This window comes from Epargyreus clarus, unplaced genomic scaffold, assembly GCF_041222505.1.
Source record: "Epargyreus clarus isolate Ecla_fem2 unplaced genomic scaffold, WU_Ecla_fem_2.2 ptg000006l, whole genome shotgun sequence".
Classification (NCBI taxonomy): domain Eukaryota; kingdom Metazoa; phylum Arthropoda; class Insecta; order Lepidoptera; family Hesperiidae; genus Epargyreus; species Epargyreus clarus.
Genome location: NW_027332214.1, coordinates 9,540,117 through 9,828,474, shown reverse-complemented (window position 1 = coordinate 9,828,474; position 288,358 = coordinate 9,540,117). Strand labels below are relative to the sequence as shown.

The 288,358-nt window shown below is 35.3% G+C and overlaps 3 protein-coding genes and 1 long non-coding RNA gene across 8 annotated transcripts in view; 1 reads left to right on the top strand and 3 right to left on the bottom strand.

The window, feature by feature from the left end:
- pros (homeobox protein prospero) overlaps positions 1–30,343 on the top strand; it is a 134,912-nt gene extending 104,569 nt beyond the window's left edge. For 2 of the 3 annotated variants that reach the window (XM_073074013.1, XM_073074012.1), the window contains exons 4-7: positions 684–3,240; positions 4,974–5,128; positions 29,169–29,313; positions 29,751–30,343. In XM_073074013.1, the coding sequence (XP_072930114.1) occupies positions 760–3,240; positions 4,974–5,128; positions 29,169–29,313; positions 29,751–29,930 (2,961 nt within the window). In that variant the 5' untranslated portion in view covers positions 684–759 and the 3' untranslated portion in view covers positions 29,931–30,343. The remainder of the gene's footprint in view (positions 1–683; positions 3,241–4,973; positions 5,129–29,168; positions 29,314–29,750) is intronic. The other variant, XM_073074014.1, reaches the window with a different exon arrangement.
- LOC140742932 (uncharacterized) overlaps positions 1–37,703 on the bottom strand; it is a 239,611-nt gene extending 201,908 nt beyond the window's left edge. The window contains exon 1 of the long non-coding RNA XR_012102314.1: positions 37,555–37,703. This is a non-coding gene — a long non-coding RNA (uncharacterized LOC140742932). The remainder of the gene's footprint in view (positions 1–37,554) is intronic.
- An 11,781-nt stretch (positions 37,704–49,484) lies between these two features.
- Positions 49,485–282,799, bottom strand: dsx (transcription factor doublesex). Of its 3 annotated transcripts, XR_012102313.1 has the most exons (5): positions 282,183–282,799; positions 215,516–215,659; positions 208,079–208,160; positions 203,902–204,068; positions 118,349–118,487 (listed from the first exon to the last, which is right to left on the bottom strand). XR_012102313.1 is itself a non-coding variant. In XM_073074010.1 (4 exons), the coding sequence occupies exons 1-3, from the start codon at positions 282,685–282,687 to the stop codon at positions 118,306–118,308; spliced, it is 831 nt and encodes a 276-aa protein (XP_072930111.1). In that variant the 5' UTR covers positions 282,688–282,799; the 3' UTR covers positions 49,485–50,045; positions 118,285–118,305. The 3 variants fall into 3 exon arrangements, 2 of the variants coding, with proteins under 2 accessions (XP_072930111.1, XP_072930112.1); XM_073074010.1 differs by lacking the exons at positions 203,902–204,068; positions 208,079–208,160 and adding an exon at positions 49,485–50,045 and having other exon boundaries at positions 118,285–118,487; XM_073074011.1 differs by lacking the exon at positions 118,349–118,487 and having other exon boundaries at positions 203,907–204,068; positions 208,062–208,160.
- LOC140742565 (uncharacterized) lies at positions 74,894–75,709 on the bottom strand. The gene has a single exon (XM_073073468.1). It carries the CDS (start codon positions 75,707–75,709, stop codon positions 74,894–74,896), a length of 816 nt encoding a protein of 271 aa, XP_072929569.1.
- Positions 282,800–288,358: the final 5,559 nt, after the last annotated feature.

The following is a 288,358-nucleotide window of genomic DNA, read 5'->3' as shown; positions in this document are numbered from 1 at the left end:
AAACAAATTAATTATAAACATTATTAGGTACCTATTTTCTTAATAAAATTTATAATTTAAGGTGCAATATTATGAATATTGATAGGATGAATGATTTCTTGAATATAATCAAAACATGCTCTACAATCGTTAAGTGTTATCCTAAGTACTTATTTCTTTGTTTTAGTCGATCTTACAGAAAAATACTCGAAATTTAATCTAAATACTTCACTTCTATATGCAGTTAGGATTAAGGTCGTAATAGATATTACAGGTACAAGTAGGTTACGGTAATAAAAACCAATTTACGATCGATTTCTAGATATCCATCTTTATCCAAATACAAACGAACGTATGTGAACTGACACGAGCCGGTAATTTTTATGTTTGAGTTCGTCATGCTATATCACATGACGATAATTAAGTACCTACTACATACGTAGAAAATGCAAATTGCGACGTTTATTTTTAAGTACAAAATGCTTGAGAACGTATGTACGTTATTTGGAAAGTTGCATTTTATTTTGTGTTCATTTATTAAAACGAAATGTGTTTTCAAATATATAAGTTAATTCTGTAGCAACGTGTTTATAGTTGTAGTGCATGGTAGAGTAGGAAGTGCGCTCGCAAGGCGTACGGGTAGCGGCGCGCACGACGCTCGTCTCACAAGCAGGTGTGCTGATCGCGCTCCCCTCCTGTTGCAGACCGGGCGATGCGGCGCGAGTAGCGCGGTGGGGCTTTGCCCGCCGCCATTCTGGCCAATTGGGGCCCGTCTCGCCTATGATGTCATCGGAGGAGGAGACCGACGCACACGCGCCCTATTCGGATAAGCTCCTAAAGAAACAGAAACGCGTCAGACAGCGCGTGGACGCCGGTGAGCCGCGCAATTCGTATTCGACTCTCGCGACGAACGGACCCGCGCCCGCGCGCTCCGCACTCATGAGTGGCGGACTTTACGGCGCCGTCTTCGAGGGCCGCCAACACTTCGGCCTCTTCGGACCCGGCTACGCGCCGGCGGAAATGTTAAATGAATTACTTGGGCGTGTGCCCAGGCAGGAGGACAACGGTGAAGACGCGAACGGTGGAGACATCGCACATAGAGTCCTTCGCGACATCTTACAGAATCGCAAGAAGGAACTCTTGAGACTCTCTCCTGACAATAATAATGAACATGTAGCAAATAATAACAACGACGAACCCAAGGAGGAGAAGCGATCTCCCGAGCGACCAGTGTCCAGTGATTCCCGGCCAGATCTCGACGACGCTCTATTGGCGCTCGAAAGCACCGGCAACTCGCGAACTTCACCGCTCCCCATACCTTCGCAATCCGAGCCTCTTCTCGATCCTAAGTCGGAACCCGAGGACCGCGATAGTGACGCGTTACGTTCCTCGCCGCGACCTTTGGATGTGAAACGTGCTCGTGTTGAAAATATAGTGTCGACGATGCGTGCTAGTCCCGCCCCCCAGCAGCCTCAAGTGAACGGTTGCAAGAAGAGGAAGCTGTACCACCCGCAACAACACGACGGTGCGGCAGAGCGTTACGGGAACAGTCACGGCAGCAGTGCGCAGACGGTGTCGGATGACTCCGAGGACGACGTCGATCGGCCGCCTATTGAAAAGAAGGTAGAGGAAAAGAATGCTTTGAAATCGCAATTAAGAACTATGCAAGAACAACTTGCTGAGATGCAAGAAAAGTATGTGCAGCTGTGCAATAGAATGGGACAGGAGTCTGAGACCATTGATAACGACGGTGCTTCTAGTGATGTAGAACAAAACGACGACCCGGTACCTAAAATAGAACCAGCATCACCTGTAAAGGAATTACCACCTGCGATTCCGATTCCAAGTAGCACTGCACCGAATATGCTTTCACAAGTGATGAGTAAGATGATGTCGGGGAAGATGCATGGTCATTCAGGACCTCACGCAGGACCCCATCCACACCTCTTTAATGGCACAATGCCGATTATGTCACATCTCCAGCCACCTGAACATATGCACCCTCCGCATCCGCACCAGCATCTCAACAATGCTGCGGCCATGTATTTAACTGTAAGCCAAAAGTTGTTCCTAGAGCAGGAGGCACGCTTAAAGGAAGCAGCAGAACAGCAAAAGAATTCTCTACAGCAAAGGCCTCAATCTAGTCAACATTCGCCACAACAGCGACCACATGGCCCGACGCCGAAACCATTGCCGCTTTCTTCTGAACTAGCTGAGAGACTAGACGCACTCCGTGTCAATGCTGGCTCTGTGGGACCCGTATCGGGTACTGACCTCGAAGGGTTGGCTGAGGTGCTCAAAAATGAAATCACTTCATCATTAGCGAGCCTGATCGATTCGATTGTGACCCGTTTCGTGCATCAACGACGGATCATAGGCAAGCAATCGGAGGCGGCCGCAGCGGCCGCCGAGCAGCTGAATAACGATATAATACGTGCAACGAGGCTGATGGATAGAAAATCACCGTCACAGAAACCACCTGAGAGGCCACCGGGACAGATACCAGGTAATCCACCCGTTCATCACCCTGGCGCGCCGAACGGCGTACCATTTATGACACATAATCCAATGTTAATGTCTATGAATGGACCTCGTGCGCCAGGCGGCGCAGCGTTTCCGCTGCACGCCGAGGCGGGCGGGCCCGGTCACGGAGCTCATGTGCGACCTCCGACAGGCATGTTCCAGACGCCGCCGAAGCCGATGGGCCCGATGTACGGAGCTATGAACGGCCACTTCGAACGCGAGCCGAACCCCGAACAGAACGAGGCCCTCAGTCTGGTGGTGACGCCGAAAAAGAAACGGCATAAGGTGACAGACACTCGTATCACGCCACGCACGGTCAGCCGTATCCTTGGGGAGGGCGTGGGCCACTCGCCCGAGAGCAAGTTTCCCGAGTCGCCGTCGCCGCGGCCGTATCCCGGAGGCATGGCGCTGCCGACGTCCGTAGCGATACCCAATCCGTCACTGCACGAAAGCCAAGTGTTCTCGCCGTACTCGCCTTTCTTCGGTGCGGGTGGTGGCTTGGCTCGGTCGCCCCCGGCGCCGGAGCGCGACTCACCCCCGCTGCCCCACGCACCAGCGCTGCTGCACCCCGCGCTGCTGGCGGCGGCGCACCACCCCTCGCCGGACTACATTCGCCACCACCATGCCCACGCGCCGCACCACGGCGGTGTACCGCACCACCCGCAGCACATGGACCCTCAAGATCCTCACTCCGATTGCAACTCTACAGACCTGCCGTACGACGGAGTTCAGCCTACTATATCCTTTTCAAATAGAATACCTAACCATTATTTTTTTCAGCGTAATTCATTAGAAACAAAGCGAGCAAGTAACTCGACACAAATCAAAACCTTACATGTAAACGCCCACAGATATCTTATTTCTGTAGTATTTAACCTTACGACTGCCACCGCCTACTTCCGACTTAGTAGCTAGATATTACACGACTTTCGAAACCCCACAACTGCTGCGGTTTCTACGTTTTACGATGCTTGTCTAACGGTAAGCCTATACGTGAAGGAAAGCGCCTTTCAAGCAAAAATAATGCCACCTTTTTTTACGTAAGGCATCTATCGAATCCAATTACTGATTGCCTATTTATAGATTTGTCGGGTAATTTCTTTGATTTGTAAAAGATAACAGTATTAACTTCGTCAATTATTACAGCGAACTTATCTTTAGTAAAAGAAAACTGTAAGATAATTTAGAGTTTAACCGTCATTGCATAAAATACCGATCGCATTTATACGACTCTTGCAGTGATATAGGCTAAGGTATACTTTATAAGATTAGATGCAAACGGATTAAGACTTTGTGGTGCTTCACATTGAGCCTACGTAATGGGAGGATATAATCAGATTTACCAACGTTTATCTAGCACGGATTTCTTAGCTTCATTTGAATTTGTTCCACTTCGTAAATTGCAATTATTATAAAAACAAAAACCCGACCGCTTAAAAAACATAGCCATAGTCACTCCCATGATCGAGACAAATCTAACTACAAGTCATATGGTAAAATCTGTCAAATTATATTTAGTCATAGATACGATCTAAAAACATTACTCCGCAGTCGGGTACAAAAGTAGTAATAGCTTTGTGGTTAGAAACTCGACCTCTAAGTCCGAAGGTCCTTCGAATCACACACGCCCCTCATATTTAAAACAAAACGTGAGGTAACCCACACGCCTGAGTTAAAAAACCTGAAGGGCACATGAAATCTGCCAATTCGCACAAGCAATAACATAACTATAACCCTTAAAGTAAATCATGCCCAGCAGTGAGACTCTAATAGTTCCATAACAAAGCTTCGCAAATGATATATAATTTAGAGAAGATATTAAATTACACAACACTTTACCTCAACAGATAACCCATTTTAGGAACAACAGCTTAATTAAATCGATACCGAAACTTCTGGTAATCCACACGATTGCTAGTTATTAAAAATTTTCCTGTTTCGCAACTCGTTAGCACCTATTATCTCATTGGTCAATAAGTTTTAATTGCTTCATATTTAAAAGTTTGGGCTACACTTGTAAATTTGAGTTAGTTGATTCGGTTTAAGAACCGACGGGGTTGTTAACACAACATATTGTGTTAGACGCTGTTTTTCAATGTACGATGGAGAGAGAAACTAGATTCGCAATTTTCATGTAAGGTTTTGATAAATGTGTATTTACGGCTCTAAGTAGACGAGTCGACCTTGAAGTATCTGAATATAATTGTTTAACTATTTTAAAGTAATGCTTTCATGCAAAGGTAACAAATAATATACCATTTTTTGTAGCAGAAATATAACTAGAATATTTTTTTTTATCTTAAATTTTGAACTATATACACAACAATTCTAACAGAGACATATATAGAGATAATATAGTAAACCAAATATAGTTTAACCACATTTGCCGCATATTGCCGTGTTACTCATTACCTAATATTGCCGTGTTACTATTACCATATTGTCCAATATGACCTTTAACTCCGGTGTACTCCTCGACGCTGACTCCGATGCACCTGCGCAAAGCGAAGCTGATGTTCTTCTGGGTCCGGTACCCCAGCTCCGCGGTCCTCAAGATGTACTTCCCGGACATCAAGTTCAACAAGAACAACACCGCCCAGCTCGTCAAATGGTTCTCCAACTTCCGGTAAGTCTTTCAACTTTTACAACACTTATAAACAACAACAACATTTTTCTAAACATCTGTTGAATATATTTTCCAATTTATCGCCCAGTAATTTATAACATAACCTGTGCTTAATAGATTCTACAAACTTACCCTTAAATTGACCAACCCTTCTTTAGGCTGCCACGAACGATACGGTCACTTACTTTTTTCTTTTACAATTCTTTTTATGCCATACTTACAAATTAAGCATTCTTGTTTATATTTATAAAGTTTTTATTGCTTATTAAAAACAAACTACTAACACATAGGTACATAGCAAAAACAAAATGTAGGTACATCGCAAAACAATATAAATGTACGATTAATACAAAGAACATATTTAAATATATGTCGCAATTTATTTATTCTTATCCTCGTTACATTTATATTACTTTAATACCTAATCAGCTCAGCTTTATCATACGGATTTCCTTTTACATATATTAGCGCGTCTCTGTACCTCGCAAAAGATAATGGATACATAAATACAAAACTGACAACATAAAATAATATAGTATTTGCTTATTGAATTTCCTGCTAACAAATTCAAAAATTTACTTATAAATTGTATTATATAATAGAAGTAACGTTACCGATTAGTTATTACTCATATTATATGTATGATTCAATTTAAATACCTTGATGAATTTTGAGATGACACAGAATTTATTACCTTTATTTTACTCCCTTATGGGGAATTCTGAGTATGAGTTAGAAGTAATTTTTATATTCTTCATAGATTTAAACTAAATTAAAAAAAAAAATTCCAACCCGAAATAAAAGATAACTTTCTTAGCCAGACCTTTGGTCGGACCAACCCTTTTCTATACTTTATAGATTCATAGACACAACCGATTAATACCAATCACAGTTTCTTGACAGCACGATAATTTGATTGTCCGATAATAATTCGGTTAAGGGTTGAGAATTCACTATTTCCTAATTAACAAATTTAGGGTGCCTCCCCAAAAACGATTCGCGACGCCCGCAAACAAATGCAGTCTTTATTTGAATTGCGTCGCCATTTATGGGATGCTTAAACATTCATGGTTTTATTAATTAGGGTTTTAACGCCATATTATTCGTTACACGCTGATAAATTTTCTTATTTAATTACTTAATTATTATCATAAAACTATAAAATATTCATATTTTCAATTCCCACTAAGGAGATGATTTTTCGAAAATCCTTTCATAGTGTCTAGCCACATTATATTAGAAAATCTTGTAAAAACATCTGTATCATATGTATAAGCGATTGTTATTCATTTTACATTTTTTGCTAGATAAGTACTTACAAGTATTATTCGTCTTTAATAATTTCATTATCGTAAAGTTGCGACTACAAGGAAATACTTATAAAAATATCCGCCTACTCAAATTTAGTCAACAATTTACTATTAACGTTAATCCATAATAAAGAAATAAAACATAAAAGATTTGCACTATAAACAAACTAAATTATAAGGCACTAAGTAAACATCGTAATCTATACTTCTATACTCATATTATAAAGAGGAAAACTTTGTTTGTTTGTTTGGTTGTAATGAATAGGCTCAAAAACTACTGGACCGATTTTAAAAATTCTTTCACCATTCGAAAGCTACATTATCTACGAGTAACATAGGCTATATTTTATATGAAATATATTTGAGGCGGTACAAAGTTTGCCGGGTCAGCTAGTCCATAATAAAGAAATAAAACATAAAAGTTTTGCACTATAAACAAACTAAATTATAAGGCACTAAGTAAACATCGTAATAAAGAATAAAGTGTAACTCATGCTTGACTTATTATAGGATATGTTTACGCAAGAAAAGGAATAAGTAATGAACAAATTAGTATGAACTGCGTAAGAAATACCAGGTTCTAGTGCAAATTGCCCGCAACCCTCTTGTAATATAACAACGGCCTTTAATTTGTCAAAGAAAATATATTTATTTAAAAACATTCGTTCGCTTTGAGTTTACTAACAGAATTAATTGAAGTACTAATTGAAATACTTATTTTAAGTAAATATTTTTTAAGAATATTCATGATCAATGTTTTTATCGTGCACTTATTTTCTACAATTATTAATAAATGTACCTTTTTAGAGATTTTATCGTATTCTATTTGCAAATGCACATTAAAAATACGTATTACGTTAAACTTTATCAAGGCAGTCTATACACTTAGAATGAGGTTTTACATTTTTACAAAAATGACTGTTTTGGTATTTGTTTACGTATTTCCCATACATTTCCAATCAGTTCTGATACAGTCCGCTAGGGGCGCTGATTCGAAATGTATGGCCAAATACGTACACAAATACCAAAACAGTCATTTTTGTAAAAACGTAAAAACTCATACTAAGGGTACTGAACAGAAAAAAATATTCATAAAAACAAAAATCGCAATATACGAGTATGTCATTGTAAGTCACATAACCCTCAGGCGGTATTGATTTCTACTCGACTAATTCCGTTATCTAAGTCCAGTGATAAGAGCCACCTGCCACGAGCCTCGTCTGATAAACCACCCCTTCTTTGTACATCGATAGGCTCCCCCCTTTACCTCAAACATTCTATCAAACGTATTATCTGATATTGACATATGCTTAATGTATAGCTTTTACATTTTACACACAGACGAAGGAAAATATAGACTTGACGAGACATTACTCTTTCTTTACTTTTGGCTTTTGGGTAGGTATAGAACTTCTCTCCACAACAAGAAGGATTTCAGCCATAGTGTACCTCAGTGGCTATTAATAAATTAACAGATAATTAAAATCTTCACAATTTTAATATTTGGACAACTTTTACACATGTTGGTTTCCACGGAACTTGATCTAAAGCACGATAATTAATAAGAAACTTTTTTTTTTAATTGGTGTATAATTTCAAAAGTGGATACCTTGCTTTAGGACTCTATTTAATTCCTTATCTACGTTTTGAACGATCTTTTATCAATTACGTAGACCATAGAATTTTATAATTATTAATACATACCTACTACACGTCCCATCTTATCCTTAAAATAAAACTTAACATAAGAAACAATACAATGAGGAAAATGTCCACATATTCAATTATAATTATAATTAATGAAACATGAGTAATAATGATATATTTAACCTTAAAGGCGGTTAATCTACCACAAGTATTACTTAATGTATTAAATGGTGGTAGAAGTTTTATAACTGATATTGTAGTGGTAAAACCTATATACCCATCACATGGACTGCATGCGTTTACATGCTGCGTCTATTATACTTAGTAAAAGATATTTCAACAAAAGATTCAATTTTAACGGGTAAAAGATATAACCATTTCCTAACAATAGAAATTACTTCTATGTGTGCTCAGCACTTGAATTGATATAAACGTTCATATTGAAGCATTCTGCTGATATCTCAAGCCAGTCATAGCCAAGTTAGATAAAGGGAAAACTTGTAAAAGCTTCGATAAGATTACCTGTTATGATACGTTTAAGTGTCCGTGTGGACGAAGCTTTGTAATTTAACAGAAGGGGAAATGCGATTTGTATCTTTATTTCTATGTTTTGTTTTAATTTATTTATTGTATTGTTGTGTTTAGTTTGTTTGTAGGATTCTGTATTTGTTGTTGTAATCTACTGTGTCCTTTAAAATTTACTGAAGCCAAAATTAAAAAACAGTCAAAGTAAGAGTTTAGTTCACAAATGTTCCAAATTTTCATCCTTTTTTGGAAAAATAAATGCTACAGTTTCGGTATACTAAACCAGCGATTACATATAAAAATAACTGCACGAACGTTTATACGTAGCCCTTCAAACAATACGCGTAATCACCTGAAGTCTGAATGGCCTCAAAAAAGCAAACCAAACCCGACCAATTGTCTTCGATTTCGCTTCAAAAGAAACAAGACCACATGTCTTCAAACAACTTGCTCCATTAGTATTGTCCGGTAATGGCGCGGACAACGGAAAACGGCCATTTCCTCGCGATAAACATCTGAAAGGACTGAAAGGGTGAGGGCGCCACAAGCGCGGGCAATTACAACGAAGGTGTACGCTTGCTTCAATAATAAATGACGTTTTAAATTTACGGAAACGTCGATTAGTAGTCGCCCCCTTGACATTTACGCGAAGTCGAATTTGATTCGGAAAAGCTGAATTTGAAACTTGCATTTGGGGTTGTTTGGATTCCGTTTGAGTAAAAATGGACTTGATTACTAAGCTTCTTCTGTTGTCCGTCTGTCTGTTTTCGTACAGCATAACATACCAGAGGATTCTAAAAAAATATTAATCAATATTTATTTTAGTATTTACTCTTAACATTTGTTGTGTATATTCTACCGATCTATGGTAAATGTCAATTAAACATTACATTCCTGTAAAACTTAGTGCATAAAAATAATTATATCAAATTATAACATTTGAATGGAAACTTGTAACTGTGATAAAAGTTACAATTGAAATGTAATTACGTAAGACATAATATTACTGAATAATAACAAAAAAATACAAAAGCAAAGAAATCGATTCCGATCAAAACTTTAAAAAAAATCCACATAATTATTTCAACTTTAATTATCACCACAGTATCTTATCGCTTACAAAGGATTGCATTAATGAACATTTAACTAAAAAATAACCGCAATTTAATCTTATTAACGATTATAAACTCGAAGTTCCGATAGCCTTTACACCAACGATAAACCAACACGATAATGTTGCCATAAACCTGAATAAATGTTAATTAATTTGTGTTCAAAGCTTATTATGTTATCGTTTTTATGTGATAAATGTGAAGGGGTACGTCCAGCTAGTGTATTCGAATCTGACATAATTATAATGTTTATGTGTACAAAACGACACCCTAAAAGGGACAACATAAAAAAATAAAGCAATTACATTTATAAAACTGAAAAAAATGCAACTGCAATATTTTTTTAATAAAGTAAGTTTTTTCAATAACATTAAATTATTTACGCCTGTAATTCTTCATTTAAAGAATTCTATTCAGTTTGATAAAAAGAAAATTATATTTCTCGTTTTTTCCATTTAATCGCAAAGTATATCATTACCTAGGATTAAATAACATCTTTTATATGACAAAAAAATGCATGTTACATATGGTAGAAGAATCTCAAAGATCTCTCCAAAAGAGACGAAACGAAAATAAATGAAAAAATATCATAAAAAAGCTGCAAAAATAAATCTCTCGGACTAAGGTGTAATAAGGACTGTGAAATATTCTGAGACAGTATAACCTTCCACACACTACTGGCCACTTGTTGTGCTCTACCCTCGAGGGCTCTACTAGCAAGAGCTCTCCTTGCACGTCTTTTAGAGGCGCTTTTACACTATTTTACCACCTTAAAATCTTTGTTTATACTAAGAACAAGATTAAAAATAATTTATGAAAGCATTTATAAATTTCTATCTCAATAAAAGATAGGCATCTAAAACAACAAACTTAAGCGTTAAATATGCGTTTGTGTTTGCATGTGTTTCCGTATGTTTGTACGTTCGTGTGTATTAAAAAAATGAAAAAGAGTGCAGACATATTTTTAAAATTGTTCGTCTTGCACATAAATATGTACCTAACATTCAGCGAATTATGTTACAAGTGGAACAACTTAAATCTGTTCCACAGTAACGAATTCCAACCTCGACAAAGTTACTCAGCGCCGCATTTCTCGGTTCTCAGCATGCACACAGTCTTTGTAGAGTCTCCGGGGGCAAAACAAACATCCTTCACTCAAAGTCGGTGCAAAGACAAATTCTTTTGGCGCGCGACTCAAAGAAGTAAGCATAAACAAAGACTCACTCATAGAATTAGCCCCGCAACGATAGCACTAATTAGGGACGGTGACTCGTTTAACTTATTTCGCTTAATTAAGTTGCAGAAGTGGTCTGCGGCCGGCCCGTCAGAAGGCGTCGTAAATTGTTAGAATACGGGCAACACTCCAATTAATCTTTTTACACATCCAACTAGTCATATGAGGGGTTGCACTTAGACGCGCCGAGCCTCCTTTTAAACGCTCATACGACATACAATGTCGCGCTAACCGGCCACTGATGACACTCCTGTTTAACTAAGCAGTAGTTTAATTTAATTCAAACGAATTTTAATTACGCCCTCGTTTCAAAGCAAACGCAACATCTACCTAGAGTTACCTTACCGTTAATAAACAGCGGGAAATAACGATTTGCAAGTTAATATTAATTATGACATTATATAATCCGATGTTTTGTTAATTCAACTGAGAATAAAATCTCTCGTTTGTGAGGACTCTTATTCGCGAACGGCACCGGCAGCCTTACGTCGCAATTTCATATGCCTAACTTACCGTGCTAACTCGCTCCGTACATATTTAGTTCAATATTTAATTTTTGTAATTAAAAACTTGAGTGCGCAATTTTATTTTGAAACACTCAAAACGTTATCAAAGTGTGAAGGAAAATATTACGGGCGGACCTCTAAACATAGGGTAAGAGTAGTTAGTGTATGAAATAATCATCCCCCGACGTGTGAAGTTACCTTCCAGGCATTGTATGCGTTGACTGTGAAATTTAATTGGTTGGCTAATACAGTGCACGGGGTCTAATTTACGTGTTAACATTTTTAATAAGGCCCGGCAAGGCTAGGGCGCCAAGTGGCCGGCCATTTATATCGCGCCACACTCATATGAGCACCTCCAGTAATTAATACGACCCTTTCGAGAAAGCTTATGAGTAGGTTTCCTTCTGAAACGTTGCTAATTACGGCACAGGTGCATTCACGTCTTATTATAAAGAAATAGTGCCTAGAAATGCAATAGGCCGTCGTGGTACGGTCCGTAGTTTCGCTCGAACTTTCGGGGGTTTTTATCGGATTGTTACGAATGTTTTTTTCAGATGACGTCGCGAATTTTGAAATTACAGATATTAGTAACTTGACAGTCAAATCCTTTTTTGGATGAAAATCTTGACAATGTTCGCTCTGTATTCTATTAGCTATTTAATATAGGTTTTATTTATTCTATGAGCTGTCTTATATTTAACATATTCTCCATCGGAATGTAACGTCACACATTCAAACAGATCCGAAACTTCGTAAACAGATACACATAGATACTTAAAGGTGGTAGAACCCTTTGTGGTTCAACTCCGGCGGCACCACCGCCACACCTATTTCTGCCTGTTAACAGTAACAGCGCTGCTGTAATCTGGTTTGAAGGATGTAGTAAAGGAGACATACTTTTCTGAGGCATTCCAGCTTAATCCTCAGGCGTAGCGGTGTATCTGTGGCCAACCTCAGATGATTACAGATTTCCAATTATCCAGAAATTATTTAAAAAAAATCTTTGTCGAATAGTAACGTGACACTTTGAAACAGATCCGAAACTTCATAAACAGATACACACAGATAGTTAGATCCGAAACGGCTTTGGCAACGGAATTCGAATAACCCAAAAACAATGTCACGCATAGTACTAAATAGTATAACGTGTCTTACTTCCGAATGTTAAGGCTAGCACGCACGCGACGAAGCTAATAGGTAAGGGCGAGGCGGAATATTTACATATCATTGCGATACGGGGGCCATTATAAAAAATTAGCCTTTCGCCGGCCATCGTTAATAATATAATTAAAACATGCGAAGGTGCGGTTACTTATCGTCGTAATCAAGAAACTGATGTACGTTGTACCGTGTATTTTATATTTTTACTTGAGTTAAAAAGTTTTGAATGTTTTCTATGTATGTTTTATTTTTTGCATCGTTCTATACCTCAAACGGATAGACGGATTATAACATATGAGGTGTCGTTGGATTCGTCTAAATCGCGGAAGTGGCACAGGTTTTTTATTTTGACATTCATATGGTGTGAAAGTGTTCGATGTTAGTTTTTTCATATATTCTTTTAGATTTTTATATGTGATATTTTAAAAAGAATCGTTAGTGGGGCGGTCTGACAAGAAGGGCTTCTGGATTTGATTCCCCACCAACCAGATACTTAACAGAGGTTTAAGTTTACTTGTCTGTATGTGTCACCATGACACGCACGATGCAAGAAATACTAGAAAAACTACAAATAAGTCTAGTAAATCTAATTTTACGAACACATTTCAATTTTGTAATTTGAAGTCATAAAAACCTAGTTTAATTATAAAAAACAAATTACAATTAAAATCGATAAAATTTAACCAACTAAAATCGATTCGATATTCGCAGTCCGAAACTAACGCACATCACTAGCTATGTAGCTGAATGCTAGTAACGGGAGCGTGAGTAATCCATCAACTAATGAAAGAGTAATTAGAAAAGTGGAGGTTTCTTCCGACCGCCAACCTTATCTTGTCTTCGATGGCCATTAAGGTTTTTAATTACCCCACCCTACAAGATTATAATTACAATTACGAATTTAGGGGTTATTTTATTAACATTACGTTGTGTAAATTTAATAAACGTATTATGTCGTGTAAAAATATATATTTTTAATAAGATTCAAATAGAAAACGAACAGGCAGTCCATCTGCCGCCGCAATAGCTACTGCTGACTATGGACATCTGTAATCAACCCCTGATAAGATTACATTCCTACATGCAATCGACCACTTTACTTGCGTTGGAAAAATACTTCTCTCTTACCACTTCCTTCAAACCATAACACAGCAGCGCTCAACACTGCCATACAGAAATTGGTATTACATATGCCGCCGGTCACAATGGGTGTTACCTTCGCGTTCTACCGTTCGTATTAACAATTAACATGATATTCCCAATGAGAAGTAACCTTATTCGTGTTAAGTAATAACATTTATGTGCAGGCGCGCCTCGGTCTCGAAGGAGCGGGCGCGGCTCCTTTCATTAGCATGCCTTAAAAACCTTAATACTCTCCTAATGACAATGACACACATGGATCTACTTTAGGGGATGGTCACGCGATGTTGTCTTTTTATTTCTGTGTAAAACGTAAACATCTTTTTATAGTCGCAATTGGCTATGTTTTAGCTTAAAAAGATACTCGTATATAAATCCATAGAGCTATTTATGCACTTAAAAGCTTAGTTTTAAAAGTTTAATAGAAAATATATTTGTATAAAGCCGTCGTCGGAACTAAAAGTTTTGATACGCAGAGAAAGAATTAGCATTTTTTATTTTTATAGTTTCTGTTTATAAATTACTGTCTGTAAATGTCTATATCTTGTATTGTAGTTTATTTTACGATTGATACGTACGTACAAGATTACTCAGTACAATTTTATATTCACCACCACTAAACCACAGTCGAAATGTAAACAATATCAAAACGTTAAACATTTTGAAAACCAATATTATACTTGGTAAAATTTGTTAATGTTTTTAAAATTCTTCTACATTAATCAAATTAATTATTTAATGTCAATAACTCTTGTTCAAAATTATAAATTAAATCTATTGTAAAATTAGTTTTTCGTAAAATTAAATTCGATAAAATAAATTTGCTTCAATTGATTATTATTTTATGTCGATAATTTCTTTTGTTAGAAATTATCGCTTCAATCTAGTGGAAAATATATAAAATTATTTTGGTCAAAATTTATATGCATCACATACAACTGTAAACAAAGGCAGTAGGTATTCAATTATTAATAATTTTATCTTCTTTCATGTTTCATGTTTATTTCTAGCGCCTGTTTGATAACGCTTTTGATACATGAAGACTAATATTGCTCCTGACTACGTTCTGTAGAATGTTGAGTTTGTAAATTGATTGAATTGAAATACAAAATTAAAATTCTTAATCTTATTATTTAAGTTTCTTCATAATTATAAGTCAGGTCAGTTAAAAATTGACGGCGACGTTACAAATAATTCAATTTAATCAAATATCATATTATAATTATGAAGAACTGCATGAAAGCTGAAAAAGTTCAGTTATATATATAATTATTTCCTGTTGCATTCCATTACGATAGCCTTAGGCAATATTAAAATCCCTTTTATTATATTTCTTAGAAGCGCGCAATAAATTGTTGTTTGTTTGTAATAGTTTTACATCGCATAATTAGAAGTCAAAGGAAAATGAACAGTTCATTAAGTATATGTTTTAAAAATAAAATAAGACTTTAGACCTTATAAATGTTATTAAAACAGATCATCATACTTTTAGCATACAAATAATAAAATTACTTTACAGAAATAGTTTTTCATAAAAAAAATAATCAGCTCTTACAACAACTGTAACGATTTAATAACGAATAACGTAACCAAAACCGTTATTGAGCTTAGGTTATAATATCTCAACAAAAACGATCTTGACATCGGTTTGTACAAAAGTGTTATTGTGCCACTTCGTTATCTGTTCCAGTGTTTTGTCCTTGTTTTATCCTCCAGTCTTGTTACGACCACTATCGGGTTGAACGGAAGCGGACCAGCGCTTGCGCACTATCGCACTGAAGTCTTAACCGGCCAATCACTAGCATGAGATCCGAGCGTGTGATTTTTAGGTCCAACAATTATTTTTAGGTCCGTAAATAAAATTATATTTACGGATCTAAAAATATTATTAATAATTAAGACCTTATTTATTTATTTGTAATAAAATATGACAATTGATTTTAATTCTAATTTAAATTATTAGGAGTAATTGAAAAGTCTTTAAAACGGCTTCATTTTAATCATTATCTATATTCAAATTTATTATCGAACATTGAATTGATACCCGTTTCTAACAGCTTGTTCACTAAAATAAATAAAATATCAAGAGAATATTTTTTTCGCAACTGTTTTGATTATACTCCTAATATATAATTTTAAAAACTTTTTTACACAAAGTATTTATGACCGTATTACGACTACTCTGTAACTATATGAAGAATTATAATTTTAATTATTCATTTAAAATCAGACGAACTAACTCTTCTCATTCCTCCTTCATATATTGCTCCATATAATAGTATATCGAAGAGTCCATACTAACTGGTCGCTAACTAACCACAAGACAAGCAATTATTTTATTTTGTAGTACTTTATATTAATTAAATGCTTCGTCTTTGTTCCAATTAGAGGCAACTGCGCAAGAGTTATTGAACTTAAAGGAAGTTATGGTCTTTTGATAAGAATGCATGTGTTTATCGGTAATTGCCTGTAATATTACTCAGAATATATGTTTATAATGAATTCTAAGGATTAATAGTTCTTAAAGGCTCAACTGTATTAATATACAACATTCTTCATGTGACATTTTCTTCTCATATGATTTTTTACATCTTTTGAAACAATCATTTTAAGATATTTAGCTTGAATCTCCTTAATACTCGTATTTATCTTTACCGACTACCTATTATTGAGAAATATTTAATTATTTTGACAATTAGAAGATAATTAAAAAGGTGATTTTTATTTATTATTCTAATTTTCTGGGATCCTGGGACTGACTTTAGTAAATCCTGAATTTCCGGAATTACAAAAAAAGAACTGAGATCAAATTTCCTACAAGTTACACAGGCTTCTCCATCTACTTGTGAATAATGAAGATTATTCACAAGTAGATGGAGAAGAAATAATAGAATTATGCTTTTATATAATATGTTCCGTGATATACAATATCACATGCGAAATTACATAGACTTATCGGGAAGGTTTGAGTCGTAATACCGTACCGAATCGCGGTCCTAGGATTCTCCAATCAACCCGATGTAGAGAATAATACTATTCCCACAGTGAAAGCAGCTTAAGTTTAAACGAAATCTTATGGGCTCAATCATCGTTCGCTTAATAATATTATTGTACTATGTCATCGGAATTACTCTAACTAAAAATATTCCACATCTCTATTGATAAAATCAAAGGCGGCAAGTACCTATCTACTTAATACATTTAGTTGATTTAACCCATAGGTACATACTACAAAAGCAAATTAATAAAAAAATATCAACTAAACTACCGCTAGTTTTTACAGTATTAAACTTCCGCTAATCAAAAAGCAATGATTTATTGAAAAGAAAGAAAAAAACAAACAAACTGTATTGTTGAAAAAGTTTCATGATTTTAGAAATTTCTAGAAGTGCATAACCCATTTTCCTTCAGTTATTTTCCATGAAGGATACATTTACCTTTTATATTTATAGATATAAATTGTATTACCGGTGGGTATGTCCTGTGGCCTTTCCATTCCTGTTGTCAATTGTGGTTTCTGAGTACGTGATTCACGGATGTGAAATTTCGAAAACCCATCAAAAGTGTAGGAGGAAAAGACTATATAGAGCAAATCATTTTAAATTATTCATATGACCGTAAAAATATTCATGTATTTTAATTTATATCATATTATATCCACGACTCCACAGGATTTAAGAAAGCAAGCTCATTATATTCTAGAATTCATTTACAATATAGCTTAAAAGTGCATATAGAAATATAAAATACACCTATTTTCTCACAACAATGCTTGCGTTTTGGTAACACACAAATAAACGTATAATAACATATTGTATTAGGTACTAAACTGATAATAAAAGTGTAAAAAGTGAGTATGTCTCTTAAATCCCATAATAACACTATGAAGACTAAAACAAAATCAAATCTTCAGACAAAATCTGGTCTAAATCTCTTCAGCATATTCTACACTTAACAGATTCAATGTAGAATCTGACAACAGCCACAAATACGTTCGAAATTACATACACAAATATTTTATGTGTATACCTATTCTCCGTATACTAGTGTCATACTCGTATGTCGTAAGAAATCATACGTAGTGACAGACAGGTGTGAAAAGGCGCGGTAGGCGGCGCCCACATGGGAAATTATCCAAGTGCCGCTAAACGTCACGTCTACGGCCCGCCTTAGACATAATTAATTAACAGTTTTTATAGATATATCCGTGGAACACGACCCCCGATACGATAGAGCACTATTGCTATATCCGCAATCGATTCACATAATTCGTACACACACGTTATATTAATTTTCATTTTCTGATAAAATGTTTGTACCAAAAGTTAAGTATAGTGAATAGATGTAGTAGGCAAAAAGAAATACGTAACTAAATTCAATTTTGGCTTGTATACTACTAGTAATTATTATTTTCTAAACGGACATCAAGTCCATAAAGCACCATGAGAAAATTCGTAGATATTTATATACCTTTACTGGTTAGGTTCGGTTAGGTTAGGTTAGTTTTTTTTAGGTTAGGTTAGGTTGGTTTTGTTTTGGTCAAATTCATTTTACACCTGTTACACGTATTTTATTTATTTCAACTTTAACAACAAAAATTAAAAGACGCAACGAAAGTAACTTCACAAAATCTGTCACAATAAATCCATTAATTAAAAAAAATCCGAAGCAAGTTTATTAATTACAACGCAGTTTCCGTGAGACTGCGTCTATAATAAGTACTACGATAACAGAAGTGGGAACACATGCTACATCGGAAATCTTAGTATTAAATAGCAATGACAAATACTCGAGGGAAATAACTTGAGTAACTGAAAATGCGATGGCAAGCAGGCAGTTGACGTAATGACGCCTCCAACACTAGTAATTATCGTTAGACACGTGTGCAACATTGTTTTTATTAAAAAATATACCGGAAATCGTATGAATGTGTGGAGATAGACTTGGAAAATGGTTTTTTAGATGTATAAAACCGATATTATCTTAAGGTTGTAAAATTTATAATTCTAGAAAGATCATGCGTGTAATATGTTTATGCGGTTGTAGATTACGTTGGAATGTTTTTTGTAAGGGAATTTTAAGCAAAAAATACACTGAATAGATTTTTATAATACGAAAAACTTCAAAGAAGATTAAAAAGTAGAATATAAAATTCGCGTATTGCTATTATTAGTCAAAAAGAGTGACAAGAGTGTCACCTCCGTTCAACCACGAAGTATTTTATTTTTCGTCAAAATTACTTTTAATACTTTTAGTATAAACTAATTTGTTTAAGTTAAGTATATATTATGATAAATTTATTGAAGTTCTGTAGGTTTTCCTGTGTTTCAAAAAAGTCATTATATCAATACACATAGAAGATAATGAAGAAGAATGACTTAGTTTAATTAATATAAATACCCATTTGCAATATCAAAGCGAAACTCCACATGAAATACGCGAACACTCGCCCGAAATCCATCAAAAAACCCCTTAAACATACAGCCCGCAATTTAAATCGTATTATCAGCGATATTTTTACAAACATGTTACTTTTTAATTTTATTTCACCCTCCAAAAGTTACGTCTGAAATATCATCTTGTGTGAATACACAGGATTTTTTGCTTCCACGTTATGTGGATTTATTCGTACAGATTCATACCATCAGACGACTTGGGGTTTTTATATTTTTTAAGTAGGTTTGTGCTGGAGCGTGGTTGAAAAGGCGTCCTCCAAACGAGTTCGGAAACTGTCTCATAACAGTAATTAGCGAACTAATCCTGAAATCAAGTAGCCGCGAACGGTCAGCTTTGTGCGCGCCCTTAAACGGCAGCGTCTGTTCAACCCTTTTTTTCGAAATTTTAATACCGAGTATAGTTGGGGTAATAAAATCTCCGCAAGCACTCAAATGAGCTGAACTTTTGAAGCGTGGGGTACAAGACAGAGGCAGGTCAGCGGAGGGAGTCATTAACCAGGGCCGCATTTGACGGAACGGATTCGTAATCGAATTTCCTAAACTTACTTTTTATGTTTATGTAAGATTGATTTTGCGGTCGACCTTATAGTATGTGGTCACTGTTATGGACATTCGTGACAAACTGTACACAGATAGGGTTCTATCAGAAGTCAATGAAAGACGCGTTGACACTCCTGATGATTGAAATGATCTCCTCTTTGTAAGTCAACAGGCATCTGCATCCTTCCACTGGAATGCAGAACTAGATAGCTAGCACTAGAAAGAGGTGTGTTGGCTTTGTTGTTGTTAAATAAGTTGGTTGCCTATTTCATCTTTCATTTATGCACGTATTCGGTGACGCAAAATATGCGGCAACTTATGCAAATGTGACTTTTGTATTCCGTTACAAGATAAGAGAATAATTTGCGAGAAAGTTGCCAGGTTGTATGGAGGCAGATAATCGTCTCCGACCCGCATGGTTCGCGCCGAAATACCTACTTACGACATAACGTTAGAATTTGCGATAGACATTTTATGTTTCTAAGTCCTCTGTTATTCCAAATAGCGGTATAAACTTCATCTATTTCGCTTTTATTATTACAGCGTAAAAACAAAAACGCTTCATAATTCACTTTTTATATTAAAAAGCAAAAACGCATTTCACGTACACATGGCTCTAGAAAACCAATTTTGTTTGTTAAAAACGTGAAATGCAACAAAATAACGTTATCGCGTAATGAAAGTGTGCTGTTACGTCACGGGGCACGAGATAATAATTTACTTTGACGTTTGTCTCAATCCGGCCCTGGCTGGACGGCGCAGTCTGAAAAAAAGTTTTTTCACTAACTGAAGCATTAATCCGGCCCGGTATTAGTTTACTCGCTCTTACACGGGCCTGTGTGTGAGTTTTGCGCATGTGAGCCACCGAGCGACTTTCGCGCAGACAGCGAATGCACAGAGGCGTCGTGTTACACGAAAACTCGCGATTTTTCGACAAGCGCAAAGTCAACTTTTCGATACAATATAGCGGGAACGGAATGCTTGAAGTTGTGCACAGTGCAACTTTCATAGTGCAAGAGCGTTCTGACTTTGCTGTCAATTATAAACTTGCTGGAATTTGGACAAAAAAGCGCATTTCGCATTGTTCGCGAGCCCGCATTCTCACTAAAACATTGACAACGAAAAAAAAAGACAAAAATAAATTAGTCTCATAATAGTAATTCGTAAAAATGATTGGACGCTCTGTCCGGTGCAGTCTGTGGCCGCTCACTCTGGCGTACTTCTCGAAAGCTGGACGCCGTCCACTCACCCACACACCCCCGCCACCACTACAGATGCACCTAGTACATAACGCGTAATACCTCCCCCTATCATTTGAGCGACTCCGGCCTGCATCAGGTTTTAATAACCATTGTATTTGGCAACGATCGAAATGAGTATGTTTGGAAAAGTCAGTGGGAAATGTCTGGAAACTATTTTTCGGTCGGGAGCCAAAGTTGCGTACGGTTTATGAGTTTTTTGACTGCTCTATGTAAATAAACGAAGGGACTGTAGTCTTGTATATAAATTCGTGTCTGATTTTTTTTTTTTGGTATTGGATTTGGGCGAATGGCGTCGATAGGAGCGGGTTAATTCGGGCTCGCGTCGGCATTATTTGAAGCCCTTTTATTTGGAAAACATTGAAAAGTTTTTTTTTACTTGATTTTATTTTGCTAGCGCTCGAGTGTTATTTCAATATCTGTCGCCGTTGAATGCATGGCGTTCATAAGAGTCAATTAAGATTTAAAAAAAAAAACCTGAAGTAAGAAGTTATATTTTAGAACAACTTAGTCATACATATGTCTCATTAGCGTAACCGCAAATACCAAGAAAAAATCTATAATTATGCACGATAGAATCTTTATAATCAGAAGACGTTAAATCCCTTACACGCAAAAAAAATTGTGTAAAAAATACATAACGTATGTACATAATAAATTCAAAAGTAAAATTAGCATCGTTCTGCCGGGAAGGTACGATTGTCACACCTATTTCTAGTGTCAATCAGCTCTTGCGTTTCAGTAGACGGGTCTGGATGTCGACTGACTTACATACGTCGACCATCCTAATCGTCAAAAGTAAGCCACTAAGTAAGATTTTATATGGAGTCGATCAGCGACTCCATATAAAATCCCCGTCCTGTATGAAGTTAGTAACCATTTAGGTACACTCAGATATGGGCAATTACTACCTCAATCTTACAAAATCCTTTAACTGCGTATTTCTCAAAGCCTCTAAACAGAAAACGTAAATGTTTTCCCTTCAACTTTCCCACTTAGACGTAAGGTTCTTACCACGACCACGTTATCAGTAACGGTATGCGACCCGCATCGCCACGACATAAAAATAAGGATCCGATTGTCGTCACGGTGACCCATATTCAGCAGTGTTTTTGTATTGTTTCATATTTTTCTTATTTATTTTTCTACAGAGGGTATAGAGTAATGTTTTTCAAATGTATTTTTTTATTCTTTGGCAACATAGATTAGTAAAGATACTTCGCCGCCTTGAAATTGAATGAAGCCACAAAAAGCTTATATATTTAATTTATTTAATTCGCAAGACACTCTTCGTTAGTCCAAGCAGATAAGGAATCCTAAAGTTTATTAAGCATAAATAGTTGATACGTAGGTGGCACTACAGTTGAGACATAAAGAGTTCTACCTTTAACTCTAATTCTATTACTTTCTGATACTAATTAAAACAACAAGGTTTATTGTGAGTATGACTAAAATATAGAGTACGAATACTGTGCATTGTTTAGATAAAAATATATTTTGATGCCTTTAGGCCAAAGCTCTAATAAATTCAACATTTCCATCTATGACTCCAATACCCCATGGAGCTTTCAAACCAAATTTCCGAAAATTTCAACATAACGGTCGGTAGCCATAAGAATTCGAGTTTGTAACAAAGAGATGGTGTATTCGCACCGAGCGAGTCAACAATAGAGGGAAGAAACTTAAAAAAATAAACAATAACCTGACCCCTCGGGCAACGTCTTAGCGATTGACTGGATGAAGAGTTACGAAGATATAGAAATGGCCAGAAAGTTAATTTATTTCACTGTAATTTATCAACTCTACGCAGTCCTGCGGTAAGAGATGGTAGTCATTATTTGAAATGCCGCAACGTCACTTTACCTTATTACAGCTGTCAAGTTATTTCATTCTACTTTGAAAGGTGTGAAAAGGCATGCATGTTAAGGTGTTGTGTTCCAAATTAGTCCTTAAGTGCAACAATATAATTATAATCCAGCAAAAATAGGAAACTCGTCTTGTAAGACAGGATTAAGTATACCCCTTTACAAATAAACAATGCATAGCAACGCCAAAAAACAATATCAATTTTATTATGACATTCATACGATCATCTTAATCAACCACTTTATAGCAGTTTTAACTAGTATCTCGTATGTGTACTATCTACCCTATTCTTAGGTCTATGGCCCACAATGTTCACACGGGAATCGAATGTTTTCTTGAGGGGGACTCGAAGACACGAGATTTGTTCTAACCCCACATTACGGGCAAATTATGATTCGCAATTTGCGCCCTAAAACGAAGCAGAATTGAGATTTATCTCACTTGTTCTTCATATTTTATTGTTATATGCAAATTTTGAGCGAATACATATGCAATGAATTGTTTAAATTAAGTCAAAAATTAAAATGAAGATACTTTTTATGATTTTGAAGTAGCGGGCGAGCATACCATCTGATGGTAAATGGTCACATTGGCTTTGGATGGTAAATGGTCACAGTCGTCCATTGGCATCATGGGCTTTCATATAGAACGATATATAGAGGGTTTCGAGTTCGAATCCGTGCCAAACACAGCAATTCAAAAGATGAATTTGTATTTGGTATGGGTCTGAGTTTACTTGTCTTTATATCTGTCACGAAACAGCAAGTCCTAATATGTAATTAAAAGTCTGAAAACCGTTATTTAAAACTGCTTCTAAGAAACTGTTAATCATCTTTCATTTCTTAAGATTCCAATATTAACCTTAATCACAGCTTAGTCTTTATTCCGATCTAAAGAAAGCCGAACAAAGACTTTTTAATTAGGTTTTGTAGCCAAGTTTTGAGATTAAAAGTATTGAGATTCGAACTTATTTCTTGAAGAAACAATAGTCCCAAGTTCGAGTAAAAGTACTTCCTCTCCGTTCCAATTCCGTTGCATTTCACGTAGCTTTGCCTTTTAAGTCAAAAAAAACAACTGCATTCAACGGACAATGTGCTAAGACGGTCCCAGGTAGGCAAGATGTGATCTTAAGAAACAAGGACAATGGGTGAGCCTCACACTTAAATATCACCTTTAAACACTCGAATATAACGTCCAAAACTGTTAAATAACGAAAACGGTTTTTTCGCAAGTTCCATTGTGGTGCCCAATCCGCAACGATGGCCCTTCAACTAATTTTGAAACGTAAATGTTGGTAACGAAAGTTTATTTTCACTATTGATTAGTGATTGCATACAATGGAACAGCTGATTCTCACAGTAACGGTTTTCGATTCAAAATGATATATTTTATTCCATATGGCTGCCAAAAATGTTTAAAGACGTTGCATCCAAAATATGTTTTTGCGATAAATTCTATAAGGTTGTCTTGTCCTATGGATTCTATTATCATGTGGTAGGTAATAATGTTCAACTGGTTTAATATTCAGTCTCTTAAGCTGAGATGACAGCGTTCGAATCCCAAGCACACTTTTGAGTTTTCGAAGTCAAAGTAAAAAAAAATCATAAATTGCTTTGAAAAATCTCGTAAAAAAAAGTACGTTAACCCTTTTCACTCTAATACATGCCCAGCATTGGGACAGATTGGGTTAGAACAGGTTAGGTTACGAGAGATATTACAGAAATACAGTCGTCTCTATATTTCTATTAACTCAATATTCATAACGTTATTTTTTTAAATAACTTATGTTATAAATAACAGTTTTTCAGCTTATTATGGTTATATATTTTACATTGACAACCATTACTCAATAATAGTTTCTTTACGAACCAATCGAGACCTACTTACGAGTGGACCCGCATACGGGCGGTACGCGAACCGCTTATAAATAGGACCATAGTGCCGATCCCAATCTTAATTACACCGAGAAACTTAAGCACTACATTCCAAAAAGCAAAAATAAATTAAATATTTATTGTTGAACTATAAAAAACACTTAAAATGTCGCTTTATTTAGCCTGTATCGATGATTGAAAAACTTGAATAATCATTTTTCTTTTTGTCATAAAAATAATGCACTTAGACAAGTTGACACTCGGACTTAGAATCTATGTATATTTATTATTTTGATTTCCTAGCTATATCACGATATTGCAACGTTATTTTTTAATACAGTTAATTATTAACAAAATTATTTAGTTGTTATACCTAATATTTATTCGCAACAACATCATTTTATCGTTATATTATTCGTTATCCGTTATCAAATATTTTTTTGAAATATTATTAGTATTGACAGTTCATTGACACTTAAGAAGTTCGTGGGACCGAACATTATCTTGAAGATGAGTAATTCTAATAATCTCTTCAAACACTACACAAACACTCAACTTCTTACTAAGTACCGACTTTAATAGGCTCATCTGTTTCTACTTATCAACGTTAATGGTAACACGCGTGGTATTAAATATATACCATGTGAAGACTTTAATGAGATCAAAGTGGCAATCATACGTTTCAATCATTTTGATATTGAAATGTGTATTTGATTTACAGAATCGATTATAAGATGTGATGAGCAGTCGACAAGCATTAAGTCTAAAAGCTTATAAATACAGTTCAAACTTTAGTTATGTCTTTAACCGCACGAAATGTGGTTACGTTCTTTGTGGTTAGGTTGTGCGGTTAGGTTAGGATTCCTATTCAATTAGTACCAATTTGATTACATACGCTTCCATATTAATACATAAAAACAAAAAAAAACACGCATATTTCAAAATATACTATAACAACAACGCTTAAGTTTCCTCTCGACTAAATTAGAAACATTTTTGAAGACTAATTCGCTTAAAATTCCCATTTATTACATCAGTCTAATTTCATACCTACGAGTAATTCTCCCCCATAACATTTACAAATGTCACAAGTTTTAGGTACGAGCACCGTTGTAAGTGTACTCGGCAGTACTTACACGATACTAATTAGATTCACGTAACACGTCAAGGTGTACTAACTACGTATAGCTCGCTTCTCACCAGTTAAAAAGACATCTAATTATTAAGACACTTCATTTACTTACTCAATTAGTAAGGCTGCAATCTCCCGTAGAGTGCCAATTAAAAAATAATAGAGCCCCCGGTGTGAGCGAGACACTCGAGAGCTCTCTCTCACGCAAGTGGCTTAGAGATGATCCGCGTCGATTGATGGCTCACTATTGAGTGATTTGGATTTTCCACGGATCCAAGGGTTTTCCTTTTTTTTTTATTTTGCACCTGATCCAAGTTGTTAATACTACATGTGATTAAGGACGTCGAAATCGACACCAATTGTTATACTTTAGTTATTCAACAATTCCATACGCTTCTTTACAAATACGTATCAATTAGCAAGCTACTTCGTTATAACGATAAAAATCACTCCCGTTCCCGTACAATTCCGTAACGGGATTAACTATCTTATATAATAAGCATAACGAACCCTAAAACAAGTCGACAATTCTGAAAGTAACGCGTCACTCGACGTCGCGAAAAACCGAATTAGTGAATTACCCCGTTTTATGCACGTGTTGTACTACCAGCGAGTGTACAACACAAGTAAAACAGCTCCACGCTTTAAGACTGCATAATCAGTATCAAAATTAATCAATTAACATTCAAATATGTATTAGTTATCGTATTAAATAGGAATCAATCAAATTATCGGATTTACGAAATCCTTTAAACTTTAATACTTTCAGCAGTTAAAACTGCCCTTACCGTTAAAGATAAAATATGTAGACAGAATATTTGACGATGTCCGCGCCGCAGACGCCACCAACCACCATCGTACATGAGACCACCATGTGACGTATACCTTACCTTCTGAATGCGAACTCGTAAGTAATTAGCCTCGCGAGACACTCCATTCGCTTGCTCTCGTAAGCGATGCGAAGCGAAGATACCGGAATGGCGGGACGAGCGCAAATGGCTAATCAAATCCACTCCCACTCGGGGTTTGGAGTGCTTTTTATATTTTCATTGTGCCGTGAAGTGTCATGCTGCAGGTGAATTTAACAGTCACATCGCTACAAGTACAGCGATCGGTTACGTTCAAGTAGCTGCGTACGAATTTCAATCAACCCCCCATTTTTATCGCGCCCCTGAAGCGCTAATAAAAGACACGGTGCACTGAAATTCAATAACGTTATAACGGTTTATGTTATAACGTTATATTTTATAACGGTTCTAGATCTAAACTTTTTAAAACTATTTTTCTAACTTTATATGTCATAACGTGTTTCGGTATTTTTTAAATTTAACGTATAACATGTGTAGCCATATTGTTGGTATCATAAACACGAACAAACATAATTTATTCTATTTTTATTCTAAGCAAATCATTTCGATTTGTCCTGAGTATATTTGTCTAAAATACCTAAGTGTCATTTTTTCATAGATAGGAGTTTGAAAAAAAACTGAAAGGAGTTACGAGGTAAATTGTGATAAAAACTAAAACTGCATCATTAGATTTTTTCGAAAATCGGGGAATCGAACGAGTTCATTTAAAAAAAAAATCACACCCTGTATTATTCCATCATCGCATGCAATCAATACAAGGGTCAAATTCTAGAAAGTATTGATACATGACAAACTAAAGGATAAGTGATATTTTTAAAAAACTAATGCAGTTTAGTTTTTCACAATATCGGCCTCGTAACTCTTTTCAGCTTTTTTAGCTGATCCTGATACTTTAGGATTTGGTCTTGAAGGCTCACTTCAAAATTTTACCCTATAATAAATATTTTGTATACTGTAGTCAGAGAACGACATATACTACTTTTTATCAAGGAAACATACACGTTTCCTGATACAAGTGAGTGTAGAAAGCGTTTCCTGATACAAGTCGAACTCACATAAAGAGGGTTCCGTTCCACCCAATTGTCATATATTTTTTCATAGCAATCATAGAAGTAAATGTCTTGTGAAAATTTGAACTGTCTACGTATTACGGTTCAATAGATAAAGCGAAATATGCTGAAAAAAGCGGGTCCTTGTATAGCGTCTCCCATTTATTTTGATGTTTTTTTATTATTAGTATTTGTTGTTATAGGGGCCACAGGATATTATATTCTTCTTAAGGCTTCTTACTTAAGTCTGCATCTATCCTCTTCAATAATGGCGTGATAAAATAGCATTATGGCACTGCAAATGTCTTTTTACAGTCCATATTTAGTACAGTATCATCATGAAAGTAATAATTGCGCTTAAAAAAGGATAGAAATGCGTGAAAATAGTAAATACCCGAATAAAAACCCATTTTCGGGTTTAAACCCTATTTCTTCCCAACGACCGGGTAAAAACCCGGTTTATTCCCGATGGGTTTAAGCCCTCTGCCCATCTCTAGTCCTGACCAAACCTTCCGTCTTTAAAACCATACCTTCTTTGTAACAGATTGACAAAGAATCCTTTTATTTTTAATCTTACATAAAAAAAAAAAAACTTTTTTTAAAATCGCAGGAATATTTTGTTAAGACTTTTCACCGTTGATTTGCCTTTGAATAATTAGTGAATAGAAAATTACCCTTTACAAAAATGCAGCTTGATTATTCTGTAAAATAATTCTGAATGGAAAATGATCTGCAAAATGATGTATGAAAGACGCTAAATCCTTATCCATCACACATTAAATTAGCTGGCGTATTTAAAAACCTGTATGTGAAATGAGTGATTAGTACGTAGGTACTCGTAGGTAATATGAGGTTACACACAGAATTATGGTTGTAATTAATACGCATATCAATTAAGTTTGAATCTTATTTCTTTACTTTACATTCGATTAGAGTTGGTTTACATAGTGACATTTATCGGGTCTTCATTTATCTTTTTATCTTTATTTTGTAATTTCATAATCTTTTTACAGATTTTCTATTCACTATCTAAATAAAAACGATTTAAGAATATAAAACTGATATACACATTTTTTTTCAATTTCGAAATTATTTATTTATTTATTAAATTATTTTATTTATTTAAATTATTGATTATAATTTTTAATACTATTTATTTATTTTGTCAGGCAGCAACTACCTATACCTATTACCTATCTATTATTTAGCATTTTTCACAAATCTATAACAGCCAACTACAACACAACACCTACAATGATTATTACACCTTCCGTTATCTTTACTCTCCTTTATATCTTTTCACTCCATTATACCTATATCTTAAGAGATTTAGTTACAACTATCTTCTCTATCTTTGCAGGGAGTTCTACTACATCCAAATGGAGAAATACGCGCGGCAAGCAATCAGCGAGGGTCTGAAGGCAGCGGACGATATCCACGTCGCTGGGGACTCCGAGCTGTACAGGGTGCTCAACCTTCACTACAACAGAAATAACCACATTGAGGTAAGAAGAACACCTAACTTATGATATAGTCTTGGCCTCACAGTATACTGCACCAAGTAGACCGACACGATCCTTTAAAAACAGCAAAATCCCCATTACATTTTTCCTTACTGAATTTAAATTGTTCTACGAGCTCTTTCTAAGCTTTCTGCCTAGACAAATCTGGAAGGTTTTCTGACGTTCCATAAATATCTTGCCAAAAAAGAAAAGCCTTTTTATAAAAGGACAAACATACAGACAATAAAACACAAAATCCGATTTCTATATTCCCAAATCGTCCAACTTTGAATATGAACTTTCTTTTTGACGGAAAGACTTATTTCTTTTCTTTCTTATTTTCTTTTTGCAGTCAAGGATCATAGATTAAAACTGTTTCCAAAATTGTAATCTGTACTTTAAACGGAATGTTGAACTAACAGAGGTTTCCTTTATTCCAGGTTCCACCAAACTTCAGATACGTGGTAGAGCAGACGCTCCGGGAGTTCTTCCGCGCCATCCAAGGCGGGAAGGACACGGAGCAGAGCTGGAAGAAGTCCATCTACAAGGTGATCTCGCGGCTCGACGACCCCGTGCCCGAGTACTTCAAGTCGCCGAACTTTCTGGAACAACTCGAATAGGACTCGACGCACAACGTTTCGGCATAACTAAATTAACGAATCCATTGGACGATTGTTTCGCACAACAAAATTTTACGACACTCGCATTTAGGCCTTCAGGTTCAAAATTATTGATAAAAAAGTTTAATTAAATTATTAAAGAAATTGAATTTGTGTACGTCGAGCGGCGTGCGGGCCAAGGCTCGCGGCCCGTCTGCTAGGAAATTCATTAGTTTACTTATACGAGTTAAGAAAACTTTAAGTCACCTAGAATTTTATTTCTGCACATAATATATTTCGCTATATATAATTATTATTATATTATTATTAAGTATTATCTTAAATGGTTTTTATAGTTATGTATATCTTAAAATCATTTATTGATTTATTCATTAAGGAAAAAACGATTAATATATTAACTGCTTAAGTTTTAATTTTTGTTGTTTTTATTTTTGTTTCGGCCCTTCCCTAATCCCAGTCCTTAATTTTTGTTGATTATTTTTTGAAAAGTGTTTTAGTTTGGCTCGCTTTGTGCGGCCGAAAATTGTCAACCTTAACCTCGTCTTAATTATTTTAGGGATAATTAACGTTAACCATAGACATTAGTACAATAGAGCAGGGTTATTTTTCGATCCACAGACAAAGAATTAAACATTATTTTTATACTGATAGCCGGTTATATGTTCGTGCAGATTTTTCAATAGCATAAAGATGCAGTTACCAAATTCGAAAACACGTAAACATCCTGATTTAAAAGTTATTGTAAACATCCTTAGTTGAGGTTATAATGTTTCGGCACTGTTCGGCAGAATGTCTTAAGTTGGTCCGGACCATCTGCGGGAACTCTCGCTCCGGATATAGGTTTAAGTTTATTTGTTAGATAAATATTATATTCCGAAATGCGTGGGCGTATGTAACACTAACGACGCATGCGCAAAGCATTCCAACTCGTCATTTTTTCGTACGTAAGTAATCATATTTCCTTTCCCGATAAAACTGTATAAGACGGTCTTTTAGCACATTTAACCAAACATTAAACACACAAATAGAAATAATATCCATAATCCGAAGTTATGTATACTACTTATTATATATCCTGTTAGTTTTCTCTATATAATAGGCACGTTAAGTTGAGTCGAATGCTTTGCCGGCAGACGTCTTGGGGCAGCTATCTCCAGTCATAGCCACGCAACCCACATCCAAACCGGCGCAATAGTTGAAGGCATACAAACCAATAGACCAGAATTCCACCAGATTACATAAAAAACTAAAATACAACCATAAACTACAATCGATTTTAGAACGCACTGGGCCACCTCGTCCGATCAGAAGTGCCTTCAAAAATGTTCATATTTTACGGAAGTTAATAAGAAATTATAAAACGGGCCCTCAATAGAACCTGCCGCCCAACCGAAGCGCTCCAAGGCGTCTGCGCTACCACCGCCCGCCCACGCATCCCGTTCGCCGTAACGAACCAGTATAGGTACATACACACTTACTATTATACTATAGAAGAATAATTAGTTTGATTCGTAGATATATGTAGCGTGATACACTCGTGACTCGCTTCCGAGCGACCGAAGAATCCGATGTTTGTGACGTTTTCCATATATGTGGTTATGGTATTTGACGATTTTGAAGATATGCTCGTCGTCGCTTGGAAGCGAGGGCGAGTCGGTCGCAATCTCGATGTATTTGTTATAACGTGTAGAAGCCGGCCGACAACTCCGCCACGCGGCCACACTTTCCGTTCACATCCTCAGTTCAACAGCAAACAAAACTTAGATTAATTTCTCGCTTCTTAACTAGATGTAACAATAAGATAGATAGTTGTACAGAGATGTATAGCGAGTGTATATAATACTGTAATTTTAATACAGATGATCAATAACTATCTTAGCGCTAACGTATTTAAGTAAGGCTCAATAGAAAAACGGAAATTGCGAATTGATTTGCGGAATTGTAATGTTAAACCATCTTGAGTTACTTGTATAGTCACCGCGCGGAGATGCCGGCCGGCCCTAGCTAAGCAAGTGTAAGCATGTTTCATTTTGATTACACTCTGTTATCGTTTATTTGTAACCGTTTGAACTATTACGATAATATAAGAGTACCTCAGTTTAGGATGGACCAGGCGTCGACTGGTGTACTTAGAGTAGTTCAGGTTAAGTGACAGCGATGAGACGTAAACCCTTCAGAGACATCGACACAAATCTTGCAGCCTCCCCCCACTTCGTAAACCAGTTTTTAGTTGAGATTCTCCCCCCCGGACACACGTCCACCATCCAACCCTTCAATGCAATAGCCCGGATTCATTTTATGCGATTCAAGTTGATTCGTAGGCACGTACCTATACGCAGTCGCCGCAGGGCATTCGAACGGCACAGTTGCATGTTGCGTTACTTTATTCTGTTGATGTTATTTGTTCATTTCGTACGGACGATGACTTTTTAGAGCTACAATACCAACCGAAAAATAGAGCTAAGGTTTTTAAACGAATTGAAATATGGAATTGATTACATTTTACAGTAATTACCCGTTAGATCTCAATCCCAAAGTCGATAAATCCATTTACCTAGATGATTTAATACAGTTACGAGTACAGTGTAGCTCTAAAAAGTCAATCGTGATCGTGTACTTAATTCTTTGTATAGTAAGTAATGAATCCGTTATTCCGATCTCTCCATAGATTCTTCATAATTATATTATCATAATAGAAGTGTTAACGCAGGCTACACACACATATTACAATAGCAAAGTATTGATTTCCCATCAACAATATTCAACCGACATGCCGTAATTTGCAGATACTTGGAGCCGTTTAATTATTTTGGAACTATTTTTTCAGGCAGGTAAGAGCGTTCATAAGATTATGTATTAAGTGTTTGTTTCAAATTTAATGTTTTCCGGATTTTAAATGTACTTGAGTGACACTGTGCTACGCCGCTAAAGACCACAATGGATATGTAATTAATGAGAGCCGAATTGTTTGTATTCGATTTTTCGAATTATTTATAAGTTATCGGTTGACAATTTTTCTAAATTATTGTAAAGACTCAAGTTTGAAACATCGAAGTATTAGTCCACAGTGATCATGGGGCTATCCCACAGAGAAAGTACAAAATTCGGTGTTGAAACATGTTTGTAACTATATGTATTGTAGATTATAAATGGTCCTTTTGGCGTCATTACACATTGTTTCAACATTTTGTATTTAGAAAATAGTTTATTTCTGTTTCATAAAAATTGTATGTAATGTTTTTGCTTTACATTTTTAATATTTTTGAATCCGTCTACGAAATGTTTGGAATATCAATGTAAAATGAAATGAATATGTATCTAATTATTTTCAAAATTAATTATAAACAAAAAAAAACAATATATGTAGAATATATTTGGTTTCACGTTTGGGTATTATGGTTCCTAAATTTTCGAAATTGTAATAGACTCTATTGTGTAGCATTTCATTTTTGGAAATTAGAAAACTTTTAGGTGTACCAAATAGCTGTATCAATTTTCTATACGAGAAAAAAATCAATAAGGAAATGCTGAAAAATTAGGTAGTTATGAAATAAGTATCATTCGTTTATATGTATATGTATGTATGTATCTGATAAATCAAAATTGAGCACGGAAATACTATTAGGATGTCTCGAAACAAATACTGCCGACGCTTATCATTAATATTTAAGTAAGATAAGCCGAACGCCCACTAAAATAAAGGACATTTTGTGAAAAACAGAACTGTCTCGGTTAAACAGCGTTCGTCATTTTGTATTCAATTAATGAGTAGAGAATTAACAATATTTTCAATATCCTTGTGGTCTTCATTCGTAACAGCGATACACGTTCATTTCGTATTCTTGTGTGTTATATGTACGGTTAAGTTAAAATAATTTGTCTGGCAAGTGGCTCGACCGCTGCGCCGGTCGTATGATATATTTGTAAAATAGCGAGCGGACGCGGTGCCGGTGATAAAATTAGTTACAAAATTAAAAGTCAAAATTAAGTATTTTAGTATGGCACCACGATATCTTTCACAGGCCACATTTTTGACCTACATTGCTTTAAACTAAATTTTTGGAGGCGCAGTGAAAGATAACGTGGCGCTAAAATTAAAATTTTGGATAGGGTTTAGGCATTATTTTCGATATCCTCGCATTTCGGCTAAGTGATGGCCCGCGTCCGCTTGTTTCGATATATTTAGTACAAATTTCATGATGTTAAGGTAACGAGGCTCAAAGCTTTTCTTTGGAGGCGCCGCCCGCCGCCGCGCCCCCGCCCCGACGTTATAAACTCGTGTATAAAATTTTATTCGAAAAGAGTATTTTTGTATTGAATATTTCTAAAGTTGGTGTAAAAATCAAAATTTCATAAATTATAGCGATGACAAAAAGGGGGACATTAGGTAAATTTAGAATGTCATGCGTTTTTTGTATTTAATTTTAAGAATAGTACCTATCGGATATAAACGTTTAGGATCATTAACCATTTGTAAATAAAAAGTTGGTCGGCGCGGTCGCGGGGCGGCGAGCGGTACAGCCGGTTATATAGATAAAAAATATATAAATGACTAAAAGATGTTTATATGGTTCTGGATGTAAAAAGATAACGTTAAAGGCATTTTTAAGGTGAAAAGTGGACAAAAATTGTAAACGATTCCTCGGTATTTGTCTTAGAATGGCTGCTAGCGGGTCACTATTGTAATCTGTGGGCCTGAGACAAGTCATATACCTACGTCGCAAATAACCTAACCTAATACACATTAATTATTACAGTAAAGTAAATAATATTAATATCACATTGTCATAATGCTTATAATTTACGAGCGTGTGTCTTTGTCCGTGAATGTTTAGGATCTAACCACTCTTTGGTGTTTTAGATAAAGTTGGGTAATGTGAAAGAAAGAAAGAAACATGTAAGAAAATTAAATCTATCTGTCATGTGACGGATAGTGGCAAATTGCGTTCATATATTGGTAAAAAAATTGGCGGTTCTAAAATCTGTTAAAATGATATCAAAATTAATCAATTGAGATTGCAATGCGGTAAAACAAAGTTGTAACTTGACTAACGTCAATACGGAGACTTGTTGATACCAGTGAGGGATGTTTCTTCGTCAATATAACGAGTAATAAAGCTAAGCTTTTATTTGAAATCATGACTTTTATTTCTTAACCCACGCTTTGTTTATCCTGTACACAAACACTAATCTGACTAAATACTTATAAGACTATTTTTTATATATATAATATAGGAGTAGCAGACGAGCATGCAGTCCACCTGACGGTAAGTGGCTACTGCCGCCCATGGACCCAACTTAGTCCTCAGGGGTAGCGGCGCATCTGTGGCCGACCTCAGGTAGGAATATCTAATCCTATCTGGGGTTGTTACAGATGTCCATGGGCGGCAGTAGCCACTTACCATCAGGTGGACTGTATGCTCGTCTGTTACTCCCATATTATAAAAAAGGTATGTAGTTCTATCAATTTTTGCATTTTTAGCTAAAAACCTATCACATATAAACCGACATCTAAATCGGTGCAACCCTTCGACTAATAAGAACTAGATACACAATCCCATACAAAAATGAACTTAAAAAGTGGCGTCAAACGTGTTTAAAAAATTCTAAGTGACAGAATCTAAAATTAATACAAAATCAACTTTATCACCATTATTTCAAGGTGTTTTTTTAGAAACTGCTTACCAAAAGCAATAAATTTCTACGACATAAGCTAGCTGTCATAAGCTACCATAAAAAATTTAACCTTATTTGAATGAAATTAAAGTCGCATTTACAAAGCAAAAAAAAAGCCATTAAATTTTACGACCGTGGTTTGTCACTTGGACAAGGGATGAGTGGAGACGAACTGTCAGTACTTTAAACGGTTATTATAAATTATCACTTAATATTTTTATTAGGTCGAAGTAATTAATTTGAATGAAGATAATTATATTTTACCTGAATGTAAGTAATAAGATAATAATAATTTATCAATGAAACTAATATATATATGCAGTCACAAAATTTATATTATAAAATAAAAATAAATCATACAAAAAGAACAATGAAGAACACAAAAAGGATTAGTTATAGTTTAAAATTAAAATATAACCAAATACAAGTAATTTAATTAAAAAATCAACAAGCTGTTTACGCCGTTGTGTCCAACGAAATATATTGCCGCCGACTAAAGAAATATGTACCAAATCAACATTTATTTCAATTATGTTTTACTCTGTAGTGACATAGAAGTCTGTTGTGTATATTTTGTTAAAAATTTTGTTAAAAAATAATTAAAGAAAAAAATATAAAACAATAGCGTCTCCATTCAAAATAGAACAGAGTCACCATGTTACCCGAACAAATCAAGTGGGCATGCAATAGTAATAATTGTACGCTTAGTAACAGACTTTACAATTTACATGGTTTATACATTCTGTTGATAATTTCGAAAACTTAAAAATAAATTAATTACGCACGATATAGCAGTATTTATAATTGAGTGATAGCAATTACATACTTATAATAATAATACTTACCGAAAATACGATATTCCATCCTTTTTTAACGTCCTAGACGTGTGATTTTTGCAGTTTTTAAACGAACACTGAGGCATGTTTATTCTCCGATCGTTCAAACACTACTAACCTAAAAAAGCACCCAAATGTCAAATTGGGCGCGCTTTTCGTCGCGTCATTCTGTCGTCGCTGATTGTGTATCTACTCTAGTTCCTATTAGTGATCGAAGGTGCAACCCTTCAGGTGCTACGATGCCAAAGCTAAAGTTATGATAGTTAAAATAGTTATTAAATACATCCGTTATTAATAATCGATCTATCCAATTTTACCTACCGAAGATCAAAATTTGACAATGTCAAATGTCTATTTTTAACCGACTTCAAAAAGGAGGTGGTTCTCAATTCGGCCGGTACCTATATATTTTTTTATATATGTACACGAATTACTCCGCCGTTAGTGGACCGATTATAATAATTCTTTTCGTCTTAACAGTCGGTAATCAAGCTCAAATTTAAAGTGGTTTGTCAACAATGGTGCTACCTATAAGGTTTATATCTTTAGTTAGGTAGTTCCTACTACTATACTGAAGTAAGTTTACTTTTCGGAAGTAACGTAATAACGTTTGAAGGTGATAGAACCTTTTGTGGTTCGACTTATAACTGCGATGTTAAGCGCTGCTGTATTCGGTTATGAACTAATGAAGGGTGTGGTAAATACGCCATAGATACCTACTTGTCTCGGTCGAGGCATACCAACTTGACCCGCGGAGGTGGCTTCTGTGGCCGACCTCGGATATGACCCTAATCTTATCAGGGATTGAATTCAGAAGTCCCTGAAAGGCAATAGCAACTCAATATCCGGACTACACGCTCGTTTGCAAATTGCATATTAATATAAAATTCACTAAAAGACCCCAGATATTGACACATACTTAAATTGGGTAAGTAGGTAGAATACCTATAGAAATTAATCCCGTTGCCATAGCAAATTGTATGACTACACCTACTCGTAACAAGTTCAGAGTGGACTAGCAGTTTGGCGCGAACTATAGGTACCTTGTAAAGCAACAAACTTCTAAAAGGGCTCAAGTTAGTAAGAAGTAAGAAAATTCGAAAAGTACTTACTGTATTGCAATGGGTACCGACGACGTAGCACAATTCACATAATTAAAGCTCTACTTTTCAATAAATCTATTTCCAAAGAATTTTATTCATATTAATAAAAAATATGGTAGATATTTTACATTTCGAAACTCGAATTTCAATTTATAAGGCTTTTTTGACAATGACAATTGACATTACGACTGTTATAAAAAATGTTCGTACTATAGAGTAACAAGGCCATCTATGCCATTTACTTCGAACTACAATGACTACAACCTTTACGAAGCTTACGTAGCACATGAGCTACATACCTACTTAGTTTCAAATTCTATGGTAGATGTCGCTTACTTAAAATAAAATATTATTTTTAATTATCAATAGATGTCATATAAAATTAAATAACTGCCAATTCATATTGCACTAATATTTGCGAATTATAAACATTAATTGCATATGAATACAGGAATGTAACTTTTAACTATTTAATATTAAAAAGAATTACTTTAATATTTCTCAATCCTTTAGTACTCTTTTATGTCTGTAATTATCCCTTGATAAAGTATTATAATGGCCCTTTATCCACTTGAGGTCGCAAAATCCTTAAACTCAACCCTAAAACGGTCTTAATGCTAATTTTTTCAAGTTTTTTCCAACCGAATGCGCGTATTCCGACCCCTAGGGTCTTGAGATCATCAAGTATTCAAATTGCCCCTAATTTGTCTGCAGAAGCTTAGAACAGCAGGTTTTAAGCTGATTACGGGTCGCTAAGACCTAATTGAATTCTGAACAGTCACTTGAATGTGCATGGCATAATAAGACCTTTTATCTCAAGGAGTTAAATGGTTTATTAGACAAAAATTAAACAGAGTAACTGCCTATTTAGTAGGCCCTTAGAAACTTGTAAGACGATATTGAATTTATGACAAAGACTCTACGTAATATATGTTCTATTCTTATAGCTTACTCTAAATAAAGACGAACGAAAGTAATCAAAAGAAGATGGTAAAAAAGAATAAGTATTTTCTTTCGTATTACCTATCATGAATATCTTTTTTTATCCTAATAAAAAAATATGACTTCGTATTTATCTTCCGTTCGTTCTATATGTATATGAGGGGACTGTCATAGATATCATTTCCCACAAATGAGTAAATTGGGTATTTACCTACTTCATTATTTTGGCTTCTTACTCAAAACAATTATGGCGGTATCATTAGTTTGAATTTTGGGCCTCTCAAGAGCACTTATTTTCTACAGAAAAAAATATCTAGGTATAATTTAATTTTTTACGTTAATTTATAAATATGTACCTGCAGGTAATTAATGAAAAGCAATATTAAAAAATATTGATTTATTTATATACTTATCACTTAGTTACATATAAAAATATCACTTATAAATAGTCTATACACATAACTTGAATATTTAACATGATAGTTTATTAACATTGCAAAATGTAACCTGTTATTAACATTGCATACTGGATGTACGTACTAACTTAATTTATTTCTTAGTAAAATTGTTTTTCATGAAAATTTAGTTCATTCAATTTCAAAAGTATTGGTACCATTATATTATTATACTATAGGCACAATCATTAAAGAAAGAAAATATTTTTTTAAATTATTTTTTACATCACAAATAAGTATGATGCAAATTTAATTACACAAAGTATAACTAATTCTTTAGGTGAGGGTACCTAATATGCAATGTTAGTAGCAATTTCCATTTTTGGAATAATATTAGTAAGCAAATTATAATTTTGCAAATTAATCATCACTTGCTTTGATGGTGCAGGAAAACATCGTGAGGAAATCTGCATACCTGAGATAAAAATAAAAAAGTTTTCAAAGGGATATCCTGCTGATCTGAAGTCCATTACTATGTACTTGGCTAGCATGATGGACTATGGCCTAATCCTTCTCATTCTGTAATCAGACCTGTGCCTGGCAGTAGGATGGTACTGGGTTGACAACAATCAATGAAAGACTAGCTTATAACAATAAGCAGGGTATTACCATTAGACTCCATCTGCAACACTAGATTTATAATTTGTTTCAATAAATATATTATTTATTTCAATAATGATTCCTATTCATGATGAATAGTTGTAATGTTGCTATCAAACTTACATACATGCATACATTGTGATTCATTTACAATATATAATACATTATTGAAACTGAATTAATCTATTTTAGTATAACATGTTATAGAAACCTTCATAGCTCAATTAACTCACTACATCTCAATTCTACCTTGTTTTTAGAATTACATCAGGGAAAGCAATACATTACTATTGTGATTTATTACCACAGAATATTAGATACCTATATAGCAGATAGAATCCGTGCCAAACTTCGAGTCCACTCTGATTATAGAAACGCGTTGCCTCGCATCAGTAAATTGTAGATATTAGCGGGACAAAGACAGCATGGGGCATCCCTCCCAACTGTCTGCTGCCCACTCTTGCCCACATGTACATAGCTTTGTTAGTGTGCCCTTATTGTTGCTACAGAGTATATCACAGACCTATATCTAAAAAACAAATACAGGTCTGTGGAGTATATGCTTGTAGTTGTGTTAGACTTCATTGGCTTCACTCTGACTATACCAGCACGTAAAAACTTCAGAGCAGACTAGAAGTTTGGGGCGGACTATTACATTGGTTCCTTTATCCTTGGGTTATTAAGTTCTTGGGTTCCCAAAAAATGTACATTCAACCACTCACAAACACCTGTTCAGTTACAAACATCAAAACAGAAATAATTACTAATTAACTAAAATCCATTATAAGAAAATCATCTACATCTCCATAACACTGCCATTTCTATTTTTATAAAACAACAAACATTGTATACATTTATATAGAAAAAAATAATTCCAATGTCACGTTTTCTTTCCCTGATTTTGTAGCTCTCCAATTCCAAAGAGCATTAATTTTATATGAGCTTTGATTTCCACAGCTTTCTGCCTCAGTTCATCTGACTTTTTCTGAAAAGCATTTATTCTTGCATCTAGATATCTGTTTGCTTCAACTGTTGTAAATTCTAGATAGTGATTTAATCCTATATTCATTAGTACTTTCGATGTATCTGTTACAGATGCCTCCATGAAGAAATTACAGCCAATATTCACTTGTGTTTTGAAGCCTCTTGAATGGATATCTTTGTCGGTAACTACTTTTAAGGTATGTTTCTGTTGAATAAGATCGGATATTTCTAGATTTACCTGCTGTAACCTTAGTTCTGTTTGTCGCAAATCTTCTTTTAATACGTCGTTGATAAATGACTCGTATTTAATAACGTTTTCTTCGATGTTTATCTTCTCCATTTTTGGTAGGATTATGGAATCATTTTCTTATTGTTCTGTTGGCTTTAACTTTTGCTATAAAATTAAGTTTGATTTGATCCTCATGGTTTGGTTTGTATTTCCCGCTGCTAAGTATCAATAGCTTATAAGTAACTATTTTTAATTGTCCAGGGATACTGTTATAATGTGACTAGTTCCTTCTTCATTCTTGACTTATCCAAACCACGTTTTTGATAAACATGATAACCTGATAAAAAAAAAAAACAAAACAAATGTACATGCCCGGTGTAAAACTACTTTATAACCTATTTCATTTCAACTGTTACTGACACTTGACAGACGTCACCAATCACCATAGCTAGTTGACATTAGCGTGTTATTGGGATTAGCAAAGTTGCCGCTAAAAGAACATGAATAGAACAGTAATAGATATATTTTATTTTTTCAACTATATTAATATTTTCAAAAGATATATTCTATATTTGACCGTATACTGTAATGAAATACTTAATAACTGTTATAATTTTAGTTGATTGGAAGGTTATTCATGAATTAGTACAGCGCCATCTAGTAGTTATACTTTGTACTATGTTGTCCTTTACTACACGTCAAGTCATGTAGTTCGTAACAATTGCGATAGATGGAACTTTTTTATATATATAATGGGTCGAATATTTGAAATATAGGCATTCTAATGATTTGTTCTAAGAGCACGCCAAGGTGCTACGTGATATAGTATCGTACTTTATTTTATTTGATTGTCCTTAAAACTAAAGAAACATGAATTGCACTATATATTATAGTTTCAAAAATACTAAGTCTTAATCCCTATCGTAAATAATATATCGTAAACAATGTTAAACGCTGCTGAGTTCTTGTTTGAAGGGTGTAGTAAGGGAGGCATATTTTTCTGAGGCGTTCCAGCTTAATCCTAAGGGTAGCGGCGCCGACCTCAGGTAGGAATATCTAATCCTATCTGGGGTTGATTACAGATATTCAGTAGCCACTTACTATCAAGGGAACTGCATGCTCGTCTGCTACTCCTATATTATAAAAAATACATAACCTAATTAAAGGAAGTGAAAATAATACCAAAGTACGATCATTGACATCATTTATTTGACAAGAAATAGTTTATAAACATCACTTTTATAGTAGAATAAAAACACCAGCAAAATTGTCTAATACCTAACAATTTAAGAAAGGGTACAAAATATAACAAAGAATTAATTTATCATATTTTAAGATTTTTAAAGATTTCGTGTCATCTCGACAAATAGATGAAAATGCGGTACCTGCGAATCTATTTCAAACAAATTATTGCAGCAGGAACTTAAGTATTATAAACAACATAATTATAAAATAAATTAACAAATCTTAAAAACAAAATCACCGAAATATTGGAAGTTAAATATTAAAACATTCATCCAAATAAACTTGATCTTATGGTAATAAATATACATAACAATAATTGTGATGTACTGTAATTAAATGTACTCAAATATTTAAAATCTTCTAAAAATTTAACGAAATCTAACTAATACTAAGTCCCTGAAACAATTCACCTTGTTTGATACAACAATGAAAAATGTAGCTCTAAAATTAATTTGTAGATTTTCGCTTCTATGTACATGCAGTCCGTGTTCCACATGACGATTATAACGGTTATGACAGTGTTCCAATGATTTAACAAAAATATCGTGTACCTATACAAAAGAAATGTTATTCTATAACATTACTTTTGTTAACTATGTAAGCTGCGTGCAGCAACTTATGTAAAATTTTAGACACAACATGGGCAGAAAGTGAGATACTTGAGAATACATTTTATCGTTTCTTTTCACAAATGGAACACGGCTTCGATGTCACTAGCGTTCAAATTCCAACCCAAAATAACAACTAATCTTACAATATTTTCACTTAAACTATACAATATCTTAAATATTTAATTTAAATTTGTTAGCTACATTATGTGATGGACTGTCGCTTAAACTATGTAAAAATGTGCCGTTACTATCCTTATTTATACAGAAGAATAATATTAAACAATATGTAGGAAGTTTGTGACATAAGCACCTGATATTTCGGACAAATATCCTCATAAAAACTATAATATATGAAAGCAATTATATTTAAGAAAACTTTGGCTTCCTAAATTACATTTGCGTAATGATTATTTTACTACTAAATGGACTTTCAGTTGGACAGACTAAATATTAATGTGATAATAATTGTGATGCGCCTACTGTATCACTGGGCGGAAATCGTAATGTCAATTAAATTAAATTTATAATGATTAGAGTCGTCATTTGATGAGAATTATTGCCTTAAAATAAACCCTAGTCCCTTTTTACCTGACGGAAAGGAAGGATTATACTTTTGCGCTAATTTTTGTGTGTTTATATCATTCTTTATTACATTATTTCTTCCAAAATGCTCAACGGATATTTTTTTAGATGTCATTGTTTAAAAAGAAAAAATAACTTCGAACACTGCAATATGTGTATCAAAATAAAGGGTTCATCATAGCTATTGCGTAAAAATACTAGTTGTATTTTAATTCACATGGAGTTTTTGTATATATTTAGGTATATTTTGTATAAGTCGATCGTTTAAGACCTCAAATTTCTACTAATAATGGCAACATGAAATAAAATATAACGAACTTTCGAATGTTGTAATCTTATCTTTGATATCAAAAGGGTAATATTTTATACACGACCACAGAATATCTTATTAAACGACCCATTTGACATTTAGATATGTCACTTTTTAAAACAATGTGCTGCGCCCTTAAATAATGCATTGTACACACAAAGAAAATTACAATATTATAAAAATGGAACGGCAAAATTACAAATTATTCTTTTTTATCGATAAGTGTAAAGTGGCCTATGAATCTGACAATATAATAAATGTCACATTGATATTACAAAAATAGAACTCAATGCCAACTTAAGGTTTTATTTTAAGGGAAGTAATTCTTATCACTGGTGGACTATGGCCTAAGTCTTTTTCACTTTAAGAAGAGACCCATGCCCAGCTGTGTGATGACTTCTAATCACATCAAGAGACAAGAATAATTAGCAAAGATCTTATGATTATTTCTTTAAGTAGGTATTCAAAGAGATATAACATCTTAAAATTACTAGGATTCATTCGCATATACAACTATAGCTAGATGTTACAAATTAAATGTTCAGTTTTCATTATTCTACAAGAATATTATTTCCCAAATTTATTGCAAAAATTGTTGATAATTGATTCGAGATAAAAATTGCTTTGTTGTTGTTGATTGTTTTTATTTAAAAATTTACAATTACGCTCCAATATTCTCCAATAAAATTGTAAAAACAATTTAAATTGCCACAGTTTTTGTTGAAACAACGAAATAAACAATTTAAAATTTATTTAAAGGATTTTTAACAGAAAATAAAATCTTATTCCAATTAAATTGACTTCAAATTAAGTGTTTTTTATTTTTTTTTTGTCTTATTTTGTAATCACTGTATTTTTATTGTTGTATTTTTGTTGTCGTACTACTGATATTGTTGTTTTATTACATAACACAACGATTAGGTATAAATTCGGATAACTGAACTATAATTATAAAAAGTGTGCAGGACATAATTTCTTATATACCATAAATGAAATATATCTTTATGTAAGTAAACTAAATCCCTTTTTGACCTAACGTAACATGTAGATATTTACAATATATTTACATAGGTATAACATAAATAATTAGGTATATTAATGACATAGCTATATTAAACCTTTAAATTATACCCTTACACAAGAATATATCTATTTATATAAAAATTCAAGAAATGGAATTAAACGGAGACGGATTTCTACTACAAGTTTTTTGGAAATAATGTAAGAATATAAAAATTTACATACCGTTATATTTAGGTATAATATTTAAGATAATTATGTATAAGTTATATGTAGCAGCCATATCAAAAGTACCCACAGCCGTGCTATTCTGTAATTTATTCTCGAAATATGAAATTCAAAAGTCGACAATGTCGCTTACGCCGCACTTTCGAGCGTGGAGATGAGATGAACTATTTATGTGAGAAATTACTTTTTAAGCAATTAGCGTCCTGAATGTCAAGTCGAACCTGTGCATTCGAAATAATTATTCACTCGCCTTTTAAATTGTCTTATGAAACAGGCACTTGCTTCTTTTAACATCGGCGATTTAGCGACTTGTTGGACCGGGGTTTTCGCATTTAGTTGCTGCATCAAGCGTCCAAAATTAGCTACGACTGCTCAAATGTAAGGAGTGTAGCGTTTGTTGGCTAGAAATAGCTTCCGAAAAGCAGTATCTTTATTAATAGCCGATACTAAAAGTAGCAAGCCTTTTGAGACCCTCGAGTGATCGAAATTACATATCGAGATTCGGATTTGTGTTATTATTACAGAATAGCACTTTAAAATTGATAATAAGCAACGCATGTAAAAACATCGACACATTACATCTCAACAATCTTTCCAACTGGTAACGCACCGTAATCACACCACAATTAATATAAAAATAACTTTTAAATGGCTGCGAAGTGCACACTGGCCATGGAGTCTAAATAAAACTATTTTTATCTCTTCAACGAATCACATCAAGTTATGAACTAAACCAAATGAATTTCGTGACTAGCAAATCCTTTTTCGTTGGTTTGAAACTAATTACAAACTCAATATACCTAATATTGAAAATTACAATAGAAAATCACACGAAGTTAAAATTAACTTAAGTTTACAAATTTTAAAATTAATTTTTGATTTTATTTACCACGAAGTAAAAGCTAAAATGATTTAATTTATGTGAGATCAAATATCTTAAAACAATGAAATTCCGTTCATCACTTTTTATTTAATTTAAAATTCTGTTAATATATTTTAAGAGGCAAATATTTATATGAAATAATTTTAATTTTTTTAAATATGGACAATGTGTTTATTAATATTAAATGGGACGTATGAAAACACCTTAGTACCAAGTAACTACATTTATTAATTTAAATATATTGTAATAAAAGTTTAAAAAATCAATGTTTTGTCCTGATATATGTATTAAAAATGAATAAGGAAAAATATTCATCTTTCTGTGTCTTCTAAGTTGCCATGGACGCATAGTTTGGACGTAGGTTTAAATATTAAAATATTTTTGAAAAAAGAGATTAATAGACGAAAGATTAATAGAAAAATCATAAAATCCATTGACCTAATAACAGATAGACTTCGGGTGTGTTATTAAATTCGTAAAATAACATATTTTAATTTCACATACAGTTTCACAGTAACGCGATTCTTGGGCATCTTTTAATTAAACCATTACTTAATTTTTTAAAACTGTTATTAAAGGCATTATTTATTTATTTCTTGGGTAAATGGTAAATTAAGTAAGGCTCCATTATAATAGTTTGTATTTTTTTTTGTATATTCTAAGATTGAATGGTTTTGAGTACATACCCGAAGACTATTATTAGGTCAATGTTTACAGTAATTTTACGAGTAATTTTACAAAGTCACTGAGTGCGTGAACCTACAGTTCCTAATTTACTCACTGGTTACAATATTAAAATAAGCAATCGTCATCTCTATGTATTTTTCACTCTATGGACAGTTTCAGCGGGTTTTCTAAACGAAGATACGATACTCACACTAATTATAAAGTAATAAATACAAGACAGTGCTCTTTGAAAATCAATTTCAATTTCAATGGACTGTTAATAAAACTTCAAAAACGTGAAATTAATGTTTGAAAATTATTTAACTTCACTTTTATTTTGTTTGAAACATAACTTCCCAGAATTTGATCCTTATAAGCAATACTATCAGATAGTAGAATAATATAGAGGGGGTATTTTTTTTCAAAATGAACTTGTTCGATTCCCGGCTAGGGAAAAATATATTTAAAAAAAGTATTGATGTAGTTTTAGGTTTTTTCAAAATCGGCCTCGTAACTCTTTTCAGCATTTTTCGCTAATCCTTATAGTTTCGGATTTGGCCCGAAGGCATATTTGAAAAATTCACCCTGTATATTAAGGTGGTAACAGTGACTACTTAGGTACCATCAGATAGACCTTGCCGATTAGCTTGCTTAAAACGAAATATCTTTAAAAGTACGTAGCAGTTCACGATAGCGGTTTAAAAATCTACTTATCTCGTCGAAATAGGCTAAATGCTATACAATTTTGTATCTGTCCATGAGCAGTAACTCCAATTACGGCATTGCCTGTAACATGATCGTGGTATGCGGGGCGGCGCCGATCTCGCCCCGCCCGACGCCTGCGTACACTACCCTGGCATTACAACCCGTTGGTAGGGATGCGAGATACAAATATCGATTTAAAATCGATGTCTAAAGAATCGATTCAAGAAATGGTAGACTAAAAGATCAAATTCCCAAAAACTGAACTCTGGTTTTTTATGCCGTTGCTCTATATCGGTGAAAAGAAGCAATTGCTCATCTTCTGGGCAAAATATACAATAAGGTATGCGAAAAGAGCGGAAGTTAAATCGACGAAAAAAATAAAATTTCATTAGAAAAACATGCAACCTATTATATTTCTGTTACTACAAAAGAAAAGTAATCGAATATTGATTTACTGATAGTTGAGAGCGTTAATTTTTTATCGATTAAAGTATCGATGTTGTGGTCCAAATATCGATTCATGGATTATTAAATTTAAGATCACATCCCTAAGCCTAGCCTATAGCCAATCGCTTCGAGTCTGTGTTCTCCTGGTAATTCTAATGTACAAACGCTGCTAGTTTTTATCTTCGGCTTTGGTCGTGTACACTAGATTCTATCTAATTTAAGGTTTGTATGAAATAATCCGATAAAATATAAACAAATTCGACAATAGAGTCGCTGATTGAACTATGACGAATTTATGAACTATGACTGAGGAACTTTAATTCGTTCAATAAATAATAATTGTTAGCAGTCCTGGTACCTATTATTGATAATACGCGTTAAAAAGTAAGTATTGAGTAAATCATGGTTATAGGAAGTGAGAGGATTCCTAATACGGTCCCTTGAGGTACACCATATTAATTATTTAATTCCTTTAACTCTAGATACCTTAGTAAATTTACTTTTAATATCCCAAATAGTGTTTCTTACCGATATCCATTTTAAAAAAACAGCTCGTTATCAAAGCACGTAAAACCAAATAAAATGATGTCCTTAGAGTCAGTTTATCTTAAATTGCTTTACACTTATTATGCAGATAAGTTAATGTTCGTGACTGAACGTTAAAATGTCGAATTTGATTACACTTGATATTTTCATTAGACACTTCGCCAAGACCTAAATATACCAACGACCAGAAGGTCTATAACGAAATTAATCACAAATTTTAGAAAAAAAAATGTGATAAATTTCAGCGTAAACACTAGTTGGAAACTAACATTGCACTTTATTCAATATAAAAAATAATCATCTACTATTAACCGTATTTGAGTTTGCGCTCTTTCTCGCAATAATCGAATTAACGAGATAAAAAAACGTTAGTGACTTAGTTCTCAAACGGAAGCCTGTATTCATTAGCGTCCAAAGCTGATGTCATCATCACATCATCAACAACCCATTATTGTCCCACTGCTGGGCACGGGTCTCCTCTCAGAATGAGAAGGATTAGGCCATAGTCCACCGCGCTGGCCAAGTGCGTATTGGTAGACTTCACATATCTTTGAGATGTTTCTTTTTTTTATAAATCTCTCAGGTATGCAGGTTTCCTCACGATGTTTTCCTTCACCGTTTAGCAAGTGATAATTAATTTCTAATACGCACATAAATTTCGAAAAGTCAGAGGTGCGTGCCTGGGATTTGAACCTCGGACCCCTCGATCGAGAGGCCGAGTTTCTTAACCACTAGGCTATCACTGCTCACGATCTATCTACACGGCTATCAAAGCTGATGTAGAAATATGTAATTATTAGGTAATCATTACAATAATAATACAAATAGAAAGTAATAAGGACACCTTTTCTACATGTTTCCTTTTTATGGATTCCATTTCTACAACCTCAACCCAACCCAACCCAAATGTACGCAAAGAACACAGTTGTAATATTTATTTCCAGATTAAGATTCGGTTAAACGCTTCTAACGGTATTTACATATTTATTCATCAGCTACCATACAATGTTCGAACATTATTTTCTAAGCACTGCCTTGTATTACTTTCCATCGGCTCAACGCCCACGAAACTGTCCCGTCGTGACTAAGACCATATCCCTTGGTATTTCTCTCCACATTTGAATTTAAATAAACCAGTAAATTTTATTTCAAGTATTTTTATTTATACTTCTTACTTACGTCGAATGTTTTGGGAGTCGACAAATTGTGACAGAGTCGAATAAGAAGGAAATAAAAATTATATATTCTTAATTAGTATATGTTTAATAAATAAGAGCTGTTTAAAAATAGACTTATTAAAAATAATAAACGCCAATTGGCTAGAATTACTTGCAGATTAGGTCAGTCGGCATTCTGATTGGTTTAAACTTCTCGCAAATTGAGTTATCTACACGTTGATTGGTTTAAACTGCATGTCATATATATTTCACGCTGATAAACTTTAATAACAGCGAATGTCGATTTCATTTCATTTTATTTCATTTATACCAAAAATGTGTGACATTACTTTGTGAATGTACATAAGTTTGGTATTATATTGAAGATGTTGGTGACACATTTTTATAGTTGATTTTGTATGTTTCGTTGATTAGTTGACAATGAAAAAAAACTGGATATTAAAAATGGTTATTTAAAATCTGTAATTTACACCAAACAAATCCTTCTACTTCTAACCCTATCCCTTCATCATTGTCACACTTTGTCACTTGTAATCTCCCATGCATTGACGTCACACTTGCAACCATAGATTAGTACTTGCAACATTTTACCCATTTTAAAACACCAGAGATATTTATACCTAGAAGTGACGTCATCAAACTAACCATGGGATTGACAGTTGAAATCCCGACCAAGATAACAGGAACAAAAGTTCAACACCATATCGATTGGTCTTATAAATATAAGGTACTATCCACGGTGTCTCCGATACACGTATATACATTATTTATACAGATCTATCACTATGGTATGGTTCACATAATGTCTGTCACGGCGATCTCACCGGCGCCTGCTGACGTTACGGCGAGTCGGTGGGGATGTCCGCCGCCTGAAAAGAAGAAATAAATAAATGTTAGACAGAAAATTACCGTTGGCTGAAAATTTACCATTAACTAGATTTCATATACTCGTTTGTTATTTTAATAAAAAAAAATCATATACTGTAAAAACTAAACACACCGCTAAAATCGTTCAAGGAAAATTGTTAATCTTGACGATCCTGATGAGAAGAATAGGAAAAAAACATTAAAATCCTTTATTGTCATCGGTTCTTTTAAAGTGTTCAAAATTGCAAATTAATTGGACCGTTAAAAGTGGCTAAAAATCTAGTTCAAAGATTCCGTTACATACATACATACATGTAGGTATCTACATACATACAGGTCAATAAAAGCGTGGTAAACATAAAGTACCATTTTATCTATATAATAATGGTTTCTTGAAAGAAAGAAGCTATGGACATCTGTACTACTATTCTGTACTATGTAGGTACCTACTTCTGTTCATACCTATAGAAATGTACTTCATAAAAAGATTTTAATAAAGTAAAAATAAATATACATTGAAAAATTTAAAAAAAAACAAGTTTTTCGTATTCTTCTCAAAAAACACTTTCATTTGATACCCATATTACAGGGGCGCAGAAATCTCAGGGCCATCTTGGGACGACCGCCATGTTGGATTTGGAATGACGTCACCGAGTTAATGATACATTGACATTCAAACCAAAAGAGTTTGCAAACTTTTGGCTCAATCAATTGAATTTACTGGTCTAAAATTCAGATACAAGATCTGACCTACATATACAGGGCCGGATTTAGAGGTCTAGAGGCCTTGGGGCAACAAAGGAGTGGAGGCCTGGCCCCAAATTATTTTCCGAATAAAATGAACAATTTTTTCAGTTGATTTTTTCAGTGTTTCAATAAATATTTTATTGTGAAACGCTGGTAGATATAGCAGATAAAGGTAAAACAGCGAAAAAAAATATCAAAGGAAAAGATATTTTTTAAAGAGTGTTTACAAGTCGGAATTAAAAAAAAACCGACGTCTCTATTGTGGGGGCCCCTTTTGTAGAGGTCCCGGGGCTACCGCCCCGGTTGCCCCCCCTCAATCTGGCCCTGTACATATTACTACAAACTAACAAGGCAAGTTAAATGAAATGTAAAAGTTCAATACAGCCCTTACAATACAATTACTATCCTCAGTATCAATGAATAGGTGAAGGATTCAAGTCAAACCAGTCACATCAAAATGACAGAACATAATAAATTTCAATGTACAGTCAGCTTCAGAAGTAGATGTACAGGTTATTTTTTAAATAAAATAAACAAAAAACAAACCAATAATTGACCAAATTATTTACACTAAAGAAATAAATATTTAGTGTAAATAATCAATTATTTACACTAAATAATAAATTACTAACTATAAACTAATAATAAATTATTTACACTAAATAATAAATTACTAACTATAAACTAATAATAAATTATTTACACTAAATAAGCGGAATAAATATTTGATATTACTCAGCTACATTTGACGTGCTAGTGTTCATCTTCTTTTGACACTACGATGTTCATCTAATCATGCTAACGGTGCTTAGCTAGTTATTAACGCTTGGGTGTATGGGTGTATGGGTATATTGTATTTTTAAATTCTTTAAAAATACAGTATACAGCTCATCTACTCCTGAAGCTGACTGTATTTCCAGTATAACATTAATTAACAATATTCTGTCAAGACGTTGCACTAATAGACAATGTTATTAATAGACACGATATAAGAGCTATTGCAACGAAATAGCCTTATTAATTCCTTTTTCCCATTTAATCATCTCCATAGCGATCGGTATGACCTTTATGAAGAACATCTGGTAGCCAGACTTAATGATTCGCGTTGGATACGGCCTAGAAACAAGAAATATTAAGAAATGACACGCAGTGCGACCCGGGTTCGATCCCCGGCCGGATGGACATCTAAATTGAATTTACTACAATTATATTAGCTTCAATTTGAACCCTAATAGGTTTATTGCTACCCTAAAACTGTTTAAGAAACATAACTTCATGTTTAAAGATCAAAATGCAATGGGGATACTATTTTAAACATTTTAATTAATATAACTACACCAATCTGTAATGCCATTGGTACTCAATGGTATTTTACACTCCAGACCTCTAGTTTTATAGAGAGAGAAGTACCCAGCACTGAAACCCTTTGGGTTTCAGCGACGTCATTCATCATCAACCCATTACTGTCTCACTGTTGGGCACGGGTCTCCTCTCAGAATGAAAAGGATTAGGCCATAGTCCACCTCGCTGGCCAAGTGCGAATTGGTAGACTTTACATACCTTTGAAAACTTTTTTTTAAGATTTCTCAGGTATGCGTGTTTCCTCGCGATGTTTTCCTTCACCATTTAAGCAAGTGATAATTAGTTTGTTATACACTCATAACTTTGAAAAGTCAGAGGTGCGTGCCTGGGATTTGAACCTCGGACCCCTCGATCAAGAGGCCGAGTTTCTTAACCACAAAACTATCACTGCTTTTGAGCTAAAGCGTTATTATAAAAGTAATATAAAACGCAGACAGTTACATATGGGCAGACACACAAACATTATAGTTTTTATTTTGATTAAGGGCATGCGAAATCGTAAAAACTTAATCTAGAATACACAGGCTTTCAATTTACACAAAACTCATTTGCATTTTACTAATTTAGCAAAATAATTTAGCAACATTAAAACATTAAATATGGTTTTACACATTCATTGCAACCTATATTTTGCACATACCGAAACAACTTAGTAACGAAATTGTATTGAACAGCAATAAACCTAATATTTTAAGCTAATTTTCTCTTATCAGGCGACTATGTAGAGCCCGGTTGGCCTCTACAAGTGACACACACACACGTTTACATATAACTTAATAATTACAAACCCACACTAATTAACTTTTTATAAGCTGTTTAAGTTGCATCAAGTTACATATATCAGTATAGCGCGAATATTTTAAATTGGCTTTTAAATTATTTTAATGCGTTACTAAGTTATTAAAATAAATACTAAAATATTGTATTGATATCATTTAAATTGTAAATCGTAATTCACTTTATAATTATATTTTTGTTCTTCTCATTTTTTTTAATTTACAATGAAATGTTCTTATTAACTATGATATAATCTTTGAAAAGATTAAATAAAATTAACACCGTACACTTTATTTTATATAAAGCGTGTTAATTAAAAAATAAAAGTCTATTTTAAGAAAGTCTAAAGCGCTCACGAATGTTGTAAGAACCGAATGCGTGTGATTATTCAGACACGTTCCTTCTCGTCGGTTGATTTATTCGATGTCGGTCAATAGGCCAATGCACCGCGGTAGCACTACTTGTTACCAAGGGCCCGATGGCCGTATTCATAGACCATACCGAACAGTACCCTTACCATGAGTTTTTACGTTTTGACAAATATGACTGGTTTGGTATTTGTTTACGTATTGGCCCATATAATTTCTAGCGGATTGTGTCAGAACTAGGAAATTTTATGGGCCAATACGTAAACAAATACCAAAACAGTCATATTTGTCAAAACGTAAAAACTCATGGTAAGGGTTTAGACTATTGAAACTTTTACTGGATAGCTGTTGGGAAAGTGGATGGCTATATTTAATTACGTAACGGGAAATCACGTAACGTTTTTTTTAGTGTTCCGGACTCAAATAATAAGAATGGGATCCTATTACTAAGCCTCCGTTATCTGTCCTTCTGACCGTCTTTTCGTCTGTCTGCTTGTCCGACTGTACCTCTATTGGTCTGTCCGTCTATCGATCTGTCCGTCTGTCCCCCCGTCAATCACTTAAATTCTGGGCTCTATCTCTTAAACCGTAATAAACAGACACTTGTAGTTTTTACGGAGTACAACAAAACAAATATGTACTAAACAAGTTTTAAAATAAATGAAGGTCACCATTCAATAAACTCTATATTTCGCATTATCTATTGAGCCGTAATAGGCAGAGATTTTAAATTTCCACATTGCTTCTATGGCTGCTACGATAATAAATATAAAAAAGTAAATAACAATTTGGTGGAACGGTACCATCCGAGTGCGGTCGACTCACACTGAGCCAATTACTTAGTTCCAATATTTCGACCCAGTTACATGGATCGTGGTCACGACGCTCACGTCTAAGCTGCGGAGAAACTTGACAACCGTTGACGTTGATGCGTAGGTGGTAGATAGGTAGTAGACATGAGATGCAATCAACCTAATAGTAAATGGCTACTGCCGCCCATGGACATCTGTAATCAACCCCAGATAAGATTAGATATTGCTACCTGATGTCGGCCCCATATGCGCCGCTACCCCTGAGGACTAAGCTGGAACCACACCCTTCAAATCAGAACAACAGCGCTTAACACTGCTGTTAATAGGCAAAAATAGATGTAGCGGTGGTGTTTCCGGAGTCGAACCACAAAAGGTTCTACCTTCAAATTCGAGTCTATTATCCCGAGTCTTCAGAATAACCTCAAAAATAGATATGGCAGTGGTTTTTCCGGAGTCGAATCACAAAGGTTTCTACCACCTTCGAGTTAGAGTCTATTTGAGTCTTAAGGAACTTAAATATTCCCCCACGGTGAATACGGCACCGGATCGCACGACGTACGGTTGCAAAAAAGCAACAAAACAATTACTACGAGATCAGCAACAATGTTGCAGACCGGTTGCCGGGGCCGGACTCTTCACGCGACATTAGCCCCGTCCGATCAATTCCTGTGCGTTCCTTTTGCGAATATCATCGACGTATGCGGTATTTGTTTTAAACGCTGCGTCGGAGTGCTACAATCGTGGACCATTTGACATTTTGTACTACTAACGGTTCCGGTAATGACGTTTTGTGTGATAAAGCTGTGCATTTTTTTAAATGCCTGTGTTACTTCGGACATCGGAAACGTCCGGGATGAAAGAGCTACAAATTAGAAGTGCTACAATCGCGGATTATTTGACATTTTGTACTGCTAACGGATCCGGTAATGACGTGTTAATTGATAAAGTTGTGACATTCTTTTTTTTATATTGCGATGTTACTTTGGACATTGGATTTGACTGGGCTGAAAGAGCTACAAAGTAAAAGTGCTACAATCCCGGACTATTTGACATTTGTGCCACCAACGGATCCGGTAATGACGTGTTAAATGATAAAGTTGTGACATTCTTTTTTTTATATTGCAATGTTACTTCGGACATCGGATTTGACTGGGCTGAAAGAGCTACAAAGTATAAGTGCTACAATCGCGGACTATTTGACATTTTGTACTACTAACGGATCTGGTAATATTTTGTGTGATAAAGTTGTGCATTTTTTTAATTGCGGTGTTACTTCGGACTTCGGAAACGTCTGCGTTAAAAGAGCTATAAAATAGAAGTGCTACAATCACGGATTATTTGTCTTTTGTACTACTAACGGATCTGGTAATGACGTTTAGTGTGATAAAGCTGTGCATTTTTTTTATTGCGGTGTTACTTCGGACATCAGAAACGTCCACACTAACAGAGCTACAAAGTATAAGTGCTACAATCGCGGACTATTTGACATTTTGTACTACTAACGGATCTGGTACCTAATGACGTGTTAAATGATAAAGCTGTGCAATTTTTTATAATTGCGATGTTACTTCCGACATCGGAAACGTCCAAGCTGAAAGAGCTACAAAGTATAAGTGCTACAATCGCAGATTATTTGGCTTTTGTACTACTAACGGATCTGGTAATGACGTTTTGTGTGAAAAAGCTGTGCAATTATTTTTTTAATCGCAATGTTACTACGAACATCGGAAACGTCCAAGCTGAAAGAGCTATAAAGTAGAAGTGCAACATTCGCGGACTTTTTGGCTTTTGTACTACTAACTGATCTGGTAATGACATTTTGTGTGATAAAGCTGTGCAATTTTTTTTTAAATTGAGATGTTGCTTCGGACATCGGAAACGTCCGCGCTGAAAGAGTTATAAAGTAGAAGTGTTACAATCGCGGATTATTTGGCTTTTGTAGTACTAACGGATCTGGTAATGACTTTTTGTGTGAGAAAGTTGTGACAGGTTTTTATTTAATCGCGATGTTACTTCGAACATCGGAAAAACCCGGGCTGAAAGAGCTACAAAGTATACGTGCTACAATCGCAGATTATTTGGCTTTTGTACAACTAACGGATCTGGTAATGACTTTTTGTGTGAGAAAGTTGTGACATGTTTTTTTTAATCGCGATGTTACTTCGAACATCGGAAAAACCCGGGCTGAAAGAGCTACAAAGTATAAGTGCTACAATCGCGGTTTAATTGGCTTTTGTACAACTAACGGATCTGGTAATGACGTTTCGTATGATAAAATTGTGCAAACATTTTAAATTAAAAAAATATATGGAATATAATTTAATTATAATTCTCCTCATTAAATTTATTAAAATTATTTCATAGTTTATTATACGACGATATGATATATCATACGACTAAAGAAATGAATACTTTTCATATAAAGGTATTCAAACCAAATTGATAATGATAATTTTATTTAAAATTTTAATGAATTAAAAATTATTTACTAAAAATAATTTTAAATAAAACTACTATATTCTGTAACATATCACTTAGCTCGTGCACGATATCGCATAAGTGACATGTTTCGTTGAAAAAGTTATAAATTTGCTCAAATGACAAATGTGTGGTCGTTTTCGCCATTACTCAAGTAATTACAAGTTAAGCTTGAAACGTTCTTAATGAACAAATAAATAACAGTTACGACATAATTATCGTATACATGTTAATTGTTTTATACTATTTGTCTTTATCATAGGGAACTTATTTATTATGCGAAAAATCAACAGCTTTTTAAACTTTAGAATGTATATTTTCATTTTAATGATAATAAAAGCCATGGATTTCGTATATTTTGCTTTTATATGAAATATGAGCTAGCATACTTGTAATAATGTAAGTAAAATATTTTCATTTTCATATCAAATCATAATAGGTATATCAATCATAGCCAATAATAAAACAAAAAAAACGTCTGAGGTGTCACATGTGGGACACCCGATTGGAACGAAGTTCCTTTCGTTTTGGAATAAGTAATATAGGATAATAATTAAAAAAATTAACAATATTTAGGAGTTAAATAATGAATACACACGAACACGACAAAACAATGAACACATACACAGCAGAGGCGCGCGTCGCGTGACTTGTCACTGTCAAGAGAGAAAGAGAGAGAGAACGAATAAGTCGAATCGTATACTCGGCCTGCCCCCTCTCCGTGCGCCACGCACTTTAGCAAAAGTGTCGTGAGAATTTTTCGTGACGCTCGCCTAGGCCTCTTACCCAGCATACCGCGCGCGATAAGGAACTTCGTTCCAAAACTACTAATCGACCAACGAACGAAAATAAATCATTGTCTATGTATATATTATCTATAATATGTCCGCCTTTAATCAATATTACTAGCTAGCTAGCGCACTAGCTAAGGTAAATTAAAGATAAAGCAAAGGAAATTTAATATGTTGAGTTTTTGGTATCTATATAAGAAAACTGTTTTTCGTATAGCTACGAAAACCGTTAACCGTTTTCAAAACCAAAAACGAACAGATCTAATGTAAGGAGGTTATTGGCTTGCAAGAATATTATTCTATGTGTGGGAGGACGGACCATGCATACTTACTAGCTTACTACACGCTTAGCTGTTCTTGTCAATCTTTATTATAGAACGATCCCCTTAATATTTCGTGAGACCCTGTCCTCCGGTATTTTAAACTGTATTTAAATGTTATCAAACTCATACAACACTTTTTTCACAATTAGATAATTACATTCGCAATAAAGTTCCTTAAACTTAAACAGTTCTTGAACCCTATACTTGGCAGAGAATTTTATCCTAAAAAAATTATACTTTTGCTACTTCCCTGCGTTAATTGGGTTTTAAGGATATTAGGAAAAATAAAATAAAAAATCTCTGAATTTCAGTTTTCAGAATATAGTATGTGTCTTTAAGTGCACACTGCCAGGTTCACGAGAAAAAAAATATGTGTCTTTAAATGCACACCGCCAAGTACTCACTAAACTAAGAAATAATTAAAAAATATAAAAAATATCATACATTTTGAAAATACTAAAGATAAAAGTCTCGGAAGTTATGACATGTCAACAAGTTTTGAGATATTTTAGTTGAGTTGAGAGATTAGAAGACCTCCTCCCAAAAAAACACAGTTCCCACATAAAGCGACTCGAAACTTTTTGAGTGGCAATAATTTTTGTTTACCGCTGTTCCCATGACGAAACAGCAACCAGGAATTACAAACGAAGATGTCCAGGATCTGTGTGGACAATACTAACAATGGCCTATCACATTTGTACGCTATAAAGCGACTTGTCTGTTTAGACCTGCATCAATGTTTCCGTTAGAATGTTGTATTAAATTTGAGCATATGATTGGACTTTATTCCACTTGTTTGAAGGATGTTGTAAGAAGATATACTTTTCTGAGGCATTCCAGCTTAGTCTTCAGGGCTAGTGGCGCATCTATAGCCGACCTCAAGTGGGAATTTGGTCTTATCTGGGATTGATATTGCAGATGTTCTGGAATCATCATTATTGGAGATGTTTACATTTTTGACAGAAGACGCTATTGATTGGACAGGACTTGAGTTCAGGGACGTCTTTATGAGACCTAGACGTCTGGAATTCAACTTTCTAGGGATTTGCTGGATTCTACATCCGATTTAATTACGCAATTTAGACACCAAAGCTAGAATTTTTCGGCCTCCAGTCATCTGAAAAAAATATTGCAAGCTAAGGACTGGGAATTTAGTGGAAACGGGGAAATATTAATTTCAGTCGTGAATTATAAAAAAAAAACTCTGTCTGAACTTTGTTCACCCTACCCCTACCTTGTGCGCAGAACCTTAGTATATAGTAGCAAAGTTGGCAGTGTGCATTTAAAGACACAATATTGATAAACAGTAATATTGTATGTCGTTGGCCGTGTGCATTTTAATGCACACATAACAAAAGTCATGAATTACTATATATTCAAAACATTATATCTCAAAAAAATATCACCAAAACATTGCATAAAGCTTGCAGAAAGTAAGATTATATAAATTTCGTACATATAACTTAATTTCATTCAGATAAAATAAGATTCTTAGAGAGCGTTGCGCAGGCGCTGAATGACGGCTCGCTATTTTGTTTACCATTTACAATGTGTGAACGAGACAGATATTGATTTCATTTTCTGACATAAAGAAACGTTTGCTAATTCGCTTTCAGTTATTACTAGTAAGATTCGATGTCGCATTATCCGAATAAAAAAATCTGATTCTAATGTGCATTTAAGTGCACAATGTCAAGTATAGGGTTAACTAACATTTTCTTAGTAAATTATATTTTTATGCTTTATATTGATTTTTTACGGAGCTTACGGGCCGATGTGACACATTTTATTTTATATCATTTACATGTGACAGTGGGGAATACTTTTTTAATCGACCTATTTCCTGTGTAGCAATTGCTTATTTAAAAAAAACAGCTGAAACCCATGTTATTTATTTATTTGTTTGCCGTCCATTTATTTATTTGTTATATTTCAATAGGTGGTCAAGCAAACTTTGAGAAACACTACCATGTACCATCAGAGTTGGTCATACATTGTTTGCGAATTGTTCTAAAGTAGTTATATTCAAACTTTATTGCACGGAATTTTGCAAAGTAAGGCGTATCAGCCTTTTTAATCCGAATTATTTTAAGCTCATAATATCATTTGAAATGAAAGGACATTTCGGCTCTACGCATACTAAATTTGCACTATATTTAAGCAATTTGCACTTTAAAGGAAATACATACCTGGTCGTCTTATTTTAAAATATTAATACTACAAATATGAATATTATCAAGTCAATATCGGTATAAGGTGGGTTTACAAATTAGTTTTTAATTATTACTACTCCAATTCAGAGCACTTGGAGATATGAGATAGTGACTGGTACTACAAATAATATCTTTTTGACATTTTAAGTTATACATACAAAGTTGCAGAATTCTAGATTAATTTTTGAATTAATTATATACATATTTAATACTAGTTCGGTAATAGGGATTTTAACAACATTTGTAAACTATACACAAATTTCAAGTTTTAATAGTCAATATTTGTCAATGGGCATTAAATCGTCTTAGCCAGTGGTTCCCAAACTTTTGACCATTTAATATTACCCTATTGAATTTACGATAATGCCACTTGTTTATACAAAAAAAATATAATTTAATAATTGAGCATTGCTATTGTATGGTTAGAGAGACATGCTTATCCTAGGCGTTAACACTGAATCCTCAGAGGTAGCGACGAATCTGTGTCCGACTTACAATCCTTACTTCCTTACTAATATTATCAATCCGAAAGTAACTTTGTCTGTCTGTTTGTCTCTTCTTCACGCCTAAACCACTGAACCGATTTTAATGAAATTTTGTACAAAGATAGTCTAAAACCCAAGAAAAGACCTAGGATAGTTTTTATCCCGGAAATCCCACGGGAACTAGGGATGGCGATCTAAGATCGATTAATCGGAGAATCGATCTTTTGGACCAAAAAGTCGATTATTTTAATCGATATTAGTAAGGATTGAATGTTAAACTATGCATTTGATCAAGTGATGATCTTTAGCAAAGTTGTTGTCCATGAGCCCACGAAGGTTTCAGAGTTGGTACGACCAATTTTCGCCAGATGGCGCCACTGTCATTCCAATGAAGGTACGAATTTTCAGTTTTATGTATGTTAGTATGTTATATTGTTTTCTTTTAAGCGCGGGCAAAGCGCAGGCAAAAACTAGTTTAACTATTATCTTATAAGGTGTTGATTAAAGTTCCTGGGCAGTGGTAGCCACTTAAAGTCCGCGTATAACTGCTAGTCCGCTGAACATAGAAATGAATCGGGTCGCCATAGCAAATTGTATGACTGCACCAGCTCGCAACTTCAGAGCGGACTAGCAGTTTGGCGCGGACTATACCATCAGTTGGACTGCACGCAAACAAAGTACCTACTTAAAAATATTTGTTACTTTGCCCTCTCCCATTCCTCCTCTCTCATTCCCTATACTTCATTCTTTTATTGACTTTTAAAAGATAATTGTAGAGTAAAATAATTAAAAATAGGCAAAATAAAGTCGCTCAAGTCAGGCCCTGTTAAACGGTTTTTCGTCGGCGTTGTACATTAAAAACTTGTAGCACGAGTTACTGCCCTAAAGAATTACATTAGTTCGTTATCAACTGAGAAACTGGATCCTTAAGACTACCAGTTGATAAGTAACTGTATTGGATATGATTGTACGAATTTACAGGTTATTTTATACAATTAAAACTAATTTTAAAGGCCTCTGTTAGATATTATGATATAATGGCAAACGAGCATATAGTCTACGTGAAGGTCAGAAGCAACTGTTACCCTTGGATATTCATAATCAACCCCAGATTGGATATAATAGGAACGAATGTCAGCCATAAATACGTTGCCACCTTTGAGGATTAAGTTGGTACGTATCGTACAGTTCTTACTGCCTTGTTGTAGGGGATTACACACCCTTCAAACCAGAACTGTTACGGATGTTTTCAAACCAACCGAACGTCTCCATAGTTTAAAGACTGCTATAAAATTATATCAACGAGGAACAACGGATTAACATGTCCTTTGAAGGACGAAAGCGCACTTGAAATTATAGCAATTAGCGGACATGTAATCAACCAAAGCATGGTAGCAGTACTAAGGGTATATGTTTTTGTCCCTGTAGTAACGGGACCAGAATAGGGCTACGGTACGGCACCGCGCTAAGAGGACTCCGGTTGCGTTCCGTTGGAGATCCCGGAGTCCTCTACGCAGCGCCGAGGACGGCCACCGGGGGGGTTTTAAGTGCGGTAAGAGTTCCACATAACCCTATGTCGCTTCCACGGCACCGGGTACCTTTTGAAGGTTTCCCCTTCGTTAGCAAAAAAAGGCCATCTGATTTTAGTAGTAATATATGTTTTAAGGATGGCAGGTAGATATCCGTCCGCTCTGAATATAGGAATGAATTGCGTCACCATGGCAAATTGTATGACTACACCTGTTCGCAACAACTTCAGAGCGGACTAGACGTCTTGCGTAAGTAACAAGGTCTTTCTTACGTTTATTTTATGTAGACATATTCCATCTGATTTCAAACGTAATTATTGTTTAAAGGATAGTTCTCGTAGGTACTCATTATTTTGTGAGTAATCATACGACTAATTATTTCCTTTACCGTTTATTACCTTATTATTTTCCAGCTCACAACATACGCTCATTTAATAAATCCAGACATTTTTATACTCTACTTAATTCTTTCAAATTAGTCTGGATTTTCAGAATCGAATCCAACTATCCTATAGCTGGTCGTAAAAGTTCCCGGAGGACATTTACGACTCTCTTTGTGTGTCGTGACGTTGAGTACGAAACTTTTTAACGTTCAGTATTTTATAGACGAGCCGCGAATAATCTGTTATTCATCTGGATTTTTATGTGAATAATTTTTAGGGTTCCACAAAGGGATATACTTTGCCATTAAGGGCTTAAAACGCCGATTGATCATAGAATGTAAGTTATTATGATATATTCTAGGTAATAATAAAATAACTTAGTTCAAAAGTTAGTAAAAAATGAGATTAAATAAAAAAAAAACAGATAAGTGAATGAGGGTTGACTTACATACATGAGCCCTCGGATACGGATTCGGGGGAATCCAAATCCGGTCTTAAAGGCTCGACATCTGCGACAAAAATTTAAAGTTTAAGATGATTCTGATTTTGAACCTTTTTAAATCTAAGATTTAGATCGCACAAGCATGTCTCTATTTACATAAAATGCTTTCAAAACCAATATACTACGATCGTGAATCTTGAATCGTGCGCAAACATACACCGATGATCGATGTGGCCGCAGCCTAAGGCTCTTGAACCTTGCCCTTATATTTTCAGTATTTTAGTCATAAATATAATTCGAAAACGTCCGTAGATCTGAATTATGGTACTTTTTTAAAGGCGTTTATTGAAAGTTAATATTTAGTGTCCAATCGTCCTAGACCCGCTTACGTGTTTAAATTTACTTTAATTTCTTATAAAGTTAATATAAAACATAAAAATGTTTTAACTGCAGTATAAAGTCGATACGTGTAATAAAATCTTCAGTGTAAAGCCATATATTAGCGAAGTGAATAAATAAAAATAATTGGCAATTCACGTTTTACTTTAGGTACTCGTACCTATAACTCCGGAGGACATTTGGAGGCATTATCGCCACACCTATTTCTGTTTGATAACAGTAGTTTCAAACGCTGCTGTATTCTGGTTTCAAGGGTCTGGGCAAGGAATTGAATGATGCAAACAATATACTCAGGAAAAGCAACACGTGTGTCTGATCTTAGGCAGGACTTTAAACTTGTCTGGGGTTGATTACAGATGAATACCATGGGCAGCTGTTGCCACTTATCAAATGGACTGCATGCTCGTTTCCTACTTCTATTTTACAATTACCATTTCGCGCTAAAAATCGCCTTTTTGTTTTTTTTTTTACACATTTCTAAGGACACTAGGGTATTTAAAGCGAATAACGATATCTTAACTATCGAAATCCATCCAGCCCATTGAAACATTCGAAGTATTGAACAAAACAAACGTACAAGATACGCGCAAAACATAACCCTTCCTTAGGTACTACGAAAAGTACTCGTAGGTACAACACTTCTTTTAGGTAATTTCAGAACTAGACATTAATCGTCTAAACTTCAAAACCGCGTAAATTATACCACGTTAATCAATTTAATATAATATTATCATGAACTATTATTGTTATAGCTCCATTTTCACGCCATTGTTTCACATTGTCCGCCGTTTACTTGCAATAACATCCAATATGTTGAGTGTTTCCACAATTTTCTCCGATTGTCCTACTAGGTAATATTAGACGGTGTTTCTGAAATAACTGCTCGCTCTGTTTAATAATAGTCCGGTATGATTTACATTAAACGGGCAAATGTTTGAGACGTACTGTAAACACGCATGAGAATTGCTAAACGGAGATCATAACTTCTCCGTTTAACAGTATATGATTCGCACGTACGATTTGTTTATGTTTGTTTTATTGGCGCTGAAGTTGTAAATAGAGATTTTATCGGGAAAAACAAATATATGGGCAAAAAGATTATTAATAGTATATTAAAAAAAAGGCTATTAATTTTAAAATTTAAACGAATCCAACAACACCTCACGTAAAATCTGTTCAGTCGTTCGTTTTACAAGTCGTACAAAAGATTGAGACGTACAGGTACATATTACATACATACATACATACATACATACATACATACATACATACATACATTAGAGTATATACGCTCAAAAACATTATTCTTTAAAAGCCAAAATAAGCAAAGTAATCCTACGTATCATTTCAAAATTCTACATCGTTTACTTTCAGAAAATCTGTAAAAGGCAGCGTATTAAAATAACACGAGTTCTGTTTTTCCATTATTTAAGGGACCCTAAAAATATAAATCGCCTGAAGACAGGACATGTGCCCATTTTTTTCAAAGGTGCCAAGGTAACTGTAAACATTCAAGTCTTTTTGGCAATCGTAAAGAATTGTTGAACAGATGGCGCGTGCGAGCCACGATATATTGACTTATCCTACCGCGAATGGTACTATTACAAGCGATAAACTATACTACTATACTATTCTATATATTAGTTTTCACCCAGTGGTCGAAATTTTTAAATTGTACCATAATATTACCTATACAATAAAAATAAAATAAAATAAAAAATAAAATTAAATAAGTTTGTAGAGGTAAAAAAGAGGTAAAGAGATAAAGTAAGAGGTGCAGAAAGCTTTGAGTTTCGAACCCTGAGGCACCATCGCCAAACCTATTCCTGTCTAATAACAGCAGTGTTAAGCGTTTGTATTTCGCTTTAAAAGGTGCGGTTAGAAATATATTCTTATTCGTTCCCAATTTGTCGAAGGATCAACGCATGTAGTAAAGTAAACCTCAGAATCTATTTATCAGGAATTAATTACAGATGTCCATGAGGCGGCGTAGCCACTTACCAATAGGTCGACAGCATACTTGCTATTCCTATGCCTATTATTTTAAATAAACTTCGCTGACAATTAATCTATATTTCACACGCTGACGGTGAAACAGTTGTATAGCAACCAAATGCCAACAATGCGGTTTGCAGTAAATCCTTTGTCCCTTGCGATGTTTTATGGGTTTATTTTTGGGGCAACATTGTAGCACTGTTTCGTATTGAAGGTAAATCGTAAGTACTAAGGACTCTAGGAAGATAACTCATTATTGTAACTATTTTGCCTTTTAACAGCAGTAGATAAGGTTGGTTATGGAAGGGACTGGTAGAGATTTACTTTTTTGAGGCGTTTCAGTATCTTAAATCTTAGTCCGTAAGAAAAGCAATGATTGATTCCAGATTGAACTTCTCTGTATAGTCCGCGCCAAACTGCTAGTCCGCTCTGAAATTGTTGCGAGCAATTGTAGTCATACAATTTGCTATGGGGACGCGATTCATTTTTATATTCAGTGCGGACTAGCAGTTTTACGTGGCCTATACTAAATGAACTATTCCATGGGCGATAGTGGTTACTACCGCTCATGGAATATATAGAGGTATCACAGACCTATATCTAAAAGAGGTATCATATGGCCGACAGACAAGGCATTGCGCTGAACCTTGCGGCACCAACTCGGTGTCATTTACCAACCCTGTCATTACCAAGACCATTTTTCAAATCACGGTAAGTAGCACGACACAAATTTCTCCGTAGCGACAGGCAGCGTCGCCGATTTTGACGGCGCGGCCTTTACAAAGATGCTTTCTACACTCACAATCCCACTAGGATTCCCCGTATCGTGGGTGCTACAGACACACACATAGACAAATACACAAACACCCAGACCCAGAAAGAGAAATCTAGATTCATCGTTTAGAAATCTGTCTGGCCGGGGATCGAGCCCGGGACCTCTGCGCGTCAGACTGGCATGGTGACCGCTCCGCCACGCGGGTCGTCATTTACAAAGATGATAATAGTGTACAAGTTAAAGGATTTTAAAGTTACATAATAACACGAAAATAATAACAAATTTTAATGAATTTCGCGTAACAGGAACACTAAATCATATCACAATAAAGTTCAAAAATCATAATTAACCGTTCTAAAATCTCTACTTCCCAAAAACTTAATTATAAAGGGACTATGTTGGTGTTCCACGAAAGACGAAGGGTTTAGTTCAGTTTGTCATTACAAGACATAAAATTTACGACTTGGAATGACCTAAATTATAATATCCAATGAGTTTTACGAGCGACTCGTACGATTTTATGGGATAGTGACTTTTTGAGTTATTTGTTCACTGGATTTCATATTAACTTTGACGTTTATCCCACATTAAACTGTAGCTGATATTATTGCAAATGTCATGTTGTGTGGAGTTAGCATTATAGTGCTAAGGGTGCTACCACACTGAAGATTTACGGCTTGCGATTTTTTATATAGAAGTCGCAGACACATTAATCTCGACTTGCTGGTAGGGTACGTAAATGGAAATTTATAATCAACCTCAGATAAGAGTTTCATTAATTAAGTTCGACTACAGGTGGCAGAAACTAATGTGGCGGTGGTGCCTTCGCATCGAACCACACATTTCATCACGATTCCGGTTTCCATTGTATTACTTTAACTATTATAAAAACAAAAAACTGAATGCTTAAAATTATAGTATATGTCGCTCCCACAATAGATGAATTCAACACCTCATATGTTAAAATCCGTCAAGGCGTATGGGCGGGACGGCACGCCGAAGAATGAGACATACATATGTAAAACCTTACCGTAATCGGGTAAAAATTAAGAGCTTGTTTTAATTCGTCGTTAATTGAAGCATGTAGATAAAGATGTCAAAGCCATGTCAGTTAAGAATCGCGTGATAGGTGAACTATATAGAATTATACATATTCTTATGAAAGTGTAAGGGCATGTACATATAATTACATATATTCGCGATTTTCAAAGCATTAATAGCGTAATGGTTAGAAACTCACGCACAATCGGGAGGCCTGAGGTTTGAATCCTGTAGGGTACACTCACACGACGCTTATATTAGGCGTTATTATTTAGTTCTTATAGATAGCACGCCTCTATGCCGACAACAAGGTAGACTTCTAATCCTATCGGGGGTTGATTCTATAATCACTAACGGACATCTATATGTCCGTTAGTGGCTTTTGCCTGTTACGAAGAGTTGTAAGAATCTAAGTTGGAATGCCTTTTGTTCATATTTCTGGTTTTTACTCGCTTTCAATTAGAAGAAACAAACCAAAAATAGATGTGATGGGGAGCCTTACAACTAAAACTTCTACCTTAAAACCACACGAATCTTATCCCTTAACGTACAGATATACGCAATATATTTATAACAAATACCCCATTAAAGTATTTGTAGCAATATAAGCCAAGTTCCTATAATTATTGGCTGGAACCACTAAAACGTATGCCCGCTTTATGGTTGCCTTACTTTGAGCCGATCGTAAAAGGAACTTATTCAAGAAAGTGCCAATCAGGGCGCGATAGGTCATAAAAAGCGTAAAATAAACCACTTTAAATTAATGTCGACTAGTAAATTACGAGTTTGCTAAGGTGGATCTTAGTTTCGAAATTTAATTTAGCAGTTATATTAGTATTCTATAGTTTAATCATGATACTGGGTACGGAAGTTATACGAAGATGCATAAAACGGCCGTAAACTCCGCATCCACTTAGGTTTATTACTAGGAACCTATATATGTTTCGGCGAAAGTCAGCTGCCTAAGTTATGGTTAAGTTTGCGTTACTAAGAATTGGTGTTACTATTAAAGTCCAACGGTACCTATAGGTAAGTTATACGACTTCATTACGAAATTCATTATACAGGGTGAATTTTTCAAACTGAAATGAAATGAAATGAAATATATTTATTTTGTATAGGCCAACGGCGGCACTTACAAATTGTCAGTTACAATATTTTCTTAAACTACTACCGGATCGGAACGCGACCTCTACTGAGAAGATCCGGTAAGAAACTCAGTGGGTTTGTCTTGCACACTTGCCAAACTGGCCTTCAGGGCCAAATCCGAAACTATAAGGATTAGCGAAACTACTTCCCAGAATTTCATCCTTATAAGCAACACTATCAGATAGTGGAATAATATAGAGGGTGTTCTTTTTTTTTTCAAAATGAACTCGTTCGATTCCCGGCTAAGGAAAAAGATATTTAAAAAAACTAATGATGCAGTTTTAGTTTTTATCAAAATCGGCCTCGTAACTCTTTTCAGCATTTTTCACTAATCCTTTTAGTTTCGGATTTGGCCCTGAAGGCCTATTTGAAAAATTCACCCTGTATACATACATTGCAGTCTGACTTCTTGAGTGAGTCGGAGATGCGCTAGAGTTGAACTAACGAAAGGAGTATAAGTTATTTTCTGGATAACTAGAGAAGATATAAAAAACTATACTTATAGCCATAGATAAGTAAAGATACATAGCCGCTTTGAAATTGAATGAAACCACAAACGGCTTATTGTAGTAAGTTCTTTTTTTGAATTCTTGACAAATATGTAATAACATTTTTAGAGAAAATTTACGAATAAATAACTAATACTGCGTAATTTACGTAATAAATAAATAATTATTTCAAATATTTTAGGGACATTTTAGCACGGAGACGTGGCAAAACTTTTACGAAACTATTTCAATTCTCAAAACTGGGTACATTTTCTTGTTAGGAGTGAGTAATCTTTACTAATCTATGCTTATAGCATTGGCGATCAACTACTTAATATTTAGCTGCTTTTCGAAAGTTAGATGCGATCGCGACGCAGCGAAAGCGAAAACGCGATGCGGTATTAAAACACGCGTTTTCAATTTCGGACATACTAACATACATACAACTGAAAATTCTTACCTTCATTGGAATACTAGTGGCGCCATCTGGCCGTAAATTTGGCCTTAAAATTGGTCGTAGCAACTCTGAAACCTTCGTGGGCTCATGGACAACAACTTTGGTAAAGATCATAACTTGATCAAATGCAAAGTTTACGATTCAATCCTTACTAATATCGATTAAAATAATCGATTTTTTTGTCCAAAAAATCGATTCTCCGAGTCGATCTTAGATCGCCATCCCGTGGGATTTCCGGGATAAAAACTATCGTATGTTCAAAAATTACATCGGTTTAAAATCGGTTCAATGGTTTAGGCGTGAAGAAAAGACAACCGGACAGACAGACAGACAGACAGACAGACAGACAGAGTTACTTTCGGATTTATAATATTAGTAAGGATCATTAGAAGCTAGTAGTTTCTTTTTAGAGAAACTAACTGGCATGCTGACAACCTAATTCGAAATAGAATAGAAGCGACTGCAAATAGAATCTGTCTGTCGTAGATGCGATCCTATTTATTTAGAAATCAGTTGAAACTTTTCAAATTGCTATTCCTTTACACCCTTTATGGGTGGTAGAGACCTTTGTGGTTCACCACCAGAGACACCACAGCGACACCTATATCTGTCTTATAACAGCAGTGTTAAGCGCTCCCATGTTCGGGTTTGAAGGGTGTGGTAAGGAAAGATTCATCTGATGCGTTTCAACTTAGATATTCCTTCCAAAGTAGCCACGCATCTGCGTCCAATCTTAAGTATGACTGTACATTTATATCTAAGATTGATTATAGATGTCCATGAGCGGAATAGCATACAATCATGTTGACAGCATGCTCATTTCTACTCTATTTTATAAAAATATATAGTTACTCCATTTTTCGCTTGATTACATTGTAATTAACTTTCGCAAACCAATCAACTTTGATATATGTTTCTATTGTAATTACGAACCATCGCGTTACATTACACAACTCCTTAATTATATCAAATTTAAGTTACACGAACAATGATTAATTAGATTACACTCATTTTTACACGAAGACACGAACTACTGATATGATTATGTACACGAAACATTGTATTAATTGATATCACTATTATTTTGCCGAATAGCAGTGTCAACTTTAAACTTCAAAGCGTGTTATAAAAATCGGAAGGATTTATATTAATATCGGACGTAATCCCTATCTCCTTACGGCAACATATTGAATTGTATTCGTTTGGTGGAGTACGCTCTGGGCGTCTCCCAGATGGTCTTCTTTTTACCTATGGCCCAGCAGTGGGATAGTAAGACTTAAATTGTGTAACAAAGTAATCCGACCCGCGTAGCGGAGCGGTCACCATACCCGTTTGACGGCCAAAGGGTCCCGGATTCGATTCCCGGTACGACGACAGACGGACAGACGACATATATCTAAATGATGAACTTAGATTTCTGTTTCTCTGTCTGGGTGTTTGTGTATTTGTCTATGTGTGTGTCCATGGCACTCACGACACAAGGAATTCTAGTATGGGGGCTGTGAGTGTAAAAAGCGTTTAATTTATTTATTTAATCGAAGAACATTGTAATGTAACACGTAAACCTTAAATAACACTTCGTGTTCACTCATAAGAATGTTAAATAGACGTCTTGTTCTCTATAGATGTTCATGTCGACGTTTCCTGACGTCACAATAATTTACGGCGTCAAATAAAACACTAACAATAACAGTGGACAAGGTTCAGTAGAGCAGAACTCTTAGCGTCTAATTCTCAAATTTACAGAGAATCGGCGTGCTATACTTAAATCAAAATGAAGTTAGTTTACGATCTATTTTCTCAACGACTATGCAGTATCACCTCGCTTAATATCATTCTAATCCGTTATTTATTATGTCATTATTGTTACTAATAAAACCGGGGAAATAGCTTTGCGAATTTCTGCGAATTAATAGGTACTTTATAAATAGATAAGCTATTATCAGCTATTTATTCCGTAGGTAATAAATTTTGTTAGGGATCATCTATTTCATCCCGGAGGCAATAAATTTAAATATATTATCGCATCTATGTTATGGATTTAAGGAACTCTTGTGGAAAATTTGAAGGTCCTAAACCCACCGGGTAAGATAACAACTTTCAAATATAAATTTTATAATTTTTAGTTAGGTACATAAGTTGAAAAATTATTCTTGTTTAAAAAATATAGTAAAAATGATTTTACAATATCCAATGAAATTAATTAAATAAACTTTCTAGTATTTAAACCCACCATTTTGTTACATTGTACTTTATTTAACGTTTCATTTTTAGTTAGTTAAAAAAAAACATTTGTGTTATTTTAAATTACATTTCAACAAAAATTATTAGTCCATTGAAATGTTACATTTTTTAGGCCTTAGTGTGCATTTGTCAGAGGACGCAATTTTATTTTTTTAATGTGTAGGGGGGGTCAGTAGAAGTTTAAGTTCAAGTTTGTGGGGTCGGCACCCTTGTCCCCCGGCCGCCATCTTGGAAAAGGGGGTGCAAAGGGTTTTCGCGCTGTATCTCGTAAACTAGTTACCCTACAGAAAATTTAATCAAACATAAAATGTAGCGAATTAAATTTCCTACAATTTTATTTCTATTACTTTTTATCGTCAAGTGACCAACAAAAAAGTTATAAACAAAAATAAATGAAAATTTTGTAACAAATTTCCTTTTGGAGGTTATAACTTTTTTTCAGTTCATTTTACAATAAAATGACATCACAGCAATTTTGTAGAGGGTTTTTCAACGAACAATTTCCTCTATATAATTGTTTCATTTTATTTATTTATCTAGGTTTTACAGCGCTCCAAACTTGAACGGATTCTCGAATGCTCATAGGGATGCAATAAAAACTAAAAATTAGGCTTACTTTTCTATCTATATTTTTTTTATTCATACAATTTATTATGATCTTAACATTCCTATGCTATTATTAAACTATGTTTTACCCTTTTACCCACCACCTATGAGGTAATCCACGGGCAATTTCTAGACAAAATAATGTTATTTATTATTATATATTGAAAAATGTCTATCAGTTATTATTTTTTCATTCTCTTCGATAGTCCAGGCTGCGAGAAAAAATCTGAATCAGTATCCGAGGTGAATTTTTGTAGTATAATGGGAGTTGGTATTGGCGTCATTGTCGGTAATTCATCTTCTAATTCATTTTCTTCAAGTAATGTTGATATGTCCACGATGTTGCTGCAGCTTTCACCACCACAATGGAGGCAAACTGGTGAACATTTAAGGCCTGCTTTTCGGCAACCGCACGCACTTCCACAATTTCCTTTGCATCTGCAAAAGATTAATTTCATAAGCTCGGGGGGTGCTGGAGGCTTGGAAGCTTGGATTGGCATCCAAAATTTTCCATGCTTTTTCCAGCTCCATTCTTCTGGATCACAATATTTACCGAGCCATAACTGAATCTGGTGATACACTCGGAAACTGTGGAAACGGGCTGCATCTTGTGTTGGAGGAAGTGAAGAGAGATTAAATGCATTTTTTGTCACTGTCTTAGCAAATCGTTTGTATCGCAGAGTGTCTAGAGTATCGTCTTTATTTCCGCCATATAAAGAGACGAAAAAACGTTCGCCAACAACACTGAGTAACGATGACTCGACTTTCTCACTCATAAATAATTTAGTTCCACTTGCTAACTCTGGATGCTTCTGCAAAATTTTTATAAATTTGACTTTGCCCATGTTATACGCTGCTGAAGTTGTGTCGCATCCTGAGAAGGCATGGAGAAACAGTAAATTCTCAGCTATTACGTCGTCATATTTAAAACTTGAAGGACAGTACAATTGTTCGGACGTACGCCCTTTTGAAGGTTTTAAAAAAAATACATTTGCGAAATATGTAGCACAACTGTAAGAATAAATAGAGGGGAACCGACAGCTGTGCCACCTAGGATAAATTATAATAATAACAGTAATAGAAGGTAGAGGTTCATTTGTTCTCAAACAACTACTAAGGCCTTTTCTACCTGCTTAGGGTTCTAAGTTTTGTAGTGGGTAAAAGGGTCAAACATAGTTTAATAATAGCATAGGAATGTTAAGATCATAATAAATTGTATGAATAAAAAAAATATAGATAGAAAAGTAAGCCTAATTTTTAGTTTTTATTGCATCCCTATGAGCATTCGAGAATCCGTTCAAGTTTGGAGCGCTGTAAAACCTAGATAAATAAATAAAATGAAACAATTATATAGAGGAAATTGTTCGTTGAAAAACCCTCTACAAAATTGCTGTGATGTCATTTTATTGTAAAATGAACTGAAAAAAAGTTATAACCTCCAAAAGGAAATTTGTTACAAAATTTTCATTTATTTTTGTTTATAACTTTTTTGTTGGTCACTTGACGATAAAAAGTAATAGAAATAAAATTGTAGGAAATTTAATTCGCTACATTTTATGTTTGATTAAATTTTCTGTAGGGTAACTAGTTTACGAGATACAGCGCGAAAACCCTTTGCACCCCCTTTTCCAAGATGGCGGCCGGGGGACAAGGGTGCCGACCCCACAAACTTGAACTTAAACTTCTACTGACCCCCCCTACACATTAAAAAAATAAAATTGCGTCCTCTGACAAATGCATACCCAAATGTAACTTTTCAATGGACTATATATATATTTGATATTTTAAGTTATTCGCCACATTCACGTTATTATATTGAATGCCATTTTACTAAAAAATCGAACACAAAAACAAAATATAAAAAATTAAACAATTCTGCTATCAGTATAAGAAGTGAGGAAGATGCACGATTGTCAAAAAGTAGTACACACCGGTTCAATTAAAAGCTACCTACCTACACACCACACCTACACTATCCATGTGCACTCACGCAAATGCAAAGCTCATCTTAGACCTCATTTTAGACTATACCTATGTACCTAATTTTTAAAAATAATGTATAAAACAAACCTTTTTTATCATGAATACAATTTTATAACCGCCCCTTCATTTATATTATTTTTCCATTTCATAAATTATATAAAGCTAAGGAAACTGAGTATTCGTCACGTGTGACCACAATACGTCTTTTTATTTTATATCCCGTAATAATCACCTTGTTTTCTAAATTGATTACCCAATAACTAGTTTATTTGGTTCTTTATGACACAATATCCTTAAACGCTAAACTGTTTTCACAGTATCGGCCCATAAAAATATATTACCTTTAAAACGTTTTGAAGACGTCCATCTTTATACAGCCGACGGTCACTTTATGTCCTACCAGAAGGACGTTTTATACGACGTTCTTTAAACGCGGTGTGAACGCAGCTTAAGTCATTTAGAAAGGTCGGTTATTTACAATTTGGGATCTATTGTTTTAGCCTATACCAGCAGACATAAGAATCTGGGTACGATCACTTTATGTCCTACCAGAAGGACGTTTTATACCAAGCTCTTCAAACGTGGTGAGACCGCAGCTTAAGACTTTTAAAAGGTCGGTAATTTACAATTTAGGGTCTATTTTTTTAGCCTATACCAGCCTGCATAGGAATCTGGGATCGGTCACTTTATGTCCTTACAGAAAGACGTTTTACGAAGCTTTTCAATCGCGGTGAGAACGCAACTTAAAGTCCTTTAAAAAGGTTAGTAATTTATAATTTGCGGTCTATTGTTTTAGCTTATAACCAGCCTTCATAGGAATCTGGGGTCGGTCACTTTATAATAATAATAATAAAATTTTATTTCAGACTAGGGTTGTCCATATTTATTGTTAGTATACAGTTTAAGCTTAACCTATATTAGTATACACAGAAAACACACACACACACACATAACAATAAGACTAAAAATAAAATAAAAATAAAACACAAAAAAGGAAATAACTCTACGGTCTATTGGTACCAATGTGTCCACCATTCCAGGCCCTCCAGAGAGGGCTGTCCAGCTTATACGCCAATGTGCCGAGGAGAGTGTTGGTGCTGCTCAGTAGCCTGCACAACAAGGAAGCCGTACGCTTGCGCACGATCGCGTAGAAGTCGTCCACAAGGGCGTCCGCAAACATTGCTGACGCGCTACAGTATCGCGGCTTCCCCAGCACCGCCCTCAGCACATTATTGTATTGAACACGTAGGACTCTGTAACCCCGCCGCGTATAGTCGATCCACAGACCGCACGTGTAAAATGTCTGACAGTACGCTCTAAATAGGGTCAGCTTTACTTGTGTGGTACAACGTGCAAATCTGCGGGCCAACATATTGCCCCGGACTGACATCGCCCTACGCTCCCATTCTATGTCACTGTCATCATCGAGACGCTCAGTGAACACATGCCCGAGGTATTTGAAATAAGCTACTTGTTTCAGGGGAGACCCACAGAGTCGAATGACAGGTTTAAACGGACTGGGTTTGTTTTTTCCCCTAAAGATGAGGTACTCGCTGTTTTTTGTATTGTAGCTGATTCCATGCTCCCCAGCATAGTCCTCACAAATTGCTATCAATTTTCGAAGACCACTGACTGAGGGGCTCAGCAGAACCATGTCGTCCGCATAACTGATATTATTTATCGGAACACCGTCTATAGAGCAACCAACACCGGCTCTGCTGAGCCTCTCAATCAGCTGGTTCATATATATATTAAACAGCCTCGATGACGTCAGCCCACCCTGTCTCACTCCACACTCTAGCTTGTAGGGAGCGCTCATCGCGTTTCCCCACCGAACAACATTCAATTGACTATAGTACCACTATACCACTAGACTATAGTACTGCAACAACGACTTTATGTCCTCACAGAAGGACGGTTTATACGAAGCTATTCAAACGTGGTAAGAACGCAGTAAGCCTTTAAAAAGGTTGGTCATTTATAATTTGGGGTCTATTGTTTTAGCCTTTGAGGACATGAGAGTCTGGGTTCCTTGACCATGTGCGTATCTTTACATGTCTGTCTTATTCACAGATGTTTTAATAAAAGGCATAAAACATTATACAGCTAAGAGCACAGCTATTGAGCATTTATTAATAAAGGGGCACGAATCTGCAATCGACTCTTAATTCATTTCATATTTTGTTTGAACGATCACTATCGTCTTTTATTCTTACTAATAATTTAACACAATACCATTATAATGTCCTGTTACGATTTATTATGGGCTACTGTTCGACGTTCGAAGTGGTCGACAATATAAATAAATTGACTTCTTAAGTAAAGAATCTTAATTTACTACGCAATAATTAACTTACTGAAAGGAAAAGCGAATTAGCAAAGAACATTCGTAAATGCAAACAAAAGAACGAAAGAGACACGTTAACTAAAACGAGTTTTTAAGGATCTGTCTTTACGCCGTATCTGTCCACACCTTTACGTCCTATAAGACGGTCGTACAAATAACGGGCTTTAAAAATGACAGTTGGCACCTCCTCCATGCTGTAAACTTTACGGGGAACTACTGAATTGCTGTTTTAGAATTTCTCTTATTTCATCGTGAATATAAATAAATTGAGTCCTTAAATAAATAAAAAAAACAACTATCTTACCTAAACGGATAAACAAATCATAAACAAAGAACACGCGGTGAGAAGGCAAACAAAAGAACTAAAATGACACGTTAACTAAAACTAGTTTTTGAAAACTAACTAAAACGGGTTTTTGATGATGTCTTTACGCCGTATCTGACCTCACCTTTATGTTCTACAAGACGGGCTTTAAAAATGACAGTTGGCACCTCCTCCATGCTGTAAACTGTACGGGGCGCTACTGAACTGTTGCTATTGTTGTAAAGCTTGGAATAAAGGAAATACATAGGAGACACATAGGAAACGGCATGAATGTATATTGTGTACCTAAAAATATTAATAACCATCACATACGTGGCATAATGGACGTGTGAATAACTACAAAATTATCTAGTATAATTTCAAATTTCATTTACACTAAGGGAGCCGAAACGTCATTTAAATGTATCTTAATCTTATTACTCCTAGAATAAAGGTGTATTCTTTTGCTTATTTCATTAAGTTAAACAGAATTAACAAGATTTTTAGAATGAAATGAAATGAAATGAAATATATTTATTTGTATAGGCCAACGACGGCACTTACAAATTGTCAGTTACAATATTTTTCTTAAACTACTACCGGATCGGAACGCGACTTCTACTGAGAAGAAATCTCTATTCTGTTACAAACTATCTATCATATGTTTTAACTCGTAAGTTATTAAATTCAATGCGTGTATTTTTGCACATATAAGTGGGTATGAAAATAACCGCAAAAATATTAGCGCTACAGTATGATTTCCGAAAATTCATATAAATCATTTCTTGTGAACTAAGTTTAACTGACGTATTTACACTGAACTAAATTAGGTACAATTACAGAAACCGCCGGAAGCGTTGGTGTGGTTTTCAGAATTGCAAAACTAAGTGTATTTATATATCTGTCGTTAGGTAGGGATGTGAGATCGAGTGGAAAAATCAATTGATTAACCGTCGCTTTTCCTTTCTCCAAAATAAATCGATTATTGTTGAAAGAATCGATTTTCGAAACTAAATAGAAAAATTGATGGCGAAAAAAATGCCGTCACGTAATTTACGCCAAAATTCTAGGCAACGGGCCGAGCATTTTAAATGATAAATAGAAATAATTAATCAATTCGTAAAAATAAACGATTTTGTAAAATCGATTATTGTTATTCAAATAGAAAAAAAATCGATTTGTACACAAAAATAATCGATTATTTTTTCATCTTTCACATCCCTATCGTTAGGTCATTTTATAAATACAAGGCGTCGAATAAGCGTCGAATGGGCGTAAGTCACACCGAGAATAGCGCACCTGGGCTTCAAAAAGGACAAAACGTGATTGTTACATACGTGAACCGAATACGTTGTATATATGAATTGTAGGTGAGAAGTATATGAACATTCACTTCTAAGGGTGTTTGTCCACCGCACCGTCACCGAGCCGTTACCGAGAACGAGATTAATTTTGTGGCCGATTTTAATATGTCGTGACGGAGATAGTTTGTCCACCGCGACCGATATCGGCTGTTTATTTTGTTCCAGCTGCCACGCGTGTGACGGCAGTGTATGAACAAGTTCCAACGTGTTTTAAATTGCGTGCACATCGGCCCGTCAAAATCTCGGTGCCGATCTAGCAGACACGCCGATCTACTCGGATTGTGCGGTGGACAAGCAGCTATAGTAACTGTATGTACGCTAAATTGGCGCCGTTATTAATTATCGGTATCGGCTCGGTGACGGTTGCGGTGGACAAACAGCGTAAAGGTTCCGGTCTATACGAATCCGACTTTTACTGAGCCATTACCATCTCCTAGCAGTGAAACAGTAAAGGGTTGATGACAAATCAATGTTAGTCCTATCTTACTCTACCTAATTTAAATAATATGTAAAGCAGCATGCAGACCACTTAACGGGTAATAATATTGCCGCCCTTGGACATCTCTAAAATTATTATCACAGATGCTTTGCTAGCCCTGAAGACTAAGTTGGAAAGCCTCGAATAAGTACATATATTATGTCTCTCTTGCCACACAATATTATTTTCACTGTGTTTGAATTATTTTTAATAAATACTTATATATACATGGCCATGCAGTTTAAGATTTTTTATAAAAATCGGCCTCATAACGCCTTTCAATATTTGTCGCTATTTTTATAGTTTTAACAGTATTTTAGTATGACGGACCACTTGAAAAGTTCACCTGTATATGGATTTTTAAAGGACTTTTTTACTTTATTGGTTAGACATCCGCCTCGCTCGAGTTATAGTTTGACAAATCATTTCTTTGTTCCTGCTGCAACAGCAGTGTTTACGTTAACAACACGCGCGCGTGACCGCAGCGCCGTGTTGCCAAAACAATCGCGGGATACGCGTGCAGGACATATTAGTAGGAATACGCGATTAGATTGGAAATTTAGAAACAAAATATGTACATGAGTTTCTAGGCAAACTCGGTCATGTGACGCCGTAGCTAAATGTCATATTAATTTTTTGGAAAGTAAATAAAAGTATTCCAGTGCATATATTTTTTTACGAAATAAAGTCCGTACCTCATTAACGCTACGTTCTCGTGAGTACTTCTGGATAAAAAAAATATAGAAACACTCGTGTGCACAAATTGTATGTTATGTATAAAAATCGCGTCTATCTATTGCACACTTTTCGAGTTTAGCGGATACAAACATCGATACGGAAGCTGAATTTAACATACAAAGGTTATTTATTAAACATGTTTTAAGCTCGCGGATTTTCTACTTTACGCGTGCGGGACACATTAGTGGGAATATGCGATTAGATTAGTAACTTAGAGACGCATTTGAATTTATTATTATTTATAGGAATTTAAAATTACATGTAGAGAAGAAACCTGGATAAATTGAACAAAACTCAGGGCTATATCATATGTCCGAGTCTTGCCGACCGACGTTCCGTGGCGTTCCTCTGGACGCTCGTTACTTCACAAGAAGCAAATTACGTGGTCCGGCTGGGACATTTTGCTTTATTATTATTATTTTAGATTAAAACGACATATTTAAATATTTATTAATAAATAGCTCCTAATAAAATTGTTCATTTGAAAACATTTAGCGATTACATTTTGTAAGTGTACTTATTACAAATTATATCACATTTTTGTGTGTTACTTTATATCAGACATTTTTACGCTCCCGTTCCCGCTCCCGCTTCCGCTTATCACGTCACCACAATCGCACCTTAAGTCGTTTTCCGTTGATTTAAATACGTGTTTGTTAGCCAGCATCCGGAGTGCGTAGCGACTGTAAGCGATCCGTAGCATATTTACGACGTTTGCAATGTAGCCCCACTTTGTAAACTCACGAATTACTTAAGACAAATGGGATTATTGATACGCGATTAAATAAGCGATCTTAGAATAGCACCTTAGATGTAACTTTCGTTTCATAGATGTCGCTGTATTCAATTGATTTTTTGATAATATCGTGTGAGGTCCCCTAGAGTAGTCCTATTCTCTTTTTTTATAATAAAGGAGTAGCAGACGAGCATACAGTCCACCTGATGGTAAGTAGCTATTCTCGCCCATGGACATCTGTAACAACCCCAGATAGGATTAGATATTCCCACCTGAGGTTGGCCACAGGTGCGCCGCTACCCCTGAGGAATAAGCTGGAACGCCTCGGAAAAATCTGTCTCCTTAACCACACCCTTAAACCGGAACACAGCAGCGCCTAACACTGCTGTTATTAGGTAGAAATAGGTGTGGCGGTGGTGCCGCCGGAGTCGAACCACAAAGAGTTCTACCACCTTCATGACACCTTCTTACATAGGGACGAAGATATTCAATCCTGAAGATCTTTTAAATCTTTGACTTATTAGTCAAGTCAGTACTTGGAAGACTGAACGGTCGTAACATCAATAGTATCCAGTTATCTACACTTATAGCATAGCTTATAGATTTACGACATAAAAGTGTAAGTGACGCCATATTCATCATGAGCCATTCTCTAGGCAAGTTGATCCAGACATCGACATTCCCGTCGACATAACTGGATCTAACCAGCTCGAGCCAACTCCAGTCAAAATATTTGCAAAATCCCTTAATACCTACTACCCAAGAGTTTCGTGACCAGTACCCTAACCCGGTATTTTTACGTTTTGACAAATATAACTGTTTTGGTATTTGTTTACGTATTTGCCCATAAAAATTCCAATCAGCGCCCCTAGCAGATTGTATCAGAACTTTGAAATTGTATGGGCCAATACGTAAACACATACCAAGACAGTCATATTTGTCAAAACGTAAAAACTCATGGTAAGGGTACTGAATCCAAAAATATTACACACGTTGCGTCGTATGTGGCCCCAAAGGTGACACGGTGATAAAGACACGGTCGTTAACTTTAACGACACACTACTAAGGGACCCGACACCCTTCAAGACTACCAAATAAATTTGAGAAAACGTCAACAAATTCAAATTTTATACGAATTGGGTATTATAAATTAACACTACTTGACGACGTTATTACAGATTAGTCACACTGCTAGCGGTGTACGAGACAAAAAATATCGCGATATATCTTCGGAATTTATCGTGTGTATTAAAAATAAATAAATAAAAATTGAAGTGTCCTTGGTACTTGCAAAATGACAGTTTTTTCCAGCTCATATGCTCAATTTGCGACATCATAACAATTGACATTGGTGTGTTAAGGGAGACATACTTTTCTTGACATTGGTAAGGATTGGTAAGGTTGGTAAGGGAGACAGACTTTTCTGAGGCGTTCCGTTCCAGCTTTGTCCTCAGGGTAGCGGCGTATCTGTGGCCGACCTCAGGTAGGAATATCTAATCTTATCTGGGGTTGATTACAGAAGTCCATGGGCGGCAGTAGCCACTTACCATCAGGTGGACTGCATGCTCGTCTGCTACTTCTATATTATAAAAAAAAGAAAAAATCTGTATGTCTGTACTAATCTTGGAACCACCATAAAAGAAGTATCGTAATGTATGCTCGAATTCAGTATGGTACAGGAATATAATTATCAAATTCACAAGTTCGTATGCATATTTTGTCATTGTAAGCGACAACCTACCATTATTTTTGTCTGTATCCGAATATACTACATATTAGCGTTGCGTCCTAATTATTAATAAATATTTTCTTCAGATAATTTTGAAACAAAAAAGAATGATTTATTACTTCTTTAATAAAGGAAGTGAGTTATTAAGTATTACACTTTAAAAATCGGAAACATACCGAAATTTAATATAATTATATAAACATTTACGTTTTAATATGTAATAACATGATCACATGATTACCGCTCTTTTCTCGCTAATCGCCGACCGTGAAAAGGTTCCTAAATTTGAAATGGATTTGAAACGCCATATCGCTCTTTATTAATTGATTGGTAGCAGTAAGTTGTAAAAACTAAATCTTATATATAAAATCTCGTGTCACAATGTTAGTTACCGTAGTCCTCCGAAACGGCTTTACCGATTTTCACCAAATTTTATGCATATTCAGTAGGTCTGAGAATCGGCTACTATCTATTTTTCATACACCTAAGTGATAAGGATTGTTCACCCTTAACATTTTTTTATTTATATGGCAACACAACGGTTTGCCGGGTCAGCTAGTTTATTATAATATAACTAGCTGACCCGGCACACGTTGTGTTGCCATATAAATTAAAAAAAAATAGGGTTGTACTACCCCTAACATTTAGGGGGATGAAAAATAGATGTTGGCCGATTCTCATAGATACCGGATAAGCACAAAAAATTTCATCAAAATCGGTCAAGCCGTTTCGGAGGAGTATGGCAACGAAAACTGTGACACGAGAATTTTATATATTAGATGTAGTTATATTTATACGAGATGACAAACTGGCAAGAGAGTTCCGGGTTTTATTCTCGACCAAGAAGACATTTTTAAATAATAATCTCCGTTATTTCTAATCAATCTGTATTAGATAGATGTATTATTATTAACGGAGATTACTTCAAGAAATTGTCGAATTTCATTCTTTGGTATAGCGTAAGATGAATAAGGGTACATGTTCTGCCCTATAAAGAAATGACACTCGGGTATTCGAGTATGTGTGGGCGGCAGATAATACTTTAATCCTATTTGCGATTGATTACCGACGACATATGGTGACCACTTATCAATTGGTCAGCATGCTCATTTACTTCTTTATTATATATGAGAAAAATACAGAAATATTTATTAAGGACATTTATTATCAAATTAATAATCAGAGCCTTAACTACTGAAGCTCATGAAAGAACAATACGTTCATTTTACGATGTAGGCACTGAATGAGAAATGATTTGAAGTTCGACTACGTCGGCAACACCGCCACACCTATTTCAGGCTTTTTTTTTAAATATTGGAGTAGCAGACGGGCATGCAATCCACCTGATGTTAAGTGGCTACTGCCGCCCATGGACATCTGTAATCAACCCCAGATAGGATTAGATATTCCTACCTGAGGTCTGCCACAGATGCGCCGCTACCCCTGAGGACTAAGCTAGAACGCCTCGGAAAAGTCTGTCTCCCTTACCACACCCTTCAAACCGGAACACAGCAACGCCTAACACTGCTGTTAATAGGTAGAAATAGGTGTAGCGGTGGTGCCGCCGGAGTCGAACCACAAAGGGTTCTACCACCTTCATACTTAAAACAGCAGCTTAAGCACTGTATTTCGGTTGATATTCGTTTGAATTCAACGTATCACAATTCACAACCCTATCGAGAAAAGATCGTTTTCAAAATTTTTTGGCTTCAAATATGCAAGCAGCATTGTTCGTGCCGCATAATCAGAGACTGAGTGTTTCGAAAAAAGTGACTTATGATACAACGGCATGTGGATCCTTTGCAAGTTTTTACAATTAACTCGATACCTTGGCTGTGAACATTGACGGTGAATTAAATAGACTCGTAATCCGTCTTCGTCTTGAATCCTTTACTGTCTCACTTCTAGGTGCGGGTTTCCTCTAATAATGAGGGGTTTAGCGCATAGTCCACTGTGCTGGTCAAGTTCGTATTGGTTCTGGTGAGACTTCACAAACCTTTGAGAATATTTTTTTAAAGATTACTCATATATGCAGATTTCCTCGCGATGTTTTCCTTCATAGTTAAAGCAAGTGACCATTAATCTATACTAATATTATAAAGAGGAAAACTTGGTTTGTTTGTTTGATTGTAATGAATAGGCTCAAAAACTACTGGACCGATTTTAAAAATTCTTTCACCATTCGAAAGCTACATTATCCACGAGTAACATAGGCTATATTTTATATGAAATATATTTGATAAATAGATTTTGAGGCGGTACAAAGTTTGCCGGGTCAGCTAGTTTCTAATACGTACATAACTTTTAAAGATCAATTTGGGATTTGGGATTTGAACCTCAGACCCCTCGAAAGAGGCCGAGTTTCAACCATTAGGCAAAGGCTTTTAAAACTTTACTGTTGCTTTAATCCATTACTTCGTCTTTAAACAATTGGTTCTGGTCACATAAAACCCATTCGTCTAATGTTACAGGGGTGTTACTACCATCTCTTAACACAATATTATATTTTAAACATACTTTTACTTTTTTTGCAGGAAATATAACTAGCAAAATATGACAAAATTAGTTGGTTTTATACAATGGATAAGCGAATAATTAATAACTGTTTAAGTTTTTTCAACTGTGTATAACGGAATATTTTACTGTTTTAAGGAGGAAATAAAACTTTCCTGAATTAATGATGGTTTTTAAAAGATGGTGGCAGGCCCCTGAACCTCCATGTACATTCTACTCATACATTTATTTTCTCAATGTCTGGACCACTTGGCTGAAGTTCCTTTATACTTGAAGCATTAAACATTGACGTTTACGACCGGACACGACACGTTAAAATTTTGTCCCAGCTGTAAATCATGTAAGTCACTTGGCTTGTAACTTAATTATACTTCGTGTGAATAAGCCGCGGGATTTATCGACTAAGTCGTCTGACGAGTTTGTGCGAATGTTTGGGGTCCGACTTATATGGTGTGGAAGTGATGGGTTAAATGATTATTGAAGTGCGTTTGAGCGCGGAAAAACGTGTGATGAACGTATATTGTTAGAACATTGAACAGAAAGTGGAAAGGAAAATCATTTTCATACTTGATAGAACATAAATGTTGAAGGAGAAGAGAGAGATACCATATAAAGAAAACACATTACACTATTTAGAATCAGCTGATTAGCTTGATCTATTGTCCATTGTAGTTTTATTCCTATAATTTAATAGCAAATTAGAAACATTTTAGAACCTTTTACAGTTCTGTTGGTCAATCTATTTTGTTTTTTCTTTATTTGATAAAAAAGGGAACAATATTTTTTATACAAAATGTTCAAAATAAATCTAAAGTTCTGCTCATGTTTTCTTCAAATTTTCATTAATAATGAATTGACCAACAACGATATACTAGTAGTAGTTGACCAGATTTCGAACAATAGGCGGACTTTAGTTTTTATTAATTACCTTTATGACTACTAAAACTTCATACTAACAGACGATTTTTTTACAATCAACGCTATAGTCTTAAAGATTTTTTATTTCAAACACTTTGTAGAACGAGAAATCGTTAATCGCAACCGCCTATTCGCCGCAAGTACGACACATGTCTTATGTCCTTAAGCTGTGTGGCCGCTACGCGTTAAAAATGAATAAAACTACAATATTGAAGTTTTGTTAACACGAAATGAATTAGGCGAGACGTCGTAAACATACAGTGTTCTTTCATAGCGGCACGTAAAAAGATGGAAAAATGATTGACAACTGTGACTGGGAGCAGCTGATCGTAAATGGAGCTTAAAACTAGTTGGCTGTTATATGAATACCTACAATAGTTATAAGAACAGTCTTGAGAGCGTACAGTTTAGTGGTACGTGTTACACACTAGGAATTGAGGGTTCAAATCCCAGGCAGATTTTTACATTTTTTTTTTATTTCTCTTCGTATTAGATGTTGTCACTTATTTTAACGGTGAAGGATTATGTTGTAAAAAATATATCTAAGAGTTCCCAAAGTCTTGTCGCAATTCTAACCTATCAATCAACGTCAATGTTGACGTCATTTGTAGAGTATTGATGAGAAACGCATTTATAAGATGCTAAGGAAGCGAAAAAAGGTTTCAATTTTTTTTTATATAATATAGGAGTAGCAGAAGAACATGCAGTCCACTTGATGGTAAGTGGCTACTGCCGTCCACGGACATCTGTAATCAACCCCAGATAGGATTAGATATTCCTACCTGAGGTCGGCCACAGGTGCGCCGCTACTCCTGAGGACTAAGCTAAAACGCCTCGAAAAGTATGTCTCCCTTACCACACCCTTCAAAACGGAACACAGCATCGCCTAACACTGCTGTTATTATTATAGTAGGTGGTAGAAATAGGTGTGGCGGTGGTGCCGCCGGAGTCGAACCACAAAGGGTTCTACCACCTTCAAAATGTTATGTGTTATATTATGTGAAGTCTACCAATACGCACTTGGCCAGCGCGGCAGACTATGACCTAAGCCTCATTCTGAGAAGGTTTAGGCAAGGGTTTATTAATATTGAAGTTTTGTTAACTCGAAATGAATTAGGCGAGACGTCGTAAACATAGTGTTCTTTCATAGCGGCACGTAAAAAGATGGAAAAGTGATTGACAACTGTGACTTGGGAGCAGCTGATCGTAAAGGGAGCTTAAAACCAGTCTACTATTATATGAATACAATAGTTATAAGGGCAATTTTGAGAGCGTATAGCTTAGTGGTGTATATTCCGTCGCTCACTGGGAGTTCCAGGTTCAAGTCCCAGGTAGGTTTTTAGTATGATTTATGGAAGTTATCTGTGTACATATTAGAAATTCTTATTAGTTTTAATGGTGAAGGCCTTTTATGCCTCAGTGTCCTACAAAAATCTTAATGCATTTCTCAACTCTATCCTATCATCGATGCCATTTATAAGCCAGACGGACTACCTGATAGAAACCGTTCACCGTCGCCCTCATATTTGCTACATCGCATGGACATTTGCCCATGGAGACCCATGCCCAGCAGTGGGACAATAGAGTAGTAAAAAGGAACGCATTTAAATGTTAAGGAAGCGAAAAAAAGTTTTCGAAAGTGTCTACCAATTTGAACTTGATCAGCGCGGTGGATTATTACCTAATCCTTCTCATTCTGAGACCCGTGCCCAGCAGTGAGACAATAATGGGTTTACGCCAAAGAAATAAAAAACGTATATTAACTGCCCTTGCAGATGTCAGTACCAACATTTTTCTTATCAATTACTGAATCGAAACAAGACCTCGACTGAGAAGATCCGACAAGACTCAGCTGGTTTGCCTTTTGTTTCCTTTCTCATTATCATTATCAAAAGGTACTTACTTAGCAACTGAAAGAACTTCAAACTCACGTTTTACAAAATAAAAACAAGAACTATAGATTTACATTACTTTGAAAATTCAGAGGTTGCCTACGCTTCGAACCCGAAAAAAGATTCAATCAAAAATATCATTAATAATTGTAATACTAACTATAATTTTGTATTTGCATGCTTTTTAGCAAAATAAGATATCATTGTATTAATTGAACACCTATTGTATAACCTTATTTGCAAATAAAGACTGATTTGATTTGAACAACTGGTTCTCACCATTTCGCTCAAAATTCCACCATTTGGTGCAACTTGAGGACATACATTGAATTAAAGACGGAGTAAAGAATCAGATGGACGGCATGATCGTCTGCTACTTCTATATACTAATAAAATGTCAATGTTGAAGGTGGTAAAACAGACTTTTCCCTGTAGTCCTGTGGCCGCACCACAGGACTACATCACTCACATCTGTTATCACTTTAATTAAGAACAATCCCGCACTTGGCCTAGTCGGTGGACTATGACGTCACTTTAAGGAGACCGGAGCTCAGTACTTGACTTGACGACAAGAATAAGTACCTACACTAACTACAGTACGTTAACGATAAACTTAATTGGGCAACTTTCGACGGCTCCGCAAAGAAACATTGATACTTACGAGCAAATTTTAATTATCGATATCATGACAGCGTTGATAGCATTCGGTAAAATACAAGGGTTATTTAACCGGTATTTTGGTACATCTCAAATTGGAAGTCGAAACACTATACACACACTTGTCTGGTTAAATTATGATTCATCTATGTATGCATATGTGTGTGTTAGAGATGCGCTGAATATTTGTTTGGTATTCGGTATTCGGCGTATTCGGCATTTCTTTTGCTATTTGTATTCGGCCGATTTATTCAGTGTTGGTGCCGAATATGTTCGGTTGGAGTGTTTCTATTTTATTGTTTAAAAAAAATTAAGGAAATTTACATGCTTCAGTTCTGTAAATAAATAGCCAAGTGTGCGTCGAGCTCGCATACTAACGAATCCATACAACTATAAATTTGACACTTTGTTTAGGTATCTTTAAAGGAGTCTTTCTGGTATTTATTACCATAAAGCCTATATAAAATAATAATTGGTGCGAATCCAAATCGTACACGGAGGGTTCCGTACCATCAATTTTTAATTAGTTTTGTATTCTTAGTATTTGTTACCATAGCAGCCATATAATGTATTGTGAAAATTTCTAGTGTAATGAATTTCTATTACGGTTCCAGAGATAGAGCCTTATGACAGACGGATAGAAGGACAGACAGCGGAGGCTTAGTATAATAGGGTTCTGTTTTTATCCTTTGGGCACGGATCCCTAATATGGTTCCAAGATAAGAAATTCAAATATCTGTCTGTAACGATTCAAGAGGTGGAGCTTCGTGACAGACGGACAGATGGATGGTAAAACAGCTGAGCCGCGTATTTTATTTCCATGAGCAGAGCGTGTATGGCAATATTTATTAATCTACCCATGTTTTAGATGTAGCAAAGCAGTAATAGCCTAATAGTTAAGAAACTCGACCTTTTGATCGAAGGATCCAAGGTTCAAAAACCAGGTACTCACTTCTGATTTTTCAAAGTTATGTGCGTATTAGATAACAAATTATGTATCACTTGCTATGGTGAACGAAAACACCTGAGAAATATGACAAAGAAAAGTTTCAAAAGTATGTGAAGTCTACCAATACGCACTTGACTAACACGATGGACTATGGCCTAATCCTTCTCATTCTGAGAGGAGACCCGTGCCCAGCAGTGGGACAATAATGGATTGATGATGTTTTCTTTGTGCGAAGCGTTTCTTTACAATAGGTATAATGAATACCTAATTATCACTACCATTTCAATACTAAATCGTCCGCAGAAAAAATCTGAATTGAAATCTGGATCGAGCCCAAGATAAGAAGTCAGACAGATTTATTCGTGCCCTCACATGGTTATGTATACGTGATTGCTTTGCAATATCTGACGCAAGCAAATTTGGTGATGCTGATGACCAAACGCTAAAAATATTCTTAGTTGAAAAGGATTTGTTGTCTTTGACTTCCATAGATTAGTAAAGATTACTCCTAACAAGAAAATGTAACCTTTTGACAGTTGTCACTGTCATCTATTTTCGTGTTTGAAAAATATTAAAAAATGTAGTTTTTAGATCATTTACGAATGAAAGAATGAATCTTCGCACTTTTTCTTCGATTTCGTGTCTTAACTCCGCATGTCTGCATTGTTCCGCGTAAATTACATCATGACAGCCATTAAACGGCTGACAGAATTGTCAGCCGTTTAAGTCATTTATTGGCTTCCTTCAATTACAAGGCGGTTAGATATCTATACTTAGCTATGTTGATTTCAATAAAGACAATTACAAAAACCCCCTACTGCTAAAAATATAGCCTTTGTCATTCCTACAATTTAGACGAAGCAACGACACCTCCTACATACATGTCTATGCTCGAAAAACATTACCTGCCAAACTCTACTGTGGAAAAATAAGGAAGCAACTATACAAATTCGTAAAATTTTTGAAGGTGGTAGAACCCTTTGTGGTTCGACTCCGGCGGCACCAACGCCACACCTATTTCTGTCTCTAACACAGTTTTAAGCGCTGCTGTGTTCTGGTTTGAAGGATGTTGTGAGGAAGACATAGGTACATTTCTGAGGCGTTCCAGCTTAGTCCTCAGGGGTAGCGGTGCGTCTGTGACTGACCTCAGGTAGGAATATCTAAATCTATCGGGGGACGATTACATATGTCCATGGGCGGCAGTACACTTACCATCAGATGGACTGCATGCTCGTCTGCTACTCCTATAATGATTAGGATTATATTATGATTATATTCTATTATTATTATCCTTACTATTTTGCACGTTGTGACTACCTGTAAATGGAAATATGTGTACTAAGCTATATTACTTAAGAAAATAACATTGTCAGTCATGAATAACATATAGTTCTGTTGGTAGTCCTTAAAATAAATAAATAAATAAATAAATAATATAAAAAAACTTACACTGTGCTCAAACGCTTTTGAAGATTAGCGTATTTGAACACAGAGACACCTGTATTTCGTATAAAGATAAGTTTTGCAAACTTTTTATAGCTATCGGCCTTTTGGCTACCGCTCTTCAATAATTGGCTGATGATATTTGGAAGATCTTTTTGTATAGCCCTGAGCTTGAAACAGAATACGAGTATAATCACCAGACGTTTCTTTTTACCAACGTTTTCCATGTTACAAGCCATTTAGGGTTCCGTACGAAAACCCGAGCTACTTGTTCCAATAAAAAAACAATGAGATTTATTTTATAACATGAAAGGAGAAAATCAAAGGATCAAAGGAGCTTGCAGTCCACCTTATCGTAATAGGACACGGCCGTCCATGGCTATCTATCACCGAGCCCATAGATAAGAGAGAGTTTATCTAAAACTGATCATAGGTGCATTGCCACTCCTGAAAACGAACATCCTCACCTCATATGTAAGTCAGCCGACATCCCCATTCGGTTTAATATATTTTAGTATTTAGGAACGAACTTTGCATCTTATTCCAGTAAACATTCAAAGAGATTTAATGTTTAATTAATACCTAAGTATCAGGCGTGATAAACAAAACAAGTTTTCCGAACGACACGTGCAATAAAATCTGTGAGATTATGACTTACAAAATTACTAAAATACCCAATAATTTGCTTGCAACATTATCGGCTTCTGAATTAACGTTTAAGTTGGCAGAACCCTTCGTTCGACCGCGGCGGTACGACCGCCACATCTGTGTCTGCCTTATAATAGCAGTGTTAAGCGCTACTGTGTGTTTGGTTATGTTAAAGCATAGAAAATGAGTAATTCTAACTAAATACTTAGAAATTAATTATCACTTCCTTAACACGGCGAAGGAAAACATCGTGAGGAAACCTGAATACTTGAGAGATTTATATTAAAAAAAATCTCAAAGGTATATGAAGTCTACGAATACGCGCTTGGCCAGCGCGTTGGACTATGGCCTTATCCTTCTCATTCTGAGAGGAGACCCGTGCCCAGCAGTGGGACAATAATGGGTTGATGACGACGACGTACTTAGTCCTCTAGGATAACATTTTCAGTTCTTATATCGTCCATGAGCGTATACTTACCATTAGAAGGACAACATACTTGCCACTTCACTTTAATTAAAAAGAAACTCAACGAACCTAATCTGTCACTAAATACCTTGACGCCCGTAATTAATTAATAAAAAAAAATAATATTTAGTAAATTCTATATTTGTCATTTTTACCTACGAGTACCTCAAATGTCAAAGCAGTGGTAGGCAAAAATGGTCAAGATTCATTATTAATAATAGCCGTTAGGTTCTTGTCACAGGGCAACAGTAGGCCACTGGTCCAGTGACCAGTACACTTGAATGTTGGATCCGCCACCTGTTGCGGACTAAGTGTGGTGCAAGTTATAAACGACTGTCTATTTCTGTATTATTTGTGTATTATTGTTCTTTTTACCCGACATCGAAGGGTTATATTTTTCGAGCGTATGTAGTAGGTAGGTATTACTATTATTTACTCGTAATATGTACCTATTGTTAGAAATATATTCAAATGATTTAATTATAGTATTATTATGGTGGTATTTTAATTAATTATTTTGTTTTATTTTCATGAAATTAAATTAAATTTCATTAAATATTATTAATTATTAAAGCGTGTTATTAACACGCTTTTATTTATGGGGTGCGTTTCGAAAACTGATAAATGGAGCACCCCACGCTTTTTTCACAATTATAATATTTAGTGTTCCTTAATTGATTCCCATGGAAAATTATTTTCTACTTTTTAGTTGATTTTGTCATAAAAGCGTGTTTTTTAGTTTTTTGATCTATATTTATTTTTATATTATTATAAAGTGGCCATTTTTATAGTCACTAGTATCACTGTATGAGTTAGCGCAAAAAAGAAAAAAAGAAAAAGAACGCTCTTGACATTTGAGTTGTATTTTGCGCGGGAATAATAAAAGTTGCAAATTGAATCAAGACATACAGTTTATTAGTGTGTATGTAGGTTTGTAGGCATGTATGTATGTATGCATATAAGTCTAAGCTGTCGTTAGATTCGACTATTGTGGAAGTAATTATATGCTATATTTTCAAGCAGTCCAGTTTTTGTTTGAATAATAATTGCTAGTTTACAGATGTCTAATTAAACGTATACATAAAGAGACAAGATAGAACAGTTTAATAAAATCGACAAAATAAACTAATTATAAAAAATAATAACTAAGGAAGTTAATTTAACCCCAGTATCTTTAAATATATTATTGATAGACAGCATAATGTTACCTACATGATGTAAATGTCATAAGAGGTACAGATTATAGGAAGATGAATTATATTTATCGAATAGGTCAATTGTCAAATCAATTATATGATGCCATACGAGATTATCAATTATATTGCTATCACCTTTAAACCATGTAGCTGGCGAGCATAATTATAAATACATAATTTTACAGCGAAACACCTCTTTGTATATTAATATAATATAAAAATAATAAAAATACATAAAAACATTGTAACCCTGAATGTCGGGGCTATCTCCACCGTTACAGATAAGGTACTGCTTTTTTAGGGTTCCGTACCCAAAGGGTAAAAACGGAACCCTATTACTAAGACTTCGCTGTCTGTCCGTCTGTCACAGGGCTATATCTCCGGAACCGTAATAGATAGACACATGATTTTTTTAACAGAGGACGCATAACGGTGGCCGCTATAACAACAAATACTAAAAATAAAATAAAGTTGAATATTAAAGAGGGTCTCCAATTGAACGGTACGGAAGCCTCCATATGCGAGTTCGACTCGTACTTGGCGAATTATTTACAAGGTACCCTCGCATTTGTAAAGTCCTAAGTCGGAACCATGAATGTTCTGAGATTAGGTTCAAGAGCGATTCCTTAATTAGAATGCATTGGATAACTGATAAGTGATAACTACTTAAGAGGAAATCTAAATTTCAGTATACATAAATTATATTACTACACTACACTACACAATTATATACCCTAAAAATATTTCCGTATGACAATAAAATTTACCTCTAATACAAATAGATGTATTTTAATACACTTCTAGTTTCGCCCATCCATGCAACTGGGTCAAAATATCGACAATAAAAAACGCACGTTACTTAATAAAATGTCTCAATTCCGCAATAATTTTAGCCTAAAATCATATAATACACTTCTAGTTATACACGTGTAAACTACTTTTAATAACTCCAATGAATGTATAATTATATAGAACTGGATCAGCGAGATCTAATCAGAGACACGTAAATAACTAATGACTTAAGTTTATCAAACCGCCCTCCGCTCTTACCTTGACCCGATTCGCGTGCAACAAAGTTGCGGCAACGTTGCCGCTCCAAATATGGCAACGGAATGCTATCCGCACTTCGTTTTTTACCGCCGAAGCACTGGACGAACGCGCGTTTGATTATGGGGCGGTATTTGTCAACTTCGATGTATGTATGGTCGGTTGCTATTAAAATTTTGAACGATTTGACTTTGATGTATGGTCGTTTTAATTTTTAATTTCGATTGTTCCAATCAATTTGTACTTAAGCCCTAAAAAGTGATTTTGGTTAGTTTAGTAAATTTTAACCAAATGTGCAGGGTTGATTTTAACATATGACATGTTAGTAGTCAAATAAATTGTGGGAATGATATGGCTATGTTTTTTTAACTGACACTTTTTTTTACATTTTTATAATAATTATCTATTTTCGTATAGTAAACGAGCTTTTGCCTGCGGCTTCGCTCGCGTTACGAAGTAATATTTTCATCCCCTATTTTATCCCCTTGGGGGTAGAATTGATCATAATATTTTGTTAGCGGATGCCTACGTCATAACATCTACCTGCATTCCAAATTTTAGCCCGATTTGTCCAGGGGTTTGGGCTGTGCGTTGATAGATCACTATGTCAGTCAGTCACCTTTGAGTTATATATATTTAGATTAAATTTCTCGGGTGTTCTTCCGTTTAGAACATACCTCCAATCGATCTGAATTTTGGTACACATATGGATTTTGGCTCCCTAATTAAGGCTATCATACTCAAAATACCCGCAAATTATATTTTCAAGGTGAAATTGCTGAAAAATGATTTATTTAATGGTTTTCCGCGTATATTGCAGCAAACATTAACGTTAGAGAAAAATGTTTCAAACAAAAGTTGTAGACGCTAAAAAGATCAACATTTTTTTTCTGTATGTTTTCCGCATAAACCCAGTTGTTTGGGAGAAAAATGTGGTGCACTTCCGAAAACCCCCACGTCCGATCGATTTGAGACTTGGCTCGGACTTTCCTTTGGATGTTCGAAGACAACCCCTAAAGGGATTTTTGGCGCATACCCATAGTTACCGAGAAATTAAATTGTGAAAATTGCATTTTAGCACGCGCGTTATATTTATATAGTACGGAGTTTTCTTTAGTCGGTAATGTAATTTTCCCTGTCCCAACCTAACCTAGCCAATAATATAGTATTGCGTATAGCCTAGCCTATAGTGTTTCGTATTGAATTGGTTAGGTTAGGTTGGAACATATAAGACAATATAAAACTAAGCGAGCAGGGCGCGGCAGCGCCCTGCGAGCGGGTGGGTCCAATCCACACCTTACCTTTATTCAAGAGCACATTTATATCGTACACAAAATACCCGCAAATAATATTTTCAAGGTCAAATTGCTCAAAAACTATTTTTTTTGATGTTTTTTGCGCTTTTTGCGATAAATATGAACGTTAGAGAAAAACGTTCCAAACAAAAGTTGTAGACCGTAAAGAAATACATATTTTTTGTTCTATATGTTTTTTGCGTAGACCCAGTTGTTTCAGAGAAATATAGCAGCAAAAAAAATCGTTTTTGAGCAATTTGACCTTGAAAATATTATTTGCGGGTATTTTGAGTACGATATTCTTCATCTGCGGGTCGAAATCCATAGGTCTACCAAAATTCAGATCGATCGGAGGTATGTTCTAAACGGAAGTTTATCCAATTTCTCTACACATGTAACTTACAGAGACTGTAATTAAACTGTTCTGAAGAACCATAAAATGGTTCTTACTTGCATGGTTAAACTGCACTAAACATTTTTGCTTGTTTTATCCGAGGATACACCTGACCAATTTAATCCTTGTTCACCTTAATTATGTTTATATAAGTATGCGTCCAAATCAACGCTGTTTCAATCGCTCTTTTGTGAAACTTTTGTGTATGCTCTACGTATGCTCCCTATTGATTTGTTAGGTAAGTCTTAGGGTAAGGTAAGAGGATGTTTCTGTATATGTTTCTATGGATCTTTATTTTTTAATTAACTGCAGATATGATCAGTTTCCTACTTTTTCTTAATCAACTTCAGATTAGATTAGTTACCTACGATTAAGATTAGATAAGGTCGGCCACAGATGGGCCGCTACCTCTGAGAACTAAGCTCGAATACCTCGGAAAAGCATGTCACGCTTACCACACGCTTCAAACAAGAACACAGCAGCGATTAACACTGCTGTTACTACAAAGTCGGTGGCGGTGGTGTGGCTGGCGAATCAGGCTGGCTTCTTTAAAATAACCTTTATAATAATCTTATTAAATAAATACTATCCGCTCTCAAGTGGCCACTTTGGCTGTTAACGCTCAACATTAAGGCGCAGTCAGAGCTTATAAAAATAATTTGCCAAGTACGTGTCGAACTCGCACATGGAGGCTTCCGTACCACCAAATGTTCATTGTTTTTTACTTATTTTTATTCATTTTATTATCTTCAACAATACTTAGTTATAAGACACAAAAATAGATGGCGTTGGGGTGATGATGAATGATACGTAAAAAACGTACAATATTATTAATAAAATTAAAATAACTGTATTAAAATATGTTTTATGGTCCTTATTTGTATTTATTATAATACCAGTTATAGTAGTAAACAGATTGTAAAAAACTATATTATTATAATGCCCAAGAAAAATTAAATACTCCTAATGACAACGTCTGAATGGAGCCCTAGAAACAGGATTAAGATATGTTAAACGTAATATCATGCAGTATTTCGAGTTTAAACGACCACTATAAAGTAAACTTGAAGTTCGGACAGCGCCTTAATTTAAAATAAAATAAAGGCGCCCATTAACGGTATAAACGCCCTAGAAACAGAATTAAATCATTTTAAACGTAATTTCGCAAGCATTCTTCTACATTGACTATAAATGACTATTATAAAGTAAATATGCGAAGCGTTTTCGACTATAAAGTAAGCGTTTGAATTTTGGACACCACCTTATGTTAGAATTTGTGGGCTGTAGGGTTTCTTGCTGGTTTGCTACCAAATGAATAAAATTTCACTGCAGCAGTATAATAAATTTATTCTTGCGTGTAAGTCGAGAACTCGAGACGGAAGAGGCGATTTTGTCCAATTCATTAAAAAAATACATAATATTACTGTTGCTACCCAGCACAATAAAAATAAAGGCCCCCATTAACGGTATCACCTAGCAACAGGATTGAGACATGTGGAACGTAATATTTCGACTATAAATGACGACTATAACGCAAATATTTGAAATATCGACCTTAACTTACTGGTCTCGTACCACATATAGCGTCGGCATGTGGTTAAAGACGTCGGCTCTTAAAGACAAGTGGAAATATTAACAATCTTGGGGCTGAAATATGTAGCAAGAAGCGCATTTAGGCATTGTAACTCGAATTGTTCCAGTTAATCAACTATTTTGATTGGAATCTTCAATCATGGCATTCAGTTGTAGGTTATACCTACCAATAGCATAATTTTGTTGGAATAAATGGGACATTTAAATGATGTATTATACTGTATCTGATCAGAGATAATAAGAAACATGAGATACGCTTGACGACGTTAATTGACTTTAGTCAATGTGGAAATGAACCCTTTTACCCGTTAGCGAATGGTAATGATTTTCGATTCAAAACGTAGGTATGTACCGGCTTGACGAATTTTAACATTTGAGATGTCGTTGGATTCGTCTAATCAGTAGGAATAATCTAGGTTATTTTAAAAAACATCGTTTTGATAATAATTCGTTTAGTTATTTTATTCGTTTCTCGTCCTTAGTAATTTAACTTAAAATTAAAAGCTACCTTTAAAGTTAATAAAACTTACTATGTAGACATCTTTATTTAACTAGATTTAGTTACTTCAACAGGACTATTAAAAATCACTTATAAGGGCTCTAAAAACCCTTTGCACACGTCATAAATATAGAGAATCTAAAGTGTTGATAGGCATTTTAGATTATCCCCACCCCGCTGGCGAACAAAGGTGAAATATCCCATATACAGCACCTTTTGTTCCTGTAAGGGACACGGGAGCATTCTGATTTTATCATTCCCTAAACGGGATGTGCTACCATTCAAATAAATCTCGAATGCATTCCGATAAACAGAATTGGCTTATTGATCTGTAAGTTTGCTTATAATTTAGTTTTAAGTGTGTGTTCTGAAACCATAATATGTTATAGTGTTTCGAAGAAAATCTAGTAAAACGAGGAACTTACCATGAATTTTCAAAATATCCCACAATCTTACGTTACGATTACTCAATCCGTTATTCTGTTTGAGATTTTTTATATTTATATATATATTTTATATAGAGATTTATATCTCTCAGGTATGTAGGTTTCCTCGATGTTTTTCTTTACCATTTTAAGCAAGTAATAATTAATTTCTAATTAGAATGTAGGTATTATCCGTGAATGTGTGTGTTTGTTTGTGTGTGCGTGTTTTTGTGTTCCTGTGTTTGTATTATGGTTTGATGACATGCATTTTAGAATACTTAAAAAGGATCTTTCATTTGATAATATATAATATATCGTGACAACAGAGCTTTAATGTTGATGAACTGGGGACATCAATCACCCTTTTAAGGCCATGCCCAAATTTCTCAAGAAATCCCTCCTGAAATCTTTATTGAAACACGATACATGATACATTATCGCATTTATATCGAAGTATTTTAATTAATATTTTAAAAATGGTACACAATTTACGACCAACAAACTGTGATTTATAATTTTGACGAATGTTCCCTGTAGAGTAATTTTAAAATTTATTGCATTTGCGTTGAAGTAATCTTCGTCTGAAGTTGAATTTTGGGATCTTGAAGCACACGATTCGGGAGCGATCGGTTTTACGAATTTTGCCGAAGTGTCTTGTATACTGGGTCGTTATTTCTTTTTCGAAGTGGTCAATGAAAAGCTTAAGGGAATGCTCCAGCGGTTAAAAGGGTATAAAGGATTCTAAATTCTATTTTATATTAATTCGTCTTCAACCCATTCCGGTCCCATGGCTGGAACCGCTACATGGATTCGTTGTCAAATTGTCCCACTGTTGGGCATGGGTCACCTTTCAGAATGAGAGGGGTTAGGCCATATTTCGTCATGCTGGCAAAATTCGGATAGCTTCGGGAACACTTTTGAGAAAACTTTCATCCACCTTTTGAAAACTGCTTTTAAAGAACTCTCAGGCGCATAGGTATATATGATCTTGTTCCCTGTAGTACCAGGACAAGAATAGGACTACGGTAACCCCTGCCAGTCGTAAGAAGCTACTAAAAGGGTGCTGCCGGGGTTGCGGGCGGCGAGAGTGGGAGCTTGAAACGTCCAGCAAGCGACCCCGGGAAGCACGGCGGTATGTGTGGCATGCCGTTGTAAACACCTGGTGTGCTGGAGGAGCGTTAATTGCTCCCCCAGGGCAGGGCTTGATATGGCATCGTGCGTGAGATCCCAGAGTTCCCCAGAGATCCCACCAAGCGCTGAGGACGGCCACCGGGGGGGGTTTTAGTGCGGTAAAATCCCACATAACCCCGTGTCGCTCCCACGGCGTCGGGTACCTTACGAAGGTTTCCCCCCCCCCCCTTAAGAAAAAAAAAGGTATATAATAATATGATCTTTTCCTGCACCGATTAAGCATGTGGTAAATTGTAAGAAAATAAGAAAAAAGAATAATAAATAATAAAATAAGTAAAAAAGTCAGAGGCGTGCCTGGTACTCGAACCCTAGACTATAAACATGACAAATTAAAACCACTAGGCTCTCACTGTAAAACGTGTTCAAGTCATATACAAAGGTAAAGTACATGACCATAATTTTATGGTATACCATATAACTTGTGAAGCGCCAATCATCGCCTCCACCGCGTTATCTACCGTTACCGACCTACCTGGTAACGCGCCCTATGATTTGCTATGGCCCTTGCCCTACAGTAATGGTACGATCCTATCGCCCTTCCCGCCCATGTTTATGTATATAACTATATAGAATACTCAGAGGAGTTTGTACACCAAATTTTCAGTTTGAATATGATTTTATTATTTGACATAGTTATAAGTTAGCAGTTTCGAAGTTTATATAAAAGTTAATACATTATCGCAGGTTCTTATTAATTGTTGTAATACCAAAAAGTGTAATTAGGAGTCTATTTCTATACTTTAGCTTTGATATGATCAAAGATAATGGCATGGAATGGATACCTTCTGTTGGAAATCAAGAAGGGCAGGGATAGGATTATAAATTATAATAAAATTATTTGGAGAGGAATCATGAGATGATTGTTATTTTGCATAAGTACATAGATACGTTTCACTAATTAATTTTGTCTTTAAAAAAGCGTTTTTCAAATGTCAATAAGTAACTGCACATTTAAATTAGGCTAATGAAAGCCTGCGCCGCTATTAATAAAAGTTTCAGTACTAACCGCCGTCTGGTGGAACTTAGTAAGTAAATTAAGATACAATATAATTACAAGGCGGGTGCACGGGCGAGGGTAATAAATAACGGCTTATCAACCGTAAGCGACGATCTGGTCGGCAAATAAGTACCTTGTTGTATCTAAAACTGGCAACGATAAGCGATAAAGTTTGACAAAATAGTGGAATAAGTAATTTTATTCTATTACTAAATCTTGCTCAATCAAGAGCCATGAAAATAGTTTTTTATGTACCCATCGGGTACAGGACGTTTTCGGGATAAATGTTACCCTATGTCCTTTTCTGGACCCGAGACAAGGCGTGAAAGCGTAGCAAACAAACTAACGAACGAACAAATAAACAGACACACTTTCGCATTTATAATTTATCAGAAAAACGCGTAAATTACGTTGATATAATTACTGCAGAAGTACTACAATTAAACCAATGACGTCAATCATCTGCAAATTATTTAACTTGTTCAATTCTGAGCGAGTATATCGCCGGCGATCAGACAAAAGGCTAAATAATTCGGAGGTGGCAACCGAAATAAAAATAAATCCCTGTTCCCATCACTAACGATATCGATACGTCGTTACAACAATGATGTCGCAATGATTTCAATAATATCAGACATTATATCGGATAATATGAAGGATATTGCAATAAAATTCCTCATAATATAATCGCTAGTAATGACATACTTATTGCAGTTCAACTAATAATTTGTATGGTAACAGTGTAATGATAATTTATGGAGTAAGCTAATGATGTTGATGACACCATGATTTATTTGTTACAAAGTCGTAAATTCTTTAGGATCTAGTATTTGAAATTCCGTATAAGAAAGGTTTGCTTTTTGAATTTTTTTGGCTTTGATTTTTTTGCTTGTTGAGTAAATAGGCAGAATTATTATTATTATATCTTTTTCATCATTTAGTAAAATAGAAATACGTAGGTATTACAGATAACTTTAAAAAAAATGATTAAAAAAATCGATATTAAAACATGCGATTGCAACAGCTTTGTACGTACGTCAATATATTTTTCTTTCCATACAAATCTCTTTATATTGTACTTTACAACAAAATTTTACAATAACAACAAATTAGATCAAATCTTACATTAATGGGCTAAAAGTGATTAATTACTTTTACAAACTTTTATCAGTAACTCTTAATCACCAAAAAAGCTTAAAAGCCTACTAAGTAACTCTATCTGATAATAAAAAGATGTAAACGTAATGTTACATAAAATCAGAGGATCTTTTCTTAAAAAAGAAATTGGTAAAGTTGGCGCATACATAATATACGTGGTCCCGATATTCAATGTCGTAACTGAAAACTGTTTTCATGCATATATCAATTATCGATAACTAGATGTAGCCAACTGTTACAATATCGAAAGCAAAACTAAAATCGTTTTTCGTTTTTCTTATATCCGATATATCTCTTTTCGACTTTACATTCGCTGTCATGAGAAAGAAACTAAGCGAATGAAATTGAATTTAACTAAAATTAGTGTGTTTGTCCATCGAACTCAAATTAAACTACGAAGTCCACATTGATAACCATAGATTAGTAAAGATTACTCACTCCTAAAAAGAAAATGTACCCAGTTTTGAGAATTGAAACAGTTGCGTAAAAAAAATTTGCCACGTCTCCGTGCTCAAATGTCCCTAAAATGTTTGAAATATTTATTTATTTATTATGTAAATTACGCAGTATTTGTTATTTATTCGTAAATTTTCTCTATAAATGTTTTTATTTGTCAAGAATTCAAAAAAATAACTTACTAATAAGCCGTTTGTGGCTTCATTCAATTTCAAGGCGGCGAAGTACCTTTACTAATCTATGTTGGTAACTACGCTTCTGATATCGATATAACAAAACAGTTTTTCATATCAATATGACCAAATATCGGTTATATAGCCGTTTAAAATAAAACTGAAAACAACCAACGCAACAATGTATGAAACGAAAGTGGTAGGTTGGCAACATTGTAACTTTGGAGCGTGTTGCGTAACCAGCTACTGATTTCGAGCGAGAATGCCTTGTCTTTTGGTTCAACGATCTTCAAGGTCGGATACGTCTTAAATAACGACCACCAGCGATGAACGACTTTTTAGTTGAAAGATGCGAACACGACAAACTTAACTAAGCTGAAGCCGATTGTAGAGAGTTCTTAGAAATAAGATACCTATTTGTATCAAATAGCACCTCATGGCTGTGCTGCTTCAGGAAGGGTTTTACCATCTTTGCTGATATAGGTACATCTTATACCTATTTATTTATTTGGTTTATTTATTTACTTTGTCTGTTTCCAATTGTACTGTGTGTTGCAATTGTCCTAAATAAATTATTTTTCTTTTTTTCTATCTTACTTTCTTTATTATAGGTACTTGGTACTAAAGGTTCAAGATTAATTAACGCTAAAACATGGCGCGATTTCCTTTTACTGGCTTTTTAGGGGAAAAACAAATAAAACAATACTCTATCTGATAAAAGTGATCACATTGTTGCTTAAAAAAGTATTTATTTATTCGTCATTTTTCATTTGTTCATTTACCTTTCGTAACTTGATACTTCTAAATACTAGATTCAATGTTTTTAATTCTTCGATTTATAGCATTGGATTCTTAACTTCCCAACTTTATAGTTTTTACCATGTATGTATTGTAGCGGGTTATGCATAGATCTAAATATATATATAACTCAAAGGTGACTGACTGACATAGTGATCTATCAACGCACAACCCAAACCACTGGACGGATCGGGCCGAAATTTGGCATGCAGGTGCATGTTATGACGTAGGCATCCGCTAAGAAAGGATTTTGATCAATTCTACCCCCAAGGGGATAAAATAGGGGATGAAAATATTACTTCGTATAGCGAGCGAAGCCGCGGGCAAAAGCTCGTATTAGTATAAAAAGTCATTGGGGTTATGTAAAGGAATCATTCAACTAGATTTTTACCCACTTTTAACGATAAGATAATTCAAAAGATTGAACAAAAATGGACGACAATAAACGATATTAATAATTTTCTGCCATTGTCCTCATCAGGATCATCAGGATTACCGATTCCCTCTAAGTAGCGCCCTGAGAAGAATAAAACAAAGTTTAGTATAGTTAATAAAACAGCATAGTTATTCCGATATAACTTTAAACATAGACACCGAAGCTCCAGAAACGTCATAATAGAATTGTAACATTTAACTATCCCGCCAAATTTACGGCTGCGGCACCTGAATTCAACAAACGTTAATATCGCGTCTGGAATCACCTTTACGTGGGTTTTATGTTGAAAACTTTAACCGCTCTGTCACAAGTGTCATAAAAGTGGCGTGTTTAATTATCCACTAAAATGTACTAGAATAACCCGACGACATCTTTGAAGTTTCGTGTGTTATGGGGTTATAGATCTAGTTGGTTATGAGACACTATGAAATATGTTTTCGTACTATCTTCATGCTAAGTAATAATGATAAATGTGACTGTGAGTTTGTTTGCTACGCTTTCACCATTTAGCTACCAAACCGACTGTCATGAAATTTCGATCAAACGTTGTCAGATGGCCACAGAAGAACATAGGGCATAGTCTATGTAAAACTGCTAGTCCGCTCTGAATATAGAAATGAAACGCGCCGCCATAGCAAATCGTATGACTAAACCCGCTCGCAACAACTACAGAGCGGACTAGCAGTTTGGCGCGGACTATAACATTATGTAGTCATTAAACCTTTTTAGAAAACTAGAAATACGTAGAAGTTTTTTAATTAGTCTGCCGAATAACTGCCCTGGTTTTTTTTACAGTACCTTGAATTTGGAAATACGAGTACTTAGTGAAACATTCAAAGTTTAAATAGTTACAGAACAGCCACTTTACACTGTTAGCACTTGTGTCTTAAACTTTAAACTTAATGTTATATATTAATTGTAATGCCCTCAACCTAAATACAGCAGAAAACGCAACTAGGATCCCAGTTTTTTTAGGTTTAAATTTGAATGAAAATTAAAAAGAAAATAGATAAATCTCAAAAGTCAATCCATCTCAAAACAGTAAAGTCTTGGATAACATATTAAAGGGTATAATTATAATGACCTGATTAATTCCCTCCTTAAATATATAAGTTGACGCACCCTGTAACCTGTTTTTTATGATATAGGAGTAGCAGACGAGCATGCAGTTCACCTGATGGTAAGTGGCTACTGCCCATGGACATCTGTAACCAACCCCAGATGAGTTAGATATCCTACCTGAGGTCGGCAACAGATGCGCCGCTACTCCTGGGGATTAAGCTGGAACGCCTCGGAAAAATATGTATACCTTACCACACCCTTCAAACCAGAACACAGCAGCGTTTAACACTGCTGTTATGGCAAAAATAATGGTGTAAATGATAATATAAAGATAAAGTTATGAAAAATTTAATACGATATAACCTGAAACCTTCGTAAAATAGGCTTTGATGGTAATATCGAGAGAGCCAGTTTCCGGTAAGCTTGGCGAGCGGAGATAAATTTAAATACTCAGACAATATTTTATGGCTTATTTTAGGAACGTTTTACGACCCGAGACGGGGAAGGCTGATGTCTGTCTAGATTATATTACCTTGTGTATGTCCCAACTTCCGAGATGAAGAGTATTGCTACTTGTATCGTACTAGCTTTTACCCGCGGCGTTTCGTGCTCAGAGGTCTATGACAATTGTTTTTATATATCCCTCAGGGACATTTTTTTCGGGGTAAAAGTTAATGTCCATTTCTGGAGCCCTGACAACGTGTGTACAAAATTTCAGGTCAATCACTTATATAGTTAAGGTGTGAAAGCGTAACAAACCAACAAAGTCACTTCGCATTTAAAATATTAGTTACGATGACAAAAAACATTGATAGCTTAGTAATGTGAAAATCAAATTTTGGTGCCTCTGAATTGGGGGATTGAGATACGAATTACAAGGACGTACTCCAATTTTTTCAAAGTTATTTTGGTATTATGAACTATACTTGCTTTCACAGAAAAGAAAATCTACACGACTGAAAAACTACCTATCCGTATTAGGTCTAAATGGTAGACCTCACAATTTGACAGAAGACCTGTGCCCAGAAGTGGGACATTATTGAAATAATAAAAGACAATATAAAATCAGCTTCCTTAAATGTAAGTCTTCGTAACTCGAAATGTATTCGATGGTTACTTAGCAGTGCATTTCTATATAAGAGTTTTTATATACTTTATCACGAAGCTCCCACGGGAACATCAGCTGTAGAAGCCTGGCTGGGATTAGGTAGCTTAATAAGATATTCTTCATTATTTAAGCGTACGCGACAATAGACAACAAATAATACACAAGTTGACAATTTGAAATTAATGTTGCTTATTTTAAATGTGTTTAAATTAATTACAAGTTTAAATTAATGTGTATCGTGAATTATAACAGACAGTGCATTTGTGTACCAGATGTCAACAAATTTATGTACAACGTATACATGTAGATCGATAAATTAAAAACTGTAGACATTTGGACAGTTTAACTCAGTAATAGTAACTGAAACTTAATTTTAGTGCACCTAGCAACCAAGTAGGGCTCGCGCTACAAGACGAATGTAAGGACAACGCTACGGAACGACTCATCACGTCGTATAGGACAAAGCCCGTGCCGAAGAAATTGATATGTTAATGGAAAATACTAATAAGTTACTAATGGGCGATCGGACTAATAGTAACTGCAACTTCATTTGAATGTACCCAACAACCAAGCACAAACGCGCTTTAGACAACGCTACGGCGAAACTCATCAAACCGTTTAGGACAAAGCCCGTGCCAAAGAAATGGATATGTAAATCGAAAATACTAATATGTTGATAACGGGCGATCGGACTAATAGTAACTGCAACTTCCACTGCAACTGCAACTGCAGTCACAACAACCAAGTACAAACGCGCTTCAGACAACGCTACGGCAAAACTCATCAAGCCGTTTAGGACAAAGCCCGTGCCAAAGAAATGGATATGTAAATCGAAAACAGTAATTACCTAATGGTTAGAAAATCGTCATTTCAAACGGGGGTACCGAGGTTCAAATCCTACGCTCTGCTTAATTATTCGAAGTTATGTGCGTATTAAAATTAGTTATCACCTGCTTAAATGGTACAAGACAACATAAGGTTTCCTCGGACCTGAGGGTTCTTAAAAAAAGATAATGTTGTCAAGCGTGTGTGATGTCTAGGGTGTGTTAGGACCCGTGCTCAGTAATAGGACAGTAATGGGTTGACCACTCGAAAAATTATTCCCCTGTCGCAGCCTTGAAAAAATATACACACGGCCAAATACAGAAGGTACCTCACGGTGGTACCTCCTCTTATTCGGTAGTCGGTAAAAAAGAAATGTACGCATTGGCAAGTAGGTACATTGAAACACATTTCTTTTTACAATACAATGTATAATTAAGAAATGCATAATTGTATGATATGGCATTATAATAGTTTCCCAGTGTAATTGAGTTCTGTTATATTTTCATTGATAACCAACTCAGTTAAACCCTTTCGAGTCTAATAAGAATCGGTATTTTTATCACGTTAAGCAAGATAAGCAATAGTGTTATTGAACGGTAGCCGCACAAAGGAAATGCGTACAGCGCTGCAGCTGCTACCTAATGTCAGCGATGACGTTTACGTGCGAGAAGTTTTATGATCTGCAGACGACACATCAAATATTTAGTGATGTGCTTCATTAGTATTATATCGATATATCACCAGGACCTGCATACCTGGTACTTTTACACAGACCTCATTTGATATGAATAAATATAATTTTGTCCTAGACATAATAAGTATAATTTTATATGCAATTTAGAATTTATTAAGATTGCCAATTAAATAATTAAATTGGGTATTATATACGGATGATGAAGTTTGAGTTTCATCTCAATTATGTAGTATCATCTACTTTTGTATAGCAGAAAAGAAAGTCTGTTTTTTTATTTTTTTGAAGGCAAATATTTATTTGCCTTAAGTGAACTTAAGTTATAAATAATAAGATATGTACAAGTTTTTATAGATCTACACAACTATGTAAGGAACTCCTTATCTATGCAATCTTTCCAATAGATACAATATTGTTAATAGTAAACGTTAGACAAGTAATAAAAAGTTTATGAAGTTCGCTATTTTATGGCAATATCAAAAACAAGATACGAATAAGTTAAATGTATGCTAAAGTTTAATATTCATCCGCGATAATTAAATTGCATACTAATAAAATAAAATAGTCTACAAATGCCTATCGCGAATAAACCCTTTATATTGAAAACACGACATTATCTTGCGTGTTAGCGATATAATTAAGAGTCATAGAAAATAAGACTCTTTACGCGGTCTGATAGCAACTAACATTTTATGTAAATTTCTTACTAAGTCTTGTACAAATAAGCTGCATGCATATGCTTGTGGTTTGTGTATATTGTAGCAGGGACACAAAGTTAAGTGTTGCCAGGCGAGGTCAGAATTTGGGTGGGTGACCGTTAGTGGCAAAATTTCAAGTTCAGTGTGGGTTTCGATTGTGCATGTCATTGTTGAACGCCTTATGGCTAGACCATATGTATTGTATAAGATTGAGTATTGCTTTAATCCACCCCAATTTTGGCCTAAAATTGGAAAAATCAAGTAATACGTACATAATTTCCAGCATAAAAAGTTTTCACTCGGAACTATGTCAGTGTATATCGATTATCGATGTAATATTTTTTATAATATTCATGTTAATAAACATAATATTTATGAAAGCGTAAAGTTATTTAACTTGAATATTCATATATTTTATTAAAACTAATTGAATTGAAATTGTGAAAGCTATTAAACATAATTTATGTGTACATTAATTATATTTATATATTTTTTGTTTCATTTTATCGAAGAGATCGTTACCCATCACTAGAGGCTTCGTTTTACGATCGTCTCGTCGCGTATCCGAGTTCCATTTTTAAATGGGTCCTTTGTTGTGGTAGGTCATTGGAATAACAACGTTTACTTAAGATTCGCTATATTTTTCTTAATTCCAAAATCTGAAAAATTACCTACATAACAAATCAAATCATATGATTTCAGGTGGTAGGACCCTTTGTGGTTCGACTCCGGCGGCACCACCGCCACATCTATTTCTGTCTTCTTTCTGCGTTCCGTTAAAGGGTGTGGTAAGGAAGGCATACTTTTCAGAGGCATTCCAGCTTGGTCCTCAGGGGTAGCGGCGCATCTTTGGCCGACCTCAGGCAGGAATATCTAATCTTATCTGGGGTTGATTACAGATGGGTAGCAGGAGCTACATACCATCAGTAGACTGCATGCTCGTTGACTACTTCTATATTATAAAAATACAAAAGTATCTATATAACATATGTTATGATATCTGGTACATCGTTTGGTCTAATTTTATAACTTCATTAAACACATAAAAAAGTCCAAAAGTTTTAGCCTTCCAGCTACTTCATATGTCTCATATTCATGAATAGAAGCCGGTCAGCTAGTAATAGTAACAGTAGCTATAAGTTTTGTATTAACGCTCAACTCGCATTGTTCAAGGTTCTACAAAGTAAGAGATTGTCATGGATACCGGCCGCGATGTAGCGAGATAGCGCCAACAAAGGCGATGGGGTGATACGGTATCACGAAAGACGGGAATATATAACGCCTGGACTATTATAGTTATCCCTAGATTTAGAGCCGACATAGGACATACATTTTTTAATAATATAAAAGTTCCTTGCATTCCATATTCTGGTAAGTGACTACGGCTATGCTCACCTGTCATCGTTCCCAGATAAGAGTCTTTTTTTATAATATAGGAGTAGCAGACGAGCATGCAGTCCACCTGATGGTAAGTGGCTACTGCCGCCCATGGACATCTGTAATTAACCCCAGATAGAATAAATATTACTACCTGAAGTCGGCCACAGATGCGTTCCTGAGGACTAAGCTGGAACGCCTCGGAAAAGTATCTTTCCCTTACGACAACCTTCAAAACGGAACACAGCATCGGCTAACACTGCTGTTATTAGGCAGAAATAGGTGTGACGGTGGTGCCGCTGGAGTCGAATCACAAAGGGTTCTACTTACTTAAAGGGGTTTTACTTTAAGGCGGCCATAGATGTTTTGCTTCCCCTCAGAACTACGTTGGAATATCTCGGATAGTGAGTTCCTCATAAAAACAAGGTGGTACAGAACGGAACCCTCCATGTGCAAGTTCGATTCGCACTGGGACAGTCACATGTATTAATTAATTTAAATTCGGTCTCTTAATTTGAGGGTCTAGAGTTCAAAACTCAGAATACATATTTTCGAAGCTTTCGTTTCAATCTTAAGGATAATTATGTGAAAGTTCAGGGTTCGAATCCTTGTTAAAGATCTAATAATCTGCTTATTAGAAAACAATTAACTTACTTTGCCTATTCTAAACTCTATAAACCCTCAAGTCAATCTAATGACTTCATTAGGAGATAGCCCAAGCCCAACAGTGGGACAGTAATGACGAATCAAAAACTCCTTCAAAAATTAGCTACAGCGCTATCCAGCTGAACGTTAATGACTCAGTAATAAAACCACCCCGGAACTAAAACCTTTTGGAAGCCGGTTTTTTGCAAAGTTTTACTACCAACTGAGTCGTAAATTATTCGTAGACTGCACTTAAGGAAATTCTACAACTATTTTATACGTTACATATATATTATATTATTTTATATGACGGCAAGTCATTTTAAGAAAGAGGATCTCTACAATTTGTATCTAGCCTTTGCCAGAGAGTTCATAAATGTCAATCATAATATAATATGAATACAAGCGTTAAATCCCTATTTAATCCCTTAGGGTTGATTTTCTAAACACGGTTATATGTGTTTCAAATACTAAATTTCACTTAATTTTAACCCCCATATATAACTCCCATAAGGGCTGCTGCGACAGCTGCCTTAATGTATAAATAGGTCATTAATCTTTGTATAGGAGAATATTACCTTTGTACTGTCTGCCACAGGACGATCTTTGTAAATCACTAGCTGACCCGGCAAACTTTGTACCGCCTCAATATCTATTTATCAAATATATTTCATATAAAATATAGCCTATGTTACTCGTGGATAATGTAGCTTTCAAATGGTGAAAGATTTTTTTAAATCGCTCCAGTAGTTTTTGAGCGTATTCATTACAACCAAACAAACAAAGTTTTCCTCTTTATAATATTAGTATAGATAATAATCCTTAACTCTACTGTTATGGAAACATGATAGATGTGGCGGAGGTGCTCGAGGTGATCGGAGTCGAAAGACGACTAGCATTATACATATAATAATGTAATATTATATATTCATTCATTACACAAAATCATAAAAGTTCTATTACAGTAAGTCGAAACGGCAACAGAGGTATAATTAAGTATTTTAAAGCTAAATTACGAGCACACAAAATTTTATCTTAAAGTAGGATTAAAGTTTACACCACCTTTATTAATTTTTCACAATTTCCAACAAATTCAGTAAGTTGATCTGCGTTAAGCTCGATGCATGGATCAACCATAAAGCTGCAGCGTAAAAGCTCTCGCTCGCACACTCGTAAAACGAGAAGGACGGCAACTTTATAGCTTTTTATACAAAAACTTTTATTACACTCTATCCGGCCAGTCGTTATACGGAACTGCGGAGGAAATTCACACGTTCCGCTCCTTAAGGCTTTTTAATCAAATTTGAAAATGGTTATTTTCGATAAAATCTACTTAAATACTAGCAGACCCGGCAAACATTGTGTTGCCATATACATAAAAAAATGTTAAGGGTGAACAACTCTTATCATTTAGGGGTATGAAAAATAGATAGTAGCGTATTTTCAGACCTACTGAATATGCATATAAAATTTGGTGAAAATCGGTAAAGCCGTTTTGGAGGAGTACGGTAACTAACATTGTGACACGTTTTATATACTCGTATAAGATTAACAGTGCGTCGAAAAGGTTTAAAGTGGTATAATTCTTCGTCGTTCGATTTCGGAGACACTATCACACCTATATGTTAACAGGAATGTTAAGCGCTGCTGTTCTGGGTATGGTATTACACTTCTATGAGCCGTATATCTTATTTCATAGGAGGAGTAAAGAATCTATGATTCAGATAAGACTCTGATCCGATCTGGGGTCGTCGTGTACGCTAAAACTTGCCAGGATTCACAGAGCGGGTGTCCGCTCCGGAGGACTTTAGACACGCCGCGGGCTTCCGTTGCATGCAACCCACAATTTATAGTAGCGGAGATCAACTGCTTTTAGAAACATAATGCGAGCGGGCACCTGCCGCGTGTAAAGACGTCTAAAAACCGGCAGCACCACCGCCACACCTATTTCTGCCTAATAACAGCAGTGTTCAGCGATGCTGTGTTCCGTTTTGAAGGGTGTGGTAAGGGAGACATTCCAGAGGCGTTCCAGCTTAGTCCTCAGGGGTAGCGGCGCATCTATGGCCGACCTCAGGTAGGAATAAATAATCCCATCTGGGGTTGATTACAGATGTACATGCGCGGCAGTAGCCACTTACCATCAGGTGGACTGCATGGTCGCCTGCTACTCCTATATTATAAAAAAATAAAACCTTGTATACATGGAGAAACTTTGCGTGGGTTCCTGTCAGCAACTGCGGCAGCGGAGAGGATATGCCGGACTCCTACCGGCTACCCCATGGCGTTCCTCTGGACGTCCTTTGTCAGGACTGTGGCTACGCTAAACTCATCCGCGGTTTCAACGGCAACGTACTGTACCCTTACCATGAGTTTTTACGTTTTGACAAATATGACTGTTTTGGTATTTGTTTACGTATTGGCCCATACTATTTCCAAGTTCGTATATAAACCGCTAGGGGCGCTGATTGGAAATTGTATGGGCAAATACGTTAACAAATACCAAAATAGTCATATTTGTCAAAACGTAAAAACTCATGATAAGGGTACAGTATCGCGGCACCTTCCTACCACGTTTTTTATTAGCTTGGTCTATATGTATGTATGTAACGGAATCTTTGAACTCGATTTTTATCCACTTTGAACGGTCCGATTTATTAAAAATGTTGAACAATTATCAAAAACCGATGACAATACACGATTTAAATAATTTTATCGCATTCACCTGATGGTCCTCAATCAGGAAACAGGATTGACGATTTTCCTAGTGTGATTTTAGCTTAGTTTCTAATTTTTAAACTATAATTATTTTCAATAGAGTCGCGCCGCCCATACACGCCGGTTATAGCATATGCGGATACAAAGCTACATAGCCACGTAGCATATGTCGTGCTGCAGCGGTGCATGTGCTCGTAAAGCGTGCCAGAAAGGACCAAGTTTTATATCGGCAGGCGCTTTCACTGCGAAAACTTTTATTGCTGCTCGTAAATTATACGCAGACTTGTTTAGGAAATGCTCAGACACCTACGTTTTTCATGGATTTTCATGTTACAATCTGTAAATATGTTAAACATAAAAGTTTGAAATTAGTAACGTTTTTACTAAGTAGCAACGCCTGCAGTCTTGATAATAAGTAACTCCATCCATACATGTATGTAATCACCCCAGACAAGATTACATTTCCACCTTAGGTCGACCACAAATGCGTTTCTACCTCTGAAGACTAACTTGAAACGCCTCTGAAAAGTGTCTCCCCTACCACACCCTTCAAACCAGAACACAGCAATGCTTAACACTACAGTACCCTTACCATGAGTTTTTACGTTTTGACAAATATGACTGTTTTGGTATTTGTTTATTTGCCCATACAATCAGCGCCCCTAGCGGATTGTATCAGAACTATAGTGACAGTAACGTAATTATAGTGTCAGTAACGTAACATTAAATGTCTAAATTGACAAATGGCGTTTTATGTTTTGTCTCTCTTTTTTTGCGAACATGTGACGCAGACAAAAAGACTTAAGCACTTCCTTATTGTTACGTTTACTCAGTCTACTGAAGCAAACGGAACAGAATAATGGATTGAGTAAACGTAACGTAAAACTGTGGCATGTTTTGAAAACTCATGGTAAGGGTACCTACTGTTATTACGCAGAAATATGTGTGGCAGTTGTTTTCAATTGTTTTGAACATAAATTTTAGAACCATAAATTTAAAACTTGTTCATAGCCTTCTTTATGCAAAAGGTAATTTGATATAAAACGTTATTAAATATCATGTTAAGCAATTAACGCCACATTAATGTCGTCCTTACACCTATAAAGGGCAATAAAAAGTACGAAAGTTATGCTTCACTACTCTATCTATGGTATTAAGTTACTTTTGCCGCGAAACAAAATAGATTAAAAAACGTGTTTAAAAGACTTGATCCGTCTTGGTTATTATTTTCGCTTAGGATGGAACCTTTTCTGTCCCACTGTTGAGCTTAGTCTCTCCCCACAGCTGGGATTGGTGGGATTTGATCCTCCACTCAGTTGAGTTTAGGTCATAGTCCACAAAACTAACGGTAAATGCAGGTAGCTAGACATCAAATACTTTAGAGAAACCTTTATAATTATGGAAATCCCAGTAGTAGTAGTACAAATACAAGTACAAGTAGGTTCCCTCACGATATTTTGACCTTAAAGCAAGTTATATGTGTAGATACCATCTAGGTACATTAAAATTAAAGTATTTAAAAGGATTAGTGCGACAATTGTGATTTCCACTAGCAAAGAACTCTACGAAATTGAGGTACGAGTATATCAAATGAGATATAATATAAGAGCATAAATTAAATTAAGTCAACGATTAATTTAAGTAATTATTTATTTATACAATAACAAAATTAAGACTATTTTAGTGACATTATTGGCAAAGAAATATTTATTAGAGTGGTATAAGGGTTGAAATGATGAAGACATGAATGTCAGTTTGAGATCCGATTTCAGGGTTGCATATTTGATGTGAATGTGGGCATGGTGTCCGTAAGCCTTTTTAAATCACACTGCTGGGCACTGGTATACTCCATGAATATAACACACTGAAGGTGGTAGAACCCATTGTGGTTCGACTCCGGCGGCACCACCGCCACACCTATTTCTACCTAAAAACAGCAGTGTTAGGCGCTGCTGTGTTCCGGTTTGAAGGGTGTGGTAAGGGAGACAGATTTTTCCGAGGCGTTCCAGCTTAGTCCTCAGGGGTAGCGGCGCATCTGTGGCCGACCTCAGGTAGGAATATCTGATCCTATATGGGGTTGATTACAGATGTCCATGGACGGCAGTAGCCACTTACCATCAGGTGGACTGCATGCTCGTCTGCTACTCCTATATTATAAAAAAAAAACTCTGATGTAAGAAAGTACAGGGGTCAGAATGACTTCAAAGGCTATAATATAAACCATATCATAGACAATTTGAAATGTGTAGATAAACTTTATTAAAACTAAAGATAATTTTATTAGCATTTTGGTAAAAAGGTAAGATTCTTCACTTTGAATATAAAGTATATGAAAATGAATTATTAACAAAAAAGCTAAAACGTGTAAGTTATTACACCCATTCATTTTATGGAACCTATAATATGATCTTTACGAAGCAGATAGAAGATTCAAAATTCAATATTATAGGCGATATTCAATGGAAATTGCCTTAAAGTATAAATTGACACTATCTTGACATGATCGCGTTATAATTATGGTATAAAATTTATTGATGTAAAAAATGCAATTTAATATTTGCACTTTGTCATACGACCCTGTTATTAACTAGAAAACTTAAGCATGTCACACTGCGTAACTTAGTGGGGATATTCTTTTACAATTTTTAGCTATGCTTACAGAATATTACTGAAGTTTGTCTGTCTGTAATTTTAAAATAATTGATTTTTTTACTGTTGTATATGGTAGGTACTTTAAGAGGCAGTTTAAATTTTATTTTAATTGTTATTATCAAACTTTTTTTTTTCATTGCATATTTTTTATTTGTGTTTGTCTGTACTGTCTAATCATGCAAAAGGTAGAACCAATATAGATGGATCTTTTTCCTTAATAAAATATTTAGTTTTTAACTGAATTGTCTGGTTTTAAAGTAAATATATATATATAAATATATCTCAAAATTTAATATTTTATTTTCGTATTTTATTTACTTCCGAGTACAATACTATTTATAAGAAGTAAAGAAGTGTGTAGACATCTTAACACAATGTCATACCGTCTAACACCAGTTATTTTTCACAATTACTCAAAATTGTTACTTATTTCAGTATCCTCGTGTAAAATTGCATGTCGCTGACTAAGATGCAACATTTTTTTTTCTTTTATAATATAAAAGTAGCAGACGAGCATGCAGTCTATCTGATAGTAAGTGGTTACCACCGCCCATGGACATCTGTAATCAACCCCAGATAGGATTAGATATTCATACCTTAGGTCGGCCACAGATGCGCCGCTACCCCTGAGGACTAAGCTGGAACGCCTCGGAAAAGTCTGTCTCCTGTCTACACCTCTCAAAACGGAACACAGCAGCGCCTAACACTGCTGTTATTAAGCAGAAATAGGTGTGGCGGTGGTGCCGCTGGAGTCGAACCACAAAGGGTTCTACCTCAATAATCTCTAGTTTTATATTTTGTTGATTATAGTTATTAAAATATACCCAACTGCTTAAAAATATATCCTATGTTACTCCCACAATTTAGACCAATCTAACGACATCTCATATGTTAAAATCCCTTAATCCGTTTGTGCAGTAGAGCGTGCTAAAGAGTGACATATTTAATCACATACGCTCGAAAAACATAACCCTTCATAGGCGGGTAAAAAAACAAAAAAATATATTGTCATGTGTGACATAACATCAATTATTACGATTGATATTGTGAAATATGCTCTAAGGCGGTCCACACAAGTATTAATATCTGCAACGTGTGTGACATGCTGACGGCTCTTAAATCATTAATTGGACGGTGAAAACGCCTAAGTAGGCGGGTCCTTTCGACGACTCATCAATCATACTCAAAATACCTCCAGCTTTTGTCATGGCGGCAATTATTAAGACAAGCTTGTAAAAGGGACATAATGATTGTAAACGCCTATTTCCGAAACCTTTTTATCGATTTCAATGTTATTTTTGAATGTAGATTCTGGTTTAAAATATAATTTAAGTATAGCATAGCGCACAATAGCTCTTGTTATTAGGCAGAAATTGGTGTGACAGTAGTGCTTCTGCAGTTGAACTACTAAGGATTCTACCATCTTAAAATCAACCATTTTTTTTCTAAACATTATGACGATGTAGTGAGGCGCCAGTTTTGAGTTATTTTCAATATAATCCACGGTTGCAAATACATGAATTTGATACCTATTCTTTAAATTTATCATAAAAGCAAGTAATTAAAACATGCTACTTTCTATACAACGTTTAAATAGTCCCCGAGTACAATCAAATAGACGCGAGCACGAGTAATTACTCGTAGAATAATTGGGTGTATTCGGTACTAGCAGTGATAGCCTAGTGGTTAAGAAACTCGGCCTCTCGATCGAGGGGTCCAAGGTTCAATTCACAGGCATCTCTGATTTTCAAAAATTATGTGCGTATTAGAAATTAGGTAATTATCACTTGCTTAAACCGTGTAGGAAAACATCGTGAGGAAACCTACATACCTGAGAGATTATAAAAAAATCTCAAAGGTATGTCAAGTCTACCAATACGCACTTGGGCAGCGCGGTGGACTATGGCCTAATCCTTCTCATTATGAGAGGAGACCCGTGCCCAGTAGTGAGACAGTAATGGGTTGATGATGATGATGATGAAAATCAACCATTTGTTTCTAAACATTATGACGATGTAGTGAGGCGCCAGTTTTCAGTTATTTTCAATATAATCCATGGTTGCAAATACATTAATTTGATTTTTGATTTGCTTGTACTATATTATTCGGTACTATGATGCTCGTACGTTTTATGCATTTGCGCTGAGTTCACATACTCGTCAAGTTCGGCAAGTTATTCGCTATTATCTAAATGTTACTCGTCATATTTAATATGATTCGAAAGAAACAGTGTTGAAACGTTCACGCGATCCATATCGTTGTATCGATAATTATGATTGCTAATGAGACTCTCATTTTCTTTACAATACGTTCTGTTCTTGTTAATAAGAACTTGTCTAAACTAACGCGTATTAATAGTACGTTATATATTACATTACATTTAATATATTTCTGTTTCAGTAACACTCAATATAAAAAGTTTTACGGATAGAAGAATTCTCAGTGCTTCCATTGTAGAAGAACCATTGCCATACCTATTTCTGTCTTACATTAATAGCGGAGTTTTGCTCAGCTGTGTTCTTATTTACAGGAATTAAAGCAAAGATACTTATACGAAGGAAGAAGAACATTAAAGCGCTTTCCGCTCAGAATACGCTGTAGTTTAACCGCAGCTTTCGTGTTATCAACCGTCATTATAAATCACTCATTATGTTTTCCAGTTTTCACAAAACATAGTAATGATTGACACTACGTGCGTACATGCGAACATTTGAATATAATGATTGAGGAACTGGGTGTAAAATTAAATTGTTCCATGCTTATAAAGTATCACTATATTACAGTATTACTATAGTAATTAAAATTAAAAATGAAAAGCAGAATTAAGCCGCCAGGGTTAGATCAAATTTTCCACCCACCGGGAACGTCGTCGGGTCGTCGGGAACCGGGTCGTCGACAGTAAAAGTCTACAGTCTTCTTATACGAAGAAGTACGAGTATAAAGCAGATAGTAAAAAAAAATGTGAGCCGTCACGGGACGCCTGGCAGATGTGAAACATCGACATTATTTTGTAAAAGTAATATGCAGAAAAAAACATGTTGTGATAGAAACTAAATATGTCATAATGATAAAATAAAATATTACGATTTTTTTCCAGATAACGATGACTATTTATTGAATTCGATTGCACATGGCGACGCGTCGCCACACCGTACATACTACTGCATATAGACTGTATATATATATATACCATCGTATAGCGTGGCGACGCGTCGCTACGGCATGCGTCGCCACGCCAGAAATCGGTTTTACGTGCGGCTATAGATGTTTCACATCAATAGTGTGTTCAAAAAAGCATCAGGTTGTCCAGTAATAAAATTTTGCCGCCCCTTATACTGCCGGTCGAACGCAATTGAAATATGCCGACCGAAATAGGTCGATGTAAAAAAACATCCCATATAAACGTGTAAGATACAAAAGAGCTGTAATATTTGAAATTTTGCCGTCCCCCAAAAAGTTCCATTCGGAACGAAGTGCACTTTTTATTTAATCTGTTTTAATACAATTGTATCTCAGCAGTCGCCTGTATGACGGATTAAAGAGCAGGATTTGCAAAATATTGTGTACAAAAAACGTCGACGGAAAAACAAAGTTGTCCTACAATGCAAATTTGCCGCCTCTAACAGTACCGCCTGAACTCTAGCTCGCCGCTCGAAATGGGGTACCACAAAATGTCATCCTGTACGAAATATTATCAATGTATCTCAATGTCAATACAGTAGTACATTTGTTTCAATATAGGATTACGTCTGTTATAAACGGTTGTAAGTCAGTTGTTACCTGTCGCGGCGCGGCACACCGCTACAAGTGCGCGGGCGGCGGCGAGCGGCGCGCGAGCGGCAGCGGCAGCAGGTGCGGCGCGTACTCCGGCGCGAGCACGTACCGCGACGTGCAGCACACGTTGTACGAGCCCTTGCGCGCCTGCTCCAGCAGCGAGCACAGCGACTGCTCGTACAGCTGCCACTGGTGGATCGCCCAGCGTGCTGTGAACATACGATTTTTTTTTATAAGTAACAGCAAACGAGTATACAGCTAATACTCCGCGTGTTCAAGTTTGTCTCCCTAACCATTCTTATAGTACAAGGGCTGAACAAAGGCTTAGGCCAAGAATAAAATCTATTTCAATAATAAATTCGCAAATCTTCGTTACTTACAATTGCCTGCAGCAAGCATACCAGAAGAAGATTACATAAGCCTCAAGTCGCATTTATTTACATATTATAATAATTTGCTTCTTTAATATATCAAGGACGTTATGAAATAAATGCTGAGAGAGACCCGTTGACATTTTTTCAAACAAATATCGCATGATAAAACCTAAGATAATTTTATTTAAATTAATCCCAGATTGCTTTTTGTTTCATCAAAACCAAATTGAAACTCATCACGTAGGAACTTGTAAGCTCACCTATTTTGGACTGTGGAGCTACTCTTTCGAGTACCTACTTTTTATAACTATAATTTACTAACACAAGCGTCTCGATAAATGCACAAGAATACGTTTTTGTTCCGCCGTCGAAACATGGTTGCTTATCGACCACAAATTGATCTCCGTTTAAATTTCAATCACATCTTCATATAAAAAGTTGCAGTCAAGGGTGCGTCGTTTTACCATTAACCCTCTTTAAATTCAACTTTAAATATCATTATCATAGGGTGCGTTTTACATTTTAGTGTTTCATATTCTTTACATGATATTATGGCAAGAAGCCAAAATTGCAATATAGTATTCAACGCCATTTTTGGGCAATACAATGCTTATAATCGTACTAGTTGCTTCGATACTAATATTAATGCAGAGATTGTTTGTTTGAATGCTTTAATTAAGTATTTAGATTTAAAAAAACATGTACCAAATTTTTATTTTTTAAATATTTATAGCATTTGTTTTCATAATTCACAGTAGTTTTCTTCTTAGTTGTATTTGTAATAGTATTATTTGTACACCCCCTTAAACATGGCGCCCTAAGTGTGAGTACAATTTTGCCGTCCTAGATATAGCTCGCAGTTAAACAAGGTCGGCAATATAGGAAATCTTGCCCCCCCGTTCCATATACAATACATGGACGTAGGCTGGATCCTAAATCAAAATGCCAAACGTTTTATGCTATAATTTGTTAAAATAGTAAAACCGGAATAGAAATAATGCAATTATAATTATCTAATTAAATTAATTCTTTATACTGCTTTTAAACTGTACATACAATTCATTTGATTAGTAATTTCATTGCTTTGCATATTTTAATCTTTAATGTTGTAGTAATCGAATTAACGTTTGATTGTTTTTATTAGAATAATTCTATTATTTTTTTTAAATCTTGAATAATTCTACTACTTATTTTTTAATTTTGATCTTCAATTTAAATTTATTATTTCTAATTTGAAGTTTTCTACTTTAAATGCTTAAATTTAGGTTTTTTAGTTTCAATTTATAATTATAATTTTTTATTATTTCGAATAAACATTAAACCTTCACTCTTTCGCACTTATATAACCACAACATATTCCATTTTTTATTATATGTATACGAAATTTTGTTCCGAAAAAAATCAAAAAATGGAAAGGAAAGTCAGGACTCCAAACCAGTTCTCCAGGCGACACGTGTAGTATCATTCCACACACATTTACTATGCAACCGGAGTAATTTCATATATAAAGACGGATATCAATAATCTATTTCGGTTCTATCATTTCGCATGCCATTGGTACACGTGTATCTGTATGGCAAGATGCCAGCCTATTTAAGATCAAGATTGCATCTAAAAATTAAATTGCAACAATCAATTTTGTTCACTTAGTACGTGACGCAAGGTAATACTTATTTTTAGTACGGTAATGTTACTTAGACCATAAAAGGAGTGATTGAAATGGGGCTTCTCTATGAGTAGGACTGAAGGAGTCTACAAATTGTAATAGGCTAGATTTTTTACATTTGTTAAAGTAAGAAACGAGCATGCAGACATCTGATAGTAAGTGGCTACTGCCGTCCTTGAACATCTGTAATCAACCCCGGATAAGATAAGAATGTTTCCTGAGGTTGGTCACAGACGTGTTGCTAACCCTGATGACTAAGTTAGAACAATTCAGATGAATATGTCTCCCTTACCACACACTACAAACCAGAACACAGCAGCGCTGAACACTGCTGACATAAGACAGATATAGGCGTGGCAGTGGTGTCGCCGGAATCGAACCAAAAAGTTTTTTTTTTATATTTAACCTAACGATAAGGCAGACGGGCTACTTGATGGAAAGCAGTCACCGTGGCTTATGGACATTTGCAACACCAGAGGAGTCGCCAATGCATCGCCGGCTTTGAAGGAGAGTTCTTTTTACACCCCTCTTGAAGAGCCCCATGTCATAGTCCTGAGGGAATACCTGAGGAGGAAGTTCATTCCACATTCTACCACTCGCGTGGACTATGGCCTTAACCAAAGCAAAATACGAATTCTGAAGCATCCAGAGAAATAGTAAAAGATTAACGATGACACGGCAATTAGAAACTAATTGGTGATAATATAAATCATTTACTTAAACGTTAACTGAATAAATTAGTGTTGAAATATGCATCGGATAACATTTGTGCCGCGCGTTGAATTAATTTACAACACTTGTAATAGTAACACTTGTAATCTAGTTTATTACACACAAATCACGCACACACACGCAGACACATCTACATGGAACATGGAAATATATATGTACAATTTAATGAGACACTGATGACGGTCTCATAGGTATGCATTGTGAACCTTGAGGACTAAATAAAGCGAATGTGTTTCTCCCTTACCACACTCTCAAAATTAGAATACAGTGAAGCTTAACATGGTTTTATAGAGAAGAAGTAGGTATGATGGTGGTGCCTTCATCAACTCTGGATGATTTTGCATTTTGCATGCAGGTCTGAGGCAAGAGTGGGAGCTCGAACCGTCCAGTAAGCGACCCCGGGAAGGTGGCGGTATGAGTGGTCGCATACCATCGTAAACACTACATGGTGTGGGAGGAGCGAAAACTGTTCCCCCAGGGTAGAGCCCGATCGGGGCATCGCGCTTGGAGGACTCCGCTTGCGTTCCGTCGGAGATCCCGGAGTTCTCCAACAAGCGTTGAGGACGGCCACCGGGGGGTTTTAGTGCGGTAAAAATCCCACATAACCCGGCGTCGCTCCCACGTCGTCGGGTACCTTTTGAAGGTTTCCCCCTCGAAAAAAAGGCCTGATGCTAAGTGGCCACTGCTACCCATGGAAACTACTGGAAATTTGTAATGATAGCCAGATAAGATGAGAATCTTACATGATGAGTCCATGAGAGCCACAGATGAGACACATTTAGTGACTTGGTTGGACAACCAAGAAAAATACGTACCCTTACCACATCCACACCGTAATACTTAGTGCTTTAATTCATAAACATTTATTTTCAATAGTCTTCAAAACTTACATAAATCTCGTCTGTGATGTTATTAACCTGGGGACTAAATTAGAACGCTTTCGCATAAATCTCACCTTTCAAACTGAAATAGGACTGCAATTAACGACTTAAATAGATATAATGGTAGTGTAGTAGTCCTTTTAAACAAACATCGCAAAATTTGTTTAATTTAATATGTGACGGGATGTCATTGATTTTTTTATTCATTAAAATGTCATTGATTTCTAAGAGCATTTTAAAATGGATTTAGATTTTGTAGGCAAGTGATAATAATTTTATATTTTGTATTTTATATTAGTGGCTACTGCCGCCCATGGACATCTGTAATCAACCCCAGATAGGATTAGATATTCCTACCTGAGGTCGGCCACAGATGCGCCGCTACCCCTGAGGACTAAGCTGGAACGCCTCGGAAAAGTCTGTCTCCCTTACCACATCCTTCAAACCGGAACACAGCAGCGCCTAACACTGCTGTTATAAGTAGAAATAGGTGTGGCGGTGGTACCGCCGGAGTCGAACCACAAAGGGTTCTACCACCTGCAAACATAGCTACATACCATAATACATAATACATAACTACATACCTACATAATACATAACTTTTAAAAGTTAGAGGTGGAGCCTGGACATGAAGTTGGGACTCCCTGATTGAGACACAGATTTTCTAACCACTACGTTATAACTGCTTGTTCCGAAGCGTGGAAGCTTGCGAAAGCTACTAACGGTCAAAACAAAATCCCCGATCGCGTCCAACATTACTCAACTACTCACAATCTATCCGAACCTCAGTACACCTCTAACATTCTATCAACACGTAATACTTATCATCAACCCATTATCGTCCCACTGCTGGGCACGGGTCTCCTCTCAGAATGAGAAGGATTAAGCCATAGTCCATCGCGCCGGCCAAGTGCGTTGGTATATTGGTTGGTGTATTGGTAGACTTCACAAACCTTTAATTTTTTTATAAATCTCTCAGGTATGCAGGTTTCCTCATGATGTTTTCCTTCACCGTTTAAGCAAGTGATAATTAATTTCTAATACGCACATAACATTGAAAAATCAGAGGTGCCTGGGATTTGAACCTCGAACCCCTCGATCGAGAGGCTGAGTTTCTTAAACCACTAGGCTGCATATCAATCAAATATCTCACCTCGCCAACCGCTAGCAAAAACCGCCAAATCTCGTAACTTACATCTACCATATCAGATAACTAACGATGGAGTCATAAAAATACTCTCAGATGCGTTTAGCACTTTTTAGGTGGTAGAATGCCGACACATTCACGCATGCCTAATAAGTAGTGGTTGTGGTTAAAATTAATCCTACTTTTTGTTATTAACGGTGAGAATTTCCATTTTAAGTGGATCATATACATTTTAAGCGAATGCGATAAAAATGCAATTCATCTGATGAGATGTGAAAATTGCCGTAGAAATTTATAGCAACTTCAAAAAGACTGGAGCTCTACTCAAAAAAAACTCAGTTGCTAAGGACCCCCTAAAGACTAAGAAGGCCTTGTATCGGTGTACTACACCTCACACTTTAAACTAAAATAACTGTATACTAATACTATTTTACAGAAAAGAAATGCAACAGAAGACAGAACCAGGTATGGTGATAATTTTGACACAGTTTAACCACACGTTTCCGCCACCTTACATTAAATTTTATATTTTAATCTTATTAGCTCTTACTGCTAAAATATATTGGTTTTAAAGTTAAAAAATAATTTCAAATTCTTTAAAATTATTTTTACTGATTTTTGACAGACATTACAAAGCCTGTGACTATACATTTTTGTTTCACACGCTTTTTACTAACCTTTACTTGAGCCGCCAAAGTACCTTACGACTATCATTTAGCCGTTTAAATGCTCGACATTGAGACCATAAACAGCAAGTGTCGTATAGGCTATTATGGGGAGCGTAAAAACTAAATAGGCACTTCCCAAGCTAATATGAGCAATCCGTCAATTTGTTCAGCACGTGGCGATTCTGAATGATAGGAAAAGTTTGCTTAGAGTATGGAAAACTGTTTAAGACTATGCTATGCTGTGTATGTGTACAATGTACATGCTTGTTTAAAATGCTTATTTATTGGTTATATTAAAAATTAGAACGTACGTACGTCGTACGAACGTAGAAAATATTTTATTAATATTATTTTTGAACTTATGCTTCTTTTAACGTCTATCACTTTTCATAGACGTAAAAAGAGGTAAGAAGAAACAGAACGAAACGAACAGAGTCTATCACTTTTGTCTATCAATCATTTGCTCATTTAAAATGTGTTTTGTTCAAATATATTTTAATAAGATACTACGAAGTAACTTCTTACTTGCATAAAGTAGTACATACACGATTTATAGCAAACTTATCTCACGTTCTGCTATTTCTATCCGACAAAAATATTAAATTTTTCGATAGTAAATACCAGCACAGATTAATAAATAGTTACTACTAGTGACGGTAAAGAATATGATAGTTTAGTGGACAAATCGTTTAATATCCGATCGAAACGGATATCAGACCCACCGGACTAGAATCCGTAACTTCAACCGAAACTACGAATAAACCCTACAGTTTTCTTATCACATCGAATCAACAGGACAAAGCGTTTAACGTCCGTCCGGAACAAACAACAAACACAACGGACAATAACTAGAATCCGTAACTTCGACCGAAACTACAAATTAAACCCTACAGTTTACTTATCACATCGAAACAAAAGGACGAATCGTTTAATGTCCGTCCGGAACAGACAACAAACCCAACGGACAATAACTAGAATCCGTAACTTCGACCGAAACTACGAATTAAACCCTACAGTTTACTTATCACATCGAAACAAAAGGACGAATCGTTTAATGTCCGTCCGGAACAGACAACAAACCCAACGGACAATAACTAGAATCCGTAACTTCGACCGAAACTACGAATTAAACCCTACAGTTTACTTATCACATCGAAGCAAAAGTCGTGCACCATCGATCGCGAAAAACAGTTTTCTCATAACTCAACAATGTAAGCTCAGTTGCAACATGCCGATTACCATAAACACCACTCATAAACAAAATCGGCCACTGAGGAGATAATAAGCTGACCGACTCTATAATTTACTCTCGATCGTTCCCCAAATCATACGACGGTGAAATAAAAATCCAATTTAATTCCCTTTTCTCATTCAGGTGTCAATTTATGTCTGTATTAACCACAGAGTTGATAATATGTAGAAATGTCATTCGTTTTTATAAACATCAGTTTCGAGAGTCTACGCTATTAATTGTGATTTAATGTATTTTATATATGGATTGCATTTTCCAATATCCATATACGAGTACGTATTATTTTAATAAAATTTAGTAAATTATTTTGTATTTCGCAACTTGTAAAAATATGGAAAGAGCGCTAACTACCCTACAAAACCTTCAGTGGGTATTGTAGCCTGAGCAGTGCTAACTTTTTCATAAGGCAGTTATTATTATATGGGCTAGATGCAGAGTAAAAGTACTTTGCGCATAAATAGTAAAGTACTTATAGAGTAAAAATAGAATCTCATAGCTATTCATAAGGACTACATCAAAATACTTTTCATTAATACTTTACAGAATAGTTACAACACAAAATTACAAGAGGACGAGCCACAAAAAAGAGTACAATCACGTACAATTCCATGAGAATCATTGTAACGCAGAATTAGAAGAGGATTATCCACAAAAAGGGGCCCCACCTACGGTAACTTGTTAGGTTTAGCAATGTCACTATAAAATCACTTACTTATGGAGTAGATAGTAGAAGTACTCGTTAGCACTACGTCGAACACCGTACATTAAAATGAACAGAATAGTTACAACGCAACATTACACGAGCCACAAAAAAGAGTATCAATTAGAAGAGGATTAACCACAAAAAGGGGCCCCACCTACAGCAACTCGTCAGGTTTAGCAATGCCACTAAGAAATCAGAGGAATGCACGCGCCTACACGCCATTTCTAGTTATAACTAGTTCTGTGGTATTACTAGCGGGTTTCTTCGCTGTTATTGGGAATGTATTATTTACGAGATATCGTGTCCTTTGTACGCAACTTTGTTGTATCTGTTATTAGCCCGGCGATTTGGTTAAATCACTTAAATCAGTTAATTTCCGCGGTGAAACGAAATGGAATTAAACAATTTAATTATTCCCTCCGGACTCTACGATTGCTGTATTGATATAAATATTTGTAGAAGTGTTTCTTTTATAGTTGTAACAATCATATACTAGATATAGAACTGTAGAATAATATGTAGAAAAACATGTTATTTCATGAGATTATGAGTTTTTATAAACTTTTTGGCCCGGTGGTCAATATTCGACAATAATTATTAATATTACTTATACATAAATTAAAGCTTTGTTTTTATCTTAACTTATTAATATAGTGCATTATGGAAAAATGGAAGAAAGTATCTGTGATTCAACTCCGGAGACAACAACCTGTTTCTGCCTTTTAACTATAAACTCTACATGTAATGAAACTAACTAGTAACCTAACTTCTTATTTATTTTTAAATAAATAAATAAAATAATTATTAGTCATAACACAATATAAAACTATTTTTATAACGTTTTATAAGATTTCAATAAAAAATAACCCTACAACAATTGGCACTCGCTTCATAAGTGTGACGTCACTTTAGACTACTCAAATTAATTACCAACGAAAACGCACCGCCCTTCAAATTGCAATGCGATCATTAATTACTAACTTTGCACCGCGGCTCCGCCCGCTATTGGAATTTAACGCCTATTGGCGCTACTGATCAGAGTTCGACTCGTACAATGGCACCACCGTCACACCTATTTTTACCGTGTAGTAACAGTTAGGGCCAGCGCTCACTGTTAGGACGGCACGGTAGGGGATTTTATCCGACGAATAGAATTAAAAGTAAAACTTTGAAACTATACGAAAATAAACTGATTGATTTTATTATGTTTAAATTACAAAATATCATATCACTCTCAATTAACAGACATAGATAGATTAGAATATAATTAACTAGAGATTGTCTTTTAAATATTTATTTCTTGTCTTTTAAATTTCCGTACTTCGTATTTCTTACATTTTTTCATAATTAACCTAGTTTTCACGAAGGAATTGCAATCGCAAGTATTTCAAGCCAAAGGTAAAACAGTGTTTAATAAAAAGAAGATTAATTAGTGTAGTGTACTTAAATCTTTCCGATACTCTATATAATTAACCTTGTCATCTTGTATACCACGGGACATACAAAAGTAAAAGCTAACAATATTCCAGCTCGATCCACTTGCAATCAGTAAACGCAAGCCTGTGTATCACACTCAGTAGGTGTAAAGTTGACAGTCTATTTCCGAATGCAAATAATTTTATCGGCGTTATTATCAACAAAACAAGGAAGCGAACGCCATAAACTGTCGGGCAAATAGCAACAAGTGCGCTACAATGTCGCCGGGCGATGCATATTTAAATCTAACGTAACGCATATCGAACGTCTATTTTTATTACCTTACACACACAAACACATCTTAATTATTATGTAACTAGAATATTTAGCTTAATAGACATAGAACGTACAATAAGACGATAGAAAAGTGGAGTTACGCTCTTTTGTGAAATCTAATTGCACGTCGCGTGTGTGCAGTCATATCAATGATGCCAACTTTAGTATTGTACGTACCGACCACGCGCCAGACTATCTATATGTAGACTGACATCAATGCATACGTTTCAAGTACTAACCAGTTTTGATAGAGCCGTCTAAATGCAATTCCTCCCCCTCTGCTAACCGGTTACATTCTTAGCGAAGGGGGCGTCGTGGATCTACGAAAACTGGACGTGTCACCCAGATAGAATATGTTAAAGCAATACTGATACCGTTTTATTACAGCGAGATTAATTGCGTTGTGATATTTAACTTCCGTTTCAATTATTCATTGGATACTTATAGACACTTGGTATGTAGAAACTTCGATTGTGATGCGAGACTATTGTTACTGACACTTTGTTTTCAAGTACTTGCTAAATGCTGTCAATGCGGTGTTAATACCGCGTTTTGCTCAATGTCATGCAAATATCTGCATAATCTACATATAAATGTAAAGTTGAAGTGTCTAGCTAGTCGGAGTTCACAATTCGAACGGCTTTTTAGATAAAAACAATTTAAAATGGTTCTGGAGAGTCACAGACTCTGTCTGGAGTCATGACACTTCATACGATTTCGTCTCTTCTTCTTAAATGTATTTGTTTTTAAAGATTTGAGAAGCAAAATTAACAATCTACCTGATGGAAAGTGGTATCTGCCGCTTATGGACTTTTGGCACCACCGCTATATAGAACATGTTCTACCTGAAGCCGGTCATAGTCACTCCAAGGATTTAAAGGATCGCCACATATGTATGTCAGCCGGCATCTACATGTTTCCAACAAATAACTTCTTCATGCTAGAAAATAGCTGGTGCGAAGCTGTTGGTACTCCCGCAGTCGTAACATACTGGCTCATTATGCAAGTATATATTTGTTAAGCCTACGGAAACACTTACAAACGTCCATTTATTAATCCAATATTTTTATACCATTACTGTATTTTTACTACTTAAATTTTTACCCGACTACGGAGGGTAATGTCTTTTATGTAAATGCATGTATGTCTCATTCTTTGCCACGTCCTGTAGCTCATACGGCTTGACAGATTTTAACATATGATTTTTTTGGACTCTACTAAATTGTTGGCGTAATATATGCTTAATTTTGAAACAGTTAGTTTTTTGTGGTCTTATAATAATTCTGTAGTTATTACGAGTATTACATTAAATTCTTTTTTTTCTTATCGCAGACACATCTTTATTTCATTAATTTTTATTTATTATTACACGAAGAACAAACCAGAAAACATTACCAAAGAGTTTAGTAACCTATGACAATACTTTTTCGATCATCATAGATTACTACTATTTATTACTTAAACGAAGATTATAATATTTACTTATTTTCAAAAATATTTATTTAGCAATATATTTTGCTTGTCTTTAAATGAAAAGCCCTCACATAATACCCATAAATATTTAGCTCTAGTAAGCGAGTTTCCTATTTTCACCAAAATGGAAACTAGTTTGCCAAGATACAATACACTTGAACAGTTAATAGAATTATCTATAACATAAGATACTGTTGATAAGCCTTAAGTTGTTTTATCTATCATGTAATCTAGTGAGGCCTTAGTCTGGCTAGGACAACTAGAGTTATATAACATTAATAAGAGGTTTGTGGTCCTCATTATTGAAGTGAAAACTTGTTTAGCGGCGTTGTGGACATTTGTGATGGGTAAAAAATTTTAAAAACGCCTGACCTGATCCAAAATTCGTAAGATTTTTAATGTAATATAAATTGTCGTGTTTGTATGTATCTACGATAGCGCATAATAAGTGATAATACTTTTATACCAGTAATTAAAGCAATTATTCCCTAACCATTTCAAAATATTAAAAATGCACGTTAGTATTCCATTTTTCACTTCTGCCGGCACTCCGCAAGTGCAACCCATTGATTTTTATTTCTTTATAGTATCTACAACTAGCTTTTGTCTACGTCTTCGCCCGTGTAGATTTTTATAACACGGTAAAAATTATCCTATGTGTTAATCTAGGTCATAGTCTATGTATATGGCAAATTTCATAAAAATTGGATCAGTTGTATTTGTGTGAAAGAGTATACATCCATCCATCCTCACTTCCGTATTTGTATTATTAATAAGATGATAAGAAATATTATTGTATATTATGGTTTCTAAAATGTATTCAATAAAGTTTTGTTTTCTAAACCTCAAACTTTCAAACGATCAAACTTTAAACCTTTAACTAAGATATGCTCGTTCCAGTATTTTTAAACGAAGACATAAAATTTGTCAATCGTTTCAAGAAGTCATTAGTTTGGTTAATTATCCTATTATAGCGATGGGGGGCATTCCATCTTAGTACTGACGATTCCTGTTAGTTGAAAAACCGGGCGTTGGTAACAAGAAAACTGTATATGGAAAACATTTGGCCAACCGGTTAGTTTATCTATAAATCTATACTATAATCTATCTTATCTAATATCTCCAATAACGTTCGTTACTAATAATCGATCTATCCAATGTCTATGACTTTCCAATGCATATAACAATTTCAGCCTACTAAAAATTTCAATCTTCGGTCATTTTTACGCAAAAATTGTTTAATGAAATATTATAAACTAGCTTTACCCGCGGCTTCATGCTCGTCTGCTACTCCTATATTATAAAAAATGGAATTATATAATTTGGAAGTTAGAATTGCAACTCTTACCGTTAAGTGACTAAAATGTTGGTAAAACGATATGTCCGATTCAAACCCAGACCTCCGGCGTAGGAGGCCTAATTTGTTACTGAGTTGGTGGATTTACTGCTACATGTTTATCGGTATCGTAACTTACATATTTCGACAGATTTACGGTAAGTAAAGACAAAGCTGAGGTCATGCGATAAATTCAGCCTGGGTGGCGTAACATCATACCGGTTCGGGTTCGATCCCTGGTCAAGCACACATTAGAATAATGAATTTACTTCCTAACCTGAAAATGTAAGATAGCCGAACTCTTCGAGGTTCAATTCCGGGAGAAGCAACGAAACATTTTTTTTTCACCTTATTTTTTTATTACATGAATGTAGCACACAGTCCACCTGACGGTAGCTAAGTGGTCACCGCCAATGGACATCTGTAACTAATTCCATGTAGAACAGTAGTGTTATATTTGAAGTATTCGTAAGTACAGTGTTAAATGGTCCTATCTTATTTAAAGGCACGAAGGCAACTGACCGAGCTTAGATACGACTGCAATCCTATCCTGATATTGTTTACAGATCTTTATGGGCGGCAGTTTCCACTCAGACTGCATCGCTTACTACCTCTAAATAATAAAAGAAACATAGCAACCACAAGGAAATTATAATGAGTATAGAAAGCATTATTTATTTGTTTGAATACATCGTCAGTGCCAATATTTTCTGTGACACTTCTGATTTATAAGTATTACCTCCTACACGGTTTTAGTATTGTATTTCTGTTCAATGTAAAGAGAAAATCGGTATAATAACTTCATGATAGTTATGTGAATGTTGGGTTAGATATTTATATTAAGTAACGCTACGTATTGTGGCTCTTTTGGTGTGCCTATATAGTATTTAATTAATAATATTGTTTCGTTGTGAACCCATTATTGTTCCACTGCTGGGCACGGGTCTCCTCTCAGAATGAGACGGATTAGGCCACGTTGCCAAGTGCGTATTGGTAGACTTCACTTACCTTTGAGAACTATTTTCTTTTTTTATAATCTCTCAGATATGTAGGATTCACGATGTTTTCCTTAACCGTTAAAGCAATTGATAATTAATTTCTAATACGCACATAGCTTTGAAAAATCAGAAGTGCCTGGGATACGAAGCTCGGACTCGACCGAGAGGCCGTTCCTACTACTAGGCTATCACTGCTAATACTTATATCATACGGTTAAAGCAAGTAATAATTCATTTCTAATACGCACATAGCTTTGAAAAATCAGAAGTGCGTGGGATTCGAAGCTCGGACTTGATCTAGAGGCCGTTTCCACCACTAGGCTATGACTGCTAATACTCATCATACAGTTGCTTAAACAAATTATCTCATTAAAAAGGTATGAATGTGATAAATCTACATTCGTCAATGCAGCATCACATCAATGGACCGGTGACAAACAGCTGACATTTGCGCAGCGACACTTAAAAGGAGCCGTCCCATAAATAAATCTAATAGGTGGTATCGAAGATGATTCGGCTCAGTAGCGACAGACAAATATATGACGGGATAAGGCTCTGTACACATGTGCAATATCCTGCTGGTAACCACGTCCAATTCAGAAATGAGAATGTTACGCGAAAGCCTCTAAAATATTCCAGTTTTACTTTCAAATGTTAAATACAATTTTTATCTGTACAATTATTAAGAATAAGCCATTGGTAGGTATATTTTTTTCTGTTTAGATCAATAAATCTAATAGATGGTATCGAAGATGATTCGGCTCAGTAGCGACAGACAAATATATGACGGGATAAGGCTGTGACCACATGTGCAATATCCTTTCGATAACACGTTGTGATAGTCCGCTGGGGCGCTGATTGGAAATGTATGGGCGAATACGTAAACAAATACAAAAACAATCATTTTTGTAAAAACTCATACTAAGGGTAGAGAATTAAACTATCAATTTCAGTTCCAAAACAAAGTACAAAACGCGAAAATAATGCAAAAATATAAACTTGCGCGAAATAATCTAAAATATTCCTGTTTTTCGTTCAAATGTTTAAATACATTTTTACCTTTACATTTTTAAGAAGGTAATTGTAATACATTTGTACTGTAGATATAGCAACAAGAATCATTGGGCTATAATGACCTCATCACAACCTTTGCAATATCGCAATTTCACAATATTGCAATATCGCAATTTTGCAATATTGAAAGCAATGTGTAATCAGCCTAAAATTAGCTTTCTTTGGAGCCATAAATTACAAATTTACATATTAAGTAGGTACTCCGTCACGAATGGTAGTTTTAATGGGCGTGATGTTGATGCATGGGTTGGAATAAGTAAGGCGGTGGTTATTATGCGATTTATCTGAGACAAATACCCTATAATGAAGCCTCCGTGGGGTTAACGCAGGCTGATAATAAGTATATTTATTAGAGTTCTGAGTTTAAGACGGGAATATGTACATACATTCATACGTATGTGTGTATATGCATTTCAATGGTTTTAAAGACTCGTGTAAACGCGGTCACCACATGGGTCTGAAACGCAAAGGGTTCCGGGTTTGATCTACGGCCATGCCGATGTAAAAACTGAAGTTAGATTTTTTTGTGTCTGGATTTTTGTGTATTCTACTGTATGTCCATGAACTCAGGAAAAATCCTAGTGTGGACATGTGCAGAAAGCTTTATTTAAAGCGTATATAGATATCGCATTGTGGACCGACGGACTTACAGATGAAACGATAGTTCTATTTCTCAAGTCAAATCAAATCAAATCAGTCTTTATTTGCAAATAAGGTTATACAATAGGTGTTCAATTGATACGATGATCTCTTATTTTGCTAAAAGCATGCAAATATAAAATTATAGTTAGTAGGTATTACAATTATTAATTATGTTTATGTCAATTATTTTGTAAAATATATTTTAGGGTCAATTTTAACAATGTCAATATTTTATTTACTAGTCACATTGAAATAATTTTATCATTTAAATATTCATTAATTGTGGTAAGCCATCTATAATCTGTTTCAGGTAGGACTCCTGATCTATATTATACCTGTATCTATACTAATATTATAAAGAGGAAAACTTTGTTTGTTTGTTTGATTGTAATGAATAGACTTAAAAACTACTGGACCGATAAAAATTCTTACACCATTCGAAAGCTACATTATCCACGAGTAACATAGGCTATATTTTATATGAAATATATTTGATAAATAGATTTTGAGGCGGTACAAAGTTTGCCGGGTCAGCTAGTACTTTATAAAGATACATTTTGAGCAAATTAATTTTTTAATCTGCCCTATGCAACTATATTGCCATTAAGTAGGGTTCTGTACCCGAAGAGAAACAACTAAAAATGAAAATATATATGCAAATTTTGGTAGTTGGGAACCTATTGAGTGCGAGTTCGACTTGCACCTTTAAAAAATATAAATGGTATAGGCTTTCACCTAGCAACCAGTATTATTTAAATCCGTATCCTTGTAAGCGTAATTTAAATACGCAATTTAAGGATTCACCTTCGGTCCAACATAAAAAGGAATGTTTAATTAATTCCATATAAGTCTTCTTGGCACGAGTTCTCTAACCCTGAACTGAAATCTACAGCTACTTTAAATATTTATTATTTGTTCAGTATGTTAAGCCTGAAATAATGAAGGTCGATGTATTTTACGTAAGCACCAAGTTTATTGTAATTAATGATTACTTGTGTAAAAAGCAGTGATAGTCTAGTGGTTGAGAAACTCGGCCTCTCGATCGAGGGGTCCGAGGTTCAAATCCCAGGCACGCACCTCTGATTTTTGAAAATTATGTGCGTATTACAAATTAATTATCACTTGCTTAAACGGTGAAGAAAAACATCGTGAGGAGACCTGCATACCTGAGAGATTTATAAAAAAAAATCTCAAAAGTATTTGAAGTCTACCAATACGCACTTGGCCAGCGATGTGGACTATGCCTTAAAAACCTTCTCATTCTGAGAGGAAACCCGTGCCCAGCAATGGGATAATAATAGGTTGATGATGATAAATGATTACTTGGTGTAAGGGTGAAGTAAAATATTGTAAGGATATCTACAAGCCTGAGAGTGCATTAAAAAGTTTTTAAAGTGTCTTGTTGTGTGTGACTTTTTAAATTTCTACTCATCTGCACTTGGCCAGTTTGGTAGATTATGACCTAAACTCCTTTCACTTCCCCTATATAACAACAGTAGTCTTTTTGTATTTTTCCCTAGGGATATTTTTTTACTATTTTTGTGGGTATTTAATTCCAAAATATTACTGACATTTTTTGACGTTATTTATTCATAATTACATTACATACATAGGTATACATAAATATACCAACAGAAAATGTTAATTTCAAAATTATCATCTTTCAGTAGAATAATTCTTGAGTACTAAAATATGTGTTATATAATCCTGGAAGAACGATAAATTAATATATTACTACCAACCAAAATATTTGTCCTGTGCGTCTCAACGTAATTTATTATTATTAATCAACATTATTTATTCCAATTATAGATGCAGATAAAATTTAATTTGTATACTTAAAAAATAAGTACCTTACTATAACAAAAGCTTGCCCACAACCTCACTTAAAACAAGACAAAACCCTGTGTACACTATAATCGACTCGTGAGCTTTTAATTTGAGCTTTCGTTTTGCAAAGCTCACTTACAGGTCTGCGCTAAGTGTTTACAAACGTAGTAAAGTGTTTATGGGTATTTTGAGTTTATTGAGCCACATTGAAGTAAGCTTTTTACGTTTTTTATTTAATTGAAACACATAAAATAGTTAAAGCGATTGTTTTCTTTTTTGAACGACTTCAAAAAGGAGGTTTTGTATTCGACCGCTATATATATGGGTAGAAGTACGTATGTATGTATGTAAGTTTGTATGTCCGCGATTTTCTCATAAACTACTTATCCGATTTCGATGGGGTTTTTGTTATTTGGTATGCATTATGTTTTAACTTTAAGATGGTTGAATCTCAGGCACCAAATAAACTTTTTTAATAAAATAAATAACTAACGAATATTCACTTCGCCTGATGGTTAGTGGTCTGCCGCTGTGAGGACTAAGTTCGAACCCATTCTGCAAGATTTTCAGGCTTATCACACACTTGGACTATAGTAAAACTTAAATCTTGTTATAAACAAAATCCTGTACATAATCATTGTATACAACATCTTTATATATATATATATTTCTTATGTGCGCGTGTATGTCATTGAACTCCTCCTAAACGACTGGACTGATTTTGATGAAATTTGTTGTGTGTTCAAGGGGACTTGAGAATGGTTTAGATTCACAATTTGGTCCGTGGGAAAAGGTGTTTTTAATTTATTTTTAATTCTTAAGTAGGTATAGAATCGGAAACTATGCATTTGATCAAGTGATGATCTTTAGCTAAGTCGTTGTCCAAGAGCCCACGAGGATTTGGGAGTTCGTAAGACCAATTTTCGACAGATGGTACCACTGTCATTCCAATGCATGTATAAATTTTCCATTTTTTATATGTCATATTATTTCTTTAAAATGCGGGCGAAGCCGCGGGCACCACTAGTATTATATACATATTCACGCAAATGACTGAAGTAACCTATAGAGTCGAAAAAAAGATTCTGCTTTTCTTTCGTATTATCTTATTAATATAATTGCTGTAACTCTACTTTTATTTGAGCAAACTGTTGATAATTTGTAGCAGAATCTACTCTCACGATACAAGTGAATGCACCGTGTGTGTTCGCGTTAAATATATGGATATCAGATAAGATAAACATAACCTTTGGAGAATTCGCATAATTGGACTAAGGAGATCAATTTAGATTTAATTATACCGGTTCAAGATCTATTTTAAGTAAGGTTTTAATGATTTTTAATTAGTGAAATTAAATTATGAAATATTTCTTTACGTATTGGAGAAAAATATAGTCAGTTTTATATTCACGAATTTTAAAATTTCACAATTAATATTAAAATTGTCTCGGATCAAAAATCACAGAATAATTTTTAAGCAACTTCGAAAACTCGCTATAATCGGTAAATTATGTGTTTCCTGTACATTTTTAAGTATAGATGTAGTTTTTCCGCCAAACAATAAACGTATTCCGAAATTACTGGCCGATATTTTGTGATCATATATTTATATGAATAGAAATGTTCTCTTTTTTATTTTATAGTCTTTTTCGTCATAAATATTGTTTTATTGAAAAATGTTAACATATTTTAAGATAAGTTAAAAGAAGAGTAAGAGTAATAACAAGTGGTAGAATCCTGTTGATTCGATGCTAGATCAGATTTAAATGGCAGCATGATAATGCTGCACAGCACATCACACAGTACGTGATCACAGCAGTACGTGATAACGTAATGTTGTGATCTCATTTATAAAAAATACATGGTAAGGGTCAGATGCTTACACGAGCCATTCCAACTTAGTCTACATGGTATCAACGTTTGTGGCCGACGTCAGAACTTCAATCAATTAGGCAGCAACCATTTATTCAGACGGACTATATCATTGTATATTCTCTTGCTCGTTCAATTTAATAAAAAAGTAGTTTGCTTCCAGTCTGTCAGTGTGACAGGAGCCTAAGACAAGTTTGCATAATTAAATGGCCCGTCTCGCTTTCGAAGTGAACCCGTATTTTCAAGCCTCAAGCTTGCGTGGGTACCCTTATTAGTACCACTTGCAACTGCCCGTGACTTCACACGGTACACTTGATTTTTAGGGTTCCGTACCCAAAGGGTAAAAACGGAACCCTATTACTAAGACTTCGCTGTCTGTCTGTCACAGGGCTTTATCTCTGGAACCGTAATAGCTAGACACTTATTTTTTTTACATAGGATGTATAATGGTGGCCGCTATAACAACAAAGCCTAAAAAAATACAAAATAGCAGTTTGTTTTTTTTATTTTTTATTTAATAAGTTTTTGTACACAAAATAAATCATATAATACAGAAGTCATAGAAATAAGGTACAAAGGATTGCTTATTCCCGAATGGAATTTCTTCCAGCAACCCTGGGACAGGAATGTGCATGCGAAAGGCAAAATTAGTGTGCAAAAAAAAAAAAAAAAAAAAAAATATATATATATATATATATATATATATATAACATACATGGATACATACCGAAAATACACATATACAATTAGTTATGAAAGTGACAGGTAATACTCTTTAACTTTACGTTTAAATATAGTGATAGTCTTAGAGAGACGAATATTAGGCGGAAGTGAATTCCACAGTCTAACCGCATGAACAGAGAAGGAGTGAGAATAAAGAGAAGTTTTATGGGATGGGTAATTTAATAGAGATTTAAGGTGTGACCTGCAGGGTGCCAGAGAAGGCCGTGCATACGAGAAACGATGCTGCAGGTACGAAGGAGAGGAAGGGTTTTTCAAGATATTATAGAGGAGACAGAGGATTCGAGTATTCCTGCGAAGTCGGATTGGGAGCCACTTGAGATCCTTGCGAAAATGAGAAACACGATCAAATTTTCGTAGGCCAAAAATGAATCTGATACAAAGATTTTGCAAGCGCTCAAGTTTATTTAATGACTCCTCTGTAGCATCCAAATAGCACGCGTCCGCATAATCTAAAATCGGCTGTATGAGAGTTTGAGATAGGGAAATCTTAGTTCTAAAGGGCAAAAAACCTTGAAGGCATTTAAGTGAGTGCAAAGTATAGTGGACCTTACGGCTCACTTCCCGCACATAAGCATCCCACGATAAGTTAGAGTCAAGAATAACGCCAAGATTCTTTACTGTATCAGTAAACGGAATGTGAGTGTTATCACATGTTTGTTGTATGGGGACCCCATACAACAAACTGCTATTCGATATTATTCCAACTAACTTTTGAACCGTTATAGGTAGACAGTTCAAATTTTCACAATGTGTGTACTTTAATAGCTGCTATATAATAATAAATACTAGAAATAAAAAAATATATGTGAAAATGTTGGTGGTACGGAACCCTAAATGTACAAGTTCGACTAGTACTTAGCAATTATTTACACTACTGGGCAGTTTACTCCCGAAATCAAGGTAGCATATGGGCCGAATGTGAGGTGCTCGGGTTAGAATCCGGGCTGCCACGCGTTTTAGAGGGAGGCAAAATTGTAGATTGAAGGTGGTTTTTTCAAAACCTTTTTTTAAATTCATTCAGTCAGTCGTTCAATTAATTTCATATCAAAGGTCTATTACAGTTTTTTATGTAATACTGTATTTTTTTCTGTAATACTGTATTTTTTCTGTATTAAACTTAAATAAATTTGTTTTCAAATAACATTTCACATACAATTACGTTAAGCTCAAGCTTTGTATTAAGATCAAACGCATCAAATCATCGCGATCAGTGTTAATCAGTCGATCTTGACTTATTGCCATCCGAGCCACTCAATTCTCTAATCGGTAGGTATTTGAAATAAATCACTACATTCTTGAGTTATAGATACAGTAAGGATTATTAATGAATGAACATATTTCGTTGACAACAAAGTTTCCGCCGTTTTCTTTTTAATATTTTGGATTTTACCAAATCTTTATGCCCGAATATCTTAATTTGGAAAATAAATATGAAAGAAATTTCAGGTAGTATTTAAAAAGCGTTTAAATTAAAGATGAAAGAAACCCCACATTTATATCACAGGACTATTGCTACGTTTTCTGTAATACTTCAGTTTAAATAAATCTGTACTCAAATAACATTTCTCTTACAATTACGTTAAGCTCAGGCTTTACATTAAGATAAAACATGTTAATGATGAACCCACTCACTGTGTCCAAAGCGGGTTTAAACGATATTCGCTCGTCAGCCGGTTATCATGACTTATTACCGACCAGACTCAATTCGCTACTAGGTACTTGAAGTAAATCATTGCTTTGTTGAGTTATAGATATGGTCATCATTATTGATGACCGATGTTATTAGGTTGCCAAGAAAGTTCTGGCCATTTTAGAACTATTTGGAACAAACAATTCCACCATACATTACTTTCCTGTGACTAACGGTTTAGGTAGCGTACGCCAAGACAGCTCTCAACCAGCAAGATTTTTTGGGACTCACTCGATACTTTTTGTTATATCAAAGCCAAACCAAACAATATCCTTAAAATCCGTTATTCTGTTATTCTGACGTATAAACTATATTATTGGAAAGTTGCAAACTAATCCAATTAGCCGTTTTTTGCTACAAGAATTAACGAACATCTGTACATCCTCACAAACTTTCAGCTTTATAATATTAGTACGAAGTAGGATATTTTATTTAGAAGGAGGACGTCTTGTTTTCCCGAAAATCATGTTTTTTTAAATGTTATATACGTAATTTTGCTATTTTCTCTATTTTTTATCCTCGGCCCCAGCATGTGATAACTATTATTTTACTTCGATTTAAATTAAATGTCAATATTTGCTTATAAACAAAAAACTACATGAGACACGATATTTTCAGATATTTCGATAAAAAAAAATTAAGCAGTCAGTAATTTAACTAAGCGCTTTTTTGTTTTTTTATTATTTTATTTTATTGTTTATATCTTTGTTGTATTTTTTGTTTCGTTTTATCAATAAAACATATACAAATATTTTCACATACAAAGTAATATAATAGTAACAGCCATTTTATTTATAGGTAAGTTTGCGACCGGTTTTTCTAAAGGACTATTGAGCTGCCATCGGGTTGCTCAATTTAATTGGTGAGAACCATCACTCGAGTATTTCTCGAGTGTGAGCTCATGAGTCGTTATTTTGTAGAGCAGTACATTTGTATCTCACATCCACATCAGTTTGAAAAATCCTTGTAAAATAATGTTTTTACTCCTATTACATTTTTGTAACAATATATGTACATTATATTACACTATACAATATAAGGGTAAATTGAGATTGGATCAAGAAAATAAGCTAAATATAATAAACACATTTGATCAATACAATGATTTATTTACCTACTATTACTTAATAAAATCATAAATAGAATGATTTCATTTAAATTTATTTATGTACCTATATTTTGGTATCAATTCTCTGAAATGAGAACTATTCGATATTAGCACTTCAATAAATATTTACAATTATAAATAAGTCCATTCGCGTGTTAATCCCAAGCTAAAGAACCTAAATGGACCCTTTGTTATAAACAATGGGGAGCCTCTGCATTGTGTGGCGTGCAAATATTTTGCTTTACTTTAAATAAATATGCCAATGAGAGGCGAAGAAGGTATCAGTACCCTTAGTATGAGTTTTACGTTTTTACAAAAATGACTGTTTTTGTATTTGTTTACGTATTTGCCCATACATTTCCAATCAGCGCCCCTAGCGGACTGTATCAGAACTCAGAACTTGTAAAAACGTAAAAACTCTTACTAAGGGTACAGTTCGCTAAGCTCTAAAATAATACATACTTTATAGTATTGAAGTTCCAAACGAGCGTGTAGTCCTGATAGTAAATGGCCACTGCTGCCCATGGACACTGGTAATCAAATACTAGACCAGATAAGACTAGACGATAAGAGGGAAGAAGGGCTCACTGTTATTATTAGGCAAACATAGGTGTGACGAAGGTGTCTGCAGACTCGAACCACGGTTTTACCACCTTAAAAATGTAGAAACGTAAATGACCGCGTTATGGTCGGAGACTCTACTAAGATTTTCTATCCATCACTGTTCTGTACCACAATCTATCATACCAATATCATATTTTATACTCGTTAACACAATCAATCAAACAAAATATCCAACATAAAACAAACAGTAAGCTTTGTTTGTTAAAATATAACATTGTAAGTTGAACCCTTATCGAAGTTGACGAGTCGTTAAAGCTACAAACACTCTGTTGTACGAAATTTAATACTGAGTAACCATAACGTTTAAAATATGAGACAATCTTATGAATGAACTACTGTGGTACAACAGTGCAACTGTGAATTCTTTCGAATGGTATGATGTTTATACGAATAAATAATTAGGCTGTTTTGTTTCTAGAAAGCTGTGGAAGTAGCGCATGAGCATGCGTTTGTTAGTAAGTCACTGTTGTCCTTTGACATCTATAGTCAATCCCAGATAGGATTGTAATCAGTCCTTTTGATGATAAGTGGTCACTAAAGTCATTGGATATTTGTAGTCAAACCCCAGATTGGATTGGATCTTTCATGAGATCGCTCAAAAATGGTTTTACCTGCTAGTTAAGTTAAAATTCCTTAATAAATGTCTCTCTGTTAATATTCCCCTCGAACCAGAATACAGCTGCGCTTGAGGCCACAGCTAAAATGCACTTCTACATAGGCACCATACATTATAGGCTCCTCTACATTTTATACACATGGGGAAATTTAATGTTTAATTAATGGTCACCATCGGACCTACAAAAATCCAAGTAAAAAGAAACCATTTGATGATATCTCTGAACAGAATAGAATGAATAGGTTTGTTCAATCATAGCTAAGTTCCTACTTTAATTCTAGTTTAAATTAGCTTTCAAAGAAAAACAAAAGTACAGTATATTACTGTTATATACAGTTATATTACTGCTAGCAGCTACTAGGACGTTAAAATGTTTATTTTTGTGGTTAAAAACTGAGTCTTATTTTCTAGGAAAATCAATTAATTTAATTTTTAATTCTTAAAGAAAATCTCCAATATAGGTAGATGGCATATCAATCGAGGACTCTTTATTATAATTATAAAAGCAGTTAAACAAAACATATGCTGCCCTCATTTCTAACATCATCATATGTGTGGATGTACATATAAAAACTTGAATGACCTTATTATATTAAACTTCCAAAGGAAAAGGCAGCAAGAAACTCTCTAATTATAACATTAAAATTATAAAGGTGTTTATTTAATTGGCATAAGCCAACGGATACCGCAATTTAATATATTAGTGAAGACATTATAATAACGTATTAAGTCAACTGCCTACTTAAATAAAAGTTTAGTATAACAAAAGATATTTTAAAAACTTTGTGTGTATGTTCAATTTATGGCAATGTATCAATGGCAAACCCTACAATAATTTTTCGACACCAAATTATATCAAATTCGAAATTATATATTAGTATTCTGATTATGAAATTAAATGTATTTTTGTACTAGCTGACCCGGCAAACGTTGTGTTGCCATATAAATAAAAAAATGTTTAGGGTGAAGAACCCTTATCACTTAGGGGTATGATTTCTATGATTCTTTTTTTATGGAATAGTTAATACTGTTAACTTTTTTAATTAGTAATGACTGAGAGTGTTATAAATGTAGGAGTAGACAAATATAATCAGAAAGCTACGAACTGCTAAGCTATCGGGAGTCACACGTGTTGTGAGTGCACCATAAAAGATAGACATATGCTGTCGTGGAATATTCTTTATATAATTTTAAGGAGAACATTTCTGTCATACATGATTTCTATGTAGCTTTAACCATTAAGGTTGCACACGCGACGGTAGCTTAAAAAATGGAGTAACTTCTCCCGTTTTCCCAACATTTCCCTTCACTGCTCTGCTCCTATTAGCGTGATGAAAATGATGATTCATAGCGTGATGAAAAGTATACTATAACCAGCTCAGAAGTATGAAAAATGATTGTACCAAGTTTGGTTAAACTCCGTCGAGTAGTTTTTGTTTCTATAACGGTTATTCAGACAGACAGACAGACAGACAAAAATTTATATCTTATTTTTATTTATTATCGATCCCTAATCACCCCCTGATTGGTCTACGGTCCACGGGGGCGCTGTTTGAGCGAATCCGTAAACGTTGAATGTTTTCGAGCAAACGTAAAAACTCGTACTACGGATACAGGTGTCCATTAACGGCAGTATCAGTAGACACCCGTTTGGTATTTCCATTGCAAAAAGTGATGTAACAAAAAGATAACATTACAGACACATCATTACGATTGACAGTTACAAAGGGGTTTTAATAGCAATTGACATACAGACATACGGATAATCAGTATACGTGTAAATAACATGTATAATAAAGATGAAAATGTTAATAAGACGTTTAATGGTATTGCCGGTGTAAAAGTTAATAGTAAAAAATGAAATTTTGGTACAATTGCTTATTAATGTCAGATTCATATAAGGTGTCGTTACATTCGTCGAAATCAGAGGATCCGAAACCTTTTTCTCATAGACCACTGTCAACATTTTGCTGGTTCCAGTAGACCCCGTGAAGCTGCAGCTACATTTGGCCTATATACCCAAAACTCGACAAGAAATGTGGAAATGTGTGAAATGTGGTGGTCTTAACCAAACTATGGAAATTTGCGTTACAGCTAAGTTTTGGCTCGTTGTACTGAATATGGAATATGCAAACATTACCACGTAACAGACGCTGAGCTTCTTAAAATATTATCTGCGTTCATTAATAGGCGATGACAATCCCAAATTTTAGATCTTCACTAAACAAGGCAAATAAATTTTCGTGGGCCACCGCTTACGAATTGTAAACCTCCATTTTTGCTACACCAACACCTGCATCACTTTAGGAATTAAGGGTCTAAATTGGAAGATTGACATAGGCTATACTTTTAAAAAGCCATGTAAGCTTTTTTTTTTATAATACAGGAGTAGCAGACGAGCATGCAGTCCACCTGATGGTAAGTGGCTACTGCCACTAATGGACATCTGTAATCAAACCCAGATAGGATTAGATATTCCTACCTGAGGTCGGCCACAGATCCGCCGCTACGCTTGAGGACTGAGCTGGAACGCCTCGGAAAAGTATGTCTCCGTTACCACACCCTTCAAAACGGAACACAGCAGCGCCTACCACTGCTGTTATTAGGCACAACCTTCTAAATTAATAATTAATAATTCTAAATCAATAATAGTATTTTTTAATAATTATTATTTACATAAAAATATAGATCCGCTGACATAAAACTAGCAGCTGTACAAACCGTAGTTACATAGTTACGACGGCTAGACCATCTAAGTAATAATTGGCTCATGGAAACCAATACTCAAACCATTAATTTACTTAATAACATGAGTAACCTACAGTAGTAAACTTTTATCACCTGTTTCTAAGTAATTTGACGACTTAATCTTACTCGTGGGACCAATTAACTAACTATTAGTCACACTTATTTCGTAGAGAAACAAATAGGTTCAAATGGCACGTTACATTGCAAACTAAAGGTTTGCATTTCCTGAATGGAAGATATAATTATGTTTATTTATTATAGCGAGTTTTTAAACGATATATCAGTAGATTAATAGTATTTGTACAGCAATAAGGAAGAAATTCGATTGTTAATTATGTAGAAGTAAACGAACATGTAGTCCACTTGGTGTTAAGTGGCTACTGATACACATGGTCATTTGTAATCAACCCCAGGTAAGATTAAATTCCTACCTGAGATCGACCACAGATGCGCCGCTACCCCTGAGGACTGAGTTAGAACGCCTCGGATATGTATGTCTCCAAACCCTAAATCCTTCTAAGCGGGACAATCATTACAATCAGAGTTTCAACGAAAGCTATACAATAATAACAGCAGGGACCGACAGGGGGCTTAATATTCGAAGCACATCTAAAATTTAGCCACCGTTGGTCACCCATCCCGCTTCGGCCGCACTCAACGATGCTAAAAAAAAGTGTGTGTGTGTCAGCTACGACGCACGATTGGAGTTTACTCCGTAAACGATAATTATGATATATATCGAATAGAAAAAAAGGGTAAATGAACGCATCTGCTAAAATGATAAGAGAAACAAACATATATCTGTAATTATTCGGATTATTTATATTACTTCAATAATGCGTATTAAATAAAGTATGTTACAAAATAATATAAATAATAATAATAAATAAAAAGGAGGGATTGTAATGGATCAAATACGTTGCCGCCCAGCGACATGTATACATGTCCGAAACGAAATGTACCGTACCCGTCCACGGACATGTATACATGTCCGAGTTTAGCACCTTCGTATTTGGCTTATTTTAAATTATCTATGTTTTATTTGTGGCTAAAAATACTTTTAATATGTAGTCTGTGAACTTATTTTACCGATACAACGCATTCCTTCACGTCACTAGTACAAAAAAATAAAATTATGACATTTCTATTCAGTGACTTCACTGGTGTTGCGCGTAAAGTATGGATATATGTTTGTCTCTTTCTACGTAACGCCTCAACTTTTCGTGTTACACTTGATTTTACTCCTCATAAAATTTCCGTACCGGGCCTTATAACTCAAATCGTTTCTTAAGGAGTAAACTCCAAAAAAAAAAACTAAAACGCTTTCTACACTCACAGCCCCACACTAGGATTCCCTGTATCGTGGGTGCTATGGACACACACAGAGACAAATACACAAACACCCCGACCCAGAAACAGAAATCTAAATTCATCATTTAGAAATCTGTTTGGCCGGGGATCGAACCCGGGACCCTCTGCGCGTCAGACCGGCATGGTGACCGCTCCGCCACGCGGGTCGTCAACTTTGCTATGCTGAACTTTGTAGATCAAAACTACACAAACCACGTGGCTAATATAATAAGAAAAATAATATAAACAACCATATGTTACATAACGAGTCATCACATAGAGTCTGAGATCATGAATGGCCTGGCATAATAATTTATCTTCGTAAAGAGAAAACATTAGCCATACAAAGGAATGCCAGCATCTTGGGACTGTGCCCAAAGTCTGTTAATTTATGATTGCGTTTTTGTTGCTATTTATTTTTGAATGTAATCATTATTTTTATATGTAACTAGCTGACCCGGCAAACGTTGTGGAGTGGAGTGTGGAGAAGGGTGAACAACCCTTATCACTTACGGGTTTGAAAAATAGATAGAATATTTGAAACTCGCGATGGTAGCGAAGTCTGAAGAAATCCAATGTGAAACATTCCAAAATTAACAACTACTTACGAATTAAAAAATTATTAAAAAAACCTTTTCCCACGGACTAAATTGTGAATCTAAACCATTCTCAAGTCCCCTTGAACACACACAACAAATTTCATCAAAATCAGTCCAGTCGTTTAGGAGGAGTTCAGTGACATACACATGTACATAAGAAATATATATATAAAAGATTTGTATTTTGTACCCGGCTTCGGTTGTGAAGTAGGTCTGCGATTCGGTGGAATACCATGAATACCGACTGACGTACGAGGCGATAGTTCACAGGAGTGACGCATCTGTTATAGGCTTCAAGTAGAATGTATGTATGGAGTTGGTTACAGATGTCCATGGGCGGCGATGGCCATTTACCATCAGGTGGACTGCAAGCTTGTCTGTTACTTAAATTTTATAAAAAAAACACATAGCTGGGGCTTAATCTAATTATCCATTAGAATATTTGAAATAGTTAAATTAAGTTTAAATAAATCTTCTATAGAAATTCTTTGCGTAAAAAAAATCAAGTCTATTCATCGACTACCTACTTTTTCAGTTTTCCGGGCTAAAACGTACGGAAGCTGAATTTTTAGAGATTTTTTAAGATAAATTATTTGTTAAAAGGAGATTGGAAATTTTGCATCGTATAGTTAAGTCTGCACAAAAAGCAGTAGTCTGTAATTCTAAAATAACACCAATTATGTGCACTCATATGTTTACCTGCACGATACAGCAACATAAGAATCCTTTTTAGGGTTCCGTAAATAGACGTCAAGGGATTTTTAATTCTACCACCGATCCGAGAACATTGCATTTTTAAAGACACACCCTATATTAAATTTGGAAGGTATTTTTTTAGTTTACATCCAATTATAATTACTGAACACATAAAATTTAAAGTATTACTTTAGCTAATTTAAACTAAACCTTAGAATATGACCTTTAAGCTATAAACTAAAAAAGAACTTATTTATTATTATTTGGAAGGTTCTAACGTAAGTAGTAAATATATCCGAGCCCTTCACCTCCGCTAACAAAGAAATTACATTACGCTAGAAAAAAGGGTGGCAGTGGTAAAACGCACCACGCTAATTCTTCCACGTTTTAGCCCAACAGCCATAAAAATTATTTCGTTTTTCAGTGTACAATGATACAATGAAATAAAAAAAATATTTTTTGCTACAGATAATATAACCACGTGACTTTTACCGAGTACGGAATCATCTTTTATCGCAAATCACCCTTTTTATTTATAGCTTGTTTGAGCAAATTAAATTTTACCCATGTACCAATTACAAACACTGATTTGGGTAATAAATCTTCGTTATTTTCAAAAACAGTATATATCTTGAAATCCAGTGTAATTATTTAAAAAATGACGTTTACATTTGTTAACGTTAGACTAATAACAAGTGTTTTCAGATTAAAGCTGAAGTTAGTTAATATCAAACAGTACTGCCGTTGTAACGTACATGACTATTACAACACAATCATTGCATTGCATGCAATTAGTGATGCCCTCGGTGAACTCACTGCGACTATGTTAATAATAACATTTACATACCTACTGTATGTTTGCGTATGCGTAACATTTTCTCAAAAAATTACAGTTCTACTTGAGAGAGACTGAACTAAATTGGGGCGCCTGGTTGACCTCCGTGAACTGCAAGATTAAAGCTGAGTGGATACCGTTTCGGTTTGAAATAGCTACTATATAGCACGGTTCCCAACTTAGGGGTTTTCCCCCCCGATTTAGGGGGTAAATGAGTGGTATGGGATTTTTAGGGGTTTTATATGTCTAGGGGTATTCTTAGGGGTTTTGTAAAAAAAAAACGGGAAACGAGTCATAAGCTGGCACGGCGTTAAAAAAAAAAGAAGCGCACCTAAAGTGTAATTTATTTTTAGGGGAATTTTCAAATAATTAAGGCAATTATAGGGGGTTTCGACTTCAGTTTAGGGATAAATATTTTTGAGAGGTAACACTGCTATATAGTAATTCTTGTTAATTTTTATTTTATTGTGTTTATGGCTTTTGCCGAATATTTTTTCTTTCTTGTATATGACACGTCTGCAACTGTTGCGGTAAACTGCTGGACTTTTCTTCTAAAATAGTCTCCACTCAGAGTGAGAGGGTCATAGCTCATAGTCAACCTCGCTGGCCAAATGCAAATAGCCCGCTACACAGAAATATTTAGGAATCAATACAATATCTACCATCCTATAAACCATATGTAACTTGCACAAGAAAATATTACTAATACATATAAAACAGTAACGTTATCTGTGTGTAAATGTAAATGTTATTATTAACATAGTCGCGGTGAGTTCGCCGAGGGCGTCGCTAATCGCATGCGTTGCAACGAGTTGCAATCCTCTGTACGTTACCACCGCAGTATTCGTTCAAATATACTAAGTCAAAATAAAATTAAATAGTTATAATCATTAAATAAACAATAGATAGATGTAGGAGATGTTTATTTATTAAGTGCTACAGAAATACCACCTTAAATACAGTATTTACATCCTAACTTGATACCGTACTACAAATTATACATATACATACGTAACTTTCGCAAGAAAATATTACTCATACGTATAAAGCAGTAACGTTTTCTGTGTGTAAATGTAAATGTTATTATTAACATAGTCGCGGTGAGTTCGCCGAGGGCGTCGCTAATCGCATGCGTTGCAATCCCCTGTACGTTACCACCGCAGTATTCCTTTAATTTTACTAAGTCAAAATTAATTTAAAAATATAAGTAGATAATAATTATTTTTAATACACAATCTATGTCTAATAACAATCTATTAAAATATATCGAGATTGTTTTAACAGTAAAATTTATTATTATGTAAATGTAGATTGTTGTAATTATGTAAATAAATATAATAAAATTTATGAAACCCATTTTGCAAAAATATAGTTGTTTTAAATTAGAGGTTCTTAAAAAATATTATTTTCGTAGAAAATTTTAGAAGTTTTGCTCGGAAAATAAATACTTGTACTTACATTCTATACAATACCAGCAAACCCTTTTTAGACAAACTAAAAAAATACAAGTAAATTTTAAGTAAAGACAACCACTGAATTCTTCATTGAAATTATCTTTAAATCTAATGTAAACTTTTACGTGAAACTATGTGTAAAATTTACTAATTAATCATTTAGCGTACGACTTATCTCAAAAATCTTCATTGCCCATAAATAATCTCAAATCTTTAATTCATTAAGTGAATTAATTATGCAAGCAGAATTTTAGTTACGCTAAACAAAGTAATAAACTTGTAAATTCAGAATTGATAAATTTGATTTATCTTTAAGGGCAAGCCGCAGAAGAGTTAGGCTATCTTCACCTCGAATCGAAAATTTTGATAATAAGTAGAAGGGCTGGCTCTTTTTATTTTTATTTTTGAAGATAACCTTTTATGTCGTACTTAACTTAAATCCTAAAGTAAATTGAAATATGTGAATGTAGTGTTATTGAATTTGCTTGGTTTATTATTTTAATATAAGTATAACATTTTCTCTCATATCGAAAATATTACGTGATTTAGTGAGTAAATAATACAATTATTATAAAAAGAAATCTATATAATAACTTTTGTAAACAGAAGCTGTTATTTGTACTGAAATGAAAATAATAATGTTAATAACAATAATAGTATATTTGTAATATTCTGTTAAAATAGATGATTTTAAAACCTTGTAGTGCGCAAGAAATTAACCGATTTAGTATAAACTCCCCTTTAAATTTAATTTAAGCTAATTTTTAACTTTTTAAAAAACTTGGGATATAAAATTATTATAGTGTTACTGCCGTGTAAACGCACATCCACGTGTAAAGCAAGGTCGAGGACGGCACTGATAGTAACAAAGATGTGGATATGCTGTATATAAACAATTAATTATATATAGGTCGATCGAAAGATTGACCTATGATACATGCATACGTGATTAAAACTGCATTGTAATCCCAAAGTGACTAACTTTTTTGATTAAAATACTATTATTTTGGAAAATGTATGACGCGCACTTCCGTGCTTTGGAGGACATGTTAGGGTGCTGCCACATTGCTGTTTAAAATGTTTACAAACGTTAGTAAACATTTGTTAAGAAACATGATCATATGTTTCTTAACAAATGTTAGAAACAATGTTAGACACTATTTTCATGTTAGATGTACTAGATAATGTTAGTAAACATTTTTAAACAGCAGTGTGGCAGCTCCCTTACTACCTAGTAGGTAGGACCTCGAAAAGTTGACCAGTAAACCGAAAAGTAATTTTCACCACATCTATTTTTCAAAGTGTTATTCATTAATTAATAAGCATAATTTATATGCAATAAAATCTACCTTCCTGTGTCATTGCAACCATTTATATTTTAGACGACTCCATGGTACAATATTTTAAATCGTCAAGCTGCAAGGCCTTCCAAAAAATTAGACATACACACGATTGAAAAACATTCCCATCCGTAAAGGTTTATCAATGATTGTCTAGAAAAAATATTACATATTATGTTCTCTCTGATACTTATATTGGACACATATAAAAATGAGGATTCCGGATATGTGTAGACAAATGAAGCTTCATACGGATCAAAATTGTTACTATTTCTTGCTATAACAATGACATTTATTTTACCTTCCTGAGGATTAATAATAATTTAATATATGAGATTTATCAATATGAAGTTAACTCTACCTAGTTGTAATTCCAACCGAGATAAGATTGTTATATGCTCTACGTTAGAGGCATAATGATGTAACATTGTCACCTGAGAAAATTATCTATAATCTATCTTTCTTAAGATAGATAGTAATCATTGCCGTACGACTGTTTGGATAAAATAGATAGAATAGTAGGTAAAATAGTAAGTGGGTACTGCTGCCCATGGACATCTGCAATCAACCCCAGATAGAATTAAATATTGAAACCCTTGAGGACGAAGTTGGGATGCCTCGGAAAACTATGTCTCCCTTACCACACACCCTTCAAACCAAAACAGCGCTTAACACTACTGTTATTAGGCAGAAATAGGTGTAGCGGTGGTCTCTAGAGTAGGTACTACAGAGGGTTCTACCACCTTTAATATGTACAACACATAGATTAGTAAAGATTACTCACTCCTAACAAGAAAATGTACCCAGTTTTGAGAATTTAAAAAGTTGCGTAAAAAAGTTTTGCCACGTCTCCGTGCTAAAATGTTCCTAAAATATTTAAACTAATTATTTATTTAATACGTAAATTACGCAGTATTAGTTATTTATTCGTAAATTTTCTCTAAAAATGTTTTTATCTGTCAAGAATTAAAAAAAAAGAACTTACTAAAATAAGCCGTTTGTGGCTTCATTCAATTTCAAGGGGGCGAAGTATCTTTACTAATCTATGGTACAACATAAAAATTCTAAAACGGATAAGTAAGAAAAAGTAGGGTGTCTTAAATTTCTCTTCTGTAGTTAAGGACCATTTCGACTATTATCTTGTCGGGATAAGTCCGTGCGACTTCCGGCCGATCACGACCAGACGCTAAAGTCTGGTCTAGACACTCTAGTCACGACTTCAGACACCGGCAATGAAATCAGGCTCTAATGCTTGTGATAAACTTCAAATTGAATCATTTACAACAACTTGGTCAAACTGCTTCTATACTTAATGTTAGTTCTTATATATTACTTATATTTCTAAATATGTTAATGTAAATAAAGACAAGCATTTTTTTGAAAGATAAACACATAGTGTTAAGCCAAATCAAATAATAACCTTAGCTTATCCCCTATTTAACTTAGTTAGGGGTCGCATTTACAAAATCCCATATTTTTACTACATCTGCGTAATACGTAATACCATTAATGTCATTATTACAATTATCAAGCCTACGCGGTTTTCATCATAACATTTTATCCCCTTAGGGGTAAGGTACTAAACTCTACCCCTTAGGAGATAATTTTCAATAATAAACACTTAGGTGTCATCTGCTAAGACTTAGCTAATTAAAACATAATAATGATTACATCTTAGTACTCATTTACGTAATAGTGGAATTCCTATGCAAAATCTAGGCTAGATCTACCAGTCTAGCAGCGTTATCAGTCAGTCAATGTCAATTTTATTTAGAATAAGGTTATAACAATCTATAATGCTTACTAATCAATATATACATTTGTTTGTCTGTGCTTAAAAACTTGAAACTCTTGAATTTGGATGGGACTTTCGTATCAAAGAAGGTAGAGATAACTCATAAATAAGTATTTATGGATGAAAGCAACAGTTAATTAATATGAAGGCAAAGTCACGAGAAAATGTAGTAGATAAATAATACATACAATGAACACTTTTGATGTCTGGTAAGAACTTTTCGTGATTCGACTCCAGCTGTGTTCTCGTTTGAAGGGTGCAAGGATAACATATTGAAGGTGGTAGAACCCTTTGTGGTTCGGATCCGGCGGCACCACCGCCACACTTACCATCAGGAGGACTGCATGCTCGTCTGCTACTCCTATATTATAAAAAAAAGGAATATACGCGCCATTCCAACGATTCCAGATTCCAGAATCCAGATCCAAGATTCCAGAAGTAGCGACGTATAGATGACCACAGGACAGGACTTCAATAAGATTTGGGGTTAATTACAGAAGCCTATGCCAGACTGACCTGATTTTTAATCTGACTGCATGTGGCTTACTTTCATAAAGAATCCATCCCAATCCCATAGTCAGTAACGTATTCATATCGCTAACATAGATTCTATCGTGTGCACTCATTATAATCGTTGAGCGAGATCGATATCCTACGAACTCTGCTAATACAATGCTATGATAAGACAGGGCAATAAATCGTATTACCGGATTAGCGACCCACTACAATGTAGTGTTAGGCCGCTTACAACTAAACGTTTTTGTCGCGCGTTTTTGAAACATTTTTTTTTATAATGTTGAAGAAGTATTTTTTTTTATAATATAAGAGTAGCAGACGAGCATGCAGTCCACCTGATGGTAAATGGCTACTGCCGCCCATGGACATCTGTAATCAACCCCAGATAGGATTAGATATTCCTACCTGAGGTCGGCCACAGATGCGCCGCTACCCCTGAGGACTAAGCTGGAACGCCTCGGAAAAGTCTGTCTCCCTTACCACACCCTTCAAACCGGAACACAGCAGCGCTTAACACTGCTGTTATTAGGTAGAAATAGGTGTGGCGGTGGTGCCGCCGGAGTCGAACCACAAAGGGTTCTACCACCTTTAAAAGTAGCAAACCATCATGCAGTTCATCTGGTGGTAAATGGCTACTGCCGCCGATGGATCTGTAATCAACTCCCGATAAGATTAGATTTCTATCTGAAGTTAGCAACAGAAGCGTTGCTACCCGTGTAGACTAAATGGAAAGCCTCGGATAAGTATATCCCTTACCACACAGTAGCAACCTGAACACAGCAGCGCTTAACACTGCTGTTATAAGGCAGACATATGTGGCGGTGATACCTAAGAATCAAACCACAGAGGGTTCTACCACCTTCAAAATATAAAAGTCGCAATCCTAAAAAACTATGAAATCATATTTATTTATAATTTAAGTTTATGCTCATAGTAAGACACGAAATTACGTTATGAAGTAGGTATAGTGCAGTATAAACGACTATATAACATTTACTTTTTATTGGTTTATCTTAGCAATTTCCTGCGTTTGAGTTATTTCCTTAATTTTGTTCAATATTGCATTTATTTATTTTATTATAGACTGGCTTTGTAATAATGATTAACCATATTAATTACTTTACAGATTTCGAACAAGGAGATAGTATGTTCGACATTAAATTTAATTACTTTTATTCTATTCTTCATATTATTATTACAACCGATCCTTTTCTTATTTGATCCGTCTCATATTGCGTATTCTGTTTTACTTTATAGAAAACATAATATAGAAAACATAATTAATATTGCGTATTTAAAGCGTTTTATTTAATATTTTTACTCTTTCATGATACATAGGTACTCGAATGTATAACATTTCAGTGTTGGTATATAACAATTATCTATACATATAAATAAAATTGGAGTCTCTGTTTTCAATATTAAAAGAACCGCTTTTTACTACATGCATATGAATATACAATTATACATACGGTACATACAACAAAATGTCATTTTTAAATTTTTGTCTGTCTGTCTGTTTGTTCCGGCTAATCTCTGAAATGGCTGGACCGATTTTGACGGGACTTTTACTGCCAGGTAGCTGATGTAGTAAGGAGTAACCTACGTTACTTATATTTTAAAACTAGCTGTGCCCCGCGGTTTCACCCACGTTATTTCTTTTTAACGCGGGTGAAAACGCGGGGCACAGCTAGTTTCACATTAAAAATCTCCAAAAACGCTTCGTTAGCAAGTTACTTACAGACCTTGACGTCAGAAATAAGTATTCCAGAGTAGCGCTATTACAATCAAGAAATAATTACTCTTTATTGCGCCTCTAACCTTTGCCTTCGGTTTTACTTGACGAGATTTTAAATTATTTGCTTCCGCGGTTTTAAAAGTTATGACGTATTTTGTACTGCAAACTTAAATAGGACTAGAGTACTTGAAGTCTGTGTCTGCCACAAATGTGTTGCTAGCCTCATGACTAAGTTGGTAAGGCTTATGGGTAACTCCCTTACCACTACTACCAGGCAGAGTATAATAAAGGAAGATACGATATGCACTCACTAGTTGTATTTGACTAATATGAGGTTTATTTTTTGAGATCGAAGTTAAGACACGAAGTGAACATTCTTACTTTGAATAATTAAATAATTTTCTTACCAACGAGATGATTTTTAAATGAGTCTTATTTTGACATGCCATAGGCCCTTTTTGTTTCTTTAAAGATATGTCAAATAATTTTTATGAATATTTTTCATAACATGCTTTTATGTTTTCCTTCGATATTTTATCTTAATCACTAATATATACGAATATCAAGAATATATGTACTTGACGCTACCTATACAAACAATGTTTTAATTAAATTACTTAAATTATTACTAAACTGAACATTTATTTAACATATAGTACACACAAATTCTTAGGTATTATAAAAAGAGAAACAACACAATTAGTATGTACCTATATATACTGAGATTAGCACTACAAACAAGATACAAGATTATTTGTAGTCTAACCGCATATTAAATAGTAATATCTAGCTTCATCTAGAGAGTACGGTGTGTTCAAAGAACACATATTATTTAGAAATGCCTACCTTCGAGTCTAGAAAGCTAACACTAAAATGACCTATTTCAATATGCTTGTAAAAAGAATAGAATTTGTAATATCTGTAATTTGTGGTAAAAAGTAATACAACTTTACAAAAAGTGTTTTAAAGGTCCTTAATGTTTACGTCAAAAATTTAATGCAATTTGTAAATTATTTTTCGTTTCGTTCTTTCTAAAAGGTTATGTACACTTTATACAAACTGCCATTAAACATAGTTTAACTATTTCTACAATTACTTTTGCAAACACTGAGACAACCTTTACGTTTTGTGCTGCAGTAAATGTCAATTATAGGTACCTACACTTCAATTTTACTTAATTTTTATTTATTTAGTATACGGTAGAGTTTAATGAAAACTGTAAACTAGAGATAGATAAAATTAGAGATAGAGTTGACCAATAGATTTTTTTTAGTATAGTTGTACCGCCTTCAATTTTTCTGCACATCCCTAAGGTTGACTGGGAGAAAATGCTATTTAGCATTAAGTCCGCCTTTTGTACCACACTATTTTTAACATGGTCAATAAAGAGTAAATAAATAAATAAAAAACAGATTTTAAAAATTCTCCTAAATGTGCCATGGTGGCACGCCAATTCTATGTGTAATATGTTCTATATGATGCACTATGCAGATAGCAACTCCTAAGGCAAGTGTAATATTTACTCAGTATTATATTTAAGTGCCGTCTTTAGATACCTTCCCCATAATGAAGACTATATACTTATATGTTTTTTACTTAAATAAATAAAGGTATTTCGTTTATTAATTCTTATAACAGATCTATAAGCCTATCTATATATATAAAAGAGATTTCCACGTATATAGTCACTCATCACGATATCTCTGGAACCATTAGAGCTAAAGACTTGAAATTTGGTAGGAATATTCTTTTCACCGAGTAGAGGTCAGCTAAGAACGGATTTTACGAAATTCCACCGTTAAGGGGGTTAAATGGGGGTTGGAAGTTAATATGAAAGTCCGTCAGTTTTAAAGCAAACTAGATGAAAATTGGTATTTAGCTTTCTGATTTAAAGTAATAAAAATCTAATCTAAGGGTTTTTCCAAAATCAACCCTAAAGGTGATTAAATAGGGGTTGACAGGTTATTTTAAATTTTGCCATTTTGGAAGCCAGCACTATGAAAGTTAGCCATTGCTTTGCTGGTTAGATATAAAATAACTTTAGTTCTACCGTTTTTGGAAAATCAACCCCTATGTGGGTTAAATAAGGGTTGTAAGTTTGTATAGAATTCCCCCAGTTTTGATGTAAACGCTATCAAAATCGGTATTTAGGTTTTCGATTAAAAATAATTAAATACCTATTTCACCATTTTTGGAAAATCAACCCTTAAGTTGGTAAAATAAGGGTTAACAGCTTATTTTAAAATTTGCCAATTTGAAAGCCAGCACTATGTAAGTTAGCCATTGGCTCACTGGTTAGCTACAGTGGAACTATAATTCTACCGTTTAGAAAATGAACCCTTATTTGGGTTAAATAAGGGTTGTAAGTTTGTATGAGAGTCCCCCAGTTTTGATGTAAACTGTATAAAAATCGGTATCTGGGTTTCGATAGAAAATAATTAATCATCTATTTCATTGTTTTTGGAAAATCATCCCTTAAGTTCGTTAAATGGGGGTTGGAATTTTATTTCAAACTCCGTTAATTCGGAAGCAAGGACTATAAAAACTTGCATTTGGCTTTCCTGTTAGAAATAATAGAACTTTTTAACACCATTTATGGAAAATCTACCCTCAAGAGGGTAAAATAGGGGTTGTAAGTTTGTATGAAAGTCCTCCAGTTTTAATGTAAACTGTATAAAAATCGGTATTTGGGTTTTCGATAGAAAATAATTAAACACCTATACCTACCATTATTTTTGGAAAATCATCCCTTAAGGTCGTTAAATGGGGGTTGGAATTTCATTTCAAACTCCGTTAATTCGGGAGCGACCACTATGAAAAATTATCATTACAATCAATGAAGCATCTGAGTCACGGTTTTTTTTAGATTTTTAGATTAACCCTTAAGACTGCTATAGAAGGGTGTATGCATTATGCCTTTCTGTTTACACATCTGTTTCAGCATTTTAGCAACTCAACAATCAACCACCATTAGGGTACTATTTTTTTATACTATAAAAGAAGACGACGAGCATGCAGTCCACCTGATGGTAAGTGGCTATGGACATCTGTAATCAACCCCAGATAGGATTAGATATTCCTACCTGAGGTCAGCCACAGATGCGCCGCTACCCCTGAGGACTAAGTTGGAACGCCTCGGAAAAGTCTGTCTCCCTTACCACACCCTTAAAAACGGAACACAGCAGCGCCTAACACTGCTGTTATTAGGTAGAAATAGGTGTGGCGGTGGTGCCGCCGGAGTCGAACCACAAAGGGTTCTACCACCTTTAGAAACCTATAAGTAAAGGAAGATTCTTTAAAAACCGTTGTTGAAGTTACTTCCTATGGCGTGTCTGGAAAAAGAACAGAGTGCAGAGAGGTTTAGTGTAGGGTGAAATTCCACGGGCCATCGTAACATATATTTTTAACATGGGAATGTATTACGCGTGTTGAAGTGCACATCGACGGTTTTTTAGGGTTCCGTACATAAAGGATAAAAACGGAACTCTATTACTAAGACTTCACTGTCTGTCCGTCTGTCCGTGTGTCACAGGGCTCTATCTCTGGAACCGTAATAGATAGACATTTGAAATTCTTACAGAGGATGCATAACGGTGGCCGCTATAACAACAAATACTAAAAATAAAAAAGTTGAAAACAAAAAGGGGTCCCCATACAACAAACTGCTATTCGATATTTTTCCAACTAACTTTTAAACCGGTAGAAGTAGACAGTTGAAACTTTCACAAAATGTGTAAATAAAAATTGTAGTTGTACGGAATGCTCAAGGTGCGGGTTGGACTTGCACTTGGTAAATTATTAGTAACGCGCAGACCCGCGGGCCACAAGGAAAAGTCGCGGGCCATACACCACCCGTGGGTGTCGGCTTGCCGACCGCAGGTGTTGAATTAGCTTTCAGAAATTTGATGATAAAGTATTTATTGATACATATGTACATAGGAATGTTTTTGAAATTCTACTAAGGAGGTAAAAGAAGTGTTATATGTATATATACGGGAATCTTTTAAGTTCGAAGTTAGAAACGTAAAATTTCAGATAACGTCTATTCAGACAAATACACGACAACGTGGACGGGTGCAAATTTCATATATGATAATGCGTAATTTTGGTATACTGATTAGGTCCATCGCAACTACTTTGGACACACTGCGTGCCAACATTTTGTCCTGCCGTGGGGTATGGTTGTGGTTATGCGTGGATTAGTGATGGTTATGTGATAGACACATAGACCTTGGATTAAAATTTTTGGGCTAGAACAGGGCTACAGTATCCCCTGCCTGTCGTACGAGACTAAAGGGGGACTTCGGGAGTTGCGGGCAGCAAGAATGGGAGCTCTAACCGCCCAGCCAGCTACCCTGGAAAGAACCACTGTATGTAAGGCCGCATATAACATGGACGGTTCCTATGGAATAGAGTAAATAATAATTATTTTAGAACTTTGAAACTAGGCTGGAATAGAGTTCGGGAATAATGCCCTTAGAAAAAATGCACGGTGTAAAATAAAAATAAAAAAAAAGTAAAAATATTTAATTAACAGCTGGAATAGATCAAATTTTGAAACGATTTTTTGTTTCGTCCTGTTAAACAACCAAGAATAAATACTTCGAAATTTATACTTTTTTTTTAAAATAAAAATGTAAATTTTAATTACGTACGACACAGTACCTCCATGGTGATGTGGAAAGCTGTATTATTTATTATTTTAATTCATATAAATCGATAAGACCCTAAGTAGTTAACGGTGTGTTGATTTCGTAAAATCCGTTCATGATAAATAATTAGGCAGCTAGATAACACAATTTAATATTTCTTTTACTTGGCATGTATTTTATGCCACGCGAAGCGGGCGGGTAACGGCTAGTTATATCTATAAAGTTAAGCAAATGAGGGAGCGAGAGCCCGATTTTGCTTAACTTTATTGATTTATACTGATATATAATATTATAACGCGCATAAGAATAGTTACATATTATGATTATTTATGATTTGCTGAGTGGTCTGAAATGTTTTGGTCTTAACCTTGAATTAGAAATCCAATAATAATCTACTATTGTCCACTGATGCTCCTTTGACATTTTCTATTGTGATAATACTGACATTATTCATTATTCATTTTTATCTTTATATGACATTTTATCTTATTAACGTTTTAATAATATTGGAAATTAGTATCTACAATTTAATAATTTGAACTCATAAAATGCGACTTAAAATTATATTTGTTGGCATGGCAATTGGCAGAATGAGCGAAAATTTTTGACTGTAACACCAATGTATGCACCTTATTCTACAAATAAAGACTTGTATTTGTATTTGTAAAAAAAAAAAGTTGGATGGATGACCGGTAGTGGTTAATATGCACGCTTCCATGATTGGCACGTTAGCCTAGAGGTCCCGCTGTTATCCTAGGATAGCAGTCATAAGACCTAGCCATTAATTCATATTGGACCAACCCGGTGGAGTAAGCTCCCTACTGTGGGGAGATACCGTGCCCAATTAGCCCTATAAAAAGGTTACAGTGGACGAAGTAAAGATTACAGTGGATGAAGTGCATCAGATTCATTTTATATGTATTTTCAAAAACGAAAACGAGTATGCAGTCCACGTGATAATAGGTAAGTGGCAACAGCCGCCTTTTTTTTTTTTTTTGTTGACGAGGGGGAAACCTTCAAAAGGTACCCGACGCTGTGGGAGCAACGACGGGTTATGTGGGACTTTTACCGCACTAAAACCCCCCCGGTGACCATCCTCAGCGCTGCGTGGCAACAGCCGCCTGTGGTCTTTAATTAACCAGAGTTAGGAAAGAGTCGTAACTGAGGTCAACCACAGACGCGATGCTACCTTTGAGGACAAATTTGAAACGCCCCGTAGAAGTCTCTCCTTTACCACACGCTTCAAACACTAACGTAACACCGCTTCACATATTATTATTGTTTAGAAATACGTTTTGTTTAAAAATAATATAAATAGATGCAAGTAATTTAATAAATATTAATCATTTCTTATGCAGATAATATACAAGCTAAGCTTAATCCTTGACCCAGTCATAATGGAGATAATTAATATCTCTATAAATTTCCATCTATCAGTAATTATACAGGGTGAATTTTCAGTGTGTGTGGTTGGCCAAACTTGAACCTATGTAAAATAGCGAATCAAATTAATTAATTTTGAAAAAAAAAACACAAGCTGTATTATTATATCTGATACCTACTGTAGCTTATAAAGATGAAATTTTGTGAAGGAACTAAAATTCTAATGATACAGTTTGAGTTGTTATAAAAATCGGCAACGGCATCTCCTCAGCATTTTTACTATTCCTTATAGTTTAGGATTTGGCCACCCACGCCTACTTAAAAAAAACACCCTGTTTATACACGTTTATGCTGACACGTGCAATTTATCGCCATCAATATTGCATTGACGTATTTACATAATTTTCTATCCACTTTCATATCAAGTTGAAGGTCAAGTTTAATTAGAACCTCATGTACATTTTATTTATATTAGACTATAATCAAACGCGATTAATATTTAATTTATAGTTAATCCAATAAACACTGAGATGACGTCTCCGCAACATTGTCAAATCAGGTTACTAAACGATTTCATTACGACTTTTTCGTTCATATCATGTTATCGTCAGATCAGTACACTGCAACATTGCATTTAAGGCATATGAGATAATATTATGCCAAACTTTTTATACATATTCTGAATGTATCGCATGAAGGAAAGAGCAAACCCCTCTTGGCCCTGACACTGAGATGACGTCACCGCAACATTGTCAGAAGAACTTTTCATACATATTCTGCTGATGTCTCAATGTGTAAAGGAAAGAGCAAACCCATCTTGACCCTGACACTGAGATGACGTCACCGCAACATTGTCAAATCAGGTTACTTTAAGCGATTTCATTACGAGTTTTACATTCATATCGTGTTATCGTCAGGTCAGTACACTGCAACATTGCACTTAAGGCATATGAGATAATAATATTATGCTTTTTTTTTAATATTCTGAACGTGTCGCATGAAGGAAAGAGCAAACCCCTCTTGGCCCTGACACTGAGATGACGTCATCGCAACATTGTCAAATTAGTTTACTAAACGATTTCATTACGGGTTTTTCGTTCATTAAGTATTATCGTCAAGTCAGTAAACTGCAACATTGCATTTAAGGCGTATGAGATAATAATATTCTGCCAAAAATTTTATTAGTTTTTATATATATTCTGAATGTGTCACACGATGGAAAGAGCAAACCCATCTTGACCCTGACACTGAGATGACGTCACCGCAAGATTGTCAAATCAGGTTACTTTAACCAATTTCATTACGAGTTTTTCGGTCATATCATGTTATCGTCGGGTCAGTAAACTGCAACATAGCATTTAAGGCATATGAGCTAATAGTATTGTTTTTTTTTAATATTCTGAACGTGTCACATGAAGGAAAGAGCAAACCCATCTTGACCCTGACACTGAGATGACGACACCGCAACATTGTCAAATCAGGTTACTTTAACCGATTTTATTACGAGTTTTTCGTTCATATCGTGATATCGTCAGGTCAGTACACTGCAACATTGTTGCACCGTGTTGAAAGTGAAACGCAGTTTAACTACTTGGATGAACGCAAGACCCACTGACTTGTAATATTTATTGTTTTTCTTAATCAGCTTTCACACTTCACTTTCTTGTATTCAAACGCGTTTTCCGTTGTTTTATTAAAATCAATGTGATTTCTTACAAATTGTCATCTAAGGAAATGACAGTTAAAATTAAGGAACATGTAAATGATTTTCATTTTAAACGAATTGACTTATCTTCATACATGACTCAAAAAATATTTACGTAATACTCTCCGTATTACATAAATAAAACAATAACACGAAACAACGGTCTATCGACGGCCGAAATCTATTAAGAAGCTTGCATTAAAAATGTAATATATTTGCATCACGACACGCAACATAGTTAATACCTTCTAAGATTTCTGTAAAAATTAAACAACTATAAAGGGCATAAAGGGCTAAGTCAAGGGCGTTTACTTTTACACTGTTATTCTAAGCAACACTGCAGGTTCAGTAAACAAATACTACGCGAATAGGACAAGAAACCGCAACATAGTACATTGCTACTTTGAAACATAGTCGACGAATCCCGGCAACAGACGGGGGTTCGAATCCAGAGCTTACTTACCAAAGTCAATATTATATGGAATCTAAGAAAAAATATCAAAATGATTAACTCCGTGAAATGTTAACGTTTACTTAATTGAATATTAACTTGTAAATAAAAGTTAACTTGAAACTTTATGATATATGTTTCTGTATTATCATACAACTACCGAACCAAAAGAATACTAAACGATTTATTTATTAAACAATTACCTACTCTCTTCATTGTTTAAGTATATAAAAGACATTGAATTCAATTTTAGCATACCTCTCACTCTGAGAGGAGACCCGTGCCCAGCAGTGGGACAGTAAAGGCTTAGCGACGATAAATAACTGGGATTTCAACCTGGCCGTCCAAAAACAGTTTACTATCATTTCATAGCCTAGTCTCAAAAATGAAAATAAATATAAAAATAGTCTTAAAAAATTAAAAGCAATATATCTAATATCACGGTTGTTCACGCCTCGGCAATTAATCTTAATCAATGTACATTTACTACGCGCGATATAATTTATCCTGTTACTGATTGTTACAGACTAAGAAGTAACTACTTTGTAACCATATTATGTCAGTAGGGTAAGGAACTCCAACATAGTGTTCTTACACTTGACCGTGAAAGAATCGTCCTCTTAGATCATTAAACAATAGATAGAAGTTTTTATAAAAAAAATGTTTTCGACATAGCTCTATAAGTTTCCTTTGGTGCTTCATATACACAAACATTCAGTACAAGCAGAGATATTTTCAATGTTTATGTGTTTGCCGCAGTCCAAACCCGGAACTTTCAGACTGTCATATCGATACAGAATCGTTGCTACCCAAGATAACGAGGTAGGAACGCTCCATGTACCTTAATTTCCAAAACCACAGCGACATTCAGTCTCTAAAGAGCAAATTAATTAATAATAGCGCTCAAGCCGCACCATCTTTAATTATGGTGTCCACAAAAATTAACTAGTAATTATTTTAAAACCAAAAACGTTTTAAATTATTAATATATTAATAGAAGTAATGTAGTCTACGTCATTCCCACAATTTAGATGAATCCAACGAGAAGTCTTCCATCAATCAAGTCGTTTGGGCCAGAGGGTCCACATCCTCGAAAACCTTTACCCTATTTCCATAGGCTGGTAAAACAAAATAGATTTTAAAATTTATTTTGACAACAAAATAGAATTTATTTTGAAAACAAAATAGAATGAAGAGAAATGTTATATTTTGTTATAGAAGGACATTTACAAATCGTTAATTACATATTATTTTCTAACTTACTTACTTACTTACACAACACCAGATCAGATACTTGCGCCAGTTAGTAGATTTAAACCAAAGACTAGAAAGTAGAGCTCTGCTACAAATGTAGCGTGTTGTACGTCAGTAGGCCAAGAAACTCCAACATAGTTGTGGCAGCCTTGACAATGAGTCACTTACATCAATGTAACTAACAGCTGGCTAACAGATAAGTTGGATAGCAAATAAACCGTCGGGACCGCGGGCGACTTATTTTTTTATAATAAAGGAGTAGCAGACGAGCATGCAGTCCACCTGATGGTAAGTGGCTACTGCCGCCCATGGACATCTGTAATCAACCCCAGATAGGATTAGATATTCCTACCTAAGGTCGGCCACAGATGCGCCGCTCCCCTTGAGGACTAAGCTAGAACGCCTCGGAAAAGTATGTCTCCCTTACCACACCCTTCAAAACGGAACACGGCAGCGCCTAACACTGCTGTTATTAGACAGAAATAGGTGTAGCGGTGGTGCCGCCGGAGTCGAACCACAAAGGGTTCTACCACCTTCAAAATGACCACGACCATGACCAAGACGGGTACGCTTATACCACGAGTGCTATAAGCATACCCGTGGCCCCGACAAAGGGCGTCCAGAGGAACACCGTGGTGTTTTAGCCGGTAGGAGTCCAGCATATGCAACCCATGTAGGGTTTTCCTACGAAAAAGGTTAACAAATAAAAGACTGAGCTGTGGTGTTATAGAGGTAACGTAGAACTATAGAACGCAATAAATAATTAACTTTTATATATCATGGATTTAGCAAACGAGCATAGTCTATTTGATGGTAAGTGCTAAAGTCTACCAAAAATGTTCTTTATCATTCGCAGATAGGATTTAAGTCGTACTTGAGATCGGCCAAAGATTGCTACCCCGAAAGACTGAGTTATAACACCTCCCGTGTTTTAACAGTATCTCACTTACCACACCTTTTAAACAAGAACACAGTAGCATTTAATCTATTTCAAAACAGATATAGGTAGGTATCGAAAAATGAAAGATTCTAACACTCTATTATGACTATTGTGTGTTGCTCTTTATCAAATTACATATTAATTTATTCAACGTAAAAATTAACAAAATCGACAAATACGTAAATTTATCTTTAGGTAAAGAAAACAGACGAAAAAATTAAAATGTATTAAACTTTCATACATTTACAAATTGTCTGTTATTTTTTTCTGATATTAATCGGATCGGAACGCTACTAACTTTGCAACTATTACATAATTGTAGTAGTAGTGTTACATAATCGTGCTAGTGAGGCAACATAATTATGCCTTTGAGTCAATAAACGGCAACATAGTTGCCTGAACCTTGACAGTGAGGTGACCTGCGGCAGTGCTTCTCAAAGTTAACAACCCCTTGTGAGCAGGGGAAACGCTAAGGGGCGAGAAATGGGTCAATTAAAATTGGAGGTATTGAATAAGGTTACGGCTGATTTGTGCTTTTCCCATATTATCGTGACTTACAATAAATACACTACGTCGATTCACATTTTTAACCGACTTCCCAAAGGAAGAGAGGTTATCTATTTGAACGCGTATATATTTTTTTTACTCTCTATAAAATTTTGAGGGACATTAAAAATATTTAATTGTACTAGACGAAATAAAATACCTGCGATCTAAAATGTTTATACAATTAAATTAGAACCCAATCCGCCTGATGGTATGGGGTCCTTGGGGGGTAGGACGTCTGAGCCGACTTCACGTAGACCAAGCGGTTCTACCGAAGCCGAAAGTCGGATCGGTCTTATATGAGTGATACTTAATATGTATACACAGTTAATTAAGAACCCGCACTTAACTAAGCCATAAAGCAATCGACTGAGCAACAAAGTACTTTTTCAACGGGATCCTAATTAAATACTGAACCGGTTAAAACCGGTGTGTTAAAAAGTGTATTCTAGTTTGACAGCATTGACATTGTTCAGTGGGAGTGCCACTTTAACGCATATTATTTTTATTTTTAAACTTGTCAATGTGTGGATCATTGTTAACTGTTAAATTGGTCTCATTTAAATGGTGCAACTGATGGGCGGATGAATAGTGTCTGTTGAATAAATGGTCAACAAAGTAACTGCTATTATATTGACATTTTATTATTCCTACAGGTGGGAACAGAAAATGTCATTATCTCGAAGTATCGAAGGAGGTAGAAGCGATTGTGGCGGCACCACGGCCCTACCTGTTTCTGCCTAACAACAGTAGCGTTAAACGCTTTGTTGAGATGGATGGGTGCATGGATGGTAAGGGAGACACTTTTCTGAGGCATTCTAGCTTAGTCCTTAGGCGTAGCGGCGCATCTGTGACCGATCTCAGGTGGGACTGTAATCTTATTTGGAGTTGATTACAGATGTCCATGGGCAGTAGTGGCCACGTAACATCAGATGGGCAGCATGCTTCACTGCTACTTCAATATTATAAAAATCGCTTAATGGGTCGTCACTATTAGATATATTAAGAGATAAGAATAGTTCACAAAAAAAGATAAAAATATGCGGTACAAAGTGCAATAAGACGTCACTTAGTCCGCAGATGCTAAGATGGTCTTATACCAACGAATACATTCCTATGTAGTTTTATGTACCTAATTATATCGTGGGAAACAGATATTATGTGCGCAAATTTCAGTCGATTGTGTAGGTAGAGCATTCGCGAAGATTTTTTCTAAGATACAGACTAATCCTATTTTGAGATTATGAGTATTTTTCAGTAATCAATCAATTCGTAAAAAAAGCAAAATTTCAAAAACCGAAATAATATTTTAGTGCCAAATATATCTGTAGGCTTCAATATGCGAGCCACCCCTCACACATCCCGTTAGCTATAATTTATTGATATAAAAACCGTTTCTGTACCTACCTATATATAAGGAATCGGAAGAAATGAAAATTTTAATAAAGTTTTCTTAATTGACAAAAACATTAAGATCAGATGAAGTCTTTGTAGAATATGATAAAATTAAATATATAATCTTACGAGTATCAACCCAAAAACCGATAAGGAATGCACATATCGTGACTTTTTTGGCATAACAATGATTTCTATAAATACCCAAAAATATTTCATCGGAAGAAATAAAAATTCTATCTTTAGTATTTATTCAAAATGCCAGATATATTTTTAAACTTAAAAACCGGTACAGTAGACGTCACCGGTATCGTGTCTCCATGCTGAATCGGGCCGAGCTTGGGCGGAGGTTATTGGCCTGCAGTCGCTTTACTAAAACGAAACGAGAGAAATCAATTTATTCAAAACCTGAAAACACGAAAATCAGGGACATTACTCACTTGACGTTTACTATCTGTGGTATTTTTTATATTCAATCTACAACCTTGTGTGCGTGTGACGGTATTCTGAAACAGCTGTTCTATTGTCTATGGACATTTGTTGTCAGCTATATGAGCGATTTAAAGAGTTTTTATTGTTAGTAATATTATGATTGTTGACATGTAGAATGGATATTTGTCAAAAAAATATATTTGACTTTATTCATATATATTTGTAATAATAATGTTGCATATTAACAAATATAATCATTAAAATTTCCCACATCTTAGGAAGTTTTGACAACCTAGCAACATTATGATCGGTCACACAATTATGGAGAGTCTGTCAGACTATAAATACTTTTGTTATATAAAACATGCAATAATCTGACATAATTATTATAAGAATTAAAAGTCGTACCAACATAAACTTTTTAAAATAATCTAGACTACAAGTAGTTAGAGACAGTACTCGACAGGCAAACTTTATCCGACATTGTCTTGCAAAACGATTGCTGTATTACCGCGGGTCTGGTGTAGTTAGTAGACAAGTCGTGACCCAGACCCGGCCTTGGGCGACAAGGACTATGTTGCAGTTTATTGGCCCACTTATGTACCATTACATAATCTGTACGCACTGACTAATAATACACAGAGCCTAAGCTACTAATGCTTTAATAATTTAATTTAGACGATATGTTCATTTTATGACTTAGGCACCCCTTAGGGAGCCTATTTTTATATTTTCATTCTATGGAAGCTAAATAGGGGTTGAAAGTTTTCTAGTTAAATATAGTATTTTTTACTAGTTAAAAATAATACAACACTTGTATTAAAGTTCTTTAAAAATCAACCCCTAAGGGGTAATCTATAAATTTAATATATTATTAAGTAAAGTTAACGCGTACAAAGTCGCACGCAAACGCTAGTTTGTTGATATAATTACATAGTATGACAAACGTTCATTGCTCCATAGGGACAATATTGACGATTAGATAATGATTGCATTGTTAGCAGATTACATTGATAGGACATGTTAATTATCCTTATCAAGGTCGACCGATGTTGCAATTTACTCACTTGATGTTTATATGTATATTACTATTTGTAGATCGGTTAATTTTGTTCTATAAAATAAATATCGGTTTTCTAGATTTACCTTTGGTTATCACATTTTCTGCATAATAATGAAGTGTACCATAAAAGTACACTTTTTTGCAGGGACAAAGAATGAAACACACTCACGCCTTCGTTGTTTCCCGATACTTACGACCTGGGATTGTTCAAGTCAAGGGTGAATAGGCTACTTCTAGGCAAGCATGTTTTATCCAAGGCTGCATCTCACTTAACATCAGGTAACGTTGCAGCTATAGTAAGATAAAAAAAAGCGACCAAAAGTCGTCACGTAGTCGCAGTCAAAGCGAAAAGAAGTGGTTCTCTTATTTGAATATTATTTCTCAACATATGTTAAGGTGCGTGCGCATAATAAGTAGTCTCCAAAATTTTCCCGGCGAAAAAAAAAATGGACTTGGTTACTGATGTCTATAGACGACACCATCAGGTCCACTTTGTGACCATTAGTTACTTAAATCTTAAAAAAATAACGTATGAAAATCAATTGCGTGTATGTGAATTTAGTTTACGAGTCAAGGGTGGGCCAACAATGTTGCGGGTTGTTGTTCCACTGCACCCGTGGCACAATGTAGCACATGTTGTCGCGGTTGTACGGGGAATGGTAAAAAAGCGTATGACGCAACGGCGCACGGTACATTGTAGTGGTTAGACTCATTGTCAAGGTTGGCACAACTTTGTTGCTGTTTGACACACTGACATAATGGTAAGGTAACCGAACAGCTTAACTTTCAAGGCTTTTTTTGGAGACCACCTCATTTTAGCCCCCCTGTTGGGCTCATGCTGGGATGCCTATAGACCAGGTTACTAAACATATATTGTGTATCGCCTACTTTAAAAATTGTTTTCCAGCTCACCCCTTAGGGTCCGCGAACAAAAATATTAGCCTTCCAGCCTGCTTAAGGGTCCGTCATCGCCCATTTTGAGAAACACTGATATAAACCAATGTTACACCATGCAGATTGGTAGATTACGAAGAACTTTGAGGCTTATTTTCTTACAGATATGTCAGACGAAGTTTTCTTTCACCGTTAAAGCAAGTTAATAATTTAAATTACTTAGTTTAGTACAAACGTATAAGTTTTTAGGTAATAAAATTATGATTTTGCAAATCCGATTCTTTTCAACTTATTCGCGTTTTTTGAATCCTTTCTTTTGTATAAATAAAACTTGAAGATGAGTTTTATTTCGAGACGACATTCTGCAGAGAAACTCGTTTGGATTTTGGCTTCATCTCGTTACTTTTTTGGATAGAATACAAATTCCAAAGACATTTTGTATCGTCAGTTTTTGCCACTGTGTAATATTTGGGCTACATTTTAAATTTTTGATAGTTGTGGTAGTGTGTGGTAAGGGAGAACTAAAGGTATTTCAACTTAGTCGTCAGTTGACAATCTCAAGAAGGACTTCAATCCTATCAAGAGCTGATTACAAATGTACAACAATACAATTGTGAACGACAATAGCCGCTATCAGAGGGACTGCATTCTTTCTTGCTACTTAAAAAAATACATAGAGTTCATAGGGATCATAGGGATCGATTCTAGACAAGTATACATTGACATGACGTTTTGATGCTCTAGAAAATTTACTGTAGAGCTGTGACCGTAGAAAGCGGTGTTTATTTGACAACTTTACCAACTATATTAGATGAGAATTAATAATGATTCTTATGCCCGTGCGCTGACTTATTAAATGTTTTTCGTGCTACTTATGCCTCCTACATTATTCAGGGTTAAAATAATGAACTCTAGCTATTTTAAACTACAATTTCTCCAAAGTATATTCCTCCAAATCGTTTAAGCCGTTTCCAAATTAAAACCACATTGTAACAGTTATTTTAAATACAAAACGAATGCTAAAAGAAAGAGCTAATAACAAGTCTAATCGGACATATAAATAAAAACTAAGTTGATCGCGATATGCACGGAAAGGTCAGGAGGCAGCAGATATCAAGAATAGTCTTACGCTTCCAATGTGACCTTTGAAATGTAGCCAAGTGCGAGACGTCGTGATGTGTACAATAAAACTTGGCTTATTTTTCTTAAGAACATAGGAAGCAGGTAGATTTTATTACTTTACAACATAGTATCCTTACTTTAAATGTCGTTATGCCAAGATTTATTTTATTATACAAGAATAGCAGACGATCATGCAGTACACTTGATGGTAAGTGCCTATTGCCGCCCATAGACATCTGTAATCAATCCCAGATAGGATTAGATTCCTACCTGAGGTCGGTCACAAATGCACCGCTACACCTGACGACTAAGCTGGAACGACTCGGAAAAGAATAACTCATTTGCAGCATTCAAACACGAACATCAACTGTATTGAAATGCAAAAAATGTTCTCACACATTAGGGTGTTAAAAGGTATGTGAAATCAATAAAACATTTAATTACTGAACAAATTGTATTACATTTCATTACTAACTTTTTCTTAGTACAGAGTACTTCGTCTTTTTCTTAGACATATTCCTCCAATCAGCGTCAAGTCTCGCTTCTGTATATGACAGAGATTTGACAGAAAAGCAATAAAAAGTGTTGAATAATATTTATTCTTATTTTATGACCACTTCTTCTATTAAACAACTCTATTAACGCCCGTTATTAATACTCAATCCATCCAAATGTCACCTAGCAAAGATCGAAATTTGTCAATTTCTTTTATGAAGTAATTGTCAATACAAATGTCGATGGATTGATTATTAATAACGGCCGTAATTTGTAATTAGCTTGTTGATAAGTCTTAGTTCCCCAGGCACGTGCCCATCGTAACATATATGGATCGACGTTATTTATGGCTACGGAACCCTATAACTCATCAATTATAGGTAAAAAGATCAAAGATCATTGCATAGCTATGCACCTGCAGCTACATTGTAAGTTATGTTGCATATGCACACATTGTGCATGCGAATTGATGCATGTGTTAAAAATGTACTATTGAATGTTAAGTGGACATAATTGGCTGAACTTTTCATCTTGTTCGGGTGAAACATCCTTGCGGTTCTTTTGAAGGCTTGTGTTTTTATATTTAACCTAACGATATCGTAGAAGACGGGCTACCTATTGGAAAGCAGTCACCGTCGCCTATGGACATTTACAACACCAGAGGAGCCGCCAATGCACCGCTGGCTTAAATGTTAATAAAATGATATGTATTAATGACACAAAGAATGAAATGAAATAGTATTTCTTTCACAAGTTAGAGTCTTATAAGCTGGTATCTTCAATCTTTTGAAGTTACAGCCTGCGTATTGTAGATAAGGGAAACCTGAATTACAGGTCACCAGTTCCCTCCGGCGGAAGACAAGATGTGTGTGTGCAAGAATGTGAATGTGTATGTATAAGGATAAAACGTGGGACATAGTAACCCATATGTAGGGGTAAGCGTATTGATATAGGGCTTCTATGATAGTAAAGTGCCGACCAAGTGCAAGCATTAATAAAGAAAATTCAGGTCAAGCGCCTTGAAATATGTCTTACAACGTATTTTCAAATTTACAAATGTTTATGAAATAATGTAAAAAATTAAGAGATATTCTTGAGGATCTACCCAGGCAAGAAATCCTCTTTGGGAGGGGTATCTACCCTTAAACTGATAAGAGTAAAATGTCACATTCACATACGTCTTTCTCTACAATGCAATAGCATTTAAATTTGAAAGACACTAATTAAAAATCTTTAAATAATTTTGTACCTACTTAATGTTTAATTTCACTTATAGATACTGTAACTAATTATTTAATTAATTGGTAATTATTAAAATATGACAAGTTTGCAATTACAAAATCCACATAAGGTGCGTTTAAACATAAGAATAAATTCATTACAATTCTGATGGAATAGTGTTATTAAACAGTTCATAAAAAGTGACATACGAACATAGTTGCGAATTACAAAAAGTGCAATTAGTGTTTTAATTACGACTACCATTTAACAAGGACGAGGAAATATTCTAATATGTCTTGTATCTAAAATTCATGTATTTTTTAATTGAAAACTTCTTTAGCGGCCTTATGCACTTTTTGTGGTGGGTAAAAATGTTAAACTCGCGTCAGGACACGTAGCCTGATCAAAAATTCGTAAGACGGCAAAGCAAACTGCAAAAGTCAAAATGTCATCCGGTGTAAGCATAGAAAAAATATGTCAATGGGTGTCAGTTTCAATTTTTTATTCATTATATATCATATTATTACATTTTATTATTCAGGTTAGGTTTCGAAAGTTTTCACTTCTGCCTGCACTCCCGGAATGCAACCCGTTGATCTTTTTTTATATAAATATATATTTTTTTATACAGGAGTAGCAGACGACCATGTAGTCCACCTGATGGAAAGTGGCTAGTGCCGCCCATGGACATCTGTAACCAACCCCATATAGGGTTAAATTCCTACCTAAGGTTTGCCACAGATACACCCCTGAGGGTAGCGACCCTTGAGGACTAAGTTGGAACGCCTCGAAAAAGTATGTCTCCCTTACAACCCTTCAAACCAGAACACAGCAGCGTTTAACACTTATTAGATAGAAATAGGTGTGGTGGTAGTGCCGCCGGAGTTGAAACACAAAGGGTACACCATCCAATCCATCCATCCATCCAATTATATTATAAATATGAAAAAAGATATGATTAAATTTTAATGATTTAGTTAGTTTTCTTTTCTGGGTGTTTGTGTCTTCGTATTGTGTGTGTGTGTGTGTGTGTATGACACCCACAACACAGGGAATTATAAATTTAGAAAAAGTAATTCACCATTATTATGAAACATACATTACAGATTCATACATTCTTATTAAACCCATAAATATTTATAAGTAACATCTTTAATACTTATCTAAACTCGATGAATAATTTAGATATCAAATACATTTTGTTATCGAAAAACCATAAACACGCAACATAATGTTTCACCGGCGCTCTTTTATTAAACACAAGACTGGGTCCATTTTGTTTGAAGACACAATGATGTAATACAAATGTACATTTGAATTATTGTAACAAAACATAAAAAAAAAATTCGCGTAACATAAACTATTCTTTTGAAGGTCGTAGAAGGTGGTTCCTTTGTGGAACTCCGGAGAAATTATGTTCACACCTATTTCTGCCTAATAATAGCAGTATAGCGCTGCAGTGTTTTATGGTTAGAAGGGTGTGACAAGGGAAACATACTTATTTGAGGCGTTCCAGCTTTGTCCTCAGGAGCAGCACTGCAACTCTGACCCGCCTCTGGTAGGACTCTAATCTTACTTTCCATTTAAATGCACCAAATACCTACTCTTTTGCTAAAATTTAAAGAATAAAAAAAACGTTTTTAATTCAATGACAAAAATTGACTGTCATATTATCATAATCGGAAACTAACATTTTCCTTAAAACTAAATAAAAATATATCCCAGCGTCAATGTTTAACTATTGTTAACAAAACCTCGGTTAAACTGCTCAGAAATAAATCCCCGTAAATAAGCAGGTCTCTAGTCCCCAGCGAGTTCAACAACTTGCAACAATGTTGCAGTTAGGCGCGCCACACGCGGACGCTGGCGCAAAGCGATGCGACACCGGCGCAAAGTATTACGACACCGACGCACCGGCGCAAATCGCGAGACGTCGGCGCAAATCGCGTACGCAAACGCCACATCCGATATGCACCAGTCCAGTTTCGTTTTGTAACCGACATGTCGTGTTATTCGCGATGTTGCGTCTGATATTGAAGATCTGGTATTGTATATCTTAAAATAATTAAAGTTAGACAACGTTACCATCAGGTAAAAGATACAAGCACATGTATTTAATACTACTAGTATTATCAAGAAAAAACTTTATTTTGAAGAATGATTTAAATAAGACAAATTTATGAGACTTTTAATGCCAGAATTTGATTTCTTTTTTCTTTGAATAAAAAACATTCCAGTTTATCGATAAGCTCGACCTCAAGTAGTAAGATTGTCCTATTTAGGACCAAAAACAAATGTCCACGGGCGGCAGTGATCACTTATTGTCAGACGGATTGCATGCTCGATTGCTTCCAATAAATAAATCACTTCACACCTGCATTTATAAAGATGATGCTGTTAACCATACGTACTACGAACATTAAGATTATTACATTTTCTCCAGGATTAAATCAAAGTGTTATATTTATTTATTGGCGCGAGTTGACCGGCAATTCAAATCACTCTAAACTTTAATTGCACTTTTACAGGCAGCCTTAGGTCGTATTGAAGTTGACACTATGGTATTCAATCAAGAATTTATGCAAGAAGCCACAAAAGTGCACTTGCACACCCTGCCCCAATAAGCTTTCTAATAAGAATACTTGCGTACAGGAAGAAGTAATTAGTGGTTGCACCAGTTTTAAATAAGTTTTTATATTTACCATTCACTACAAAATATATTTTAAATATTGTGGATATGAGTGATAAATTCTCAAGCCTCATTCTTTGGACCTTAGAGGTTCAGGACTAAACTTCACTATCGTAAACGTGAGATCATAAGTTCGAACATACGAGTACCGTAAATACTTGAAAAGCATGGTTTCCTCTCTCTTAGCCTAACAACGATCATCATCATAGTGAACTTATTTTAAAATAACTCTTTACATTAATTACATAAATCAGATATTCCTCAATAAGTCTAGCTAATCTGATTAAATTTGAATTTATAGCGGTCACTTAAAAGAAATAGAAGTGAATTCGCAATTCCAAGGACGCGCATGGGTATACACGAAACGTTTCAGCGTATTTTTGCCCCTATGAGAACTTAGTTATTCACCCTTAACATTTTTTTACTTATATGGCAACACAACGTTTGCCGGGTCAGCTAGTTTTCATATAGTTTTCCTTTTATTCCGGTCATTTAAAACCGTTAACAGCTAGCTATACGATTTATCATTCCTGTCACATAGCGACAACAGTTTAGTGTCCTTCCTCGAACATTAAACTTCGTATGCATTGGGTCTTAGATTATATTGGTATTCCTAGACATCTCATCTTTATATATAGTCTAGAATGAAATATTTCTACAGCTATTGAGGCTATCTTTATCTAAATCTTGTTCAAGATCGCTTTGCGGTGTATCGTAGAACTCTGGAATAGATAAAGACAAAGAGGTTTAGATTCAACTTCATATGGTTTAGTCATTACTAATGTGACGGAGCGGTCAGTAGACCGGTCTGACGCGAAAAGGGTCCTGGTTCGATCCCCGGCCAGGTAGATATCTAGCTGGGAGTTCTGGGTCTAAGTGTATACGTTCATGGCACCCACGACACAGGTCATTCTAGTGTGCGGCTGGGAGTGCAGAAAGCGTCTTTTTTAACAAATAATTTAAAGATTAACTAATAAGCAACATTTGTTTGCAATATATTTTTATAGTTAAACTTAAAATATAGGATGGGAAGCAGTCACCGTCTCCTGGACATTTACAATACCATAGGAGCCAACGCATCGCCCGTTTTAAAGGAGAGCTCTTTTTGCATCTCAGGATCATTCCACATACTGCATATTTGTGGCAAATAGGACGCGCAAACCGAATCCTAGAGGAATGCCACGAATCCAGTTGATGTGGTTAGAACCTCATCCTTCGGCGAGTGATATAATATTGTTTAGTAACTATATGAGGGACCGTTCATAATCAGAGGTGTGTGCCTGGGATTTGAACCTCGGACCTCTCGATAGAGGCCGAGTTTCTTAACCACTAGACTATCACTGATTATCATTCGAATATACTTCCACCCAAATTTGACGTGGTACAGATGTCACTGATAACGATATAAAACACCCAATTGTAGTAATAATTAAGATACTTAAAACATAAGTATCTTAATTAAATTATCGTACAGATATAACATATTAATCTACCGTATCAAAGTTACTGACAGAATAAAACTCTAATACTCTTTTATTTGTTCATAATTGATTCCATACTCATTCACAATTGACTTTACCTAATTAAAACATTCACTAAATAACTTGTAATGAGTGGATTAAGTATAAGAACTAAAATTAAATAGTCTAAACAAGACAGATTAATGTGGGGCGATCCGGACCAAAAAAAATAGACTACGCCTCACGGAAAATTTTACAAGTGGAGCATTTGCCAGTAACATACTGCACCGTGGTAAATTCCGTGTCGCAAGGGTCAATTGTTTATAATATGATTTCTAATTTATTTATTTATTTTACAACGTTCAACTATTTATTTAAATTATTTTAACTCTATTTGCAACATTCGCGTCATACTGGCATTTTCTATCAAATCGTATAATATTTAAAGAGGCCAAATACTACATGTAGATGGATCATGAATACTGCATAGATCATGGAAAGGCAAATATTATGACCATAAAAAAATGTTTTCTGTCGAACAGAATAATAACAGTTATTATTTATTTCACAAATAGGTTAACGATACTTGTATAACATATTGTCGTGTATCACTCAAAAGTTGCAACTAATAGTCTGAGCTGGGTTAGACAAACCGACATGATTTGCATTACATGTCCATCAACATTTTATTCAAGACGTAGTCTATATTTTTAGTCTTAGTGCGGCGGTATATGAATGTGGAAGTTAATCACGCGACTTCACGCTTGATATCCAGTTGACGGGTGAGGTGTAATTAATTATCGAAGCACACTATGTTGCCTTGTTTGTAGGATTTATGACAATACGAACAAACCGACTGATTATTCCTTTTATATGTAATTAAAGTGGAGCGAGCATGCAGTCCAGAAAACAGCTCCGCGGGTTTTAAACTGTAACCGATGCTAAGCAACGACGGGTGTTTTCGGGAGTTTGATGGGTGACCGCGAGTGGACATGTGGGCTTCCGTTCCTTGTAGACAATAAGCCGTCAGTCCCGGTTTTTATTTTAGACAGTGGTTAAACTTTGTGTTCTGGTTTGAAGGGTGTGGTAAGGAGAAATATTTTTCCGAGGCGTTCCTTAGTCCTCAGGGGCAGCAGCGCTTTTGTGGCCGTCTTCAAGTAGAAATATCTTTGGCTTTAATTCTATCTGGCTGGTTGACTATAGATTTCCATGGACGGCAGTAGCAACTTACCATCAGTTGGACTGCACGCTCGTCTGCCATACTTATATTATATATAAAATAACAAAAATAGATAACTTACCATCCATTAAAAAATTATAAAAATGTAGGGTCTTTAAATAAAATCTACATGGACGTACAAATAACAAACGGATCTTACTCTATTAAGATATCAGTAGTTACTGCAGGAGTTTTATCTCTATTACTATTACATAACTCATGTCTGTTTGTGTTCCAACTAGAGATGGGCAAAACAACCGGTTTAAACCCAGTACTGGGTTTGGACATTGTTTGAAATTTGCATCAAAAGCATACGCTGATTGGCTTCTTACTTAAGTCTGCATCTATAATGGCGTGATAAAATGGCATTTTGGCGCTGTAAATGTCTTTTTACAGTCCATATTTTGTACAGTATCATCATCAAAGTAATAATTGCGCTTAAAAAACGATAGATATGCGTGAAAATAGTAAATACCCGAATAAAAACCCATTTTCGGGTTTAAACCCTATTTCTTCCTAACGACCGGGTAAAAACCCGGTTTATTCCCGATGGGTTTAAACCCTATGCCCATCTCTAGTTCCAACGGAATCATTCAACGCTGTATCACGGCTCGACGCGCGATGTGATATGTTATTTTATATATTAGCGTAGTTCTAGATTGATTTATTAATATATTTTAAGAATAGAACTTAAATTTTTGATGCTTTGTCTTTTGGGAATGTTCCTTAGATATTTACCGCGTTGGAGTTTTCAGTTTGGAGATCATGACGAGTATTCTGCTAGTGGGTTGTGAGTTGAAATTCGCGGTGTAAGAGTCAGATGAACGTATGTACAAAAAATCAAAAATGGTTTCTTTTTCACAAAACGGTCCACAATGTAGTCTTTTATGAAATGGCAAAACGACGTAACGCTATATTCTCTATTAATAATCTGGTAAAGTTTGAAGTAGCGAATTTTCACACTATTTTTGCTCTCCTGTAAAATTGACAAAATGTAGATACGTTCATCTGACTCTTACACCGCGAATTATGGTTTGCTAGTTATCGCGTATGTCATATTCTTTTTAGAGGCCTCGACGAAGCATAAAATACTGTCCGTTCAGTAGAAGTCGAAATTAGTGATCTAGATTCTAAAGAATTGGTTTTAACAGTTGTTTTATAAAAATTGAAAACCAAGAATCCGTTTCTAAAATGATACAATTTTAATAGTAAAATTACTAGGAATTTCTAAATTTTGTTCATTCCAAATTGTTTCACATAAAAAACAACCCAAAAGTTTATTGTTTAGTTGTATTCATTAAAAATATTAAACATATGTTTACTAAATCATCTTAAATGTCGCGTCTTAAATACGCGTCGACTTCCAGATTTATTGCATGTATGTGCAATTATACATACATGTAATAATACGCTTACAAAACGCCGGTCCTGAAATAGCGCGCGGTCAAGGTCGCGGTACAATGTATGCGATGCAATTGCAACGATTATATAATACTCGATGGAGTTGAATATATTGTGTTACAATACACTACTCAACTCGGGATTTGTCCGGTATCATAGGTTACACGTGGCTTATAAGACGCATGGTTATTTCTAATAGTTACGATATACTTTTCAATTCGGGATTTTGTCCGGTATCATGAGTTACACGTGGCTTATAGTTGCTTATAGCGATGTGTCTACTGTCTGCATATATCTAATGTACGAGTAGTTTGGTTGATTTTCTTAGTTTAAAACGGTTTTAAAAGTACTTTTGTTATGCATCCAGCTGCATAATTTTGTTCAATATGAATCAATCATCACACGGGATCGGCAGAGATATGGTTAATTTATTGATGAAGTATAATTTGTCAAACACTTTAAATAAAATTCCTAATTAGTAGAACATGTATAAAAATGTGTTTAAAACGCCAGTCCTGAAATAGCGCGCGGTCAAGTTCTCGGTACAATGTGTGCGATGCAACTGCACCGATTATAATTATAATATACGATGTTTTGTGTTACAATATACTATTCAACTCTGGATTTGCCTAGTATCATAGGTTACACGTGGCTTATAGCGACGTGTGGTAATAACTATTATAGTTGACTTTCTTGATTTAAAATTATTTTTAAAAGTACTTTCGTCATTTATTCAGCTCAGCAGCTTAATTTTAAAGTAATTTAAATGTTTCAAAATCAGTCTTTTAAACACCATATTTTACATTCAGCTACAAATCTTGTAAAACAAAGCTGGCACCAATGTGATTTGTAAACAAAAATATATTTCAGTAATAAATTGCCACTAAGTGTTATAAATATTTTGGAAAAGAGTTGAATGTCCTAAAGTACCTAAACCAAGAAATTACCTTAAATATACTATTTCCATTTCTTTATTTTCTCGATGACAGTTCTTTGTAGTGTTGTGACCAAATAAGCAATGTTATCGATCGCATATAGTGACGATTCATCAAATTTTGATTAAAATAAATAAATAAAGATTACCTGTCGTAATAATAATTTCGTTTCATTGTCGAGTACCTACCTATACCTACTTATTTTACAACAGCTTCGGAAATTTTAAAGAAGTAGGCATTATCAATCAAAAATTATAAGTATATGTAATATTATATTATAGTTAATAAATTTGTACAAAAGTATCCGGCAGTAGTTTAGTTTCTTACATTTTGTAAAAAAAACGGGTCTGTTATCGTGTTACGTTTATCGTTATAGCTCCTATAGTAATCATTATGTGGAGCACATCACTAACTGTCCATGAAGTACAGTATTATCTGTGTGACATTTTAACGTAAACAGCACAAAATTACATGAGCGTCGATCTGTCATCGAGAAAATAAAGAAATGGAAATAGTATAAATAAAGATACAGTAATAAATAAACTACATTTAATATTAAACATGCTCGTAACATACCCAAGATATACAAATAAAATAATTATAGGTAGTTCTTAACTAAAAAACACGCTCTTATGATAAAATCAACAACAAAGCGTGGAGTGCTCCATTTATCAGTTTTCGAAAAGCGCCCCACAATGTTTTCACAATTATACTATTTACTGTTCCTTAATTGATTCCTAGATTGAAAGTTATTTTATACTTTTTAGTTGATTTTATCATAAAAGCGTGTTTTTTAGTTTTTTGAACTATATTTATCTGGCCGTTTAAAGTGGGTCAAAATCGCGCCCAAAGAAGTCGGTTACAAACATACAAACAAACATACAAACATACAGGTGAAGCTAATAAAAAGCGTGTAAAAACAATGACTCCTGTATGAATGGAGGGGAATGAAGATTTAATAATGTTGTGTAGTAGATTGTATCAAACCACATTGTATGCGCACGCGCACATTACTAATATTTCACGCTGTCTTAAGCGCAGGGTACTCATTTAGTTACTATGTCGACCTTTTGTAGATAAAAGATGTATGCGTTATATTTCCATTTCAATAATAAAGTTCCAATTCATTTATTTGAAATAATAAATACAGTTTTTCTTTTACATATTCTCTGGTATATATTTTGTTTTACTTGGGGTACAAATTTATCAGTGCTCAATCAACTTATTCTGAAATTAAAGTTATAAACCATAGACTTAAACGGCTGACAATTGTGTCAGCCGTTTAAGTCTTTTAATGGCTGTCATGGTGTAATTAACGCGGAATAATGCCGACATGCGCAGTGAAGATACAAAATCGAGAAAAAGTGCGAAAAAATATCGTTTCATTCGTAAATGATCTAAAAACTATACTATACTTTTTAATAATTTCCAAACACGAACATAATTGACAGTAACAATTGTCAAAAGGTTACATTTTCTTGTTAGGAGCAGTAATATTTACTAATCTATGTCATAAGCAAGTGAAGTCCATCCGATGGTAAGCAGGCACTGCCATCAATGTATTTAGTAGCTTGAACTGTGTGGTCAGGGGGACATACTTATATGAGGCGTCAAACTTAGGTAGTCCGCTGATGCAGCAAGACTGTGACCAACCTAGGGTAGGACTTTGGTCTAATCTAGGGTTGGCTTCAGGTTTGTAAGCGACAGTGCCCACTTAACATCATGTGGACTAAATACTCTTTTGTTTCTAAAATATTATAAAAAAGTTAATAATAAACTTCGTTGACTCCATTCTGATATTAAACCATTTCTTAAAAGTTTAGTCTACTTTTAATTGACTTGCACCTGCACTTTTTCATTGCGTATATCCATTATATTTTGACAGACAGTTCAATTTTATTCATATATACGGATATAGATACAGCCATTAGTGTATGATTAGTTAATGAAGGAAATATTGCGTGATTTTCATACATTACGAATACACACACGAATTCGAATTAAAAGTTGAACAATCAAGAATTTTTACGTGGTTGATTACAAAAAGTCTGATACTTTCGCAAATAATTAGACCAATCTATCAACCGTTACTTTATAACAAAGTAATAAGTAGGTATATACCGATTATTAACAAAGTAATAAGTAGGTATAAACAAGAAATAACCAATTTTAACGTCACAGACAAGGTATTGTTATACAGTACTTGAAGTATCTATATTAACTCGCAGGGATGAGTTTTGATGAAAAAAAATATATATACGTGTCGAATAGATAACCTCTCTTCCTTTGGGAAGTCGGTTGAAAAATATTTATCGGCTTCCTTAAAGTTTAATCTATCTTTTCGATCTACAATATTAAGTGTTAAAAATCTAAAATTATGAATTTGCTCAGACAAAAAATTAGTTTTATTACCGAGTTTATATATTATATATTACATACGCTGTGGTTCCAAGATAAAGAGACCAAAGTCGCCCACCGTCATCAACCCATTACTGTCCCACTGCTGGATACGGGTCTCCTCTCCGAATGAGAAGGATTAGACCTTAGTCCATCGCGTTGGACTATTGCGAATTGGTAGACTTCACATACCTTTGAAAACTTTTTTAAAATGTCTCAGGTACGCAGCTTTCCTCACGATGTCCTTCACCGTTTAAGCAAGTGATAATTAATTTCTAGTACCCACTTAACTCAAACGTCAGAGGGGCATGGGATTTGAACCTCGGACCCCTCGATCAAGAGATGTTTCTTAACCATTAGGCTATGACACTGCCCACATAAACCTATTACTCTACTTAAATTAGAAGCTCAAACGTGGGCAGAGAAATTGAATACTTTACGATTGATGTAATATTGGATGGTTTGCGATAAATCCAGTTAAGTGCAACAACTAAATACAGTTAAGTGCAAGTTGGAGGTGGTAGAACCCATTTTGGTTCGACTCCGGCGGCACCACCGCCACACCTATTTCTACCTAATAACTGCAGTGTTAGGCGCTGCTGTGTTCCGGTTTGAAGGGTGTGGTAAGGGAGACAGACTTAGGCGTTCTAGGCGTTCCAGCTTAGTCCTCAGGGGTAGCGGCGCATCTGTGGCCGACCTCAGGTAGGAATATCCAATCCTACCTGAGGTTGATTACAGATGTCCATGGGCGGCAGTAGCCACTTACCATCAGGTGGCCTGCATGCTCGTCTGCTACTCTTATATTATAAATAAAAAAAAAAAAACAAAAAAAAAATCTAAATCTATAAATAGGTTTCCACGTGTTTGAATCGATACACGTGGAAACCTATTTATAACGTTTAACGTCTACTTACATAGATGGCTCTATCAAGTAAGTTCATATAATCTAATTAAGTAGTATCCGTTCTTCACTGCCTTTTATGTGTGTATGAATTAGGCTAAGAACTCATGGAGCAGTTTTATTTACTCTTTATTGACCATGTTAAAAACAGTGTGGTGCAAAAGGCGGACTTAATGCGAAATAGCCGTGCTAAATAGCTAGCAGATGTGGCAGAGTTCTACGTGTTGAAAATTTACGTATATGAAAATGTAGATAAAATATAGATGCCGTTTCATGAGGCGATCGTCAGCTTTTTCCGTTGCGAACAACTTATATCTCGACTCGTCTGACGTACAATCACATGCCACAGGCTTTTTGGGTGCCTTCGTACCCGTACAAAACCGTCCCGTGACTTTCAAAAACCAAACCTCGAAAATTCATCACCCTACAATAACTATTTGGAATTCAAATAGAAGACGTAAGTAATAGAAAAAATCACGTCACAGACCAATTTGACTTGATTTGATAAAAAAAAAACTATGGTTTTACCATTTAATTTAGATTGTTATCGTAATTCAGAATCAAATTTATTTTAAAAAGTCAGTCTGTATCAGTCATTCTAAAGTCATGTAAAAGTCATTCTATCAGTTAATACCAATTATAAGGATCAAATTCTAGAAAACAATGATAAATGACAACTCAGAGAAAAGGGTTCATTATTAAGAAAATACAATTGAAAAAATTCACTTTGTTTGATTTGGATTGCCTTACTAATCGGGGTATGTAATCTTGTGTTCAGTTTAACTAGCTCGTGTGGAGGGAAGGAACCTGTTTATCTGACGTCACATTTCATAGCACTTCGGGTAATACCTATGGAGTGCCACTGATATTGTAGATGTGTTACTTATACAACAGAGGTAGCGTGGTACCTACTAGAATTGTCTGTTTGAAAGAAAGAGCAGAAAAAGATAATTCTAGTATGTTACGAGGATTCGCTATTTGCCACACAAATGGAGACACATATCTAATAGCACAAATATTATTTTATTGGAATATGTATACAATCATATGAAGATATCTATACACTAGGATTTTCCTATATTGTAGATGTCATGGACACAAACAGAAATGAATACTCAACCTCAGGGAAGGAATCAAAATTTATCAGATATCTATCTGACCGGGGGTCGAACCAGAAAAAAACTACAAACTGATATGGAAATATTGAAACGCCAGTAGGCATTAACTTCATCTTTTGAGACATATATTATTTTTAAGAGATTATACGATATAGCAGTGATAGCCCAGTGGCTAAGTAACTCTGCCTCTCGATGTTTTTTCAGTTATGTGCGTATTAGAAATTAATTATGACTTGCTAAGCGGTGAAGGAAAACATCGTGAGGAAACCTGCATACCTGAGATATTTATGTAAAAAAAATCTCAAAGCTATGTGAAGTCTACCAATACGCACTTGGCCAGCGCGGTGGACTATGGCCTAATTCTCATTATGAGAGGAGACCCGTGCCCAGTGGGACAGGAATGAGTTGGTGATGATACGATACAGAAAGAAATAAATAAACATGCAGACCCGGAATTTTATCATTAATTGGATCTGCCCATTCACGCGGAAACTTTATTAATTATTTTTTTATATATTAACGTCTTCACTTTTTATTCTAGTAAATTTATTTTATACCAATGATAAATAACGCAAAGACCAACCAGATAACTTATTTTGATGTGCTCGGCTCGAAATCGAACACGAGTCTTTGCTAATTACTCGATTTGGAGGATAATCTTTCTCGAGCGTCCGGTTGCTGACCCGGCAAACGTTGTGTGCCATATAAATAAAAAATGTTAAGGGTGAACAACCCTTATCACTTAGGGGTATGAAAAATAGATAGTAGCCGATTCTCAGAACTATTAAATATGCATATAAAATTTGGTGAAAATCGCTATAGCCGTTTCGGAGGAGTACGGTAACTTACATTGTGACACGAGACTTTTATATATAAGATGTAATCTATGTGTTATTCTTTGGCACTGCCTACTACTCCAACGTCTTTAGGATTTAAAGTTTTGAGTTATCGTTGGATTCGTCTAATGTGAGTGATAAAGACTACATATTCACATTTCACTAACTATTTTTAAGCACTCGATTATATTTTTATATAATAAAGTTTAAAAGCAATGAAGACATATGTTAACGTGTTTACAATTTACTTAACACAACAATATATTACATATACAATATATTATATACAACATATTACATATATATACACAAAAGGCCCATTATTGTTTCCCAGCCAACCACTCCCTGTATTGTTTCGATATATAAAATGAGAAACAATTTTAATGCCTTTACACGTTTGACCAATCGTCTCGAATCATTATGAGGCTTTAATTAAAACAATATTGGCTAATTCATATGGCCAGTGGTGGTAAAGAACCATAATGGAGCTGGATGCCAGGCGGTAAAAAGGTGTTGTATGTTACCAGTTAAACACGTAAGGTTCTTTTAACTGACAATTATCCCTTCAGGGTTGGACTCGCAAATCCTGTTAGGAAAGTATCTGTAGTAATTAAAGGATATACTGTCGAAAATATATTTGTTTATAAATAATAGCGTGATAATAAATATCGTGTTACCGTGTTAGTACAGCCTAATCTCTGAACGCGCAGTGGTTAAAATATTTTTTTGTCCATTATAATTGACTAACTGACCCGGCTAACTTTGTACCGCCTCAAAATCTATTTATCAAATATATTTCATATAAAATATAGACTTTTTTTTTTGTTGACGAGGGGGAAACCTTCAAAAGGTACCCTATGCCGTGGGAGCGGCACGGGGTTATGTGGGATTCTTACCGCACTAAAACCCCCCCGGTGGCCGTCCACGGCGCTGCGTAGGGGACTCCGGGATCTCCAACGGAACGCAACCGGAGTCCACTTGGCGCGTTGCCCCGTCGGGCTCCGCCCAGGTGAGCTCGAAACTCACCACACCATCTGGTGTTCACGACGGTATGCGGCCACACATACCGCCGTCCATCCCGGGGTTGCTGGCCTGGCGGTTCGAGCTCCCACTCTTGCCGTCCGCAACCCCGGAAGCCCCCTTTTAGTCGCCTCTTACGACAGGCAGGGGATACCGTAGCCTTATTCTGGTCCCGGAACTACAGGGATAAAATATAACCTATGTTACTCGTAGCTTTCAAAAGGTGAAAGAATTTTTAAAATCGGTCCAGTAGTTTTTGAGCCTATTTATTACAACCAAACAAACAAACAAAGTTTTCCTCTTTATAATATTAGTGCAGATTACAGCTTATAGATACTTTCAGTCATGTGGTTGGGACCTAAAAAATGTTTTTGTGGCAAGATTAGCTCTTATAGATAGAATTCTACATAATACAGCATTGTTGACAACCCTACTTGCTGGTCATTTATACCGGCAAAACGCCTACTTATCTCTTTACAAATCTAATTGTTTTTATGATAAGATGTAATTTTGATGTATGTTCATGTGGAATATAAATAAGGAAGCCATTGAATTAAATCATAAAGTCGATGAATTACTGCTGTTTTCAGATTATTGTCAAAACTTACACAATATTAATTTGAAAACACAGCCAGGAGAAAACACAAAATTTTTATTTAATATCGAATGATGAATTCACATTTCTTTAGCATACATGACACAAGGACCTATTGTCACGTTATATTAAGGATACTTACGGATACAATTATGAATGCTTAAATTGTAGATCCCATTCATCGGGTATTCGAACGAACAAGGCCTTTTGTGGGGTATCCGTAATAATAAAAAGTATAATTTACGAGTTTTTAAAACAGCAGAACCACTTAAAATGTATAGTTCATGCCGTAAGTGGTTTATTCCCACGGTTAGAGTAGAAAAACGTTAGCTTTTGAAATTCCATCCATAACACATTATTGTCCCATTTCTAGGCTTTAGATTTTTTTATAATATAGGAGTAGCAGACGAGCATACAGTCCACCTGATGGTAAGTGGCTTTTGCTGCCCATGAACATCTGTAATCAACCCCAGATAGGATTAGATATTCTTACCTGAGGTCGGCCACAGATGCGCCGCTACCCCTGAGGATTAATCTAGAACGCCTCGGAAAAGTCTGTCTCCCTTACCACACCCTGCAAACCGGAACACATCAGCGCCTAACACTGCTGTTATTAGGCAGAAATAGGTGTTGCGGTGGTGCCGCCGGAGTCGAACCACAAAGGGTTCTACCACCTTCAAAACTATAACTAAAGTCCTCATACTTGAGTGAGTCTATAGTATAAATATCAAACAGGGAATTTGAAAGTGACATAGGCAGTGCGCAATATTGTCATAAAAAATAATTGCTTAGTGGGAGTCTATTAAATTATTCGCCCATGGTCATAGCAAACTCCGGATAAAACAAATATACATGCACACTAACAGAATATATACCCGGCATTTTCGCAGAACCACTGAGTTCTACAACCTTTAAATTAATAACTTTTCTTTTACTCAATTATGTATTTCTAACGGATTTCTAGTATGTTATAATAAGTAGACCGTATTAATTAAACATATTTCTATTTATTATATTAATTTATTAGTAATTACTAACTGGTCCAATGATTTTCTTATTTTTCTTCAATAACACAACAAAACTAAATATTTTAAACTAACAAGTTATTTTCAATTATACACAGTTTTTTATCTTAAAATATTTTAAGGTAAGATTTAAGATAAGAGTTAAGATTTTAAAATTGGATAAATTAAATCATCAAGTAAAAGGTCATTCAAATATATCAATTACAACTTTTATGAAGAACTCATAAGACCGGGATTTATAAGACGACATACTCTCGGACTTGACACCCATTGAAACCCCAGCGTAAAGCGTAAACGTAGAATAAAATTAGCTAAAAAGTCACGCACTTCATTCAAATCCACATCCAAACCGCGGCGAAGGAAACCAAAATACCAATCACTAGGCTAGATTTTGAAAATTAGAATTACAAGCTAAAAGTAGTCGTAGAGAATTTAGGCCAAAGTACTAGGAGCGCAGCAGTATAAACGAATTCCAATAAACATTACTTCAAACAGCATTTTCTCAACTAATCCAATCGGGTCAACTAAAAAATCACGAACTTCTTAAAATTTACATCCAAATCCCAGCAAAAGGAACCAAAATACAAATCACTAGGCTAGATTTTGAAAATTATAATTACAAGCTAAAACTAGTCGTAAAGTATTAAAAGGCAAGTACTAGGAACGCAGCAGTATAAACGAGTTCCAATAAACTTTACGCTTCAAACAGCATTTTCACAACTAATCAAATCGGGCTGTTAGCTAAAAAGTCACGCACTGCCTTCCGATCCACATAGTCATGAAACGAACGTACGCGAGCTAATAAAACGAACACTCTAGAGTTCGTTTGAAACTATCGGTTAGTAGCAGGGTTTTAAGGGTTTTAAAGGAGAACTTCTTTACTGCGAGTTTCGACGAAGGCGCGGGTTTACGAGCGAGAGTGGAAGCAATTAATAAGTTTTAATTGGTCATCTCGTCACACGCTTGCAATGTTAGTTTGTTAGTATTTGTTTTAAACCTTTATATCTAGTTAGTAGCTAGCTTGCGTGGTTCAGAAGTTAAGAAGTTGTCGAAGGTCTTAAGGGAGAAATATTCGACATGGATTGCCCACAAACCCGCATTGAAACAGCGTGGTGTGCACTGTAGGCTTCCCCCAGTTGGGGAGAGAGATCTACGTCCATCAGAGAAATAAGGATTTCAGCTTTATCAATATATCCCACGGATAAGCAACCAATGGAATTTAGGAACACGTACGCCACGGAATAGGACTTGGAGACAAATAAAGTATAAACGCATTGATTGCCTAGCGGTTAAAACGGCCACTTAGTAGTGTAACCTCAGATTCAAATCATTATAAATTTTCAAATTGCACATATTTTTAAGTTGTTTATGTTTGAGTTAAAAGTTAATTATTACTTGCTACAACGGTGAAGCAAAACATCGTGCTCACACCCCACTCGCCAGAGGAAACCTGCGGCCAGCAATGAAAAAGCAATGGATTGACGTAGAAAATAGTTTATCATCAACCCATTATTGTCCGACTGCGCGCACGGGTCTCCTCTCAAAGTGAGAAGGATTAGGCCATAGTCCACCGCGCTGGCCAAGTGTGTACTGGTAGACTTCACATACCTTTGAGATCTTTCAGGTGTGCAGGTTTCCTCACCATGAGTTCCTTCACCGTTTAAGCAAGTGATAATTAATTTCTAATACGCACATAACTTTGAAAAATCAGAGGTGCGTACGTGGGATTTGAACCTCGGACCCCTCGATCGAGAGGCCGAGTTTCTTAACCACTAGGCTTTCACTGCTTTGTAAAGTAGTTGATTAACCATAAAAACCTCCTACCTAATAATTTCTATCAGGTTATTGCGAACTACTACTTACTTTACGTAATTAACATGAAAGTTAATCTATACTGAAATATTTAACGGTTACTTTAATAACCTTGCTATGTTATCACCACATAATAGAAGTTATAAATTATACATCATTTTATTAAAATATAATATTTATTTCAATAATTAACTACCAGTTTATAGCTAAAACTTTGTAAGGCACTATATATTTAATTAATAAAATGCACTGCAGCACTACGGTTAAATATGGTTATAAAAATTGATTAAAAAATCCGCTGCAAATTTTAAACTAATCAATAAATTCTGTGGTTCAAAATTAATAAGTAAAATTCACTGAGTGTGACACAGTATAAAGATTCGGTAAAGCCCTTCATAGCTTTATCACGATACCATAGATATACCTATTTCTTTTATTACAACGGTGTTGGGCGCTGCTGTGTTCTGATTTGAAGGTAGTAGTAGGGATAGTAACGTATCTTAAGACTGTTAATAAAATACTTTTTAGGGTTCCGTACCCAAAGGGTAAAAACGGAAACCTATTACTAAGCCTCCGCTGACTGTCCGTCTGTCACAGGTCTCTATCTCTTGAAACGTAAGAGATAGACATTTGTATTCTTTTCATACATTCTCAAACTATCATTTAATAATCGAATCGAATCATCGATGTTAATAATCATAGTTATGCCAGCGTTTTTCCAGCCAACCCACTCATATTATGTTCTTAAACATACTACGGTGGTAGAACCCGTTGTGGTTCGACTCCGGCGGCACCACCCCCACACCTATCTCTGCCTCATAACAGCAGTGTTAAGCGCTGCTGTGTTCCGGTTTGAACGGTGTGTTAAGGGAGACATACTTTTCTGAGGCGTTCCAGCTTAGTCCTCAGGGGTAGCAGCGCATCTGTGGCCGACCTTAAGTAAGGAATATCTAATCCTATCTGGGGTTGATTACGGATATCCATGGGTTGCAGTAGCCTCTTACCATCAGGTAGACTGCATACTCGTCTGTTACTCCTATATTATAAAAAAGAAACTAAATTTGACATTAAATAGTTTCCACCCACCAAAGTGATAAGCGAAGGTCTTCGGATCTTAGGATACGCTTTCAATAAACGCATACATCATAGCTATCGCTTCCATACATATTCCATAAAGTAGAGCCTCGTAAACCAGCATGTTTACCGGGCGAGGTGCAGCCTTAAAAGCATTGGTAATATAACAAAACGTCTGAACCGAAATTGCCCATAAACTCCAACGTTTTCCAACTAAAGTCATGAAACTGAAACTGCGTTCAATGGCGGACGGCGTCTACATTTAACGCCTGTACGTTAGTTTAATTAAAGTACGCGGAACTGGATTTGTGGAAACAAATGTACGTTCTGGATAGCAATGTCCTGTGGTCGGAAATCCTACTCAGAGACCCGTGCCTAGCAGTGCCAATACGACAGTAGTGACGACAGCAGTGGGATGCCACTACAGGGCACGTGTGTTCTTTCTGTCTAAAGTACTACTCTGAGAGACCCGTAGCAGAGGTGTCAATACTATCCCACTGCGTAGCACAGGTCACCTCTCTGAGCGAAAGGGTTTAACTCACTGCGCTAGTCCACTGCGCTAAAGGCGGATTAGTAGACTTCATACCACTTTCAGTATTATTTTAGTACCTAAAGGGTAAAAACGAAACCCTTACTATGTTATGATACAAACAAATAAATGAAAATTTGCCCTGAACCCTCCGTATGCAATTTCGACTCGTACTTAGCCAATTTTTTTAAAGAACCTAAGTGTTTCTCACGATATTTTCCTTCACCGTACAAGCAAGTGATAAATAATTTAAGTATTCGGACCTCGGGCTCCACGATTGAAAGGTAGAGTTTCCCCCACTAGGCTACGAAACTTTAAAGACTACGAAAATACATACAATCTTATTTTGGTTATTATTTTATTTGTCTATATTTACATTGTAATTTACAAAGAATTTCCCACAAAACTTCATAATTCATCAATCTCATAAATAATAGTAAATCTAATACGTTTTCCGTAAACGAGGTTAATATAGAACTAAGTTAAATCCCGTAGCGAGTTACGAGGTCCGATGTAAAAAGCGTATAACTGAATGCGTCTCATTTTATGGCCAGAATATTTACGAGAATACGCTGTAGGAAATACACGTAAATTCCGCTACTGCAGAATTTTTCATTACTTGCTAACGAAAGCAATTTCGTTTTATACGAAAATCGATTTGCAAATGTAATCTCATTGTGTATAATTTAATTGAGAACTCGATTAATCTGTTAAGAAAATAATTACATTGAAATAAAGGTATGGGAAAAAGTAGTTTGTTTAAACATTATTATAATAAAATTATATTAACGCACGGAATATAGGCTTATGATGAATTTAGTAATATTTTTAGTGTAAGTAGTTATAAACTTGTTTAAAACCCATCAAGTTGTCGAAAAGTAATCGTACCTTTTTTTAAGATACGAACATTATAATTTCTTATATTGTGAAATTTGGAAAATGGCAACAAACAGAGAATTATGCACTACGTATCGGGTAACATTTTTGTACCAATGACCAGATAAGCTACGCAGTATACACAAAAAAAATTACTACTAAGAGCGTATCTTTCTAAGCAAAATAAAATAAGAGACACTCTTCTGTTTTCATCTCTTTACACTTGTTTTATTATAGGTGGTAGTAGTATGTAATTCTTCGAGTGGTATTTCGTTTGAAACTAAACTAGATCGCTCAGAAGCTTGTCAGAAGCAATCCAAGAGACGCAATAAAAATATGCGACGCTGCAGGCACATAAAACTTGCAACGACAATGAATTCCTGAAAAAGATAATACTATCGTCGTCTCTTTACTGCCGGGTTAGAGTGAGCGGGACAAAAGCTAGCAATAAAAGTTTTGATAGGATCCGACGGAATCCGGAATATCGGACATAGCCCGTTTTACGGCCAAGCCTGTATCGTCTTAGCTTTATGGCGAGTTTTAAAATTTTAAAGTTTTATAGATATTCCCTTTTTGCAGAAGACTGATATTGGTTATGGTAAGTTCTTAATTCAAAATGGTAATCTTTCGACTATATGTAATGTATTAATTTAGTGTTGTTGTTCGTGTTGTGTATTTTGTTGTAAAGGTTTCGTTAAAAATAATTATTAGGTGCATTATTTTTTTTTATAAAAAAATTATCAATAGAAACATACAAGACGTAACATTATTTACTGTTACTAAATGAAATAAACGCTAGCTTCAACTATGGATAAAACTACTAACTAACAGGAACTAGGCTTAAGAATAGAGTCTAAGATTACCAAAAACTAATCTTTAGGATGATTTTACCTACAAAATATATTTTAAACTTATCACACATCTATAACAAAGAGAAAATTGTGTCCCTACTTATCCAGGTGTAAACGTTAAAACCACAACGAATTTCGGGTGAGTGTGTCTGAATATTGTTTTACGAAATGTGGTCCATTTGCGGTCCAACAGTTTGCGAACTTCACGCTCAGCTGCCCGGAACATTTGTTATACATTTACACCCGAAACCCGACCTTTAAACAGTTAAAAGATAAAGTCCTGTTTGCTAATGAAGTTGGTTAAACCGAAACTCCGATAATTGCCGAAAACTTCCAAGCGGAGCCGAATGGACCGCAACGGAAGAAACTTTGAGAAATTCTAGTAAGTGTTGCTTAAAGTTGTTTTGTTGGACGTTGATTTTCTGGTTGAAAAGTTAAGACTAACTGAGGCTCGTAAGTTGTATTAAATTTTTATTTAACACATGTTCCCAACATTAAATTGCAATTTTTGAAACTTCGCAAGTTAGTAATGAACTTCCCGAAAGGAAAGCAATTGTCAATTACAAGACTTTTTTTCAAATTCGTGCAAAATATTAGTAGGGCTTTGTTTAGAAGGACATAGAGATATGTACCTAATTATACACACGTTAACCGGTACTTAATTCATAATACGATTGATGTACATAAACACTATTAGAAGTTATTTTTTCCTTCTTTTAATAGTTAAAAAATACAACCATCTTTAAAATTTAACACAAACAATGTATGTACATTTCAAGTTGATTAGACGAAATCGAATTTTCCATTCATTATCAGCTCACCCTTGCATGTTAAAACAACTGAATAGTCTTACTGGATGAGACAATGAGATCTCGCAAAAAATATAATGAGATCCTGTATGAGATCGGTCATGTAACAACTTATAAGTCTGCTAGCCATATTTAAAAAAAGTATATGTATGAAAGTGGAGCAAAAAAGAGACGTATTCTAATAAGTCCTACTTTCATTTCCCATATATTTCCAATCAGTTCTGATACAATCCGCTAGGGGCGCTGATCGAAAATGTATGAGTAAATACGTAAAAACTAACTCATACTAAGGGTACTGGCCACTTCCAGTACCTCTATGTCAGTTGTCATTGCAGTTGACACAAACGAATGGTCCGGCCCACCCACGGACTTAATGGGACAGGCCGGCCACGATTAATTGAACACCTCTTAATTGTTTAGACTGCAGTTAATTGTATGTTGCAACTGTTTACGTTGATCGTGTTAAGTTTGTAACTTTTCCGAAGGTTTAAATGTTATTATTGATGACACTAATAAATAATGACTGTGATAGGCACCACTGGCTACATTAACTTCATCGTTATTCTTTTTAAAACGACTGTCAAAAGTTTAAAGACGCACTATATACATTTACATTAAGACATTTTACACATTTTAAATTAAATATTTTTCTTTGTTTTTCTTTGGTTACAATTGTACTGTGTTTTTCAATTTTCTTGCTTTCTTCCTTTCTTAATTGTAAACCAATAGATTTTTCAAAAGTAGACATGTATTTATGAATGTGTAACACATCGGTTCTTGTTATCTCAAGGTCTCGGGTTCACATGTGTCGAGATCACACACAGAGTTAATTGCATGTGATTGTTCTAATCACGCTCGATCATATTATGAAGCGATGAGACTCAGTGGCGCTTGCGCATTCAAATGAATGGCCTTTGGCTAGATTTTCTTAATTTCATTTGTTGTTTATTTTGTGTAGTAAGAAAAAATCACCGACAGAAATGGGGAACAGGGATGTCTAGTGTTAAGCTATGTGTACGGACAGGGATAAATGTTAACAAGATAGTAAAAAAAACTGTTTCAAAATTCTTAGTCAAAATTTTTAAAGATGCAGGAATCAAAATTTTTGTTCATATTTTAGTACATCATCCATCATAACGTCGAAGGTTTTTATAACCTTTTCCTGGTAGTGGTCATCGAATTATTACATCAGTAGAATTTAAGTATTTTTCATCACATTCCGACCCCCCCCCCCTCCATATTTCCCTTCGTTCGAAGCTCGAACCTACCAAATTTAACTAAAAAAATAGAAGTAATAGATATTTGCTTATTTACATCTTCGCTGCCTCCCCTCTTCCGTCCCCCATCTCATCAAAACCATGCAAATCAACACTTTTGGTGCTTATGTTAGCAATGATCCCTTATTATGAAATTAATTTACTTTTACAATCCTACTACTACTAAGTAGGTATAGTAGTAGTAGAATTGTGAAAGTATTAAATATAGTATTAAATGTAGTAACATTTACATATCATACAACGTAAATTCCTATCAAGACACGTGTATCCCTGCCACTATGGAGTGTGGAGTATGGTCGATGACCAATGAGCACCGTCCGTCGTGTAGGCGTATATGGTTCATTGCAACTAAATGGTAATATCAACAATTAACATTTATATAGCGATAACAATAAATCACTTTAATAGATATATTGCTTACTGCGCAAACATGGCAAGTAAGTGAATTGTAATTGTATGTCTTTTATACAGGATATTAAGTTCATATGTACGTATAAATGTCAGTATAGCGGCGATAGAACAATATGCTATCATTTTAAAACCCTATAATTTGAAAAGCCTTAAAATCCGACATCAATTTATCAAATAGATATAAAATAACAAAAAAATTAATTGCAGTTAAATTTCTTACCGTAGCTCCGTGATCATTGCATATGCTACACTGAAGATTACAGGCAAACATTTTTTAAGAAATCCACATGATATTTAAAAAAATCTTTAAAAAGGCCAAGATTTTGTATTAACCGTAGGTATAACCGTAGATATATCACAAAGTATTTTTTTAGTTCTGCCATATTAAAACACCTATCATATTTTGAGAGACCCGTGATCATTAGATTCGAATGACGCCGAATTCTTAAACCGAATCCACATCTTTAATTGGTTTAGGATGGCGAACAACGAACATTGTAACTGTTTATATCGATTTAATACTACATCTGGCAGAATGGACCATTTCGTATAAACTGAGTTGTAACGTCGTTTCGGTATTTATATAGAGCTGCTAACTGAGCAAATTCGATCAATTTTAAGAGGTACTAAATTCCATCGTATTTTCTACGGATAATAATAAAGATTTAGGCCTCTTTCACGACGTCCGTAAGTTAGGGGCAGAGGGTCCCGGGTTCGATCCCCGGCCAGACAGATTTCTAAATGATTTAGATTTCTGTTTCTGGGTCTGGGTGTTTGTGTAATTGTCTCTGTATGTGTCCATAGCACCCACGATACAGGGAATCGTAGTGTGGGGCTGTGAGTGTAGAAAGCGTTTTTTTTTCTACTTATTAATCCTATAAAATTTATTTTCTTTCATATCCTTTTAAGTCTTTATTCGTAATCCATAATTAGGTACAGCATATTATGTAAAAGAGTCCCACATTCTCATTATGTAGTAGAAACATGAACTGTAAAATTGCAAACTGGTATTGTTTTACTATTACTTAATTTATTAACTAGAAGAATCTAGACTTTTTCTCATTTCATAATATTTACTACTTTTTAATAGTTTCTTTATGCTTTCTCGTTAAAAGTTAAGTTTATACTTACACACGGTAGTGTGTCAACCAAGTTCTCAAAAAAAGAATTGGCAACATTAAATTTAATTAAATACATAAATAATCAGGCATAAGGATCAGTACAGAACCTACAATGTGGTTTTATTACGTTTTGATGTGCAGCATTGGACAGAATGGACCATTTCGCATTAACTGGACTGTTATAACCTTTCGATGGTATTTATATAGAGCTGTTAGCTCGGCTTTTATGTATTACGGGGGTGAGCGCGGACGCTGTCAATTATATACATTTCAAAGCGATAAACCGTTTATGTTTGACATGGTAAGAATGTCACAAATGCTTCGTGGGAGTTTTTGAAAACAGTATATTCCGCGTACAACTGCTAGTCCGCTCTGAATATAGAAATGAATCACGTCGCCATACCAAATTATATGACTACACCTGCTCGCAACAACTACAGAGCGGACTAGCAGTTTGGCGATGACTACCTAATTTGAAATTAACCAATTAAATTAAAGAAAAGTGTTTTCTTACTCATTTTTATACAATGTCATTGCCTAATATGCAAGCTTAAAAAGCAAATTTAGATTTTCCGGTAATACACCGTTGTCATGGTCTGATAAATCATGAACATGGACAGCATAAAACGTAATCTATGGTACTGATGTAAACATAGAGGTGATTGCGACGACGTCTCAAAGTTTAAACTCTACCTAAACGAAAATCTATCAGACCATAGTAAAGTTACTATTATCAAACGAAAAACATTGAAAAATGGTTATGTTGAAAATACGACTTTACAATCAGCTCAATATGAATCCTAAATCTCATCAATATACGAATCAATATCGACTAAAAAAAACTAACGACGAACCGTGAAAATATTCGGGCCGCCCATCTTTATGATTGATTTTAGTTTTATGCGATTTAATTATCGGTATAATTAAGAAACATAACCATTTTTAAAAATTGTATCACTCTTTTAAATTAACTTATTCAGATTCTGGTTATCTAAGATGCAAACATTGACTATAAATATGGTGTATCAAATTTTAATTTATTTTCATAATATAGTAATATTTCAAGATACTTCCTCTAAGTAAATAAGTTACAGTAGATATAGTAGGAACTAGTCTATTTGCTAACCTTTCAGTTAAAACTCAGTATTTTAAGTAGTAAAAATTTAATGGATTACCGCCGCTTTTTAAAGCACAAACATGGCGCTTTCGGTTAAAAAATAACTGCCTTCCTATACTGTATTTAAATACCACAAATAATATCCACGAAGAGGCACTTATGAAAACTTATTCATTAGCATAAAACGGTCGTATAAAAGTTATAAAATTTCTCAAGTAATATAGAATTTCTCGGAACACCTATGTTACTTCTGGGCTGTTGGCATAAAATTAGTCACAGTGCAAAATAAGCAATGAAAACGTTTAAAGCCCTTAGCGCTATTCAGGAACGTCAATCGTAAAATTTTATACACATCTCGCTCTAACTTAGGAGAACGAGTATAGTGTGATAGAGACAGATGCTGGCAACATTGTAACCGAATAGTCCATGTCAAAAGCAGAATAAGAGATAGCGATGTAGCGTATTTTAACGCATAACTAGGTAATATTCGATTTTCTAAGTACCGACGAGTGTCGGATTCCCATAAGTCTGTACGAAGCCATTAACTCTTTACGATTTTACCAATATAGTTTTTATGAACGCATTCATTCTCGAAAATAATTTCGCAAGCAGCGACGCTGTAGCTTTTAACTCTGGGTTTATTAATTTAAAAGTTCTACTCGTTGTTTACTAAAGTTTACTTTTAATATATTTTATAGAAGTTTATGGTTTGCATTTAAAAGCAGTGATAGCCTAGTGGTTAAGAAACTCGAGGGGTCCGAGGTTCAAATCCCAGCCACGCATCACTGATTTTTCAAAATTATGTGCGTATTAGAAACTAATTATCACTTGATTAAACGGTGAAGGAAAACATTGTGAGGAAACCTACATACCTGAGAGATTTATAAAAAAAGAAATCTCAAAGGTATGTGAAGTCTACCAATACGCACTTGGCCAGCGCGGTGGACTATGGCCCAATCCTTCTCATTATGAGAGGAGACCCGTGCCCAGCAGTGGGACGATAATAGGTTGTTGATGATGATGATGATGATTACGGTTGGCATTGGTTAAAAACGTACGTTGAAAGTATGGAACTCGTAGTATTTTTAACCGACTTTAAAAGGAGGTGGTTATCAATTCGGCCGGTATCTATTTTTTTTTGATAAAAGTCTTAGGTACATGTGATTTCAATCTATCCTTAAAATCTGCACTTATTTTATAAATGTCAACCAGGGCCGTCTTAAGGAGGGCCAGGGCCGCTAGTCAAACAAGAATTTGGGGCCCTGTGTTAGAAATAATATAACGAAAAATTAAAACACGACCAATGTCACGATGTTTTCTTTCACCGTTAGCTTTGAAAATCAAAGATGACCTTCTGGTTTGAAACTCGAATACGTTGAATAAGAGGCCGAGTCAACCCTTAGGTACCACTGTCACGCCTGCAAGATAACACCTATATAATAGCAATAGTAACTAAATTTTAAAAAGTTCAAAACTATTGGTTAGTTAAACACAGTCGTATCTAGAATGACATCACAAATATTATTTTACCACAAGGCATGATGGTGAGCGCCACATCTTTGCGGACCTCCCATGCAGATAGTATCGGTTACAACCTGACTCTGTATTTCGGTCTAGAACTTCTAACGCATAGGGGATACGGGTAATCAGTTCTGCGGTTAAAAAACAGAGAATGGACACCACAGAGTGTGACACTTAGAAATGGCTGAAAATATATTTTTTCGATATGTGGGACAATTATTTTTCTTTGTAATCCTATGTTGCGGTTTGCGAATCGTATAAGACATTAAAGAAAATATTTAACGCAAATACTAATCCTATACTTTATTTTTTTATTGTTTGCAAATCTTCGGTCACGTCTTTTAAGAAATAATATGTTGCATAATTAATGGAAGTCAAGAATATGAATATCTAAGCTTTATAAAAGCAGCATTTATTTATGAAAAAGAATAGGAAAACATTTATCAGGTTGCACTAGTTTTACTTTGGAATTAAACTTAATAACTGCTTTCATTTGAAGGAACCGTGACAGCGTCCAATATTAATGCAAGTAAGATATAGAGTGTAATATTGGCGTAAAAAGATTTTTTTTTTTAAATTGTAATGTAGGTATACTTACTAGAATATCTATTACGAGGACACAATACAACACAAATTTTCCATCGCCTTCAAACAATCCTCTTATCAGTGTCTGTCATTTCTACACGTTACGTATTCTTTAAAAATTAATTCACTGCAATGTTGCCAACGTTTTTCTATTGGCAGCTACACGTTTTAGTGTTTTACGACACGACCAACCATAATTGAAAATGAGCTACGATGGTTTTACTACGTGGGTGAAGTATGGTTTTATAAATTTACTCTTCTGTGCAATATAGTAGAGGTTGTTTTAGCGATGTATCTTTTAGCTAGTACCTACAGTCAATGACGCTGTTCAGATTTTTATGAGACGTAAAGTGCAGATTTCTTTGTGTAATGTGTTAGCAAGATTTTGAAGGGAATGTGTCTATTGAAATATATTGATTTTTCCCTTCTTTTCTTTTTAAAAACCTACGCATAGTAGTTATTTACTTTAAAGTTCTAAGAGAAAAATATGATATTTAGTGAGCAAATTCAAAGACTATACTAGGAATATAGTTCGTTAATTTCATGATATTTTTCACATATTATATACGTAGATACATAATTAATTACGTTTTTACCAATCCCCATGTCGTTTGCTACGTAGACAATCATATCATCTTTAAGTGCTATCAATTTAGGCTAGCCACACATTAGCTTACGTAGGCAATGGTCAATTGGTCATATCGCTTAAGCTTAACTCCGTGCCGCTCGGACGTCCAATTTATTGCTTAAGCAACCGAAAAGCATTCTCATTTTAATCAAAATAATTATTAACATTCTATTCTCTATGCATATAAATGCATAAGCTACAAAATAGTCGCCTAACAACTATTGACAGTCGCGTTAAACACTACTTAATCGCTAAAGCTGCCAGTTGCTCGAGCAACAGTAGCCAATGGGAAATCAGCCTAAGCCGAGCTATCTGAGATAAGATACAAATTATTTTGATCTTCATCGACATAAAACGTCTTATGTAAATTAACTACTCATAAAATGTATCTACTCATTAAAACTAAATTCTCCGATCGCCCATAAAAATATCTGAACAAATTCATTTTAATATCCCTAAAAAGCACCTGCATTAAAGCAGTAACAAGCAAACGACCCACATAAAACAAGAACATAATTGCAAAAAATATTGCATTTCGTCGAATCTACGAATAAAATACAATTTGCCTACACACAATCATTAACCATCTTTTACAGGCTACTATTACAGAATCCTTAACATTTTTACAATCCCTAATTGCAGATTATAAAACAATAAACGGTTTAAGTTATGGCCCGGGATTGGCAGGAAATATATGTAAATATATTATACGTTATATACTATGTATGTGGAAACGTGGAGTATTTAATTAGTTTCGTTTTATGGTTCAGGTTTGAAATGTAAAGGAATCTGATTGAAAAAGTTTAATAACAAGTATAGAATAAAGATCAATCTGCAATGAAATTTTATTGTTTTTCTTATAAGAATAACGTTTTGTTGTCATACTCTTATCAGAGTAAAAGGGATTTAGGTTGGCCAGATTTCATACACCCTTAAGAACTCTTTTTAAGGTCCTCACAATTCCTTTGCCGTTTTAAGCATTCAAATTGATTTTTTTTTTAATTTAAAATAGGTTCCTTACAGAGTTTTTGAATGTCAATATCAACAACTACTACCACTTCACAAAGTGTTTCGTTATGGAGAAGAAGCGGCGAAAAAAACTACAACACACATCTTTTTTTAAAAATTAAATGTTTTATATAATGGCAAACTTAACCTTATGGTATACCTTATTAAGTTGATTAATCCCTAATACTCACATCATATTGAAATATAAGAGGTGTGAGCCTGTTACGATGTCGCAAAAAATTTCGCGCGCGACTTAGCATTTACGACTGTCGTCCCAAATTCCGATTCGGACCTCTAACTTTGTAGCGATAAAACAAACAAGTATAGTGACATCCTTCTCCGTACAACTTCACCTGTAGTAACTACGAGTACTGTTTGAAGGAGGTAGAACCCTTGGTAGTTCGACTCCGGCGGCACTACAGCCAAATCTACTTATGCCTAATAACAGCAGTGTTAAGCGTTCCTGTGTTCTTGTTTGAAGAGTATGGTAAGGAAAACATACTTTGCCGTGGCCGGCTGAGTCCTCTAGGAATATCTAATCCTATCTGGGATTGATTACAGATGTCCATGGGCGGCAACAACCTCTTTCCATCACGTGAACTGCATACTCGTTTTTCATGGTATAAAAATATAGGTAAATATGGGACAAACAGACACTACAATTTATTTTTTCCATAGTTGATACAACTTAACACATGAATAAGCGACAAAAACACAATATTGATGACAGAATAATCGGGGCCCTATTTGCATAAACTGGTTTAGTATCGCCTCTAAAGCGTAGTCATTTATTTATATTGAAGTTTTATTAACTTTAATTAAAGAGCTTATCCGTTTGGACAATTAATTGTACTCGTATCTTTTTTTTTATAATATAGGAGTAGCAGACGAGCATGCAGTCCACCTGATGGTAAGTGGCTACTGCCGCCCATGGACATTTGTAATCAACCCCAGATAGGATTAGATATTCCTACGTGAGGTCGGCCACAGATGCGCCGCTACCCCTGAGGACTAAGCTGGAACGCCTCCTAAAAGTCTGTCTCCCTTACCACACCCTCCAAACCGGAACACAGCAGCGCCTAACACTGCTGTTATTAGGTAGAAATAGGTGTGGCGGTGGTGCCGCCGGAGTCGAACCGCAAAGGGTTCTACCACCTTTAAAAAGTATCTATACTTTTATCTTAAGTATACACGCACATATTTCGTGTCGGGAATAGAAATATTTAGGTTACAGTCCCCTTCGCTGGTCAAGTGCTCATTGGTACCTAATAACAGCAGTTTTAAGCGCTGCTGTGTTCTATACCCTTAGTATGAGTTTTTACATTTTCACAAAAATCACTGTGTTTGTTTTTGTTTACGTTTTCCCATACATTTCCAATCAGTTCTGATACAATCCGCTGGGGGCGCTGATTGGAAATGTATGGGCAAATACATAAACAAATACCAAAACATTCATTTTTGTAAAAACTCACAATAAGGGTTTGAACGGTGTGGTAAGGGAGACATGTTTTTCCAAGGCGTTCCAGCTTAGTCCTCAGGGGTAGCGGCGCATCTGTGGCCGACCTCAGGTAGGAATCTAACCCTATCTGGGGTTGATTACAGATGTCCATGGGCGGCAGTACCACTTACCATCAGGTGGAATGCATACTCGTCTGCTACTCCTATATTATAAAAAAACAGTAGTAACTGAAGCAGCAGGGAGTGCGTCACCAAATTCCAAACGATCGAAGTTTTGTATAATATTATTTTGTTTTCTTAAAAGATATGTATCTTTATCTTAAATGAGATATTGAATGCAGTAAGGTAAGTTTGTTATACGTTTTATAACTATTGCAGGCTCAAAGTATATCAGTTTCCTGTAATACAAATCTAAATGGTTGTTATAAAGCAGATTGCATATTTCATATCCGTACGTAATCTTGTGCATTTAACGATAATTATATGTTATAAAGGCTGTAAATGGAATATATTATTGTAGAACTTATATACACAATATAATTGCAATGTACAATTGCAACATTTGACCGATTTCCAACTGCTTTATTGTTTAATGTAGATATGCATATATCTAGATACCGTATCATAAAAAAGGAGTAAAGAAAATGATTCCATTTTTAGATTGATGTGTGCGTTACAATCACATGTGTGTCTATAGGTATGCAATTATGAAAATAAAAATTATGACAAATTCGAATATAGGTACTTCATATTCGAATTTTAAATTTCCCGCTTTGTGAGACCGAATTGTTGGAAAAACATATTTTATTGCATTATCTGCCTACATAGAGAAAAAAACTAAGAAGGAACATCGATATTATTAATGTGGTAATTTTAACTCTTTTGTGGAACGTGTCCATTATCACAAGTATCCATTAAGAAAATGAATCAGAAGTAAGATACTTAATATCACACATTATAAAGAGCAAAATCAATTTCTGAACAAACAGCAGTTTGATTTCGATCACATGCCACTAAAATGGTCACAAAAAAAAATATTCACAGACTTTCCACAAATAATATGAAAGGATCTTTCTAATGTTATTATACAGAAAAGTCTGTAATTTTTTTTTAATGTGACATAAAATACTTCAAGATCGCTCACCCAGACTTCCGTGACCGGCCACCTTCCCTCGCAACAGCACGCAACGCACTTCGCACGTCCAAACACAACAGTTACACCGCACTTGTAATACATAGTATCATTCGCAAAATAACTTCATCGAAGACGATAGTACACCACTTATATTATTTATTTCGCTCAGCATTTTCCTACAAAAAAGAAAATAACACTGTTTAAAAAAAGAATAAACACTTGCACGACACTAGCTTCAAACTGGACGTCACTGATTGAATTTTTAAATTTAGAACTTCTCCAACTTCGTCCGGTCACTGCAAAGTGGAAATCACTACTGGTTAGTAGTAGTAGATTTTGTAGAATACGCTGACTTTAACATTTCTTTTATCGTGCTGACGATATTGTTGTGTGTAATATGTAATCACAATGTATTCTTTGTGTAGGTTTTGTAAGTAATCAAGAAAAGACAATGTGCACTGTGCAGTTTATTCACGATAATGAATTAATAAATAATAAACTCACAAAAGTAATGCGATTTTAGAAAAAAATATTTAAAAAAACCTACAGAGAAATTGTTCTTTATTTTTTATTTCACAATTTTCTAATTTACGTCTTTTTCAACGAATAATAATATGGTGACAGTGACATGAAGGACGTTAATGACAAGTTGGAGCAACACAGAATTTTTACATCATCTCTGTCGTCAAAGTCATTGTTATAGTTAACTTCAAACGGATCTACGTAGTAACCCACTAATCTAGGTAATCGATACATAAGCTGCATTGTAAGGATGGCGATTTTTTCTGAAAGACCAATCAATCAATTCAAATCGAGGCCCAAAGAATCGATTCTCCAAAAATCGATCTTCGATCTATTCAGGGGCGAAGCTAGCGAAAAAATGGTCTTCAGTACCAATTAATCACTGAAATATGCAGCCGCCAACAAAAAATATCTATAACACATTTGGTAATGTTCAATCAACTTCTAAAAAATCGCATTACGATTTTCTAAAATAAAAGATCGATTCACAGAATCGATCCATTACTGGAAATCGATTAACATAATCAATTTTTTGGTCCCAAAATCGATTCATCTCACCGAACTCAGATCGCGATCCCTACTGCCTGACCACTAAATACCGTAAGTCTAGACCCATTTAAATGATAACCTAAGCGTTAACAAGTTATTGCGATTGGTCGGAAAAACCCAGAGACCGATATCCCGACACCTGCATTCAAAATCTTAATTAACTTTGCAATTTTCAACAATTTACAAGTAACTAGACATGCGACACCCATAAATTCGCGCTGTAAATAAATTGTAATTGACTTCTATAAACAATTTTTTATCGATTCGTTTATATGAATGATTACTTTTTGTCTGAGAGTTTTTGACTGGGGAGTGTTGCAAATGACAAAATTATTATAAATTTGATTCGAAAAACAACTCTTACATTACATTTATTATTAATATTGCTTTAATTAATACTGCAAGACATTAATAATAATTATTCTATTTGCACTCTTTTCATTAGCCTACTATATTCAACTGCAGAAGGTAATGTTTTTAGAACTGTACCCTTACCATGAGTTTACGTTTTGACAAATATGACTGTTTTGGTATTTGTTTACGTATTTGCCCCTACAATTTCCAATCAACGCCCCTAGCGGATTGTAGTGTCAGTAACGTAACATTAAATGTTTTGTCTCTCTTTTTTGCAAACATGTGAGGCGGACAAAAAGACTTGAGCACTTGCTTATTGTTACGTTTATTATAATAATATAAGTTAATAATGGATTGAGTAAACATAACGTAAAATTGTGGGATGTTTTGATAACTCATGGTAAGGGTACTGATGTATGAACGCTTTCTTTGGCTCGACCTGCAGCTCAAACTGCTTAACAAATTTTAACATATTAGGTGTCGTGGGATTCGTTTAAATTTTGAAAGTAACATAATAATAAGCAGTAGGTTTTTTATTTTTACAATAGTTCTCTTGTTTTTTACATAAAATGCTATTAAAATGTATTTTTTAATGTTCGCCAAATATGCAAATCCAATTAAGGATTGCATTTAAAAACCGTTATTAACAAAGTGATCTTGTGCCTACTTTTTATTTTTGATTTCATATACCCACTTATTCTGTTCTCACATTTATTACTTGTCATTAAAATTGTATTGTATTTTGATATATGATAAATTGTATTTCCTTAATTGGAATATATCAGGTTTAAAGATTAACCGTTTTAACTACTTTGTTCTGAAAACAGTTATTTATAAATACAGCAAATTGTCTTTTCTTAATATTCTTGTTATTAAAGATGGGTATGATAAATGTGTATAGATTCGTTTCAATAAATAATGTTATTCAAAATGGCGGATTTTGAATTGTTTTTATGTGATTAAATTTGGATAAGAGAGTAGGGCTACAAGAAGGAAGTAATAGTCACTCAAATATTATAATAAAACGAGCGGTTTATAAAAATTCCGCTATTTTGATTTACAATCTTTATTAAAACAAGTTACACCCTAATATCATAAAAGTATTTTAACTGGCAAGATACGGCAACCCCTATAGATAGCGCAATAAATGAATATTGTTTTTTACCGCATAAATGATAGTACTTTCATACTGATCTTATGAAAATTATTCCCTAACCATTCGAAAATATCATAAATGCACAATGTTAATATACAAGTTTTCACTTCTGTGGGCACTCCCGGAGTGCAACTTGTTGATTTTTTTTATTTACGAAGCAAATCTGCCAAAGACACATGATCTGTTTAGTTTGCCATACGATTTTTATGGTAGGCGTTAGTTTACGCCTTGCCTCATTAGACATAACTTGCGGTTTTACACACACACTTGAAACAAATTCCCATCTTCTAGAATTCCCATCGTCAACCGATTATTGTCCCACAGGTCTCCTCTCAGAATGAAATGGATTTGGAAGTCCACTCAGCTGGTTGAATAATGATTGGACAGAGTTAGCTTTTAAGTAACATCAGCGTTTAAGGAGTGGTTAAAGCGACACTTAAAGCTTTCAATCTACTCAGCGACTATTCAGTAGCTTATTAACAGACATGTAAACAGTCGAATGTTGATAGATTATTAATAAAATCAAACGTGTATCGCTTGTCGGTCGCTCAAACGACAAACACACGAGCGGTAGCGGTTTGTTTCAAATTGTTTATTTGCTGGTAGCCTTAGCGGCCTTTCTAACTTCACCTGATTTTGGTGGCAAGCCTAAAGTTAAACTTAACAAGAAGAATATGGGCTGGAAAGGGAAGAATAGTTTTGGTCACCGTTGCCAGTTTCTTTGCAGCGAATTAAGAGTTAAAAGTAGCCTTACACAATTATGGCTCAAACTACAGTAGCCAATAGGCGGTCAACCTTGGGATAATGTGTCTTCATACGAAGTTTAAATGTATGCAAATAGGCAATCTCACTTGTAGGAGGTATATTAGATAAACTAACATCATTATGTCTTTTACTATCAAAATAGACTGTTAATACGAACTTATTTTATAGTCCATTTAATTCTACGTGTGGATTTTACGCTGTTTGTCTTATAGTAGGTAACTGAGTCTGTTAAAGTGATGATAACCTATACATGAACAATTTGCAGGACTTTAGGAGTCTGTTATTAACTATACCTATACATTTTGATGTCGGTGTCAAAGTCACAGCTGTGTGTATGTTTTGATATTTGTGTGTGCGTGTTTAAATGTATTTATCTGTAACAGTGATATAAATGGGTAATTTTAAAACATTCGGGTATTTTCCAACCCTCGAGTCCAGTTTTGTTGTGGATGTCTCACTCTCTTTACATGTTGTATCTTTCTCTTTATTTAATCTATTAAATCTTTTTGAATTCTATTTATCTCGGACTCTACAAAATGAGTTAGCGCACGAGTTCGCCTGTGTGTGTATGTTTGTGTGGATGTGAGAGAATATGTGTGTGTTAGAGTTTGAGTGCGTGAATAAATGTATGTGCGGGTGAATGTGTGAAAGAGAGTGTGTTTGTGTGGGAGACTACGTATGCGTGAGTATATTTATTTGAGAAAGTGCGTGTGTCGTTTTGTGTGTGAACGACATATATATACGAGCATGTATGTGTTCGTGTGTCAGCCTCACGAGAGCTATCCCTCGGACTTATTACGTTGTTTAGAACAACTAATATTACTGTATTAAAGTCCGTACTGGCGTGTCGAGTTCCGCAGCTCGAGCCCATCAAAGCAGTTCAAATTGTGCTTCCTCGCGTATTCGTTGATTATCATCTTCCCTGTGGACAAAGCAATGGGCACCGTGAACGCTGGCCAATCGCAATCGCGATGCAGGACAATAAAGTTTATATATGTCTAGAACCCATCAACAAATACAATACAGACTAAAGTTAAGATAATGTTAATACAAACTAAACTTAGTATGTTTTCTCTTTAAGAATCAGGTGATGTGCGATTCTTACGCGCACGTCAATAAAATGAAGTTATTATGCGCTTCTCGGTAAGGCTGCATTCTAGACATATATAATATCTTTGGCAATTGAAATTGCAACTTGAACTTGATTAATAAATTAGTCGCTCAACTAGAGCGACTAATTGCCTTAATTACAAATAGATAATAATAAAAAAATTAAAATAGCGACAAACAATTACCGCTGTCAAAAATTTTAAACTATAATATGAAATACAATTTGATACAAATTAAAGTTGCAATTTTAGATAAAGCAATATTGAACTAAGGGGCTTTAACGGCTTCGTTTGAAAGTAATTTTTATATTAAAATCCATCAAAGACATAGGGATGGAATTTAAAAAAGCATTTCAGTAATATATTTTTTAAATAATCATTTGGAAATTGATAGAGATTATATTTTTTTATTATTACAAAGAAATTAATACAAATTTTGGCAGTTAAAGACCCTTAATTAATTAAAATCGCTAACGAGCTAAAAACCGAGATTTATAGAAAATCTCGATTTTCCAAAAAAATATGTTATTATGGTTCATTTTTACGCAATAAACGATTTAAAAAGGCGTAAGAATTGTAATTTTATTTTGTCTGTCAATCTGAAGCACGTAGAAACTTTTTGACATTGATTAATCGCCCATTTGTGATAATGATTAATCTATCCGTAACTTTGTCTGCCAAAGATCGACATTTGGCAATGACTATGAAGAAATGAGGCTGCTAGAACCAGAATGGCCTAACTGCATTTTAATGTTTTTTGATCTATTTGTATTTTCGTAATTTAAAAATGTTGTTTAGTCCGCGTAAAACTGCTAGTCCGCTCTGAACATAGAAACGAATCGCATCGCCATAGCAAATTGTATGACTACACCTCCTCGCAACAACTTTAGAGCGGACTATACACTTTTACTTTTCTCCATATTGTAAATCGTTTTTTGTAGTTAGGCTATGATTTTGTCCCTGTAGTTCCGTTACTAGAATAGGGCTACGGTATCCTCTGCCTATCGTAGGAGGCGACAAAAAGGGGGCTTCCGGGGTTGCGGGCGGCAAGAGTGGGAGCTCGAACCGTCCAGCAAGCGACCCCGTGAAGGACGGCGGTATGTGTGGTCGCATACCGTCGTAAATACTAAATAGTGTGGGAAAGGCGGAAACTGCTCCTCCAAGGCAGAACCCGATCGGGGCATGGCGCTTGGAGGGCTCCGGTTGTGTTCCGTCGGAGATCCCGTAGTTCTCCAACAAGCGTAGAGGGCGACCACCGGGGGGATTTTCGTACGGTAAAAATCCCACATAACCAGGCGTCGCTCCCACGTCGTCGGGTAGTACCCTTTGAAGGTTTCCCCCTCGAAAAAAAAAAGATAATAAAAAAAATAAAAAAGCTACTCTGATTCTAACAGCCTCAAATTGTCATATGTCGATCTTTGGCAGACAAAGTTATGGATAGATTAATCATTATTAGTAATGGGCATTAAATTAATGTCACACAGTGTTTAATACTATTCATTGTCAAATTTCGATCTTTGATAGGTAAAAATAGAAAGATTGATTATTAATAATGAGCTTAAGTAAACAACTGTTGTGTCGAAATTGTAAATAAAGGCAAATAGGTCCCATAATGTTACGATAGTTGTAAGACAACATTTGTGTTTTGCATATTTAATAATTCATTGAGTAGGTAGGGCAGACCGGGGATGGATGTGACATTTTAATTTTAAAGTCTCATATCCTTTTATTTGTTTGTATTTTTTTACCCGATTGTATCTTTGTATGATTCAGTAACTATTCAGTATTTAAATTTAAAATAGATTTTGTATATAAAACCATTACATTAAATATAATCGAACAAATGCTGAAAAAAGAGGCCTGTAACTTTCAACCCCGCACCAGGGGTTGGTTGTTACAAACAAAAACAAATGTAAATAAACTCCTTTTTATTAAAAACAATCATCATACATCACAATCCGCTACAAATATGTATGATGGTATATACTTTAAACCATGCAGTATGTACTACTTGATCCGCCGCTATTGTCACTGTAACTTACCCCCGTCACAACCAGCCCCGTTCTCCCCTGCAGAAAATTAATTTCCTACTTGTACCAGTTTATTACGAATGTACCATAATAACATACGCGAGCAATTAATATTAAATAACACAACAGTATTTAAAATTTAATTTGCAACATATTTCATGTTTCTTCCAAGATATAGGTAATACAAATTACGAAATTGATATTTATTATACCAATTTGTTATATATTAAATGGAAGAATACGCTACATAGTAATTTAATTACACCGGTGACATTTTAAGTGTCTTAAAATATCTAGGAATACACATGAAATATGATCACAGCATAAAAATATTGATAAAATTCGCAAGCATATGCAGAGCACAGTTATACCTGAAGGTGCGTTTATAGAGAAACCGTTTTGATACTCAAAGTCTGAGCCTAGCTCATTGGAGTGTACAAGACAATTGCAAAGAGATTGGATATATAGAGCTACAAAGTGGACATTGTCAAGATTTTCATAGAAAAACTTTCCACCCTGCTTAACACTAACACCATCTTTGATTGTCTGAAAGTTCCCGTATACGAGTACCTGATTGTACGCAGTTCTGATTACTACCAATTAATAACTTGTTGATAACTGGTTTAGTGCTACTATATAATTCAATATCTTTGCATCATTGTCACATTAGTGTGTAAGGCTCTACATTTATTCTGTGGAATAACTATTACAGTATATGACAGAAATCTCCTGTAAAGACACCTTAAGGTTTAACATTAAGCTTTAAGGACATAACGATGCTTTAAGGACATTCACAAAAATGTTTATGATAATAAATACCGACATTTCTATATAATAATCATAATATATAATAATAATAATTATATCTATAATCTATACAAGTCCCAGTATTAACTAGTTAATTACTATAAGAAATTATTTTATAAAGTAATTGAAACTATAACTTAGTATAACATAAATAAGTCAATTAATCCTGTGTCGTTGACGACTTATAAATCGACTTCATTATAAACGGGTTCATAAAAACTTGTCTATGGATTTACGGGCTGTGAACTCAGAGATAAATGGATATTATTATGAGTTGTTTTTAAAGTAGGTACTTTAGCTCATAACTTTTTTGAATTTTATGGCCATAGTCTTCGTTTGCCTATGAGTACGAAATTACAAATTTCATCTTGAAAAATGCTAGAACTTTCAGAAATTTACAAAGATTATTATCGTATTTTATATTATAGAGGGCGTTTACAACGAGAAGTTATGGTTACCACTTAGGAAAAATATGTTTTGTGTCAATACTAAACAAATGAAACCTACAATAGAATATTTGGAAAAATAAATAAATAATTGGATATACCGACAACATCATAAATTAAGTTTCCATTGTTGTAATTCTGCAATAATTAATATCATTTCGATCTCAAGGTTAGGTTAGGTTAGGTTAGGTTACTCTACTGGAGGTCACTGACGTTATTCTACGTAAAAATAGGTTATAAGATTTTTTACTATTTTTTGATTATTTATGTTAATAAAGCTAACCTAATCTATACTAATATTATAAAGAGGAAAACTTTGTTTGTTTGTTTGATTGTAATGAATAGGCTCAAAAACTACTGGACCGATTTTAAAAAACTTCACCATTCGAAAGCTACATTATCCACGAGTAACATAGGCTTATTTTATATGAAATTTGATAATTTGATAAATAGATTTTGAGGCGGTACAAAGTTTACCGGGTCAGCTAGTTAACATATATAATAAAAAAATAGTACACTAAATACCTAAGTATTTACATTTTAACAACGTTATTTATTGTATCGGTCATTATTATCAGTTTCTTATACAATTCCATTTTTGTTGCTATAAGGAACTATTGGAATTAATTAAACGATTAATAATCATTATATTATACTTTGTGAAAATATTACAAACGTAAATGGGACAGTATAGGTCGTAAATTAACCGTTTATGGTATTTTTGTTATTATAAAGTATAATTCATTAAAGCACCGTTTGTTTCATAGCCAGCTGTTAAGAACCGTATTAAGTAGGATTTAATTATGAGGTGTGATTAAGACTACGAAAAGCTTAATTTTAAATTGAATAAATCGATAATACTTAGATTTATAGTATGACAAGGATACTAAAGTAGAACCCTTTGAAAAGTATTGCATATGCTTTGAAAATATACTAATATTTAGAAGGCGCTGTTGTAGTGATCCCATAATGTGTTATCAGTACTATAAATAATATAATTGTTTGAAACACAGCCTAAATCAGCGGATTATAGGTTCGAAAATTAGACTTATTACAGAATTATTTTAGAAATCAACTATTACTCACTTATCTTCTATCTCTAATATATAAAATTCTCGTGTCACAGTTTTCGTTGCCATACTCCTCCGAAACGGCTTGACCTATTTTGATGAAATTTTTTGTGCTTATCCGGTATCTATGAGAATCGGCCAACATCTATTTTTCATCCCCCTAAATATTAGGGGTAGTACAACCCTATTTTTTTTTTTATTTATATGGCAATACAACGTTTGCTGGGTCAGCTAGTATGATTTATAAAAACATCGTAAGGAACCTACTAAAAAAAACTCTTAGGTGGGTTTTTTTAAAATAAAGTCCACCAATTTGCATTCAGTCAGCGCGACGGATTATAGGGACCCTTCTCTTTGAAAGGAGACTCGTGCCCAGCAGTGGGACAATGGGTTGACGCCGTCGAATGAAACTATTCATGCTCCTCGAATTGTATCTAAAATAAATGATAGATTGAATATTTACGATTTAAACTTATAGAATAACTGACGTAAACGTCGGAACAATTGTTATATAAGTTAGATGAGTATTAAAATAGGAGTTTCGATAATCATATCCCAAGAAGGCTAAACAGCGGAATCATGTAAAAATCGTAAAGAAACCATTTAAACGAGCTTTTTGTACCTTTTCGTAGAAATTCACAAGAAGCATACCTTATTTAAGTACAAATTTGAATTTAGTGGTGCTTTCTACATATTTTGTATTAAATATCATTAAGTATAGTAATTTATTACGTTAGCTTCGTTTTGTAAAAATGTAAAATAATATACGACATCTCACAAATTTGATACTTAGATTCCTCTAATCTCTCCTACTGAATACGGTTCTTAACATATCTGGATGTATGGCCATTGTTTGTACCAAGTGATAAATAATAAGGTCGGTTAAATTTTACATTTCGTCTCCGTAAAATCATTTCCAAACGATTTGTAAAATTAAAAAAAAAAATTCGGGACCGTATATATTTAAATTAAGTTTTAATATTTTTTTAATTAGGTAGAGCCATCGGCCCTTTTTATCTCAAGATCCAAAATTAGCCTTTTACGGACCATTACTAATATTTACTTTTGAAATGGTGTCCTTCTTGGCTCCTTTAAATTGATGAAGAACTGATGATTTCTTATCTGTTCTATTTTTGAGGTTTCTGAAAAAGGGTAAGTTATATTTCGGATGCAATAATAAAGAGTCGCTGAATTGAGAAGTTGTGACAATTATCAAACAGAGGTACCTTGAAGTTGATTAAAAACGACTTATAGGGGCAAATGTATGATTGATTGCCAACCTAGAAATTGGCAAATTCTCTATAGTAATTATGTAAAACTATTGCCACACGGTAGAAAATTAAATTTAAATAATAAATAGAAATGTATTTTTTATTTTATTTATAGAAAAAAACCCGGACAAATGTAGCCATACATCCATTTGTTGAAAATACACAACGCTATGCCGCAAGCATATAACTAGAAAATAAATAACAATATATTTATAACTTGTTCCAATAAATCAAAATTACAAAATGGCCATTGTTGTATTTATTTCTCTCCACTCATTAAGAGAACCACCAAGAGAATAGAAGAAATTAAATCTTTAGTGAAACATGTTATAAAATGTAAACTTAAATAGCATAGAACAAAACATAGATATCCATACCTATATGAATACACGATAATACGTACCTAATAAGGCTCTAAATAATATAAAACCTTTAAGCAAGTAATGACTAATAATATTGTAACTATCTTTTTACGTCAATTTCCGTAAACTTATAACTCTATCTCTGAAAATCCTGAAAACCGTTTATTATATGTAGGTAACCATTACGTTATTTTCTGCTACAATAAGTTTTTAATAAAAGTTAATTTTTACTGCTTTTCTCAGCAAGTAAATATTTATTTACATTACATTTATACTTTGAAAACACACCATTTTAGTCGAGAAAATGAGAATGTAGCGTGAAATACTAAACTTAAATGAGAATAAGGTTAAATTGATCATAGTCGTATAATAAACATGATATAAATTAGAATATGATAGAACCTAGCTACTATAATAACGTATGTGTAATGAACTTCATAGCAAACATAATGTTCAATCAAATATAATGAGATGAAGTTACTATCGTTTAAGAATTTGAGTAAGTCTAGTTTTAAATATACTTAAATGATAACTAAGCTTATACGATCGTTCAAAGAAAAACGTAACATAATTAAAACCACAATTTTACAAACTATGTTAGGAAATGTGTACGAGTATAAAGCGTTAAATAAGTATTTGGGAGTATGCGACAGTAATAATGAGTATGTAACATATTTCTAAACGGAAAACTCAATATTTAAACTCAACTTAATAAAAAATAAATAAGTTATCAAATAAGTTAATAGGTAGGTACTAGCAATAAATAAAACACATTAGAGTGCCATTTTTTTATTACTCGTAAATATGCCCCAATCTTGTGGTACAGTGACAATTCAATCACGCTACCGAGAGGTTAATCTAAGGGCACTTCATGTTTCAATTAAAGTCAGTCGCCTTTAGGGCCCCAGCCTGCGCTAAAGAAGTCATCAAAATCTAAGCCTAAAATCTCATAATGACATACAATTTAGATTTAAAGAAACGACTTTAAAGTGTTAAAGACTAATTTTTACACCAAAAATATCAATATTTACTATAAGTATTTAGGAAAATTCAATGAAACCTCACTTGAAAATAAGTTCCGGGTACATACGTGTCTATAATTCTGTACATTACCACCGGCTAAATCTCTACACTCAAGATTTCAGTCGCATACTCCCAGTCTTTCTTATCCACTAGACTTACCTTCATCAATCTTGCGCGAGGCCTCTTCCAAGTCACTGCCTGCGTAGTTCAGGATGACGAGGACGAGGGGCATCATCTCCCACGAGTAGTGGAACTTCTCCAGCAGCTTGTGGCAGTTCTCCACCAGCGTCTCCAGAGACACTGCTGTACGAAACGGATTTGGTCAGACATTGATCATTTAATTAAATACTGAATAATACGAATAATATTAAGCGATTTCATAGTTTACAAGCCAGTCATTTAAAGGTTCGAAACATTTGCCAATAAAGTTAGGTACAGTCAGGGTACTGTCAGGGTACAAAATTGTGCAATAATCCTTCTGTGGTAAATCCCTATAAATATATGAAATGATTTCTTTGTTCTGCCACCTTCAAACAGAATTCTAATTATAATTAATATTAATTGTGAAGTGGTGGTAGTTGTATTGACATTCAAAAAGTGCTCTGTAAAGAACCTATTTTGAATAAAAAAAATTGATTTGTTTTAATCGTCTGAGTTTTGACTCCTACGGCACCACAACCACACCTATTTCTTCCTAATAACAGAAGTGTTAAGCGCTGCTGTGTTATGGTTTGAAGGGGTTTGGGAAAAGAGAGTCTCTTTTCCCAAACCCCTTCAAACCATAAGATAAGTTATCCGAGGCATTACAGCTTAGTCCTCAGGGTTGGCGGCGCATCTTTGGCCTTCCTCAAATAGGTATCTAGTCTTATCTGGAGTTGATTACAAATGTCCATGGGCGGCAGTATCCACTTACTGTCAGGTGGATTGCATGCTCATCTGATTCTCTTATATTATAAAATTCCTTAAACACAGTATATATTCATTCTCGCTTTTCTATAGAGTAAAACAAAACTGACAATAACCATCTATAACACATACAAAGATATCGTTGACTTGTTTATTTATAAATTATACGAGTGTCAATGTGGCCCTTACAGGGTTTATTATTTCATTCGACACTTCCTTTATAGCACAAATGTTTACTCTGCACATTCTTGGGAAGCAATCCAGTCTACCCAGACGCTCAAGTTCTGAGAATTAAGATCTAAAATATGGTAGTTACTTGACGGACATCAATATGACGGACGTAATAAAATCTTCAATATGGATTTTAATGAATTTTAAGTAAGTAACGAACATGAAGTCCATCATCATCATCAACAACCCATTACTGTCCTACACGGCACGGGTCTCCTCTCAGAATGAGAAGGATTAGGCCATAGTCCACCGCGCTGGCCAAGTGCGTATTGGTAGACTTCACATACCTTCGAGATTTTTTTTTATTAATCTCTCGGGTATGCAGGTTTCCTCACGATGTTTTCCTTCGCCGTTTAGCAAGTGATAATTAATTTCTAATACGCACATAACTTTGAAAAATCAGAGGTGCGTGCCTGGGATTTGAACCTCGGACCCCTCGACCGAGGGGGCGAGTTTCTTAACCACTAGGCTATCACTGCCGTCCTGCAGTCCACCTGATGTTAAGTGGGTACGGCTACCCATGAACATTTATAACCAACTCCATACAGAATAGTAGTTTCACCTGGGGCTGATCACAGACACCTTGCCCTGTACCCTTACCATGAGTTTTCAAAGCATCCCACAATTTTACGTTACGTTTACTCAATCCATTAATCTGTTCCGTTTGCTCAGTAGACTGAGTAAACGTAACAGTAAGTAAGTGTTCAAGACTTTATGTCTGCCTCACACGTTCGCAAAAAAGAGAGACAAAACATAAAGCCCTATTTTGTCAATTTAGACATTTAATATTACGTTACTGACACTAGTTCTGATACAACCCGCTAGGGGCGCTGATTGGAATTTGTATGGGCAAATACGTAAACAAATAATTAACCAAAACAGTCATATTTGTCAAGATGTAAAAACTAATGGTAAGGGTACAGGATCCTTACGCTGTTTTCATTTACCGTTGAGGCAAGTAATAATATTCTCATGACTGCAAAATCAGAAGTTTGTCTGTGCCTAAGATTTGAAGACCAAAGAGACGCCGAATTTCTAGCCAAAAGGATAACAGCAAGCATGATAGAAGAATACATGATAGAAATTACAAACAAACAAACATAGATTTGTAAAGATACTTCGCCGCCTTGAAATTGAATGAAGCCACAAACGGCTTATTAGTAAATTCTTTTTTTTGAATTTAAATAACTAATACTGCGTAATTTACATAATAAATAAATAATTATTTCAAATATTTTAAGGACATTTTATCACGAAGACGTGGCAAAACTTTTTTACGTAACTATTTCAATTCTCAAAACTGGGTACATTTTCTTGTTAGGAGTGAGTAATCTTTACTAATGTATGCAAACAAATAAAAACGTCATTGTTTGGTGTCTGTTGCAGATTGAAGTGCAAGTAGCGGTGCAAGGGTGCCACATTATTATGATATATTGAACCAAATCACTTGCGGTTCGTATCGTATAACGCTGCGGTCTGAAGTGTATAAAGCACATGAAATATCATTAGTAGGCTACACATTCTCAGGTTTTGTGGGAATGTCCTCAAATCATAATTTAACACTTCAAACCAACAAATCGCTTAAAACTATCTTTTTAACCGACTTCAAAAAAAGTTTTGTATTCGAGCGCTACGAGTATGTATGAAAGTTTGTATGTATGTCCGCGATTTTTTTAAAAACTACTGATCCAATTTGGATGGGATTTTGGTTATAACAAGCTTTTTTACTGATAACATATATTGTCAATTCTTAGGATGCGCTTGCGCATAAATTTGCTTGCTAAATTTAATATATAGTTTGTTAACTTCATGCGTTAGCTATGAATGGGTCAATTTCGAAATTACAGCTGCAGCTCAACCTCTTTAACACTGGGATTTAATTGTAATAATGACATTAAAACACTGACACCGGAACGATAAAACTGTTGCAGATTAATAAAAATAACATTTGAGTACCTGTATGAGAAAAGGAATGTATTTTTGCGATATCATTTCATGAAGACTTTTCAAAATATATACTATTTTACGGCATCAACCCATTATTGTCCCACTGCTAGGCACGGGTCTCCTCTCAGAATAAAAAGGATTAGGCCATCGTCCACCGCGCTGGCCAAGTGCGTATTGGTAGACTTCACATACTGTTGAGATTTTTTTTTATAAATATCTCAGTTATGCACGTTTCCTCACGATGTTTTCCTTCACCGTTTTTATCATGTGATAATTTCTAATACGCAAATAGTTTCGAAAAATCAGAGGTGCGTGCCTGGGATTTGAACCACGGACCCCTCGATCGAGAGGGCGAGAAACCACTATGCTATCACTGTATACCATACGGTATACCATTTTCAAATGCTTATATGATGGTTCTCCTACCGGCTTTTGAATTAAGACGTAAAGATAATGTTTCACTTGTTCCTCCCAGTTGTAACCGCAGTAGACCAGATTGTTGGTTTTATCCCTTTTATATCATTAGAACTGGCTGTATAGATTCAGGATTTAAAAAGATTTAATGGTGATTCTAATAAGATATTGTATTCTAGTAAAAATAAACACAAGTCGTTTAATTTAATATTTGTTGGTTTTAAGTAAATCTGCAGTAGTTAAAATGTAGATAGGTAATCAAGGAAGATAGAAACTATATACCTATACCTACTTAGAAGATAGCAGTATAAACTATATATACCTACTTAAGTATAAAATATCAAATGTTTCCCTACTGAAATTGGTAGGAATCAGCTGTTTGAAGATTTGACAAGTCGATCATTTCTATTATCACTTCTCGATCATTCACTATAATGTGCAAACAAAGAAACACACCGCTTTTAAGTTACACTATTTATTGGACATATTCATCATCATCATCATCATCATCATCAACAACAACCCATTAGTGTCCCACTGCTGGGCACGGGTCTCCTCTCATAATGAGAAGGATTAGGCCATAGTCCATCGCGCCGGCCAAGTGCGTATTGGTAGACTTCACATACCTTTGAGATTTTTTTTTTAATCTCTCAGGTATGCAGGTTTCCTCACGATGTTTTCCTTCACCGTTTAGCAAGTGATAATTATTTTTATTATGTAACGGGTACTCACGATATGCGTTTTTTATTGCCGATATTTCGACCCAGTTGCATGGATCGTGGTCAAGGTGGAGTTTCGCCGTGACCACGATCCATGCAAATTTAATATATATCGTGAGTACCCGTTACATAATAAAATGTCTCAATTCCGCGATAATTTTAGTCTAAAGTGATAATTAATTTCTAATACGCACATAACTTTGAAAAATCAGAGGCCTGGGATTTGAACCTCGGACCCCTCGATCGAGAGGCCGAGTTTCTTAACCACTAGGCTATCACTGCTTATAAACATATTCATACCTATACCTAATTCTCGATGTCTATTTTCTAAGCCAACCATTGTACCATTAGTTATGTTACATACGCTTTGTTACAAGTAAATATGTTCAGAGGTGTTTTATTGCATCCGGCGGAACAATGGCCACGATTTTATGGTCAACACTAAACTAAGTAACGTTAGGAGTTAACACTAGAAATGGCAGTGACGTTATGAGGTCAGAACTGCCCCCGGATGTTATTTTGAAGCAAGGTCTAAGGTTAACCACAGATACGCTACTTTCAAGGGAATATTAGCAATATATTCAAATTATTGAATTATAGTAGATATTTTTAAGCACAAATGATTTATTAACTGAAAAATAAAAAAAATATAGTCCAAATTTCATGCTTATAGCTGCGGTAGTTTCGGCAAAACATTGATTAATACGTTTTGAACGTGAGTATCCTATTATAGTATTATTTTAATTAATTATTTTGTGTTACTTTCATGATGTGTTATTTTTATATATAGTTACCAGTAGCCATTTATATAGTCACTGGCTGTATGCGTTATACGATTATATGCAGTGGTATAAAAAAAGAAAAAAAACGCTCATGGTGGGTGAGTTGTATTTTGCGCGGAAATAATAAAAGTTGTAAATTGGTCGAAGAAATTTTTTTTTGTATCTGGTTTGGTTGCTAAACTCTATGTAGCGCTCAATAGCTTTGTAGGTTCCATATGTTAAGGGTAAAACATCGATTTTATGGTCAACACTAAACTAAGTAACGTTAGGAGTTAACAGTAGAAATGGCAGTGACGTTATGAGGTTAGAACTGCCCCCGGATGTTATTTTGAAGCAAGGTCTAAGGTTAACCACAAGTACGCTACTTTCAAGGGAAGTTTGGTTGCAATACTCTATGTAGCGCTCAATAGCATTTTAGGGTTCAGTACTCAAAGGGTAAAAACATCGATTTTGTGGTCAAACACTAAACAATGTAACGTTAAGTTCATATAGTCCCCGCCAAACTACTAGTTTGCTCTGAAGTTGTTCTGAGCAGCAATACAATTTGCTATGGAGACGCGATTTATTTCTATAGGTATTCAGAGCTAGAACTAGTAGTTTTACGCGGCGTGGAAAACGGCAGACGACGTTATGAGGTCAGAACTGTGCCCGGATGTGTTATGAATAGCAAGTTCTAAGGTTAACCACAGATACGCTAGTCCTAAGAAAAGTTTGGTTGCAATGCTCTATGTAGCGCTCAAAAGCGTCCGTACCTAAAGGGTAAAAACGGTACCCTTTTACTGACGCTCCGCTGTCAGTCCGTCTGACACTGTTCTCTTTCTTTAAAACGGACAGAACTCTTGGCCAATTTTTAATATTACAGGTTTTTTTTACCTTACAATAACTTTAAAATAAGAATATAGAAAACTACACATACGTAATTTTCTATCGTCTTTAAAAGTATTTTAAACACCACACATACGTAATTTTAAATCACTTTTGATTTGTAAATATCAAAGAGGTTAGTTTGACTGATTCATTTAGATTGTTATGGTAGTTATCCGTACGGGACTCAGAACATTATCATACTGCGTATTAGTAGGTAGGCACAATTAAGTATTTTAACAAACCTTAAAGTTAAAGGTCCATAGGAAGGTAAATGCCACCAAAACTGTACCGTGAGATTTAAAGATCGATAAAAAATTCACAAAAGATTTGTGATTAGATAAAAAAGCTTTCTTACTGTATCTAATTAAAAATTAACATTCTGGCCATGATGCCTGGGCCCAAGGCACCAAATACCTAAGTAACTAGGTCTTATTATTATTAAAATACCAAAAAAACATTCAGTCCAAAGAATTGTTGTGATGAAAATACGTAGGTAGGTTAGTAGGTATTATAAAAATTAAATTGAAAGTTATGCAAAGAAATGTTACGAAAATACAGAAAATTAAACAAAAATGTAGTCACTCAAAACAGAAAGCAGCATCATTGCGACACAAACAACATGAAATTAAAGAGGCCATTACATGAACAGCGATTTAGTACAAGCATACGATTTCCGCAATAGGTTAAATAAATTAATTGCGTATAAACTCTAAAAAATAAAAACCTTATTAAACTGGCATAATATTACTACGAGCCATTGCCTTTAGTAAGCGAGCAAGTAATCGCTTGTCGATGTGTGGCGCGGGAACGGCCGGCCAATGGGAGAGCGCCGCCACGCCTACGGCTCTCGCGATTGGGCGATGAGCCAACTTTGAATATAGAACCACTTTTTTTTCTCTAACGCCTACGTAAGCTCGGCGAAGCACGTAGACAATTTTCTGCCCAGCGTCGCGCGGGAAAACCGTTCGTGATTCGAATGACGATAAGGAATGGCGTAAGTTTCTGAACGGAAAAGAGGGACGCAAGTATATATTCTTTAATGACGTTTTAATTTATTTTTTGTTAGCTACGCATGTTTCTGGTTTTAGAAATCGCGGCTACGTTTACTCGTAGTGCGGGAAAACAGTTCCATATTCGAATAGCGATAGGAAGAAAGATAATATAAAAAATATTGATCGAAACACTTAATTTTTTACCTATATTTTTATATGTATTTTTTTTTTTAATAGAACCAATGTATATTAGAACATTTGAGTCTATACCTAGGTATACCCATAATAGTTTAAGTTTTATATACTTGTGTATTTTTGTAGTAGAGTTCACTGGGTCTCCTCCAATAAAAATAGATTTACATATAAAAGCGACATTCTGAAAATATTTAGGTACCTATATTAAAATGTCTTTCAACATCATCTATAAAAATAATTTCTCAAAATAAAATTAGATAAGATTTTTTCGTTTATATTAATAAAAAATGTAACCATTACCCTTATCTTCCTACTACGCAGTTATTTTATAAAATACATTAAATTAAACTTTATAAAAAGTTATCAAGAAATTTCTGAACGCAACCATGGAGCAACAATTAATGACCGCCATTTTGTTTTCATTACAGAAGGTAGGTTATATCCTCTCCCTACAAACAATCATTAGTTTAATTATTTATTTTAATTATTATCTACAACTAATTATAACGTAAATGTTGCTTTGGTATTTTCCAGCCAGCAATTATTTTACGCTGGCAATTATAAATATTATTTTTTGTTACTTATGGTAACATCATAATGATTTACTTTTTAAACGTGTTAATTAAAAATCCGTGTGAGCACAAGGTATGGGAAATATTTTAAGGTCTAGATTGAAATAAATATTTTTTTGTAATGAAAGAGCACATTTTAATACATTTCAATCACTTATTTATTACTTAAATAATAGTCGGTATTGGATGCTAAATTTTAAATATCTGAGAAAAATAACCTATTTTGTGTGCAATTTCAAAAAGGTACCTATAGAAGTAGGAAAAGTAGGTAGGCAACTAAACATTTTATGAAATTAAAATAACAAATAATTTTGCTCTCCATCTGTCCACTCCATTTAGGTATGCCACCTGACTGTACATAGAAACTTACTCGTAGCCATAGATTTGCTCGTTGCTAATCAACTACTAATTGAATTAAGGTCCCACCTGAAGATGGTCACCAAAGTGTCGTCCCTGGGGTGAACCTAGGTTGTTTCGTATTTCATCTTTCTTTTCTAGCGCCTGACGCAGTTGTTTCAAGGCAAATAAAATTGTGTGCTTCTGCATCAAGCCAGGAAAAATGTACTAACTACTAGTATTTTCATAAAAAAATCTAATGACCATTAGTTGCATAAGGTTTCTACTGCGTAGTCGTCTAAATCCGCCACCGCTCGGGTGTTCAATTTGTTGTTTGAGCGACCGACGAAAGGTTTGTTTGGTTTTGTCCTCGTAGTACCGGGACCGGAATAGGACTACGGTATACTTGTCGTAAGAGGCGACTAAAAGATACTTCCGGGTTGCGGGCGGCAAGAGTGGGAACTCAAACCGTCCAGCAAGCGACCCCGAAAAGGACAGTGGTTTGTGTGGTCGCATATCGCAATCACCAGGGGATGTGGGAGGAGCGTAAATTGCTCGCCTCAGGGCAGAGCCCGATAGAAGGGCATCGCGTTAGGAGGATTCCGGTTGTGTTCCGCTAACGCCGAGGACGGCCACCGGGGGGGTTTTAGTGTAGTAAAAGTCCCACATAAGCCGGCGTCACTCCCATGGCGCTGGGGTACCTTTTGAAGGTTTGCCCCTCGTCAACAAAAAAAAGGTATGTTTGGTTTAATACAAAAATATGTCAATTATGTCTAAGCGTCTGTATAATTACATAACACCATAAGCTATTATATAGTCACCAAGTATTCTCTAACAGTCGCGTTAACCACTATGTAATCGCCAAAGCTACAAATTGCCCCAGCAATAGTATTCAATGGGCGGTCAATATTAATCACAGGTAGACTGATGAAGTTATCTTATCTACAGACATGTAAGCTACATAAAATATTATTTGAATGCACAAAATACCGTGACAGGTAATAAATGTGTTAGAACGGCCATTTTGAATGTGGTCACGCCTGTTTTTATAGACTTCACATAAACAGTTGCTTATCTTGAAGGCTAAGATCATAAAAGTTTATAGCCAACACAAGTTTAAGGTACCTACTTCAGATGCTAAAGATGTAAGTATCTCTAGATAAATCTTAGATCGGCAAACGGTATCTTAATGACAGATATTATCTGTCATAGATAATCTAAAGTTAATAACTTAACCAACATATATATTAAGTACATAGGTACTAGATATAGATCTTTATGTGAAAATCCTATATCTATTCCTTTTTATACATAGTACACCTAAGATACACCTATTTTTTTTCGAGGGGGAGTTTTGTGGGATTTTTACCGTACTAAAACCCCCCCGGTGGCCGTCCTCATCGCTTGTTGGAGAATTCCGGGATCTACCTAGGATACGCCTAGAAGTAGTGAACTATCTTGCAGATCAATTAGTGACAACTGCCGCCCATGGACATCAGTAATCAACTCTGGATAGGATTACTCCTATCTCAAATCATTTAGAAATCAACGATCTTTAATATCATCCAATGGTATTTTTAACGTGATAATATGAACCCAATAATTTACACCAGCCACTAGCAGCTAATCTAAATAATAAATATTTATTATTTTAATGTATTTAATATTTTGTGGTTTAGTTTTGGGTCTCTGTATTTTTTTTTAATAAGCAGATCATAGATAAGTATAGATATCTCAACGCCTTGTAATTGAAGGAGTTCATTAAATGGCTTAAACGGCTGACAATTCTGTCAGCCATTTAATGGCTGTCATGGTGTAATTTAACCGACATGCGCAGTCAAGTGGTGCAAAAACACGAAATCGAAGAAAATGTGCGGAGAAATGTGTCATTCGTAAATGATCTTAAAACTATTTTTATTTTAATATTTTTAGAACACGAAAATAGCTGACAGTGACAATTTCAATTGTCAAAACTGGTTACATTTTCTTGTTAGGAGTGAGTAATCTTTACTAATCTATGAGGCAGGTAGGAGTAGCAAACGATCGCGCAGTCCACCTGATGATAAGTGGTTACTGCGGCCTATGGATACCACTCGGTAAAGGTTGCTCATAAGATATATTTTTTTTATAATATAAGAGTAGCAGACAATCATGCAGTCCACCTGATGGTAAGTGGCTACTGCCGCCCATGGACATCTGTAATCAACCCCAGATAGGATTAGATATTCCTACCTGAGGTCGGCCACAGATGCGCCGCTACCCCTGAGGATTAAGCTGGAACGCCTCGGAAAAGTCTGTCTCCCTTACCACACCCTTCAAACCGGAACACAACAGCGCCTAACACTGCTGTTATTAGGCAGAAATAGGTGTGGCGGTGGTGCCGCCGGAGTCGAACCACAAAGGGCTCTACCACCTTCAAACATTAAGCTGTCTTTGTGCTACCTGTAAAACTAAAATTTAAAAAATAAGATTTATTTATATAAACTTAAGACACTGTCAGGTCATTAAGTTTGAAATAAATTAGCAATAACATGGATCCAGAGCGTGCCTCAATCACGTCATTACAAGCAATAAACTACGGCCTTGCAGAATTTATGGGTCCTACATGACACCCATAACTCCTACATAATTGTGCTTACAATGTATTTGAATGGTGTGAAGACGAATCGACTTATAGAATAGTTACTCGTGTCGGTTGTAAAACGGAGATCGTGATACCTATCAATGGGTAAGGACATTCAAATGTTAAAAAATACTAGGCGTATGATGGCGTCGGTTTAGTTTTTAAAAAAATGTATCAAGTATTTTGTTAGTTATTCAACAAAGCAGATTTATTTTAGTTTTTTTGTGGTGGGGATTCTAATACACATAGTCTAAAATAACATTTTTGCAGTCAGGATACCCTTATATTAGGTGGATATCGAACACACTTGCTCCCTGAGATTTCTTATTTCAGATATATTTGGCAAATAAAGATTGGGGTGTCTCCTGCTAGATGAGGTGATTGATGCACTGGAAGTCGATTAGAGAAGGGATGTGAACAACCTTAAATCAAGCCTACCTACTTCAAATTCAAAAGCCCTAAAAATATCCTTTAGGTAATTCTTTACTGCAATCCAATTTATATTCCACTTGAGCACCACTCTTTTCCTACACATGTCACAGGTCTGAAGCTTTTTCCACTACCTTGCTCTAACGCGACTCTATAAACGTACATATGGATTACTGGAAAACTCGTTTCGAATATTTTAAACCTGATAAAAGGCCTTCGTTAAAGTCAGCCGCAAAGGTCTTGCTACATCTGAGGACAAAGATTTTGCCTCATACGAGCATGTAAGTCAACCGGCATCCACAGCCTAGAAACGCAATAAACGGTCCAGGCTAGAAATGGCGTGGTACTTCCTCGACCGATTCTCCTACCTTTCAAATGGAATATTTTCCAAACACGAAACCACACCGAAAATATCTTCTACATGCGTACCTACCGTAGTGTAGCGTCCGGGCGATAGCGCACAAGGGCCCATTGAGCGTACATTGTGCGTTAAATTTCATAAATGCCCATGTTATAAAATGTTATTATAACTTATTTAGCAGAATTTATACTCGTATATGATGATAAGTGATCACCCTCGCCTATATTCATCTGTGACTCTTTAGAACGCGTTCTACCTCAAGCCAATCACAAATGTTTTGCCACTCCTGAACCCAAGACTTCGTTTAATAAAGCAACCAGAACCCGCACACTTTTACCGAAACGAAGCTCCACGCCAGAAAAGGCGACTTTTTTTTTATAAAGTACGAGTAGCAGACGAGCATGCAGTCCACCTGATGGTAAGTGGCTACTGCCATGGACATCTGTAATCAACCCCAAGCAGGATTAAATATTCCTTCCTGTGGTCGGCCACAGATGCGCCGCTACCCCTGAAGACTAAGCTGGAACGCCTCGGAAAAGTATGTCTCCCTTACCACACCATTGAAACCAGAACACAGCAGCACTTAACACTGTTGTTATGAAGTAGTCGAATCACAAAGGGTTCTACCACCTTCCACAGTCCTACTACCTTTCAAGCGGAACATTTTTCAAATATAACAAGATTTTCCAAATAGAGCAACAAAAGTCTCCTACATCCGTAGTAGCGTAGCGTCCGGGCGATAGCGCACAAGAGCCCATTGAGCGTACATAATGTGTTAACGCACATCGTTTCACTGGTCTCTCAATGATGATAAGTGGTCACCCCCGCCTATATTCATCTGTGACTCTTTAGAACAGGACCTACATGAAACCAATCACAAATGTTTTGCAACTCCTGATGGCTAAGATTTTGCCTCATATGTAAGTCATCGCACTTTCCTCTGAAACGCAAGGACTGAGCTAGAAAGAGTATGAGATAAAGTATTATCCGGGGAAGTAGTAACTTCCCCGAAAAACTATATCTACTGGATCTCTTCTTGCATGTGAACGCTACAACCTTTCAAATGGGTGGAATATTTTACAGCGACCCACAAATTCCAAAAGTCTCCTACATCCGTATAGCGTAGCGTCCGGCGATAGCGCACAAGAGCCCATTGAGCGTACATTATGTGTTAACGTACATTGTTTCACTGATCTCTCAAAGATGATAAGTGGTCACCTCCGCCTATATTCATCTGTGACTCTTTAGAACAGGTCCTACCTGAAACCAATCACAAATGTTTTGCAACTCCTGATGGCTAAGATTGTGCCTCTGCCTGCCTCAAATGATCTAGAAGAAGTAGTAACTTCCCCGATGAACTATACCTACTGGATCCTTTCTTCTTGCATGTGGACGCTACAACCTTTCATGTGAAAGGAATACCCACCCATATGGGTGGAATATTTTACAGCGACCCACAAATTACAAGTCTCCTACATCCGTAGTAGCGTAGCGTCCGGCGATAGCGCACAAGGGCCCATTGAGCGTACATTGTGCGTTATTCGCGCTACGTGACCGCGGCCGCCCTGCGCAGGAAGTGCGATAAGACAATCGCCTGCTGAATGTTCTAGTGTTTTTAATTTGCGACTGTACTTGCCTCTGCGTAACTAATGAGCTTCTAGTCGTATAGTTTTTGCGGATATATGCTGTTAGTATGTAAAGTAAGGGATGTAAGTTTTTAGTTTGCGACTGTACTTGGGTGCGTAACTATTGAGCTTGTAGTCGTATATGGCTTTTGCGGATACATACCTATGATACATATACTATTAGTATGTAAAGTTAGGGATATAATTTTTTAATTTGCGACTGTACTTGGGTGTGTAACTATTGAGCTTCTAGTCGTTTATGTAGCTTGTGCGGATATATGCTATTAGAACGTAAAGTTAGGGATATGAGTTTCACGTTAAGCACGACAGATTGTTTGTGGTTTTTAAGATATAACCTTCTTATTATTATACTTCACGATGGCGTCGTTTAAGTGTTTTCGGAGACTATCAATATTTCTAAAAACAGTTGCTGGTCTGCGAATATTTTGAAAAAAAAAACGAAAATACAATAAATATGTAACTCCACGCAGCTTCAACAGAATGTACCTTAATAAAAAGCTTTTTTTGCACTAACCAACCGAGCTTGCTAGAATTTTTATTATTATTCACGATGGTGTTGCTTCAGTGTTGGAGACTATCAATATTGCTACAAACGAACTGCTTAGCTAAATAATCGCTAAATAATGGCGATGGTACCTCAAACCATACAAGCTCTACCCTTAATACACAACGCACAAGATTAATCTTTACCCAACCAACACATACTAACGCTTGTTCATTAATAACTGTCGGTGAGACCCCGCCTGACATTACGCTCTCTACCGAAATGGGCCTTACCACCATAGTAATACATACTCAGCATACCCCCGTGGCGAACACGCCCTGACAAATGATAAACGATGTACATACAAGTTTCCTTCGGTTCGTATGTTTGTTTTTGTTCTTATTATAACGCCCATCTAATGATTTGTTATATATATTTTTTTCATATATATCTGATAAATATTTACAAATGGTACATTTTTTTATATAATCGTTTCAGCTGTTTTGGAATTTCTACAAAAATGGAATAATATATTTTTTACTAATATTTTATTGAAAAAAAATTTTTTTTTCTTGATAAATATTAGATAATTTTCATAATTTTAGACTGAAGTAGTGTAAAATTATTATTTTGTATTCATTATAAACAGACTTTGTACTTAAACTTTGTACGTAAAATCAAATTTTGTAACTGAAGCCCTTTTTAGAATTTTGAGCAATAATTAGGACAGACAAGAATGAAACCTTCATGGTTCTAGGGTACAATTCCACCTATTTCTTATTCAGTAGGCAGTGTTAAATGCTATTGTGTATTCATGTAGTATGGTGAGACCATAGAATAGTAAAAATTACTCACTCCTAACAAGAAAATGTAACCAGTTTTGACAATTGAAATTGTCACTATCGTCTATTTTCGTGTTTGAAAAATAAAAAAAAAAATGTATGATATTTCTCCGCAATTTTTCTTCGATTTCGTGTTTCTGCACCACCTAACTGCGCATGTCGGCGTTGTTCCGGCGGCTGACAGAATTGTCAGCTGTTCAAGCCATTTTAAGCCAGATACATATGAACAAACAAAGCAAAATACGTAAAAGCTGTTAAAAAGACAGACTAACGCACATTTGCTACATAATATTACCGCTATTCAATAAGAGGTAACTATAATTAACGGCAATAACACACGGAATGAATTAAGCAAAGCTCTATCTAATGGTTATAACGATAAACAATGAATCATAACCTTTTCTGTATTTAACTAGTCACTTTAAACCATTCACATAACGCACCATTCATAAATTTAATTAAATAGGCCATTACTTCCCCCGTAAGTACAATAAAGTAGGGATGGAGATTTTATCCTAAAAAAATCGATTTTGTAATCGAAGTGAAGTCTAAATCGATCCTCATAAATATTGAAGACTAGGCAATCAAGTAGGGATAGCGAACGGGATTTCTATCAAAGAAAGATCGATTATGAAGTCAAAACGAAGTCTGAATCGATCCACTAATATAAATCTAATAGACAATCGACGAGACATCTCAAAAATCGATTTTCTATTTATTTCATAGCTGGCCTACAAATATATTAACTTAAAAAACTTTTCCTGTCGCCCAGATATTTAATTGTCAAATAAAAAGATAATTAAAAAAATAACAAGCTTTTATTGTTTTGTCCGTTTAAAAAAGTAATTGCAAGACAAAATTATGATATTTGTGATTTTTGAGATCGATTAAATATGATGTCAACTAAATATCGAGGATTTGTTAAAAAAAATCGATTCGGTTAAAAGATCTCGGATCGCCAGCCATAGAGTAAGGTTACATCATAAAACGGAGATAAAGTTAAATTCTAGAAAGCACTATAGCTTATGCAGTCAATGAAAAGTTTTTATTGCGGCTATGAATTGGCTTCACTAACTCCTATGGAGCCTAAACATAAATAGGTACATTGACCATATTGTGGGAAACGACCACATAGGTAGATGGTATATTAAATTATTTATTTGAAAACGGCAACATAGTTTAAAATTGGTTTTACATTGATGTGGTAAACTTGGCTGAGTTGATAGTGTTAATTTCGAAGGCTTCACTTGATGACTTGGATTTTATCAGGTAAAAGTTAGGTTCTTTCGACTGATTTTTTATAATAATATTGCAATTGTAAATTCGTTTATCAAAGGTTAAAAATATTTTTCATATTCTAAACTATGAATTAAAATTAATTAATTTAATACTGCCTATTTATACGAGTATAACTTATTCTCTTTTTGAAAAAAATATTCTGAAATATTCTGAAATCAAATAAAAATAAGAAATTGTAATTACTTAGTCTGCAAATATAATTGGTGAATTTCAATCTGCTGTGGGTCTGGGTGTTTCATAATTTATTGTGTGTATTTCCGATACACACGAACGACATAAGACAATCTAATACACTACGCACGCTCGCACTAAGAAATTGGACTTAAACAAAACAACGGAACGGAAAAAGATAGATAAAATAAGAAAGAAAATGAACAGAAAAGAGTAACAACCAACATAGAAAAATATTCGAGGAGAATCTAGAGTCCAATCCCAAACACAAAATATTAACATCGCTTTATCAGAACATTACAGATAGAAGAAAATTTAAAGAATTGGAAAAGGTAAAAGCATCCTCTTAACACAAACACAGTAACATCACATTATACCTCGGAATGTATATTAAACATTAATCTACACCATATATAACTTTTCAATAAAGCTTAAATATACATGAACGTGGAGTTATGCAGTGGTTGTATTCCAGCATCATAAAACTGAGATAAACTTAAGTTCCAGAAAGGCACTATGGCTTACGCAGCCAATGAAAAGTTTTTATTACCGCTACGGAGACCATCTAACTTTATACTTAGAGTTTACCCATTTCAACTTAAATAAATATTTACTGTAGGTACAATACAATACATGTATACTGTTTTTAATATGTATTTAAAACATTGAACTCTCGACTTTAACTAACTTTACCGTAACCGACACCTCTGTAAGTATGTGCCTGCATATATTGTGTATGTACATTGTACGTAGGTACATAAATACATTATCCTGACGATTCTAAAAAAAACATATTTTTTGTAGTATAGTAGTAGCAGACGATCATGCAGTCCATCTGATGATAAGTGGCTACTGCCGCCCATGGATAAATGCTATCAACCCCAGATAGGATTAAATATTCCTACGTGAGGTTGGCCACAGATGCGCCGCTATCCCTGAGAACTAAGAACGCTTTGGAAAAGTATGTTTCCCTCACATCTTTCAAACGCAGCAGCGCCTCACACTACTTTTATTAAGCCGGAATAATTAAACTTTCATCGTAATTTTAAAGCTGAACTTGAGTTATACCTATTTTTGCCGTGTTAACCTGTGTTAAGGCTTGAAGTAAAAATTAAGGCAAGAAACTAACGCGAATCTCAAACATAATAAGGGTTAATTTACATCTAGACCGTATCAGATGTGTGCCGTGGCAGATATATAACTATTTTCTCTTTAAGGTACCTCTGCCGGTTTCTATATCTATTGGCAATTGTAATAATTAATTTATAATAGGCACATACCTTTGAAATATCAGAGGTTTGAACCTCGGTCCCCTCGATTGACAGACCGATGCCACGTTACAAGCGCTTGCAAACCTACACAAACTAAGGCAAACTCTCTACCCACATGTTAGAATTTGTGATGGTTTGAAAAGTGCGTGTATGTGGCGTTAGGTTCCTTACAGTCAATACGTAAATCAATAAGCTTAAACGTCATAGAAAGTAACACCTACCTATAACGAACTATAATCTTGTAAACCATTCGTCACCAATAAGGCATCTCAATACAGTTTACATTCAACATTTACAATAGAAAAAGTTAAATATTCGCACGTTCTAACCAATAAAGAATAGTACTAGCTACTAGCTATTGTATTAGTGTTTACAAACACTAGATGTCGCAATCGCATCGTGATGTTATAGCAATGATGTAAGCATTATCTAACGTTATTATACTCAAATGGAATGAAATGGATGAAATGCAAGAATTTGGTTCAGAATTGATTAAGTATTAACCAGTAGGCATGCATGCTTAATATATATTTTTTATGTAACAACTTATTTGTATTTCTCATAATCAATACATCAATTATCAAATTGTATTTTTAAATAATTAATTTTTACGGCAAAGGCTAATTATTTATTCCCCTACAAACTGAAATCTCCCTACGTTATCAACTCGCCACGCATCCACAAAATGTTACTTGTTTAAAGGATATACCTATTACTGATGAAGAACTGTAACACATCTCACTATGAATTGTTGACCTTTCTGTACATAGATTAGGCACGACCGTCACACCTACTTCTACCTTAAACGTGCAAGCCACCGTAATCTAGTCATAGATAAGTATAGATATCTCACCGCCTTGTAATTGAAGGAAGCCATGGCATAGAAGCCGTTTAATGGCTGTCAATAATGCCGACATGCGCAGTTAAGACACGAAATCGAATAAAAAGTGCGGATAAATACCTATCGTTTCATCGTAAATGATTTAAAAACTACATTTTTTAATATTTTTCAAACACGAAAATAATTGTCAGTGAGAATTTCAAAAGGTTACATTTTCTTATTAGGAGCGAGTAATCTTTACTAATCTATGAATCTAGTTTAAAGTGCGTGACAACTCCGATAGATACTATACTAACATGATGAAGCGTTTTACCTAGCTCTTTCATGAAGTCTTTGTACCTTGCACGGTCGGGTAAAAAACTAACCATACCTCCTTGTTCCTTTTTATAATATAGGAGTAACAGACGAGCATGCAGTCCACCTATTGGTAAGTGGCTGCTGCCGCCCATGGACATCTGTAATCAACCCCAAATAAGATTACATTCCCTGAGAACTAAGCTAGAAGGCCTCGGAAGTACGTCTCGCTACGCAACCTTCTAACCAGAACACGGCAGCGCGTAACACTGCTGTTATTAGGCAGAAACAGGTGAGGCGGTAATGCCATCCGAAGCGAACCACAGAGAGTTCTACCACCTTTGCCTAGATTATCGCCTCATGTCACCATGAACACATATCTTGTCATGCTCGTTTGCAACTTCAATTACATTAAAAGGTGGTAGAACCCTTTGTGGACCGACTCCGGCGGCACCACCGCCACACCTATTTCTACCTAATAACAGCAGTGGTAGGCGCTGCTGTGTTCCGGTTTGAAGGGTGTGGTAAGGGAGACAGACTTTTCCGAGGCGTTCCAACTTAGTCCTCAGGGGTAGCGGCGCGTCTGTGGCCGACCTCAGGTAGGAATATCTAATCCTATCTGGTGTTGATTACAGGTGTCCATGGGCGGCAGTAGCCACTTACCATCAGGTGGACTGCATGCTCGTCTGCTACTCCTATATTATAAAAAAACAAACGTAAAAAACAAATCATCCGTATTCCTTGCTTCACAGACCTTCACCAGACAGGCAAACACAGACCCACCACGCAGTACAATCATTCATTCCACGCACACACATTCCGCGTAACCCATTCCAATGCTAAGTAATAGCGGGAAACTTTTCGATCTGCTTCCAATGATTCCACCGACACCTGTCGAATGTTTCCAGGACCTCGTTAAATGTAACAAGACGGAAAGTTGAAGCGTATATGGAGCGTATGGAAATAGTACCTTCATTGAGGGGAAGGGCGTAGCTCTACCTACATTGAAACGTTGCGTCTTAATGAAAAGATTATTAAAAGTTACATTTTAGATTTTTTGTTTTTAGTAATAAACATTTTGTCAGAATTAATTGCACGTCTATTTTATGCATATTTGCTGCGCAATAGTCTTACCTGAAACTTAATTTAAACTATTAAAATTTTATATTTGAAATTTGTTTCCAAAAAAAGACCTAAATTGTGGCGAAAACATGTTTCAATTATTTTCCCTGTTCCCGGCAATCAACCTAATCACACAAAAAAATAATTTTGTTGCACTTAAAAATTGTCAGTAACAATATTTCTCTAATAGGTACTCACCGGACGCAAGCAGTCATATTATTTAAAACGTATTTTAAGATTATAATTGTTCCTTTTTTAACAGTATGATCTTTAAAAAAGATTTAAAAGTGACGTTGAAATCAGGGCCGGATTTCGTTCTATAACAAATACAAATCAGCGACGAGGTATCACTTTGCAGAAACAATCTAGCGTACCAGTTCCGCATTACTTTGTTCAACATTAAATTTATATTCCAAACAGCATATTCAAACATAGGAAACCAGATAAGCGCTTCTATGAAACAATTATTTAAATTCGACACCGGACGCTACGGAGACACACAGTCTAATAAAACGTCGAACAAAGTTACCCAACTCACGCCCGTCGCGTATCAATACAAAAACAATGCTTTAATAATAACCCCTAAATGGTACATATGATCGATTTGTAACGCAATGCATCCGTTCATCTAAATGCACAACATTCGTCGTGTCTTGAATTCTCATTACTGATAATGAGGCTTTTCCACGCAGAACTGGATTCTATGGCACTTGAATTTAAATGCTTGTTTAAAATGCAAAACTCAAACGTTGCTAATAATTGAAATATATTAAAATGGTAGGTAGCTCTAGCATACGTATGCTGTTGTATTCATCTGTAATATACGAGTAGATGGTAATATGCCAAAACGTGTAGCTTGTCTATGGGTTCATCGCGCAAAAATCTAGCGCATAAACTAGAACGGTTTAAATGAATCACATTGCGACTATAATCTTGATCGAAGCTTAAAGTTTGATTCCAATGAAAAGAACATGAGATACACATTGATCTCTCTTTTGTACACGCCAGCATACATTAACGAGGTCAGTTAAAATGGTTGATGTATTTATGGCACTCTGAAAGGATAATCATTTCGGAAACGTGTTTACAAGAACATAACATTATAATCACTTTCGAAAACGCAAGTGTTAATATTTCGCCGGAGAATCATTAACCACTTGAGGTTTACCCAAACAGTGGGTATAAGTAATTAATCTCTGATTCAGAGCAAATTCCTGTCGCCTTATTTAGTGCCCACGTTGAGATATTTATAGCTGGGTTCACAAGAATTACTACAGACACATACGAGCAATGCGGTAATCGTACAGATTACTGATGTATTTGAATGTATATCTTTGCAAGTTCCATCGGTAAGTTCCTATATAATAAAGATATTTTTATAACATACAGCCAGAAAACTCAGAGCTCCTTTTTTTTGTTCACAAGGGGGAAGCCTTCAAAAGGTACCGATGCCGTGGGAGCGACACAGGGTTATGTGGGACAGACCTAGAGTACTCAGAAACTCAGAGGTCCTTGAGTAGTGACAACGTTTTGGCAAAAGGAGCACACGCGTCTACCAAACAGGTGGATCGACGATTTGAAGAAGACGGTAGGAACTGCTGGATTCATACGGCACGGGACTGGTAAGAGTGGCGCCAATTAGGAGAGACTATATGTCCAGCAATCAATCGTAAAAGGCTAATGGATGTATAGATCAATTTTGAAAAGTCATGGCTTTGAATTATTCTTGTAAATACCACCAGCGATCACTTTGCGTATTGCCTCCAATTTAAATGTGTGTTCATTTAAAAATATATTTATTTTATTCGCTCACGATTCTTCATGGCAGTGTGTCCGTCAACTCAAATGAAGCCACTGGAGCAATCATTTCAGTTAACATTCAGGCATCAGGTGCATTAATTTACTTTGGGTGATACATCAAGCCAAGTACGACTAAAGATGTCCCTAAAAGTATAAATGACCATAATGACGCGAGGAGGGTAATGTGTTTCCAGTGTAAGTGTATATGACTGTTTCTTTGGCACGTGTAGCCTAAAGGGATTGATTGATTTTAACATGTGATGTATCGTTAAATTTGTCTTCATCTTAGGTTTCTTATAGGCTATATTATACATACAGACACACTCCTGCAAATTATTACTCGCCTTGCTTACTGCCTTGAAGCAACGAACGGTTGTGTCGTGAAATTCTTTAAGAGGTCGGATTTTATTATATTTTGAAATTTATCAATCTATTATTTGTTTTTGGAAAAAGTTAGGAAAAAAGGTATTTGTTGGAAATGGAAGTAAATCTGAAATCAAGAATAAACATTTAATTTATTTGCATTTACTTTACATGAAACAATTAAAGTTATATTATTGTTTCTTGGTGTGACATACATGACAATATAAGGAATTATCATTAATGAACAATAAGCAGACGCCAGTACAGTTTTACATCAGAATTTCTGAATACATTTAAAACACTCAATCACAAAGTCATTAGATTTTTAAACAAATCAATATATTCAGCCGATTTACACGAAGCTCCAATCTTCTCACATTTAAATTTTATGACGGATTTAAATTATTTTTTGTACGACTACAATAACGCCATAATAATTAGAGCCTGTCATTGAAATCAGAATACAATTGGAATCTATAAATGCTTAGTCCGAGATTAAATTCTACTAGATAACAATGTGCCTTTCGATTAATGAAATGACAAATTGGCACGCAAACCTAAAGTTTTACAAATGTCAAGTAAGTGGTGCCTATTTTTATAGGCGCTCTTATACACAGTCTCTTCTTCTTTAAGAACAGTCTCTTTCTTGACATGCGTGGTTATGTCCACAATCTCTTCCCATTTACACTGAGTTTCTTACCGGATCTTCTCAGTTGCAGTCGTGTTCCGATCCGGTAGTAGTTTAAGAAAAAATATTGTAACTGACAATTTGTAAGTGCCACCGTAGGCCTACACAAAAATAAATATATTTCATTTCACACATGATTACCTGTAGTCTGTTCGCGACCCATGCGTCTGAAACGATACGAAAAAGCGTCTGGAAATGAACCCTTGTTACAGTTTCTTTCGGTTAAGGTCCTCTCGGAGTGACGAAGTTTTAAGTCATAGTCGAAGCGGCTGGCAGTGCCTTCCGACTTTTCACACACACTTGTGAACTTGCAAGTCAATTTATTTGAAACACTTTTTTCTTAAATGTACCTGTAGATTTCTTCACGATGTTTTCCTTCACCTTTAAAACAAGTGATAATTATTAATCTTTAATACGCGCTAACTTAAAAAAACAGATTTAACGACTAGGCTTATCACTCCTACTCGCCACCAGAGACACATCATAACCCCTCATAAAATAAACACTTAATGTCACGCGGTTTTCCGACCAATTAACTTAACTTCAATCACATCCAAATCGCCCTAAGGTTATCAGTAAAGTTAAATGGAGCGGCAGTTTTTTTGCCCGAGCGGTTTTATTCGCGTTTTTACGATCGCCAACAATATTTTACGACTTACGTCTGTATCGCAATGGGTTGCATCGGTTCTATACTTTAATTTCACCGCCAAAACGATAAAAATATGCAAATGCGATATAAAAGTCGACAAGGCAACAATAAAATTCAATAAAACGCTCGGTATCACGCTTAAACGAGTATAGGATAGTATGACGCTTCATACGCTCATAGGCCTGCAATAAATTGACAACAAAGACGAATACTTAGTTATATTAAAAAACACCCAGACCCGGAACAATAATTTCAATACTTCAATCAATCTTGTCAAGAATCGAACCCGAAACCTGTATATCAAACCGCTTCGACCCGTCATAGCACTTAATGTTCCAATGATAGATTAAATGGGGTTAATGTGAAAACAGTTTTAGAAAATATATATGTAAGTATACATGCTGCGGGCCGGAGAGCCCTGTCAGCAACAATTTTTTTTAATATTCATATTACTCACATCCACATATGTTACACTTTGGGTACGGAACCCTAAAAAACAGATTTTATCTAAAAATCGTAGTTCCACAACAGTACCCTTACCATGACTTTTCAAAACATCCCACAATTTTACGTTACGTTTACTCAAACCATTATTCTGTTCTGTTTGCTTCAGTAGACTGTGTAAACGTAGCAATAAGTAAGTGCACAAGTATTTTTGTCTGCCTCACACACTATATAGTTCTGATACAATCCGGTAAGGCCGCTGATTGGAATTTGTATGGGCAAATACGTAAATAAATACCAAAACAGTCATATTTGTCAAAACGTAAAAACTCATGTTAAGGGTACAGGGCGCGCACGATGCTCGTACTGAACTTCGTTTGAAAATAACACTAGACTGTTTATGAAAGAAAACACAGCAGAAGTAGGTATGGCAGTGGTACCAAAACACAACTACAGAGTTCTACCACCTTTTATTTAGTCGTATAACTTCAAAAGGAGTCGTAATGTTGGGGTCGTATTATTTGAAACGGTATTATTAAACGATCAAAATGTAAAATCGGTTTGACGGTCATGATCAAACATGGGTAAACATGTTGCAGTCAATAAAAAGATCGTAACATCTGTTAACGCCGAAATGATTTGGTTTTTTAATTTTTGGAAGTGAACTGAATTGCGACCACACTGCCAGCTATTTATTTCTTATTCCAATTAAAATAAACACATAACTTACAGAAAATACGTTTCTTTTTAAATAGACTCCGAAAAAAATTGTGATATGTGATACACGAGAACACACGAGTTACTGTCTCGAGCGTTCTGTGTGTTCTGTGTGTACTCTGATGTGTGTGTGTGTACTCTGATTGAGTGTGTACACACGAGAATAATCTTATACGGATTCCGTAAGCAAAAAATCTCTGATGAGTAAATAATTGAACAAGTTGGAGTCCAACTCACAGATGGAGAGTTCCGTACCTCTAACTATATATTTTTACAATTAATTTGTACTTTAAAAATACAATTATAGTAGAAGTAGCAAACGAGCATGCAATCCATCTGATGGTAAGTGGCTACTGCCGCCATGAATCTGTAATCAACTTCGGATAAGATTAAATATCTGCCTGACAACTGAGTTGGTGCGCTTCTGATAAATATCTCCCTTACAACAACCTTTAAAGTGGAACACAGAAGCGTTTCACTCGAGTCGTACCACATACGATTCTACCACCTTCAAAATAATATGTACATCCCTAACCTTTTTTTTGTTTACGAGGGAGAAACCTTCAAAAGGTACCCTATGCCGTGGGAGCGACACTGGGTTATGTGGGATTCTTACCGCACTGAAACCCCCCAGTGCCAATCCTCGGCGCTGCGTTGAGGACTCCAGGTTCTCCAGGATCGCAACCGAAGTCCTGTAAGCGCGTTGCCCCATCGGGCTCCTCCCAGGTGAGCATACGCTCGCCAAATCCTCTGGAAGGAGGGTGGCCACACATGCCGCTGTCTTTCCCGGGATCACTTTTGCTGCCCACCAACCCGGAAGCCCCCTTTTGGTCGCCTCTTACGACAGGCAGGGGATACCGTAGCCCTATTCTGGTCCCGGAACTACAGGGACAGTACATCCCTACCCTAGCGATAAGGCCGCCATTCTTAAACCATGTTATATCATATTGTCTGTATGTATTTTGGTATACAAACAAAGATTATTGTTGTATATGTAATGTATTGTATCGTCTTTGGAATTTCACAATAGATTTATATGCCATTGTTCGAGAGATCTAAACCCTTGTAATTATTTATCTTTTCCACGTGCAAATCGAGCACTTAGCAAGGAAGCAACAGTTATCAGTTTATATGGATATAACAATATAGTTAAAATGATAACTTTATCTAGCTTCAGTAGACATTAGTCTAGCCGTACACGCGTACAATAGATAAATTAAGTTATCTAATAAGTATCTACTATCTAAGTACATGTCTGCATTGTTATTAAATTATGTTTAGAGTTCCGTCTAAAAAAGCCTTACGGGTACATCAAATCAAAAATATTTTTTTCAAATAAATTATTTACAGAACTCTTTTTGACCGCCAATTTATCTATCACCACTTCACGTTGTTTTGTTATGGAGAAGAAGCGGCGAAAGAAACTCCATAACAGACTTCTTTAAAAAATGTTATCTACTTCGCCATTTTATCTGTCAAATAATCGATTAGTTTATAGTAAGCTTTTTAACATAGTTTGTTGAACGACCTTACATCGTCTGCTCTTCTGTCTGTCCAACCTTTAAGACCCCGTTTATACATTAATTATGCCAAAATCATATTATTTTTCTACACAATACTCATACCTAAATGGGAATGCTTGAAGTAATATTTTCGAGCGTATGTAGGTAGGAGCGTATTTATCATTCTTTGGCACCTCCTTTTTTTTTTTTTTTTTTGTTGTCGGGGGGGAAATCTTCTAAAGATACCTGATCTTCTGAGGGAAAGACCGAGTTATGTGAGATTTGTACTCACTAAAACCCCCTCGGTGGCCTCACTACGCTTGAAAATCGAGGGAAGCCTCGGGATCTCAATAATGAACGCACCGCTGCTTCCCCAGCGTGATGCCTTTAGGCCCTTCTCGGAGCGATTTGCCACCTCCTACAGCCCAAACGGCTTGACAAATTTAACATATGAGGTGTCGTTAGTTTCGTTTAAATTGTGGTAGCGGATTTGGTACATTTTTAGACGGTCGACTTTTTGTTTTATAATATAATTTGTTCATATAAAGTTGTCAATTACATTGTATAGGATAATAGTTTATTGTCTGCTACGGCACGCGTCTGACACGCTTTATGCCTGTACATACGCGTTAATTTAAACATTTGCAGTAATAAAGCCTGCTGAACACATATATATTTATTTAGTAAAACCGATTCAAATTCGTTCAATATTCAACCAAACAATGTGAACTATAATTAGATTGTCGTGAAAATTTGATCACAGTAACTATTCGTATTGGACCTTCGCACACCGATATAAATTGAACCCTATCTCAGTTTCACTAAATCAGTTCGTTGTTCCGTTGCAGTGGGACTTGCGGTGGCAGTCCCACTACAATTACTGTTCAACACTGACCCAGTGCTGGTAACCTATTTGGTGCGAAATTGAGTTTGGCCAATTCCATCAAAATTCGGTATCCACTCTTGCATTGTAAATAGCTTTGTAGTGTTTGTCTACATTCTCTATAAGTTATTCGTCCAATTTCGTGTTGCAAACAATGTATTCTAAGTAATCGATACATAGTTTTTTGTGCTGATTTTTCCAAGGTTATGTACGCATTAGAAATAGTTATTACTTGCTTTAATAGTGAAGGAAACATGGCGAAGAAACCTACAACTATGAGTTTTTTAATGTCAATAGTATTGTGAAGTCTACCACTCCATACTAGACCAGAATAGTGACCAAATTTTTTTTTATAATATAGGAGTAGCAGACGAGCACGCAGTCCACCTGGCGGTAAGTGGCTACTGCAGCCCATGGATATCTGTAATCAACCCCAGATAGGATTAGATATTCCTACCTGAGGTCGGCCACAGACGCGCCGCTACCACTGAAGACTAAGTTATGACAGCCGTCAAACCAGAACACAGCAGCATTTTACACTGCTGTTATAAGATTTAAAATAGGGTTTTACCACCTTCCAATATTTATAATAGAGTAATAGGCCTTCAATCTACTTTAATATTATAAAAAGGAAAACTTTGTTTGTATGTTTGTTTGTAATGAATAGGCTCAAAAACTACTGAACCGATTTTAAAAATTCTTTCACCATTCGAAAGCTACATTATCCACGAGTAACAAAGGCTATATTGTATATGAAATATATTTGATAAATAGATTTTGAGGGGGTACAAATTTTTCCGGGTCAGCTAGTTATTTATAAGGCGGTGGTAATCTGTTAAATGACGGTTTCTACTATGATTAATATTTATTTAAAGTATCTCCATATCATGTAGTTGTAAGAGGCTCTTTCAATGTTATAATCGAAGTGTTAGTGAAAAAAGATTTGTATTCATTGTATATCTTTCAAGGGCTTGATTTTATCAACTTTCTAGTGGTACTTGAAAATATTGGTTTTACAAGTATTTCCGGATCTCTCTGTAGGTACTTTACATTAAAATTTATTACAACTAATGTTGACCGATGCAAAGTAATTTGAGTAACAATATATACCTATTTTAGATCGTCCTTTATAGGTACATATTTTCAAAAAATATATTGAACAAGATACATTTAAGATGTTTTTTTCATTCTACAAGTTACCCATTATTATTCTTTTACGCACCCCTAAAGGTATGGTAACAATAAGATGCAATAATCGATATAGCACTTACTCCTTATATGATGATCACAAAATATTTTTAGTCTTATTTACGCAACACCAAAAGATATAGCGTCATCGGGGTTGCACCTATTCAACACATTACTGACCCACTGCTGGGCACGGGTCTCCTCTCAGAATGAGAAGCATTAGGCCGTAGTCCACCGCGCTGGCCAAGTGCGTATTGGTAAACTTCACAAACATTTTAAGAACTTTTTCAAAGTTCTCTCAAGTATGCAGGGTTGCTCACGAAGTTTTCCTTCATCGTAAAGTAAGTGATAATTAATTTAATCGCACATAATTTTGAAAGATCAGAGGTACATGTCTGGGATTCAAACCTATGACACCTCGATAGAGAGGCCGAGTTTTAACTACTAGGTTATCACTGCTATTTTACGTTCCAAAACGAAGACTAAAATATGCAAATATTTATATCTTACTGCATAGATGAGTAAAGATTACTCACTCGTAACAAGAAAATGTAACCAGTTTTGACAATTGAAATTATTAATGTCAGCTATTTTCGTGTTCGAAAAATATTTAAAAAAAAATCAGATCATTTACGAATGAAACGATATTTCTCCGCACTTTTTCTGCGATGTCGTGTTGTTTTTGCACCACTTACATGCACATGTCGGCATTGTTACGCGTAAATTACACCATGACAGTCAGAGACGTAATGGGAACTATTTTGCCATTTGTGGCTTCCTTCAATTACAAGACGGTGAGGTATCTATGCTAATCTATGTCTAACTGTAATATATTGTAAATATCCAAACACATCATGAACTAATCACCGGGTTGAAACATATTGAGATCAGTTATCTCAACAGCTTGTTGCTATGCTAATCGATAATAGGATGAATTATCGCGTTGTGTTTACCACAAAGTAAAGTAGGTTATCTAGGACGATTCGTGCTAAACTAGCTCTAATACTTGAACTGGTGAACTGTTGATACTTTGTTACCTGATTAGGATTTCATAAATAAATATTATTGGTATATATTAATAGTCATGCCACATGAATATTGGCGTCTTATCTCTTATCTGGAAGTCTGCGGTGCGCACACACAAACAATATTTTCAATAGATCGGTGTATAAGAATGGTATTAATCTTGGTGTCTTACGCTGGAGTGCGGTTCGAATCCCACATACAAATTATATTATCAACAAACACCGGTATATTAGTATCGAAATTACACAAACTTTGAGAGCTGTCCTTGAAGTTTAAGGTGTACTATTTTATTTAAAGAATGTTATTAGACAGTATGGTATGAAATAGAATAACTTCATCATTTTGAAAGGGAACCTGTATGCAGCAATGTATAATGGGTGTATGATAAATAGTAACAAACAATATATTATCGTGCTTAGTCTCACGACCAATGTAGATCTTATCTCTCTATTAAAAAGTTAAACATGACATGGGGCTCTTCAAAAAATGTGCAAAAAGAGCTCTCATACAAAGCCGGCGATGCATTGGCGACTCCTCTGGTGTTGCAAATGTCCATAGGCGGCGTTGACTACTTTCCATCAGGTAGCACGTCTGCCTAATCGTTAGGTTATACGATAAAAAAAAAGAGTCTACGCTGTATACGTGCTTCCTTGCTTTGGAGAGCACGTAAAGTCACTACCATTCGTTGAATCGAAAAACCACGTGAATTGCAACCATCAAGACATTTACAACCAAACGCCGGATCAAATCATTGCGAATCGAAACTGCGAGACGCAAATCAATTGCAATTTTTAATCAATCTCCGCAATTACTGGGTCACATGTAATTTGCTCCGACAGTAATATAGCCCAACAAGCGTGTCTTGTGCTAATTGCAAACACGCTCATAAAAATAATTAGTAGCGTAGGGCTACCAGTAACAAGTAATTAGGTGAAAATAAAAAAAATCGAGTGCTTAAAAATATAGCCTATGGTTACTGCCGCAATTTAGATCATTTCAACGATACCTCGTATGCTAAAATCCGTCAATCCCTTTGGGCTGCAGAACATGTCAAAAAATAAGACATACCTATATAGGTACATTGGCTGGAAAAACATTACCCTCTATATCTAAATATATATAACTCAAAGGTGACTGACTGACATAGTGATCTATCAACGCACAGCCCAAACCACTGGACCGATCGGGCTGAAATTCCCTATTCGCTATTCCGCTAAGAAAGGATTTTGATCAATTCTACCCCCAAGGGGATAAAGTAGGAGATGAAAATATTACTTCGTAACGCGAGTGAAGCCGCGGCCAAAGCTTGTTAACTATAAAGTTCGTAGAAACATGAATCTGTCGGTTTCCTTATGATATTCATTTAGAGCAGTGATAATGAATTTTTAATACACTCATAATTTTGAAAAATCAGAGCCTTGGGATTTGAATCTCAGACCCCCCTCCCAATTGAGAAGGCGATTTTCAACCACTAAGCTATTTCTACCTCCTTCACAAAGGAGCTTAATATATTGTTTTAATATATTACGGCGAGCACCCTGATTTGAATGCAGAGCGGAGCAAATGATTCTAAAGTAGAATTCTATTCTAATATTGAATCTTTAGCACACCGAAGGATTCAATATAGGGCCAGAGCAAAAATATTCTTGAGGTCGGCGATGCTACACTGTACTTTTATTATTTGCTTATATTAAAAGAAACGATGCGGTGTTATCTATCTAAATATTAAACTATCTAAATCCAATATAGGAAAGTATCTAAATTAATTCGTAGATATTAAAATGTAATTATTGAATATAGAATTAAATAGTAAGGAAAGAACTAAAAATTGCAATTCTGGAACATTTTTTCCCTAGTTTTATTAGCAATACAGATTGTACAGTAATATTAATGGTTGGCGCCTTATTTCGCTCTTTTAGTGGAGTCGGCTCTATGCCCATCTAACGATCTTATACGATCTGTATGATCGCGGAGCACAAAGAAGAATCAAGTTCTTAATTCAAAATTATTTACCTTTCTCAATGCAAAACTCTAGACTTAAAGATATTTTCGAACTCTATGGTCCTGTAACACATAAAATGTTTCGCTAGTAGTTCAAAAAACTACTTCCATTTAAGATTTCTTTAAATATTCCTAACGCCTAACGTTTTTTAGCTCAATTGAGATGAAAAAGTTTTTTAGCCGAATTGCTTCGAGAAAAGAATGGTACGGCCGTGCCGCTTTTTTTGGCTCGACTTGGCGAAGGCACTGCCGTGCCTCCAGATCTAATAAAAACATAATAAAACATGAAATTTCGTCTAATAATGTGTTCATTTTTAATCTTTCAATTTTCAAATGCTGTCGCAATTTAATGCATAATTATATATACTCTAAACAAAATATAGTTAAATCCAAAGTTGGCAGCCTCATCGTTATCGTTTGAATTACAAATGAACGGTAGTTTCATTCAGAACTGATTAACACTCGTGAAGAATTACTAATGGACGGCTGAATAAATCAAATATTTCTTTGAAACTAATTTTATTTGACGATCAACTTATCGAAGTAACATGTAGCATGACTAAAATAGGTTTTGGATGGCCACTCGAATTTATAAACCCTTGTTAATTAGCACTTCTCTTGAACATAAATACATGTGTACCCTCTGCCTGAATATAGAGGGCATACCCGTGTAAGAATTAAACAAAGGGTCCCAGGTTCGATCTTTATGCATGGCAATATAAATTACTGTTTTTTTTTAAGTTTTTAAACTTAATATACCAACAGTAGACCGCCCTTGAATAAGAAGAGTTTAAACCAACGTCCATTGCGCTAGCCAATCGCTTAGACTGGCTGGTGGACTTCAGACATCCTTTAGAGCTTTTGTTAAAAACTTTCATTCAACTTTCATTGTATTCCTACGCCGTTTTAGCAAGTGATCATTAATTCCTCCTGGGATTTGAACCTCGGACCTTTCGATTGAACCAGAGTAATCCCTAAACTATCACTGCTTTTTACTTTCATTCATTCATTTTATTTATTTATTTATTACATTTTTTTTTTGCATTCACCACCATTACCACTCATATTACGCTAACTTTTAAAAGCTTTTCAAAGCGTCAGGCACGAATCTCTTTGTGTTTATAAAATTAACCACTTACATCCTAAGAGGTGTATAAAACACAATACCTTTAAGGGCTTTACGAAAAAAGGGCCCAAGCAATCCACGTTCCACGAACCGAGTTATGGCCCACAAAACGTCGGAATCATCAATGTTTAAATCGTAATATATTGAAGAATTTCGCAATTATCATATTTCATACTTATTTACGATGTCTAGGCTCTGACATCTATCCGAGGCGTACTGGGAGGTCATAAAAGATGTAATAAACGTTTGTGTGTATAATTATATGTAGATGTTTGTTTACGATTTTTTTTTCAGTTTACGAGCGATGGGATGTTGAACAATTTTGCTGTAATATAGAGAGTAAGAGGTTACCTCCGCCTATGGAGATGTGAAACCAACAGATATTTTAAATAAAGTTAAAATTCTACTGTAACTGTGGAAGCAGCTCAAAATGGGTCCTGTATGTACACTGTAATGTAGTGGCGTTACACGGTGCAAGTACTATTATAAATAAAACTATAAGCTATTATTTTCCTATTTATTTATTACGTAAGTTAGGCTCCGTTCACGTCTAAATACAAGGAAAATATGAGACAATCTCCTGAGAACAGGAACCTCTAACAGTAACGCAGCGTTTAAGACATCCTCGTCGTGAACCATCATTACTGTCCCACAGCTGGGCACCGGCCTCTCAGAATGAGAAGGATTAGGCCATAGTTCACCGTATTTACTAAGTGACACACACACTTCACACACCTTTGAAATTTCTTTAAAGATTTCTCAGGTATGCAGATTTCCTAACGATCCTTTGATCCAGAGGCTGAGTTTGAACCACTAAGCTATCATTGCTATACAACTATTATGAGAAGAAATAAGTGTATAGTATCTTAATATCTTCGTATATATATATATATAGTATCTTAATATCTATAATATCTTCGTCAAACTATAAAAGTACCATCACCTTCTAAAAGATAAGTTAAGTGTGATCTAAAGTTCTAAAAGATAACTTAAACCAGAGCTAAAGTTCGAGCAACATACAAGTTGACGTTTAGTGTTCAACCGATGGATTTAAACGCAAAAACGAAAACCCACGGTGTTAAAATGAGAAGTTTTATTGAAGATAACAGTCATTTATGCCTGACGTTACTCGTAAATGGTTATACAAATCCATATAATTACAGACCTGAATAGACCATTGTTGTGGCGGAGATAAAATAAATAAAACGCCGCAAACGGCTTCGGAATGAAGCAATACTTCACTGGAATATAAAGCAATTTGAATTTGAAATTTTGTTTCCTAAAACAATACTTTCATATTAGACTGTACTGTATACCCTACTGTAATGGTTAATTTAAAGTAAAAAATGAATAATGAAAGAAATAAATAAAAAAAATGTATGATAACAACAGAAACACTTTGGTAACGAAAATTTGATTAGTTTGTGTTGTATGTCCCGTGATATGCAAGATTATGAGTGTAATTACATAGATTTTGAAGATTCCGAGATTTTTCAAGTTCCGAGATGGCAGAACCCTCAGTTGTTAGACTCCGGCGGCACCACCGCCACACCTATTTCTCCCTCATAACAGGAGCATTTAGCGTTGTTGTATTCTGTTTTGAAGGGTTAGCTGGTGTGGTTGTTGTGGTAAGGGGCACGTTTTCGAGGCATTCTAGCTTAATTCTCAGAGGTAGCAGCACACCTGTAGCCAACCTGGATGGGAATCTAATCTAATCGGGGGTTAATTATACAGATTACAGATGGCCATGGGCAGCAGTAGCCACTTACTGCCTTACTTATCAGGTGCAGCCCTTATAGGAAACTAATCAACACGATATTTAAGATAATGCTCAGCGGTAAAATTTAAAGTATGATACAAGTTTTTTTGTTACCAAACACCAGAAAAATCCTAAAACTAAAGAACTTGTACCCACTAAAACTCGGAAGTTTTTCAACTTCGGGCGAAATCCCAAAAACAACGTAGACGCGTAACAACGAGAGCACACTATTAACTGGTATCACTAAACTTTCCTAGTAGAGCTCGCATGAAACAACGGAGATACGTATGTTACCAACGTTGATGTAGGAATGGAATAGACTCCAATATTTATGTATGGAATGAAAGATAAATTGAATGGGAGCAATCTGTAATTAAGCTTAAACTGGATTGGAATTGTTCTTTATGTCAACCATAGTTATATGCATTACTAAGGTGATTTTCCTAAGTTGCGACGTCATCGTTTCTTTCATACCACACACGCATAACAAGACTGAAAAATTTGAACTGCTATTATAAAGTAGTAAGTAGAATCTTTGTTGTTTGATTCTAGAGGCACCAAGACCACACGTGATTTGGCCTAATCACAGCAGTTTGAGCATTTCTTTGTTCCGCTTTGTAGTAAGGGCCGCATGTTTATCCGAGGCATTTTAATTTAGTTGTCGGGGGTGGCAAAAGGCGGGGGTGGGGTGGCGGGGAGGGTGGCATGCTGTAGCCGATGTCAAGTAGAACTTACCAGTAGCCACTTACCATCAGCTAAATTGCATACTAGTTTGCGGCTTCAAAATTATAAAAATAGATTGATTTCTTATATGAATGGCAAGAAATTATCAAATATGTTCTCAGACTCAAACAGGATTGAAGTTCTACATGCATTACACATTATATGCATGTATTATGCATTATACATGCATTGGAACTACTGATCACTATGTATGTATGTAGGAACGCCTCAAACCAAAAGAATAACGTTTAAATCTGTATGCTGATTGCATAGCAAATAATTAGATTAATCATAGATGTTACTTTTATAACATTTTATTTGTCCGATACTAGGAGTCTATTTTGTTATTCTGTCTACGGTCCACAAACGTTTTGACGGAACAAGACTTTTAGAGGTAATATATGTTAAAGGGTATATATGTTGAAGGTGGTAGAACCCATTGTGGTTCGACTCCGGCGGCACCACCGCCACACCTATTTCTACCTAATAACAGCAGTGTTAGGCGCTGCTGTGTTCCGGTTTGAAGGGTGTGGTAAGGGAGACATACTTTTCCGAGGCGTTCCAGCTTAGTCCTCAGGTGTAGCGGCGCATCTGTGGCCGACCTCAGACAGGAATATCTAATCCTGTCTGGGATTGATTACAGATGTCAATGGGCGGCAGTAGCCACTTACCATCAGGTGGACTGCATGCTCGTCTGCTACTCCTATATTATAAAAAAAAAAAAAAAAAAAAAAAATATTAGACGAAACTTGGTTTGTAGGTAAGTTAGACAAAAGTTTGTTTGTACTTAGTAATAATCGGACAAAAGTTTTAGATTAGCGCCATTGAAATCTTGAACTGTACACAAACACGTTTAGCTTGACACTTTTTTAAATAACATTATTTAATTATGTTATAAAATTTAAGTAAATTTATACACTTTCGAAAACCTAATAGGAAACTCAGAGACACGTCTGAGAGAAAATCATTACGAGAAAACTTAAACAACTTACTTTACAATATTTCTTTCAAATTCAAAATAAATAAGTATTTGTTTAAAAAACAATGATTACTTTCTATATCAGAGACAGAAAACATCGTAAAGAAACCAGCACACCTGAGAGTTCTTAAAAAATCTTATAAGTATGTGAAGTCTACAAATCGAACTTGGCCAGAGCGGTGAATTATGATCTAAACCTCCAAGAGGATATGCCCAGCAGTGGGACATTAATATGTTGACCACGACCATTTATTATACATATGGAAATAAACCCCAGACCTTGCTCGAAATTCCTACCAGTTTCATGATAAAATAAATAAATATAATAATTGCTAAATCATCATCAACCCATTACGGTTCCACTGCGGGGCACGAGTCTCCTCTCAGATTCAGAAGGATTAGGCTATAGTCCACCGCGCTGGCCAAGTGCGAATTGGTAGACTTCACATACCTTTAAAAACTTTTTTTTAAGATCTCAGATATGCAGGCTTCCTCGCGATCATTTCCTTCACCGTTTAAGCAAGTGATAATTAATTTCTAATAAGCACATAACTTTAAAAAATCAGAGATGCGTGACTGAGCTTTGAATCTCGGACCCCTCGATCAAAAGCTCGAGTGTGATAACCACTAGCTATCACTGCTAAATAGGGTTGAAAAAACTAAAAACGGCTTCTACAGAGCAAGTAGGGAATGGGGTGCGCTGTCGTATCGATTTGGCTTACATTCGTCAGCTGATTGATGCTCAGCTGGCTTTGACGGGAAGAGTTATGGTGTTAGCCTTTTTATACATTTTACCTTCGGGTGCGATTATATAGATGCTGGTTCCTAATAAAGTTGATTAGTACCCTTAGTATGCGTTTTTACGTTTTGACAAAAATGACTGATTTTTACTGTTGACTTTGCGTAGGATTATAGAGGTGTCGATTCCTATTAAAGTGATCCGGTTTTAATACATATATGTTAGCTATGTTAACACAATTTTACCACTATGAATGCGATTATATATCTTTTGTTAGCCGCTTAGCTTCAAAGTTAGATTGCAGGTTAATAGCTTTGTAGTGTTTATTTGTGAGCATGACGGTTTAAGAGTTTCAGATTTGATCCTCGATCAAGCCAATACTTATTCTAATACTATTTAGTCTAGATATTTGTATTAGGGATACCGGATGAATTTTGAAAATGTTTTTTTAAGACCGAAACAGCTTATGAGCCAATAATGAAATCGCTGTCAGCTGCTATATAAACGGGAGTAGGGTAGTAGTCACTATACGTATATAACGTACTAAATACATTTACAGTATTTTCCGACGGAACATTTCTATGATACTTTTGTATAAGGCGTCATACTAACTTATAAAGAATTCTCAAGCGTTCAGCTTTCCTCACGATTCCCTTCCCTCTCTCTTCACCGTTAATGCAAAAGTTAAACCTTTTTTACACTCACACAAGTTCGAAAAATTAGGCAGTGGTAGCCTAGGGGTTAAGAAACTCGGCCTCTCCATCGAGGGGTCCGAGGTTCAAGTCCCAGGTACGCACTTCTGATTGTTCGAAATTATGTGCGTATTAGAAATTAATTATCACTTGCTAAACGGTGAAGGAAAACGTGAGGAAACCTGCATACCTGAGAGATTCATAAAAAAATCTCAAACGTATGTGAAGTCTACCAATACGCACTTGGCCAGCGCGGTGGACTATGGCCTAATACTTCTCATTCTGAGAAGAGACCCGTGCCGCAGTGGGACAATAATGGGTTTATGATGAAGTTCGAAAAATTATATAAATGGGATTTGAACTTTAAACCCAGATTAAGAACTCAAGTTTGTAACCAATACTTTATTGCTAGTTTTCACTTCAATAACCAATTCGCAATTAGTTTCAACTCCAGCCCAGTCGTTTTTAATTAGCGGCCATACTACATATACCCGAACCCTTTTAGCTGGATGGGTATTATCCTGGCGGTCGTAAACAGGCTTTATGGTCCATAAAACCAAGTGGAGATACACATTCGAGCCGAGTGTACATTTCGCATACTTGTTGCACTTTTATAACCAATATATTTCGGTTTGATTTGTTACTTCTGGACGTTGGCTGGTCGACGCACTACTGGCGATCGATATGCTAGTGTTACTGGCTGCATTTATAGCTACTAGTAGAAAATGCTTGATCCTTCAAGTTCCTTGAACAATTAACTTTTTGAACAGAGTATTCAAAAAAAATCCCCCCTTCATTATTACTCTATCAGATAGTATTACACATAAGGATCAAACACTGAGAAGTATTATAATTTCCTTTTTAGGTAATCATTTTCTTTTAGAAAAACACCAACTTTTAGGATAATACATTTTTTCATACATTATTATACCTATTACCTACTAACCATTTTCGCATTTTTAATTATTTATAGCGTAGTCTAGACGTTTTCAGCAAATCCACCTACTATATAATTTTTAACATGTTAATTTTGAAGTAAAATAGGTTTCATACATTAAAGAATCCCTTGAAGATCGTCCCTAATTCGTAACTTCTACTGTATGGTGCATTTATATCAGATCCTACGTGTCAACCACGGTTCGTGGTAACCAAAATCGTAACGTTCTATACAATGTGTATGAAAGTTTTTATATCTTCCGTAACGCGACCGAGCAGACACGAGCCGTGAAAACCCCATTTAAAGTCTGTAGATATAAATGGCCTTATTTTTGACGCTTTTAAAACGTGTTAAAGCGTTCACCATATCATTCTAGAAGGTTCCGGGTGTGATCCCGTCCGGCCAGACGAAAGTGCCCAATTTAGATTTGTATACGGGATCATGGTGTTATAACGTGAAAATAGTAGCGCGAACGTCGTGTCATTCGACTACCATCCAAATTTTCAAGCATGCTTCCCAAACGCCTTGACGGATTTTAAGTGTTTTGTTGTTGTTGGATGCGTCTAAATTATGCGAGTAACATTTTAAACAGTCAATATATTTTTTTTATAATAATTACTAGTCATCATTAAACTATAACCAAGAAAATCGCTGAATACTTAACCCCGGCGAAATACGTTTTGAAATTATAAAGTAGACTATTTTAACATAAATAAAAACCTTTCTTTAGCAATAATTACCAGCCTACCTACTGTTCAAATTTAATATGTAACGGGTACTCACGACATGCGGTTTTAATTTTTTTATTGCCGACATTTCGATAATTGCATGGATCGTGGTCACGGCGAAACTTCGATGGCGGAGAGAAACTGTTAGCAACCACTAGTGGTGGATAAATCAACCTACCCTGCGTCTGCTTAATTCTGATTTATTTTTTAGGTTACATATAATGACACACAATACTATTAAACTTCAAACTTTTAACTATTTGGGAATAACTAAAATATAATGTTCATAGTTTCGACCATATAATTATAATATAGGTAAAATATAAAATTTCGTCATATATCTTATTTTGTCCGTGCAGTCTCGGGAAAATAATAAAACTACGGTAACCTCTACCTGGCGTAAGTGGCTTACGGGGTTGTAGACCGCAAGAGTTGAATCTCAAACCGACCGGCAAGCGACTCCGGGAAGGACGACAGTAGGTATATGTGGCCACATACCGTGCTAAACACCCGAAAAAGGCGTGACATGTTAAAAGCTCTCCCAGGCAGCACCAGTGGCACCGCGCTCTGAGACCTCTAGTCTCGTTCCAATAAAGATCCCAGAGTTCTCTTCGTAGCGATCAGGATGGCCACAGAGGGGATGTCATTGGTATCTGAAGACGCTCCTACGGCACCGAGTGCATTTTCATGGTTTAGTCAAAATAGTTATTATTTAATTGTTCGATATATTTTCCCTTCACTTTGACTTTTTATCTTCAACTCGTTACTTGCACACGGTTTAGCAAGTCCTTAAACTGCGTTATGTGCATATTTTATAGTTTTATTGCCAGACGCAGGTACAAATACATGCGTGGTAATAAAATACATGTTTATAGGACAATCGCAGTACTCCCTTGATAGGCTGCCCTTTGGTAATTTAGAGCAGAGCAAATAAATCAAGTTAATATATTACTAAACACTTTTATTACTTAGACTAGCGAGTAGTACGTACGAGTATACGTTCACTTTATAAAATCTAATCGTTTTAATTGAAACCTTGGAGGCTTTGTCTTTAATATTTCAGTCTAAGGTTAAAAATAAGTGGTTTGTTTCATCGTCATTTATAAATGATATAAAACTTTGGGGCCAGTTGTGTTATTTTAGGTATTAGCTCGAATTTTTTTTTTTTAGATATAAGCTCGAATTCTAATAATATAATGCTAGGATATGAGTCCTTCGAAGTAAGACGTAACCTGTCACTCATTGATTATTTTTACAAATTGATTAGAGGTAATATACATAACCCTTCAGTATTGGCTTTTATATCATTTAATGTTCCTAGTAAGACCATTAGGGTCTGTAGATATAAATTGTTTCGTATTCCTGGCTGAATCGCCTTTAGTTCGTGCACTGACCTTACTCAATGGTATTTTGGTCTCAAATCCTAGCCTAGATATGTTCTTTTCAGCACCTGCCGTATTTCGTAGTACGGCCGGCAAATTCGTTCAAATGCTTTCTGGTTAAACAAACGCTTTGGACATGTATCTGTAATGTTTGTTAAGCATATAACTGTAACATAAATAAATAAATAAATAAATAAATAAATAAATAAATCAATATATCATAATTTTCTCTTTCTTTCGGAAGCTCAGCTATCTTTGACTATAGCTTTATGGTACTATAGTCGTAGTAGTTGTATAGTTTTTACTGGTTTTTACTGTTTATAGGTTTTACTTATATTAACCCTTTCTAAAATATCTATTAAGAGGAATACGACAAAATATGTAATACTAAAATAAGCACGTATTAATACGGAACCGTAGAATTAAATAAATCATTGGAAGGCAAAATTAATTAGTCACATCTAGAATTATTATTTTATAGTAGGTACTATTGTAATAAATGTCATTTTATACTCTTAAATTATGATTAAATAATAAAAACATTAAAATAAGTCATCAACTCACAAAAAGTAATAAACTTTGCGACCAACTTATGTACAATGTTCAAGGTTTGATCCATTTACAGCTAAAATCATCATTGTACCTTCACACAAATACATTTATTGAAATTGCAATAAGCAGTAGTTTTAAGGTTTTTTTATATTTATACCTAACGATTAAGCAGACGGGCTACCTGATGGAAAGCAGTCACCGTCGCCTATTGACATTTGCATCTCCAGAGGAGTCGCCAATGCGTCACCGGCTTTGGAGGAGTACTCTTTTTGCACCCCTCTTGAAGAGCCCCATGTCATAACACTTAGGGACCTCAGGAGGAAGTTCATTGCACGTACGCGGTACATGTGTTTTAACAAAAAATAAAAAAGATATATTCTTTTTTAGGGTTCCTTACACAAAGAGTAAAAACGGAACCCTATTACGAAGCGTCCGTTGTCTGTCCATCTGTCATAGAACTTTATCTCTTGAACCGTAATATATAGACACTTGAAACTTTTACAGAGTATGTATAACGCTATAGCAACAAATACAAAAAATAAAAAGCTTGAAACTAAGTAGGGGTCGCTATCCAAAGAACCACTACTTTTTGACGTTTTTTGCTTCATCTATTAAATGGTAATCGACAGTTGAATTTTTTACATTGTAAGTACTTTTATGTCTGCTACGATAACAAATACTAAAATTTAAAATATATCAAATTTGGTAGTACGGAACCCTCAGAGTGCAAGTTCGACTCGCACTGGGCCAATTATTTGTATTCTACGTAGGGACGGTAGGTACGGAACCTTCTGTGTCCGATTCGCACTTATCCGTTTTTAAATTTAAGGTTTAAAGGATAATACCTTAGATTATACGTATCGAATAAAAATGCAAGGTGTTGCTTAAATTCAAGTGTTTTATTGTTTTGTCGTTAACTTTACGAGGGCTACCAGAAATAAAATGTTAACTTTTAATTGCGCTGATTAACTTTCAATTTTGAATTACGGAGGATAATCGTTGATTTTATCGAAATCACCTGTCCACATCTAAATACTTCCTCGAATTATACTTTAAGAACAGTTAAGTTGAAAATAGTATTTTGTATTAACACTCATTTATTTTGCTTGAAATAAAACGGTCTCTATCTTTTTGAACCCGTCATTTAAAATGGTCAAAAGATACATTAGATCTTTAATTACATAATTCAGAAAAGCCCGAGGCGTTCCAACTTACCTATCTATTCTTCAACGCATGTCACCCACTCAGAATAGTACTAATTCTATTTGGGTTAATTACATATAGTAGGGGAGCCCAAGAGGGGATTTCGGAAGTGTCTCGAGCGCTGCAGACTAAGATATGGGAAATACCTCACACCCTGTAGAGTACCCTAGACCAGCGGTCGGCAACCTTTTAGCAAGCAAGGGCCACTCAGTGGCAAAATAAACTAAAGGTGGGCCGCCGCACTTGTAATATAAACCCCAGAAGTCGAATATACCTGTATAATTTATCAATCCCATAGAAAAAATGAAAATGCTCTTCAAATTGTTAAAACATACAGAATTTAATTACATTACGTTTACAGCTAAAATATGGAATTTAAATAGAAGTTAAAATTACAAAATGACTACCTACTACACTCGGACATTTATTGATCATTCGCGAGTCGAGCGAAGCGCGTTACACACTATTGACTATTAAGGGTTATTATTGAGGGTTGTTCGTTCATGCATGTATTTTGATATTATTAGTACTTATTTACAAAACATTCACGGGCCGCAAGTAAGACGTCCGCTGGCCGCATGCGGCCCGCGGGCCGCGCGTTACCGACCGCCGCCCTAGACCATAAAGGAGCTTTCTATGTCGGGGGGTTCGCACAATCAAAAAGAAACGATCAGTGGACATGTTCGAGCGCGGTCAATTTTCTTTTTAATATAAAGGAAATAATGCTAGAAAACAGGAAACATCATAATACGCCGATTACCACACGTCAAAGTAGTGAAAAAATAACATTTTGAAAAAAAACAACATCCTGTATTATTATGCTATCTGATAGTGTCACTCATTAGGATGAATCCCTGGAAAGTAATGATGTATCACAAACTAAAGGTAAAGGCTAATTTTTAAGAAAATACATATTTTGTAACTCGTAACTCCTTTCAGCATTTTTCGCTAATCCTTATAGTTTCGGATTTGGCCCTGAAGGCCCGTTTTAAAAATTCACCCTGTATAGTGAATTTATGTATCACTTTAAACAAACGCGTTACCTATTAACATAGTCTAGAATGTAAGAACATAATACGATACCGCCGTGACGTCACAACCTACATAAGATCGTGCGTAAAGAAATTATTACGTTCAATTTGCTATTATAATAGAGTTGTGGAGTCTAATTAAATTAAACTAACAGTCTTACACCTGTGCTTACAACTTAAACACATTACGCGTGAGCTAATACACATTTTTATGCGTATTTTTATATATTCATAGATTTTATTGGTTTGTGGAACGATTTGCCAACTTATCCCGGGTGAGGTACAAGTGTCTTTATGTCAGGGATGAAGTAAGTAAATAGACTCTTAAAAAGTATTGCCCATACTCTTGATAAATGGATGGCGAATAAATTTTAGTAGTGTAAAATATAAAACAATTGATTTGTTTTTTTATGTTCAATACCACTTCATTCTATACCATGAACCATAACTTACATCAGTAATATAAATAACTACATAGGTGAAATATAATTATCAAATCTTTTAGCACGTGCTTATTCGGGTAGGATCGGATTAACCGGTTTTGTATAAACTTTTACGTAAATATAAAAAAGTTTTAACCAAACACGTAGTATGCACATAATGGAGTATAAAATACATTATACAGAATACATTGTAGAGCGTTACATCAAGTACTCTTTAATTAAAAAACATAATTGGTGATGCGTAAAATTTAATCGTGCACAAAATCATACTTTGGATAGTATGATTTTGTGCACGATTAAATTCTAGTTACACGCTATTTTATACGAGAGGCTAAGTCTATATTTTTTGGTCTGTGATATATAGCTGAGACAAATAAGGAATTTAGTTAAGTAGTACTACCGGCATACAATTTTTATAGGAAAAAAGTAGCAAACGAGTGTACAGTCCGCTTGATGATATGTAGTCTCTGCCGCACATCTGTAACCAATTCTTTGTAGAACAGGGGTTTCGCCTGAAACCGATCACAGATACAAAGCCACTTCTGAGTCACCTCAGACCTCATACGTAAGTCCACCGATATCCACAACTTTCCACCGAAAACCACCATTTCATCGAAACAGTAAGTATTCTAACTACCTTTCAAATATATATACCTGGAAAAATATAATGTGGTCGACCCTCGGGTCTCCTCCCTGAATGAGAAGGATTATGCCATAGTCCACCACGCTGGCCAGGTGCGTTGGTGGACTTTGCATACCGTTGAGACATTATTTTAAGATCTCAGGTATGCAGGTTTCCTCATTTTTTCCTCCACCGTTAAATCAAGTGATAACTAATTTCTAATACGCACATAAGTTTCAAAAATCAGAGGCGCCTGGGATTCGGACGAAAAAATGTAATGTATATTTGTTGAAGTGAAACCTTCTTGTGCCGGCGTTGTGCACTTTTTGTGATGGATAAAAATGTTAAACTCGCGTCAGGATCACATGTCCTGATCGAAAATTCGTAAGATGGCAAAGCAAACTACAAAAGTCAAGATGTCATACGGGGTCAGCATAGAAAAAAAATGTCAATGGGTGTCAGTTTAATTATTTATTATAATTGTTGGGAGTGATGGTAAAAGTAAGAAAGTTTAATTGTCAAATGGGGGTATTAACTAAAAGTGGGCGTATAAATAGGCACTGCAGATCGTCTACTGGGTAGTTATTTTCCGATCATTACGTCATCATTTACGTTAAATTGTGTTTCTGTTAATTTAATTAGGAAAGGTAAGGTTCTCGGCTTATAAAAAGTTTGGTTTTTAAATAATTACCTGACGATATTTATTATTCAGGTTAGGTTTCGAAAGTTTTACTTGTGCCGGCACTCCGAGTGCAATTTTTTTATGAATTTCATTTTAACACAAAGCACCCTTTCATTGAAAAGGCCCCAAAGCACAGTTTCGTACATCTTAAACTAAGTAGGTACATTACATTCCTTACAATTCACTGTTACACGTGCAGACAGTCTCTCGATAATTACTAAGCGCTACACTTGTCTCCGCGATCTGCACGCCGAGTCAACACAGCCACATGCTACGTAAATTAGCGGAGAAAACTAAAAAGTGTAGCGCTGTTGTTAACCGGGGACAACTACATAAGTAACCACATTTATATCTACTGACGTTCAAGTTATCGTGTCAGGCAAATTATTTTTTTTAAATTTTGACTGGCACGTACTGGCGGAGTAAGAGGAGGGGGTTCGCCCCGGGCCTCTCCTGGGAGGGCCCCAAATGTCTACAAGTTCCCTTGTAGACATTTGTGTATACAGTATACGGTATACATTGTGTATACAGTAGACGAAGGACGACAAGTTCCCTTGTAGACATTTGTGTAAGTTTGTAAAATTAGATGAAGATCTTAGACTCTTCCTGTCATTCAACTTTCAGCCCTAGGCGTCATTCATAAAATTTTGTTTTACCGTGTCTGACATACGATATCTTTAAACGCACCACAAATGCACCATAGAGTATAGACAGTGCTTTTCGGTTTGTGTAGGTTTGTAGCATAGCTTTTGATCAATTTAATGTTTCTAGACGTTTCTAATATGCAGCATATAATGAGTGATAGCCTAGTGGTTAAGAAACTCGGCCTCTCGATCGAGGGGTCCGAGGTTCGAATCTCAGACACCTCTGATTTTTCAAAATTATGTGCTATTAGAAATAAATTATCACTTGCTTAAACGGTGAAGGAAAACATCGTGAGGAAACCTACATACCTGAGAGATTTATAGAAAAAAAAATCTCAAAGGTATGTGAAGTCTACCAATTCGCACTTGGCCAGCGCGGTGGACTATGGCCTAATTCTTCTCGTTCTGAGAGGAGACCCGTGCCCAGCAGTGGGACAGTAATGGGTTGATGATGAGACGTTTCTAAGGCTCTAGTCAGACGGACCGCATTTAAACTGCAATCCAATCGCAAATTGCAGTTCAGGTGCAGTTTGAATGCAGTTGACACGGCTGCAATAGAACTGCAAACCAAACGCGCAGTCCGATTGTAGTTCAATTGCGTTCAGTTGAAATGCGGTCCGTCTGTCTAGAGCCTAATCCGCGGCAAAAGCCAAGCGTGCGGACGTGGCGTTAAAGTTCAGGCGTTGTATGGCTAGTGACGTACGTCTTAGGGAGGTAACACATGAGCGACAGCGAAATAACGTGCAGCAGTTCATGTCGGCAATTACCGCCGCTTGTCAACACCAGCCTTCGTAGACTGTACCCGCTACTGTCGCTCTTGTATTAGCTCCCTTAGTGAGTACAAGGTTTATCTTCGGTGGCGTTCCTTTGAAGATTCCAAAGCCTCTCAGTCCCTACGTATAGAGGAACTAAACAAGTTTCAATGTGTAAATACTCATTCACTCCTGCAGAATGAAGGATGTTTAATGTTTATCTTTTATAACCCGGTCTCTGCCTTAAGTTGAATATCTGTAAGACGTTAGAAATAATACTTTATCATTGAAAATATGAAAGTAACTTGACTAAGAATTATTAATATTAATTGAAACCAAGTTTTGGTTTTGATAATATTTTTTTTTTTCTAAAGTATTACGTTGCAAACTATGTAGATAGAACATACATATGTAAGTAAGTTACCCTTTATTTATTTTTATTATATTAAATCCATTTTTGTACACAAATAAATCATAACAATACAGAAGAGTTAGAAACGAAGTACAAAGCTTTGCTTATTCCAAAATGGAATTTCTTCCAGCAAACCCTGGGTCACGAATGTGCATACGAAAGGCAAAATTTGTGTGCAAAAACAAAATATAAGTATATATCATAAATACTCCTATATAATTATGTCGCTGAAATTTAAATAGACTATATCTGTATTATTACTTACATCAATCACTCTTACTTTAAGCAATTCTTACTTTAATAAATTCAATTTAGGTATAAGTAAAAACATTGTATTTAAATTAAAGATAGGTCTCCCCTATCGTTTTAGCAAACAAAGCTATAAAACTCAGCCAAAAGTTTACGATTCATTTTGCAAAGGTCAGCTGTTCGCTTGCAATTTAGGATAGACTTCGACAATATGTTAACAGAATACTATAATTACATTTAATTTAAGTATTTTATTTTTATATTTTTTGTATATTTTTTTTATAATATAGGAGAATCAGACGAGCATGCAGTCCACCTGATGGTATGTGGCTACTGCCGCCCATGGACATCAGTAATCAACCCCAGATAGGATTAGATATTCCTACCTGAGGTCGGCCCCAGATGCGCCGCTACCCCTGAGGACTAAGCTGGAACGCCTCGGAAGTATGTCTCCCTTACCACACCCTTCAAAACGGAACACAGCAGCGCCTAACACTGCTGTTATTAGGTAGAAATAGGTGTGGCGATGGTGCCGCCGGAGTCGAACCACAAAGGGTTCTACCACCTTCAATTACAGAAGTAGTTTATTAGGTAAGTCAGATACATTATTTCCATGCCTCACCATATAATAATTGTCACTGAATTTCTTTCTGCCTTGTAAAAATAGTAGCACTGTTATCATGGTCTTTATCTCTGCGTTATAACAGTAGCATTGCTACGGCTTGTTTTAAAGAAATTCAAGATTTCAACTTTGTTCTAAGAGTCTGCAATTCTGTGGTAGGACTTGAATAGTTTTTAAGTGACTTCAAAAAGGAGGAAGTTCTGTATTTGTCTATTAAGCGTTGCATTCTTATTTCAATGCCATTCAAAATTATTGATCTCTAAAAAACTGTAAATATATTATATTATAACTAGCTGACCCGGCAAACGTTGTGTTGCCATATAAATATAAAAATGTGAAGGGTGAACAACCCTTATCACTTAGAGGTATGAAAAATAGATAGTAGCCGATTCTCAGACCTACTGAATATGCATATAAAATTTGGTGAAAACCGGTTAAGCCGTTTCGGAGGAGTACGGTAACTAACAATGTGACAGGAGATTTTTTTATATAAGATAAGCATATTCGCGACGAAAAGACAATAATTTTATTTATATATAGACGAAGATAATAGAAACAATATAGTAAGTAATTAACAATCAAATATATCTCTATAACAAACAAGGTTCTTAACTATGAAGACAAGTTTACGATTGCATTCATCTTATGCCGTCAGCAGTTTTTGAATCAAAGAAGTTTACTTACTTAAGCTAGAAACATATCGAGTTTAGCAGTATGTAACATTTGTGTAGAACAATACTGTTAACTGTCTGAGGGGTAATTGGCATGTCTCTAATATTAGACTAATACTTAAGGCCACTATGTTGGCGAAGTACGACTTCATCGATTTCACACACCAAGAAAAACATTATGAGAATGTCTAATTTGTGCTTTCAATGTACTTTTATCTCAAGAGTTATTACTAAAAATTAAATGGGCTTATCGATAAACTACTACAGAATACGCTCTCTACATTTTCAATCCTACAAAAGAATTCTGTCACGATACAGAAAAAACTAGGAGATTAGTGTTATGACATTGAAAAACAACAATAAAAGAATTTTAGAAACTCGACCTCTATGTGAAGTCTACCAATACTACTTGGCCAGCGCGGTGGTCTATGGCCTAATCTTTCTCATGCTGAGAGGAGACCCCTGCCCAACAGTGGACTAATAATGGGTGGATGACGACATTGACAAACTTAAATAGATAGAGTGATAGAAATCTAAAGAAAATAAGAAGTAACCAGAATTAGCCTGCAAACAGTATGTTTCTAGCTTTAAGCATGGGGTATTTCCCAATGGACGCTTGCAACGCAAGTCTGAGTACATTCATAGTGCATTGAAATAAGATGTTATTGTCTTAGAATGGTCAAATTTAATAAAAGAAAGAAAATGGTTAAAGCACTTTTGATGTGAAATACAAAAATGAAAACTTAATTTTCGTAAATAAGTGGAAATATCACCCATAACTACATTTTTTTTATTTCTCTCACTTCCGAACATGCAATGATACAAAAACATTGTTTTATTCCTTTATGTCAGGGATAAAAGCCTTTTGATACAAGAAACACGATTAAGAATGAAGCAAAAAAATTGAAAAAGGAAACCCATACGCTTTCATTACACGAACTCACGACTAACAAACAAATTTACTTTCACTAAAATTACAAAACTTAACCGTCATTTTATTTAGCAGTTAACACGAACAGTAAAAACTTGAATCCTACCTTGTGGTAATGGTATTCAGAATCTTATACGTAAGATATGGGAAATTACAAAAAAAAACACGAATACCCAACTGTTTAAAAAAACAGCATATTACTTCCACAATGTAGACAAATTCAATTCAATTCAACGACACCTCATATGTAATTAAAATCCGTTAATCCAATTGAGCATGCCAAGGGTTAAGACATCGCCATAAGATTGTTAGACTTTTAGCCTTTCCAGTTTCCATAGATAGATAGATAGATATTCTTTATTGCACACTTCAACAGAACATAACAATGATATACAATTATATAGTTGATCGTATGCAATAGGCGGCCTTATCGCTAAGCAGCGATCTCTTCCAGACAACCTATGCATGGAAAAGTAAGGAAGATAGTGAGGAAAGTGGGAAGTGTGTATGAAGTTGGAGAAGGAATATGAAGCTCATACATAAGCTCGAAAAACATTACCCTCCGCAGGAAGACAAACGAATTCGTTCAGTTTGATCGACACTAAAACAACTCGCAACTGTAAATGCAACCATGCAACTGCAGCAACCTGGTAGCAAGGAAACTCTTTACGACTTCGCCATCCAACTACAAAGGTACACGTGTCAACCCTGGGATCCTTGCGAATAGGGCGGGGTAATGACGAGAGTCGTAAAACATCAAACGTTTGCTAGGGTTGCTACCCTGTAGACATTGGAAGTTTTGCAAATCGAAAAGTTTAAACGCTTCCTCTATAATGTGTTGTTTCTGTCGCTTGTGCAGTTTTAAAGTGCTTATTATTATGAATGAATTGCTTTTTTTCGCTTACGTACATTTAGAATGCTGAGTTTTAGGATTTTACAGGTGGTTCAACTCCGCAGCACCACCGTCACTCCTATAGTGCCTATTAGCAGTATCTAGCGCTGCTGTGTTCTGGTCTTCTACATAATAGGTGTGACGGTCATATGTTGCGAAAGCGATAAATCGAGTCAATGCCGAATATAAAATTGTATTTTTTTGTTTTCGCCGTGTTAAAGGAAAAGATAACATTTTACATATTACTCACACCATCATTAATCTAACTGACAATACATTTAGGTACATTCGACGTTAATGATGTGTTTCTTTGTGAATTCAATACAATTACTACAGGAAATAATGTTTTGTACTTTGTTACGATAATCTGCAATCAATTCTAAGTCTAATAATGATATAACTGTAGTTATTTTGCAATCTACTCGTATATCTTGACAAGAACCCAGAAGTGTTCAAGGCAAAAGGAAAATTTTCATTTCGATTCAACTTTACGGTTAAGAGAATATGAAATTCAAATAAGAAATCATTCGTATTCAATATCCCGGTGTACCCAAAACATTAAAATTACAAATCGGGGACCTTCCTACAAATTTCATTCACATGATAAAAGATATACTAAGGATGGAATTAGCAAAAAAATGGCTTGAAACTCAGGCTAATTTAAAAATAAATAGTAAAATATTTGCTCACCGTTTTCGTCAGGTAAAATATAGAATGATTTTCGATAGCAACGCATCTGGAGTTGACTATGCGTTTGCATATCCATGGACAGCACTTGGCACTTACCATCAGGTGGACTGTACGCTCATTTACTATTAAAATAGGAAAAATAAACAACAATATATTTTCGTAAAAAATACAGTAAAATAAATAAAATATTTCTACGTAAAACAGATCATTGACAGCCCTATTCCCCCAGTGCCCCGGTAACCCCTTTGCCTAAACAACGCCAGACGAATATTGCCCGACTGAACTGCAGAGCACAAATTTATTTTGCACCGGATTTCCTAGTCGGAATCAAGTTTTACGTGGATTCCTTTAGACATCCATAAAATAAATAAAATTTTGTTTTAGATCGAACGCAAACTGACCGCTTTAAAAACTGATTTTTTTGTGTTGGACCTAAATAAACAGGGAAAAGATATTTTAAAAAATATCTGCACAGTATGTATGTATCTTTTAATCTGTATGTACGGTCTGATACTCTTGCAAATGGTATAGCAGACTTGGATGTGGCTTTAGTGTAGAAATAGAGATAAATTTCTCTTCTTTATTACCAAAACAAACAATTTAAATGGATACATTCTTATAAATTAAAAAAAATCGATGGACCTATATATGTGTCGAATAGGTAATCATTCTTCTTTGGGAAGTCGGTTAAAAACACCAATTAAGCGCACATATAAACATTCAAATAATATAAATTAAGACGCGTTTGCGTTTGTGCTTGTATGCGTGCACATGCGTTTGTGTATGTAACATGTGTGTGTGGGTTTATGTATTTGTATGTGTGTATGTATGTAATTTCATCTCAACCGAAGCGTTCGTTCGCGTTGTATCTGAGTACCGGACAAATTTCCACAGAATTTGCTTTCCAATTTTAAACTTAAGTAATTGAGTCGGTTCCTTCTTACTACTCCACTACTCCCACGAATATATTTTATTTGAAAACTTTGAAAATAAAATAGATAAAAGTTTGATTCAAGTTCGACTCTACATTTCAAGTACAACTTATTGTAATATCAACATTTTTCAGAGTCCTTTAATCAATTCATTCTGTGTAGACCATGTATGTATGTGTATCTTTTCTTGCCATGCAATTCAAACCAGATAATTCTAGCACTTGCAAAAGGGAGAAATAGGTATCGTAGTCAAGTTAATGGGCTTCTTAATATTACAGAATCAGCATTGAAACCTCTAAACGATGTTAAGTGATCACTTCTGTTGACAAACTGATATATGTGGACTGATGCTTTTCTCATACAAAACCCCTAAAAGTTTAGACCTGTTAAGATAAGCGTGATTTGTTAGTTAAGAACAAATACCCTTAGATAATTTGCGCTTTAAAGGGCGTGGTAAAGAAGACATTTTTTCTAATCTAATCTAAATATATATAACTCAAAGGTGACTGACTGGCATAGTGATCTATCAACGCACAGCCCAAACCACTGGACGGATCGGGCTGAAATTTGGCATGCAGGTAGATGTTATGACGTAGGCATCCGCTAAGAAAGGATTTTGATCAATTCTACTCCCAAGGGGATAAAATAGGGGATGAAAATATAACTTCGTAACGCGAGCGAAGCCGCGGGCAAAAGCTCGTTTTAGATAAATGTAAAGCAAGATACTGGAGCGCTCTATTAATTACATATAAAAAATTATGGCATTAAAAAAAAGAAAAAAAGAGTAATAATTATTATGGAAAAAAAGACAAACCCACTAAGTTTCTTACCGGATCTTCTCAATTGAGGTCGCGTTCCGAACGGGTATAAGTTTAAGAAAAAATATTATAACTGACAATTTGTAAGTGCCACCTAGTAGGCGTATACAAAATAAATATTTTTCATTTCACATACCTACTTAGCAAATTCAACAAGTCCGCAGGGGTAGCAACGCATCAATGGCCAACTTCCGGTAAAAATATAATCTTATCGGATGATAACAGCTAATAGATATCCATTGTCGGCAATAGCCACTAACAGGTAGACTATTTCCTGTATTTCCTATTTTTCTATTACAAAGTAAACTTCAATTAATTCCTCATCTTTCCTTATCATCAAGAAATTAAATTGCAACGATCTTCACAACAATATAGGTATCATTCGTTATCTATACGAAATGTTAAATAAAAATAAAATGTAAATTATATAATGTCCGCTTATCTTAAATTACGAGGCATTACGTCAAATCCAGAACAATAAAGATAACCTTGGTGCAGGTCTTGTGAATTCAAATATTCTGTAGGATGATCTTTATATACAAAATTCTCGTCTCACAATGTTAGTCACCGTACTCCTCCGAAACGGCTTTACCGATTTTCACCAAATTTTATATGCATATTCAGTAGGTCTGAGAATCGACTACTATCTGTTTTTCATACCCCTAAGTGATGAGTGTTGACTTTTAACATTTTTTTATTTATATGGCAACACAACGTTTGCCGTGTCAGCTAATCTTAACGCAACAGGCTTATCAATCACGTATAGGTTCGTATGTTCGTATAGGTTAATCTCTGATGTTGAATGGATTTAATAACATTTTGTTTGTGTGTTAAATTTCAACTTTAAAGATAGGATAATGTTGGATCTGATCCCGAAGCGAATCTTTATCTTTATATTTTAACAGTTAAGCTTCAAGAATCCATCATATTATCATGTCTTAGCTTTCATCCCATTTGGGAGGTCCCATGTGGGATCCCACTGGGGGAGGCTAATTTTTCTCGAGCCTATGCATATCTCATTATTTGGCAGCCCCACAGCCCACACGGCTTGACTATCAAGAGTCGTTAGATTTGTCCAAATTGTTCGAATGACATAGGTACTATAATTAACCTGTCGTTTTTTTTATAATACCTATTTCTTTAGTTATTCATTAGAGTATGAATATTCAAAAATCCCTTTTCGTACCTTAGGCCTATAGATAGACATCTAATTTGTATATGGAAGTAATGTACAAAATATTGCACTTATGAATTATTTTGAGGTGCATTTTGTCTGTCAGTCCCTGTTTAATGCGTAATTCACATATTTTATACCACCAATAGTAATTGTTAGATTCGATCATATCCAACTAATCGTGGACACATTATGGAAGTGTTAATATCCGATCATTATAAAGATAGGGTGTACAATGTTCGTGACAAAAAGCAAATGGTACGAACAGACTGACAATGTGCAATTGTGCATGTAGATAACATTAATTACAGTATGTCATATGATATTTATAAAGTACACAGTGTTTAGACTTAGAGTTTACTGCCTAAGCGGTAAAAAATAAACCTTAAAGAAAAGATTACCACTTAAAAGTAAAACATAAATTGTGTGCTACATGTGAAGGTGGTAGAACCCTTTGAGGACTCGGTCGGTACCACTGGCATACCAGTTTCTTCCCCAACAGCGTTGAGCGCTGCTGTGTTCTAATTTGAAGGGTATGGTACTATAAAAAAATAAAAAAAGTATGTCTCCCACATACTTTTTTTATTTTTTTATAGCTTAACCTAACGATTAGGCAGACGTACTACCTGATGGAAAGTAGTCAACGCCGCCTATGGACATTTGCAACACCAGAGGAGTCGCCAGTATATCGCCGGCTTTGTATGAGAGCTCTTTTTGCACCTTTTTTGAAGAGCCCCATGTCATAGCGCTCCGGGAATACCTCAGGAAGAAGCTCATTCCACATCTTGCACGTCCGCGGCAAGAACGTCCGTGCAAACCGAACCGTGGAAGACCGCCACGAGTCCAATTGATGTGGATGGAACTTCATCCTTGGGGGAGTGGTGCGATGGAGGAATGGTGACGTAGGCACTAGGTCAAATAGGCACTACTTTTCTGAAGAATTCCAACTTAGTGCTCAGGGGTAGCGGCGCATCTGTGGCCGTCATTAGATAGGAATCTAATCTTATCTGGGTTTAATGAAATGTCTATGGTAGTAGCCACATACCACCAGGCGGACTTCATGCTCGTCTGCTATGTTATAAAAAAGCAACCTATATTAACATAGATAGGTATATAAACTTGCACATTTTCATATCAGTAACTACAATGACTGACGCAAGTAGTTTTTATATACATTCCAATTTAACTATATTTATCAGCATGATTCTTAACCTCTTACAAATAATCGCAAATTAAACAATTTGGTTTATTTGTTGATGATTAAAATTATTACTTTATGACTAAATTGACCGTAGATCCAAGTGCACTAAAATTAAGAATATGGGTTTTTTTTTTATAATATGGGAGTAGCAGACGAGCATGCAGTCCACCTGATGGTAAGTGGCTACTGCCGCCCATGGACATCTGTAATCAACCCCAGATAGGATTGGATATTCCTAGCTGAAGTCAGCCATAGATGCGCTGCTACCCCTGAGGACTGAGGTGGTACGCCTCGGAAAAGTCTAGTCTCCCATACCACACCCTTCAAACCGGAACGCAGCAGTGCTGTTATGAGGCAGAAATAGGTGTGGCGGTGTGTGTGTGACCTTTGTGGTGCCGCCGGAGTCGAACCACAAAGGGTCCTACCACCTTCAAACAATCCAAAAAGTATGTTTTTAATACCATCCATTATGTCAATCAAATATGTTGTATATAACAAATAATATCTAGTTGATTTTAAATTAAACCGTAAAATATCAGCGTAATAGCACAGTAGAAATATTTGTACTATGGTCATAGGGTTAAGGGTTTTTTTAATTCGATTTTTTATTCCAAAAAACGTCAACATATCTAACTTAAATTAAAAATAATAATTACTTAACAACAAATATTATACAATATTTTTCAGTGAAATCAGTGTTTGAACAATCTTTCTATTAAAGAAAAAATGTTTACAAATTCCGAAACGTAAATTAATGGGCTTAACATTTCAATACGATTTTGCATTTATATGTAAGAATGTTTTATATATCCCTGAGTTCCCTTGGAAACAATCTGAACTATAGCAAAGCCCTTAGCTAGTAACTTGCGACATATGAAAGATAACATTTGTCAAGTATAAAATCTTCAATTGTACCAAATCGATAAATACAGAACAATTTACCATCATAGTATAATACTGCAAATTCGGAAGGCGGGAAGTGGGTGGCGAATGCTACAGAACAAGCCAATACACTTAAAATAGGGTTATTATGCCCTTACTTGGTACAATATACCCAATCAACAGACAAGTAATGACTTGAGAAATTCCGTTACTTCATAAATGATGTTAACGTAAACTAACGTATTATTTTTTACAAAATATTTAATCCAAATTGTTTATAACAAGATACAAAACGTAACTGACGGAAATATGTTTATCTCTTTCTCTCAAATTGAGCTTAGAGTGACGTCAAACTATACTTTATAACCTTAACTTAAAGACGACGTTCTTATTAAGCAACTATTAAAACAATTAGTTTTAACGAGGTTATTTATAATTATTTATAATAATTACAGTAAACAAAGGAAATTTCTACTAGGAGCGCATGACCGTTAAGAATCTTCGGTCCGCCTTCTATAGGCTTTTTATCGCCCCAACCCTCGTGAGGGGTGTAATGCGGTAAGAGCGAGATAGCAGGATAACGGAGCTATTAGCCTATTACGAGCAAGGAAGAATGATAAGGACAGACGATGGGCGTATGTAACGATGCGTTACATGTTTTTATGTGAGTCAGGCCACATGTATCTTCTTACAGGATTATAATGGCGGTGCTGAGATCATTACTTCACAATAGTTGTAAGATTTTTTGTTATTAAAATATTTGTTCTTATATCCGTTAAGTTTTCTTTATGTTAGAGATGTAAATATATTATCAAATTGATTAAATTATTAAAAGTTAATCTTATGTTATTAAGTTAGCCTTTACTTTAGTTTACATTAGAATTTACTATTGTAAATTCATTAATGATAAATAAATTTTATAGAAAAAAGTTTATAAAAATTTACTTTCAAAATACTTAACCAAGTGCAGTTTGAACTGGTCGGCGAGGAACCTGCATGCCTTAGAAATGTTAAAAAAAATCATCTCAAAGGTATGTAAAGTCTACCAATTCGCACTTGGCCAGCGCGGTGGACTATGACCTAATCCTTCTCATTCTGAGAGGAGACCCGTGCCTAGCAGGGACAATAACGGGTTTATGATGGAGTACGGAACTCTAAAAACTTTTTTTTATAATATAAGAGTAGCAGACGAGCATGCAGTCCACCTGATGGTAAGTGGCTACTGCCGCTCATGGACATCTGTAATCAACCCAAGATAGGATTAGATATTACTACCTAAGGTCGGCCACGTCGTGATATATATCACTCTATTAGCTCAGTAACTCACTTTAGCTCAGTAGCTCTGTAAAGATATACGCGACATTTTATATCAGTATATCAGAGAATCAGATCAAAATGTTTTGACAACATTTTTGATTCCAATAATTAATACAAAACTGGCAAGAAACTATATATGAATTTCACAGCCAACACTATTTGTATATCTCTGTTTCCATATTCTTAGCAAAGAAAAAAGATTTTAATTTAGTGTTTAATACGTAATGCATTTGACTCAAATCAGACTCTCTCAATCAGTCGCTCATTTGACTCATAACTCACTCGCGAGCGAGTATAAAACTATTGAGTTGAAGAAGATCTTATATCCGGAATCATATGGACCTATGAACTGAGCCATGTAACGCGGATATAAAGATATAATTCAAAATCGTCGGAGTTGATGAGTGATTAGCTCTTTGGTGAAGATATATATCTTTTATATCACTCACTCGCGAGCTACTAAACTCTAGCCGCTACCCCTGAGGACTAAGCTGGAACGGCTCGAAAAAGTATGTCTTATCACACGTTTATCACACACCAAACCAGAACACAGCGGTTTAACACTGCTATTATAAGGCAAAAATAGGTATGACGGTGGTGCCGCCGGAGTCGAACCACAAAGGGTTCTACTATCTTCAGACTTAGCTATAGGGTTCTGATTTACCCTCTAATGAGGTACGGAACCCTAAAACAGTTCGCACAACACAAACAAGCGTTAAAACGAAACTTGATAATAATAATGCAATTTGTTTCAATATAAACATGGACTGTTATCATTATCACCTCGTTGACACCGTTATCAGTTGCAACTTTGATTACTATTACCTATATCTACATTGAAACAGGCTCCCGATTGCATTATCTCTGTTGCCAATTTGATACGAAATGTCATTGGGACGAGAAGGTTATACTTGGGTGGCTTCATGTTCTTAGGTCTAAGAAATTAGTCTAGATATTGGAGAAATAGATTTTGAAAGGGTGGTTTCATGTTCTTAGGTCTGTCTAAGAAATTAGTCTATTGGAGACTAAGCAAGTAAATTTTGGTGGTGGAACCAGAGTGATTCGACTCCGGCGGCACCATCGCCACACCTATTTCTGCCTAATAACAGCAGTGTTAAGGCTTAATGTGTTCTGGTTTGAGGGTTGTGGTAAGGGAGACATATTTAACGAGGTCTTTCAACTTAGTCCTCAGAGGTATTACTATTAACACTTATGATAACCTCAGATTGGAATCTAATCTTATCGGGTGTTGATTACAGATGTCCATGGGTGTCAGTAGTGACTTACCATCAGGTGGACTGCATGCTCGTGTGCTACTCGCCTACTCAGTCAGCATCTATGTCTTTCCATCGAAAAGCAGAAGTGCTTCACACTAGAAATGGATGTGGTGATGGCGTATCCCGAATCTAACCAAACCAATCTAGCTGAAGGTGGTAAAACCCTTTGTGGTTCGACTCCGGTGGTACCATCGCCACACCTATTTCTACCTAATAACAGCAGTGTTAAGCGCTGCTGTGTTCCGATTTGAAGGGTGTGGTAAGGGAAACATACTTTTCCGAGACGTTCCAGCTTAGTCCTCAGGGGTAGCGGCGCATCTGTGGCCGACCTCAGGTAGGAATATCTAACCCTATCTGGGGTTGATCACAGATGTTCATGGGCGGCAGTAGCCACTTGATCACAGATGTTAATAAGTGGCAGTAGCCACTTACCATCAGGAGGACTGCATGCTCGTCTGTTACTCCTATATTATAAAAAAAAAGCTTTAGCACCGTTTAAACTTCGAACACTTACGGATCTATGGTACCGATTATAGCATTAATCCATTAATACATAGACAATAATCTAGGAGCAGAGTGACCAGACTAGACTGAATAGACTAAGATATGAACCTAGTAGCAGATATATAGGTACTTCATATCATAATGTAGCGGTTCAATCAACTTGCATCATTACATTCACAATAACAACAAAGTCACTGTAAATTAATAAGGTAAGTATGTAATTATTAATATGAAGCTCTAGGTCAGCGTTTCTCAAAGATAACGCGCCCTTGTGGGTACTGGCGCAGATTTTAGAGAAAATTGACGTTTAAGTCTTGATGACTTTTACTGATTTTTAATATTTAAAGTTATTTGAAGTAATTTATAATAGCGAATGATTGTGATTATGATATTGTGATAAAAGTTATGCGATATACAAAATGTTGGCAAGTTATGCACAAGCAAATGTTAGGTTAGCAGCTATGTTCTCGCCATTTTTAATTTTTACCATTCCATATTTTTTGTCGCCTAATGTTTTTTTAAAGCATTCAATTCAATCTCCCAAAAATTATAAATTTATTAAATAAATTTTGTTGAGGTACCTACTATGCGCGGATTTTCGATTAATAATGATTAAAATTTAACAATGTGGTTTAATATCTACGGAATACGTTATTAATAAGAAGTTGTTATATTTTATTGAAAACCCTAATAGATACTTAAAGTGGGCGTTAAACGAAATAAGTTTGAGAACCACTGCTCTAGACGTACGAATATCGTTATTACGGTAATTTTACATTATTAATATATTGTATTAACTATTAATATATACCAGATACGTCATCGATAACCTTATAAAACGATGCAGTGTTCCCTAGTCACGTTACTCTTAAAAACATAATATCAAGTGCACTCATACAAACAATTGACCTGTAAAAAGTTTAAGATTGATAAAAAGTAATAAAACTTAATCTATACGATTAACAGAGGTCAAGGTTTTAGTTTATATTTACAGGTCGTGGATACAATAATAGCCAGTTGTCAAACTACTAAGGTTTTTGAGGGCATTTTGTAGTTCCACTGTCGCGATACTTTAATACATGTTCAAACTCCTCATGATTCTACCCGACACCATCACCACGTCTCTTTCTGTTTGTGTTAAGCGCTGCTGTTTAGTTTTGAAGTGTGTGGTAAAGGATTCATTTTTTCTAGACGTTCCAACTTGGTCCTCATAGGTAGTAACGCGTCTGTGGCTGACCTTAAGTAGTCTCCATTCCTAGAGTTCGTTATACCCTTGACGCCTATAAACGTTTCTTCTTCTGTTTGTTAAGTATAAGGTTGTTTTAAAAGAGAATTTTACACGAAGCATTCTAACTAAAGCAGTGATAGCCTAGTGGTTAAGAAACTCGGCCCCTCGATCGAGGGGACCGAGGTTCAAATCCCAGGCACGCACCTCTGATTTTTCAAAGTTATGTGCGTATTAGAAATTAATTATCACTTGCTAAACGGTGAAGGAAAACATCGTGAGGAAACCTGCATACCTGAGAGATTAATAAAAAAAATCTGAAAGGTATGTAAAGTCTACCAATACGCACTTGGCCAGCGCGGTGGACTACGGCCTAATCGTTCTCATTATGAGAGGAGACCCGTGCCCAGCAGTGGGACACTAACGAGTTGATGATGATTCTAACTTAGCCCTCAAGGGTAGCAACGCATCTTAAGCAGACCTCAAAGGGGACTTTAATATAATTTGACGTTGGTTACGGACCGAACTGATATTGGTCTCATACCATAAGATAAACATGTGACATCGCTACTTAATTAAAAACATTTATAAATTCACAAAATGATAATTAATACGTAACACACAAGATTAACACACAATCACTTATCAGTACAAGGCTTGATAATATTGTACCGTGTAACACATATCGGTCAAATATGTACTATTTTGTGGAAGATAGTACGCTATGTTTATTTTGTCGCTTCACGTTTAATTAATTTACATTGTAACTTGCTAATTGTGTTTTGTAATTCAATCTTAATATATGATTCAACGATAAATCGTAATTTAGGTGATATCTGACCCTGAATATTGATACTTGAATCAATGAGTGTAGAGACTAATGCATATTATCTTATAAAAAATTGAAATATCGATATATATTTTATATACTAAGTACGTACTTATTATGCTAGATACAAAGTTGGCGAAATATTTTTTTTTAACTTTGTCGGCGTTAAAAAAGGTTGTATTGAATTATGAATTATCGATAATATCGCGTGATATTTTCGATTTAAACGATAATCGATATTTTCGAACCTTCGATATATCGTCGTAGATATAAATGCACCAAAACCCTGCACAAAGAAATGTACCGTAACACTACCATGAGTTTACAAAAGTATTACTCGCTAGCGACTGCGTAAAATAAATGTATGAAAAATTGTACAGCGCCTCTGGTGGTTACTCGTAGAAGTAAAATCCGTAGTGGCGTAACTCGATACGTAAAAAACCTATCGAAATCAAATCGCTAGCGAATGTCATTATGATCTATTGCCATACAAATTCGGTCCCATGAGTCATTAATTTGACAGACGTTGTCAAGAAATACCGTAACGATAGTAGTTATGTTATTCACTAGCAAAATGACAATAGTTTATATTTACAATTTCTATAGTGGCGTTTCTATGCCAACTCATGGTAGTGCTACCGATGACAAACGTCTGTTGTCATCTGTATTTTTTTTGCGGCAAACGTCGATAGAAAACTAGAATGTCAACAATTATCTTAATTATGTCACGATCAGATGTAACGGCAAAAAACAGTAGATACCATTTACCATTTAGCTACAGAAGATTCTGCACGCGAGCATGTACACGTGTACTTAAATAAATGCGATTAGTATTGTTAGTATTCGTTCAATAGGCGAAATTCGATCATGTTCGATTCGACATTCGATCATCAATGAACATTTTAAGTAGATTTGTATTTATATAGGTAGATATATACATAAATATAACTATTAAACCTTTATTGATAAGACTGAAGATTGTGGATAGAAATCAAACCAAAAAAACACTAAAACTAGACAAATAAATGAGAAAAACTTCTTAAATTGTTCCATCTTTGTCCATTTTTTGAGCATTAAAATTAAAAAAAAAACTAACATCTTAAAAATAAGAAACAAAATCTATATTCTACGTACAATATATTTTATTTACAGGATTATATCTGATCAGTAATGTACCGCCACATAATTCCTTTATGGAAAATATCCTGCGAAAGAAAGTGCAAATTAAAAAATGTAGGTTTTTTAAGTCATAGTATGAAACATTATACTAGTGCCGCGGTGTTTCCCATTCTTACAAACCTGTTTTATAATAAGGCCGCCTACAGTAGCACTACTACATATTTAGTTGACGAAATTCAACCATGATCATAAAGCTTCCAAGATAAATCATTAAAACCAAAGAAACGGCTGAAAAACAAAATTTTAACATTTACTGAACTGTTATATATTTGCTTTTAAATCAAAATAACAAGAAAAGCTTTATAACCATAAAATTGTAGTACAATCGCTTAAATTGTATTTATTAGCACAAACAAAAAGCTTTAAATGATTTACTGTGGAAATATCAGCAGTGATAGCCTAATGGAGAAGTGGTCCGAGGTTCAAATACCAAGCAACCTCTGATTTTTCAAAGTTATGTGCGTATTAGAAATTAATTATAAGTTGCTTAAACGGTGAAGGAAATCATCATGAGGAAACCTGCATACCTGAGAAATCTTAAAAAAAAGTTTTCAAAGGTATGTCAAGTCTACTAACTTGCACTTGGCTAGCGCAGTGGACTGTGGCCTAATCCTTCTCATTTTGAGAAAACACCCGTGCCCAGCAGTGGTACAGTGATGGGTTGATGATGAACAAAACATCAAACTACCACTTTACTCTACTAAAATAAACCAATACAACCATGCGACTTTTAATCGCAACAAACAGTAGCACATGTGTACCGACCCTTAAGTGTCATATTTCGCTTAAAGCCCTACGCCGGTAGTCACGTACTCCCCATCAATCACTCATTTTGTATCACGCTCACATGAGGTAAATAGTGTCATTTAGTACTCTATGCCCTACTTTGTAAATTCTATTAACCTACTTCCTTTACCGTCAACCTATACTGCAGATACACGGAACTCTTCTTAAATGGTTATTTTTAAGTACCTATAACAGTTATTTTTTAAGAAATAAATCATTTTTCTTTTGTCTAAGGTTGATTATAGATGTCCATTAGCGCCAGTAACACCAACAAATGGACTACATGCTCGTTTTTTCATTTCTATATATCGAAAATAATTATTATTTAACTATTGATCCAAAGTAATTATACATATACAATAAAATATGCCTAAAATGAAAAACAATGTTCCTAAGATACTTGGTTAACTAATTATTATTTAAATTTAAGTAGTGTCTCTACACTAGAATACCCTATGTATGAGCCATAAATATATACAAAAACATATACTTGTACTAATACGCAAACCTAAAACAAAAAACTAAATTGATTGTCTGGTCGGAGATCGAACCTGGGACTCTCAGCGTCAGGCCAATTTGGCGATTGACCTCTCCACAACAGGTCATCAAAATTAAAATATGATTCGATATCGACTTCCATTACATTAGCGCATCTTCGTGCCTTTAATTAAAATAAACGATGCACAAAAACATTAACAATTGCATTCATATTCTGTATAGTGTTATAATATAAGAATAATGAATATTTATGCTTAATTTTCTTGTTCACGCAAATATCTGCCAACTGACTTCTTAATATTAATTCGACACATATTTTATTAAGGGTTGTTACATATATTGCGCATTTATAAAAAAGACTTATTGACGAATGCCCATTATTAGTAACCAATCTATCTAACGTTTGCCTGCCGAAGATCGACATCTGACAATTTCTAAATAAACTAAATAAACACACACAATAATAGACATTGTCAAATCGATCTTTGGTAGGAAAAAAATGATAGATTGCTTAATAATAACGGGAGTTAAACACGCTCATATAAAGTTAATTTTAAAAATATTTAATAACATTATTTTGACAATATTTTCCACTTAATTCTGAAACGTCTATTTACTAGCTATAATTTGATAGTCATATTGTTTATATAGAAAAAAATTGACAATTATTACGAAAACAAAACCCCGGGTGTAATGTAATATAGCCTATGACACTCCCACAATTTAGACTAGTCCAACGATACCTCATATGTTAAAATTAGTCAAGCCGTGTCGGCTGTAGGACGTGCCAAAAAATGTAACATTACCCTCTCGAAAAACATTACCCTCCTCAGTCACATCGAAATAACGCATCCAAATCTTACCGAGAAGGACTTTCAGAGGATATCTGAATTCTCCTGAGTTTTTATGGCGTTAAATGACTTTAAAATACTAACTGCCGTATCAATACCTAAGTGGTGCAAATATAGACACATAAAAAGTTCAGAATTGCAACATTAATTAAATTGGTTATGCCATTTAATGTCACTCGAATAAATGCAAGTTGTCATCAATGTAAGCAATGTTTTCCGAGGCTTTATCTCTACCCCTTCTCTCATTTAGATCATAATACGTTCTTAAATTATATAATAACATCATATGTGTTATCTTTACTCAAAAATAAAAAATTGTTTTACTTAGGATACAAAATATGTTCTTTATAAATAGAAAGATTAATTGTGAAAATGGATGAACCAATGTTGACGAAATTTTCACGCAAAAGAAGTCTTTGAGTATTTTTATTTAATAACTAGCTGACCCGGCAAACGTTGTGTTGCCATATATATAAAAAACATGTTAAGAGTGAACAGCCCTTATCACTTATCACTTATGAAAAATAGATAGTAGCCGATTCTCAGACCTACTGAATATGCATATAAAATTTGATGAAAATCGGTAAAGCTGTTTAGGAGGAGTACGGTAACTAACATTGTAACACAATAATTTTATATATATAAGATATTTAAAGTTCTTACGTCAATTATGAATCTATTAATATTGAATTTGAAATAAGAATAAATACTTTTAAATAATATTGTTTTTAATTCAAAGTATTAAATTACAGTTTAAAACTAACGTCACTTTTTAATCTTACTTAAATATTACTGTAATAAAAATGTCAGCTACAGGATTTTTATAAAATTTTCTAGTTTTAGAAAATTGCCGTTAAGAATGTGAAACTCGTATAAAAACTTCGACATTATTAATAGCAAACAATTGTAGATAATAGTGAAAGATGTTTAGAAGCTATTATTTTTTTAATAACGTAACAATCGAACATGCGATACAAAACGGTTCATGTTTCTAGGTAGTTACTAGACATGTGTTTTTATGCCCTTCAAATAACATGTCATAAATGCTAAAACAGCGAAAAGCAGTGGTAGCCCAGTGGAAGGAACTCGGTCTCTTGAGCCAAAAATCAAATCCCAGGCACGCACGTGAATTTTCAAAGTTATGTGCGTATTGGAAATTAATTATCACTTGCAAAAACGGTGTGGGTAAGCACCCCGAGAAAACCTGCATACATAAGAAATCTAAAAAAAAAATTAAAGGTATGTGAAGTCTACAAATTCGCACTTGGTTAGCGCTGTGGATTATGGTCAAATACTTCTTATTCTGAGATGAGACCCGTGCCCAGCTGTGGGGCAGTAATGGGTTGATAATGAATGCCAAAATAGATCTAGTATTAGTCCCGTTCTAGATGAAGTTCTAGACAGTTTCATAACGCTAGGATTTTTTTATAAGATTCAAGTGGTAAACGGACAGTATATTCCGCGTAAAACTGCTAGTCCACTCTGAATATACAAATGAATAGCGTCCCCACAGGAAATTGTATGACTTCACCTGCTCGCACCAACTTCAGAGCGGACTAGCAATTTGTCGCGGATTATACCATTGTATAAATCACAGATTATTAAGTAGTGATATAATCCTAATTATTAAGTTGATACGAAATAAGACACTAAGGAGAACATTCAGAATTAAAAGTCGCAATTAAACTAATATTAAATAATCAGTATAATATATAATATATATAATCAGTACATATAGTATAAATACTGAAGATGGGTTCTGAAGTGGCTACTATGCTACTATGGCATACTATGCAAAATTTATAGGAGATAAAAATTGACAATTATCGATCTTTAGTAGGCAAAACATTGGATAGATTGATTATCAATGACGGGCGCAAAATACAAGTATGTCCAGCAAAGGATCTCTAAAAACAAATACAAATTTAAAGGACTGAAAATGAAACCGCAATAAATATACGGAATCGTTGGTTTTTACTTTAACAGTAATAAAAAAAAAATGAGTTAAAAAATTAAATTATTTTTCTTACATGCAAAATAAAATTAAAATTTAATTTAAATTATTATTTCTATGTTTGCTCAATTTATATTTTTTATTTATTTTGTTTATTTTAATATTTTGTGATCGTTACTTTATCTTTTTATTTTTTATTCAGAAAATAAAAAAATAATTATTTAACTTTTTAACACTGATTTCTTTGTTCATATTTATAAATCTTATATCGTTTATGTACAATGTATTGTAGGTAATTGAAGGAAATCATCTACAACATGAATTACTAATAATTTTACAGGATAATTATTGAATTAAGAACCTAAACGGATATACAAGCGATTTATATATTTAAATGTGCATCTATCGTAAAATTGCATTTTATACGTATTTCTTACGCACACAAGGACAAATTGTACATGATAACTTCCAAATAACATAAAGTTTAAGGCAAATATTCAGCAGAAATAAGCATATTTGCAATGAATTTTCTGTAATTCCATTTTTATTTAAGTACAATAAATAATAATTTTTATTTTTATTTTTATTTTAATCTTCATACTCATAATAAAAAAATGGTTATAATTTCTTATTATTATTATCATGTTATTCTATTTGACAAAATAATATATGTATGCGGATATAAATATGGCTCTACATTTATATTTTTCAATATCACTTTTTTAATACTTTATTTGTATACTGACTGAATAAGTTACAAATATTAAAATTTAGATTTTTTTTTATTTTAAAAAGAGTATTTTTTTTTTAGTTTTTGCTATTATTAAGTAAGTTGCTAAGTGTTTAAGTTATAGGCTCAAAGTAATGGTCCATGGGCCCTATCATTAAGGTTGTCGGATCACGAGTAGAGTATAGAGTAGAGCTAGACTTATTTACAACTTCTTGGTAGAGTCACGACTCTCATACAAATTACACTTGACACCGCGATTCAAATTAAGTGTGTATATGTATACTTTTCCCATACATTCATCATGTTATTATTATGTATCATGATTGCCTCTTTTCTATTTACTTATTGCATAAATACCAGATTTTATTAGCCTGATTAACATACAAGTTGGTTAATTATAAGTGACTTAGTAAATTTTTAAACGTGTTGCAAGCATCCCGGCTACTAAATCATTGAGAATGCAAATTATTTTCGAACAACTAATAATTATAATGTATGCCGTGAACACGAGCGTGCGCGGTTGCTATCTGCGATGCGCGAGAGCATCTTATAATACGCGCTTATCACTCTCGATTATCTTATCACTGCAAGCCAAACACTCACCGGGCTGCTGCGGCGGCAAAAGCGGAGGCATGGCCGGCTGCGGCGGCGCCGACGGCGGCGGCGGAGCGTACGGAGACACGGCGGGGGAACCGGGCACTGAATCACAGCTGGCCGAGCCGAGAGACCGCGGCGCCGGCGGCGGGATCACCGGGCTTCGGGGGGCCTTCACCACGGGCAACTCCGGCCGGTCCAGCTCCACGCCGGGCGCCTGGAGGCCGGACTCCCTGGCTCGCGCTCTGGCCTCATCTTGCGCCTGGGCCCGTCTCAGAGCGGTCTGGAGCGCCATCACGCGTTGCCTGTCCGCCGTCAGCCGGCACTTCTCGCAGGTGCAGTAGCGGTACTTGCAGTAGCGCTTGTGGCCCTTCAGCTCGACCTTGAGCCGGTGGTTGCGACAGCGCGCACAGTTGGGGGGCGCCCGGGGCACCGCGGAGCTGGAGGCGCCGGGCTCCGAGCGCTCCTCGCAGTCGTCGGGGGTGCGACGTCTCCACGCGCCCACGGACACCATGGCGGGCTCGTTGTCGGCCGTGTTCGCGGGACTGGTCGCGCGTCGACCGGACGCACATTCAGCGCGACACACGTTCACGATGCGACTGATCGCCCCGCCGCCGGTCGCGCCGCCCCGTCCCGCTCCCCACTCGCCTCGCGACTGCATTTATTGCCGTGCATCAAACGACTGCACGTGTAAAACATTTCTCAAGGCACCCGGTTACTCCTTGACATTCATTTTTGTCATGGTCACTAAGTATCTATTAGACTGAAGGCTTTCATATTTCAAGTGCAATGACTATTAATGTAAAATTTTGTCAAAAGATTCACGGAGAAGCTGACATAAATTAACCTGCTTTCCATTCAATTTACTCGTCTGTTTCTCTACGTAAGTATAAGTAAGAATGCTATGATACTCTACACTTACAGGTGCACTGAATATTCAAAACTATTATAATACTTAACAGTTTGTGTTGGGCATGTGATCTCTAGTCGACATCTTTCGTATGATCAAAAGACGCAGCACTTTCCTAATTCGTGAATAGAGCTATGCATATTTAATACAGGTGTGGTAAATACTGGTACTGAGTGGTGATTAAAATAAATTGAAACAATATATAAAATGCACTAATGTGCAACTCAACACCTCTACATTTGTATCTTTAAATTATCAACATTTAAGCTTTTTGCTACCGAATCCACACGAGATTATAGACAGGCGAACTCTTAAATTTTCCACATACCTACTATCATTATAATAAATGATTTCCTTTATTCGATCCATCAAATCTTAAATAAGCTCAAATCATAACACACATTCGAATCTCAAATAATTTTAAAATTCGAATCCACGAAACAGCACACTAACAAAAGCCCCGCTGCGTGTGGTTGCACTTCCATCCGATCGCGTGCAACACCGTACACTTGCAACGGATTCATCTCACGACGACGCCACACTCGAACAACTTTCAATCTTATCGCATTAATCATAGAGACAGCTTCACGCGCGCTCGTTAATCGCATCACTGACTGTCGACTCAAATCTGTGTGGGTTACACACACGGATATTACGTGTGTTAATTCGCACTTGTTATGCGTGTGTGCGTCGCGTAATTATGATCAAAGGTTTGACACTTTCGTTCTTTTTTATAATAAGAGTAGCAGACGAGCATGCAGTCCACCTGATGGGAAGTGGCTACTGCCGCATCTGTAATCAACCCAGATAGGATTAGATATTCCTACCTGAGGTCGCCTACAAATGCGCCGCTACTCTGATGAGTAAGATGGAATGTCTCGGATAAGTATGTCTTCCTTACCATCCCCTTCAAACCAGAACATTTAACAGAGCTGTTATTAGGCAGAAATAGTTGTGGCGTTCGTGCCGCCGGAGTAGAACCATAAAGGGTTCTACTACCTTCGAAATTTACTAACAAATTTCATTGGTAGAGTAGATAGAAACTATACTTTGGTCCTTATGTACAAACAAAAATATTTATTTTGTAGAGACTTATTTGCAGTTGTACATTCTATTCATAATTAAATAATAGAATTAACAAACAGCAAACAGGCATACAGTACGACTTCCTGCTTACTTACTTAACATACATATTACTTACCGCTATCACTTACATACTAATAGCAGGAACTAGTTTGTAATAGTTTGAAAACCTCTCAATCTTGTGGCTCAAGGCTTGAAGTCTGGATACGCACTATTTTTTTTTTAGAATTGCTGTGTATTAGAAATTAATAATGTAGTGCCAGCCCATTCGTACTTGGCCAATGTGGTGGACTATGGCCCGAGCCCCTCTCGCGCTTAGAAGATACCCGTGTATTTATAATTCTACTTTCTCAAAAGATTTTTGTTATAATACTTACAGGAGTAGCAGACATCTATGTATCCTGTAGTTCCGGGACTAGAATAGGGCTACGGTATCCCCTGCCTGTCGTAAGAGGCGACTAAAAGGGGGCTTCCGGGGTTGCGGGCGGCAAGAGTGGGAGCTCGAACCGTCCAGTATGCTACCCCGGGAAGGACGGCGGTATGTGTGGTCGCATTCCGTCGTAATCACCAGATGTTGTGGGAGGAGCGAACGCTCCCCTAGGGCAGAGCCCGATTCGGGCATCGCGCTTGGAGGACTCCGGTTGTGTTCCGTTGGAGATCCCGGAGTTCTCCAACAAGGGCCGAGGACGGCCACCGGGGGAGTTTTAGTGCGGTAAAAATCCCACATAACCCGACGTCGCTCCCACGTCGTTGGGTACCTTTTGAAGGTTTCCCCCACGAAAAGAAAAAAAAAATGTGAGCCGTCACGGGACGCCTGGCAGATGTGAAACATCGACATTATTTTGTAAAAGTAATATGCAGAAAAGAACATATTGTAATAGGAACTAAATATGTCATAATGATAAAATAAAATATTACGATTTTTTTCCAGATAACGATGACTATTTATTGAATTCGATTGCGCATGGCGACGCGTCGCCACACCGTACACACTACTGCCTATAGACTGTATATATATATACCATCGTATAGCGTGGCGACGCCACGGCATGCGTCGCCACGCCAGAAATCGGTTTTACGTGCGGCTATAGATGTTTCACATCAAAAAAAAAAAAAAGGAGTAGCAGACATCTGTAATGAACTATAGATAAGATGCGCATACACTACTGGCCACAGATGCGCCACTACCCCTGAGGTGTCCCGGTTCTGAGGTCTCTGAAGTATGTTTCCCTTACCGCGCCCTTCAAACCAGAACATAGAAGCGGCTATCATTATTGTTATTATGCAGAAATAGGTGTGGCAGTGGTGTCGCCGGAGTGGAACCACAATGCACCACCTCCAAATCGATTTCTGTCTTATAAGAAACAATTATTGTCCTCTGTTTACATATAATAATTGATTTAATTAGATGTAAACAGAATACAATAATTGATATTAACGGTTATATAGCCGGCTATAAAATATATCTAATACATATGTACATGCAAAAGAAGACATTTTCTTCTTTGAAGTAACACACGCGCTCGCAGTCCACCTGATGATAAGCTCTCCATGGACATCTGTACCCTTACCATGAGTTTTTACGTTTTGACAAATATGAGTGTTTTGGTATTTGTTTACGTATATGCCCATACAATTTCCAATCAGCGCCCCTAGCGGATTATATCAGAAATATAGTGTCAGTAACGTAACATTAAATGTCTAAATTGACAAAATGGCGCTTTATGTTTTGTCTCTCTTCTTTGCGAACATGTGAGATAGACAAAAAGACTTGAGCACTTACTTATTGTTACGTTTACTCAGTCTACTAAACAAACGGAACAGAATAATGGATTGAGTAAAGGTAACGTAAAATTGTGAGATGTTTTGATAGCTCATGGTAAGGGTGATGGTAAGTTAACATTGCCGCCTATACATATATGTAATCAACTCCAAGTAGAATAAAGGTTCGACCTGACGCCGATCACCGATGAATTGCTTTTCCTGAAGATTAAGATAATTTCATATGTAAGACAGTCGGCAACCCACAACCACTGAAATGCATCACTGCTTTACGCTATAAATTATATGGTCGAACCATGCCGGCTCTACCACCTTTTATAACATTGAATATGAAATTATAGGTAATATATTAAATATAACAAAATAATTATAAGGTTCTAGGTAGTGTTAAGAATAAAGAATATTATTTCCTTAATTACACATGATGATGAAAGTAGATCACTCTTTCAAATTCATTCAAAAGTCTAAGCCTAAAATGAAAAATAAGAAAATCAAAATAGTAACAAGAACAAGAAAAAAATTTAAAAAATGTAATTTAGATTTTTATTACTCTACGTCTATGGTCAATAAAAATTAAGAAAAAAGTTATATAACGACATAGTGCTAAACAAATTACGTGAGGTCAATCCTGAAGGTTATCTTCAAGAACTTGTTGCTCCAAGAGTTAGATGACCAATTTTGAATATTATTTTATATTTTAGTCGTCGTTTACTCATTACTCTCCCACTGCTGAGTAAGGATTTGTTCTCAAAGTGAGACGGGTTTAGTACCAGGGGGCCTACCACCATCTTTTAAAAACCATCATAGTTCAGGAAAGTTTTATTACCTTCTTAAAACAGTAAAATATTCCGTCATACACAGTTGAACAAACTTAAACCCTAATTAATTTTTCGCTTATCCATTGTATAAAACCAACTGAAATTGTATTATTTTGCATAAAAAGTTAAATTTCCTGCAAAAAAAAGTAAAAGTATGATTAAAATAATATTGTTTTAAGAGATGGTAGTAACCCCCCAGGGCCATTGCGCGGACCAAGTGCGAATTGGTAGACTTCACAAGAGCAGAGAGAGACACTCTTGAGAAGGGAGAGACATTATTTTTCGATTCTCAGGTGTATCTGTTTCCTCGCGATGGTTTCCTTCACCGTTTCAACATACATATGTCACTGAAATTAAATATCTCCATACATATGGGATTGGACTTTAGAATTATTGCTGTAATTTATTTTACAAGGATTTAGTTTCTCCTGTAACTCAATTTTCACTTTTCGTTATTTTTTTTGTTTGCGAGGGGGAGACCTTAAAAAGGTACCTGGTGCCGTGGGAGCTACACGGGATTATATGAGATTTTGAACGTACTGATCCCCAGGGTGGTCGTACTCGGCGATCGGAGTCCTCTGAGCGTATTGCTCCGTCGGGGCCAGTGAACGAGCTGAACTTTTTAGAGTTGTGTGAAGTCTACAAATTCGCACTCGGCCGGCCCATTGGACTATGGCCTCAATCTGCTCACTTCGAGAGAAGACCTGTGTCCAGCTGTTAGACAATAACGGGTTGATTCTCTACCAAAAATGTTATTCACCAGCTCCTAGTCTATAAACTGTCCTGTCTTATCAATGTAACACTGTGTAACCGAATCTGTTTGTACTGTCGTGTACGGTGTTGATAAAGAATATTGTAACACCGCTAGTAAATATTATTACAAGCATGTTTCGGGTGTGTATTTAGTTGTTTAATATCATGTAATCTTTCAACGATTAGGTACCTACCTCAATTTTTTGCATGTTGTGACTCAGAGTAGCAAAAAGATAGAATAGGTCGTTCAAATAAAATATTAATATAAATATGCCACATTCTGCCGATTTGGGATAGTATACACAAATTAAAGTTTATTTTATATTTAAGGATATTGAACGGGAGACAGGGTCCTTGGCAGACAAAATAACATTTTTCCATGCAATATTATTGACAATAAAAGACTTTGCATAGCAAAATATGGTTTTGTCTGTCAGGGCTCGTGTCTGACACGTTCATTGCCTGGAAGTATAAACGGAGTCATACCACAGTTATGCTAATTACATTTAGTATAGAGCATAATACTAGAAGATGAGTAGTTACACTGTAGAATAAAAAATAAAGTTACATCGTAATTAAGTGGTTCATGTAAAATTGTAGAAAAATAATTAGTGTAAATAGAAAATAAAATTCGCTTAATAGTGCTGAAAGACACTGTTTTTTTACATATTTGCGTCAATGAGCGCAATGTGCGTTATCTATGTTTTTAGTTTCATTGTGATAGGGACTAATAAAATAATAACTCACTCTACAAAACTCTACAATAGGATTATACCGGTCGTCAGTACAATTAAACTAGACAAAGATTCTACAAACACACAAAATCCAGGCAGAAATAT

Coding starts and splice junctions, on each gene's coding strand:
- LOC140742565 (XM_073073468.1), bottom strand. CDS start 75,709: ATGAGCGCTCCCTACAAGCTAGAGTGTGGAGTGAGACAGGGTGGGCTG.
- dsx (XM_073074010.1), bottom strand. CDS start 282,687: ATGGTGTCCGTGGGCGCGTGGAGACGTCGCACCCCCGACGACTGCGAG. Junction 215,660..282,182: donor TTTGCCGCCGCAGCAGCCCG/GTGAGTGTTTGG, acceptor CGTTTCGTACAG/CAGTGTCTCTGGAGACGCTG. Junction 118,488..215,515: donor CTCGCGCAAGATTGATGAAG/GTAAGTCTAGTG, acceptor GTATGTTCACAG/CACGCTGGGCGATCCACCAG.